The 288,358-nt window shown below is 38.6% G+C and overlaps 2 long non-coding RNA genes and 1 other non-coding gene across 3 annotated transcripts; 1 reads left to right on the top strand and 2 right to left on the bottom strand.

The window, feature by feature from the left end:
- Positions 1 to 341: 341 nt before the first annotated feature.
- On the bottom strand, positions 342 to 201,507 carry LOC113604649 (uncharacterized). Its single transcript, XR_008295855.1, has 9 exons — positions 201,363 to 201,507; positions 175,889 to 175,969; positions 146,903 to 146,987; positions 140,578 to 140,682; positions 77,593 to 77,670; positions 66,650 to 66,749; positions 48,840 to 48,920; positions 14,861 to 14,960; positions 342 to 1,532 (listed from the first exon to the last, which is right to left on the bottom strand). It is a non-coding gene; the product is annotated as an uncharacterized LOC113604649 (long non-coding RNA).
- LOC113604648 (uncharacterized) lies at positions 16,970 to 78,703 on the top strand. Its single transcript, XR_003426637.2, has 3 exons — positions 16,970 to 17,378; positions 77,311 to 77,410; positions 77,810 to 78,703. It is a non-coding gene; the product is annotated as an uncharacterized LOC113604648 (long non-coding RNA).
- LOC113604735 (U6 spliceosomal RNA) lies at positions 157,829 to 157,931 on the bottom strand. Its single transcript, XR_003426756.1, has one exon. It is a non-coding gene; the product is annotated as a U6 spliceosomal RNA (small nuclear RNA).
- Positions 201,508 to 288,358: the final 86,851 nt, after the last annotated feature.

Genomic DNA, 288,358 nt, shown 5'->3' on the forward strand with positions numbered 1-288,358 from the left:
TTTACCATGTGAGTTAGTCTCCCTGATATATTCTACAAAGACAAGTTATAAAAATCAACTTCAGAATGTTTACAGAGCGAGAGATGGCCTGCTGTTGAATGTCTAAGTTAACATATAGTCAGCCTACTGCATATCTCAGTGACCAGCTAGACACAAACACTGTACAGATTTTGTTAAAATGTAAGTAATTGGCATTTGGGCTAACAAGATGAATAAGTGGGGGGTGTGTGTGTGTGTGTGTGTGTGTGTGTGTGTGTGAAAACTCTTTTCCAAAGTCATCAAACTCTCCTAGCGGAACTTACAGCAGCACTTGTGAGGCAACTATGATCATTAAAATTGTGAACAGGGGCACCTGGGTGGCTCAGTTGGTTGAGCGTCCAACTTCGGCTCTGGTTATGCTCTCGCTGTCTGTGAGTTCGAGCCCTGCGTCGGGCTCTGTGCTGACAGCTCAGAGCCTGGAGCCTGTTTCAGATTCTGTGTCTCCTTCTCTCTCTGCCCCTCCCCCACTCATGTTCTGTCTCTCTCTCTGTCTCTCTCTCTCTCTCTGTCAAAAATAAATAAACATTAAAAAAATTAAAAAAAAAATAAAATTGTGAACATGAAAGAAACCAGAAAGTATGGGATCCAGAGAGTAGGTGAGCTGGGCAGGTGACATGACTTCAGAAGACGGAGGCAGAGGGAAAACAATTTTCTTGACCCTCTTTTGTGCTTTCTCTTGTGATTATGTAATCTCCTTCTAGATGGGCCCCCCAAAAGTTCAAAAGTAGTCTTTCCTTCCCCCTTTCAGAAGCCAATTTCCTTGGAAACACAGAGACAAAATGTCTGCTGGCTACCTTGTTTATTAAAATGTATGGTTTTCCCTCCACTTATACCTCAGCTACTGGTAGGGAAGGCCAGCAGCACCTTCTTCTGCCTGCACGCACTTCTTGCCCGCAGCCGGCTAAGCACCATCAGCAGCGGCAGCCAGCGGATGCCGCTGGTGGGAGCCTTAGAATTATTCATTGTACACAGAATTTATCTTAATGCTTACGGAAGTCTCCAAAGTGAGATCTGTTCCCCAGGCAGGCATTACGTACAGGAAAGCAGACCTTTCCCACTCAGGCTGGGGCTGAGTGATCATCTCCACGACAGAGTTGATTCTCCATGAGAATGGAGTCTTTGGCTTCTCTGCTGTCAAGGGAGTTGTTTATGGCCATTTACACTTTTGGTATAATGAGGACACCTGTTTGCTAATAACTGAACTGAGGGTATCACAACACAGGGTATTAAAAACTGACACGGGACTACACTGCAGATCACAAACAGAGACAGATCTTTGCTCTTGGTAGCTTAACAGACCATAGCTTTCCTAAGTAGCTAAATTGTCTTACAGATTTTCTAGTATTTATTGTGTTTCACTTTAATAAGCAGTTATTATAGTTGAATAACTAATTATTTTATAGCAGGTGTAACAAATACCATGGAGGTGTCATCAATTAAAGTGTTTTATCGCTGCTTTTTCTGTGTTGCAAGGTAATAATCAAAGGCAGGGCCTAAAGGAAATAAAATGAGTTCCATTAGTGAAGCAAATTGAGATTTCATTTTCAGTGAGACTCGTATGCTTCAATGCTACATGCTTCAATTCAATACTAGCACAGACTAGAAACAATAATTTTACTGAAGTGATTTGTGCTGAATGTGTGAATAAGCAAAAAAAAAAAAAAAAAGATCTGCTAAGTCCATTCAGGGGCCATCCCTCCTGGAGGCAAGTGGCATTTGGGTTCCTTTTCTCTTTTCGCTGGAAGATTGTATAGAGAAGACAAAGTCTTTCTCAAGTCCTAATTTGTGACTATGGTACGGAGGATGAGACTGAGAAATTAAGACACATTAGAAAAAGGATACCTCGCATACTTCCATGGGTCTATATGGAGGTGATATTTAAAATTAAAGACTAAAATCAGAATGCTAAGGTATTGATTTTTAACATGTCTGCAGCAAGGTATGTCGATTAATATCCTTTTTGAGGAGTCAGGGGTCAGACAAACTGTAATAGGAATTTACTAGTTCTCTCAGGATATTGATAAATATAACTGTTGATGCAAAACACCAAAAGTAAAAGTAACCAAGCAATCAAAGGACTTAACTCCCAAATCACCAACCCCCTTTTTGATGACATATATTTATATAATCATGTGTATTGAAGTATTTATGCATCTGTGTGTATAAATATATAAATACAGTATATATACACATACATATATACTGTATATATATACATATATATAAATATACATATATATAGTTGTTTTTTAGAAGCAGTTAATGGAATCATGGAATATTTGAAATACAGAACTTACAGGAAGTTTTGAGTATCACATTATCACAGTATTTCTCTATTTTTTGCAATAAAAAGGTGAGGACAGAGTTGAATTGACGTGTCCAGTTCCCATAGTTGATGGCCAGGGATAGCACTTCCTTAGTGTATAACGATATTTGCACACAATTAATAATCTTTCTATGTCTCTACTTTAAAATTTCAGCTTAACTCACTCTAAAAAAATAATTTTGGTTTGGCCTCAAACTTAATCTCCACATTTACCGGTATAAAGAGTATCTGCAGCCTCATGTAAAGTAAAAAGTTAATTTAAGCTTTTGAAATTCATTTAGTGCTTAGTATCAATATTCTGACCTCTGTTATCTTGAGAGTCAAATGTGATCATATTCACATAGACTTCCGACTCTAATGAGCTACAAATGCCCACCTGGCCAGGCAGAACCTCAGGACCAGTCTTTTCTCAAGTGATCTCAAGAATCCCCAAAGTGGGGCACTTGGGTCGCTCGGTTGGTGAAGCGTCCGACTCCAGCTCAGGTCATCATCTTGCAGTTTGTGAGTTCGAGCCCCGTGTCAGGCTCTGCACTGACAGCTTGCTCACAGCCTGGAGCCTGCTTCGGATTCTGTCTCCCTTTCTCGTGCCCCTCCCCCCGCTCACACTCTGTCTCTGTCTCTCCCAAAAATAAATAAATATTAAAAAAAAAAAAAAAAAGAATCCCCAAAGTGGCAATGATTTACTCAGGAACACAGCTCTTGATGTTCTTTATTTCCAGATTCTTCCTGGAGGTTTGCTGTCCCTAAGTCCCAAGCCTCTGCTTAAGATGCTACTTGTCCTGTTTCTCTGCAAGCAAGTAGGGAAGCTATGTGTGACCGGTCCCTGTGAGGTTACTTGGGCCTCAGTACAACGCTTCCTGTGCTCAGAGTCTCACAACATCTTCAGGACACTTTTACTGCGTTCTTCAGATGGAGTGTTCAGATTCCAATGCCCCCCATTTTCTCCTTTCTCCCTTCACTCCCTTCTAGCCCCGAAAACCTTCTCCATCTTCCAGAAAACATTATAAGGTAAATGAATCTTGGCAGAAGAGGAGAATGCTGTTTACCTGCCCACACTGAAGAAACATTCAGGTTCCAGCCTCACCCTGCCAAGACAACTTTTGGGGAAAATCTGGAGATGCATTTTACTTTCTGAGAAACGGCACAAAAGGTTGGTCATCATTACTCTAATTATTCACTTCTGTTTGTAGGGATGATGAAATTTTTTGTGGTTTGGCCAAAATATCCAGGCTCCATTAAGATATACCTTCTTGAATTACTTGAATAAAAACCATCTCTGAAGCAACCTCGAAAAGGAAAACTTTACTTTACTCTATGCTTCTAGTGCCTTACTTTCTAGAAGTTCCAAATGGACCTCAAGACTCTTTCTGGGCCACTGACATGGAAAATGATAGTTGACAGTCAGTGGCCATTAAAAACCATTCTTGCTCTGCTGCCGTGGCATTGGGCAGCCATTACTGTCATGCTGTGAGTAAAAAGGGTAGAATCATGGTATTTTAAAAATGGAAGGGAACTTAGAAATAATTTTGTTCAACTCCCTTGTCTTATAGATAAAAGTAGTCATGTAACAATTTGTCATTTTGTACCCAATTTGGAAGCTTGCAATATTCTTCTATAAAATGAAAACATACAATCAAATACGGCACAATTCCTTGCAGACATACTTGACTCAAGCATCACATTTTTACTCCATTTAACGATTGCAGTGGTGTATACAGTGGTAACTCCCATCCTTGATTTGTAACAACTTTGGGTGCACGTTAGACTCCATCCATGAAATTACTGAAACACCTCAAAAATAATTCACATTTTAGTAAAGAATTCCACAAAATTCTTTCATAGTAAGGGAAAATTTCACAATAAAATAAGATGAGATAGATAAAGCAGCTCCTAAAAAAGTGGGATTCTTGGAGCACTGATAAAATTAGTTGAAGGTCGAATGAATATCTCGATGTGTGAGGAGGAGAGCAAAGATAAGGAAATTTACTTTACGTTTTCATGGGTAAATGCAATAATATTTCAGTTTCTGAAAATTCTATTACTATGTTAAAATTCATTTCCAACTCATCTGATTGCCTAGTTTCCCTTGTATCATGTTATACCAGCCTTGGATCTTCATGGCTCCCCAGTGAATTTCCAATTCCTTGCCCTTCATAAGAGCCATCTGTTGTATTCGAGTTCGCACTGGATCTGACATAAACATTTACGTGTGAGTTCCTCTTGAGGAGGGATTGTGCCTACTAAGTCCTTGGAACTTGGTACCAACCAATACATAGTTGCTAAGTTTATTTTTCTCAAGGTATCTTCTCTAACAAAGGTTACGTTACGGGGCCAATTTAGCTGAGGCCAGCACACTAACTTTATATAATTAATTAAAATGTTTGAAGTGGTGACCAAAGCATTCATTGGTGGTCACTGACAGCCCTAGACCATAAGAGCTCTTTTCTCAGGGGTTGAAAAATCTCTACTTAAACAAATAAAATGGTCATAGGAACTGAAAATATTTAGACAATATTTTCCCCATGAGTCAAATTCTGATGATGGAGATCCCCTAGAATGACTGCGTTGACACAGTTTATATAAGGGCCATCAAGGTACCATTGACTGGAAGCAATTTGGTTATAATTCACTTGAGAATGTTGTGATGCCTGCATTGTCTTCTGAAGTCGACTTATAAAATCAACCAGCATCCTCATAGACATATTTAATAATGCATTCAAGCAGGCATTTTGCCAAATCCCTTTGAGACAGTATTAAATAGGAAAATGTTTTAAACATTCATTTTGATGAAGGGCACGTAGGTAATGACCTTCTTCAATCCACAGAGCTGATACACAATAAAAGCACTGGCTAACAGAGAATTTATTATAGTAAGATGGAATTCATTTTTGGTACACTGGATATTTAATCTATCTGTGTGTTCTTTATTTCAATTTTAGAGGACTTTTTTTTTTTTCTAATTGTGAGATTAATACATGCTCACTGTAGAAAATTAGGAAACTACAGAAAAAAAGGGAAAGATAATAAAAATTAACTCAGTTCTAAAAAATAATTACTTACTGTTGCATAAATCCTTTTAAATAAAAAAATACATATATATGTATACAATTTTTCTAACATTTATTCATTTTTGAGAGACAGAGACAGAGCCCAAGGAGGGGAGAGGCAGAGAGAGAAGGAGACGCAGAATCTGAAGCAGGCTCCAGGCTCTGAGCTGTCAGCACAGAGCCCCATGTGGGGCTCGAACCCACGAACCAAGAGATCATGACCTGAGCCCAAGTCAGACACTCAACCGACTGAGCCATCAGGGCACCTGGATGGCTCAGTCGGTTGAGTGTCTGAGTCAATATATATATATATATTTGTTATATTTTCATACTGGCTTTTATATTTAGTTCTTTAATTTTATTAAAGATTTTTATATTTATTATTATCAAATTAAAATTGAACAGTACATACTATTGTATAATTTAATACTTTTAAATCTAATGCATTTAATGGAAGTATTAATTATGTTAAGCAACATAATTAATTTCTCTGACTTTCTATATTTCATCATTTATATAGTTTCCTTGTTGTTATTATGAGTAATTCTTTGATGAGGGGTTTGTTATTATGAGTAATTCTTTGATGGACATTTGTGTATTTAAATATTATTAGATCCTTTTTAATTACATAAAATTTAAGCATACCAGAATATGATTATACCTTGTGTCAAACTGCTAGAAATAAACATTAGTATAAAGGGGTGGGAGAACCATTAAACACTCTTGACAGAGTCAGATTGTTCTCCGTAAAATTTGATCCAGTTTTTTGGATGGCATTATCAGTTTAGGAGAACCTGTTTCCTGCTCCTTAATAAGTTTTATGGTAATATATGGTATATATGGTAATTACTCAAAATTTAATAAATTTTATGGTAATATATCATTTAAAATCCAGGTATTTGTATGAGAGAAAGATATTGTTACTGATGTTATACTGCATAAATATTATTTTAATAAGGTTTACTTTCCAAAATAAGTATTTGTATTTATAGTTTATGGGGAATTGTGGTAGTTCCTTCTTCCCTTTCTAGTTCTCACCCTTTTTTTTTTTTTTTTTAAATTTCCTCTGCTCTTCATGCTAACTGCTTTCAGGGTCCTGAATAAGCCATGATTTTTGTTATCTCTGGGATTCTGAATATTTCTCCATTCTTCTGGCCCATTTTCTCCTGGCCTCCTCCTTGGCCACATTTCATCCTACTCATTGTCTGAGGCATCTTCTCTGTCCTCCTTGGGGTGGGCTAGGTACCCCTTTTTCTGGGTTCTTAAACACTGGGTGACACCTCTAATATAGCATCCTCCCCCTCTCTCAGAAATCAAATGCCTGTCCAATTGATTTGTTCTTTGTGAGATGGTGAAATACCCAAGGACACAGAATTTTATCTGAATGGGATAGAAAAGTACTCAGTACAAACTAGGCTTTCGGTGAATGTTTGCTGACTCCCTTGTGCATTATGTAATTTTTTTTAAGTCACCATGTAGATTAGGGTTTTCAGTCTAGCACTCAAGAATATCTGCAATTTATTTCCAGAAAAGTTCTTGAAATTTGTATAGCCTATCACTAGATTTCCAATAAACTTAAATAAATTTAATAAATTAAATGGTTTTTGTACAATGATGCTTAAGAGCAAGAGCCTTTAGTAAGGCATAAAAATAAACATTACCTAGTCTAACTAGTAAAACATGGTTAGAGAAAAATTTAAATATGTGTATCAATCCCTCTAAAGATGATTATTGAGGAACATTTTTAAAACGTTTTTGTAATTGGATTATCTAAATGACTATCAACAGGACTTTAGTTGTACTGGCATGAAAAGAGGGCCACGTGAAGTTGTCAGGGAATAACGTAAGCTGTAGAACAACATATACAATAAGATTTGATTATGTATGTTGAAAATTGTTAGTGTTCACCTCTGAGGAAGGTGATAAATGGAACATGTGCATTTTTTACAACCAATATTAGTTTTATTATGAAAAAGCAAACAATTGTAGCTTATACTTAGAACACAACAATCTGCAGTATATTCAGGTTGAGTAAATAAAATATTATTGAATAAATAAAAATTATTTACAGATGTAATTTGCTCACTTGAAGAGAATGGTGAATAAATGTAAAGGTTCCAGGGGGTAGGGGATGCTACAGCTAAACTATTAACAACATGTAAAACATAATATGTGGGTGACAAAGTAAAGGAGCTAAGATTACTTATTTGAAAGGACATATGGGAGTGATTTCACAATAACCATTTTGTGAGTGGTTACTACACATAATGCCCCCACTGGGATGGCAATGAACAGAAATCCCAGACTCATGGAAACTTGGAAAAGGTGTGTGTAATTAGGAATCGGGATCTGTCCATGATCTGGAAGGCAGACCTCTGGACACAGCCCAGGGACAACAGTTGGTCTACATGTGAGCAGATATTCTGAACATGGAACACGTGGGGCAGCACAGGTGTGGGCCAATCAGAAGGGACACAGGCTGTCACACTGGGGGAGAGTCCTGGAAGCCCATTTATGGCAGCATTAACCTTTTAGTTGCTGGACAGAAATCAGCTAGGGGATCATAAGGCATAGGTCTGGGTGGTACTCAGTGAGCCATGGGGCTATGTCCTTATAACAATCCTATTTTTCAGGGTTTGTAATGCTTACTCTTACTATTTTTTCATATTCTAGAAATTGTTATTAGATGGTCTGCTCATGAAATATGTGTTAAATTAAGACACTACATATGTATTAAATGAAAACACTTGTAGATTCCAATGGCTTAAATTGTGGTTTCTCCTCAGGTTTCTCTGCCTCTTTAACTCCCAGTCATGTAAATATCTTTGTAACTACTCTTTGGACCACTTTTACCCTGAATAAAATGGCCTACTTGGATGTCATTCACCTTAGCTACTTTGGCACGGTTTCTAGAAGTTGGTATTTCTTTATAATAATGACTACAAACATGGGGAGTTTAGAGATGTCCTCGGGCTATTAATGAGTTTTGCTATTGTAACTTTTTACTTTAAGAACAGCTAAAATGTTTCAAACTATGTTAGTTAACAATGTATTTATTTGTAAATATAGTTCTTGGTGGGCCCTTCACAATAACGTCTTAATTTTTCTATAGCATTTCACAAGACACTTGGTATGTAATATTTCATTTACTTATTGTAACAATCTTTTGAAATAGATAATATTATTCATATTTTATAAATAAGGAAACTGAGACTCAGAGAAATCAAACTATTTGCCTAAATGTACATGACTTGTAAGTTGCATAATTACAGCTGAAAATCTGTGACTTTTTTCTACAAATCTAATGTTCTTTCTACAGCATTCTACTATCTTACGAGTTTGCTCTTTTTTTTTTTTTCATTTTTAGCATTGACTACAAGTAACAGTTATACTTAGTTTGGCTTTCAAAGAAGATGTTTTAAAGGATTTATCAATTTTTAATGGACTAAAACCCTTTTCCTTTCAGGATGTAATAAAAATTCTCAATTATATAAATGTTGATTAGTTGGTTTTATAATATTGAATAATCGCCTCCATTGAGAAAAATGTATCAATGCACTCTCATTCCCTTCTTTCACATCCCATTTTCATTAACAAACCTAAAATATGTGATGTGGTATGAATTCCTCTATGTATTTGATAGTCCACTGGGGTTTGTGCTATCTATCCCACAACTGTCACCACCCTCTAACCTACAGAAGCTGATGCCTGATGAATTCTAGATTTTTGCATAACAGAAGTCAATGGCCACAAGTCCATTTGGATTTTAATAATTCAGAACAAATTTAGTACAGTTAGAGTGGGACAGTTCCATCTTACCTGGCAAAATAAGAAAAAGGTAGACAAACAATTAATTTGGTTAACTCAGGAGTATTTTAAATAAAGACTGAAATTAAAGTCTACTGATTCCATTCATCAGTGTAAGCACTGTATGTCCAAGGGAAAAATCATGTGCAGATGACAAGGATTTGTCTATTTTCTTTCCATTAACAGTAAAATATAGGCACTTTTGCAGCCAAAGAATCATATGCTATATATCTATGGAATATGAAATGTCTATTAGAATATAAAATATCTTGTACTATTGTGATGGCTAATTTTATGTGTCAACTTGATTGGGCCAAGGGAAGCCCAAACAGCTGGTTAAACACTAATTTGGTTCTGTGAGGGTATTTCCAAAAGAGGTCGGCATTTGAACAGGGAGACTGAGTAGAGCGGATATCCACACCCCCCCTACCCCCCCACCCCCCACCGCCCGTGAGTGGGTGTCATCCAGCTCACTGAAGGTTGGAACAGGACAAAAAGGTAGGGGAAATTTGGATTTGCTCTCCGCCTGCCTGATTAAACTGAGAATTAGATTTTCTGCCTTCAGCTGTCCTGGTTCTCAGGCTTCCACACTCGGACTGGAGTCTACATGACCCACAATCACCCCTCCAGTTTCCGGGCTCCCAAACCACAGTACTGGCTCTCCTGAGTCTTTAGCTCGCAGATGGTAGATTGTTGAGACTTCTAAGCCTCCATAATCGGGTGAACCAATACCCTACATTAAATCTCTTTCTACATATATATCATAATAATATATCATTATACTTATAAATTATATATCTGAAAAGAGAATTAATGTAAGAGATGTAATTATAGGTGTTATATATAATTATATGTCTAGAAAGAGATTTAATATAAGATTTAAAGGTATTTAATACGGCATTAATTAATGCATAATATATATTATATATATATATATATCTTTTAAATTTAAAAAAAAATTTTTTTTCAACGTTTTTATTTATTTTTGGGACAGAGAGAGACAGAGCATGAACGGGGGAGGGGCAGAGAGAGAGGGAGACACAGAATCGGAAACAGGCTCCAGGCTCCGAGCCATCAGCCCAGAACCTGACGCGGGGCTCGAACTCACGGACCGCGAGATCGTGACCTGGCTGAAGTCAGACGCTTAACCGACTGCGCCACCCAGGTGCCCCTTATATATATATATATCTTATTGGTTATGTTTCTTGAAGAATGCTGCCTAACACAACCATAAACATCCTTATTTGCTGGCTGTGCTGGACTGAATAATAATGCCTCCAAAAATGTCTATGTTTTAATCCCAGAAACTCGAGAATGACCTCATAGAGCAAAAGGGACTTTGCCAATATGATAAAGTTAAGGATCTCCCTATGGAGAGATTATTCTGGTGGGCCCTAAATGTAATTACAGGGTCTTTACAAGAAAGAGGGAAAGGGGGATTTGATTGCAGAAGAAGAAGGTACTGTGATGCTGGAAGCAAGATGCTATACAAATGGCTTTGAAGATGGAAGAGGGGCCACCTGCCAAGGAATGTACTTGGCTTATAGAAGTGGGAAAAGGTAAGGAAATGGATTGACCCCTAGATCCTCTAGAAGGAACCAAGTCTGCTGACAGTTTGCCCTCAGTCCCATGAGACTGCTTTCGGACTTGACTTTCAAAACTGTAAGACAATGTAACTACATTGTTTTAAGCTACTAAATTTGTGACAATTTGTTATAGTAACAAGAAAACTAACACAGTGGTGGAGCCTAGTCTGGATTTTGTACTCTCCTGATAAAATCCCTATACTCTGTTTTTTAGACATTATACATGGTACATTTGCTCCTGGACATTTTAATCCCATAACACGGAGGAAGGCATATGGAGAGGCCCAGGCATAGACCCAGGGCTTGATGAAAGTCTCACTCAAAGCTGGAAACATTCCAGGGGAAGGTAACTGTGGATCTATGGGTCTGGTTGGGCTCTAGGCAAGCCTGCCTTGCTGAACCAGTGTTCAACAGCCAGTCCTTGGGAGAGAATTGTCCAGCCTGGGTGCTGCCCACTTACAGATCAGTACACACAAGCAGATCACGGATGGATAAACCAAGAGAAGAAGTCACATTCTCTGGTAAAATATCCCTATAAAGTCCGATCAATTACTGGACTCATCTGATCAAAGGAGACAGACATGCAGAATAATGAAGCCCAGGAATTGCCCAGAGAAGGAATTTAGCATAATTTAAGAGTGAGTTTTTTGGGTACAATTTTAACAGAGAAGAAATACAAGAAATACCAAAAAAAAAAAAAAAAAAAAGTGTAACACCTGAGGTTCGGGAACACATGCTTTATTTGCCCTGTGCAGCATCCTTAGCTTTTGCCAAGTCAGAAATGGCAAGAGAATGGTGACCGTCAGCCAGCTACTCTCTTGGCAAGCAGGCTGACCACAAAGGAGCTCAATCATTTTAGGGTGGATTTATCAACTCTCACTTCTTTTTTGGTGGCTTAAGACTCGGTAAGCTGTTTCGTAAACCAATAAACCTAAACTGCAAGCACAGAGTCTACATTTCTATGTGATAATCGGTTTACCCCTGGGCACTCTGACTTTGTTTGACACACCCGCTGCTTTGCCTTGTTTCCCTCTGAGTCATAATCTACTTGAGATGCTTCTGAAGTAACTCTATTGTAGCCCAATGATTTAGAGAGACTTCAGGATTCAAGGTTTTCACCTTTGACTCACAGCTGTCTTTTTCCTATGAAAATGGGCTGGGGATAAATTTAACTGATACGGCACTCGCTCATTACTCATTTTTGAATCTCCTAAGAAGTGTGGCCAGTCAGTTTATAAAGCTGTAGGATAAGTTCTGTCTTAGAAGGATCCTTGACCACAGATTCAAATAAACCTCACAGAGGCAGTTTTGTGCATCTTCTATACCTGACAACGTGTTTGAGTCCTCAAAAACCAAGTTATTTTCCAAGAAGATTTTCAGCCCAATGAGTATAGACGTCTATTGGACTCTGCTATCAGTCTGTAGTGTTTGACCAGAAATGGACACAGAGGGAACATAGTCCGTGCTCAAGCCAGATTATTATTACACATGTAGGAAGGACAAAGCACAAAAGGGTTTGAAGTGCAGTGCCTGTAATGAAGACTTTGTGTAGCCTATGATGGAGGCAGCTCAAGGGCACACGGGGCACCGTGGAACACCTGGGAGAAGGGCTTTGAAGCACGATGTCCGCACTTCCATTTGATGTGTACTACATGAGACATCACCTAATACTCTCTGTTCTTTCATTCAATGCCCTGATTTTTGGCTCTTTCTGGACCTCTACCTCTGATCATTATCTCCTGCTTCTTGGCAGAGAGAAGAGGCAGTCAGGTGAGAGAAAGCATGGGCAGAAGGGGACTATCGGTATAAGGATGAGACTGGTTTCTGGGAAAAATTATTTTTCTTAATTAAGATGCAGATAATTCAGGTTGAACACATGGTGGAGAGGGTGAGGACCCGAGTGGATGTACCATTGTGGATCTCAGGTCTCTGAGTGTTTGGAATTAGTATCAGTGATCATCAAATACGTGCCAAGAATATTACCATTGTTTACAGATTGAATAAATACTGTACGTCAATTACTTGTGCTACTAATCTTCAAATATAACAAAATATAAATTCATTTTTAAACACTAGTAAATTCATATGAATTTAATACTTTTCTACTTTTCATTTGTTCCTCAACCTACCACATAAAAGTAATAGTACCATCATCTGGACATCTGTAAAATAAAGAGGTTTTTTGCATTTTTTTTTTTTTTTTTTTTTTTTTTTTTACCCTTCAGATTCTGGAAAAACAGGAATAGACAAATTATCACACCTTGAAGGATTAAATGCTTTTTGGATAAATGGAGCCATAGTTTTTTCAAGTACATATAGATATTCTGTCCACACAATATAAACCTGCCACTGCATTCATGAAAATGAATGCATTAGGGAATTAAACTAGTTTCTTTCTTTCAAAACCAGTTGTCATCAGGTGCATCATTTAAAATGAAAACATAAACATTTCTTTTTTTCCTCTTAGAAAAATAGTAGATATTTAAAATATAGATATAGATAAGAAAAAGGGGGACATTTCTCACAATTACACCACCCTAGATATTTACTATTAATATATTAATATCTAGGTATATACCCTTCTAGAACCTTTTAAATATACATGCTTATGTATGTTATTAAAACAAAAAAATGTTTTTCTAGGTTGTATTTATAGCCTGTTGTATTTTTTCCTTCATTTACCAACTTAGGGTCAACATCTTCCATGAGAAGACATGCTGTTAAAATCCGGAATTCCCAACTAAATAATTTTCTTTAAAAAAAATTTTTTTTAATGTTTATTTATTTTTGAGAGAGACAGACAGACAGAGCACGGGCAGGGGAGGGGCAGAAAGAGAGGGAGACACAGAATCAGAAGCAGGCTCCAGCCTCTGAGCTGTCAGCACAGAGCCCCATGTGGGGCTCGAGCTCACAAACCCTGAGATCATGACCTGAGCCGAAGTCAGGCTCTCAACCGACTGAGCCACCCAGGCGCCTCCCCTACTAAATAATTTTCAAATAAATCTGTGATTGAGGTAAATTCCGGTTTCTAGAGACAAGAGAATTCTTATGTTTCACTTTGAAATCCTGCTTGGAAGTTAACGTGACTGCACAGATTTTTTTCCCAACACAGCTTCCTCCCAACTAAATAATTATAATTTCTTTCCTTATGCTACATGTTCTTTTGTGCTTTTTATTCTTTGTCTGTGATTAAAACCTTTTTAATTAGGAGCTAGAGGATTCACTCTAATTTAGGGTTCATATAAAAATCAGTGGCCTGGACTTAACAATTCTAATCTTTCACTACTTATGTTCCTGTACTAGGGTGCTTTTAGGCAATACGTAGCTTCCTATTTCTAGAAATAAAAGGTTCTTTAAAAGCCTATTAAAAGGGCCCTATTGATATCAAATAGCACTCTAGTATTACACAGATTTTAGTTTAAATGAGATAGAACCATGTTAACTAAATTTCCTTTAATAAAAATACAAGCTTGCAAATGCAGACCTGTAACATTTCCACAAGCTGTAACCTTGGGAAGGGCAAACCACATCTTCAGAAGATAAATTTCAGACTGAAAGAATAATGGAAGGGACTCCAAAGAGAATTTTAAAAAAATAATTAAGAGTATAAAAATTATATTTATGGAGCAGCTGACAGGATTACACTTGTTGCCTTTGGTAAAATGGCTATTAGTGATTATAAACACTACTTATAATGGCAAATATGTTCTACGTTGACTAGTGACCAGCTATTAACCAATGCAAGAGACAAAATGAGAACTAGAAGCCTTGATATAAAGACTTAGGTAATATCTCTCTAAAAGGGGATTTTCAAAAACCCAAAGTCATTTATTAGAATGAAAATGAATTTGGCAGAAAGTACACTGGCCCACCTGGAAGTCAGAGATCTGAGTTTTATTTGGCCACTGCCACTGATTCACCATGCGATCCCTCATATATCCCATTATCTCCTTGGATGAGAGTTTACTTATCTTTAAAATGAAATGATGGAACTAAGGGCTCACGAATATTCCATCAGCCCTGACATGCTCTGATCAGGGTACTATCATTCTTACCAGTGTCGCAGAGACTGTCACCTGCTTCCTCCAACATCCATTTTTTTTCCCTTCCTCCTTAGAAACAAATCTTGATACTTTTAACAGGGCATAATTTGTCCTGGAATAAAAAAGAACATTTCTCAGTTTTCTTGTAGCATGGTGTGGTCATGTAACAGATCACATCATGGAACTAAGGTCATGGAACTAAAAAAAAAAAAAAAAAAAAAAAAAAAAATAGAAGCAAATGAGTTGACATGGGACTTTGGGAAGCTAACTGAAGCTTTTTCCTCCTTTAGGTCCAAGACTCAGATGTGCTGGCTTAAGCCAGAGAATCACCTTGGACATGAACTGACTTTGAGAATGGAAGCCATTGCCTAGATGACAGAACAAGGGCAACATCCTGGGTCTCCCTAATGATACCACAGAGTCACCATATATGTCCTGGTGGCCTGTTCTGTGCTGCTTTTACATGAGAGAGAAGTTCACATCTCTCTTCTTCAGGCAATGACATTTTTTTTTTCTGTTAAAGGCAGCTATATTGAATTCTAATTGATGCAGTCAATAAAATGTGATTACTCGTTGTTGTAAAATAACTACAACTACCAATTATTTTGCACTTAGTAGATGCCAGACACAGTGCTAAGTGTTTTATGGACATTGCTTGATTTGATTTGCACAACGAGAATACTTATGAGTTAGGTATTATTATCTATAATTTACAAATGGGGAAATGGGAGCTTAGAAATATTAAAGAGTATCTACAAGGCCATGTAGCTTATGTGACAGAGCCTAGATTCTAAACCAGATTGGGATGATTCCAAAGCTTATTTTCTCAATCAATATCACCAGTTTAATGCAGTCATTATTCCCTGTGGGTCAAAGATGCACAAAGAGCACAATGTTAGCTAGTATTTCGAGAAAGCCTTATACAACTGTCAAGACATAGACAACATTAAATGCAATCTATTCCCTGAACAAAATGAGGAGACAAAGATCCATCATGGTTACTATAACACTGATAATAACCGTCCCCAAACCTTATCTACCTAGGTCATCAAACATTTTACCTTTATGAGGTCAAAAATAGAAAGTAACATTATCTAACATTAAAGATTCTGCTGGGGATTAAATATGACGATGTACAGAAAGTGTGTAGTAGAATACCAGGTTCACAATAGGTGCTCACTAAATGGTATCTTGTAGCATTATTATTTAAAAGATCCATAGTGATGTTGTGAAAACTTGGGAGAGTCAGAAATATTAGGTTCGAATACAACCTCTGCAACTTGGTGATTATGTGGATACAGTCGAGTCATTTAATTTTTTGGCATGTAGTTTCCTAAGGAATGGGTTCCTTATCTTACAGAATTGTAATCGAGGACAGCGTCTCTCTTCCCGGTGGCCGACGTGTTTCAGAATCCCAGCAAATGGAAACATTAATATTTATTATTGTCCTCACAGGATTTAAATCAACTTATTTGCCAACAGTTCTCTTCTTGGAGGTGGGGGTGTCGCCCAACTCCCATGGGAGAGTGTTTGCTGTGGGTGTGGCTGCACTACAGCAATGTGTGTCTGGAATTAAGAGGCCACTGAGGTTGGCTTCAGCTGGAGACTGCCGGCTGCAGTACATCCTGTGGCAAGGTGGCACCCTGGGCCCTTCTGCTGGGCCTGCCTGACTGCTTTGGAATTCAGGTTTGTCTCCTTCAATTTTTGTTTCTGTATATGCGATGGTCTCCTTTCTACCTTTGCACTATAGCCAAGGCCATTCCAACCTCGGTGGGGCAGCGGGAAGACTTTGCGGTCCTTGTGGGAAACAGAGCGTAACTGCTGTGGGAGAGAAGGACCAGGCCAACTGTGACCGTACACAGAGGGCACTCCATGTGACAGCACTGTCATGTATTTGTTACTCGTTCTCTTGGCAAATCTTCACTTTCTTGAGAAACTTGTTTCATAGAAATCAAATAAGAAAATAATACAGAGTGAAAACAAGGCTTTTCTTAAGTAAATAACACTTACTTAATTCCTTCTGACACTAACAATTTATTTAGAACGCTATTAGAAGTTCTAAAGTTATTAAGTTACTAAGTTAAGTCAAAACCTCGTGCAAAGTTCTAAACTAGTAAAAAAACAAAAACAAAAACAAAAAAACCATTTCCCCGTCTCCCCTTCCTCCTTTCCCCTCCATGCCAGGTGTTTATCTCAGGTCTAAATATCCATAATACCACTCTTTCCATTTTAAAATTCCCAAATTTGTCCTCCTCGCTGATGGAAAAAAAGGGTGACTCTAAACTCCTGCTTCTAGGCTGCTAGGGATTAGATGGAGTGCACTGGAAGCCTGGAGAGGACAGGTGATTACTGACTCTACCCTTGCACATCACAGCTCTCCTCTCTCAACCTACTGCCCCAGGAAAGGCATGCTTTGCCTGTGTGGGAGGGAGCTGAGGAAGTCTGAGCCATCCACAACCGACCATCTGAAATCACTTTCCCAGGGAGCTGAAGACGCACATGGCCAGACACTGCTCTGCTTTTCAAAGAGGTGAGTCCTCTCTTGTTTCCTAACTGCCACTTAAAAACTCCAGACAAAAATTAAACTGTTGATACATGCAACCGAGCCTTAGCATGGAATAACTTCTTTCAAAGAGATAGCAGTTTGTTGGGGGTGGGGGTGTGTGGGTTGCTAAATTGTGATGTGAAATCAAGGTCAATTTTCTTTGATAATAAATATGTATAAATCAGAAAGGCTGATAATACTACAACAGGAAAAGAATGTAGAGCATTTGGGGGCTTAATTGTGCTTCCATTCTTTTTTACAACTGTGTACTTTGAAGGAAAACGCCAAGTTCTGTTTAGGTTTTTTGTTGAAAATAATTTCCAAAGACCTACCTTACCTGAGTCTTTCTCCTGCTTTGCTTTTCTATTACCATTAGAATTACCCTGCCAGGTATTAGAATTAGAATAAGAATTCTGCCCCTGCCGCGATATCACAAACAGCAGTGGTGTTTGCTTACTTCTAGCCCATTGCACATCTTCTTTAACCTAGAATTACCATGTTTTATTTAAATCATCAGTGAATTAACCAAACTGCAAAAAGAATATTTTAATCTCTGTTCAATGGGTTTTCTCTGACCTAGAAAAAATATGCTTTATGATGGAACTCATGAAAACTAATACATGGGGCGTCTGAGCGGCTCAGCTTGTAAAGCAACTGACTCTTGATTTTGGCTCAAGTCATGATATCGTGGTTTGTGAGTTCGAGCCCCCCCTCGGGTTCTGAACTGACAGCATGGAGCCTGCTTGGGATTCTCTGTCTCCCTCTGTCTCTGCCTCACTCCCTGTCTCTCTCCCCCTCTCTCTCAAAAAATAAAAATAAAAATAAAAATAAAAATAAAATAAAATAAAATAAACAAACTTAGAAAACCAATATTTATCTCTGGCTTTCCTCTGCTCTGAATGTTGTATTACTTTTAAGGCATTCAAAGATTTCTAAGCCAGTTTATACCTTGACTTTTCTTAGAACTCTATAGTTTCTTTTGTGGTATCTGAAGACTGACCTGGGCATAGAGTTTCTGTGCGCATGCAAAAAGCATGAGCGCCAAGACCAGAAACCAAAGTCCACACGCCTGTCTTCCCGTGGCAACTTCTGTCCCCCACACTGGGCCCATGTCACAGCCCCTGGGGTTCCAAGTGAGCAAATGGCAGCCTTGCTTTCTTTTTGCTCTTGGGCATGAGCTGGTTGTGGTCACAGTCACACAGTCATCCTCACTGGGGTCACCTTTCCCCCTCTGGACTATGTCCCCAGGTCTCCCCGCTTCCTGGCCCCTTCTTTTCCTTCTGCCTCAGTTTCCCAACATGCTCCTGGTCTTTAAAGATCCCAATGGTTATGACTCCCAAGGAAGTCAAATGACTAATATGTACGCTATAATATCTTTTGAGTGAGATGGCAAATATGGGAGAGATGAGGGTTAAAGATTTACCTTGGACAAAACTCAACTTTGGAATTTTCATACATTTGTTTACATATTAGCTCCTGTCTACACGGGTGAAGGTAAGGGAGAGGAAGGGAGCAGCTGGTGGCCAGAAGAACAGAGGGAGCGAATCCTGCAGAGTTGCTCTCTGCAGCAGCTCAGAGGCCTGGGATCTGGGCTAGGCTGGGCGGCCAGCTAGCTCCTCCTTCAGACAGACAGTCTCCCCCACTCCCTCCTTCTCAGCTCTGGCCCTTACATCAGAGAGTGTGGAGTAAGCATTTTCTCTCACTGCCAGGGGGCATTTACGAAACTGGCTCATTCTCCACACACCCCACCCCACCCCCAACAACCCCGCATATTTTTTTTAATCACAAACTGGAGTGAGGGGAAATACTCATTGTTGGGAAGTGAGATCTTCTCACAAGGTCAGTTTGTGCCTATCACCCACTGAGAAGAGAACAATTTGAGCAAATGATCACATTTAATTAGAAAAAGAATGAGGCTTAGCTCATAATGACAATGGGCAATTTGAGTAATTAAAATTATTTTAGAAAAGCATTGATTTCTTCTAAATTAAAATATGCCCAGAAGCAATATATATATATATATATATATATATATATATATATATATATATATATATACACACACACATATATATATATATATATACACATATATATATATATATTCAGATAACTTTTTTGTTATTCAGTCTTTCTCATTTTAAACCACTTGTGAACTGACTTTTCCATTTATGCAAGAGGATGTTCTATATCTCAGAATAATAATTGAAAATGCCCCCATAAATACTTTAAATTTATGAGGTTCTCACTGGCTAAACTACAATTCCTTTAGTGTAACAGCTGAAGAAAAGCATAGAATTCTAGAGAAAACAGTTCTTGGCTTTAACTTCTTTATGTTCAGCAGCCTTATTATTGTCAAAATTCCCCAAATTAAAATGCAAAACTCTGCTTCTTGGCTGGGCTCAGTTACTTAACCTTAATAAAATATAAGAGTCTGTTTCATTAATCGGAAACATACCAGACACAGCGCATGAATTTTATCTTCCACTCTGTCCTTTGTATTTCAAAATGATGATAATAATAATAATAAAAATCCTAGGATTTGGCAGCCAGACAATTGTGTTCTCTTTGTTTCTATCATGTTCCTATGTAAAATGAATTTCTCAGACAGACTAAATGCCTTAAGGGGCAAAAATTCCAATGATCCTCTCCCCTGGAAATCTTTAAAAATAGAATAAACTTTCATTTGTCTGGGTGTGGTTTAAGCGCCGTCTGTCTTTGGCAGAGGGATGGTTTAGTTGACCTACTGATGTTGCTTTAAGCTGCATGATCACTTAGGAGGAGAATTTTCCTTTAATCCTTGCCAGATTTAATTTATCACAACAATGCATGCTCTTACAGATGTAGTAAAACAAAAAAGGGGGTGCAATCTTCTTTTCCACTGTAAAGTAATAAAACAGTTTCTCAAATTTGAGAAACTAAGATTAAATCAAGAAAATGTCTGATTTTTTCCCCCTCTTCAAACTTCTACTGAAAGATAGTGAAATACGATAAATAGCATGCTATTTAAGACAAGATGTTTTCAAACAACTGGACCAAATCAACAAAACGGAACCATATGCTTCATGAAGACCACCTTCATATTCCTCACAGGAACCTGAAGCTGGGCATCTGGACAGAGGTGGGGGGAAGCACTGACCATGCCAAGGGGTGCTGATGTGCACTGACAGAATGGGGAGTGGGAGAGGGCTGGGGAAAGTGCTTTCACAGATATGGAACCACCAGTGTCAGCCCAGGCCCTTGTTATATGTGCATTATGTGCCCTCCTGTTGACCTCCCAGACACTCTGTGGACAGCCACAAATTCCCCAGAAGGCCAACCGCACGCCCCCCCCCCCCCAAACCCTTGCAATTGGAATCATTATATAATGAAAGTTTCCACTTTCCTCAGAAACACCAAGGGGAAAAAATAGTGTTATTATGTCAGTACATTGCTCATTAACACATATACACACACGGAGGCCTAAGAGTGGGTCAGTTTTTTAAAACTATTATTTATAGTCAAATTCTAAGTCAAATGTATTCAAGTGTTCACCAATTCCTTCTCTCTCTCTCTCTTTTAAACTTTATTTTGAGGGTTAGGGTTAGGGTTAGAGAGAGAGACAGAGAGAGAGAGGCAGAGAGACAGGGAGACAGAATCCCAAGCAGGCTCTGTCCTCAGGGTTTGATCTCAAGAAGGGTGAGATCATGACCTGAGCAGAGATCAAAAGTCAGACGCTTAACCAACTGAGCCACCCAGGCACCCCTTTTTCTTTCTCTTTCAAGAGAGAAGCCAAAGTTTGTTTTCAACCATCAAGCTTTATTTAGGTATTATTTACTTATCTGAAAATACACCCGTTGTGTGTGTGGAGATCAATGTTTTTTAGTGAATTTATAAAACTGTGTAATCATCACTACACCCCAGTTTTAAAATGTTTTCCTGCACTTCAATAAGTTCTTCATGTCCATTTGTAGTCAATCGCCTCTCCGATCCCCAGCCCCAGGCCAAGCACTGACTGCTTTCAGCTCTACAGATATGCTTGTTCTAAAAATTTTATACAAAAATTGTTTCTCGGCCTTTTGGCTAAGATCATGTGTAAAAATTTTACACAAATCAAATAATACAGCAGGGGGTCTTTTTTTGAATGCTTCTTTCACTTAGATGATTTTGATGTTCACCTGTGTTGTATATGTGTCAGTAGCTGATGCCTTTTTATTGCTGAACAGTATGAACGGTATGCCAATGTATAGATATACAGCATTGCTTTTGTTATCAGTTCACTAGCTGGTAGACATTTGGGTTTCTGATTTTGGATTACCATGAATACGCTGCTGCGAATATTCAGATGCAAGCCTTTGTGCAGATTTAAGTTTACACTGTTCTTGGGTAGGCAGCCAAGAGTGGAATTTTTATTCCAGATGCTAAGTTTATATTTAACTTTTTAAAAGAAACATTGCTTTCCAAAGTGATTGCATCATTTTACATTCCCTTCCGCAACGTATGAGGATTCCAATTGTTCCTTGTCAACACTTGTTATTATCTGAATTTTGATTAGAGCCATTCGAGAGTGTGTGAAGTTATGTCTTACTGTGATTTTGCTTTGCATTGACCTAAAGATTTATGATGTTAAGCATCTTTCCAAATGCTTACTGGATATTTTTTATATTTTCTTTGGACAAATGTCTATTCATATCCTTTACCCATTTTTAAATTGGGTTGTTTGTTTTAAAGTTTTATTTTTTATTTGAGAGGGACAGAAGCAGTATGAGTGGGGAGGGGCAGAGAGAGAGGGAGAAAGGGAATCCCAAGCAGGCTCTGTGCTGCTGACGCAGAGCTTGATGTGGGGCTTGAACCCATGGAACCGTGAGATCATGACCTGAGCCTAGACCGAGTTGGATACTTGACAGACTGAGCCACCCAGCCACCACAGGGTTGTTTGGTTTTTTTATTATGAGTTGTAGATGCTGTCAACTGAAAGGAAGGCACTCAGGGTAGGTTAGTAAATGCTTTATTCATTGTCTTAGTAAGAACACAGCCCAGGAAACAGTCCTTCGCATTGCTCTGAAGAATAGCTCTGGAGTTATAGGGGATTATATGTCAATAGGGGAATGGGGTTTACACATCTGCAAGCACTTCTCCAAGTATTTGTGTGTCACAAGGCATACGGTTTGGTTGATAAAATTAAGGTTTACTGATTTCCACATAGACATGTGTAAGACCCCTAGGTGATCTTAATAAATTATGTTTCTATCATAATTGACTATTCAAAAATATCATTTGCATGCCTCTGCTGAACTGATTTTCCAGTTCTTCCTGTTATGTTTTTAAGTTTTTATTTTTAATTCCAGTTAGTTAACACACAGTATTATATTAGCTTCAGGTGTACAATACACTAATTTAACACTTCCATACATCACCCTGCATTCATCACAGGTGCACTACTTAATCCCTATCACCTAGTTCACCCATGCCCCCCACCCACCTCCCTCCCTTCTGTCAACCTTTGTTCTCTACAGTTAAGATCTCTTGGTTTGCCTCCCTCTTTTTTGTTTCCCCTTTCCTTGTTTGTTTTGTTTTTTAAATTCCACGTATGAGTGAAATGATATGGTATCTGTCTTTCTCTGACTTATTTTGTTTAGCAATATAATCCCCAGCTCTGTGTCATTATAAATGACAGTATTTCATTCTTTATGGCTGAATTATATTGCATTACATAATGCATTGATAGGCATTCTTCTTTTGTTGTTGTTGTTGTTGAAGTTTCCTTTTTCTTAATAATTTATTTATTTTTTAATTTACATCCAAGTTAGTTAGCATATAGTGCAACAATGATTTCAGGAGTAGATTCCTTAATGCCCCTTACCCATTTAGCCCATCCCCCCTCCCACAACCCCTCTAGCAACCCTCTGTTTGTTCTCCATATTTAAGGGTCTCTTATGTTTTGTCCCCCTCTCTTTTTTTATATTATTTTTGGTTCCCTTCCCTAATGTTTACCTGTATTGGATCTTAAAGTCCTCATATGAGTGAAGTCATATGATTTTTGTCTTTCTCTGACTGACTAATTTCACTTAGCATAATACATTCTAGTTCCATCCACATGGTTGCAAATGGCAAGATTTCATTCTTTTTGACTCCCAAGTAATACTCCATTGTATATATATACCACTTCTTCTTCTTCTTGGTGATGGAAAGTATGGCTGTTTCCATCATTTGGCTATTGCAGATAATGCTGCTATAAACATGTACATCTATCCCTTTGAATTTGCATTTTTGTATTCTTTAGGTAAATACCTGGTAATGCAATGGCTGTATCACAAGGAAGTTCTATTTTTAACTTTTTGAGGAACCTCCACACTGTTTTCCAGAATGGCTGCACCAGTTTGCATTCCCATCAACAGTGCAATAGGGTTCCCCTTTCTCCACATCCTGACCAACATCTGTTGTTTCTTGTGTTGTTGATTTTAGCCATTCTAACAGGTTGGGGTGGTATCATATTGTGGTTTTTGACTTGTATTTCTCAGATGATGAGTGACATTGAGCATCTTTTCATGTATCTGTTAGCCATTTGGCTGTATTCTTTGGAAAAATGTCTATTCGTGACTTCTGCACATTTTTAAATTGGATTATTTGTTTTTGGGTGTTGAGTTTTATAAGCTCTTTACATATTTTGGATAGTAATCCTTTATTGAATATGTCATTTGCAAATATCTTCTCCAATTCTGTAGGCTGCCTTTTAATTTTGTTGATGTTTCCTTCCCTGTGCAGAAGCTTTTTATCTTGATTATGTCCTAATAATTTATTTCGTTTTTGTTTCCCTTGCCTCTGGAGACATATCTAGAAAGAAGTCGGTAAGGCTGATGTCAAAGAGGTTGCTGCCTGTGTTCTCCTATAGGATTTTTATGTTTTCATGTCTCACATTTAGGTCTTTAATCCATTTTGAATTTATTTTTGTGTCTGGCGTAAAAAAGGGGCCCAGTTTCATTCTTTTGCATGTAACTGTCCAATTTTCCCGACATCATTTTTTGAGGAGACTTTTTCCCATTGGATATTCTTTCCTTCTTTGTCAAAGAGTTATTGCTATAGGTTCATTTCTGGGTCTTCTATTCTGTTCTATTGATCTAGCTGCCTTTTTCCCCCCAATACCATACTGTTTTGATCACTACAGCTATGTAATATGACTTGAAGTTGGGAATTGTGATGCCTCTAGCTTTGCTTTCTTTTCTTTTTCAAGATGGCTTTGGCTATTTGGGGTCTTTTGGGTTCCATACAAATTTTAGGATTGTTTGTTCTAGCTCTGTGAAAAATGCTGTTGGTATTTTGATAGGTACTGCATTAAATGTGTAGATCTCTTTGGGAAATATAGATATTTGAACAATATTTGTTCTTCCAATCCACGAGCATGGAATGTCTTTCCATTTCTTTGTGTCCTCTTAAATTTCTTTCATCAGTGTTTTATAGTTGTCAGAGTACAGGTCTTTCACCTCTTTGGTTAGGTTTATTCCTTGGTATCTTATTTGTTTTTGGTTCAACTATAAATGAGTTTGATTCCTTAATTTCTCTTTCTGCTGCTTCATTATTGGTGTATAGAAATGCAACAGATTTCTGTATGTGGATTTTGTATCCTGCAATTTTATTGAATTCCTTTATCAGTGCTAGTAGGTTTTTGGTGGAATATTTCAAGTTTTCTATATAGAGTATCATGTCATCGGCAAATAGTGAAAGTTTTACTTCTTCCATACAGATCTGGATGCTTTTTACTTCTTTGTGTTATCTGGTTGCTGTTGCTAGGACTTCCAGTACTGTGTTGAATAATAATGGTGAGAGGGAACATCCCTGTCTTGTTCCCCACTGTAGAGGGAAAGCTCTCAGTTTTTCCCCACTGAGGATGATATTAGCCGTGGGTTTTTCATACATGGGCTTTATATGTTGAGGTATGTTCCCTCTAAACTTACTTGGATGAGCATTTTTTTTTAAATCACAAATCGATGTTGTACTTTGTCAAATGCTTTTTCTGCATCTATTGAAATGGTCATATGGTTCTTATCCTTTCTTGTATTAATGTAGTGTATTATGTTGATTGATTTGTGAATATTGAACCACTCTTGCAACTCAGAAAGAAATCCCACTTGATCATGGTGAATGATTTTTTAATGTATTGTTGGATCCAGTTTGCTAGTATTTTATTGACAATTTTTGCATCCGTGTTCATCAGGGATATAGCCTGTAGTTCTCTTTTTTAGTAGTCTTTACCTGGTTTTGGTATCAGGGTAATGCTGGCCTCATAGAATGAATTTGGAAGTTTTTCTTCCTTTTCTTTTTGGAATAGTTTGAGAAAAATAGGTATTAACTCTTCTTTAAATGTTTGGTAGAATTCACCTCTTAAGCCATCTGGCCCTGGAATTTTGTTTGTTTGGAGGTTTTTTGATTACTCATTCAATTTATCTTCTGGTTTATGGTCTGTTCAGGTTTTCTATTTCTTCCTGTTTAAGTTCCATAATTCATATGTTTCTAGGAATTTATACATTTCTTCCAAGTTGTTCAATTAGTTGGTATCTAGTTTTTCAAAGTATTCACTTATAATTGTTTGTATTTCTGTGAGTGTTGGTTGTTATTTTTCCTCTTTCATTTGTAATTTTATTTATTTGCGTATTGTCTCTTTTTTGATAAGTATGGCTAGAGGTTTATCAAATTTATTATTTTTTTCAAAGAACCATCTCCTGGTTTCATCGATCTGTTCTATTTTTTGTTTTTGTTTTTTTTTTTTTTGTTTTAGTTCCAATATAATTTATTTCTGCTCTAATATTTATTATTTCCTTCCTTCTGCTGGCTTTAGGCTTCGTTTATTGTTCTTTTCTAGCTTCTTTAGGTATAAGGTTAGGGCGTTTATTTGAGATTTTTCTTTCTTCTTTAGGTGGTTCTGTGTTGCTATATACTTTCCTCTTAGGAACACTTTTTTCCTGCATCCCAAAGGTTTGGGCCATTGTATTTTTTAAAATTTTCTTCTTTGATTTCCTGTTGATCTATTCATTGTTTACTAGCATGTTGTTTAACCTCTATGTATTTGTGGTCTTTCCAAATTTTTTCTTGTGGGTGACTTCTCATTTATAGCATTGTGATCAGAAAAATTTGAATGGTATGATTTCAAGTTTTTGGTATCAGGGTAATGCTGGCCTCATAGAATGAATTTGGAAGTTTTCCTTCCTTTTCTTTTTGAGGCCTGATTTGTGACCTAATATGTGATCTATTCTGGAGAATGTCCCGTGAGTACTCGGGAAAAATGTGTATTCTGTTGTTTTAGGATGGAATGTTTTGAATATATCAGGTCCAGTGTGTCATTAAAAGCCATTGTTTCCTTGTTTGTTTTCTGTTTAGATGATCTGTGCATTGATGCAAGTGGAGTGTTAAAGCCCTCTACTATTATTGTATCAGTATCAATTTGTTCCTTTATGTTTATTATTGTTTTATATATTTGGGGGCTGCCATGTTGGGTGAAAAAATATTTACAGTTGTTAGATCTTCTTGTTGGATTGTCCCTTTTATTATGATGTAATGCCCTCCTTTATCTCTTGTTACAACCTTTGTTTTAAAGTCTAGTTTGTCTAATATAAGTATTGCTTTCTTTTGCATTCATTAGTGTGACAGACGTTTCTCCATCCCCTCACTTTCAGTCTGCAGGTGTCTCTCAGTCCAAAATGAGCCTATTGTAGGCAGCATATAGATGTGTCTTCTTTTTTGTCCATTCTGACACCCTATGTCTTTTGATTAGAGCATTTAGTCCATGTACATTCAAAGTAACTACTGATTTATATTTACTGTCATTTTATTACTTGTTGTTTCTGAAGATTTTCTGTAATCCTTTCTTGTCTTTGTTACTTTTAGTCTCTCCTTTCCACTCAGTGAGTTCCCTTTAATATTTCTCGCAGGGCTGGTTTAGTGGTCATGAACTCCTTTAGTTTTTGTTTATCTAGGAAACTTTATCTCTCCTTCTATTCTGAATGATGGCTTTGCTGGACAGAGTATGCTTGGTTTTTTTTCTATTCAGCAGATTCAGATTTTTCCTATTCAGCACTGTAAATATATCAAGCCATCCCCTTCTGGCTTGCCATGTTTCTGTTGAGAAACCTCCAGTAAGCCTTATGGGTCTTCCCTTGTAAGTTAAGGATGGCTTTTGCCTTGGTGCTTTTAAGATTTTTTTCTTTTTCACTATATTTTGCAAATTTACTTATAATATGTCTTGGTGTTGACCTGCTTTTGTTGATTTTGATGGGAGTTCTCTGTGCCTCCTGGATCCGGATATCTGTTTCCTTCCCCATGTTGGAGAGTGTTCAGCTATTACATCCTTAAGTAATTTTCTGCCCCCTTTTTTTCTCTCTTCTTCTGGGATTGTCATTACATTTGATAGAGTCACTGACTTCCCTAAGTCTATTCTCATGTTCCATAATTCTTTCTCTCCTTTGTTCAACTTCATTATTCTCCATTATTTTGTCTGCTAGGTCACTAATTTGTTCCTCTGCTTCTTCCAGCCTGCTTTTCATTGTATCAAGCCTGTTTCCAATCTCATTTTTTAAACTCTTTTATCTCTGTGGTAAGGGTATCCCTGATTTCTATCCTTTCTCAAGCCCAGTGAGTATCCTTATGATTGTTGCTTTAAATTCTCCATCAGGCATGTTACCATATCTATTTTGCTTAGATCTCTGGCCATGGCCTAATCTTATTCTCTCATTTGGGATAAATTCCTCCATCTTGGCATTTTGTCTAGGTCTCTGCCTTCATCTGTGTATTAGAAAAGACACTTATGTTTTCTGCTGTTCAACATAATGTCTTTATGAAGAAGAGCTCATGTAGTGTCCACAGCCTGGCATTTCAGGGAGTGTCTCTGGTGTGTGTTGCCTGCACTGTGCTGTTGTGTTGTGGCTTCTCTGTCCTTCAGGCTGGTCGTCTGCAGAGGCTCTCCTCGCCTGTTGTGGGCAGTGTTTGGTCCCTGGCCTGAGTGTGGTGAGCTTTAACTAGGTGTGCTCCGGTCTGCTTGTGAAATGATATCTGATACTACTTTCAGGAGAACTAAGGCCCTGCAGGACTCTCTGGTTAGGAGATGTGGTGTGGGCAGGGGTTTGTGCTGGTTTTCTGGGGGAAGGGCCCGCCCCATTGGGATAAAGGCAAACTTGGCAGAGAGGGGTAGTTTCACCACAGCACACGGGGTTGGGGCTTGGTATAAGCAAGTTAGGCAGCCAGTGTAGGTGCTGGCCTGCTTTCTGCAGGTGGCTCTATCTTTATGCTGAGGGGTAGGAGAAGGAAATGGCTCCAGTCAGCTCCTTTTTTTCCCTTAAGAGGTGTCTCCATGAACACTGCCTCTCAGAGACATGCTCCAAGAAATCAAATAATCTCCCAGCTGTGTACCCCAGGCGTTTTTCAGATCACTGTTTCCATGCTGTCTGCTTCTGGGGTTTTTGCCTGCCTACTTTCCAGGAGCAGCACAGTGCCCTCCGTGCTCTATCTCAGTCAAACTGCTGACTTTTAAAACTCTAGACTTTAAGCCCCACTAGTTGCAAGAACTCATGAAATTTAGCCCCTCTCATTTCCAAGCCAATGGCTTTGGGGAAACTTTCTCCTTGTGCATTCCCCTGCGTGCTCCTCTCTCTCTCACTCTTCTCTGTGTCCATGGCTCCCTCCTCTCCACAGTACCCACGATCCATTTCTCCCCTAAACTACATCTCTGCCCTTCCTATCATCCTTGATGTGGCCTCTTCTCTCCCATTAGTCAAGGAGTTTGTTCTGCCAGGCTTCAGGTCTATTTCTGGGGTATTTAGGATGATTTAATAATTATCTAGTTGTATTCAGGGGATGAGACAAGCCTCAGGTCCTTCTACTTCACCATCATCTCCCCTCTCCTATAAGCCAGTTCTTCCTGTTATTGGTATCTCCTTCAGGTATCAAGGAGTCACAGAAGGCACGGGGCATGGAAAGGTCACAAAAAGCTGACATCAGTCACCTACTACAGTTTTAGTGTACAATGTTCTTCATAGATTATGGATACAAATCCTTTATAAGATACATGATTTGAAAATATTTTCTATCAGGCTAGGGCTTGTCTTTTAACTTTAATGGTATCTACTGAAAAACAAAAGTTTTAACATTTTGATGCAGTCCAATTTATCAATTCTTCTTTTATAGATCATGATTTTAATGTTACATCTAAGAAATCATTGCCTAACACAATTTCAAAAATATTTTAGCTCACATTTCCACTAGAATTTTTACAGATTTATCTCTTACATTTAGGTTTATGATCCGTTTTTCGTTGATTTCTGTGTATGGTGTCCTGTAAAGATTTAAGATTATTATTATTGCTTTCTTTGCATATGAATATCCAATAATTCCATTGCCATTTGTTGAAAAAAATATCCTTTCCCCATTGAATTTCTTTGGCTCTGTCAAAAATCAATGACCATAAGTATTAGGTTTATTTCTGAACTTTCTATACTGTTCCATTGATCTATATGTCAATTTTTATGCTGATCATACTGCCTTGATTATTGCAGCTTTATAATAAGTTCTGAAGTTTATAATAAGTTCTGAAGTTCCCCTTTGTTCTTTTGTAAGTCATTATCCCTGTACTACTTCTTCCACTGTAGGCAATGGTTTAATTTCTAATCCTAGAAGATTATGAAAGAAGAGATCATCTTTTCCTTCACACCTCTCTCATGTGTTAGGATCTTCTTACTGGCTCTTATGTAAATCAGTTTTTGCAACATAACATACCACCTCAGAACTAGTGGCTTAATATAATAGAACACACATTTATTTAGCCCACAACCCCAAGGGTCAGCAATTTGGGATGTGCTCAGCTGAGCAATTTTTTCTCTGGCTCTTTTTCATGTGTCTGTGGTCAGCTGCCAGCCCCTTTGGTAGTTCTCCTTCCGGAGGTTGACTGGATGGCAGCTGGGGCAGTGGTGGGTAACTGGGTCATGTGTTTCTCACCATCCACCAGGGTAGCCTGAGCTTGTTTCCATGGTGGCAGAGTACCAACAACTCTAGAAGGAAAACTTTTCAATTCTCTGCTAGCGTATCCTCTGTCCCATTGGCCTAAACCAGTAAGAAAGCCAAGACTAACAATAATTTGGAAGAGTTTTGCCAAAAGTGAACACAAGGATGTATGAACTAATCGAAGGTACTGCTGGGGTCAATCTACCACAGTTTTTGGCAACATGGTGAAATTACCTGCTTCAAATATGAAGAGAACCAAGTTTCTGAGTATGAACCAATCAAAATTTAGCAAACCAGTTATTTCAAAGTAACAGTTTGGGGTCATTGGGACTTATTCTTCCACAGATTTCCAATCCATAGAGCCCACATCTCATCCAGTAGCTAACACCAAAGACTAAGGACATAGGGAATGAAAATGGTTCCTTATAGTTTTCCTTAGGATCACAAAACTTTTAGATTGGGGAAACTAAGAGTCCAAAATATTTCCTCAATTAGAACATTTAGGGACCTTCAATTCCAACCCTTCCTATCTTAACATGATTTACTTTTAGAACAGAATAATCTTAGAGATCTTCAGGATCATAAAGACCAAATCTGAAGGTTGTACCTTAGAGCTTCATTGAAAGGGTAGTGCTCTTTACCTGACTAAGTCTAAGCACCAGGGCATCCTGACATTAGGATTCACCACTCCTGTATAAATAATCAAACCACACAAGTGTTTTCCTGTATTTTTTTCTGGAAAAAACATCACAAGCAGCTATTAGCGTTTTGGTAAGAGATGAAGCTTTAATTCCTAATTCATAATAGTCAAAATTAAATCATTTTTATCTTTTTTCTCACTATCTATGTTAGACTCTCTGCTGCCATCACTGTTATGAAAACGTTTGGAATATTTTAGCAAATGCGTGGGCTTGGAAGTAGATGAGAGGCAGGAAACTGCACGGTCTGGGCTCAGATTGGTGAGTTAAGATTACCTGCTTCAAGCTGTATTTGGTGAATAGTTTCAGTATGTTATAACAGTAGCTATGGATTAAATATATTCTTGAAAAAAATTTTTAATGTTTATTTTTGAGAGGGGGGGGGAGAGAGAGAGAGAGAGAATGAGTGGGGGAGGGACAGAGAAAGAGAAAGAATCCGAAACAGTCTCCAGGCTCTGAGCTGATAGCACAGAGCCCAACATGGGGCTCAAACCCACAAACCGTGAGATCAGGACCTGAGCTGAAGTTGGACGCTTAACAACTGAGCTACCTAGACGCCCCTAAATATATTCTTTGGGTCAACCAGGAAAACTCACCACCTGTGACATTATATTGAAAACAATAATTTAGCAAATAGCTTTGCAAATATAATCTCTTTGAAAACTGGGGTAAATCTGAGTTGTCTTTATTTCAGAACATTATAGATAAAAGCTGGATCAATATGAGAATTTGGGAAGACTTTTCTGGCTAACCTAACCAATTAAATCAATTCCATCCAGGCAATAAAAGTAAAGTTGATTTTCTCCTCCTCAGGCAAGTTTGTTGATTAAAATGATTATTTTAGTATTTTATGGTGGGACTGCAGATGTGGAAATGGACCCAACAAATTTAAATCATTGCCAGTCCAGATCACTTCAGGTGCCTAGTAAGACTAGTTGCTGTTTCTGTTTGTTTTTTAAGGTTTATTTACTTATTCTGAGAGAGAGACAGCATGAGTTGGGGAGGGGCAGAGAAAGAGGGAGAAAGAGAATCCCAAGCAAGCTCTGATACAGGGCTCAAACCCACAAACTGTGAGATATGACCTCAGCCGAAACCAAGAGTTGGATGCTTAACTAACTGAGCCACCCAGGCACCCCAGGACTAGTTTCTTAATGTTGGTTGTCCTGGCTGTCATTGTATAAAGAAGCTTCTGAGGAAGTGAAGGCTTGTCCTTCGTCAGAGATAGGTGTAGTTGCCGCCTTGTAGAATGGAGGTTTAATTGAATCACCTGCGGGCTTCAGACTCTGTTTAAATACGTGGATGAAACAAGAAAGATGATGCCTGACAAAGACAAGTGGCTTTGTTAATTAAATTAGCAGTGGAAAATTTACAAGCTTTAATTAGTATAAAATAAGCCACAGAAATAAAGATAGTGATTAAAGCAGACTAATCTGATTAGAATCACAATGTGCGTTGTTACAGGCTAGTTGATGGTAGAGACTCCCCAGCGGAGTCTGGCCAGATGCAGGAACCCACTTGGAAGAAAAGGGTACTTTGCACCCAAGCCTGGAGCTGCCTGTTGGATTGCTAAATCATTGGGGGGGGGGGGGGGGATTATGCCAGAAAAACACTGTGAGAAGCGTGGGCACTGGTGAATTGATAAAAGCCTTCTTTCTGGGAGAAAGCCTATAAAATCCATGACCACCTACAGTGAAGGGAGCTAAAATTAAACTTCAGAACCCTCACTAGCTGAGCAAGATTTCACCCAGCCTCTCAAAACTTCAAACTTACGAAAAGTCTGGAGAGTCAGAAGGTGGTTAAGTTGTCCATACTTTCTTAGTTCACACCCACACAATGAAAGCAGTGTCCATTCGAGACATTTAGACAAAGAATATCCAAGTATCCTGTGTGTTGAGAGAAATGTTAAATTCAATGCAGTACAAATCACAACATTAAATTACCATGTAAATCCTCTCCAATGTTCAGTTTCTTGATCTAACTTCTATCAAATTAATTTTAGTTTATGAGTGTAGGTAGATGGAAACTGTCCATTTCCCTTCCAGCAATTCCCAGTTCTCCCCCTATTTTCTGGTTTGTAAAGCTTCCAATCACCTCAAAGCCGAATGCTAAAACAGGTCACGTGTCTCCATTATTTTCTATGTGCATATGCGGCATCATGCATGAGGCTCTCGTAATATTTAGATAGTCATGCACCAACAGAAACCGTGACAGAACTTCACTTTTCAAACAAATCATAACCAAAGTTTTTAGAAGATATTCAATTATATATTAAATAAAATGGCCTGGTTTATATTGACTTAGGCTTCTAATATTTGGTATCAACTATTGTAAATGTTTATTCCTTCAGTATGGGTTTATTATAAGAATAGATTTTCCTTCGGTGTTGCAAATGCTGAGACATAAGAAGAAACTCATTTTAAGTGGCTCGTCTTATGACAGAAGGTTATGGCCATTTCAAATCAAATCATTTAAAAAAAATAGACATTTTTATTGTTAATTTGATGGCATAGATTTCAGCCACAATTGTGTCACCGTGGTCTACTGAGATGATTTAGTTCAAAATAAACCAACATTCTTCACTATAGAGTTTTCATTAAAAATATCTACTAAAAGAAGAGAATTTTCTTTGGTGCTTATGGCCAGAATACAAAAAGGTGGAGTGAACGACTGCCAAAATATACTTGGATTAAGTTTATTAATTCACTTCGTTATCTGTATCTAATTCATCAATTATAATTCACAATATATAATTGATGGCTATCACAAAAGATGATATGAAGTTCAATTTCAATTGCACTGCTATGCATTTGATAACAGAAATGTTTTTTTCTCCGCCAATGAATGTTTGTTGAGAACCCCAGAAGATGCAGGATTCTGTCCTGTGCGTTGGTATCTTTTTCAAAGAATATATGTGATCTGGTGAATAGATAGGATACTTATCTTTCTTAGATTTTTAACAGAGACACACTGCTAATGTGTATTCAATACAGATATTTAGAGATACAAATAATAGCTAGGTAGGACACTGATTCTTTAAGTTCAGAGTCTGTTCTCCCTTCCTCCCTCTCTTCTCAGTCTGAAAGCTCTTAGGTGGGGCTGAGCAAAGCGGGCAGCTGTAAGTGGCAAAGGCAGTGACACAGGACAGGTGTTGCTTGAGCAGGTCAAGGATGGTGTCTGCACTGACTGGGGTGGGAAGTTGAAGCCCCACTGAGAGAGGTTGGGATAAGCAGTTTTCCTGCACAGGGAAGGACAGGTGGAATGCTTACGGAAGCCCCAGAAATGGGTGGAGAAGACCGACTGGGTGAAGAGTCCACCTGTGGGATGATTATGGCCTGGCCTGTGGCGTTGGGGCTGTGGAGGGTGCAAAGGGCATGTGCATAGCCTGCCGAGGAATACAGAGCCCAAGAGGGAGGAGGAGGCTCCCTGTGTGCGGGCACCGATGGTGTGAGCCACCACGGGATATGAGGGCTGAGAACAAGGTGAGGAGGGCACCCTGGTGGGAGACAAAGGTGATGGCAGAAGCATCTGTGTGCAGATTGGAGCCCTGCATGCAGATGGCACCTGTGCAGGGGTGAGGCGACTGTGGAGGGGGTGGTAAGAGAGCATCCACATGGGATTAGTGGTGCAGTGGTTTGCTGGGGGCACTGGTCACCCTGCGGCGACTGAGTGAATAAGAGAGTATAATGAAGATAAAGAGAGACAAGTTTCTCATTGTAAGAAACTGAGAAAGATAAGAAAAAAAAAATGGAACAAACCCATGGGGTTAATTTGGAATTATGGTATTGGTTTGAACTCATGGTTTTCAGTATATAAGTATAGATAGATATATACCTATATAAATATTGATCAGGATGTACGTGTGTGTGTATATCTATATCATATGTGCATGCACACACACACATATATTTACTACCTGTATCCAAAGAGAGAGCTTAAGAGCAATGATATTCTTGTGTCACCCAGATGCTGAAACCTAAAATCCATGCTCCAGTAAAAGAACTGGGATGCCTTGGAGAAATGGCTGATTCTAGGACGGATCAGGATAATTACATAATAAATGTGAGGTATCTCATTATGATGGAAGATAAGGAAGTACTCAAAAGAAAGAAGAGGACATTTCAAAAAGACATAGAAATCCAGATGGCCAAACAAGAGACAGGTTTAACATCAAAACAAATAATAATAGTAAACATGTTCCTTACAGTAGACTACCAACTGCTTAAGGTATAAAAAGTAAGAGGAAAACCATGTGGCAACCATCGTAATAATAATTCAGGCAAGAAACATCAATGGATGCAATGAAGTGGTAGAAAATTTGATGAAGAGTAGAATAGGCTCTTAAATTACCTTCACAAAGCGATGAAGAGTAATTTCTTCTGTAAAGAAATCTGCCACACAAAACTTAACCAAGTGATCAAGGTGAACATTAACATACAGGACAAAGCAAAATGACATTGCGCTTGATAGGGTGCAATGAGACCATAGCATCACATTCGCGATATCTCTGCCAAAAACAGATAACCCAAACATAATCATGAGGAAACATCAGACAGCCAGAGTGGAAGATATTTATCTGAACAACTGGCATGTAATTTTCGAAGTTACCAATGTCATGAAAGCCAAGGAAACCCCAAGGAACCGTTTGAGATTGCAGCAGATTCGAGAAACATGGTCACCAAATAGGGTCCTCAATTGGGACCTTTTGCTAAAACACATACTCTTGCCCAGTTGGGGAAGCTTGTATGTGGATTAAATGGTGGTAATAAATTAATATTAAGTTCTTTACTTTGTTTATTTATTAAAAAAAATTTAATGTTTATTTTTGAGAGAAAGAGAGAGAGAGAGAGAAAGAGACAGAGTGTGAGCAAGGAAGGGGCAGAGAGAGAGAAGACACAGAATCTAAAGCAGGCTCCAGGCTCCGAGTTCTTGCACAGAGCCCGCCTCTGGCTTCGAACTCATGAGCTGTGAGATCATGACCCGAGCTGAAGCTGGACGCTTAACTGACTGAGCCACCCAGACATCCCCTAGGTTCTTTATTTTGATTATTATATTGGGACTTTGCAGGAGAAAATATTACTTGTAGGAAGTACATTCTAAAATAGCTGAAGGTAACAGGACATAGAGGCAGCAAAACTATTCTGAATGTTTGAAATCATTTCAAATCATTTCATTGAAAAAAATGTATCAGGAGTCTAAAACAGTCTGTTTTCCAGAACTGCCTGTGTTATGACCTGGCTGTTTGAGGGAGGAGGACAAATCACTTCAACTCTTTATGTTTCTATTTCTTCACCTCTTAAATAAGGGAGTTGGACTAAAGCACCTCAAATCTCTTTAGAGATCTAATATCATCAGGTTCTCAGGTGTCAATCAGGAACATTGTACTTAGGGGTTAGGCAAGAAGGGGTAAGTGGTAAAAAGCTCTGGAAGAGGAATCATCCTGTTTGCATTTTGTGAGAGTGGAGATTCGCTGTGTGCCAGAAAGAGGAAGAGGGATTGTGCAGGCAAGGAAAGTGCTCAAGCATACAGTCTGAGCAGAAGTTACACAACAGGAAGAGACAAGATCTTATCTTTTTGCTGAAAGGCTTCTTGATTCCCCTCCCTCTCTTCATCCCACCTTCCTTCCTCCCTCTAGCAGTTATTAAGCAGTTCCCACATTCAAGGCACTGGGTGAAATACTGTGGAGGGTAGAGGCAGAAAGGGTAGTTTCTGCTCTCAAATTGTCTTCAGTCTGGTAGAAGAGGAAACACACAGATAAAGCAACAGCAACCACAACACCCCCAACAGCACCAAAATCCCCCCCAAACTCTGCTTAAACTACACCAGGTTTGCCACTCTGAGGTTCAGAATTGAATTAGCCTCTTTCTTGTTCAACAATCATCCTCCCTCCCCTCCCCCAAAGCATTCTTTCCCCTTATTTGATTGTTTTATAGACTAGGTGACATGTGGCATTGATAGCTGTATGTTTTATCAGGAAAAAAATAAGCCTTGGTCAAGTGAACAGTACTCTACAGACTATCTGCTTAATGCCTCTAGGAATAAAATGGAATTTATCTCTCAGATTTTTAAACCTCAGAGAAACTCTGCTTCCCTTTTCCTACCACAGGAAAAACTGCAATTTAACAATTGATACATGAAATGATTAATTTTATTAGGGTAAAATTGTGAAATAAAATACAATGTGAATTGGGTTCCTCTTAATATAAGCCATCTTTTTAAGCTGGTAAAATAATAATATGTATTAATTTATATAATATTGTTATAACACTGTACTGTGCATTATATTGTAACGTCAGGGAATTTATATGTATGCCACTGAAAATCAGCAAGGGACTTAATCCACAAAATCCATATTATTTTCTTTATCAGTCGTTTTGGAAAAGACAGAAAATTATAGTGCTTGAATAAAATATGTTTTTAAAATGAATTTTCCAAATAAAATTTCCCCTAATGTTCATCCTTGTTCATTAAGCCCACATAAAAGGGACCAAAGCAGCCATTAAGTGGAGGTTCAATGGCTCTCTGTTTAAAGGGAACGCTACGGTTCCAACCCATAATGTGTCTATTGTTTTGGAAAATGCTAATTGTTAAATTGATTGTGATATTCATGTTCTGGCACTCCAGTTGAACACTGCACAATGCCCCATGTGATGATGGAGGAGAGCTTGCTGTTTGATGCCCAGTGCTTGGCATGTCCACGTCTATCTCAGTTGTGAAAGGTTGTTTCAGGGCCTTGTTTTTCTAAATGTGAACGGCTCAGACAAGAGAACGGTAACACAAGATACTAAATTATGCTTATTCCTTTCATCAGTGAAGTCACTCAGATGAATAGATGGGGAGCAAGGAAACTGCATGTTACATATTTATAATGGATTCTGAGGGTGGCTGAGAAAGCCAACGCAGCATGGTTGAGTGCAGGATGTACTGGGAGTTGGGAACGTGGTTCCGGTCCTGCTCTGGCTCTCTCTGACTGTGATATTGGCACGTTACTCTTTGGGATCTTATCTAAGAAGAGAGGATTAGGACAAAATATTTTCTGAGTCCCTTCCAGTGCTTTTAATATGAAATATCACTATGTTAAATTTCTCGCTTGTTATGGCACTTAATATGGAAAACACCGACAAATAACTTCCAAGTAATTTTTCATCAGATAGATACCAAGTCCCTTTTTTGTTCTGAGAACTGTGTCTATACCAAAAGTGTAGGATTAATACATGTAGCATGTGTTATCAGGAGTGTATAATTTAGCCTAATACTGGCAGACTAATGATAAATTTAGGGCGGTGATATTATAACAAGTCCCATAATATAACTAAATGTAATGCACGATCCCAGATTTGATGCTCAAACAGAAAATAAATATTGCTATAATGAACATTGTTGGAAAAATTATACTGAATTAATATCAAATTTCCTGAGGGAGATAATTGTCTTGTGGTTGTTTGAGAGAATATCCTGGTTCTTAGGACAGACATGCTGACATATTTGGGGTCATGATATCTGCAACCCAGTCCCCAATGATTCAGTAAAATGTATGTTTATACACACATGCTTATACGTATGCATGAGAGAGGCTGAAAGCAAACACAGCACCATGTTTACAATCGGTGCAAGTAGTATATGGATATTCCCCAACCCCCCCCTTTTTTTGAGAGAGAGACAGCAAGAGGGGAGAGGAGGGGCAGAAGGAGAGAGAGAGAACCTCAAGCAGGCTCCACACTCGGTGTGAAGCCTGACGCGGAGCTTGATGCCATGACCCTGGGATCATGACTTGAGCTGAAATCAAGAGCCAGATGCTCAATGGACTGAGCCACCCAAGTGCTGGGTATTGCTTTATGATTCTTAAATCTCTTCTGAACATAATAGCTAGAAAAAGTAATGTGTGATAAAATGTTACAGGAATGCAAGGATAATTGCATGCAAGATTATTATAATAGCTAGTCTAATAAAACAGGATGTTAAACCATCTCATTTTATAAGTCTGCGGCCCCACAGATGAAACATATTGGTGACAAGTGTCCAGTGATTGATTGTGAAGACTAGCTCCATTCTCATCCCCCCCCCCCCCCACTGGACGAGGTAAGATGTGGCCCAGATCACGTCCAGCTCATTGGTTTCTTCCAGCGCATAGGCAAGAAGATTATTCTGAGGCACAAGAATGGTTAAGTAACTTGCCCGAGGTCACACAGTAGGTGTGACCAAGGAGTCAAAATCAGGCTTTGCCAAGTGGTCTCCTACCTTTACCACTCTATAGTGCCCATAATAATCTTATGTGAACTCAGTTTGGATGTTTCATGTTTTCTTTTTCTTCTTTCTGTCTACTTTTGCAAGTTTAGTTTGGAACAAAAATGTCCAAAGGAGCTCAAACCATGGTTGGATTATTATTAGTGAATTAGACAAATTGAAACTTTGCTGATCGGATTACTTCCAGAACCCTGATCGTTGTGATTTGGCCTGTCATAATGATTGTAAATGGTTATCAGTGATTTATCTGGTCATTGATTTTGAAGACTTTTAGAGCAATAAGATCTAGTATATGTAGCAAATTGGGTCTTTAAGTATATTTTTTAATGCATATAAAATCTGTATATCTTAAAGGAAATAACATCCAATTCATCATGAAGAGAACTGAGATTAAAATAGGAAGACTGATATTGAGCACACCTTCTCCGAGCTTTTCTCAGCGCTACTCTTATAGGAATGGTGTCTCAGGAAAGATGCTAGATCAGCTTGAGGCAGGATAAGACTTCATTTTGAGTTTAGGGAGCTGTAAGTATTTTGGAAGATACTCAGGAATAAAGTCATGAAATTTTCTTTTCATGTTCATAAAAATATAAGGCACCATCACTTAGACAAAGACACTTTGGGGTGAAAATGGTGAATGCTCAAGAGCCTTTAGAAAAATTATCTACAAGGGTGCTTTACTATTAGAAGAGGAACTGGCATGGGAGGAGAGAGGTTACACTTTAAACTTAAAGGAATATGGTAATCTTTGGATTCTGCAATTTGGAGCAAACTAGTCTTGCATTTTATTCCTCTGATGTTTGTTTGTTTTCACTGTGAAGATTCAACCTTCAAAGCAGAACCTGACAGGTTGTGCTCTGCTCATCCAGCCTTCTGGGCATCTGTCTTCAGGTGAATTATAGCAGCAAATCTGGGAGTTCACTCCTGTTCTCGGTGCTCGTTCATCTCAACCGAGTGGCAGCAGAGGCCTTAAATGAGCCATACAGAAGTGCGTGCCACAAACATCTTCAACTGGGAGTTTTGAATAATGTTACTTTTAGGTTTTCAAAAAAGTTTTCTCCTGTTCATCACGAAGCCTAATGAAAGCCTATTTTGCATTCTGAGAGGAGGAATTGTAATGTGAAAATGTCTCAGAATCCAAATTATTTAAGCAGTAATCCAAAGAAGTTCCTTGTCAGAAGCAATATTATTTTGTACGTGCTAGAGAAGAGGAACCCTTGAGCGCTATCCCCCCAGAACTCTTGAACAGTGACTGGTGTGTATATATCGTGAAAAGAGTTACGCCATTAATTCTTGATACGTAACGCATTCCTTTCTTTGTATCTGATATTATTTTTAATAGTATTTCTGTCAATTCTCTTGAGATAACAAGTTGTCTACATTGGAGACATTTTTATTCATTTTGTCTGAAATTTATACCTTTTCCTCATTTTACTTTCTTTTTTTCAGTTTCACTGAGATGTAATTGATATACAGCACTCTACAAGGTTAAGGTGTACAGCATAATGACTAGACTTACACATGTTGTGAAATGATTCCCACAATAGGTTTAGTTAACATCCAATATCTCATATAAATACAAAAAAAAAGGTTTTTGTTTCCTTGTGATAAGAACTTTGAGGACTTCCTCTCCCAGAAACTTTCAAATATGCTGTATAGTTGTGTGAACTATAGTCACCACGTTATACATTCCACTCCCAGGACTTGCTTATATTATAACTAGATGTTTCTTCCCTTTGACCACCTTCCCCCATCTCCCCCACTCCTTGCCTCTGGTAACCATAAATCTGATTTTTTTTTTCCAGATTCTAGATGTGAGTGAGATCATGAAGTATTTGTTTTTTTTTTTTCAATATATGAAATTTATTGTCAAATTTGTTTCCATACAACACCCAGTGCTCATCTCAAAAGGTGCCCTCCTCAATACCCATCACCCACCCTCCCCTCCCTCCCACCCCCCATCAACCCTCAGTTTGTTCTCAGTTTTTAAGAGTCTCTTATGCTTTGGCTCTCTCCCACTCTAACCTCTTTTTTTTTTTTCCTTCCCCTCCCCCATGGGTTTCTGTTAAGTTTCTCAGGATCCACATGCGAGTGAAAACATATGGTATCTGTCTTTCTCTGTATGGCTTATTTCACTTAGCATCAGACTCTCCAGTTCCATCCACGTTGCTACAAAGGGCCAGATTTCGTTCTTTCTCATTGCCATGTAGTACCTCCATTGTGTATATAAACCACAATTTCTTTATCCATTCATCCGTTGATGGACATTTAGGCTCTTTCCACAATTTGGCTATTGTTGAGAGTGCTGCTATAAACATTGGGGTACAAGTGCCCCTATGCATCAGTACTCCTGTATCCCTTGGGTAAATTCCTAGCAGTGCTATTGCTGGGTCATAGGGTAGGTCTATTTTTACTTTTCTGAGGAACCTCCACACTGTTTTCCAGAGTGGCTGCACCAGTTTGCATTCCCACCAACAGAGCAAGAGGGTTCCCGTTTCTCCACATCCTCTCCAGCATCTATAGTCTCCTGATTTGTGCATTTTGGCCACTCTGACTGGCTTGAGGTGATATCTGAGTGTGGTTTTGATTTGTATTTCCCTGATGAGGAGCGACGTTGAGCATCTTTTCATGTGCCTGTTGGCCATCCGGATGTCTTCTTTAGAGAAGTGTCTACTCATGTTTTCTGCCCATTTCTTCACTGGGTTATTTGTTTTTCAGGTGTGGAGTTTGGTGAGCTCTTTATAGATTTTGGATACTAGCCCTTTGTCCGATAGGTCATTTGCAAATATCTTTTCCCATTCCATTGGTTGCCTTTTAGTTTTGTTGGTTGTTTCCTTTGCTGTGCAGAAACTTTTTATCTTCATAAAGTCCCAGTAATTCATTTTTGCTTTTAATTCCCTTGCCTTTGGGGATGTGTCAAGTAAGAGATTGCTATGGCTGAGGTCAGAGAGGTCTTTTCCTGCTTTCTCCTCTAGGGTTTGGATGGTTCCCTGTCCGACATTCAGGTCCTTTATCCATTTTGAGTTTATTTTTGTGAATGGTGAGAAATTGGTCTAGTTTCATTCTTCTGCATGTTGCTGTCCAGTTCTCCCAGCACCATTTGTTAAAGAGACTGTCTTTTTTCCATTGGATGTTCTTTCCTGCTTTGTCAAAGATGAGTTGGCCATACATTTGTGGGTCTAGTTCTGGGGTTTCTATTCTATTCCATTGGTCTATGTGTCTGTTTTTGTGCCAGAAGTATTTGTCTTTATCTTATGTCACTTAGCATAATGCCCTCAAGGTCCATCCATGTTGTTAAAAATGACAAAATTTCCTTCTTTTTTTTATGGTTGAATAGATATTTTCCTTTTGCTGTTATCCTGTGACAAATACAGGCCATAATATGAATTAACCGTTGGTTGCATTTAATTGATTTATTATATAATGCTTGCTTTACTTTCTGGTTGGTTCATGTATACAAGTACTGTTTCTGTTCAGTTTGGGAGACATGCTGGGGCCTCAACAGAGAGGGGGGGGAATTAAAGTTATACACAGGATCAGGCTAATGGAATTCTCCTGTGGAGAGCTGGTGGTCTGTACACAGGGAAGGCTGGTGTTTTATATAACAGTGCCCAGGAAACAGTGGTGACCTTGGTGACAATCCAGGTAGGGTTGCTGTCCCAGGGATCTAATCAGTTGAATAGGACATGGACACAGGAAGTCACCAGACAGGGGTAAAGATGCAGTTACAAAGATGTGATCACCTTAGTTTCAGGGAGTTCTAGCTTTAAGGAAGGTCACAGCCAGAAATTTAAGGGTGGAGGGAGTATGCCTAGTCCCTGAGGTTAGAAGTTTGTTGGTAACGTCTTAATGCATTTGAGGTCTAACCAAAAGGGCTAAATTTCAGGGCAGAACCCCAGCCCCGGTGGCAGAAATAGTAGGCTCTCTCCAGAATGCAAAGGGTCTTCAAGATAAATTCAGACTGTGACCAGCCCTTAGTCTAAGCTGGTGACTGGATTATGGATACTGAGTTGGGTCAGAAAAATAAATTCCATTTTTCTTTGTTGGTAGTCCTGGGGTTCATTGCCAGTTAGGATTTGTTCAGGTGCTTAGTGAGGCTAAATTTTTCAGATACAGGATCAACAGTATTAGGGAAGACTTCAGCGGTCAGGAACCAATAGATTATAAAATTTTTGAAGATGCTTATGTCTGTTTCTATCTCAGCTCCCAAAGCCTGGCACAAGGCGGATGCTCAGAGTAGGTGCTGAGTTGATATTTGTGAATTGTGCAGTCTGGTTCCCAAAGGATATTAAGTAAATAGTTACATCCATGTCAAGATTTGCATGTCTAGATCTGCTTAGAATGATTCTAGGATATATTCAGATGAAAGATCTAGTTTATTTTCCTATTTATGAGAATGATATTTAAAAATATTTCCTTTTAGTGTTTCACTTACTAAACTAAGTTAAAATATTAGCCCTTTTAAAAACGGAATTAAACCTCATACTCATTTCTTTATACCTCTAGATCAGTTATTAAGAATGCAATTGTGGTGAGGCTTGCCACATTGAAAAATTAACATTACGGAGACGATATTTCTGCCAACTTCAGAGTTAAGACATTGCTGTCATTATTAAAGCAGGATATTTTTCACATATATAAATGACGCTTCTGAAAACAATTAGAGGAAGTGCCACTTGAACATTAACGGGGGATTTGTCCTATGTCATTCACATTCCCTCAACTTATTTGCCTTAGGAATGTTGCACAGACTTACATCTCTCATACATTTTGTCCTCAGGGGTAGTATATTTCCTCCCCCCCCCCCCCATACAGCAATTCACAATCCAGTGTAACAAAGCATGTATATTTTCCATTGTATTCCATTATTTTTCCTGCCTAGGGGCTCTGTTTCCTTATAAAATTGTGCTTGCTGAAATTTCCTTGGTAGTTACTAAGTTCAACATGCTCTTTTTTCCATATACGAGACCAAAACTCAGAGAGTTCACATAACTTTTTGCCTGTGGCCCAACAGTTGTTAATGCCTACATCCAGATATCCTATTTTCCAAACTATTCATTTTTAAATATCATCTATCTCAAATTTGAAAACCACTGATGAAGTACTTATTTGATTATTTTTTATCACCATCTATAACCAGTGGATTTGTATGATCCCTATTGCAGGCTTCTCCCCTTTTTGAGTACCGTCTACTTTTCTCTAATTAACTCCATTGTCAAGCCACATGACAACATCTAGATATCTGAAATACTCTGTAACAAGTCTTTGTGTTCTCATGAAGGGCAATACTTAAATGAAAAAAAATTTTTTAGGGCACCTGGGTGGCTCAGTCAGTTCAGGGTCCAACTTCAGCTCAGGTCATGATCTCATGGTTTGTGGGTTCGAGCTCCGCGTCCTGCATCAGGCTCTGTGCTGACAGCTGGGATCCTGGAGCCTGCTTTAGTTTCTTTGTCTCCCTCTCTCTCTGACCCTCCCCTGCTCATACTGTCTCTCTCTCTCTCCCTCTTTCTCTCTCTCAAAAATACATATTTTTTTTAAATTTTTTAAAAAGAAAAAAAAAAACCAGGAAAACATTTTTTAAAGTAGCCAAATATCCAAATGTTTTCTAAATTCCCATGTTTAGGGACACCTGGGTCGCTCAGGTTGGTTGAACACCCAACTTACTGGGCTCAGGTCGTGATCTTGCGGTTTGTGACTTTGAACCTTACATCGGGCTCGCTGCTATCAGCACAGAGCCCACTTTGGATCCTCTCCCCCTCTCTCTCTCTCTGCCCCTCTTCTGCTTGCGCTCTCTCAAAAATAAGCATTAAAAAAATAAAAATAATAAAACGAATTCCCATATTTATGGCATTCTGTGGAGAAAGTCTCCAGATAAATATCTATAAACTTCAACCTTCAAACAAAAATGTCTTCCACGTGGATATTTCCTAAAGTCTATCCATGTTGTTCTGTGTAAGAAACTGAAAGACTAATGTTGCCTCTGCAGAAATACCAACTTAATGTTTTTGAATCCATCTTTCATATTACCTCATCTATTACAATGTAACTACATTTACGTTTATATGGGTATTGTGTTCTTGATGGTATCTTCTGATCTGTATCATCATCAACGTGAACATTAAGCCCATAATTAATGTAATACCAGCAAACAGAAAGTAAATATTTGCCAAGCATTATCAATTAATATGTACTCTGGGCCACGAATTTATGTATCTCTCTGTATCTGCCTTTTTTTTCTTTATAGATGATGTTGCATAAACATACTCAGATATTCTGAAAGCTCAGGTTAACTGTATTTAAAATCATATTTTGCATGGCAATACAGGCAGCAATTGGCCTTGTGCACGCACTTCTTTGAAAGGGATACAGAAGGGTGCCTGGTTGGCTCAGTCGGTTTGGATTTCAGCTCAGGTCATAACCCCAGGGTAGTAAAATTGAACCCTGTGTTGGGCTCCAAGCTGGGTGTGGAGCCTGCTTAAGATTTCCTCTCTCCCTCTTCCTCTGCCCCTCCCTTGCTCACCAAATGTGCCCTTTCTCAAAAAAAAAAAAAAAAAAAGGATATTGAAATTGTCATTAATTCTCATTTGCATTAGATTCAAGTTTATATCCTGAATAATGCCTCATGCACTTATATTGCCTCAGGATTTTATAAATTATTCCTATAAAAATAAAAAGGAGTTAATTGAAAAGAACAGAACTTATAGCATACTAAACAATATTTGGCTTATTAGTTAAGTCATGTATATAAAATTAATTTATAAACATTATATGTGTGTTTAATATAACTCTATATGTATATGGCCACTCATTTATGTATACATACTCCTGCCCATATAGTCAGTACCTATTAATTGAGCACTTACTTGATTCCAGGCACGTGGCTAAGACAGGAAATACAGCATGAACAAGACAAACCTGGCACCCATTCTCCTAGATCCTGTCAGGCACAAGAGCGCCCCTAACTTCTCCCTCGGCAGGCATGGCACAAAGACATCCGTGCCCCTGAGCCTGGATCTCCTCACGTCGGGGCTCTTTGGCAGGGCTCTTTGACTGGATCAAGAATGGCATGGGAATCAAAACCTATTTGCCATTCCTGACTGTATATTTACGTGTATACGTAGCAGGCTGTTAAATTAGATGTTTCCATCTAGAGACCCAGGCACAATAGATAACAAGAACCAAAATAAAATTTGCCCTAGACTACCATGATGAAAACTATTAATTCAAGTTTGAACTTTTTATTTGGGGACTGGTTACATGATTTGGGGTCTCTTTCCAGGAGCCCTTCAAGAAGATCAAAAGTAAGGGTTGACTGAGATTGGGAAACGATTTTGTGAGAACAGTTTCTCTGTAGAAATGGTATTAAGAGCCACAGCGCCCTTAAGGGGTATAGCCCTTTCACCTAAGGCTACGGACGACTTGGCAAGTTTGCAGTTAAAGGACCACAGGGCACTGGTGCCCCAGTCAGGCTCGAGAAAGCTGCACTGGCTTGTGTGGAAGAGAAGAATGCTACGGTTGGGAAGAAAATTCATTCCTCACCAACACACGTCAATAGGGTGTGACTCCAGCATCAGAGGGCATCACGCTGATGAAATTTAAAAATGAGTCCTGCCCACGGGGTTTTCCCTCCCGGGTAAGAGGATCCAGGTGCTAACTAGCCGTCCCATCGGGGACAGAAGCTGAAGTGGGACTGAAAGCCACAGGCTCAAGGAGAGACACTGCCATGTCACAGGAGTGGCAGTTGATGGGGCCTGCAGAGGGAACTTCAAAGAACTCACATAAGCACCTACACAGGAAAGTCAGCTTTAAAACACCTGCAAGGTCTAGAGAGCATGACACCTGCCTATGACAGTGGTGGTCATATAGGAAGTACAGGTATTTCCATCAATTTTATATCCAAGCTCCCCAAACATTAGCTGGTGGAAGCAGAAAGGAAGCTTCTTCTTCCCCACTGCTTGCTACAGGCTTCAGCTGAAGGCAGAACTGAGATTTAAGTTTAAATCAAGTTAGAACTTTGCAATATCTGGGAAAGGAAATTTACATTGCTTGAGCAAATTTGGTAAAGTTATCATAGCCCTTTCTATTATCTCAGAGTGGCCAAAAGGTTTCTAAAGGTCTTCATTGTCACTCAAGGGCAGGAGATGGGCTGCAAATACTGAATGGGTTTAAAGGGATGGAGGGAAGCAAAAATAAAACTGCTTATATAATTCACTCATTCATTTATCCATTCATCCAGTGAATATTTATTAAACACCTTCTATGTGCCAGGCACTGTTTTCAGTGCTAGATACATGTGAGTGAAAAAAAAAATACTAAAAAAAAAATCTTCTGCTCCACAGAGTTTTGTTTTTAATTTTTTAAAAATGTTTTATTTATTTTTGAGAGAGAGACCAAGTGTGCATGGGGGAGGGGCAGAGAGGGAGGGAGCACAGAATCTGAAGCAGGCTCCCAGACGCAGGGCTCAAACTCACGAACCGTGAGATCATGACCTGAGCTGAAATCAGACACTTAACCAACTGAGCCACACAGGCACCCCTGCTTCACAGAGTTTCACACTTACGGAGTGTATGTTTAATGTCAAGGAGACGCATACACATAAGCACACAATGATGAACAGGTGTACGAGTGAGTTGCCCAGACATTCTATTTTCTACCATTTCTTTACAGTTTTGGTGAAACCCAAAGGTAGTATAGATAAGGAAATCTCATGATTCTGGTCTTCTCTGTTGACCCGATTATATGTGAGGCCGTCCTTGAATGAGTTCTATGATCATCTTCATTCATATTGCCGTATTCCTGCATCATGGTTGCTAAGTTAATTACCCAGCTCTCCTAGTCTGCAAAGTTCAACCTTAAAGTACTGCTTTTTTTCCCCAACTATGTATATAACTCAACTTAATTTGGCTTTGGATATTTTGTTATAACACTTCAGGTTTATGCTTAAAATTATTTCTAGGGCATAAAAATGGGCCACTGTCCTGCTCCTCAGTAAACAAGACCATTGAGAAGAAATCTGGACTGTGCTGACAATTTCTGCATGCGTTTCCAGGCAGGGATGAATGAGCAGGATTTGTATAATGCAATTTAATCAGGATCTGGCTCATCATTTGCTTTGACCATTCCTCTCTCTTCCCCCCGCTGACTCCCAAATGCACGCGGAGACATAGCTTGCCCAGCAGTTCCTACTGGTGCAGGGCTGGACAAAAAGATCACTTCGACTCACAATGGGAAGAGAAAAATGTTTATGCTGAATGCTCTGTTGTGGTGTAAAATATCTTAAATGGAGTGTGTAGCTGTCTTTCTGAAAAATTTGCTGTATAATTCTTTCATCTTCACTTATGTGTGGTGGACCTAACTTAAAACCAATGAAGTCCAAATTTTACAGTTGAAACATTTTGATCATTTACCAGAAGGAAAATGAAGTCCTCTTTTAATTTAAACATTAAAATAATTACTGATCTGTATTTAAAATGAAAAATTTATAAAACACATAAAATTTTAAATTCTCCTGACAGACATTTGCTTAAAAACTTTTTGGGCGTACCTGGCTGGCTCGGTTGGTAGAGAACGTGACTCTTGATCTCGGGATTGTGAGTTCGAGCCCCACACTGGTCATGGAGCTTACCTAAAAAAATAATGTAAAAAAAGCTTTTTGAAAATATCATGCCCAGTTTCTTCTCATAACAGGGGTACCTGTTGCCTAGTTTCGGGCCCATAGGCTTTTTTAAATGCCATATTGATGTTCCTTAAACTGTCACTTGAAATTTTTTTTTTAAGTTTTAGTTCTCATGTATAGTAAGAGCCCTTCAATGTTTTTGTCAATGTAATTTAGCCATTATGAACACCCGGTTTGGATGAACAGTGTTTATTTTATACTGGGCCACTTCTACTTGTGATATGGATAAATAACATTTTACCGTCAAGTTTGTTCAACAAAACCATTATTGCTTTCTTGCTGTGCAGACACGGCATTTGTTTCTGCGTCTGCTAAAAAATAGTACTTGCCTTTGAGAAGCATATCATTCAATGTGTTGGGACGAAAGAGAAATGTAGATTGTCATTTATACTTTTATAGTGCATAGGATGTAAATTTGTAATTTGAATAAAATGTGTTAAAAGCCGAGGTAAAAATATGTGCAGATTGTTACCTATTTCTTTCTAATTTCTAATTCCTGACTAACTCCTATTAACGACAGGACTGGCACTCTGACACGAGACAACAGGTTATAAGGAAAGGTTACACATAAAATTGATCAGAAAGACTGCAAATGCTGTTGTTGCATGCATGAACTGTGAAGGGTGCTGTTAATCCTGAAGAAGTATGTGTTAATAAACAACGTATATTGAATATACTGATTAAAGCTGTCTGATTAATCCAACAGTAAGTGCTCTAGAGCCATTAAATTGAGCTTTCAGAGAATTATCATCTACTTGAATCTTTTTAATTTATCAAATGCTCCTAATATATTATTTACCACTCACTGGTTTTTGAAGTCACAAGAGTAATGCTATTTGAACACTTAAAAATACATAACTGGAGATAAATTAGCAAAATAATAAATCATCCAACAATTCATCTTACCTTTCTAACCTTACGTCATAGTTAAAGTGTTACTCACAAGTAAATCTCTGGAGACACTGTGATAGTACAGTGCCTAGTTTCAAAGTACATATTCATACAAAATTCCCTTTGCCTGCCAGCTGGAGCTAGAATTCTGAGAATTGTACACTTCAAGTACATATTTAAGGAAGAGCAAGTATGTCGACCGTGATAGAAGACACATAATGAACAGAGTCCACACACTCAAAGCTTAAGTGTTCAGGGAAGTAGAAACTATGTTATGGGACCAGAAGATTTAGGGAACATTACAATAGCCACAGACGTGGCTTCATCTAAACATTAACATTTTATAAAACACAAAAATACATATTATTAGTTTTATGAATAAAGTTAAGAAGCTTTTAGATGGGATGAGCCCATAGCGGTTGAAATCAATATCACCTGCAGACCTCTGACGGTCAAAATGATTCTCTGTCCATAGAATGAATAAATTAAATAAAATAAAATTTGCAGTTGCGTGTATGGGTGAGCATTTCAGTATAAATAACATTAAATTAGATGTGGCTATTCTTCTACATATTGCCATTTTTGTCCTGCTCACAATCCATTTGCCATTTCTCCCCCACTCCCAGCTCGCCCCAGGGAAGTAAGATAGAATCAGGGAATCTGAAAGAGTAGTGTGATGTGTGCAGGGAGTGGAGGGCACAGACAGAGCAGGAAGTGAAATGTCGAGTGGGTACAAGAAAGAACAGGAGCCCAGGATAAACCACAGCAAGATGGAATCACGCTCTTTTTAGATGTTACATTTCAAGGTTGTTCCTGAGTTTTATTTTTTAGGAACTCCTGTGGTATTTGTTGAATCTGACCATAATTTGGTCCCTGGGGCAAAAGGGCAAATGTTTTGAAAGAGTTTCTATGTATAGATTTAGCGGGGGGGAAGCATTTTTATTCTTATACAGAGATTTCTAAAGTCAGTAGTTGGTTGACCATCTGAGAATCTCAGTCATTATTGTTGCTTCCCCAATGATGGAGGAAGATATGATGCCATTTGATGCCTTGTCATTTCAACCTTCTTGCATCCGCTTTCTGTGAGATGTTCCCTAATATAGTTTATTAAATCTGAAGCTACATACCCATTATTGAGTAGCTCCTAAATAGTTTTTAGGCAAAGTATATCATAACAGTTCAATAATACTCTTCTTACTTGACTTTAAAATGCCTTCTCTTAGTCTGTTGTTGCAAACAACATTTTATTCTATACAATATTTAGGTGAAGGACCATGGGAAGGAAATGTAGAATTAGTTGTAGAGATAATGACCATTACTATAGATTTTAGTGTGTTGAAAAGTGGGTGTCCTGGGCAAATTCTACAGGTAGAATTCTGACAGATGGGATCAAATATCTCACATATAAGAAATTACCCCTAGAAATATTCCAGCTTTATTTAGAAAAGTAGCTAATTTTTTGTGAAAATGCAGTTCTGTCTCTAATTTTAGTGCATCTAGACAGAGAAACACACACACATATGTGTATATATGTATGCATATATAATATATAATCCTATATTTATGTAATCATATTATATATAGTCATTATAAATATATATATATACACACATACAAATAAATTTGTCATCTAAAAAATGTTCTAATGGTAAGACTATGGGAATACCTTTGGAACCTATAAACATCATGCTTTTTGGGGAAAGTGTTCATTTTCTATATCTATTTAAATTATTCTTTTGAAAAGCATTTCATAGGCTTTCTGCATGTGCAGGATGTTAGGTAGAAATCTAAATTATATTCTAGTTTGGTGGGAATATACCTGCCTTTAATACATCACAATGACCTCACAAGAGGTATTTCTGTTGCATCACTTGTAACTCTGTGATGTAAATTTTGACGCTTCACAAATTGGCTCTGATGGTTATGACATCAACAACTGCTATACATCTCCTTGGTTAGGTTACATGCTTAATTAGTCATGTTTCATTTCCTTTCTGGATTTCACAGAAGTTTCTCTTACATGACATGAGTTTTGGAAGACAGCATCCTCTGAGGACTCCCATTCCCCCATCTTTAGAGAAATTCCTTCTTGAAAGAGGCAAATTAGCACAACGTTGCACCCAGACAGGAAAATGGGGTTCTGGATGTGGAAGGTGACTGCGGACAGAGATTTCAAGATCAAAACTTTCAAAGTATGTTTCTGCCACTTCCTGTGTCACCTACGGGATTGCACTTCGTCTCTCTTTACTTCATTTCACCTGTCAGTTAAAAAGGGCATAATATTTATGTTCACCATGTCTTGCAAGTCTTTCAGTTTTTTGATTTTTTATAATGAACTCTTTGTTCGTATTGAAGCAAGCCCATATTATTAACAAATGATACGGTCACAATGAAAAACTCCCTTCCTATGCAGAGAGCCCAAGGGACAGCTCCCTTTCCTATTTTTCAGCTGTACACCTTTGCAAATGGATGAGCCTTGCGCCACTGCCTAAAGGTCAGAAAGAAAAGGATCTGCTGATTCAGCAGGAAGGATAAAACCCTAGAGTTTCCATCTCCCTACCTAAAATACCTAATCTCTTCTTCTTTGTGGAAATAAAACCTGGGAACACTTAGGGAAGACCAAAGTTTTATTTTTGCTGAGACCCCAAAGTTTTGTCCATAATGTCTGTCTTCTGGGACTCTATTTTTCTGGTAGCTGCACCAGAGAAATAAGAGTTCAGGTGTAGCTCACCCAGCTCTCAAAGGTTCTTAGAACCACAGTCTTCACCACTGTGCACAACTCAAGGAAGCTTTCTCCTGCAGTTGTTTGTTCATTTAGAATGAGGGAATACACATAAACTCCTGACCCATTGGACTGATGGAGTCCAAATTTTGAAAATATCTTCCCATTTTATTCTTTTTCTTATCTCTCATCTGGTGTTGTCACTCCAATGAAGAATACTAACACTAAAGATCTTTTTTTTTTATGTTTATTTCTTTCTTTTGAGAGAGAGAGAGAGCACGGAGAAGGGACAAAGAGGGAGACAGAGAATCCCAAGCAGGCTCCAGGCTGTCAGTGCAGAGCCCAACAGGGGGCTCAAATTCATGAACTGCTTGATCAAAACTGAGAAAAAATCAAGAGTAGGATACTTAATCTAATGAGCCATCCCAGGTGCCTTAAACTAAAACTAAACTAAAAACTAAAGATCTTAAAGCTAAAGTACTTAATTCTAATCACCATTTTGAAGCTAACAGTTTTTAGGGGGGCAAAACTATCACAAACACTAAAATTAGATTTGGGGACTGTTTCCATTATAATTGTAAATTTTCTTCACATTATTACCAGCCTACTTCTTTCAGTAATAATGAGGAATACTATGGCCATTGCTGTTTAAGTCTATGATTTAAAGTGTGTTTACTATTTCCCATGTAGCATTAAGCACTAAACTAAGAATTTCACCTGCCGAACTTGAATTTCACTTGACAGCCATAGCAGGTGGCCACTGTTACTGCCCTCATTTTATAGATGAGGTGTAAGAGGTTAAGAAGCATTTACAAGGTCCCATCCCAGTAATTGGCTGAAAGAGCACTGAGACTCAGGTTCGTCTGCCTTCAAAACTATCTGTGCCCTCTCCTGATGACCATGCAATGCTCTGTTAAATAGCATGATGCACTACTGGTTAAAGACTTCTCATGTGAATACTTTTTCACTGATTTAGGGTTACAATAATCCCATAAAATAGACTGTCGATGTAATAACAACTGCCAATGTAGTCTGTACATTTTATAGCCTGATGAATAAAAGAAACCTCTCCTCTTCTACGTGAGCAGGAGAGTGGCTTGTTTGGGTAGGTCTCCTCTTGTGCCTGATTCCCCAAAACCGTAGCCTCTATGTTTCTAATCTCTGCAGAATTCCCTAGTCTGCTACTGTGGCAGGAAGAAGGCATGGGAAAGACGCAGTCATTGATTATGTGAGAAAAGGGATTGAAATGAGAGACACAACCTGTCAAAATTTCTTCTTAACCACTATGAATGCCTCAACATCGGTCAGATGTTCTTTTGTGTGTTTCTCAAAAGTGTGCTTACTGATTTTCTTTTCCAATAAATTTTAATTTTTAAGTGGTACATACATATAATAAAAACTTAAATAGGAAAAAAAAAAAAGACACCTAAAGGGCGTGTAACAGGAAAAGTCTGTATTCTCTCTGTTTCACCTCTCCCACTTTCTAGTTTCACTGTCCAGAGTGACATTCAATTCCTTTAGCTCAGTCCACTGGTGGTAAACCTCCATATCTCTAAAGAATATGCTTAGTAGGCTGGTACTTGACTTTTTAACTGCTGATATTACTTTCATCCTATTATAAGAAACATGATATGAAGTATTTCACAACTTTGGCTAAGTCAACAGAATGTACTATCAGTCACTGATGAACTAAATAATGTCCCAGAAAATTAGCACACACTTTCGTAAATTTTTTTTAATATATAGTTTTCTTCTCCATTCTGTTTTCTGTCTCTGGAATGACTGTTTTTCAGATTAAATCTCTAATATCCTATATTCTTTCTCAATTTTTTTATCACTGTTATTACATATTCTTAGAACTATTCTGTTCTTTAGCTTCTGAGCTTTTCTACTTATTAATTTTTATGTATCAGCTTTCAAACACTATTTTTTGATCTCTAATTATGCCTCTTTAAAAGTAGTGGATTTTATAATTTAGTGGAAGCACTGTCTTCTCTAATCTCTTTGAGGATACGGATTATAGGATTTATTTCCCTTTTGTGTGTGTACATGTGTCTCTGTGTCTGTATATTTGTTATTTCTTTTGCTTTTATATCTCTCAAATTCTGCATTTTCTTTCAATGTCTTGTGATTTTGGTCCATAAACTTATTTTTTTAATTTTTTAATGTTTATTTATTTTTGAGAGAGAAATAGTGCCAGCAGGGGAGGGGCAGAGAGAGAGGGAGACACAGAATCTGAAGCAGGCTCAGGTTCTGAGCTGTCAGCACACAGCCCGATGCAGGGCTCGACCCCGTGAACTGCGAGATCATGACCTGAGATGAAGTCAGACGCTCAACCGACTGAGCCACCAAGGCTCCCCTAAACTTATTTTCTAAGAGCAAGGCTTGAAAAAATTGTTGATTAGCTCTGTTTTTTTTTTTAATTAATTAATTTATTTTGAGAAAGAGAGAGCAGGGGAGGGGCAGAAAGAGAAAGAGAGAAAGAGAGAGAGAGAGAGAGAGAGAGAGGGAGAATCCCAAGCAGGCTCTGCAGTGTCAGTGAGGGGCTTGAATCCATGAACTGTGAGATCATGACCTGAGCTGAAACCAAGAGTTGGACGCTTCACCGAATGAGCCACCCGGGGAACCCCAAGAAGCTCTGTTTAGGAGGAGACGACTTGTCAGTTATTGGCACCACTAGAGCACAGGTCAGTTTAGCTTTTCACTAGGTATGTCCAAACATCAGTATCCAGAGGCCTTTCGGACAGGAATCTGCTGAGAAGTCCTTATCCATCTCCTATGACAGGCAACGCAGGGCGAACAGGGTGCAGGAGGACCAACTTGTGTGCAAGCATTCTGAAGTAGGTCCAGAGAAAAGAGTTGAGAATTCCATAATCCTCCATTTGCGTTTCCTTTTTTCCCCTACTTTATTTTGTTCACCCCAATTCTCTACTGTGTTTTGTGTCCCCCACATCCAGAGATTCTATTCAAATGATCCACAAAAGAGCACCCAGCCTCCTGAGGGGGTGAGGGTGGATGATTTTCTAGAAAAACAGAAATTAGGATATTGATCTCACAAAATTGGAAAAATTTAATAATCTGTTTACCATAAAGTAAATATTATTTCTATTTTAAAAATATAATTTATTTTCAATTGCACAAATATTATATTAATCTATTCTCTTTTGACCACATTTGACCAATACAAATAAAATCTTTTTCCGCTACAATCAACTTCAATCTCCTTCTCTCTTCTTAATAATAAAGTATTATTAATTTAATACGTGTGCTTCAGTGACCTATAGTCTGTGTACGAAAACTGATTCTCAATATTTTTATTATAATTTACATTCACGTTTCTTTATTATGGTGGTTTTCCAAGTGTTGTGCCCTGATCAGCAGCAGTAGCATCGTATGTGAGGCTGCTAGACATGCACATTCATGGGACTAAAATTAACAACTCGGGAAACAACAGATGTTGGTGAGGATGCAGAGAGGTTGTTACACTGTTGGTGGGAATGCAAACTGGTGCAGCCACTCTGGAGAACAGTAAGGAAGTTCATCAAAAAATTAAAAATAGAGATATCCTACGGCCCAGCAACTGAAAAGGTATTTATCCAAAGGACATAAAAATGCTGATTCGAAGGGGCACATGCACCCCAGTGTTTATAGCAGCCCTGTCAACAATAGCCAAAGTATGGGAAGAGCCCAAATGTCCATCGACGGATGAATGGGTAAAGAGGAAGTGGTATTTGTATACAATGGAATATTACTTGGTAATCCAAAAGAATGCAATCTTGCCATTTGCAACAATGTGGATGGAACTAGAGTGTATTAGGCTAATCGAAATAAGTCAGACAGAGAAAGACAAATATATGATTTCACTCTTCTGTGGAACTTAAGAAACGCAACAGTTGAACATAGGGAAAGGGAAGGAAAAATAAAATTAGAACAGAAAGGGAGGCAAACCATAAGAGACTCATACAGAGAACAAACTGAGGGTTGCTGGAGAGGAGGTATGTGTGGGGATGGGCTAAATGGGTGATGGGCATTAAGGAGGGCACTTGTTGGGATGAGCACTGGGTGTTATATGTAAGTGATGAACCACTAAATGCTACTTCTGAAACCAATACTATACTATATGTTAACTAACTGGAATTTAAATAATAAAAAAACAAATGCACATTCATGGGCTCTACTCCAGACCTACGACTGAATCAGAAGCTCTGGCAATGGGGATTAGCAATCTGACGTGCTCTGAAGTTCAAGAACCATGGATCTTGAGAATTCACAGTGATGATGGTGAAGACAGATTATGAAAATTGGTCCAGAAGTCCAGTGTTCGACAATGTTCAGAGATGACAGAACATGATGTTTCCTGTCTCTTCGAATACTTTTCATGAATACTTTTCATGGTAGGTCAATGAATAATGATAATAGAATTTAGATCATAGAGAACTTAATCCTGGTCTTATTGTTGAATTCAGGGAAGAGAAAATACTTAGATTCCTCCGGCCCTCCCACTCTCCTAAAAACTCTAGGGAAGCAGCAGGGTTATTAGAGATGACGGCAATGGTGACAACCTTTTTCAATGCTTAATAAAAGCTGGACAGAAGCAAACGCTTTCTATCACCATCTCTTACCAAGCAGAGAATAAGATTACATTTCTGGCTGTTTCAGTTCAGTTACACATCAAAATTGTATTTCCCTTTACACACTAGTAAAAACTTCAGATTAAGAATTTGGAGAATCAGATGCTTGCAGGGACTGGGCTGTTTCTTAAGAAGCTGTACACCATTGGGAAAATTACTTTTGCTCACTGGTCCCTAATTTTTCCCATGAGCAAAACAGAAATTGGACTGTATGACACTCTGTCATCCCAAGATCCTGAACACTGGTGATACAAGGCAGAAGGAACTCTAAAACGAGAAGATGCCTCCAGGAAATTGGTTCCCGCCACCAAGTCAGAAAAACTCCAGAGCCTGGACATTCCTTATCTCATCTCACTTTGGAGGACCTCATGACTCATGACTTGTCCTGCCTTTTCTTTCTTCTTCTACAACCTACCCAAGGCCAGCCTACATCTCTTGGGTGGCACTCAGCTGCACACACCTGCCCCGGGAACACGTGCCAGGAAAGCAGCAGGTAGAGTGGTCCTTGCCATGGGGGAGGGGCTGGATTAGCGGGGGGCTCTGCTGTGGCTCCTCATCAGTGAGCAGTGACATGGCTGGGAGGCACTGGCCTGGTCAAAAGAATGTTCTTTCACTTCTAGCCTGTTCTCAGCACGCTCCACGGAATGTACTATGCTGGCTAAGACTAAGAGTGTAGATAACATAGCCTCAAGCACAATCCTATCTCCTAATTGGAAAATTCCAGGACTGTAGGGGAAAGGTGAGGTGGTGGTGTTGCGCATCAGGCGACAGGCAGCTTAACACTCACGATTTGATTGAGAAAAATGGAATTATTTTATAGTCCAGTGGGGTCCGAATTGTTATTCTACTCAGATCTTTATTGCTTGGCCCTTGTTAATTTAATAAGCAATCTGTATCCCTAGTACAGAAAACAAATAGGTTTTATAAGAGAGGGTCTAAAACTGAAGTGGCAATAACATAACCGAGAACATAGTTTTATTTATTTTCCTCAGTGGCAGATTGTATTTTCTGTAATTTCTGTGCAAACAAACCAATATGGTATTCTTCTGAAGGGCATAATTGGAATGACAAAACGGTGAAGTCTCCACTGACTGTACTACCAGGGAAATGGACGCGGGGCCACAGTAATTTAATTTTACCAGGAGCTACTATTCGACTAGATTACCACAAACACGAGGAAACTTCTGCAACACTTCTCACACACTTTGCCCCCAAATATTGCTTCTGCTTTGGAGAAATTACTTTCCTAAAATAGCACTTAATTAAAAAACATCTGTGTGTACAGTGAACAATAACTACATTAATATGAGTTAACCCTCTAAAGAATAACTCTGGCATCTTTTTCTTTGCAAATGTCTCTGGGCGACGTGCCAGGAAAATACAGTAAAATTTACTAGCCTGAAAGTTGTGTCTTTCCTTTCCCTTTCTGTCTATCCATCATCTATGCCATTCTTAAAAAAAAAAAATTCTTATGATTTTACTCGAAATTTGAGAACCTTGCTTTATAAGGCAGAAAACTGCCTTATATTTTCAGTGTTACAGTTTGTTTCAATGGCACGATATTACAGTCTCTTTGTAAAACCATCATCTTTCTTTGAAGTTGATTCCACACATTTTCAATGATCTATATTTTACACATACTGATGCAAACCCTTCATCACTACACCTCACGGGGCTCTCATCCCCACCTTGTTGCACTTTGCATGGTCTCTTCCTCTCTCTGAATCATAAGTCACGAGGAGGCAGGGCCATTTCCAAAATCAATTCCTGGCAGAAGAGAAAGGGCCTCCATGCATCAGGAAACCATTTCAAAGGTTAACAGTTTATCCAAGGGCATTAATTAAACTTCTTTCATAAATAAAGGCTCAGTGCTGTCAAAAGGTGGAGTGCATGAGGAGACAATTCCAAGGCTATAGCTTCCTTCACAAAAAAGAAATGAAGCTCTTCTCAGACAAAGCCTATTAAGCACATTCACTTCCAGATTGTTAGATGTAACAAATGAGCGGGAGAGACAGACAGCGGAAGAGCCCTTAATTCAAGGAACAAAGGACACTTTCTATGTTTTCTGGCATTGTGGTCCCGTCTCTGAAAAATTCCAAGAGCACCAAAGAAGGGGATAATTAAGCAATGATTCATACCAAACCAAAGATGACTCTTGAGGTTCATTTGATATCAATTTCCTTCAGGGAGAGTATCTGCTTATTCCTTACAGCACTGATCCCCATCTATAAGATTAAAAATTACACAGCCCTTATTAAACAGTTTAAAAGAAGTGGAGAATTTTCTTCCCTAAGCTTTGACTGATGAGATTCTCTGCCAATTTATAAAATAAGAAAAATGGAAAAATTACAGAATAAACCATCATAGTCACTTTTGTTAGTGAATTTTAATTTTTAGGTTCATTTTCAGCATTGGGCAAAATAACATCAAGGGCAAGGAAATAAACAGCCTGACTTTTGTTGTCACATGGGTACCAAGCCATATCAAGATGAAGTGCAGGCATTAGAAAATTGTAAGTGAATACTGGGCAAACAGAGACCCAGAGCAGCTTATCCACTACTAGGCACATATTTCTTTGATGTGAGTGAGAGACACTGTTATGGATTACACAGAAAGTAGATAATGCAGAAAGAAAAATCAGTTTAAAATATATTTAATAAAGGGGCACCTGGGTGGCTCAGTAAAACATCCAACTCTTGATTTTGGCTCAGGCCATGATCTCACGGTTCATGAGTTCGAGCCCAGATTTCGAGTCCCCATCGGACTCTGTGCTGGCCGTGCAGAGCCTGCTTGGGATTCTCTCTCTCTGCCCCTACCCCACTTGTTCTCCCTCTTTCTCTCTCTCTCAAAATAAATAAACTTTACAAAATATTTAATAAAAGTTCAAAAGATAGTTTAAGAGGTCTTTTTTTTTGTATAGAAATTCAACTGAGTTTTAAGTGGAGACATCATAGCTGCTAAATCTTTCAAAGCTAATTGACACAAAGGGATAAAGTATAATCAATCCCTAAGCTTCAGCTTCAGGTTTTTATTTTGGTCAGAAGAACTCTTTCCAGGCATCCATTTGCAGTGGCTAGACATTTTCCCTTTCTCTTGAAGACCCAAATAGTTAAGGGCAGAAAAGCAAATAAGGTGGATTATTTTTAAGGTGGACAATGTCAGGGATGGCCAGGCCTGGATACCGGCTAAGTGGATAAAGGCAAGGGAGACGCACCGAACGTCTGACCACTACTAGGTACAGGGGATGGTACCACCCAGAATCTAAAGCACCAGAGGCAGGGTTAGGGCCCAAGGTGCAGAGGAATCAAGAAGAGATGGGGAATACCTCCCAGGACACAGAGACGTGCTTCGTTCCATTCTGAGAGTAGATTTTCTGACTGAGACAGAATTGGCTTAAGAAACCATAACCAAGATACGCTAAAGATTCAGCTACTTTATTTTTTCTAAATATTTATTTATTGAGGGTGGGGGAAAGGGAGGGGCAGAGAGAGAGCGAGAGTGAGAGCGAGAGAGAGAGAGAGAGAGAGAAAATCCTGAGCAGGCTCCACACTGTCAGCTTGGAGACCAACAAATGACTTGACCTCACAAACTGTGAGACTATGACCTGAGCCCAAACCAAGAGCTGGACACTTAGCTAACTGAGCCACCCAGGAACCCCAAGATTCCCCCATTTCAAATCACGTGATATCCAAATCTTCTCCTCGTATAAAGAGAGGTTGGTATATTCTATGTAGGGAGCCATACTATAATAGCAGGGAGTATCTCATTCAAAACTAATCAGGGAATCAAAACCCAGGGAGAAAGTGAGATTTGGAGCCTTGCAGGGCCCTGGAATTCACAGCCCAGAGACTAGAATTGTGGAGACACAGAAATCAAATGAGGGATCCAAGAATTCCAGAATTGGAATACATGAAAATAAAAATCCCACAAAATAGATGAATCTGACAATTTTCATCAAAAGAAGATACAAATACATAATATTATGAATGAAAAGGGGCCCACACTACAAATAGAAACTAAAAAGATAATGAGAACACTACCAATAACTACGTTCCTATAATTTTGGAATCTGAGATGAAACAGAAAAAATGTAAGGGAGAATATATATACATGCAGACATGATTTCAAGAGGGTTAAAAGCTCAAGTAATCTGTAGATATTAGAGAAGTTAGTCTGTAAATCTTCAAATAAAACAGCTAAATAAAAATAAAAAATACTGAAATAAAACAGCAGAGCCAGGAGTTTTACAAATGAATTTTACCAAATGTTCAAAATGCAGGCTATCCTTTTTTTTTTTTAATTTAACAAACTCTTTCTAATGGTCATAAAAGAGGGAATATCTAACTTATTCCACAAGAGAAGTATAATCCTTATATCAAAAGCCAAATAGGGCATGTAAGAGGATACTACACATCAATTTTACTCTTTAAAATATATGTAAAAATCCTAAAAATAATAGAGATTTAAAAAACTAGAAAATCAAATCCAACATATATTTGGAAAGAGAATATACCAAGACAAGATTGGGTTTACCCTAAATATATAAAGAGGAATTATCTTTAAAAAAATGTTCTTCGGTTAGAATATTGTATACTAAGCTGGATCCCCATAACTGCTCTTAAAGGCAAGACTTTTTTCTTCTTTTTTTTGGTAAATTATTGTATTCCTAGTCCTCAAAACAGATCTATACCCATAGCAGATAGATTAATAAACTAATTATTGTGGTTGTTAAAGTGAATGACAAAGGGTGTACAATCTCATACAATATACATTGATAAAATACACACCATATGTTATCATATGATATGTATGCATTTTAAGTAAAGTAATGGAAGTATGTGTAACACAAAGAATAAAAGTAACTGAAGACTTAGGCAAAGGTGAACTATGTATAAGAAAGTAAAAAGATAGCTTCTAAAATGGTCCCAAATCCCTCACCTTTTGGTATTCATGCTTTTGTACAGTTCTCTTCCTTAGAATATAAGCTAGACCTAGTGACCTCCATCAAATGAACAGAATACCCCAACAGTGATGGAACATCACTTCCAAGATCAGGTTACAAAAAGACATTGACTTACATTCTATTCCCTCTCTATTGCTTTCTCAGTTGCTTGCTCAAACTGCCATGCAGTGAGCCATCCTATGAAAAGGGCCCTTTGGCAAGGTACTAAGCGGGGGGGGGGGGGGGGGGGGGCGGGGGGGGCTCTGACCAACAGTCAGAAACTATGGAACACAATCCAGCAACTATGGAATACAATCCAACAAACTGTGATGTGCTGAATCCTGTCAGCAATCATGTGAGTGAGTTTGGAAGAAGATCTTCCTTTTGACAAGCTTTCAGATGAGAATACAGCCCAGGCCAAAGTCTGATCACAAACTATGAGGTCCTGGGGCAGAGGCACCCAGCAAAGCTGTATCCACAGAAATTGTGAGAAAATAAATGTTTGTTGCTTTTAAACGCTAACATTTTAGGTAATTTGTTATGCAGCAATAGCTAACTAATACAGTTGGGAATAAAATAAATACATCAAAATGTATATTTTTGTATTAGCTGGTGGATACACAATTGCTAGAAGCCAAGATCCTGTCTCTAAGTTAATGGAGAGTCAAAGCAAAGAGGGACATGGTTTACATGTAACACACTGTTCAGATCATAAATAAACTTTAATTGCTTAGGAGAATCATAGCGTTTCTTCATTTGGGAGCCAGAAGCTAAAAGGACCAGTAGGAAATATCTCTTCTTTTTAAGGTGATCTCTGGTAATAGACTAGGTTATGTCTTTAACATTATCACTACACTGAATAAATAATGATCCACAGGTCCACTCTCAATAGCTACCATCTCTCAATATTTGTCAATGACAGAATACTGAAGCTTTATGAGTGCTTTTATGAGAGGCTACAAAAAGAGTATAAACACATGATTCTGATGGTCAGGCTTGACCTTAGAATAAAATTAGAACATCCAGATGTATGGATGAATTAAGGCTCTAAATATTTTTTTAAATTTTTTAATGTTTATTTATTCTTGTGCGAGAGAGACAGAGCACAAGTGGGGGAGGGGCAGAGAGAGAGGGAGACACAGAATCCGAAGCAGGCTCCAGGCTCCGAGCTGTCAGCACAGAGCCTGATACGGGGCTGGAACCCATGAACCGTAAGATCATCACCTGAGCCGAAGTCAGACACTTAACTGCCTGAGCCACCCAGGTGCCCCCTAGCTCTATTCTTAATAAGAATTGGTGAGCATAAACTTCAGGGTTGTAATCGGAGCCAAGAACCAAAAGTAAAGATAATTTGTGATGCAATTTTGAAAGAGGTCCATACATTAAAAATAAATCAATAGGGCAGAGGGTAGGATCAAGGTCCTTCTACAAAAAGTAAGTACAATATCTGATGCTTTTCCAGTACCCAATATAGACAAGTCACTGCAATAGGAAGTTGTTCATGTAGGAAAAAGCAAGAGCAGTCCACCCTTTTTCAGCTCTTGTGGTCAATGCCAACTAGTTATGGCATGTTATCTTGTCTGTGAAATACAATAGGCCTATGGAGGGCTACCAAAGCTTTCCAGGCCCCATAGTTTCAGATGTTATGCGTTTCTCTCCTTGGAACTGCCCATTTTATCTTGAAGTGGGAAATAACTACATAAGGTGTTCAGAAATGGATAGTATCTGCTTACCTTCACTCTCTAGTAGTATATATACCCTCAGAAGGTCAAGTTTTACTTTCTTCAAAACCAGATGACCTTAAAACAGGAACCTTATAACAGGAACAGCATATTTCATGTGCTATACAAGACTAGGTAATAATTTTTTCAATTAGAAGATTTTATTAAATCTACTTCTCTTTTCCTTATACCCCTATAATTTTCTGCAACTATTACTTTTTCTGTCATACCTATCTCCTTGATATATTTGATAGGCTTTCTGTTTATGTAGCCTATTAGAAGAGCAAATCTTTTCTGCTCTGTCTTTTCCTCAATATGACCAAAGGGAACATGAAATCATGGGGATTTATGGAGGGAGATTTGTAAGTCTTTTCTTATTTAGTTGTACTGTGAGATAGAAGTTAACGTTTGGACCCTCTCTTCAAGAACAAGTTATTTGTTATCAAATAAGTTCACGTTAGTGGATCAGACACGGATGAAGTGTTTCTATTATAACCTTGTTAGGTGTGTTAGAGTGCTCTGAGTTCTAGAATAATGGTTTGCTCTCTTGCACACACTTGACTTCCATTTCCGACTACCCTCTCTGAACCACCCTTGGACTGCTGGAGAGTAAATGTCTTTTCACATAAACCTGAACAGTCTGAGGACAGCTAAACTACTCACTGCAGCCATTTTAATAGACACAGCAGATTAGCGCATGACTGCCTCAGCTATTGTAACCATTACTGATTGAAAACACAGTCTACAAGAACCAATTAATAATGTCATGGCTGCTTTGTAGCTTGTTGAACTCACGTGGCCTTACCCACTGGTAATTGTGGCACTCTAGTGTTCAAGGAATAATCAAAACTTACAAGAAAAATAAAACTATAATGAAAACCATTTTAGAATATGAATGTGGCATATGTGAATTGAATCACTCATTATCCAAATTTCTTAGTTGACTTGTTCAGTATTTAGATAATGATCCCAGTTAGATATGGAAATGGTGAGACCAACTGATATTACCTCAAATGTACGGAAGAACATTCACATATGTGGAATAAAGTATTACCCAAAATAATTAACATTCAGCCGCAATTACAGAATGAACATATTGCCTTCTCTATCTCAGCACTGCTGTGTTTTATTTTTTATGGGACTTACTTATTTAGTAACTAATCTAGGATATTTGGTAATTTACAGTGAGGCTCCTCATCATTAGTGTGAATTAACAAAATGGCTCTGTTGTCCTTGGTAATTAGTTTGAGTAGGAAATGAGGAAAAGACGACACATTTTGAGGGTTGCTCAATACTACCTTTATCTTTCTTTAATGTCTGTGAGCTAAATATGGAATTTTAATTTCCTCCCTAATTATCGAGGAGTTTTTTTGCTAAATGGGCATATCCCCCAGGCACACTTGCTTATTTTCACAATCTGTATTTTCACCTCACTCTTCTGAAGTGTGTTATTTATGAACTTGCACGGTAGTTCCCAAACATTTCTACAGGAAAGAAGGAAAAACTAACCACTGTTAAACAGCACTGAAGAAGGTGTTAAGCCTTCTTCAATGATATCATCTCCTGGGGTCTTCCCATTATCGCTTTGAAATGGTGTGGGGCCTGTTGACATGAGTACTTTCCTGGCATTCCAGGTGGGTAAGCTGGTATTCACACTTAGGTCTAATTCTGAAGCCCACAATCATTGTGACAAAACAGCACATTCTAGTGCACATCCTGAATTGGCTTAAATTTGGTCATCTCTTAAGCATTCCTTCTCAGTTACCCTTGTCATGTGAGGCTGCATAGACTTCATACCTTTAGCTGGTCAGGGAATATGAGATATTCAAGTTCATATACCTCTATCTCCCCTAGACTTGGCAGATTCCATGGAAACTATTTCTGTAGGCACCAAAAATTCTTCTGATATTGGTATCAATGGACACTTTCTGCCCAAGTAGAGTATGTGAAATATTTGAGTTAAAACTGGGCCTACACTGGAATATATATCTACACTCCAATCAAACAAGCTAGATAAAGACTTGTCATTTTGGTCAAATCCTACATTGCCAACATAATAAGAATGCAGTGACACTTTATCGATTGTGACATATATTTTAGGCTTTTATCCACCTACTGCTAATAGGTAATAATTATCCAAGTATTTCAAATGAGAAAAATGTGGTTAAGAAGTTCACCCCAGGGGCGCCTGGGTGGCTCAGTCGGTTAAGCATCCGACTTCAGCTCAGGTCACGATCTCACGGTCCGTGAGTTTGAGCCCCGCGTCGGGCTCTGGGCAGATGGCTCAGAGCCTGGAGCCTGCTTCCAATTCTGTGTCTCCCTCTCTCTCTGCCCCTACCCCGTTCATGCTCTGTCTCTCTCTGTCTCAAAAATAAATAAGACGTTAAAAAAAAAAAAAAGTTCACCCCAGGTCTCATAGCTAGTAAGTGGCGGTGTGAAACTAATATTTTCAACTTGCCCATCATTGGCTGACAATTTCTATTTTCCTGGTATTAGTTATATGTAATATTCTCTCCTAATACTGCCCTTTGGTATTGCATTTATTGTGCTAAGATTTTTTTGTCTGCTGTACCAAGAATTATAATGGTGATTGCAGAAATTGTTTTGAAATCAGTGGTAATTCTTTATATGAAGAGAATTTTGAAAATCCAAATCTTTCATCTTATTAAGAAATTAAGACAAAAAGATATATCAGTCTTCCTGTGACACAAAGGTAAAACAGACCCTTATGCTTTATAGTCTATTTTCCCCATACAGTTCTTGCTTCATACCTTGAGAGGGTCATCATCCCTGGATTCCCAGATGAGTATTATTCAGAAATTCAGGTAGTGAGGATGAGTAGGTTGTGGCCACTCACAGGGGTAACCAGCTCTGAGAAGAATGATATAAACTTAGATTAAAACAAATGAAAATGCCATTTGCGCTCAGTTATTATTAACCTCACTATGACCAATGATCACACGTAGGGATCTAGCTATAGCTTTGGAAGGGAGACTGATTAAGGACAAGTATTAATGATAACAAGACTGTAAAGAGCCTAAGCTTACCCCAAATTGCCATTTACTGTTCAAAAGTCTTAAAAAGAGAAAATTATCAGAGGATTTATTTAATATGGCTAAAAATAACTTGTAGGTTCAGAAGACCACTCTTATTCTGTGGTCTTCCAAAGCTTCAATTGCACAATGTCAATTTACACATATATTTATACATTTTATTTCTCCATGTGTAATAAGTGCATTAAACATATACAAAAACAGAAAGTAAAATTTATCAAATAAAATATATTCTTCCTATGCTCCTAATGTATTGTCTTGTGATCTCTCTTCCCTTGGATTTTTATATTCCAATATGGAGCCTAACTCAAATTTTTGCCTTCACGTATTAGCTCACAGAGCTTATATACAAAAGCTATAATTTGGTGTTTTTAGTTCTCATCTTACCATGTTAGGTAAACTGTGGATTTTCTCTAGGAAAGTAACAAACAGGAGATAAAGCCTTATTTTACAAATTCCCCAAACCGTGATAGGAACTTGATTGGAGCAAAAATGTTCCTATTAACACTGTGCATCACCATACAACTTCTGCTGAATGTATTACACCCTCAAAGAGATGATCCAGTCAGAAGTTGGAGAAAAGAAAAGTATCTGAGTGGTATGTCTGCCTATTCATATTTTCCACTTCTAAATCATATCCTCTTATCTTCTACTGCAAACAAGAAAGGTGGGTTGGGGAGGTCGAGGAGTGAGTGTAAGAAGCAAGGGAACTACAAAGATAGGGAGGAAAAGAACAGACAAAGAAGAGAGGAGAGAGGAATGAAAACAGGTAAGGACATTTGTGAGGACATGATTTACTCTCCAGTAGGGCAAAGTGAAAGTCAATTAGGCCACCAAAGACCCAGAAGCCCCTTTAGCGACCCTCTGTTGATGGCTTCTTTCCCAGCTAAGTGGGGAAACTGGTTGCATAAATTGCTCAAAGTGCTATTGAAATCTATCCTGGAGGATTCTGGAATATGTCTCTATTTGAAGAGCCTCCTGACTGTGACAATGACAAACACCCATTGTAGGACATTGAGAGATGGTGTTAAACTGTGGAAATACAGGGCTTTGTGATTCACATACTGCAGAATATATGCCTATTGATTTTTCTTTTCTTCTAAGAAAATGTCCCTTTGATACATTATGGCTGCAATATCGGAAAGTGTAGTTTTTGTTTTGTTTTGTTTTAAATTGATTTCATTTGATTTTCCAAAAAAATAAATGATATAGAGATTCCATTCAGGTGGACAGTTGTCACACCAAGTATGACACTCCTATAAGTTACCTGGGCCTTAAGACTATTGGCATCTCAGGCACATGAGTGATACGTACATTTCAAGGAAGATTTACTATTTTCCCCACTCCTCCTCCAAGTTTCAAAGGGACAAAAATTACCAAGAGCCAGGAAATGATACTAATACACCTCACTGGATTTGTAAGATTAATATTTTCATATTCATTAAAAGAGAGAAAAGCTCATAACAATAATCCACATTATCATCATGATCACATAGTTATGCTGTGAGGCAAATTCATCTATTGGCTACCTACATCTCTCTTTGTATCTAATCTGTTATTCTTAGTCCTTTCTTTAGCAATTGAAAAGAAACTGACAAAAGTTCAGTTTTTTGTTCTTTAGTTGCAGTTTCTTTTAACAGTTTGATAAATGCTAGTTTTATATATGTGATTTATGGCATATGAAAATGATCTCTTGCTAGCTGTTTTCAAATGTCTGTTCTCTTCATGCTAATTGAAATCTAAATGGGAAAATAAAACCAAAAAATCTAGAATAGTTATCTTAGGACAAGTGTTTACAGCCCTTTAAACCGTTATCTACATGATGAATTGCACAGGAAGGAGGCACAGCCATTGAATGCAAAGTAAGAGGTTTCTGCAACGGTTACATTTTATAATTCCCCCTTGATACTTAATTCCTGGTGTGAAAAAAAACAACAAAAAAAAACCTTTTGGCTCTTTATTAGCTAACTTGAATATATTTTGTGGTCTACATGAAGTAAATTCTTCCAGGAGTTTATAATCCAGAAAGTATACTTGGTACTTTGAAACCTCTTCGGAGTCATGTATTGTTATTTCATCCAGGATTACACTTTTTGAAAGGAGCGTGTTACCAAGTTAACTGTTCTGTGGGTGCCAGAGAGAATGAAAGCTAACTCAGGGAACTGACAAGAAACTTGGAATAAGCAGCCTTTTTTTAAAAATCCCAGGTCTTCTTAAATAAATTTTATAACAACCTTGGAAAAGTAATTTAACATCCTTTTCCCAATTCATGAAATAGAGGAGGATTGCACTTCATTTACAGGAAAAAAAATCTGTGACACTCAAAAATGTTGATAATATAAATTGGGATGAAAATAAAAACTGTGTCATGTCTTACACCTTTTAAAAAGTTAGTTGTCGAAAATTATGTAAGAAATTAATTTTTAGCCTTTTCCTCTGTTTGTGTTACATTGGGGATTTGTGGTTACAAAAGAATCATAAACTTTGAAAACTGGAAAAACCTCAGAAATAATCTATTTTACAAATGAAGAACTTAAGATCAAAGTAAGTAAAATGGCATGTCCGAATCCTGCTGAAGTTATCCTTCTTAGCACTCAGGTAAGACTGAAAATCATCATCACGCACCACTGTGCCTTCTCGGAGCAAACCCCACTTCAGCCTTATGATGTGAAGTTTGACATGGAAGACGCTTCCACATTCTTATTTGACAATGACTTTCTGGCAGTAGTTGGTCGGTCTGGGGATATTGTTGATGATGATGATGATGATGATGATGATGATGATGATGATGGAGGAGGAGGAGGAGGAGGGGAAAAAGAATGAAAGAAAGAAAGAAAGAAAGAAAGAAAGAAAGAAAGAAAGAAAGAAAGAAAGAAAGAAAGAAGGAAGATGGAGGAGGGGGAGGGGGAAGGGAGTAGGAAAAGGAGAGGGGAAGGAGGGGGAAGGGAGGAGGAAAAGGGAGAGGAGGATGGGGAGGGGGAGGAGAAGAGGGAGAAAGAGAAGGAGAAGAAGGAAAAGGAGAAGGAGAAGAAAGTGATGAAAACAGCCATCACTTACTTGTTCAGGGGTCACCATAAGCCCTTAGTTAAAGGGTTTACTTTGAAGCCCTTAGGATGCATAAATTTGTTTAATTCTCACAGTGCTCTGGGATTGCTACTATATTATTTATATTTTCCAAATGGAGAGACTGAAATAGGTTCAGTACTTTATCAAAGATCAGACATCTGGGAATGGGCAGAGCTATAATTCAGGGTGGTTCCAAAGCCTGTGTACAATATATGAAGCCCCAAGTTAAGGCAGTCAGGACAAACTCCTTAGAAGATGAAGCAGTATTATGAAAAAAAGATACATACTATTGTATTCTGAAGTGCTTAGCACTTTATTACTTTTATTCTTGCTTTCTTTCATTTAACCAGTATTGATGACCACCTCCTCTGTGCCAGGCTCTAGGTTCTATGGGGGCTTACAAGCAGTGAAAAAACAAAACAAACATGGGCCCCATCCTAACAGAACCTACATTCTCATGGAGAGAAGCAGAAAATATACAAACAAACAAATAAGTACACAATAGTTGTAAGTACTCTGAAGGAAAGTATCACATGCAGTGCCAGAGATCTCTCTCTGTTGGGAGGGGACATAGAGGTTGAAGTTTGAATGGTGAGAAGAGACAGCCACACCAGGATCTAGGATGGGAGAGTTCTTGGCCCCAGAAACCAGTTATGGCAGAGGCACAGTGGCAGAAAGGCACTTGTAGTTGAGGCACAGAAGGCAGCTATGGAACTGTGGATTCATAAGCTGGCTGGGAGGGAGAGTTGGAGGAGGGAGGTCTGTATGGAGAGAAAGCTGGGCCAACGAATTTGGGTTTTATTTGAAGTCACTGGAGGGAGCCACATGATTTGATCTATGCATATCTATTCTCAGAGATAGGCTCATATTTTCTGTGAGAACTAGACAGTAGATATTTCAGGTTTAGTAGACTCTCTCACGTGGGCACCACTGTCACTGCTCAATTCTGCAGCTGTGGTGTGAAAGTAGCCATGGGTGACACATAAATGAATGAATATGGCTGTGTTCCAGTAAAACTTCATGTACAGAATAGTTTGCTGACCTCTCTTCTAAAAGATCACCTGCGCTGCTATGGAGATAGGACGAAGATCTGACAATTATAAAGAGTGAGAATCCCCTGTGTAGTTCAGACAGGCATACTCTCAGAGCAGGGTCATGTTCAGAGAAAAGCCAATCCCACTCCAAAACACACCTGTAAAGCAGTTGTAAATCTTTGAAGAGGTGCCTCAAAAAAAATGTCAAGGAAGATTTCCTTTCCTTCCTCATAATAGACAAGCCCTCCTAAAATCCTTATTTATCATTGTTTTCCCCAATCTCACATATAGTGCTGTCACCTAGACTTTTCTTCCTCTCTCCAAACTCACCAAATCCAGCCCACATCGACTCTAATCTTCTCCTCCTTAGTTCTTCAGAACCTACTATTTCCTTTCATGCCAACAGTTTTCGGTTTTCATTGACTCCACCACTTTGTAAATCATCCATAATCCTCACTGTGTCTACCTTTTCTCCTTTCATGTTTTAATTTACATTGACTATAAATCTAATTAATCCCTTGAAAACAGCCTTGACTTCCTTGTTACTCCTTGGCAACATTGTTTTTACCAGCAAAATCCCAGACTTGGTTTAAACCCAACTATCTTACACTGACTTCCTGAGCTCTGTCTAGGTCCATGACCATGATGCCACCTGACAGTCCACCTGTCCCTAATCCCAGCACCTTCCCTTGTACAGCCTCCTTGTTCACTCTTTGAAAGAGCAGTTTTATGACTTTTCCTTTCTCTGCTACCTCTAATATCCCCTCATTAAGATTTCAGTGAATGACATTTTCACATATTAGTTGGAAAACAGAAGTTCTCAGAAGGCAACTTTTTTTCCCACCATTAAATCCGTCGAAACATTTCTATCTTTATCCACATGTCCCACCTTCCCTTCTCTCCTGTGATAGTGGATGAAGGACTCCAGCTCCCATCAAAGGCAGGTCCTTCACCAGTGTCCTCAATCTCATCTTTTTCCACTTTGAGGATTTTATCCTGCAAATAATTCTCCTTGTCTCTGTTTTGTTTTGTGTTTTGCATTTCAGTGTTACATTCTCTTCTGGATTATTATCATCCACTTGCTTTAGTATTTCCTGGCTTAAGAAAACCCTGCTCTGGGCATACAGACCCATATCTCCCTACAACTACTGTCCTAGTTCCCCTCGTCTCCATCCACACTGTCTTCACAACCCACTCCATTTGGGTTTCCATTACCACCAGTCTGCCAAAACTACTCTTGTTCAGGTCACCAGTGACCTTCATGATATGCAAGCCAATGGTCAATTCTCTAACACTGCTGAATTTTCTCTCTCAGAAATATGTGACATCATTCATCACTCCTTTCTTTAAAAAGTTCTCCAGGGGCGCCTGCGTGGCTCAGTCGGTGAAGCGTCCGACTTCAGCCCGGGTCACGATCTCGCGGTCCGTGAGTTCGAGTCCCGCGTCAGGCTCTGGGCTGATGGCTCAGGGCCTGGAGCCTGTTTCCGATTCTGTGTCTCCCTCTCTCTCTGCCCCTCCCCCGTTCATGCTCTGTCTCTCTCCGTCTCAAAAATAAATAAACGTTAAAAAAAAAAAAAGTAAAAAGTTCTCCAAAACATCACAATTTCATGGCTTTCTTTTTCTTACTTCACTGATACCTATGTATTTCAGTGTCTACATTGCCTTTTCCTTCTGTGCTCAGCACCTTAATATGTGGATCTCAGATTTGGTGCTATGCCCTGTACATATCAGGATCCAAACCTCTCCCCTAGGATATCTCATCTAATATTAAGGTTTTAATACCGTCTATATGTTCATGACTTTCACATCTATATTTTCAGCCCAACCTCTCCAGAATCATGTGATCGCCTATTTGACATCACCACCTCCTTCTCTAACAGGGAGCCCAAATTTAGCAGAGCCCAAAGAAAACTCTTGTTGGTTTTATCACCTAATTTATTTCTGCTCTTACATTTCCATCCACCCAGTTGCTCAAGACTAAAACCTAGAAACTAATGTTGGCACTTCAATTAGCTTCAGTTTCTGTATCTAACCCCATGCTGAGTTTTGTCAACTTTATCTCCAAAATATACCTGGTATTGATCCATTTTTCTTTTAACCTCTACTGTGATCTTCATATTCCATGTCACTTTCATCACAGCATGGGATGCAAAAATTTGCCATAAGTAATCATTAAAAAAACAAAAGCATCATTTCTTAGCAACCTGAAGCAGATCACATCTTGTTCCTACTCAACATCTTCCAGGGGCTTCAATTGCCTTTATATTCAAATGAATAAAGTTGAAATCCTTCATCATAACCTACATGCACCCTATTCTCTCTCCACCTTCACCTCAATTTTTCTGCCTCTCATCCACTACATTCCAGCTAATAGGTACTGACTGTTTCACATCATTGTTTTATCTCCTTTTTGCCAAGGCCTCTTCAGATCACCCAATCTAATAGAATTCATTCCCAGGTAATTTTTAACATCATTATTCTGTATTACTTTTCTAGGAACTTCTGATCATGTCTGAAATGATTTTGTTTGCACAAGTACACAAGAGTGGGGCCTCATATGTTTAGTTTCACCAGGACCTAGAACTGTCTCACACAACGCAGGAATTCAATAAATATCTGTATAAGACATGAGCCCTATTTCTTCTCCTTAATTCTCCAACAATACATCTTTCATCTTTATCTTTAACCTGTAAAATAAAGGCCCAAGAATTGGTCAAGAATAAATAGACTTCTTGTCTGTAGGCAGAAACTAAGGCTAGTCCATGATTATATTAACATTTTATTCCAATAATTAATAAAAATCCACATCTATTGAGTTTTCTTATGTCTTTTATTTCTCTTTATATCATCTAATTTACCTTATGTATTATAATGGAAAGTGGGTTTTTTTTTCCAATTATCCCCTCCTTGAGAGAGCATCCCTTCCTTATTCTGCAGTAATTCTGCTGGAACCCTGTGATCGGGTGGAATTGATCTTGCTTTCCTGGACCAAAGGCTGGACCCTTTGGACCCATGACCTGGACGAAGTCCTCCTCCCTGGAAACCACAATTAGCTCAGGCTGGTCACATGATCAAAGCATGACTAATTGTTTCTAGGAATTTAAGAGTAGGAAAGTTGCTATATTTTTCTCTGACAGTTCTGGAATTTTATGGGATGTTATACCTCATAGTACCAAAAAAAAAAAAAAAAATGAGCTAGCCACTTTGTAACCATGTTCATAAGACCTGGCTACTGACTGGGAATGAAGCTAACCTAGGGAAAATAGTCATGAATGGTGTAAAGAAACAGAGGAAGAGCTATTGTTTGAGCACATGGATGCCATTTGAGTAAGTTAGCACTTACCATCTTTAGCACTTTTCAATAACTCATGATCGTAAATTCCTTTTTTGCACCTAACACTAATCTGAATTGCATTTCTAAAACCCTCATCCTATGAAGTCTTAACTAATTCAACTTTTCTTCTCATTTTACAGTTGGAGAAAATGAAGCTCAGAAAGGCTAAGAAACTTGTCAGAAAGAAAAATTTTTTTAATGTTTGTTTATTTTGAGAGAGAGAGAGAGAGAGGGAGAGAGAGGGAGAGAAAGAGAGAGAGAAAATCCCAAGCAGGCTCCTTGCTATCAGCACAGAGCCTAACATGGGGCTTGAACTCATGAACTGTGAGATCATGACCTGAGCCAAAATCAAGAGTTGGATGCTTAACCAGGTGCCTCCAGAATGGAAATATTTGAGCAAGCATTTCTGAATTCAAGTCCTATGCTCTTATTCATTACTATATTTCCATATATCAGCAGACTCAGGAAATCTTCATGGATTATAGCTTGAAATTTCATATTCATAAACTACCCCTTTCAAAATTTGATTCTAATGGTAAATAGAATAGGTCTAATATGGACCAGAATTTCAATCATCCTGATAATATTTAAGAGTTTTTCTTCCACTTTAAATAAAATGTTTTATTAGATTTTTTCCCCTTTGGTGTATATCCAAGTTTCTGCACAGGAAAAAACATATTACATTAGCATAATGTTTTGAATTTTATATTTGTTTTTTATTCTGATTTTCTCAATAACCATTATCTAGTCATGGAATGAAGCTCAATTAAATGATGGCATCTGAAGCAATTAAAAATTATGTGGAATTATGTAGATATTGAGATAAGGGTTCATAAAATGTATAAATCCATACCCACAATTGAAGTAAATGTGCAAAATTGATTACTAAGAGAGTGTAGTATCTTTTAAGACAGTAAAATATATAAAAAAATATTCTCTCCTATATTGGTTGCTTTCCAAATTACACAAAATGAATATGAAACACTAAAGGAATACAGGTAGAAAAAATAAAAAATACTTAAATTCTCATTTTATACTATTGGTAAGTATTCCAGAACGCACAAATAAGTAAAATCAACATTAGCTAATGCAGGAATAGGAACGAACAAACTAGAACATTCTTTCACTTAGAGGGGAGGTTGACAGAACTCAAAGTTTATGCATACTGAATTGCACTACACTAATGGTCTCATCATACATCATTTTGCTTTTTGTAGATGGTTCTACTGCCCACTCAGTTCATCAAATCAGAAAACTTTGCCATCTTAAGATTCCTCTCTGATTTGGGTTCAACTTCCCTGTTAGAACCATTTCAGCTTGGCCTTCCTGTCTGACTGATCTTTTTTTTCAGCTTTAATGAGACATAATTAACAAACAAAATTGTAAGATGTTTTAAACGACAGTGTGATGATCTGATATACACTGTGAAAGGATAACCCCCCCATGAGTTATTTAATGCATTCGTCACCCCACATATTTATCCCATGCCCTTTTGGTTTTGGTGAGAATATTGAAGCTCTGGTGTCTTAGTGAATTTCAATTGTACAATGCAGTGGTACCAACTGTAGTAATCAGGTGATATATTAGATCCTCAGATCTAACATATCCATCCTAGAGCTGAAAGTTTGTGCCATTTTACCAGCTTCTCCTGATTTCCCCCACCCCCTACTGATTCTTAAAAAGACTGGCCACTGCCCTCGTTCAGCATCTCTTGCTTGCTTGATAGTAGAGTCTCATCTTCTTATTAGGCTTTAGTAGGCTCTATTACAATCCAACCTCCATAAAGCTGCTAAGTGGTTATTTAAAAGCACAGAATTGACCATGTCACTTTAATGTTTAATACCCTTGAAATCTCTGTTATTTGAAGGATAAAGTTTAAAAATAGGTTCATCCAAGAAGCATTTATTTGTTAGTCACCTTACCTAGAGATGGGATTCAATGTGGAATAAAATATGGGTCTTCCCCTAAAGGAATGTGAACATAGGTGGGGGGGGGGGGGCGCTGTGGAGTCGCCCCACACCAGATCATTTCAATATAACACTGAAGGCATTACTACAGAGGGAACCCAGAGTGTAATGGAGCTCAGTGCAGGCAGATTTAGCATAGCCTAGATTTTCAGGAGGGTTTCCTGGAAGGAGGATGCCAGAGTTAAGGTCTAATAAATCATCCAGGCTCAGAAGGAAGGGGAGCATAAAAGGTTATCCAGGTAGATCTAAGATCAGAAGAAACCATATCAAAGGATATAGCATAGCATTTCTCAATAACTGCAAGCAATTTAGTATTATGAAAACACGAAATGTGAGGTAGGAGGTAGAGGTTCAGACGCGTGGAGAAGAAAGTAGAAATGAGGTATTATGAAGATCGCATGCACGACACAATCATTCAACAACTACTGATTGTTTACTGAAAGCTGCAATCAGGCAGTTGCTGAAGACGCAGAGTAAACCTTAAGTAACTAGAGTTGATAACATTGTATTGTAGACTTGAAATGTGCTAAAAGAATAGAACTTAAATGTTCTCCTCTCAAAAAATAATTAAAAAGAGAGATAAATATAGGAAGTGATAGATAATTCCTAGAAGGAGGAAGTCCTTTCACAAAGTACACGTACATCAAATCATCTCAGTGCGCACTTTAAATATCTTGTAATTGTGTCCGTTATACCTTCATAAAGCTGGAAAAAATGTGAAAAAAAGGGAATAAAACCTCCTTTCAAAGAACATGCAATCTAGCAGATGGCACCAGGAAATGCTGTTGAAGTTGTTATATTTAGTAGAACTTCTACACACAGAGCAAAGAATTCCAACTCTAGATCATTGCCCTGGTGTTTCATTGTTGGGGAGTCTCCTGAGATGGCTGGGAGTCCTTGTCTGGAGTTTCCTGTTACTGCCTTTAGCTGTTGCAGAAAAGACATGTAACATTTGGGCTGTGCCTGGGTCTCCCACAGGGGGGCTGGCCCTTTCATCTGTCTTTGCACAGTGTCATACAGTTAGTGACAGAGAATGGACCTGAATTCTCCAACACTCCATGGTTCTTCAAGGGATGAGGTAAGGTTCCTGCCCCTCTATCCACTACTTTCTCTGTTCTCTGACAAGTAGATGGATTACTAACCTCATTGGCTCAGAGTTAGGGAATGCTTGACTGGCCACATTTACTTACTAAGTAAGCGTGTCTCATTGGTTTCCTACTCCATAAAGCTGGCTAGACAAGAAAGCCAACAGATATCTACTTTTGTCCTCTTTTTTTCCTCACATGTGAGCAGTGCTTGCCTTAGTTTCTTGTGGCCATCTGGTGGTACGATTCATTCCTGGGGGAAGAACAGATTTTACTTGGGTCTAATTTAAGCCACCCACCTGCTCAGTTCAGTTTACCGAACATCTAGGTTTTGTGCTTTAGTGTTAATAATTGAATGGCATTTTAATTTTGCTTCCATTTGTACCACTTAGGTATCCCATCAGAGCAGACATGAAGCCCTGGCAACACTCAGGTGTCCCTGGGAACTCTGGATAAAATCACATCTTAATGCCTTGGGAACCACGCCCTATAGCTGTAAATGCTCCCCTGTTAGTGGGGAGTAATACAGAGATACTTGGTTTTAATTCTATTTACACTGATATAATTATATAACCCAGACAACTATACTGATGGCAGTCCATTATTCATCTGGCAAATTGTTTCATGTTACAGGTGACTAATTTGATCATGATTTGTAATTTATGTGGGATTCTTCTCCCTTCCCCACTGTGATAACCTAACATAACCCATTTGAATTGAATCCCTGTGTGAACACCAGATCAAGTTCATAGACTATCCTCACACTTGTCAGAAGAGAAATATTTACCTGAAGGCCTTTTAAGGCATTTGAAGAATGGGAATCAATGCTTTCTCTTCTGGGCAAAACTGGTAAAAATTCGAGTAACTCTTTTATTACATGTAACAAAAGCTCTTGAACAGAGCTATTGTTAGACTCCATGGATAATTATCAAAGGAAATGCTAAGCTTCCTTCATTAAAGACTTGTAGAAGTTATCTTGGTGAGACAGAATTCTTGAAATAAAAAGCATTACTTTGATGAAATTCTGTGTTTCCCTTCGATACCATAATACTATGCCATATTAATATTTTTAAGACTATACTTGGTGTAACATTTACCATGAGAACTATAACTTACAAAAACTTGTTGTTCTCAAATATAAATAGTAATGGAATCTGTAATCTATATATACCCTCCCTGCTACAGTTAATGATGGCTCCATTACTTGAAGTGCTCAATAAACCAACTGTTTCATTATGCTGATGACGTGATCAACAAAACTGCTAACTTCACCAAATGTAAGGTTTATACATAAATGGAGACAGGCTGTGGATTCTAGCCTGCATTTCTGGAGGAAGTGTGTGTGTGTGTGTGTGTGTGTGTGTGTGTGTGTGGTGGAGAGCAACAGTCACTATATTCCACAAGCCATTTATGCTGTACCGAAAATAAGAGGTCAGTTTTTGTATAAAAAATACCAGTTTTACCTTTAATTGTTTTCTTGGAGAACATACCTGCCTTAGTTTTGTCTTTAATTTTTTATTTCTTTTCAGACAGTTCATCTCACTTTACAATTGTGTGGCAGCTTTGAAAATTTGTAGGTGGTTGTTAAAAATTTTACATGTCATTTCAGTTCCAAACCTCAAATAATACATAATTTTTTGTGGGTTATTATTATTCTGTAATTTAGCATTTTCTAAGGATTTGATGCTTTACAACTGTATGGGTACTTAACATCATGATAAAAAGTTTTCAGTAAGTTACAGAAAAATATGAATAGTATTAACACAACCTTCTGCCCTCTGAGCCAGTGTTGATTTTATGAAGTCTTTTTGTGTTCATAAGTACAATACTATTGTACCTATTGAAGATTCACTTGACTTTTTTCCATATTCTCTTTAGCAAATATTGAAACGTTCATGGAGGGTATATAACTTCAGACTTAATATGATACTGCCCACATAGAAAGTTTCTTTTTAAAGTGCAAATATTATATTACAACAATCAGTGACTAATAAACAAATATAAATAATTCATGTGAATGCATATACATGCACACATATGATACATTTATAAAATGATATGAAAAATATGGAAATTCTTTGTGCCAATCTGATGAGTGACATACAGAAGAAAAAATAACTTAAGATTAATAGTATCTTTCCTAAAACAATGAAAATTCAAAAAGTTACCCAAATCCAGATGAAGTATTTAGACGGTTAGAAAGAAAAAGCAGTCATTTGCTTTCTTACATTTGTACTCTATCCAGTTCAAGACTGGAAGCAAAAATTATAAACTACGGAGGAATTGCTATGTTGGGCCATGGAGTCTAGCCCCAAATTATAGACTACCTATATCCCGAGGATCATCCCCTATTTACCAACTAAATTACTTCCAGAAGCCAAATCGTTCTTCAGTAGTAAATTGGGCATTTAGGAAGTCTTGCACATTGTTTAAAATCCCTGAAAGAATCCCACACCCTGTGCGGGGCTGTGCTCTCACATGGCAGATATTCGACACGAACCCCTGAAAGTCCCCCTCTGCTCTGCTCAGCGTGTGCTCTCGGTCCTCCCCTGACATCCAAGATGGATCCCCCAAACTTGAAGAGCTGTGAGGATGTCATGCCTCATGGATAGGGTACACCCAATTAATGTGGTCTCTCCAGTTTTCAGTCCTGCAATTCTGGGAGAATCTTATTAATCTTAGGATATAGCCTTGACACTGCTTTGTGCCAGACCGAGGTGTAGTAACCTGATGAGACCGTCTCCTGATGAGCTTTTCCAAACCCTGATCATAAACCAGTTCTGCAGCCTGGGCGTCTAAAAATAAAGAATATGCTTCCTTCTAAAGAGGAAATATCCTTTCTGTGCTGCAAAATTTTCATCAATGTACACTTTTAGATGACTGCAGGATGCCATGTATTTGGACTAGAATAAGAAATGTTCATTTAACCCCCTGTCTCCAGATGTTTATATATTGGTTGTCATGTAGACTTCCCTAAAAGTGATGTTTTTATAAGGAAGATGGGTTTGGGGTAGCACCTTCCTTTTTCTACATTACTTTTCTCTATACATTAACATTTCGTGGCTGTAAGGAGAGCTCCACAAAGACTTTGACTGTGGTGTCACATGATAGCATATTTTAGCGTTCAAATACTGTGTTTTACGCTGATTGAAAAATGACAATCTCACTTATGGCCTCTGCTTTTCCTCTTGTTTCCTTCTATCTTCCACTCTCCCCCGACCTGAGACCTGTCCAGAGTAAATTAACATTAACGATTTTATTTGGTTCCAAGAATGCCTTTCTTCCCCTCTCCATCCACCTCTCTCTCTCTTTCTCTCTTTCTCTTTCTCTCTCTCTCTCTCTCTCCCTCTCCCTCTCCCTCTCCCCTTTTTCTTTATTTTAATGTTCACAGGAGTGGGAAACAAATGCTCTAATCTGTATATACAATTCAAATGATCAAATGTGCTTGGGAACTAAGCTGGACTTCTATGGGTTAAACAAAGTTCAGTTTGAGCACTTAAAGTGTGTAAAAATGAGGAGTACTAATTAATTCTCTTCAGATGTCTGTGCGTGGAAAACCAATACAAGCCTATTTGCTGGGCTTTTTTTGTTTTTTTTTTCTTGCACATCACGGTGATGTTTTCAATAGCTCTTTTGCACCAATCAGTAACAGGCCACAATGGTGACATAAGCCTTTTGTTTGCCTCATCTGACTCTGCCCCATTTGCCCTCCTCAGATCCTGCCAACATGAGGAACAAACACAGCCAACACTGGCTGGCTCACAACATGCCCAGTAGTTCCGGTAACAGAGGGAGGCATTCCAGTGCCCTGTCTGATCCTTCTGACCTCTGACTTCTCTGGATCCACTCTAGCTAATCTTCTTGAGATAAAAAGGCAGTTCTTACTAGGTTCTTACCCTCAGTGCCTGCAAAGCTAAGAGAAGAGCGAGAGGATGGTGTTTTGTCTGCCTCCTGAGTACTAAGGTCTTGGAGTAAGGTCGCAAATTACCAAGAGCCTGACTTCCACACCTCGTTTTACCCTTCTCAACAAAATGCGCTCTGGGGCTTAATTGCTGGGCCCTCCTGGCAGCCAGCTCTTTCTTGCACACTGTTGAGCAAGGGTCATGAAGGGGTGAGTGGATCATAGGGAAACCTTGTATGTGTATTCTATATGCCTCAGATCACTAAAGGGAGCTATGCAAACATATCAATTTGAGTATCTATCCCTGGGGCTATATTTATGTTCTGGTAAGAGCAGGGATCCAAAACCTAAGACTGCTAAACACACCTGACTGACCAAAAAAAAAAAAAAAAAAAAAAAATTGACCTTGTTTCCATGTATGTTACTAAAAGAGTAAAACAATCATTTAAGCAACATAAAAAAAACTACCTGAGACAGAAAGAAATGACATTTATAAAGACAACCTGCCATTAACGTTATTTTTGCAGAATGTGTATCTTCTTATAGCTTTGTTTTGAAACTGTTTAGATGATGTCAAAGCTGCATAGTTTAAAACAGCAGTAAGATGAAAATAACAAAATAATAATAGTAAAATAATAAAAAAATTTCTTAATGGCCACTTTTTTCCTTAAAAAATTTTTTTAATGTTTATTTTAAGAGACAGAGAGCATGAGTGGGGGAGGAACAAAGAGAGAGGGAGACACAGAATCCGAAGCAGGCTCCAGGCTCAGAGGTGTCAGCACAAAGCCCGAAGTGGGGCTCAAACTCACAGACTATGAGATCATGACCTGAGCCGAAGTCAGACACAACCGACCGAGCCACCCAGGTGCCCCTTAATGGCCATTTTTCAAAAAGTCTAATAATAATCTGATACTTCAATAAGATCCCAAGACTTTAATATGTCCCTCACATTTTACATGTGTTATTTTAATTAATTATTATATAATCTTGCTGAGGAATTCTTGTTGCTTTCCATTTCATACAAAAGAAAGCTGTGGTTCAGAGAGGTTTTAACATCTGGTCCTGGTCACAGGGTTTGTAAACAGTAGACCCAGGACTGAGTTCTTTTCCTATCACCGACGTTCTTTTGCATGTTTGAAATTTATTAATAGATTAAATTGTTCTTTTTTTTTTCTCTTTGGTGTAACACTGCCATAGTGACCACAAAAGAAAGAGATCAATTCGAAATGGTTTCTTCTAAGACTTCCTCCTTGGACTTGACCACTGACATAATATGCGCCTGTGTCTGAGCTCTCTCCACTCCAAGAATGAATGAGCCCCAACAGTTCATGAAATTGAAAGGATTATAAAGTGCTGTATTGGAAAAGGAGCAAGAAATCCGAGGAGCATCTATTAGCTGCAACATGCCAATAAAGAGGGAGCCGGAACTTTTCCGGCTCGGCCAGCGCCTGCAGCCTCGCATGCCCACAGAGGTTCATTAGCACACTGAACTCGCCTCAGTCTTGGAAACAAATTGCAAAAGAGAGAGACAAACTGTGAGAAAGTGACCCTTTTATAGCAAGATGGTAAAGGCAAAAGGAGAGAAGTAGCCTAGGTAGCTCATGCTTTTCAAATGAATACAAATTTTCAATAGGAAGGAAGATGCAGATTATAGTAGATTCTTAAAAATCAGGAGTGCAAACTTGTCAAATCACTCAGTTGCACACCTGAAGTTAATGTAACATTGTGTGCTGACTATACTCAAATAAAAAAAATAGAAAAAAACACAACACAAACTTTAAACACTTTGATGCTTCTTTAATTCACATTTATCCAATGACTCTAGTAAAAATACGATTCCCATGTTGAAACGATAATGGAGTTAGAAGTAAAACTCATGACTCATGTTTTGTGCATTTACCTTAGTTCATTAAACATCAGTGATTCTTTGGATTGAACCATTTTATCCCTTCTGCTGCAAATTCTTGAAGTGAAAAGATTCTTGCATTTCTTTTTTCTTTTTTTGTTGGGGGGGCAGATACTACATAGCCATAGTAGAAATAGTAAGAGACAAAATTAAAAAAACTGCAAATTCAAATGTATTATTATCTTTAAGGGAAATTCCAAAGACAAATTTCTCTTCATTGTATTCAGATTTGTGCATAATTTCTTATTAAAACGTATTAAAAGAGACATGTGCTATTTTTTAATGTTTATTAATTTGTTTTGAAAAAGAGAGAGAGAGAGAGAGAGAGAGAGAGAAAGAATCTCAAGCAGGCTCCGCACTATCAGTGCAGAGCCTGATGCGGGGTTCAACCTCATGAACTGCGAGATCAGGACCAGAGCTGAAATTAAGAGGCAGATGTTTAACTGAGTGAGCCACCCAGGCACCCTGAGACATGCACTATTTTTAAGAAGGATAATACAGAAACAACGAAGCAAAGGTTTAAAGAAAATGGAAAGAGGAGTCCCCTAGGAAAACCACACTTATCTGAGATGTAAAGCGCCACATTGCAAACAGTAAGACTCTTCCAGTCCAACCCACAGGATCTATTAGCTCTGCCTCTATCTAATTGACTTAAGGAAAATCACTAAACCTCTTGGAATATACATTAAGTGAGGGGAAGTAATTCACGTGAGTGTGGACTGCGAGGCGCATTACTGATACCTGCTTCTATTATTATGGTTTATCAGTAGCTACCTGAACTTCCATCTTACAATGATCAGAATATCTAAAGAAAAGGAATCATTGACATCATGGTTATTAGCATTTTTAAACAACTAGTTATAGCATTCTTGCCCTTTAACGATGAATTCATTGCTCCTTTCCCATAGCTCCATGACAGGAGTTGGGAGTTACTTCTGGCACCTTCTTGCAGGTATTTCCTAAAAACTGCTGGATAGAAAGTGCTCTAAAGAGACACTCACTTCTTACCCCAGGACCTTTCTCCAGAAAAGCAGCAAATGCCTACAGCTCTCTCACATTCATGCACGTTCTCACAGCTCACACCTACCCCACCTGTGGTCCCCAGAGAAGGTTTTGCTTCCTGGACCATTTGAAATTCCCTGCCACATTATTCATTTCACTACCTGGCACAATATAAGGTTTTGATGTAGCTCCCTTTCACAATCCAGACTCCAGATAGTAGAGATTTCCCAGGGGCCACTCTGCTTAGCTACTATTGCCATGTGTATTTCGAATGGCAAAATCATTTCACTGCAAATATGAGACATTCTCTGTGTGTGTGTGTGTGTGTGTGTGTGTGTGTGTGCGCGCGCGCGCATATGTGACATAAGAAATGCAAGAAGTGAATGGTCATATTTTTTAAAAAGCAACTAAAATGAGAAAACTATTAAAACTTGGTTAGAACTCTAAAAGGTCTACAGAGGAAACTCTACAATTTAAAAGGCCGCCCAGCCCCATTCTTAGAGATCTAGAAATGCACGTGTTTCATGTCGTCTCTGAATGTGCCCCTCTTCCTGTCTGATTGAGCTTGACCAGCAGCTTCTGACTCAGGCCTACACTGGTTACACATGGTTAGAGGAATGTTAATTACCACCTGTAATCTGCACAGTGTTCTGGAGAAAATAACAAGGGTAACTACCCTTGATGGAGAAAGATAATAGAAATGTAAATGCCATACTCAAAGGTATGGGAATTTCGTGGGCACATATTTGGGCAGGAATGTGGACCCTCCCATCTTACCAACTCAGGTAAGCACCTGAGGAATAGATTCACCCAGCCAGAGAATGTTAATGCTGATGTTGTAATCGTGAAGCGATCTTAACAAGCATCCATTCTTTTCACAAGTAAGGAATCTGAGGCTTGGAGAGACTTAAGTCATTTGCCTCATGTAACAGAGATAATAAAATTTAGTGGAGGAGCAAAAGAAAAATATTTTTGAAATTTTACGTTAAGGAGAGTTCCTTGAAATTTTTATTTAGTTTTAATGCTTTCTATTGGTATTAAAATATATTCATCCTTTTCTCCCATCTTGTTGGAATCCGCAATACTGATAAAATGCTATTCCCTGTCTCTTACAGATACTGACATACAGTTCCCTCTGTACCTTCTCCACTTTCAGACGATGGCTGATTCTATCCTTGTCATCCTGAACATTTTAGCTTTCTTTAAGACATGATAAATTAGCGAACAAAAGGAACTCCTTTCCATGACAGAAGCACTTTTGGGAGGCTGAACATACACCTCTGATTCAAGGCTGAGTTATTATAAGAAAAACAGAAAAGGAAGGAAGAAGGTTTTACTTTCCCACCGTTGAAGACAGTTTGTCAGGACGAGAGACAGACACACAGAACGTGCACAGACTTGCACTTCCATTCGGTGATGAATAGGGCAAGGGTTTCACCCGTGTTGTCTTTAAAAGCACTGCCTGGAATACAAGATGACATGGTGTTTCTGGAATACAATTCTGCTTGAAAGGCCAAGAAAAGGTGATAGGTTTTTAATGCACATTTGGGTGTCTTCAAGCTCTCTTTCTATAACCAGAATGGAGATGTTGCTGAAATGCTGTCCTCAGAGAAAAAAAGCACACTGGTTAAAATTCCATTATGTTTCTCTTTGGCTGGCATTGTATAATTGAAGACATCTTCAAAACAGAAACAGAGTGTAGCTTCTTGTGGGGTGGGGGGAGAGGAAAGCAGACATCAGATGGCAGAGAAATAGAAAAAAAGCATTGCAGCTCCCCTGCAAAGAATACATCGCTTTCACCAGGAAAGTTCCTGCTGCCCATGCTTCCTTCATGAAGTCCAGTCCTTTTGTCTCTCTGCCACCAGAGCCATGTTTCCACCTTGATCTGATCATGTTTCTATTCTCAAAGCCCTTGGCTTGCTTCGTTTTAGTGGACGCCTCAGACTTAGGCCTACTGTCTCCCCATCTCCCCTCACTCCCTGATTGCCAAATCACTTTGCCCTAATAAGTCTCACTTAAAAACAAAACAACAATCCTACCTGTACTTGATACAAGTTATCTCTTTTGTCTGGACTGTTCTCATTATTTCAAAGTTCTTTCCATCCTTCAAGGTACCGTCAGCTCCTAGATCTCCCAACGGCAAACCTTCTCTAATTTTCCTGTGTGCAGTGAGTACGGCCATCCAGTCCGGATGAGCCAATGGGTGCGTGACCTCTAGCAGCCACATGGGGCTCTGTGCTCAGAAACGGCCTGCACCTGCTTTGACGCCCTGCTGCTGCCATCTTAAAGCAGGGCTTAACATTTTTGTTTTGCACTGGACCTGCAAATAACACACCTGGGCCTTCCTCCCATACTCCCGAAGTTAAGAGTTTCGTGTCTCCGCTCTAACAGTTATCATCCACATTGCTTTTCGCAATTATTTCATGCATCTCTACCTCCACTAGAGAGGAAGCTCCAGGAACCATAGATCTCAGGTCTCGGGTTCCCACAAGCACCTGCAAGAGCAGTTTGCACAGAGTAAAGTATTGACAAGAAGGCGAGAATACTGCTCAGAGTCCTCCAGGAAAGAAAGGAATAAAACCAACATCTACCGAGGATGATAGTAGAAAAGCTAATATGTTTTGCAAACTTAATATGCACACATCACTGTGCTCTGCACCGCACGAGCAACAAGTCTAACCTAATCCCCAAAACTTGAGGAATAGGTGCTATTATAACTGCATATAACTTCATATGCCAGGTAAGGGACCAAAGGCTTACAGAGGGAAGGTGTCAGAGGTCACCGAGTAAGTGGCAGAACCAGAGTCAGAGTTGTGTCTGGTTCATATAAAATTGATGAGTCTCTGCTCTTAACTCGTACAGAATTGTGAAATGTTTAAGCAATAAAAAAACCTACCTATGTTCTGACTGGAACCAAGGCCAAGGTAACAAAATTGGCCTATCTCTAGCAGTCCCAACCACGAGTTCGTAACACCCAGACTTTTTTTAATGTTTATTTATTTTGAGAGAGAGAGAGAGAGAGAGAGAGAGAGAGAGAGAGAGAGAAAGTGAACATGTACACAAGTGGGGAAGGGGCAGAGAGAGAGGGAGAGACAGAGACAATCCCAAGCAGGCTCTACACTGTCAGCACAGAGCCCAACACAGGGCTCAATCTCAGGAACCGTGAGATCACGACCTGAGCCGAAGTCCAGAGTCGGACGCTTAATCAACTGAGCCACGCAGGTGCCCCACGTACCCGGACTTTTAAGGTGTCAAACCAATTTCTAATAAAAAAATCCTATTTTAGGATATATAAACATTTTGCTAGATCTGCCTGTAGCGCCCCCACCTAAAGCCATCCCTTTAACAAACAAACTGTCTCTATACTTTAAAGTTATTTCTGAGTCATAAAATTTTATATGTAGAAAGAAAAAGTGCTTCAGACTCTCTCTGAAAGACAGACAGCCTAGGGAGAAGGGGATATCATGGATTCAGCTGAGCAAGGGAATATGGTGGAAAGTCAAACCTGCACCAGTTCTGGGCCAGGACCCTCAGGCAGGTCCACAAGGAGGGTCATGGTTTTCCACTCCCTTCTAACCACCCATAAGCACACCAAACTCAGGAGACTGATGACAAAGGATTAGCGTAAAATGACAATTTACTGAGTTATGTCCATTAGCTGTTTTTCCTCATTTACTGTTAAAATTAGGTTTCGTATAATGAACAAAGCAGGACTTCTGTTTCACTGCTTGATCCAAATACCTACCATGGATGAGATGCATATAATGCTTGGAATATATTATTTTAGGAATTTGCATTAAACACATCAGGATATTTCCAAATACAACATATATCTGCCATAGCCCTGAATATGTATTATTTTCTGCAGCACAAGAGAGATTTTTCAATAAAAACCTCATCGGGGTCTGTCTTGCATGTTTTCAACTTAACTAAGCATTCAGAAGCTTGAATCTTTTTACCACTGTTACTCATCTCAGTTGTTTTCAGTAAAAGATTCAGCTTTCACTGCTTCATCCTGGAGGGACCATTATTACCACATCCCTGAGTCTCCTGAAGCTTCGAGTTGTTTTCAACATTATTTTTAAAATTCTTAAAAGAATCATGTCTCTTCCTCCCAACCCCAAAAGAGCACAATAGCAAGACATAAGAGGTTTGGGCTTCTACTTGGACAAAACTGTACCGATCCAGCATATGCCCACTTCTGCAATGTTGCTCTAAGTTATCTCAGTGCATACTTATTCTCAACCCCTGAAAACCAAAATTCCCCTTAGTTAACTCTAAGGACAAGCTAACCTAGGGTGTCATGTTCCCATCGGGTCCCAGTTTGACACATTTTTAATCCTAATTTTGAAGACACAGAACCATGTATATAATGACTGATAACAGGTAACGTGTATCAAAACATAGTTCTAATATCACATACATGTCGATTTTGTTGGCAACAGGGAATTTATGAGAATGATCCAATCTCTTTCTTACCCAAGTCTTGTGTTTCATAATTTTTCCAGCTGACTAATCACTTTGAAAATCAAACCTTTTTCACTGCAAAATGAAATTGACTTGGACTTCCACTTCAGATAAGTCAACTGGTCACAAAACATCTAGTAAAATTGCCAGATAAAGGGCAATGGTTGTATATATTTTTATTAATGCCAAAATGTAATCTAAGTTACACCTACAGTTTTGGATGACAATAAGAAGTTCAGAGAGTTCCCAACTAGATAGTAGGTTACTCATCTGTCATCTTGCAAATGCAGTATTTGAAGGAAATCCATTGTAGAGAATAAAACTTGAGGTTCTTTAGACCCAAAAGTGAGAAGAATTCTTAAAAACTTTAAGTATGTTAGTAAGGACCACTCAGAGAGAGAAGGCGTTTTGTATTTTATTCCACATCTACCTAGGATTCTTCTAGCTTCTGGAGATGTTAATTGAAACTTTACAGAATGAAAGGGCAGGAATTCTTAGTTCTTTTTGCAGATGGAGAAACTGAGGATGAAATTAAGTTACTTGCCCAAGACAGGACAGTAAATCTGGCTCATCTATTTCCAAAACTTAAGTTCTTTTCATCACACAATGGCAAGAATCATTTAGATATTAAAATGGCTTCAGGTTTTTTAGCATCTTGATCTTCACTTTCGAAAGTAAATGAGAAATGAGATAGTTTTTACATGTTAGTCCCTACGTGGCTAATAATAAAAGGTCTGTATTTATTTACTTAGAAATTCCTTAATGGCAAAATTTGTAATAATAATCAGGGAAGAACGAGTGATGACTTCTTTCAGTTCCTGCTACAAAAAAATTCAGACAAGAATTTTTCTTTCACTTCTGCATGCTTCATCGATAGGTGATATCTAAAGTGAAGTTACCAGCAGATCATACTGGGAATCAGTTTGTGCCACAAGGCAAAATAAATCGACCATATTAGAAGAAAGGTTAATAGTCACCTTCGCTAACCCCAGCTCTTGCACCGGGTTTATTATCACCCTTGAAATAGAAGCCGCGTGATCAATTTCAAATATCAGAGCATAACACACACTCCACAGGGAACCCATGAAAGATGGCAGAGGAGGCAATGGCTCTCCAGTTAGAAAAAAACCACAATTTTGATCATGCGTGGAAAACATCAAATTAAAGCCAGTACTTGGTACTGACTCAGCATACCAGCTTCTCCCAACATTCTGGCTGAAGTTTAATCTTCTGCTAACTCCCTGGAGTGAGGCCTTTACTCCTGTGGCACCCATGCTGGCAACACAGAATTGAACAGGTGCTGGCTTCAAGGGAAGCTTAGGATTTGTTTCTTCAGATGTGCAAAAGAATGCTTACAGGAAAGTGTCTCATAAACAGCTTATAATATGTAAAGAGTCAAGAGGAGTGAGGTTTACAAAGTTCCTTCTTTTCCTACGAATTGATCTCAGGTTTGATAGAAGTTTGTTTTAGAAGGATATTCTTTTTCTATGTTCCCACGTTGGTCTTCAGTCCTCTGTCAAAGATTTCTTGTCATTGGCTTCCTTATTGCTTTTATTTTGCATAGCTTTATATTAGTCATGCCTAGACCTGTGTGGTCTTTAGCACACTGCTTCTCCTACATCCCAGCTGAGGGCACGATGTCTTTCTGTATGTCAGAATGTTGGAGGCATGGAAGGCAATGATGCAAGAGTCACAGTTGTCAGAGTAGGTTGGAGAAGGCGGCCAACTTCTCCATGGACAGTAGCCCATGGACAGACCCTGTCTGGACCCTGGGCTACTCTGGAAATCTAGAAGATAATATCATTGCACACAGCACCAAGAAATAGAGCATTCTGACACCCCGGTAATAGGCCAGCAACTTGGGGGTCATTATTTCACTACGTGGTTGGTGCCAAGAATTTATACTTTAGGTGGATATCAGGATAATTCCACAGGATGTGAAGACCGCAAACTTGAATGAATGAATGAATGAATGAATGAACGAACGAGTGAATGAGAAAGCAATATGAATTCTATAGATGAATTCAGACTTTTAGAGATAGCACTGAGAGATAATCTTCCAGAACTATGAAAGACAGTTCTACAACGCATGAGTGTCTAAGTGGAGCTAATGATCTTCTAATTGCCTACTGTGTGCTCCGCACCATGCCAGGTACTTTACATTTATGATTTATATAAATACAGGCAATCTTCCTACTAATTATCTCTGAGAGCCAAACTAGAAGATGATACCCATTGATCCTCACCCCCTGGTGTCTGTGTCTTTGTGCAACCTGTGTAACCAGTAGGATATAGAAATGATGGTGTATGACTTCCCAGGCTAGATCATACAAGCCACACGGCTTCTGTCTTGCCTACTCCTGGATCACTTCCAGACAGAAGCTGGCTGCCATGTCATTAGAACACTCAGGCAGTTCTACGAAGAGGAACACATATGGAGGAACTGAGGCTTCCCGTCCACAACCTGCACTAACTTGCCAAGCACGTGAGAGAAGAGTCCTCCAACCCCAGGCCAGCCTCCAGATGACTGCAGCTCTAACCGATTTCTTGACTGCAACCTCATGAGAGACCCTGACTGCTACACCATGGTTCTAGTAACCAGCTAAGCAACCCCTCCCCCATGTTTCATGACCCATAAAATTTATGCAAAATCATAGGTTTTTGTTGTTTTATTGTTTGTTCATTTAAGCCACTAAATTGTGAGGTCACGTATTATACAGCAGTAGACAACTAATAAAGCTTTTATTGTCTTTGCTTTACAGATGAAGAAGTAAAACGTATGAGAGCTAAAGTTACAAAATCCTAAACTTTACTGAGCACCAACCAGTAAGGCCTGGGCCATCGGAACTGACCAAAGCATGACACAGGAGCCAAGGAGGAAAGCAGCCAGGAGTGGATGAAGAGGCTGAGTTCATTTGCTCATCCATTCAACAAATAGTTCTGGAGCGTCTACTAAGTGCCAAGGGCTGTCCCGGGTTATGAAGATGTAGCAGTGACCAACACATAAAAATTCCCTTCCTTCTTTGAGCTTACCGTTTAGTGATGGGTGACTGATGATAAAAACACACAAAAAGGTAAGTTAGGAAATCCAGTAGAACTTGAAGGAGAAGCAGGTAGAAGGAAGAGAAAGACCTTGGAATTGATTCCTTCCTGCATATGCAACCCTGTAACAACCTTTAGGTGAGGCTGCCTCGGTGCACAGCACTGCCCTCGGACTTGAAGCCTGTTAGGCGGGGACCTTTTTCTCTTTTGTACACACATCATGTATCCCATTTGATAAGAGTTTAGCCTGGCATATAATATGTGTTTAGTAAATATTTATTGCAGTGACTTAGATTCTCAGAAGAATAAAACTTTGGCGAAGTTAGCTGCCTTAGGGGTTAAACATTCTTCAGCTATTTTAAGGCAAGCGTGTTAAACCAGAGTGAATTCTGCCAGTGTAACTCCTTTTCCATTATCTAGGAGAACAAAACTCATTGTGTAATAAATGTGATTTTCTTCTCAGTAGCCAGACCTGACATTAAGTTGAGTATGTGAGATCTTACACTCTAAATGGAATATGTGAAACATTCAGTGAAGATTCTAGAATCCTCCTAGAAACAAAATACGAGACATGGTTACAAGATACTAAAGCAGACATCCATGGGCCAAAGAAGAAATCAGTCTCACATAAATACAGATTTCCTTGGTCTGCTTAGTTCTACAAGGATCTGTGGGAGCTACACATAACGTACCTCCAACACAATACAGGGAAGGCTAGAGGCTTAATGCTTCATGGTGACAACTACACTGGGGGCACAGGAGTGTCTCTTTTAAACCTTACACTCTAAAAATATAAGTACTACCTTTATAGAAGGGAAAAATTTAGCACTATGTGTTGATCAAAAAGATTTATTACATTATAAAATATTAATGCTCAAGAAAACTTCAAATATCAAGAGGTTCAATCCCCCTGCCCCCAAAGAAAAGTCCAGAGAAATGAAATGACTAAGCTAGTACCCATGCCTCGGTTTTAGATGAATCCTTTTAAGAATTCTTATACACATTGTGTTTCTTCAAATAATTCAGATACTGTCCCATGTTGATTCCCAGGAGTTGGCTGGTTAATTCCCAAGGGACTGTCACTGAGCTGGCACAGAAGACAGTATTGCAACCAATTTAGAACTTGGTTCTAGAATCTTATGATCTTATCTCAAACACCAAATCTATCATTTGCTGAGCAAAGTTAATTGGGCAATTTGAAAAGAATTACTTAATCTTTTTTTAAATATGAAATTTATTGTCAAATTGGTTTCCATGCAATACCCAGTGCTCATCCCAACAGGTGCCCTCCTCAATGCCCATCACCCACCCTCCCCTACCTCCCACCCCCCATCAACCCTCACTTTATTCTCAGGTTTTAAGAGTCTCTTATGCTTTGGCTCCCTCCCTCTCTAACCTCTTCTTTTTTTTTTCTTCCCCTCTCCCATGGTCTTCTGTTGTTTCTCAGGATCCACATAAGAGTGAAAACATATGGTATCTGTCTTTCTCTGTATGACTTACTTCACTTAGCATCACACTCTCCAGTTCCATCCACGTTGCTACAAAAGGCCATATTTCATTCTTTCTCATTGCCACGTAGCACTCCATTGTGTATATAAACCACAATTTCTTTATCCATGCATCAGTTGATGGATATTTAGTCTCTTTCCACAATTTGGTTATTGTTGAGAGTGCTGCTATAAACATTGGGGTACAAGTGCCCCTACGTATCAGCGCTCCTATATCCCTTGGGTAAATTCCTAGCAGTGCTATTGCTGGGTCATAAGGTAGATCTCTTTTTAATTTTTTCAGGAACCTCCACACTGTTTTCCAGAGTGGCTGCACCAGTTTACATTCCCACCAATAGTGCAAGAGGGTTCCCGTTTCTCCACATCCTCTCCAGCATCTATAGTCTCCTGATTTGTTCATTTTAGCCACTCTGACTGGCATGGGGTGATACTGGACAGCAATATGCAAAAGAATGAAACTAGACCACTTTCTTACACCATTCACAAAAATAAACTCAAAATGGATAAAGGACCTGAATGTGAGACAGGAAACAATCAATAAAACTAAAAGGCAGAATGGGAAAAGATATTTGCAAATGACCTATCGGACAAAGGGCTAGTATCCAAAATCTATAAAGAACTCACCAAACTCCACAACCGAAAAACAAATAATCCAGTGAAGAAATGGGCAGAAGACATGAATAGACACTTCCCTAAAGAAGACATCCAGATGGCCAACAGGCACATGAAAAGATGCTCAATGTCACTCCTCATCAGGAAAATACAAATCAAAACCACACTGAGATTAATCTTTCTAAATCTCTTATAACGTTGAAGTAAAAACAATACATATCTCATGGGGTTTGTGAGGATTAAAGGCGACCTCACAGGTCAACTGCTAGGGTAGCTTCTTAGCACACATAGAACCAGTTCTATTTGAAACACTGTTATTGTTGTTGTTATAATCAAGATTCTCAATACGGATAGGATGAACAATATAGGTGTTAAGTAGACATGTGATGATCATTTCACAATATATACAAATATTGAGTCATTATGCTGTACACCTGAAATAAACATGTTACATGTCAATTATATCTGAATAATAATAAGTAGATTCTCAATATTTTTAGAATGCCCTGAAGTCTAAGAGACAAGATGCTCCCCATGAATCAAAAGAGGCAAGAAGCAGTGTAGTCCAATGGCTGGCACCTGGTGCAAGCAGGCAGAGACAGTAACAGGGAAGGAGGTTCCTTTGGCTTCAGCCTCATTCCCAAGTCAACTCAAATAATGGAAATGAAAAAAAAATGTGCTTGTTAAGACAAATTCAGCATTAAAGCAGGTCCCTAAGGCCCCCTTTTCTGAGCCTGCCATTTCCAAGCTCCTTTAAGTAGAAATTCTCACCAATTGTCCTCCGAAGGAAGATGGGAAAAGTGACTGGGTGTCCCCTTGGTGATATTTTATACTCCAAACTGGGCATTAACATTAGAGAATTATATTCACAGGGAACAGAGACCCAGTTTGTGAGCTTAGGGGCAGGAGCACATGAGTCTAGCTCTCAGAGAGGCAAGAAATCTTCAAGTCCAGAAGAGTCCGTCGGATCCCATGGTACAGAGTTTGACACAAGTACGAGATCCTCAGATTGTGAGCCTGCACTTGAATCTGAACAAGGACCCATGGTGTCTGACTACAGGGAAAGGAGATAGGGTTCTTAGACTTTGATGTGTCGGTATAACCATAACCTTATCAGAATCAGGCATCGCCGGGATTAAAATGGCTTCAATCTGGGAAACAACATGGGAGTGGATTTAGCCACAGCAACTAAAAGCTTTAACCCCTGGAAATCAGGATGAAAATGCTTTCCCTCCCTTGGACAGGATTGATTCAGAAACCTGATGAGGCCTGTGGATGTGTATCTGCAAGTGGGTTTGCGTGTGTGCAAACGTGGTAGTACGTCTGTGCTTTTTGGAACACAGGTTTCTGATCAACCTCTCATTATAAAAAGTAGGTTGGAATAAGGCAAAATCTAGGGCAGTGAGGCCGAAGAGCTTACATTTATTCTTGTGCATGTAGCATGCGATTTGTTTTATTTAGGGATATTTATAGTATCACGATACATCTATAATACAAAGTGAGATTCCTTTGTATACCATAGGTCACATATATGCTCAAAAATTCATCATCTATAGATCTGTAAATATGTCTACATCTAGGAGTAAAAATGTTTGATTACTGAATACTTCCGTTTCTAAATGTATCAGAGTGGGGTTTATCTTTATGTGTTTGTAGTTGGCAGAACAATCACCTCTAAAATATGTCCCTGTCCTAGGGGCACCTGAATGGCTCAGTTGGTTAAGCGCCCGACTTTGGCTCAGGTCATGATCTCATGGTTTGTGAGTTTGAGCCCCGTGTCGCGCTCTGTGCTGACAGCTCAGAACCTGGAGCCTGCTTCGAATTCTGTGTCTCCCTCTCTCTCTGCCCCTCCCCTGCTGGTGCTTTGTCTTTCTCTTTCTCTCTCTCAAAAATAAATAAACATTAAAAAAATGTTTTTAAATATGTCCCTACAAACTTTGAATCCCTAATCCTTACAAACTTTGAATATATTAAATTACATGGTAATGGGAATTAAGGTAGCAGATGAAATTAAATTAATCTGCTGATTTTAAAATAGAGAGAGTACCCCGGATTATCCAGGTGGGCCTGTTGTTAACCCCCAAGGTCCTTCCTTAAATGCAGAGGAGGAAGGCAGAAGAGTCAATGTGAGTGACAGGATATGAGAAAGACACGATTGGCCATTGCTGGCTTTGAAGACATCAGGAACCTATGAGCCAAGGAATAAGGAAAGCTTTTACAAGCTGGAAAAGTCAAGGGAATGTTTTCTTCCCTGGAGTCCCCAGAAAGGAATGAAATTCTCTGACATCTTGACTTTAGCTCACAGGGACCCAGCTCAGACTCTGATGTCTAGAAGTGTAAGATAGCAAATCCATATTGTTCAAACTACTAAATTGGTGGCAACTGCTTACAGCAGCAACAGAAAACTAACATAGTTATACGCGTTTTTAAATTTCATGAAAACACAACTGATTTTGAAAAGTGAAAAATTCAGAAGATGCTTCAGTACTTAGTCTGAGGAGTTCCATCTGGAAGTCAGAGCACAGGAATGGTGTTTTTGCTCCATCCAACATCCTCATAAATAATACTTATGTTATCTCATGTATACTCTTTGACGCCTTGCAAAACTGCACACCACGCCATATATTTCCTAAACAGCAACATTTAGAGCAATCGTTTCCATTTAAATGCTACTTTCTACAACCATTTGTTTCTTTTTTCTTTCTTTAATGCATTTTAATTAAAGGTAAGAAGAGAATAAAAAAGAGATGGGAGAACTACGGCAGCTGTAATGTGCGGGTGTGAGATGTTGCAGTCTGAAGCCTTATGCTCAGTCTGAAGGTAGGATAACAGTGATTATAGATATATCTCTAAATGAAATTCTACATAAATCCTAGCTTTCAACATGAGACCTTATGGCAGTCCAAAATAACAGTGGTTCTTTGTGAATACACAGTGTTTTTTCGTGATATTTAATTAATTCTAATGATGGCAGTCTATGTTGTAAGCGTACACTCAACAGAGAGACATCTTATTTAGAAAATATAAAAATTGCACAAATAATTATTGGGTGAATGCTTGCAGTTATTAAAAAAGTGCCAGTTTTGAACATAATATTTTAATGCGCAGAATTGCTTGTCCTCGCCTAAAACTTGCAAAATTAAACAGTCGATGCAAGAAGTCTAAAACTATACAAAGGATAGTCCGTTTAATACTGGCTTCCTGGGGCACCAGGATGGCTCAGTAGGTTGAGAGATCAACTTCGGGTCAGGTTGTAATCTCATGGTTCGTGAATCTGAGCCCTGCTTGGTGCTATAGGCACGGATTCCACTTTGGATCCTCTGTCCCTCTCTGCCCCTGCCCTGCTCACACTCTCTCAAAAATAAATAAACATTAAAAAAAAAATACTACTTTCCTTCAGGGACTCTACTGTATTTAGACCAACTGGAATGTGCTTAGGGAGAGCAAACTCATTTTAACATTAGCATAAGCAAAACAAGTGTACCTCAAAAATATTCTACTGTGAAAGGTCTCTGTCACCCTCTGCTTTACATATACATTGCTATCTTTTAGTTATCATGAGTGATCATAAAACCTGTGAAATACATTTCTAGTAAAATGTAGAAGTCAACAACGGCAAAATTAAAATAAATAATATCCCATTTCCTACATCATTAGGCTAATAGAGAATACTATTTGTGTGAATTGCAGGAATTGCTAGTGTATTGTCATCCATTATTAATAGTAATAATTTTCTTGCCATGGAACTAGTAGCTGGCCTTGTATTTTAAAATACAGTTAAGTCCCACTGCTCCTTATCTACCTCATAAACAATTCTATTTCCTGATGTTCCACTCCTCTTTCTATTGTAAATTCTGCTTAAGCCTTTCAACATATTTATGGAAATTAATACCTTACTGACTAGAGTTCAGGGAGGTATTTTTAATTTATACAATAAATATGCACACATACAAAACTGAAGCAAACATACCCACTTCGGTTAAATTATTTAACACTCAAAAGGGGAAATAATAAACTCTTAGTACTTAATATTAAGAGTTAAACTATGTAGAGAGAGACTTGGATTTAATCTTTCTCTACTCCTACCCAGTTGTATGGTCTAGGGCAAGTTACTTACTATATTTGAATCTCAGTTTTGGTCAAATGGTCAAAATTATCATCTAAGTACTATATATGTTCATTTAAATTAAACACAGTATATTGCCTACCCCAAAGTATCCTACCCCTGACCCTCTTCTTTCCCACCAGAACCCTGATTTGGTTCAGATAGTTTGACCTGAAGGTAAGAAGACCCAGAACCTGTTCTAGAGGTAGATATGACCTCCACTGGCCAATGAGATATAAGGAGGGAAGGAGTCAAGGAGACTCTCTTCATCTGTCGCCTGCTTTTCACTTATGTACACAATTGCAAGAGAACGTGGTGCTTTAGGGTTGCTCCCCCATCTAGTGGCTGAGAAAGCAAGGAAGATCAGGAGAGATCCCAGCAACCACCTACTTCTGAAATTACTATTTGGTGGGAAGAAGCCCTTCTTGTTTCAGAACTGTTGCTAGGGTATTCTCATATTTTCAGCTGAACTCCATACCTACTAGGGATTTAGAGACTGTTAATGCACCAGGAAAGGTTAATGTTACTTTAGTAGAGTATAAAGTATTCCACAACAGATATTGGTAATATGTTTTGATAAGTTCCCAGATGGAAGAGAAAATTCCAGTTGAGAAAATTATGGAAGACTTCATGGAGGAGAAATCAATCCCATTGGACTTTGATGGGTTTTCAGTCTTTGAGCATGGAAAGGCTGGAAAGGGCATGTGACAGAATTCCATTTTGAGGGACCAAATGCTTTCCCATGGTGATAGTAATGGTTCAAGCTTCAGTGTAACTAGGAGGAGAGCAAATGAGATATGTGAATATCTGGAGTTTTTACTCAAGACTCCAGGTTTTCCTTCTCTCCCAAAGCTCTCCAAGCATATCATCTGTGGGTTATTTAGGACTTAGACCAAATGAAGCATAGATTTAGTTTGATAACTGGCTTTAATAGTTTCAGAACATATGCTTCTGCTTAAATTTTCTGGTTTTATTATTTTTAAAGAAAAATTCATTAATTTAGTTTGTCAATTAGTAAAACACACACACACACACACACACATTCAACGACGATTCGTAGGATTTGTGCTACTTGATTCCAATATCACCACTAAGCAACACACAGTGTACATGTAACAGAGAACAAATGGGCAGAGAAAGAATAAAGTATGCACAACCCCATCTTTGATTATTCTATAGTATAGGCTGGGCATGGTTGCTATCATCATGGCTCAGGCTCTGGCATAGAGAGTGCTCCCACGGCTGATCCAGAATACTAAGGGCTGGGATGAGCTTCTCCCCACACCATGTTATAGGCTAGCCTAAAACTGGCTAGGGCCCACTTAGTTTCTCTCAGAAACAAAAAAGGCATAACAAAGAAACCTCAGGCCCAGGAACAGAGCTAGGGAGTATGAGATCACATTAGCTATTGATTCCCTTGTATTCCCTGGCTGGGCTGGAACGAAACCAGAAATAGAAAAGGTGGGATTTGCTCACTGTCACATAGTATCTCATCATCATGTCATCTATTTTGAAGCATTTCAACTCATCTTCAACCTTTTCCAAAATTTTTATCTTTTTGGGTTTCTCCAACTGACATTTTTAGAATTTTCCTATTTTTGGTGGAAGTCTATTTTTGAAAGACACATCTTTGATTACCTTGAATAATTAAAAATAAAAATAATATTGAAAAAAATTACAGAGACCTATGAATAGACAAGGACTGACAGTTATTAAATATTATTATGTTAGACAATAGTATGATTTTGTTAGGTGGTGTTACGAGGCATTAATTTTGCAAATTGGTAGTTTGCTCAGTTACATGCTAGTGAGTGGTGAAATTAGGATATAACTTAGTTCTTCCCTTTGTTCATTCATGTCTACTGTAGCTCAGTGCTTACCACACTGGATAGGGGGTAGAGAAATTAGAAACAGAGAAAGAAAGAAAAAAGACTACAGTTTAAATTCAATCAAATTTTTGATTTTTTAATCAAGGGAGTCTACATTGATCAAGTACAGAGGAATCATTTGTTGTCAGAGTAACTGATCTTTTTGTTTGTCTGTGCATTTTAAACACTCAGTGAAAGAGAAATTAGTGACACACTGAGATGAAAACAGAAAATGTCCCGTACCTAATATATTTACCATTAAATAGAAAACACAACAATTCTTGGTTGCACGTCTACTAGAAGTAAGGTGCATCCTTACACATGAAGATAAAGATATGGTGCTTGTCTTTACTTGAATATATTATGCCCCTACATTGTGAGGTATAATTGTTCATAGTAGTTTGAAGCCGCTAAAATAGGTATTAATTTAAGACCAGAAAAAATATATTAGGATCAATTCTTACTTTGTACCACTGACAATTAAAGCATGAGATAATTAATGACTTCTGAGGAATGATCAATGTTTAGTTTTAAAAAATTTTGAAATAAAGATTATTTTAGGCTTTAAAATTTTAAACTTTTAAAAATTAAATAAATGTGACATTTAAAAAGAGGGCTGTTTTCCCTTTAGTTTTTGGACTGTATTCTTTGAACGGCCCCATTAACTAAAAATCAATCTTAATTGATAGTAAATATTTGCCATAATTTTAAGAACTCTGAAAAAAATGGAAGTCATCAGGTTTTAATAGCATAGCTTTGGGGATACAGTATACACCTAAATTATATTCACCCGTAACTTACTACATAAGTTTGATTAATTTAAGTGTGTGGTAAGTTCTTTCTTGTTAATATAAATGGAACATTAGTGTTTCAAATAGAAGAGGAAATAGAGTAGAAGAAACAACACAAATATTCTAGATTATCTGGGCTGTTTTTAAATGCTTTGTTTCTTCTCTTTAATTAGGTTATATCTCCAGTCTATAATTGAATTAAAATGGTTGTATCTAAATAATCAAATTTCCCCCATACATGTTTCTTTGGTAACATCTAAATGTTATAGTGTAACATGTACAGTCAAAGGATGGTGTTAAGTCTTCTAAAAGAAGTAGAACTGTATGCTTTTAGTCCCCTCCCTCATCCCATCAGATTTATTTGTAACAATGTAAAAACAGAATTTTAAATTACTCTCATATTTTTACACTGTGTTTTTTTTACCTCTGGAGGATGAAATTATCTAATTTTTATTTTGTCTTACTTTATTTTATTTGCACTCCCTGAATTTTTTAAACATCAAAATACATACTTTATAATCAGAAAAAAAATAAGGCTGTTTTATTTTTTAAATAATCATTTTATTATCAAAACCTTATCAGAATAAGGGAGAATCCTTGCCATTTTTAATGTTGTAGACACATTATTCACTAAGGATGATTTGTTAAAAAAATGAAGTCCATGATCCTCTAGGGTTAACTACAATATTGTATTGAGTGGATTAGTGGATAAGCTCATAAATGCTGGCATGGAAGGGGTAGAGTTGAAATTCCAGCTCTGTTGTTTGTTATCTGTTTACCTTGGGCGAAATAGATAATGTCTTTTTTCTTCAGCCTTCTCTTATGGAAATGGCTGTAAAAATAGTAGCTAGCTTATAGGGTTGTGTGCATCCAACGTGTTAATCTACATACACAGAGCTTTTAGCATGATACCTGACACATAGTCAGCACTCTTATGATGCTATATTAGGTGTATTATGAGCCATTAATAGAATATGAAACACTGTAGAAAAAATAAGTTAAAAGGCAGAAAATAAAAAAAATATTAAAAAAAAACCCCAAAATATCCACTAGTATTTCCCCCAGGCCCTTTTCTCCCTGGAATTACTCTCTAGATAAGAGGGAAATTGAATGTTTGGCTTAAAAAGCCAGAGGTGAATGATGCCAGCAGATCTGTGAGCACTGGACACACAGATAATTTATGGAAAAGAAAATACAAATGACTAATTAGCAATGAAAATTTTCCAACCTTACTAATAATCAAGGAATTGTAAATTAAGTATAAGATGTGGTTCACTTAATCAAATTAGCAAAGATTATCAAATAAAGGTGAAAACCTAAGGCTTCCAGGGTCAGAAGCACATTTTTACACACTGCAGATGGGAATGGAAATTAGTCAACCCTTTTGAAAGCAATTTAGCTACATACAGAGAAAACATGTAAATTACATGTAAATTACTAACTCTCTTTTGGGGGAGTTATGCTAAGGAAATAAAGAAATGTTCATGGCAGCAATATTTATAGCACTAAAATTTTCAAATAATCTAACTTCCAACAAGAGGTGATTAGTTTAATAAACTAGAATACAACTTCACAGATGGATATTGCAAAAAAGAGGGATAATAGTGATACTCATAAGTAATTTCTAATGACTTATATTGGACAGGGAGTGCTACTGGATTAGTGCTGATTTAGTTTCTTCTATGTGTGGGGAACTCTGTGAGCATGTTCTCCTAGTCTTATGCTGCCCCATCACTCATCCCCTGACATGACTGGTAAATTCGGGATAGAAAACTGGACATGAACTGCTATATACTTTTTTTTTCCTTTGGGAAACCTTCTGCTCTCTGTTTCTCCTCAGCAACAGAATCTTTCTCCAGAGCCGTATTCTTTCTACCCACATAAGAAAGCCTGTTGTTCTATCTGGTGTTGCCCAAGATAGCGCTCTATGTCTACCTACTTCTGAGATTCAGTTAGAGAGCTTATGTGACCATCACATGAAGCCAATTAGGCAAGCTTAGCCTTTATTAATAAAAGTGGTATATTGATTTCCCATCTCTTTTTCAAAAACCTGGTGGGAAAGAAAAGTGTTATATTCTAGAAGTCTCTCCAGACATGCCAATATTTGAAACTGCCCATTAATAAAAGCTCCATAACAACTTCCTCCAAAATGTGGAAGCGATTTTAAATCAATAAGTATATTTTATTTCACAGTTTCTGTGGATCAGAAATCTAGGCATGGCTTGGCTGGGTGCTGCTGCCTCAAGTTCTCTCACATGGTTGCAAGAGCATTTGGGTGAGGGCTGTGGTCTCATCTGATGGCTTGAATGGGGAGAATTTATTTCCAAGCCCATTCATGTTGTCAGAATTCATTTTCTTGCTGGCTGTTGGCATGAGGCATCCCTCAGCTCCTTGCCATGTGAGCCCTTTCACAGGACAGCTGACAACATGGTAGCTCCCTCACAGTGAGTAAGGGAACAAGAGATATTGTGCAAGACAGAAGGCACACATGGTCTGTTTGTAACCAGTTCTCATAAGTGGCATCCTTCTTAGTTCTGCCATATTCTATTCTCTAGAAATGAGTCACCAAGTCCAGTCCACTCTCAGAGGGAGGAGTTTGCATAAGGGTGTGAATGTAAGAAGGCTAGGATCTCTGGGGAGCATTTTAGAGGCTGCACATCCCCCAAACTAACATTTACCACAAGGCATACACATACATTATCACATTTAATCTTTGTAACTTCCCAGTGAGACAGTTATGTGATTATCCTATTTTTAAAATCATGAAGCTGAGACTCAAAGATGTTAAGCATCTGGCTTAAGAGCTCACAGGATAATAAGTGGTTGATCAGGTATTGGAACTGTGGCCATCTGCTCTCAGATTGTGTCCACTTAACCACTTGGAAAATAAGGGAAAAGTGAAGTGTAGATATGTGAATGCATTTCAGGACCCTAGTCGTGTTAAAAAATACACAGAAAAAGGTGGGAGAAAATATGTTAAAATGTTAAAAACATTTAAATCTTTGTGTGGAAAGATTATGGATGGATACCTTTTTCTATTTCTTTGTATGTGCATATTTATTTTCCAAAATAAACTGACTTTTCCTTTATCTACTATGGGAAGAAGCCGTGAGCCAAATAGAAGATATCCTGTTCTCATGGAGCATATACTAGTGCACCAAAGGTGTGGCAGACGGAGTGGTCCACCCTTAATGCAGATGATAAAGGGCATATTGTCTGTAGAGAACTAAAAGAAAATAATAAACCCGCCAAATGTCAGCCGTCTTTTAAATATTACTCAATTTTAGACAAATTCAGGGGTAAAACAGTCTTTCCTCCTGGAGCATACTGTTCCCAGCATTCTTCCCCTTCACCATTTGATTAGTCTGGGGAGAGAGAAACACGGACACACACGTGCATACACACACACACGTTTATATGCATGTTTATATATGCATAAAATATATAAGTAAAATTATTTATTTATATATAAATAAAACTATGTTAGTACTAAATTCTACAAAAAAAAAGCAGAGTCTAGGAGATAGTACATGATGGGAAGGAGTGCTTTTTAACTAGGGCAATGACATATAAATGAAGAGATGAATAAACTGAGGAAGCAGTCTCTTATGGGGGGACTGGGTGGTGCAGCCGGTTAAGTGTCCAGCTCTTGATCTCAGCTCAGGTCATGATCTCACAGTTTGAGAGAGTTCCAGGCCCTCATCAGGCTCTGTGCTGTTGGCACAGAGCCTGCTTGGGATTTCTGTCTCTCCTTCTCTCTGCCCTGTCACCGCTTGTGCTCTCTCTCCCTCTCTCTCTCAAAATAAATAAACGAACTTAAAAAAGTTGAGGAAGCATGTGCTGTTTTTATAATCAGAGAAACACAGACAAAAACTAGAACTTGGGTGTCCCATGGAACCTACGATCCATGAAAATTTTACTATTCTTTCCTTTCTACATCCAGTTCTTTAGTCATCCAGTTAATCTAATTTTATTGAGTGTCTACTATGTGGCAAGCACTTTGCTAGGCACTGGGAATTTAAGAGTGAGAAAACTAGATACTGTGTCTTCTACCATTAGTTTCAGAACAGAATGGGGAACACAGTGTTAATCAGAGGATGACTGAGATACAGAATTGTGAACTGTGACAAGTCCTAGGAGGAAAATGCTGGGCTGCTTTGAGAGAAGAAAACATCTATGGGTGGTCGGTCGTGCAGTCTGCCATGGAGGTTACTAAAATTGCAGTCACAAATGCCATCCATGTGGGAAAGATTATATAACAAAACAGAGAATCAGGTTAAGGTAAGCACCTTGACAAATTTCAAAAAATTAATGGTCAAGTACAGGGAATGAGCTGCAAGGTTCCCTGAGGGGAACAGCTAGGTAGAACGAAGGTCAAGTGCACATCAACGGAAGAAGGCTTTTCCACATGAAGGCGAGGGCAGTGGGCAATAGTGTTGAATGAGGTGTAAGGTCAGGTGGACTAAGAATGAAAAATACCTCAGTATTTAGTGACCTCGGTATTAGTAAGCCTAAGGACAGCCTTTGTAGATTGGAGGGGACTGACAAATCAATGGAAGAAAAGGAAACAGAGACCACATGTGTAAATAACTTTTAAAAGATATTTGAAATAAATAAACATTTTAAAAAAAAGGAAAGGGGTGCCTGGGTGGCTCAGTTGGTTGAGTGTCTGACTTCGATTCAGGTCCTGATCTCATGGTTCATGAGTTTGAGCCCCACCTTGGGCTCTCTGCTGTCAGTGCAGAACCCATTTTGGATCCTCTGACCCTGTCTCTCTGCTCCTCCCCGGCTGACGCTCTCTCAAAAAGAAAATATTTTTTAGAAAGACAAAAGATACGCGATTATAAAGAAGAAAAAAAAAGGAGTAAGTTGGTAGCTGAAAAGTAAAGCCAAGAAAGGGTTTTGGATTTCCTTTCTTTTTTAAATATGGAAGAGACTATAGTTATTGACATACAATGACTGTGATTTTGTAGAGAGAAAGGAGGTTGGCTGACAGTGGGTGTTACCTGAGGAGGATGGGGAAAGAACCCACACAAGTTTAGAAAAGAAGGAGTCTCCTTTAAGACCTGTTGAAAGTCCTAGTCCTGCAGTCCATCCCTCTCTTTCACGCAAACAAAGGGAACCTTTATAATGTTTAAAAAGTGTATATGCTTAGAATTGGGGAGCCATGAAATGCAAACATCATGCCCAAAGATATTTTTCCTTACTCATTTCACTTTTTAAAGCACTTTTATATGAATTCATTATTTTTATCCCCACGACAACCTGGTGAGGTTGTCAGGACACATGCCAATCAATTCATGGGACTTATCTATGGCAACCCAATGTCAATCTTGCTATTTATAAAGTATCAAGTGCCCCAGATCTCTTGACTGTCATGCCAGTGCATTTTTTAAAAAGTACACTACATCCTCCTTGGCTTCAAAATCCATTAAGTACAATCACGAAATTCATAGCTTAAAGATATAAGTTGAAGACAGTGAAGACAACACCAAAGAGAAGGTCTGGCTCATTTACATCTTGAGATCCAGTGAGCTGTTTTCTTTACTCTTATCTGAAGGGAACTACTTCAAACACCAAACATAAAGTATGCTCATGAAACCCACAATGTCTTCCACGTGAATTGCAGTATACAGTCAATAACTGCTTGCCTTTGTACTTTTTCAAAGGTCTGCCTTCTCAGTACAGTTCACCTGAACCAACCCTGGGGACAGAAGCTCTCAGAGAGCCGAGTTCCTTAAGCTCTGAAAAACCTCTCAGAACCCTGTGCTTCTTGTTCTGAGAACCCTGTGCCTCTTGTTTAATAATAAAAGCAACAAAGAGTGGAGAGAGCCTTTGCAGTTGGGTGACATTGGATATTTTTTCACTAGATTTGTGTGTATGCAGGAATATTCTGGAAAAAAAAAAGCTGAGCTATACAGAGGTAAGTAATAACATGAATACAATTAAATAAATACTGTTAATACTTATCGAGTACCTACTATTTTCTATTTTCAACAGGTTAAGACCATCTCAACTTAGTGTTTTACTATTAGTCCATTTTTAATGCACAGTCTCTTGACACAGCATTAATCCTCTTACCAAATGAATGCCTTGGCTGGTACACATACGGAGACCTGGATTTCCTTGGAAGCACAAGTAATGTAGACCATAACCAACTTTTTGGAGACAGGCTATAGCCTTTTCCAACATGTAATGAGGGGCTTAGAAAAATACTGATCTTATTTCCAGCTCACATTTTGCTCTAAGACACATTCAGGGGTGCAGTCAGTTCTTGTCCATTCTCTTCTCCAGCCATGCTGAGCTGTCCCATGTTCTGTCATAACTCTTGGCATTTATAAATCCTCTCCGTTTCTTGGAATCCTCTTCATCTCTTCTCTCACCTCCAAACTCCGTCTCCCTCTGACACCCCTATTAGTCTCATTAATTCCAATTCACCCTCAGTCTTTCTCTATAAAGTCTCCTCTGACCACTGTGCCTCCCAGAGCGTCTGCATGAAGAGTCATGACACTGTCTGTCTTTCTTTGTACCACCCCTCAGCCAGATACCAAAGAAGGAAGATTCCTCAGGATAGAAATGATGCCTTGGACACGGCTGAATGTCTGGAGCCTAGCACAGTGCTAGATACATTTAAACATTTGAATCCAGAACTGTTGTTGGGCCTTTGGCCATTGTTGGCTCCTGCTTACACTACTTCCATTTTCCCTTAAGATCAACTAATGGTATCTATTTTGCAAGGTACTCTAAAAGTTAGTGTTCACTCAGCACCAATTTATCATTGTTTCATTTGGAAATTATTTTACTTTAGACCAGTGTTTCTCAACCAGGACATGAGCCATTTAGCAATGCCTGGAGACTTGTCATAACGGGCCTACTGGCATCTAGTGGATGAAGGCCAAGGATGTTGCAAAACATCCTACAATGCACAGAACACTCGCCACAACCAAAACCAAAATTATCTAACCCAAAATGTTAATAGTGTGGAGACTGAAGAACCCTGCTTTAAGACTATTCTCAGTCTTTTTTATGTGAGCCCATCATTTCTTCTTCACTGTAACTCACTGGCTTTTTATGGTATACACTGTGCTCATTTCACACTGTGCCTATTCTACTTGCTAGGGTAACAGGTGAAGTGTGGTTGGCAATGGGATTTAAGGCATAAGAATAATCCTTTCAGAACTTGGAACTGAGACTGTACAATCAGGCATTCACTAGGTATGGAATAATTGCCAAGCATTAGTATTCTAAAATAACCGCATACAAAATGTTCTGGAAATTTGTTGAAATAAATTGTTTATCTGTAAGAGTTACACTAATTCTTTTCAGTTACCTTGGATTATGTGGAAAACAGAGAAGCAGCAGAAGTAATGAGATTCAGTCTATCCCCTCTTTCTATGCAGGTTGTAGGGCTGGGATTTACTTCTGAATGCTGCTGCTATGCTCAATTTTCCAAACAAGTATGAGGATTTGTGCTCAAACTTCTCAAAGCACTTGAAAAATATATTTTGTTTGACTTCAAGTCATTTAAGAGTTCAGCAAAACCTCACACACTTGAGGATAGGTCAACCTATAGTAGATATGTTTAAATCCAGCCTTAAAAAGATTTGGCTCCTAATCATTTTATAGTGATTTTACAGTTTGTATTGATTTTCTTTTTCTGCTAAATTCTATAAATTGTATAGAAATTCTTTTTTTACATTCTACCTGTGAGGTTGGTCATTCCATTTCAGTTTTCTTCTCAAGACTCGTGTGATATTTTCCTTCCCCCTTGATTCTTTCTTCTACAACTAAATATCCTACAAAGGAATGCCTGGTAGTTCCAACCAGATTGAGTGTTTACCTGATGCCCAGATTACTGGTGGCTTGGTTAATTCCACCAGATAACTCTAACATCCGAGTATACTTACTATAATGAATTTAATTTAAGTGACTGGCCATAGTGGTCAAAATGGCAGCTTTTAGCCAATGCATGCAGAGGAATAAATGAAATACAAATCTCGGACTCTGGATTCAGGGTCCTATTGTCACACTTAATTGCTTTATATATAAATGATGGGAAAAAGGGAGGAGACCAAGATCAGGGAAAGGTTGACTACAATGGAAAACCTGTGGAAGGCACAGCTTCAGGGTTGGTTTGATTTTCAACTCATCCTTGTACATGAAAGAACTGGTCCTTCTCATGTTCCCATCCACAGTATTTGTGTTTTCCTAAGATTGGCTGCCTATCCATGATAGCAAAACGCTATTGTTCCGGGGTTTGATTAGCACATCACACAGACTAGAAGAGAAAGTGTTTCTTTTGGTTTATCTAAAAGAATGTGAAAGTTTCTTTTCCAGAAATCACTGCAAAATTGCCCATGCATCTCACTGGCCCTTAAATGTCATGTGCCATTTTCTAAAACAAGGTCTGACCAGGATAATGCCTAAACTGACTGACTTAGGCCTGGAAAATGGAATCCGTTTTTAGAACAAGAGGGTGGCATTATCCTGATTTGGTTCCCCCTGAAAGTGGGAGTGTACATCCTTCCCCATGTTCTGTTACAACGGCCAGTTTTGTGTATCTATCTATCTATCTATCTATCATGTAAATTCCTAAGATCAAGCCCTCTGACTTATTTCCCTTCATATTTCCAGATCACAGCACATTTCCTTTCATATCACAGCCACTCAAAATTTTGTTCAATATGAACCAAAAAGGAGTTTTCTGATATAAGCTGCTATTAGGCATGTTCCATTTCATGGATTCTAATGTCACTCATTTAGAGTATATGTGATGCCTGGGAATAAACAGGTGAACAATGATCCAGTCCGTGCTCTTAACGAATTTATAGTCTTAGAAGAGAGACTAAGACAAGTATATAAATAATTTCAAAAAAATGCAACAACACTACAGCAGAGCTGTACTGAGGCACTTGCTAGACTTTTCTTGGAGATGAGGAGGCATTCGAGAGGAAGTCACACCTAAGTAGAGATCTGGAACACTTGTGGAAATTCACAATGAGAGGCGGCACATGGGGAGGGGCAGGAAAAAGAAGATGGAGATGGCTATGATAAGACATGTTATGATGTCTCCAATTTACTTCACACAGTATCACTGGATACAGTGTGATTTTATGTATGTTCCATGGGGGTGGTCAGGAACACACATCTCTGTGTCCTTCCATTATACTCTTTCTTTTCTTTAGGGCCAAGCCAATCATTCTGAAAGACACCTCTCTATTCATTGTGTGTCCTGTGGCAGCCCTGGATCTAGGCAGCTGGGGTTGAATTCCAGTGTCCATTTCTCTAATCAGGAACACACACCTTTGGGGTATTCAGTTCATGTATAATGAGGAACATAATTCTACCGAGTCAGCTCCTGAAAGTGTTTCATCTTTATTATCTTCTATCAACACCAGAGGGGTTTGTTACTTAGCATAGTTAACCTTAGAAATCCATTTGCATTGGTGACATTAGGGGTTTGCAGGTAACATGATGGATGTTAGAAAGAGGCTTTGCACTGGTGAGACAATGGTGTTCAAAACATGTGGACTGGCCAATGGTACAGAACAGAGAACCCAGAAATGGACCCACAGACATATGGCCAACTCATCTTTGACAAAGCAGGAAAGAAAATCCAATGGAATAAAGGCAGTCTCTTCAGCAAGTGGTGATGGGAAAACTGGACAGCGACATGCAGAAGAATGAACCTAGACCACTTTCTTACACATACACAAAAAAACTCAGAGGATGAAAGACCTCAGTGTAAGACAGGAAGACATCAAAATCCTCCAGGAGAAAGCAGGCAAAAACCTCTGTGATCTTGGCTGCTGCAACTTCTTACTCAACATGTCTCTGGAGGCAAGGGAAACAAAAGCAAAAATGAACTACTGGGACCTCATTAAAATAAAAAGTTTCTGCACAGCGAAGGAAACAATCAGCAAAACTAAAAGGCAACAGACAGAATGGGAGAAGATATTTGCAAATGACATATCAGATAAAGGGTTAGTATCCAAAATCTATAAAGAACTTAACAAACTTAACACCCAAAAAACAAATAGTCCAGTGAAGAAATGGGCAAAAGACGTGAATAGATACTTCTCCAAAGAAGACATCCAGATGGCCAACCGACACATGAAAGACTGCTCAACATCACTCATCATCAGGGAAATACAAAGCGAAACCACACTGAGATACCACCTCACACCGGTCAGAATGGCTAACGTTAACAACTCAGGCAACAACAGATGTAGGAGAGGATGCGGAGAAAGAGGATCTCTTTTGTACTGCTGTGGGAATGCAAACTGGTGCAGCCGCTCTGGAAAACAGGGTGGAGGCTCCTCAAAAAATAAAAAATAGAACTACCCTACGACCCAGCAATTGTACTACTAGGTATTTATCCAAGGGATACAGGTATGCTGTTTTGAAGGGACACATGCACCCCAATGTCTATAGCAACACTATCAACAATAGCCAAAGTATGGAAACAGCCCAAATGTCCATTGATGGATGAATGGATAAGGAAGATGTGGTACTCAGCAATCAAAAAGAATGAAATCTTGCCCTTTGCAGCTACGTGGATGGAACTGGAGGGTATTATGCTAAGTGAAATTAGTCAGAGAAAGACAAATATCATATGACTTCACTCCTATGAGGACTGTAGGACACAGAACAGATGAACACAAGAGAAGGGAAGCAAAAATAATATAAACACAGGGAGGGGGACAAAACATGAGAGACTCTTCAATATGGAGAACAAACAGAGGGTTACTGGAGGGGTTGTGGGAGGAGGGGATGGGCTAAATGGGTAAGGAACATTAAGGAATCTGTTCCTGAACTCATTGTTGTATTATCTGCTAATTTAGATGTAAATTAAAAGAACAAAATTAAAATAAATAAATTTTTGAAAAGATAATTATTGAGGTTTAAAAAAAAAAGAACATGTGGATTGGCAAAAACCTTTGGAGACATTCCCATCCTTGTAAGAACATGGCGAAAATATGACACAATCCACATGACCTCATCCCTCCAGGATGGTGCCTGAGGTCTGACCTATTAATGATTCTGTGTCCAATTATTATTTAAGAGGATGCCAACTATAATATGGGCTGGATCTTAGCTGTAACATGTGGTTTCTTTGCCTTGAGTGAACCTCTCCTAAGAGATATGATAACAGCAGGCAGGATGGGGAGCTGGGGCTGAAGCTTAGCTGACACCGATGCACAGTGAGGGTGCTCTCAGCCTATTGTCTCACTCACCAATCTCTACTGGCAATACCTATTATTAATAACAGCAATAATAATAATAAAACAATAAAGCTCCAACATATTTTGTGAACCAATCGACCTAGAACATTTTTCTAAACTTTTTTTTAATGTTTATTTTTTGAGAGAGACAGACAGAGAGAGAGAGAGAAATGAGCAGGGGAGGGGCAGAGAGAGAGAGAAAGACACAAAATCTGAGGCAGGCTCCAGGCTCTGAGTTGTGAACACAGAGTCCGATGCAGGTCTCAAACTCATGAACTGCAAGATCATGACCTAAGCGAAAAGTCTGCCACTCAATGGACTGAGCCACCCAGGTGTCCCAGAACACTTTTATTTTTTAGTTAGTTTGTTTGTTTATTGATTGATTGATTGATTGAGATAAAGAGAGAGAGAGAGTGCATGTGCAGGGGAAGGGCAGAGACAGAGCGTGAGAGAGAATCCCAGTCTCTGTGTGTCAGCACAGAGCCTGACATGGAACTCGATCCCACAAACCATGAGATCATGACCTGAGCCGGAACCAAGAGTCAGATGCTCAACTGACTGAGCCACCCCAGGCACCCTGACTTACAACATTTTCAAGGAACCCGGAGTCAAGGAAGAACACAGCCTAATCAGATACATCGGCAGTGCAGAAAAAGGAACAGATACTATACGAGTGGGGAGAAAATGAGGATGGCCTGGCATAGAAGCCAAAGACAGGGGTCATTCCAAGGTTGCGGGGCAGTTGGTAGAGAGTGTCACATGCTCCAGGAAAGTATGACAACATAAAGACTGAAGCTTATGCACTAGATTCAGAAACGTGAGGATCTCAGATGGCCTGAATGAGTGAGGCAGCGAGGTGACGAGAAGTAAAGTTCAGAGTAGGGAGCTAATACTTGCCGTTTGCTATGTGCATGCCACCTGTCCAGCCCTTTAGCTGCATCAACTCTGCAGCCAAGATAAGTAGGACTATATTTCCTCTTTTCCAGGTGAAGAAACTGAGGCACAGAGGGGTTGGGTCCCTTGAACTCATTGATATCAATGACACATTGAGTCATTGATAAAACCTGAAAGAGGAGACTCTAATTGGTTCCCTGAATTCAATTCCTGAACTTTGAGAAATTGGCTTAAACCAGCCATCAAACTGGCTACCAAGATTTTACTTCCCTCTCTAGATGTATGGCACCCTAGGTCTGTGGCACTATTTCAGTGTCCTGGTTATTCTGACCCCTCTGATCTATCTCCATCTCCAGATTTATGGCCCTAACTCACCATTCTGTTATTGCAACACCCCTAAATGGTCCCTTCCCTGACCTCACTCTCCTCCATTGTACCGTCTACACTGCCTCCAAATTCAGCTGTCCACTCCTCACCTCTGCATTCGTTTCCTATTGCTGCTGTAACAAACTACCATAGACTCAGAGGCTTCCACGCAAACTTCCTATCTCGCAGTTAGGTAGGTTGAAAGCGTGCTATGGATCACACTCAGCTAAAATTGAGGTGTCATCAGAACTGCATCACATTCTCAAGGCTGGAGAAAGAGTCCATTTCCCGGTCTCGCTCAGCTTCTGGAGGCTTCCTGCATTGCTTGGCTTGGGGTACCTTCCTCTGTCTTCAAAGGCAGCCATGCTGGTCACGTGCTTCTTACATGGTATCACTGACGTCTTCTTCCCCTTCCGCTTGTAAGGATCCTTCTGATTATATGAGGCCCGCCCAGATAATGCACGATAGTCTCTCTCCATTATGGTCAGTCGATTAGCTACTTTAATTCTTTGCCATGAAATGTACCATATTCACAGGTCCCGGTATTAGGCCGTTGACATCACTGCAGGGCAATACTCTGCCTGGCACGATGGTGCCTCTTGCTACCACCTACTCTATGCTCCAGTCAAAGCAGAGAACTTGCTGTTACTGGAAGAATCACTCACATTTACACTTCCACGCTGCTCACGCTGTCTCTATGCCTGAACACTTTCCTCCCCTTCTCTATATATTCTTAAAGTCTCAACTCAACGGTTACTTTCCCCAAAGCCTGTTTCAAGTGCCCAGGCAGAACCACAGCTTCTTCCTCTATCCTCCTACAGCACTTGGCTTACACCATCCATTCCAGGTCGATGTAGTTTCTGGGATTCTCGTGTATGCATAAAGAAAAGCAGAAATGTTGCTGAGATGCTAACAGGCAATTCTGTGCAACAGCTGAGTAACTCATACTCAAAGAGAAGAGTAGGAATCTCATGTTAATGTTATCATTTACTGCCTTTATAAGTATGGCTTGTTTCTGGCTAGGTCTCCAACCTGGGTAAAAAAAAAAAAAATGACGTGGAGGTACATGAAGAGAGGCATGCTGTGCTAATTAGTAGATCCTCTTTTCAGTGAGTGGACAAAGAGCAAGCTCTCAGACCACAGATTCCCCAGAGAGTAGAACAAAGGAAGATTTATTCTGAAGTATCAACATCCATGTTGGGAGCATCAGATTTCCCCAAATGTTTGCTTCAATTTCGTTGGAGAAGAACTTCTGGGGTTTGGAAGCTGGGTAGCATCAGCCATATTTGTTTTTCACCCGGGATAGGGACTGAGGGATGTAAGTGCTGATTCAAATAATCTCTGTCTCTGTCTGGCTGCATGCCACAACCTCAGCCCTCAGCAGCACCTGCTGACTGGAGCCTGGTGCCCCCCACAGCCTCAACAGACCTGGTCTAGAGCATCTCCGCAGCATAGCAGTAGAGAAGGCTGTGCGCACCCCTATCCCTCAATGCCTTTCAGAAATCTTTCAAGGTCACACACTGGTGTTGAAACTTCACCTGCATCATTGTCTTTCATAATTTAATTTTATTCCTCAGTGTACTTATGGGCCTTTATTTCATTGAGCCCTACCGCAACAGAAGGCCTCTATCTGACCCTCATAACTTGATGTGATGTGTTACACTGCTCGTGTGCAAACTCATGTTTCTCTAATCAAGCCTGAACTGCCTTCGGAAGTGCCCATCTTTGACTCAGTTTCTTTGGGGCTCTGGAGGACCCTTCTTCCCCCTTTGTTCCTTTATGTTTACGAATAACCCATCAAGGCCAGGTGAATTCCTATTTCCTTCATCAAGGTGATCTAGCTAATTGTGGCTTCCCCTTCTTTGAACTATAATTAACTATTATCACATGAAAAAGACATGTTTCTATAAAAGACAATGTGACACTAAAGATACTTTTATTGTGTAATTATCTGTATGGTCTAACTAATTAACGCCCTACCTTATTCTAGAAGTTGTTTAAGGCATGCCACATATATCTTTACTGTAATTCGAATTAATTTGCTAAAATCAGTGCCTCTTTCAGATTACAGCATGGTGCTGGAAATACGGCAAAATATCAGTACAAGGATGTACAATTTACTGATTACATAGAATTTATCCTACAACTGAGTCCTCTGTCTCTTTCCCACACACACTTTCTTTGTAATTATCTTGCTCATCTTTTTTTTTTTCCTTTTCCGAATCTTCCAGAGGAAATGGGTAAAGAAGGCAAACAAATCAGAAGAGATTTAAAACAAAGTGGGAACAGAATTTAAAAAGGTTTAAATTTGATTCCCAGTTGGTCCCTCTCCTCTTCCTTATTATGTTCATGAATTGTGTTTATCTTTATTTGTGCAACAATGAACATTAGCATTCAATGGTCGATTGGTATGTGATAGTTGAATGAGCATTCTTATGATATTTAGACAATTTCATAGTGTGTCCTGTTAAATTCACATAACTCAAATGAGGTCTACAATTTGAACATGTTCTAGGTACTGGTTTTTTTTTAATTTACTTTTATAAACAAGAAGATTCTGCTGACAAAGTGAAGTAAAACTTTTTCCATCATGAGGACTAGGAAAAGAGAAGGGAGGGAGTAGTTATCTCCTTGGTTAGACAGAGTATATCTCTCTGGCCGGGCACCACAGGACATGGCCGTAGGTTTCTGACAGACTGTTGCATTATTAAAGTCAAGCTCTCTCCTGGTAGCACATACTATTATAGCAATAATCTCTGTAGGGAAACCCTTCTTCTTGTTTTGGCTGGAGGCACCACTGCATCCTTGAAACTAGTATTTTGTTTGTTAGTCAGAAGCTTCCTGGACAGCCAGCAGCTTTCCCCTCTGGTGCTGGAACCCTGGCCCTGAGCAGTTTTTGTGACATATTATTTAAGAATCGTAAAGGCATGCTTTGGTCATGTTTCTTATCTAACACCCATTTTGAAAGTAAAAGCTAGAAATTATGAATGACAGCAAGGGGAATTCAAATTAGGGTCAAAATTTACCCCTTTCCAACTGTTTCAATAGTTTATTTTCCATTAGCAGAGATTATTTTGCATTAATTTTCATAGTCTTCCTTTTTCCTGAGTACAAATTCAAATTTTGTATAAAAATGAATGTATACCTTAAATTAACATACAATGAAGATAAACATTAATTAATTTTTATACATAATTACGTATATATATTTTTAAAATTTTTTAACACTTTTATTTATTTTTGAGAGACAGAGAGCAGAGCGAGGGAGGGTCAGAGAGAGAGACACACACAGAATCTGAAGCAGGCTCCAGGCTCTGAGCTGTCCGCACAGAGCCTGCTGCGGGGCTTGAACCCACCACCATGAGATCATAATCTGAGTTGAAGTTGGACGCTTAACCAACTGAGCCACCCAGGCACCCCAGAATTACATATATTTTATCCTTCTATCCATCTACCTAGCATTCATCTATAACATGAGTGAAAAGAGACTATATGTAATATTCACATGTCACTGTGTTATGTACCAGGCAATTTAAAATTAGATCTGGATATTTGCAGGCTAGCTAAATCTGAACTGAAATGAACACTCTATTAACAATGTAACTAAAGATTATCACTCTATGGCACATAGACAGGGTATGTGATAGAAAGCAAGCCAATTATTAAGTAAGTGGAAAAGGCAATGGAAAGTATAGCTACGGGGTGCAAACAAACTTGATTGAGAATTTAGTTAATTAGAACTGAAGAAACATAAGGAATTTAGTGTAGGACACCTGGATATTTAGTATTTTGGCCTTTGTTGTACAGAGTCCTAAAATATCATCTTTGGAATATGTGAGTGGGCCACATTCATATTCTGCTTAAAGAATCTATTTTTTTTCTCAAATTTAAATTCTAACATTTAATGCTATAGATAGCACTGTCCAACAGAACTTCCTGTAATGACAGATATCTTTTATATCTGCACTGTCTAATAAGGTAACCACTAGCCACATGTGGTTATTAAACATTAGAAATGCGGCTAGTGTGACTGAGGAAGTGAATCTTCAATTCTATTGAGTTTTAATTCATTTACATTTAATAGCCACATGTGGTTAACAGCTACCACATTAGTGTAGTAAAAGACTATTCAAAGTATCAATTTTCCAGTGTTTAAGACTACTTAAAGTGTAAGATATTTCTTAATTACAAAAAAAATAATTTTTTGAAAAAAATACGTGTGTGTGTGCGCGCGCTTGGAAAAAGTTCATAAGACTTGGTTTTATAGTAATATTATATAAAAACTAAAAATGGTGCTATAAAGTAACATGGCTAAAAAACATGTGGTCAGTGAATATTGGTACATATGTAGCAATAAAACACAACAGATTTACTTTCAAATAAGTCCCATGCAATACCAAAAAAGTATAGGTGGGACTACGTTTCAATGAATCTCCCTAACTAAAAAGGCCATGTAAAATAAATTTGATTAAATTCTTCTTAAGACAATCATAATTCATGAATACAATCCATCAAAAAGAAACAGTAAGCATACATAAAGTAGTGATTTTGAACAACATTAAATGCCGTGGTCTTGCACTCAGCAAAGTGAACATATCATTGATTGTTATTACATAACTATAAACAGGTAAACAAGAGTAATAACTCTAGGACTTTTAATAACGGTAGCTGTATATTTTAATCTCAGATATTAATACAATAACTCAAATTTCATCTTCAATTAGCCTTGTGAAATAAGATTTATTGTTTGGTTTTAAGAAAATAAAATGACTAATAAGCTCTGAAGTTCCTGTCTTTGCTGTGATCGCAGGTGGCATTTCTTGCCATCACCTGCCTTCCCCCACCCCCCCACTTTTCTTCTTTGATGCTGAGCTTTCCAATATTAATATTTTCTCCTTGGACACATATTAATTTGGGGGAAAACAGACCTTATTCACTGACCAATATATCAATGTATGGATTTTTCCACACATACCTGATACACCAATCAAGGTCCAAGTATTACTGTGGTTTTAAATGTGTATGTGTGTAAGGGGTACATTTGGGGAAAGGGAGATAGAAAATTTTTAATTTGGTAGAGTCAGGAGTTAAATGATGCAGGCCTGAATCTAGTTACAGGCAGTCTTATAATAATGAGCAAAACCCAAGACAACATAACAGGCTGTTCTTAGAAAACATTTATTAGACCCGGCAGCATCTACATTTGGAATAGTGAGACGCTAGCTCCTGTAGCTTGGAATAGATTTTGTGACTGCAGCTAAGTCTATAACTAGAGTTTAAAAGGATGATAAAGAATTATGTGTTCTTTCAACTATTAATTTTAAATTCCTTTGCAAGAGTGTGCATTGAAAAAGTAGCACAAAACAAGTAGTTAGGAGACTGTATTATTTTTCTGACTCTTCTTTACATCTCTGTGATCTAAAACAGATAACGTCATTGGATCTCTGTTTCTATATCCATAAAATGAGCAAATAATATAGATGTTCTCTATGACACATTCAATTAAAAGAAAACATTCTCTGGAATAGAAAAGACAAAACATTGTACACGTAGTGACGTTTTCGGAAAAGGCATCTGTATTAGCTTTGTAGGGCTGCTGTAATAAATTACCACAAACTGGGTGGCTTACAACAACAAAAATTCATCCTCTCACATAGTTCCAAAGGCTGAAAGTTGGAAATAAAGGTACAGGCAGGGCCATGCCTTTTCCAAAGGTTTTGGGAAAAGATCCTTTCTTGCTGCTCCCTAACCCCTGATGGCTGGCAGAAATCCTCACTGTTTTTCTTGGCTTATCAATACATCACTCCAACCTGTTTCTGTCTTCATGTGATCTCTTCCCCTGTGTATCAGTTCCTCTACGTCCGAATCTCCCTCTTCTTATAAGGATAACACCCTAATCCATTATGACCTCACTTTAAACTGATCACATCTACAAGAATCCTATTTGCAAATGAGACACAATTCAACCCACAAGGACACCTGAAGGCACAGTCTATTTCTGCTGAAGGAACCACAAGTCTCCAAGATATTATTGATATAGTCCTTCTATAGACATAGAAGAATGCAAAACAGACACACAGTCTTAATATATCTTGTATATATACATATTTTTTCAATGTTTATTTGAGAGAGAGAGAGAGAGAGAGAGAGAGAGAGAGACAGAGGGAGAGGGAGAGGGAGAGGGAGAGAGGGAGGAAAGGAGGGAGGGAGGAAAGGAGGGAGGGAGAGAGAGAACAAGTGGTAGAGGGGCAGAGAGAGAGGGAGACACAGAATCCGAAGCAGGTTCCAGGCTTCAAGCGGTCAGCACAGAGCCCACTGCGGGGGTCAAAACCCACAAACCGTGAGTTTATGACCTGAGCCAAAGTTGGACACTTAGGTGACTGAGCCACCCCGGCGCCCCAATATTTTGTATATTTTTTGACACAAAAGTCTGCACGTAGACACAGACAAACTAGCATTTGTTATGACTGCAATAAATATGAAGTAAAACAAAGAGATAACTCTGTTTTAGTTTTAAATAAAACCAACTCATTTGTTTGAAGGTGTGAAGAAAGTCTCAACAGGAGAAATGAACTTGGGAGAACCCAAGAGCCTTCACAAAATTATCTTAAACTTGGACTGACCATAGACTCATCTCTGCACCCAGCCTTGAATTCTCCAAGACTGGGATCTTACTAGTACTGCAGAATTGCCAGCCTCCCTCCCTGTGCGCTCTCAGATTAGCACAGTTCGGAAGAAGTAAACATAGCAGTATAGCATCCCTGTTAATTTCCAGCAACACATCTCACAGCCAGGCTGACCAGAACTCACTGTCATTGTTCAGTCTCACCCTACAGCAAGTTACGCAGCAGCCAGCTACACGTGTTGCAAATATTTAAGGACACTGGGGTTTGCTCATCAGAAGCGTCTATGCAATAAGTAGGTATGTGTTAAGTGGTCTAGATACTTGAGTCAGCCTGACCTATCTTTGGAAAATCCAATGATTTGGACCAAATTAACCATGGAGAATGTAATTTCAGAATTAGAATAAACATTTTTCTAAGTGATTTCTGAAATTATATCTATGGGTGAGAGAGAGTAGGTTAGTTTGGAGGGCAGGGATAAATAAATTATTTTGAAGGCCCTGACAGGGGACTAAGACCAAACACATGCATCTTTATTCTCTGCAGGCTTATTATGCTCACGCATTGTTCCTTCCGTGGATGCCAGAGAGACAAGGATCCCTGAAGCAAGTAGAATATTTATGTATGTATGTATGTATGTATGTATTTATACATTTGAACAATCAATTCTAATTACTCATAGGTTCAATATTTGTGAATCTGCCTACTCACTAAAATGCACTTGTACTCCCCAAATCAATACCTGTGCAGTTTTCATGGCCATCTGTGGAGACCTGTGCAGAGCAGCCAAACACGTGAGCTGATCTCTGCACATGTTCCCACCTGAAGTGGAACAAGGAGATTCTCTGCCTTCCTGTTTCTCCTCTCATACTATAAACATGTGTCCTTTAGATGGTGTACTTAGTGCCACTTTTATGCTTCTTGTTGGTGATTTTGCTGTTTAAAATGGCCCCTAAACAGGGGATGCCGAGTACTGTCCAGTATTCCTAAGTGTAAGGTTGTGCTATCTTACAGGGAAAGTAAGTATGCTAGATAAGCTTTGTTCTGGCATGACTTATAGTGCTGTTGGCTGTGAGCTCAATGTTAATAAATCAATAATGCACCTTGAATAGGATTTCTTTAGACACAAACACGCATAAAATAAGGTTATGTATTGAATGGTTGACATAAATGTGACCAGAGGTTTGCAACAGACTATATTCCTTCTGGAGCAATGATTCAGTATTCCCTAATTCAGTGTTCACAATGGCTGTATAGAACACAACTACCATGAATAATGAGAATCAGTGGTGTGTATATATATATATATATATATGTATATATATATATATGTATGTATTTTAAATATACCTTAAATATATATATACACCTTATATATATACCTTATATATATTCCCTGTATATACATATTCTATATATATCCACATATGAAACAATGAAGTTGGACCCTTACCTCATACCATACACAAAATTTAATTCAAAATGCATCAAAAACATGAATAGATTAGCTAAAACTATAAAACTCTTCGAAGAAAACTTAGGAAAAAAGCTTCATGACACTGGATTTGGCAATGATTTCTTGGATAAGATGCCAAATGTACAGGCAACAAAAGAAAAAAAACTGATAATTGGACAATTAAAATTTTAAATTTAAAAACTTTTGTGTAACGAAGAACAGAATCAAGAGAATGAAAAGGCAACACATAGGATGGAAGAAACAGATGCAAGTCACATATTTAATAAAGGCTTCATATCCAGAAGATAGGAGGAATTCCTACAACTCAACAACTAAAAGTAAAACACCCGAAAAATGGGCAAAACACTTGAATAGACATTTCTTAGAAAACAGATATACAGGTGACCAATTGGTACATGAAGAGATGTCCAATATTCCCAATCATAAGGGAAATGCAACCAAAAGCTCAATAACACACCACCACATGCCCGTTAGGATGCTTATACTAATAATTATAAATAACAGAAAACAGTAAGTGCTTATGAAGATACAGAGATACCTGAATACTTGTTTACTGTTGATGGGAATGTAAAATGGAAACCAGTATGGCAGTTCCTCCAAAAATTAAGCACAGAATTACCGTATGATCCAGCAGTTGTACTTCTGGATATATGCCAAAAAGAACTGAAAGCAGGATCTCAAAGAGGTATTTGTACACCCATGTTTACAGCAGCATTATACACAACAGCCAAAGTGAGGAAGCAAACCAAGCATCCAGGAATGAATGAATGAATAAAATGTGATAAATACATGCCACAGATTGTTGTTTAGCCTTAAAAAGAAAGTCTGACATGTTCCAAAATGGATGCACCTTAAGGACATTATGCTAGGTGAAATAAACCATCACAAAAACCCAACATTACACTGAGTGCCTACAGTAGTCACAGGGACAGAAAGTAGCCTGGTGGTTTCCAGGGGTTGAGGAATGAGGAGTCATGGTGGGGGTGGGGGGGCGGGGAGTCATGGTTTAATGGATACAGTTTCAGTTTTGAAAGACGAAAAGTGTTCTGGAGATGGATAGGAGTGACTAAGTACAATGTGAATGTATTAGATACTACTTAACTGTACAGTTAATAATGGTTGAGATGACAGATTTTGTTATGTGTATTTTGCCATAATTAAAAAAATATATATGTGGCTTACCACAGTGGAATTTAACATTATGATAACATTCTTCTCCTGTGTCATTTTAACCAATAAAATCTCGTGGTCAGTTTTAACAGCATGTAACCAATAAGAGCATGAAAAGAAAACTAGAATAAAAAACTATAAAATCTAATGTCTGACATAAATGTTTTTCAGAAGCCAATAAATTACATTAAAGGAAAAACAAAAACTTAAATGACACTGAGTTACCTCATTACTAGCACCATGGATTCTGAGAATAAGATTCAATGATTCAGGAAAACAAGTGTTTGAGAAAAAATTCCTACGAAAATCTGCCATTCATAGGGAATTTTAAGAAAGGTAATACACTACTTCCTTTAAAACACATGCATAAAATATTCACACACACGTTAAGAGCAGCTGTAAAATTCTTGGAACTTGAAAAGATGACATGAATGTCCTAACACTTTCTTTGCACAGTTCAAGCCTGCTCAGCCTTGATTTGCATTTGCAAATGACTTTTTCTAAAAAAAAAAAAAAAGAAACAAAAAAAACTGTTCAACTATTTGTTTTGCATATTTCAGTTCAGACTGGGCATGCACAGCAGAGGTTCATGGCATGTAAGTGTTACTCAGGTGCTGACATTTGCAAGTCTGATCTATTAACATGAATGTCCCCGTGGCCCACTGGTTACCATTCTGCTCAGCTAGGAAACCCTGGTAACAGTGAAGGGGTTAGGCTCTGTGGGTTTAGTTAAGACTGGTGTGGTGTATGGAATGCTTTCTTATCTTCAGTGATGGCAGGTGAAGTGCCTCTGGGAAGTTTTTTCTCAGGTTACAGAGCAAGCTTTAGTATTTTGTGAAATGATCTGAGGTGTGTAAGAAGCAAGCAAGCCAGAGCCTCTATAACTGTATTTATTCTAATGTGCCGCTTCACAGCTTCAGTATGAGGCCCTGGAGGCACTTTTTTCAGGCAAGCAGAGCACAGTGGAAAGAATAGAGGCTTTGGTGAATGACACCATGAGTTTTGAATTTGGCTCCTAGTTTAAGAACTTTATGACCTTTAGTTCAGTTAATTAACCTCGCTGATGTTCAGGCTCTTTATCTTTAAGTTGGAAATAATAAGACTTCTGCTTATGAGATTATGGCATGAATTAAAGAAGATGATGTATTAAAAGCTACTGAAATGCCTGGCATGTAGTAGGTGTTCAATAAATGATGGCTGGTATTGCCATTTTAATTCTATTCCTACTAATTTTGAGAAGGATGTCTCGGGAAGGTAAGATATTCTTTCAGAATTCAGAAAGGACTCCTCACCCTTGAGAGAAGAGAGAATCACAAAGAAAATGTTGCATCTTTACTCCCTATAGAAGTGAGTAGCTTAACAGGGATTTGATTAATTTGGAGCTTTTAATTTTAACCTGATAGTTTCAGAAGAATGCTGAAAACAATGGAAAAACTCAGACACCACTTTCTGAAACTATGTTTATCTCAGAGATTAAGTACAAGTTCCTGGAGGTCAGACCCAAGGTTGTTGGTTTTATTATTATTAATAACTATTATTATTCACAACTTTACCATGTTGAATACAGTGCACCCTGTTAATTGAATGGAATTTAATTCCTGGGAAACCTTGGAATGAATTACTTGTGCTTTTGCTACTAGAGTTGCATGAGATATAAACTTCCTGTTTTACATGAAATCTGCCAGAGAGATTTAAAATTTATCAATCCTCTTAGCTTTGCTGCTTTTAAGACCACAAAAAAAAAAAAAATGGCCTGTCTTGGAGAAACCTTGCATATTACAATTCAGTTTTCAGACATGGCAGGAGCTCATTCAGGGTGGAATTTATTTCACATTACATTTGGGGCATGCATGAGATTTAAAAGCAATGCTTTTTCTCTAAAGTACTCACTACAAAAGATATATCACACATACTCAGGCTATTTAAAACTCAGCGAGGGGAATATCAACAGACTTTTTTTTTTTTTTTTTTTTTTTTTTTTTTTTTTTTTTTTTTTACCAAGTGTGCTCTCTGATCAACTGGGGAAATAAAACCTTTCTTATGAAAAGCAACAAATTGAAACAATTCTGGTGCATAAGGCCTAGGGGTACCTGTCCTATTTGGTTAGAATTTTGGGCAGCTTCTAATCTAGAAGTAGTGTTTATGTAGGTGTATGTGTGTATGAGTATTGTTTCTGCCCTTATGCATGGTTTTCTGACTTTAACACCTTCAGTGCTTTTAAAGAATTTTATGAAAGAATAAACCATTGGCAATTTTTTTTTGCTTGGGTTACAGATGTATCAATCAAGAATTCCTCAATTGCAAGTAGCAGAAATAAAACTAATGTTGCTTTTCTTAAAAAAGAAATGTATAGGCTCTTCAAGTGGGTCATTCAAGAGGTGACTAGTTTCAGACACAGTATGATCTCTGATGTAATATTATTAAGGGTGCTGTTTGTTCAGGGAAACCATGCAGTTAGTCGTGCAGCCACTATGGAAAACAGTATGGAAGCTCCTGCAAAAATAGAATTACCTTGTAATCTAGTAATCTCTCTTCTGGGTATATATCCAAAGGAAATATGAACAGGATATCAAAGAGATGTCTGCACTTCTGTGTTAATTTCAGCATTATTAACAATAGCTAAGATATGGAAACAACCGTAGTGTTGGTGAATGGATAAAGACAATCTCATAAATATATACAATGGAGTATCATTCAGCCACTAGAAAGAAATCTTGACATTTGTGTCAACATAAATAGAACGTGACAGCATTATGCTAAGTGAAATAAGCCAAAACGAGAAAGACAAACACTTCATGGTATCACTTATACAAAGAATCTAAAAAAAAAAAGTCAAAATCATATAAATTGTAGAAAAGTGGTTTTCAGGAGGGGGATGGTGAGGGAGATAGGGAGAGGTTGATAAAAGGGTACAAACTTTCAGCTACAAGATGAATAAGGTCTGAGGATCTAATATAAAATGTGCTAAATAGAGTTGATAACACCGTATTGTATCATTGAAATTTGGTAAGAAAGTAGAACTTAAATGTTCTCACCAAAAAAAAAAAAAGGTAAATATGAGAAGTCACGGATGTGTTTGACATGGGAGGAATTATTTTACAACGTATACATATATCAAATCACCATGATGTATACTTTAAATATCTTACAATTTTGTATGTTAATTATATATAGCTCAATAAAGTTGAAAAAAAAAGGCTTTTTTTTTTCCTCTCTCTCTCTATATATATATATCCCATTGGTTTTGTTTCCTCCAGATAGAGTCCAGAGTGGAGGAACATATACATATGAGAGAGATACATACAGATAGTTCTCATATTCCCCAGGGAACACTGCTATGTTTTTCAAATGCCACATTGTCTCACTCTTCCTTTCTTTGCCCATGTTCTATCTCTACTGCTTTCCCTTTTATCTTGGTAGTGCCTATACAACTCTCAAAAATTCTCTAAGAAGCCTTTGCTGATTTGCTAGTTGTAATTTGGTTTTGTGTTCCCACTGCACTCGGTGCATGCCCCTGTTCTGTCATTCTGCAGTCATGAACTCTGACTGCCCTCCTTGAGGACTCTAAGCAACTCCAGGGTAGGGTCATGCTATCTCCAAAGCCACAGCGAAGACCTGACGTTAGTGGGTCTTACTGTTATTTTATTTTGGAGGCGGGAATAAATGGAAGTATGTCATCTACTTACTCCAAAATTTCTTGAAGGAACCAAGTTTATCACTTATTCAGATAGATTAGATGAATCACTGCACTGACACAAATCCAGGTGGGCAGTGCCTGAGGAAGTCATCACACAGGGAAAATCTCTAATACCTTCTGAGTTCTCGGCACAACCACTGGACCACGAGGTTTCTGAATCCAGTCCTCTGCTGTGAGTTTTCTACCCAGGGGCTCAGTCACCCCAAACTGCCTGTTACAAACCAATCTTTTCTTAACCTGCCCTTCAGCATGATTTTTCCTCTTGGGAGAAATAAAACAAAATGTTAATAAATCAATGACAAACGTCATGTGAAAGCGATCATTGATAAAACCTGAAAGAGGAGACTCTAATTGGTTCCCTGAATTCAATTCCTGAACTTTGAGAAATTGGCTTAAACCAGCCATCAAGCTGGCTACCAAGATTTTACTTCCCTCTCTAGATGTATGGCACCCTAGGTCTGTGGCACTATTTCAGTGTCCTGGTTATTCTGACCCCCTCTGATCTATCTCCGTCTCCAGATTTATGGCCCTAACTCACCATTCTGTTATTGCAACACCCCCTAAATGGTCCCCTTCCCCTGACCTCACTCTCCTCCATTGTACCGTCTACACTGCCTCCAAATTCAGCTGTCCACTCCTCACCTCTGCATTCGTTTCCTATTGCTGCTGTAACAAACTACCATAGACTCAGAGGCTTCCACGCAAACTTCCTATCTCGCAGTTAGGTAGGTTGAAAGCGTGCTATGGATCACACTCAGCTAAAATTGAGGTGTCATCAGAACTGCATCACATTCTCAAGGCTGGAGAAAGAGTCCATTTCCCGGTCTCGCTCAGCTTCTGGAGGCTTCCTGCATTGCTTGGCTTGGGGTACCTTCCTCTGTCTTCAAAGGCAGCCATGCTGGTCACGTGCTTCTTACATGGTATCACTGACGTCTTCTTCCCCTTCCGCTTGTAAGGATCCTTCTGATTATATGAGGCCCGCCCAGATAATGCACGATAGTCTCTCTCCATTATGGTCAGTCGATTAGCTACTTTAATTCTTTGCCATGAAATGTACCATATTCACAGGTCCCGGTATTAGGCCGTTGACATCACTGCAGGGCAATACTCTGCCTGGCACGATGGTGCCTCTTGCTACCACCTACTCTATGCTCCAGTCAAAGCAGAGAACTTGCTGTTACTGGAAGAATCACTCACATTTACACTTCCACGCTGCTCACGCTGTCTCTATGCCTGAACACTTTCCTCCCCTTCTCTATATATTCTTAAAGTCTCAACTCAACGGTTACTTTCCCCAAAGCCTGTTTCAAGTGCCCAGGCAGAACCACAGCTTCTTCCTCTATCCTCCTACAGCACTTGGCTTACACCATCCATTCCAGGTTGACGGCTTGCGATTGCTAGGCTAACTTTCCCATCACACTTTAATTCCCTGATGTTACCTTAACGTAATCATTCTTGCATCTTCTCTGATATCTAGCAAAGATTGTAAGCACAGAAGGAGCTGAGGACTATGTGCTTAGTGGGGTGGATTTCCAAATTTATGAATTATCTGGGAGGGAATTACGATCTTAAATTTTTTTTTTTATTGTTTGTTTATTTTTGAGAGAGAAAGAGAGACAGAGTGTGAGCAGGGAAGGGGAAGAGAGAGAGAATTTGAAGCAGGCTCCAGCTCTGAGCTGTCAGCACAGAGCCCGATGCGGGGCTTCAACTCACGAACTGGGAGTTCACGACTTGAGCTGAAGCTGGATGCTTACCTGACTGAGCCAACAGGTGCCCTGGAATTATGATCTTTCATTAAACAGTTAAACCCATTAGGTAGTGAACTTTATTGTTCAGAAGTTCTATGTATCAGACAATGATGCCATCTGTGGGGAACTGTAGGAAGGAAGTAAAATTTTAGGCACAGTTTCAGTGACTGAAAGGTAGGACTCCATGTCAACCCAAAGGGCTCGACACTTCCTTCACGTTGCCTCTGGGTTTGAACTGTATTTGAATCCTGATACAATTACTATTCTTATTTAGGAGAGCGTTCTCAATTATAGAGCAAGACATTTATTTTTTTTCACACTATTCTTATGTGTTGTAGGTTTCCAAAAGGAATTATAAAAATTACTCTGATGCAAGTGGTACATATTCTTTTTATTTTTTATTTTTAAAAAAAAATTTTTTTTCAACGTTTATTTATTTTTGTGACAAAGAGAGACAGAGTATGAACGGGGAAGGGGCAGAGAGAGAGGGAGACACAGAATCGGAAACAGGCTCCAGGCTCTGAGCCATCAGCCCAGAGCCTGACGCGGGGCTCGAACTCACGGACCGCGAGATCGTGACCTGGCTGAAGTCGGACGCTTAACCGACTGCGTGACCCAGGCGCCCCTACAAGTGGTACATATTCTTAAAATGAAGATGTGATAAGCAGGTCCTTATAATAATAGTTGTGAACACCTTTTTATCACTTTTTGATATCTGGATTATTTTTCAAAGATGGGATATTTTTCCACTTCTCAAAAGTATGAAACATTAAATAAGGATTATGTCTACTTTTGCCAGGCTTTTAAATACAGGAATTCATTTAAATGTCCAGTACCCTTCACTGGACAGGTGAGAACGATTCTCAGGACCTTTGAAGGCCTTTTCCCTTAGTCTCAGAACTGGGTAGGTGGGATTCAAACTCCTCTCTTTTTAGCTTAAAAGCACCTGGTATTTTAGGTATGAGTCTTACATCCTTGGGGCACCTGAATGGCTCAGTCAGTTGGGTGTCCGACTCCTGATTTTGGCTCAGGTCTTGGTCTCATGGTTATGAGATTGAGCCCTGCATGGGGCTCTGTGCTGTGTGTGGATCCTGCTTAGGATTCTGTCTCTCCCCCCCCCTCTGTACCTCCCTTACTCATGTCTCTCTCTCTCTCTCTCTCTCTCTCTCTCTCAAAAAGAAAAAAAGAAAAAAGAAAGAAAAGAAAAGAAAAGAAAAGAAAAGAAAAGAAAAGAAAAGAAAAGAAAAGAAAAGAAAGGAAAAGGAAAAAAAGATTATGGTGTGATGAAGTAAAAAAACATATAGAGCATTTGGAACCTAGAGTTACTGAGGTCTGGGCAAGTCAGTTAGCGTCTCTGAATTTTAGTTTATTATAAAAATAGAATGAAGTCTACCTCATCACTTTGCAAAGATGAAATGAGATAAATAAAGCCGGTTTATTTTATTATGTTTCATTCCCTACCAGAGTTTGGGGGAATGGGAGACTCTGGTGCCATAAAATCCAACGCTCCACGGTACCACCCCCGCAAACTACAAATGAGAATTCCTCCTGAGTTGAACACCAGATGTCCTGTAGGATACAAACATCCGCTGACTAGAAGGTTATTTTTCACATTCCCATGGGCAAATTATTTTTATGACATGAACCCATAACTGGCATAGGATCTCCAAATGGAATGTTTTATAATGAAAAAGGAGGGGGGTGGTAGCTGGCAGCCTGAGGTCCTGGTGACAGGGGAAGCAGATTTTCTTGGAACTGGCATCTGGGTGTTTTGCACTGAGTGAGCGAGAGGGTAGATTTCCTATGGAAGCCGGAGGGACCAGGAAGGAGCTCTGCCCCACTGAGCGTGTCCGAGGCTGGGGTGCCACCAGCACCACTCACACCTGTGCAGGCTGCCCTTGGGTCCCCCTCTCCGCACCGCAGCCAGCGCCTGGCTGGAATGGCTGGTGGGTCTTTCTTGGCCCGGCAGGCTTTATATGTGGGTAGTGGTCATCCTGCAGTTGGCCTGGATTCTAGGAACTTGACTCCAAGTCATTTTTCTAAGACTGACGAGAGTCCCCGCTTCCTTGATGCTTATGTGCAGAACCATTGAGGGTCCTCTCCTCCCCACCACACACATCCGTTAGGAGGAACAGGGTTATCTCATCTTTTCCCAATACACACACACGGGAAACAAGTATCTGAAGCTTTGGAATCTCAATCTCTTCTACTAGAAACACAGCTTTTTCCAGGAAAATAGGCAGAGGAACTTGAAGAAATCTGACATTAAATTCTTGTGGCTCTTTTACCTTTGCTCTCCTGAAAAACTCTTTATCCGTTCTCTTGTTCTCAGGAGAGGGCTATTATGGGTCTAAGCAGAAGGTAACTGGTTCAGTGTCTTCCTCACCTGGCCTCTATGACACTGCAGCCATGGGAACAGCGAAACCTTGGGACCTGCTGGCAGTGAGGAGAGGAGGGATGCGTGATGAGAGGCGGCACCCAAAATGCTCATTTGTTGTCGCTTTGGCTCAAGTGCCCCCAGGAGAGAAGCCAGATTCCATGTGATTAGAGTATCTGGTTTGTCGCGTTCATACAGGCATAGCAGTTTTCACCTGGAAAAGAACGTGAGTTCACCTTCCTACTGGACAGAGAGGGAAACTCCCCACCACGGAATGACGTGAACGGTTCTGGACAGATCAGGGCCATGGTCCAGACCTGTCGACTGTTCTCGCACGCCAGGCTGCCAGTGACCTTCTGCCTATGACTCTGCTCCGTGCGTGGAGCTTCAGGTCCAAGAGCTGGTGTGCTGCGAAAATGGCCAGGTTGCATATGCTGAAACTCTATTTCAAGTTCAATTTGGCAACAGTATTAAAGACCTTAACTGAAATAGTACTATTAAGCGAGGCTCAACTCTCTCCATCTATCACATTTGAAGCTTTTTCATTAGGGCCACTACTGAACCTTCTTTACTTGGGAAACCTATTCAGCAATAAAGAACCTGACTGATCAGTGGAATATGAATTTTACTGCTGTGTGGAGACATGGTTTTATTGTGCCGTCAGGGAAAATGAGATCTAATTGGGGAATGAGTGACTTATAATCCTCTCTGCATCATTCCTGCTGTCCATTAAGGCACGAAGCCAAAGACTGCTTCCTCTTAGACACAGTCTGATTTTTAAACTTTTCCTGGATTTCTTGTTTCCCTTAGATCCTAGATCCGGCATAAACCTAATGCATCTAGCACACATTTTGGCTCCCTAACAGTTCCTGAAAAATTCCACTCTATTTTTTTTGGCTGAACGTCGTGAAAAGCCAAAAATAAAAAAATACAAAAGAAAGAAAGGTTGGGGAGGACATTTAGAAAGTGCATCTAGATTGCCAATTCAGATGGCTAGGCTGGGACCATACATGTGGAAGGAAGGGAGCCATGAATCAGTAATTCCATGTTAACAATGTAATCTCACTTCAATTACATGATTATTTTAGCCAGAGTAGATCTGGCTCACAGATGATGACTCCAACTTTTCCTTGCCCTGAGAGCCTGGAGGTTGCGGACTGAGCCTCCACTTGCTCTGTACACAGGGCTTTGGTGCTCCAGCCATTTAAGGAGTGGTGGGAAACTGACAGTCCGTTTCCAGCACTCCTCTGTGCTCTCATATCAAAGCAGATGTGCTCTTGGGAAGGGTGGGATTATTAGAACATCCCTTTCCTCTAATGGCTTCTTTTGCACTTCATCCAAGTCCACTTACTCTCACGCCAGTGGTTCAGAAAATCAGGCTCATTTATTTCTCTCAGAGGCAGTGGTTTCCCACTGCGTTGACATATGCTATGTTACGTTGCATTTTGCATCAAGATAGTTTTGAACACGGGTACCCTTATTCACAGGCTTATCTATTGGAAAAGAATAATGGCTGCATCATACTGATGAACATTGTTGCTGAGATGGACGAAACCTGATTTCAAATCTGGAAAGATAAATTTGACTGTCTAAATAGCCTTGGTCAATGCAAAAATCTCTGGCTAGGAAAGTCATGTTTTCCTTCTGATCTGGAGCAGCTTAGTGGGAATTTTTTTTAATCAGGTGGGAACAAGAGAGAAAGGAGAGACACCCACATGGGGCTGGAGAAGAAGCAGATTTGTTTTACATCATCGGACTACAAGGAGAACCTCCAAGAACAGACGCGATCACCCCCGGGGATTTCGAAGTTACCTGAAGCCAAGTGGAAAACAATGGCTTCTTATTTAGGAAATGCACTTAAACATCTTCTAATGTAATAAACAGGCTGGGACACTTTAGCTTTTTACCAAAGAACAGTAAATAACCATAACCATACCCAACTCTGTAAGCTGAGCTAATTCTCCCAGTCGGAAGTGTACCTTTGGAAATGGCAAAGGGACCCCCGGAAAATGTGGGTAATGAGAGTCAAACCCGAACAAAGCAGCAAGTCTGGGAAAAGAAACCCAAGCACCAAGACATTCAGTGAGTGGAAAGTGCTCGCGCACATCTTTCACGAAAGTTAGAATGCGTATTGAAATCAGAGCCAGTGGAGCTACACCCAGTGCTTTGCGAGATTTTTGATACCATGTGATTTCTGTGTGTGTGTGTGTGTGTGTGTGGCTATAAAGACAGCAATAAAGACAACACAAATCCATTCCTTTCCTTCTGTAGAATCACACTAGATTTTTTTAAAAAATAAAAACTGTACTATCAACCTAAACAAAGCCACCAGGATTGAGAAATATTGTCCTGGGAGTTGGAGTTTTTAAACTGGAAATTAGTAATGTAATACAGAAGTAAACTGGAAAACAAGGCAACTCCCATTGAAAAACCTTTTCAGGGGTGAGAAGAATGTATTTCCACTTCCAGCTCTACTAAGTAAGTTATTTCACAGTCTTTGTCATGTTACTTAATCTTTTTAAGTCCAAGTTTTTGTTTCTTTGTTTTTTCCCTATGAAATGAGGGCCCTGGATCTAGTGTGTTCCAGCTCTAGTTTTTGCTATAATTTTTGAAATGTTAAATCAGACAAAAATGTTGGCTCAAATTTAGGCAAACTGATACAAAAATGTTTTAGGAGGAGGCAGCATGGAGGTTGACCTAAATAATTTAGAAATCTGCTTTGGGGCACCTGGATGACTCAGTTGGTTGAGCATCCGACTTGAGGCTTAGGTTTGTGAGATGGAGCCCTACATCTGGCTTGCTGCTGTCAGTGCAAAGCCTGCTTGAGATCCTCTTTCCCGCCTCCCCCCCTCCACCTTCTCCTCTCCCCTCCCCCCTCCCTGTTCCTCTGTGTGTGCTATCAAAAATAAAAATAAACATTAAAAAAAGAAATCTGCCTTAATATTATACATCATTTTTAAAGTGTAAGCTAAAAACTCATGAAGAGTAAGATGTTGTTAGAAATTAAATTTGAGAAACAAATTAAGTGCATATTAATGATGAATTATTTTTGTGTCCTGGTATAAATGGACTATCAGCCGAAGAAACACTCCACATGTTTATAAATATTAAATGGAACTAATGCCTTCAAACACACCACGGAAGGAAGAATCAAAAAAACATCTAAAGGTAAGCAGACAATGCTGTCGGTTCTGCAGGGTCTCAGTCTTCACACAGAACTGAGGGTTTAGGGTGAAAAGGAATTTCAGTTTCTGTTGTGAAGTATGTTTCTTCAAAGATACTTATTTAAAGCAAAGCTTACAGAAGAGACGAAGGAAATAAAAAGCAAGCATGGGATTTTTTTTTAAGTAAAAATGTCCTAATTATTAACTTCTCTGACACTGAACACTATTGTTTCAAACCCTCAATTTCAATATTTGTTTTATCTGTGTATCCTAGAAACAATGACATTAAATGGTAGCCTTTTGTTTCTTCCTTACACTCAGCGAACAAACTCTAACTTTAGCTGTGTCTGTCCTTACACGTTTTTGTTAGCTATATGAAAAACTTCCTGGCATAGTTTTCTGTCCAGGAGAAGCACAATTTTTTTTACTTCTGATGTTTTTTTTCCCAGGTGCAGGCTGATCCTGAGTTGCAGCAATGCTGGACTTTCTCCACTGCTGGTGGAGTGACCCATCTGATAGGTGAGTCTGGAGAGATCTAGACTTTTTCTCTTTATTTTCTCTTAACAGGAAGCTTGGGTAGAGAAGAACACATATATCTCTAGTCCTTCAAGCTTCAGGTGTTACGGGAACTGCCTGTAGCCTGGATAGGTAAGTCTGTTTAAAACTGGGATTTAAATTTAGAATGCCTACTTTGCTTCAGATTTAAGCCTAACACATCGGTCTAAAGTTCATCCATAATAAAAGCAATAATTAGGTTCTCATCTACCTCACCCTTTGACTTTATTTCTTAGTTACTTAAGAAGATAGTAGATATTTTAAAATATTGGACCCCCTTAAAGATTCATTAAAATGTCTACATCCTCCTTCATGGAAAATAGGAGAGATGAAAAAGTCTTCTTAGATACCCAATTGTGTAATCTTTATGGCCATACTGTGAATACAGAATAGTCCTCCAGGATATAACTTATTAAACGAAATGTTTTCAAGGACCAAGTAAGGACATTTGCTTCTCTACTGATTGTCGTAGTATAATGCAATTTAGAAAATATATCAGCAGACTTGATTTTAAATCCTGATGCTATTACTTACTAACTGTATGGTGTTGGAGATATCTCTTAATCTGAACTTCAGTTTTTTCAACAGCAAAAAGTATGATAACCAATCTGTTATTAAAAGAGTGCATATGAGAAGCTTAACAAATACTGATCTAACTTTCTCTTCCTATATACACTCCTTTTCATCAAATAAATTGTATGAAATTTATTTATGAACTGTATGCTATGTTGGCAATTAATTCCTAATGGAAACATTCTTGGGAATGCCTATAATAGAATGTAAAAATATGAAAATATTTACATGAAATGTATATTTATAGAAAATAGAAGCTTGTCTAGGTTAACTACAGGAGTTATCATACTTTTTTAAAAGTAGAAATGTAAACAGTACAAACAAAAGTCACTTCCTAAATTAATTCTTACATAAAAAGTTGGTTGTAACAATGCTTTCAAGTGCACAGCACTTTGATGTTCAAAGACCCCTTACAATTAAAGAGTGTCCTTTCTGTGATCATCTTGTTCATTAGACTATCCCGAAGATCCCCTGAAGAGGATGCTGAGATGATCTAAACCAATCTTCAAAAATCTCTAGTCCTCAGAAAAGCAATTTTCTTGTGGGAAACCTGACCCCATCTATTTGCCTGTGTTCAGAGGTGTTCATCTTTGCTGTGCATCAGGAACACTTATGGACATTTCTTTAAAATATATACCACCAGGGATTATGATTCAGACATTCTGTGATAGGCTATAGGAATGGGTATTTTTTTTTTAATTCCCTACATATAATTCTGAGAAATAAAGATTGAGAACCACCACTGGGAAGTTTTCAGTCTCTATTGGGTGGGTTCTAATGAATCCAGGGGGATCACACAGTGATCATCAAACAGCATCCTGAATTCTTGGAGGAACCCAGAACTAATTTTATTTGACTGATTTCTATAAGATATTATCCAAAGCTCACTGCCATATCTGCCTATTAGGGGGTATACCAGGCTAGATTTCCCCTATAGTGTCCAGGAGGCTAATCCAGAACTTTTTTTTTTTTCCTGGTATGTAAAGAGTAACATAACTGTAACCTGACTTGCTTTTATCAGTCACCACTGATTAACATTTCTTTCCTGAAACTTAGCAACATGTTAAATGGGAATTCAAGGATTCCATAAATGGTCTTTGACTCTATTAATACTCCATTCTTTCTTCTATAGACGTGGCTTAGTGTCTCTTATGCCCACTTGGTCTACTTTGCATCTGGGTAAAATTTGGTTGCGGATGGTTGGCGGTTATTCGAAGTCTTTCTCCAGATTCAATTTGTATCCTATAGGATTTAGAACTACAAGAAATTCACCCAAGTATAAAAACAAATAATGAAACAACACATTTGGTGAGCTCAGGGAAGGGATTTGATGCTGACTGGCGGTTTGGATTGAAGGGAAATATTGAGGATTCACTTTTCAGGGTAGGATGTGGTTGCCTCATCCTGCTGCCAAATATATTCTGAAAGACACCCTTCTAGGTGGTGGTTTCTTTAAGGAGACATGATTAACTGAGCAAGATTGTTCTCTGTTGTGGTTTTGGAAGAACAACTGGGTAAGGTCACTGTGTTTAAAGAGCATATTTGTTGTGTCTAAATTCCAGTGTCTGTCTATAACTAGACCCACGGTTTAGATCAGTAATTTATTTAATTTCTGATTTAAACTCATGCTCTGACTCTTAGAGAAAACTATGCCCAGGAAGAAGAAAATTACCAGAGCATTCACCATTCCCAAAAACCTTTCAGTAACAGAGGACTTCGACTTGTTTAGCACATGACTTTAGAGAAACCACAAAGCTTGAAAATACTAATTTTTTCATTAAAGTGCCAGAAAATTCAAACCCAGAGTTTTAAACAGTGGTTGTTATATACTATTAATAGCTCTAAAATAAGCAACTTTTGGAATCAGGATGAAAGTTAATTATAGAACTTCTTTGCCGTAGCTGTTTCTATTTACATCTCCAAACCACAGAAGCAAATAATGTAGACTTTACTAACACATCAGCATCTTCTTGTCCTTCTCTTAAGTTTCTGACTTCTTTGAAGCTACTCTTAAAGCTTTCCCTTAAAAACACATCGTAACCGAATATTCCCAGTTCAAGGACAATTTCAGTTTGTAGTTTTTAGTCTAAAGGAAGTCTTCTTAAAATGCCGAATCTCAAGTCACTTATACCCCCAAGTAAGACAAAAGATCAAAGCTGTTGTACACAGGGTGCATATTATCCAGTCCGTTTTGTATGTAGTCCTTTTGTGATTGTTTGCTTCATCAACAGCAAACACAACATAGTAGGAAGAGTCAAGAGCATGAAGTTATCTGCTATGTAGTGATCATTTCCACCACCAAAATGTAAGTGTGACATTTGGGTTGATTTTTAAGAAAAAGAAAAATTTGAAAGTGAAAGTAACTATCCAGAGCAAAAATTTTAAGATACTGCAAAGTCTAGCAGAATTGCATGTTTTGTTTTCAGTCTTAGCCGATTTACATGGCGGCAACTGACTCAGTTGGGGTGGAGAACTGACTGATTATGAACGTCATTCTCTCCAGCACCCCGCCTCACAGACACGCCCAGCTGACCCTGAATTAATCAGTATCCACCTACACCAGTCTTGGCTGCACATTAGAATCACCTGGGGAGCTTTTAACAATCCCTATGCCAGGTAATTAAATCAGACCAATTAAATTACCATCTCTGGGGGTGTGGTCCAGTCGTGAGCAGCTTTTAAAGTTTCCCAGGTGATTACAATGGGCAGCCAAGGTTATAAAACCGCAGCTCCCTATCTAGATACATCCATGAGGTTCTGATTACCTTAGCATTTCTACTTTTTATTTTATACAGAATGGGGTAAGAGGCTGCCTAGGACTCCCAGAACATTCTCCATTTGTAAAAATATCCCTGAAGTGGACAAACAGCCTAACAGAAAGTGAGCACAAGACAAAACATGTATGTCTCTCAAAGACTGTAACCTCATATTCAATCTCATAAGTAACTGAAATGCATTTTTCTAAAAGAAAAATCTTTAAGTACCTATTATATTATAGCAATGATTGCAAAGAACTTAATTCCCAGTGCCCTTGGGATTATGAGAGGGAAGACATTCTCATATATTCCCGGAGGAGTGAAAATTGGCAAACTTTAAAATAACAAAAACTACAACTACTAAAGAAAATACCTAACAATTAATGAGTGGTAACGATGAGCCAGGAACTGTTCTAAGAACTCCTAACTCATTTGATCCTCATGACAGTTAAGTGAGATAAATACTGTGATTATCCCCATTTTCAGCAAAGAGACTAAGGCACAGAGGCATTGAATCACACAACTAATAAAGAAATGGGACATGGGGCGCCTGGGTGGCGCAGTAGGTTAAGCGCCCGACTTCAGCCAGGTCACGATCTCGCGGTTCGAGCCCCGTGTCAGGCTCTGGGCTGATGGCTCGGAGCCTGGAGCCTGTTTCCGATTCTGTGTCTCCCTCTCTCTCTGCCCCTCCCCCGTTCATGCTCTGTCTCTCTCTGTCCCAAAAATAAATAAACGTTGAAAAAAAATTTTTTTAAAAAAGAAATGGAACAGGGATGCACATACCAGTATTCTAGATCTAGAGCCTGTGTTCTTTGGTACTCACAGCAAGGTAGGGAAACTTGATATTGTGTGTCCAGGTCTTAAAGAGGACCCAGTATATCAAAATTCCTCTTTTGGGAACTTGTCTTAAGAAAATGATCAGATATATGTTTACTTATGTCCACTAGGAGTAAAATAAAATATTGAAAAAATGGGAAACAAGATGAAAGTCCACTAATAGGGGGTTGGTTAAGTTAACCATGTTATAATCATATGATGGGATGATATGTTCCCATTAAAAACCTTGTTGTAAAGCAATTCTTTACAACCCTTTTCACATCATGAGACGTGAAGAAAATGACAGTATTTTTATATCACACGAGGGCAAACAGTCAAGGGGGCTGGAGAATACTGGTTCTGGAAGCTGGTGGCACATGTCCAGCCAGCCACTGCAAGAGGTGATGGAATCTTATCTTGACATGTCTGTAGTGCATCCCCAAAGACTAGTTACAAAGTACTCATTGGTAGGAACGTATTATGCTACAGGCAAACGTTCACTAAATTTTGCTAAATGAAGACAATGCCAACTATAAGGAATCGTAATACATTCCAGGCTAATAACTCTGTCAGTACATATTGGTACAGGTAGCCATAAACCCATACCAGTTGTCAGACTATTAAAGGAATTCTGTATCTGCTGGTAAATAGCCCATGCACCGACAAGCCCACCAATGCCACTGCCACTGCCACAACCTCTGCTGCCACCACCACCCATGGCTTCTCCCAAATATGGCAAATCTGGACTTCCTCAAGATAAAGCAGCTATGAAGTAAAGCCTGAAAGGGGAGTTTGGAAGGAAGGTTCAAGATCCTTCTCCACTGCCAGCCAGGGCTTTATTCTGATTGGCTGGTGTCTAAGCTGTGCAGGTAGTTCAATGTTTTGAATATTACCTCTGCATATTAAAAAAAAAATCTCGGTAGGGAAGAATTTTTGGAAGAATATGTATTGCAGATGGTAATATTTATTCGCTTTGTACTTTTCTGGATTTTTCTACTCATCCGCTTTGATCAATTATATGTTTATAAATAGGAAAAATAAAGACCAATACATAATACTTTTTAGAATTGATCTTGTGATTATGGTTGAATCTGAATTCTTAAATCCTGATATTTATGAAAGTATCTTTGGCCTTCAAAGTAACAGAAGGCTCCTGAACTGGCTACTTGAAAGGACCCACTGGTTGGGATGAAGAGGAGACTGTATATCAGCATGGTAACCTAAAGATAAGAGTCCTTTTCCCAATTGCTAGATACCACAAAAAATTCTCATAATCTTGTGGAACCCAGGGAAGGAGAGAGGCTCCCAGTAATAACTGAGATGGAGTTTTAAAGACAAAATATGTTGATTTAAAAGTAATAAAGGACTATGTTCTTCTGTCTTGTCATTCTGGGTTTCTGGGCCAAAATTCCACACAAACACATTGTTGGGGAGAGTGCCCGCCCATGCTCAAATCAAACGACACTTCCAACCTCTGACGGGGCCAGTGCTGCTGTGAACCCACGCTGCCATGATTTATGCCAGAGAAGGTCACCACTGCCTGAATGATGTGGTTCACTTCTCAGGGTGGCCCCCAATCTGCAGCCATCTCTTCTGCCCAGCGAAACAAAACACCACCATCTCTGTGTGCTTTCTAATTCCCGTTATAGCTTCAATGTGTCTACCAAGAGGATCCTTTGGTGTGGCCTTCGGCCCTTCACTCTAAATTCACACACATACACACACACACACACACACACACACACGAATGAATGTCTGGCTTTTCCTGATCTTTTTTTTTTTTTAATATTTATTCATTTTGAGAGAGCATGAGAGAAAACAAGTGGAGAAGGGGCAGAGAGAGAGGGAGAGAGAGAAGTGGAAGCAGACTCTGCACTCCCAGCGCAGAGCCTGACATGGTGCTTCAACTCATGAACCAGGAGATCATGACCTGAGCTAAAATCAAGAGTCAGACACATAACTGACTGAGCCACCCAGGCGCCCTGTCCAGATCTTTTAAATGACATGTGCAAACAAAAACTACTAATTCCCTTTCCTGCAACACAGCAGGGAATCTTCTCTCTTTCCTCTTAGCTGCTGGGACTGTCCCCCGCTTCCATCCCACTGGTTTATCCTAGCAAAGGATGCTAAAAGAGCTCTGCTTTCCTCCTGGAATCCTATCCTTCCCTAAGTATGACAAGAGAGAACAATGAGGCCCACCTGCTCCTCACTGGGGAAGAAATACACAAAGCGAGCTTAAGTAAATCTCCATCTCAATAAATATCCTTTCACATACTTTCAGATGTGCGCCGCTATTGAAAAACACTCAATATTCATTGAATGAATGGTGGCCAAGGATATATTTGAACAAAAAAGTGTCATCGCAGCACCTCGATAATTTGGAAGTTGTCTGTCACACAATGGAACCATAGAACATAGCTAAGAACTGAGAAGAAAACAAAACAGATGTCTTAGAACACTTTACAACTGGGCACTATCAACAAAGGCATCATTTTAGTCTGTTTATATGTTACTTACAGTTCAAGTCAGCCAGGTTTTTGGGTTTCTTTGGTGAAAGGCCTTGAATTTTGGAGCCAGAAGGACTTGGGCTCGGATTCAAATAAATTTAACCCTTTTCTTAATCTGCAAGGTAGAAATAATGACATTTAACCACAAAGTCATACTATGAGAATTAAAGGAGCTAACATATGAAAAGAATCTAATGAAATCTTATAGATAAAAATGTATTTAATAGTGTCTTCTTTTTTCTCCTTTTCCAAGACCAAGGCAGACTGGAAGCAGAAGACGAGGAGGTTTCAAAGATGGACAGAAAACAGTGACAAGAAATAACAGGCCTAACCTGACCAGAAAGGATATTATGTGGAAAAATAACTCAAAACCACCAGGATCCTTCTTCACTTCCAAGGCCATCACTGGGTCACAGTAACCAAGAAAAGGTGAAATTATATTCAGTATCTTTCTCAGAAGTTGGTGAGACAGGACAGGGACTGTAGACTACTTCTCTCCAAAATAAGTAAGATAGAAAATGTTGGGGCTGGGAAGCTTTGCTCAGGGTAGAGGAAAGGGGAGGTGCCACCTTATAAGAAATGGATATACCCGAAGAGCTTGGGTTAACTCTATCCATGGAGCAGAGGTTAGCAGTCTTTCAGTAAAGGGCCAAATAGTAAATATTTTCAGCTCTGTGAGCCACAGAAGGCCTCAGTTACATATATTTCTTTCACGTGTGTATGTTTGTTTTGCCACACTTTAAAAATGTAAAAAAAAAAAATTCTTAATTTACATGCTGTACAGGAGCAAACCACAGATTGGACTTAGCCCACAGGCCATACTTTGCTGACAGTGATGTCCTGTACAGGATTCAAGTTAAGCGCCTTTTAAAATCCATTACATAAAATAATGGGTGAAGTGTTGACGTCTGCATTTAAGTCACCTCACTAGAATTGAAACTTCATTTACTATCATTTTAAATAAATGCACTAATTGGGGTTTACTCATGTTAATATGCCTCTGCTTATAAATGGGAATTTTAACCAACCCAAACAATAAATGGCAAAACTAGGACTCCTATACACATCGGGGAGAAAAGTAAAACTGTATCACAAATAAGAGCTAGCGTTTATTGCAAATGTGCTCCGGGCAACATATATGTGACTTGTTATGGACTGAATTGTGCGTCCCCCTGGCCCCTGCCAAATTCATGTGTTGAAGCCCTAATCCCTGGTGTGACTGTATTTGGAAACAGGACCCGTAAAGTAGTTAAGGTTAAATAAGGTCAGAAGGGTGGAGCCCTAACTCAACAGGACTTGTGTCCTTCTAAGAAAAATGCACACCAGGAGTGTGTGTGCCCAGAACACAGGTCACAAGAAGCCTGCTTGTCTGCCAGCCAGGAAGAAAGCCCTCACCAGGAACCAACACTGCCGGCACATCGATTTTACACTCCTGGGGTAAAGTCTGCTATCGAAACCACTGAGTCTGTAGTATTCTGTTGTGGCAGAGTTGGGGTTTGAACCCAGGCAAACTAACTCAGGGTCATGCTCTTAACCAGGTTACAGTGACATTCTTCTCTGGTTTACGGTAAAGATGGCTTCCCACTTAATTAAATAGCACTCATAGGAAGAGCTAACTAGCATCTAATAATGGGACTTGAAATGCTTTCACACATGACCACCTGAAGACTTCTCTAAGTGTCAATCATACAAATTTTACTGCTTCCAAAAGGAGCTAAACAAAGAAGAGATTGATGGCCTATTGCTTGGCAGGGTGGATGTTGGAATCTGCCCAAGGGAAGAAATATAAACCACATTGTATTTTACCCCTTATGCCTTATATAACATATATGCACCTACAACGTACACCATGGCAACTTTTGTACAGACATTTTTATATAAACCATTTTTTGTGCAAAATGAAATGTATACTAAAGGAAAGATTAATTTCCAAAATAAACTAGTCTTCCAGATTTTATAGATGTGAAGGGGATGAAGCAGACATACCCAAGCGACCCAACCTTTATTTTGGCAATCTTCTTTTACCCTCTTTCTTTCCTCATTGCTCCTGATCTCTGAACTCAGAATCCAGCATTGGCTAATCCCCAGTGGTATTACACTAGAGAAATGCTCAGGCTGGGCTTAGAGGTTAATCCTGAACTGAATTAACTCCTAACTGATTACACAATTGAAGACTGTTGCAGGAATAGGAAAACAATGGCTAATATGGGCAGAGAATTATCATTAAAGGTTGTCAACTCTTGCGCTTACCTGGTCTGCAAGTTTAATAATCAAATACATAACCTACATGATTTTGAAGGGGCTCATCTGAATATTCTGAATGAAAAATGACAATCCAGGAGGGCACAAAAAGACCCCACGTTGCAAACCGGTTCTCTGGCACCAGTGTTAGATGAATCAAATTTATTCCATTCTGTACCTTCAGAGGTATAGAAATGACTTTCTGAAATGTTGAAGTAGGCATTTTTAAAAATTTCTTTTCTAGAAAACATGCACTGAATACCTCTCATAAATATGCAGTTGGATTATGGTGGAAACAGCCTGAAACATAGATAGTAGGCTTCATAACTTACTAAGTGTTTTTTTGAGAAACATTTATTACAAAAGATTAGTAACTAACCCAATACAAAGATACTAAAGTTGATTGTCATTTTTTTTCTCTCACTCTTACTTTATATGGTTGGTATTCAAAATGTTAAATCTATGACTAGTGTGGTTTGTCTGCTGCTAAAAAAAATGGAGCAGTGTGATTGCTGTATATGTGTTCAGGCAAGAGTAGCTTATGTTGACAGTATTAATATGATAGTTAGCACTTTTTGCATTCAACCATCAACATTTAAGAAGCACCCAAAATCTAGAGTGCCTGGATGGCTCAGTCGGTTAAGGATATGATTCTTGATTTCGGCTCAGGTCCTGATCCCACAGTCCCAAGAAGGAGCCCATGTCGGGTGGGGTTCCACACTGAGAGTGGAGCCTGCTTAAGATTTTCTCTCTCTCTCAAAGAAAAAAAAAGAAAAAAAGAAGCACCCAAAATGTGTCAAGCACTCTTCTAGATACTTTGGATATACCACCAGTGAGTAAAACAAAGATCTGTGCCCTTGGGAAGCTCACTTCTAACAGATGGAAAATGAACAATAAACAACAAGCAGGACAAATAAGTAAATCACTGTATAAGTTTGGAGGGAGACTCCAGACAACTGAAAATGCCCCACGGCAGGGCTTGGTGTTTTGAGGAAAAATAAAGTGACTGGTCTAAGGGTGGAGTGCTTGGGCAGGTGCAAGTAGCAGGAAATGAAATACAAGATGGGACTGAAGAGGTGGCAGGATGGACCAAGCCACACAGTGCAGGGTGAGATATGGGCCAGGATCTGGTTTGGTTTATGCAGAGTGCCATGGGAGAAAGCTACTGGAGGGTGCCCACTGGAAAGTGATGGAATGTAACTGACATTTTCACTGGAGTACTTTGGCTTCTCCGTGAGGAAGACCCTAAGGGGGCAATGGAGTAAAAGGGAAGACTTAGGGGCTTTGAGCCAATTGTGGCTTGGACTGGGGCGATGGTCAGGGAGATGGTGAGGGGTGGTCAGCTGGAAAATAATTTGGAGAGAAGCCAGTAGGATGTTCTAATATGTGAGGGGTGACAGGTAAAAAGAAGTCCAACTTAGTTTTGCCCTAACTGGGACCGTGGTAATTTTGGGAACGGGATCTCTTCATCTGTACCAGGCAAACTAGCCGTGTAGAACCAGCCAGAGTAGCTACAGTCAGGCACCTTTTAGGAAGTTATACCCAGTGATCATGTGGAGGCAGAGAGCCTGGGGCATGATATGTAATGGTTTGCAACAAGCATCAAAAACAAAAAGAATAGGATGGAAACAGAATATAAAGTATCAGAGAACACCACATATAATAAAGAAAATATGCATATTTATATATTTGTATGCACTTAAATATCTATATCTATATCCATATCTAATCTATATCTATATCTATATCTATATCTATATCTATATCTATATAAAGGAAGCAGTGTTTGCATATAATAGATCAGGATTAAAAGTAATTCTTACTATGGATTTAGGTCAAAAAATTTGAAAGCACCTGACCCAGCATGCCTCTCAGAGCACAGCACATTGTAGATGATTCAGTGGTTTTGTTGAATTAGAATGAAAACAAAAGAAAATATGAATTGGTCTGGTAATAAAACATTTCTTTTCTTTGTCCTAGGGAAGGGGCACGGGGAGAGAAATGTAGTAATCTTTTTCCTCCATGTTAGCTATGACCACAGACCCAGTAAACTGTGCATACAAAAAAAACTTAGGGGCAGTACTTCATTATTACGCAATTTCCAGGGACAGCACTGTCCTTAATTCACAGTGAAACAGACTGAAAGGTCAGGGTGAGTGGTGACAAGCAGTTCTGCCTATTTCCAATGGTAATAAAGTTTTGATTCCCTGACCAAGGTATTGCATTGGTTGACATGGGCCTGGAGCCTATATTCAGGCTTACAAGTCCATATTCTTTTAACACTTAAAATATATTAACTAGAAAGCATGCCATCTTTGGTGAATGGAAAATAGTTTGTTGTGTTTGGTGCAGTTAGGGAGAGGCACAGACTAAACTGGAAAGGCCAGTGGTAATTTCGGGGCTATGAGACATGCAGTCTATATGCCAGGGATGCTAGGTTTAAACATGTGCGTAGCCGTGTTGTAGAGCAATCCCTCCACTAAAGTAATGGATTTAGTATTTATATCCATGCTTTTTTAAAGTTTGTTGTCAGTGACTCCCTATCTCCTGGATGAACAGAGCTAGTCAATTGCCTGCCACAGGAGAGTTCAGATTACTACATCAGAAAGGCAGAGTGGGGGAGAGGGGGAAGGAAAGAAAACAAAAAAAAACAAAAATAAAAAGTAGATGTTTTTCTCCAACATAGTTTTTTGAAGCTCATCCACCCTTCCATTGCCATTTTCACTGAAACTATTCTTCCAATGAGTTGAAATACTCATAGGCCTTTTGACACAAAGTGTGGAATTTTTGAGGGACTACTGGTGACATGGAAGGGAACACTCTTGCTCCCCTAGCACCTGACTCACTATGGGAAGTCAGGACAGTGGAAGGAACCCAGCGCCCACTCCCTCCACGGCCACTGGGTTCTCTTTGGGCTACAGGGTTGAAAAGGAGGAAGACTGGAGAGGGGGAAAGCCATGGGGAGTCTGGTTAAGATGTAATGGAGGCCTGAGCCAGAACACAAGGACACCAGAGAGGCCACATTTTCAGAAAAATATGTTTCAGATTTTTAGTTTACAAATTTCATGAATTTTATCTTGAAGATTTTAAAACCTAGGCTGCTTTCTCTTCTATCTGTGTAATATGAAATAGCTTTTTCACTGGCATGGGAATTGAAAAAAATTACTCTAAGCAAAACATAATTAGAAAGATAAACATACTTCCTTCTTAAGCATATGATATATGCATAAGCCTAATCGAAAATATTTTGCTGGCTTTGCTATTCAGTATTATCTGTGTCACAGCTCCCCATTCCCACCCCTCCCTCTGAGGCCCATTAGAGCAGATAATTATGAGTTGACTTGATATAGGGAAGAGCCAAATTAAGCGGTGATGTAACCAGTGAGAGCCACGCTAATCCTTTCCATCCCACACAGCAGGTGATTCTCAGACAGGCTCTTTACCAGGCTGATGGTTGGAAAGTTTTAGAAACGCAGTCACAATTAATGGCCGTGAACCTAGGCAACAACTTAGCCTCTGTAGAGATCACGAATATCCTCCCCTCTTTCTTTCTTCTTCTTCTTCTTTCCCTCTTTTTGTCTGAAGAGTTTGGCATCATGTTAAGATGCCTGGCATTGTGATTCAAGTTCTAGTTTCTGAGATATTCCAAATGATCCACTGCTGGCGCAAATAGAAAAATCTCATATTGTATGGAGCACCTGTCAGGCTTCACTGCAGGACATCAACACACTATTTCTCGTCACTTGACAGTATTTTGGTTACATTCACCACAGCTTCCTTATATAAAACACTGTTCTCTCTCCATTTGTGCAAGTGTGCAAAAAGTTCCCTTGAGGTGTTTTCTAGTGCAAAAGTTGGAGAAGGCATGAGTAAAATTTCTGGATATACATACTTAAGCTTTCTATAATAAATGATTTTTAAGTGACGATTTTAAGCATAGTTAAGCTAACTTACATTATATTTTCGCTCAAGCAGATTTATATACAAAAGCATTCTATGGCCCATGAACAAAAATGACATGGCTGGGTCACTGTCAACAGGCTTACATTTAAAATTATCTTCTAGGATTGGGAATGAATGTATGTTGGTCCCACCTTCATTCCCTGCCAGATCCCGTTTGCTGCAAAGCTTCCATTTGTAAGTCTATTGGTTGAGAATAGGGGAGCGGTTGCCAAATATCTGAGAATAGAAAAGAACTTGACTTACATTACCATAATGTTTTGTCCAGTTGAACCTAATGACTACATCAACAGTATGTAGCATATGATGTTTTTATTTATTTAATAAGAAGTGTAGTGAAGCATTTGAAACAACCTGAATCCCCAATGAGAGACTGGTTAAGTAAATTATGAGTTATAAAGAGATATAAAAATGCTATAATACTGGAAATGGAAAAGGAAGCAGATAAATCATATACTTGTGTTTATAAGTATTAAAATTTAGGAAAATGTACATTTATTGAAAAAAGAAACTAGTCATTAAGATAGCAGAATGGTTATATTATTTCTTTGTTTGTGTGTCTCCTGATATGATGCTCTGAGAACACGGCATCAGTTATACTAATACCCCTGTGAAAAACGCATGAAGTAGATCTGATCATGAGGAAACATCTGACAAAGCCAAGATGAGGGCCAGTCTCTAAAATAACTGGCCTCTACTCTTCAAAACTTTCAAACCCATGAAAGACACACACACACACACACACACACACACACACACACACACACACACACACAAAATGATGCCCCATTCTGGATTAAAGAAACTAAAAGAGACATTTAAAACTAAAAGCAATGTGTGATCCTGGGCTAGAAAAAAATTTATACTAGATTCTATTAGGACTCATATATATTTGCTAACTTCAAAGAAAACTCATTCTTAATAAAAATGATTGCAATTTTAGCCTACGGCCACTTATCACAAAACATTCATGTGGAAAATAATTCAATAAATAATCACATACTTTATTTTACAGTAAAAATTCAATATTTAAATACAATATGTAAATATCAGTGATAAAAAAGTAAAGCTTTAAACTTCAGTGAGTATTTTATTGACTTTTTATTATAAAAATTTGAATTTTCTTTAAAAGTCTTATATTTTTCATTCGCCTTTCCAATATTTTATAATAAAAATTTCTTGAAGTTGCTTTTCTATGTTGCTTATATTTGTTAGAAAGTTTAATTATCTTTGATATCCCTGTCAATATTCCAGGAAAAGACAAAATATCAGTAGTCTAACAAGGACAAGTACTTGGTCATTATATTGCTTTTTTTCTTGGCTTAGTGAAACTAAATTTTTAATAATTAAACTTACAATGACAAAAAGGGATATTCTTTTTTCTTAATAAAAATTAGCCCTTAAGAAGTCAAGGGATATTCTTTGTTCTTAAAAACTAAAATTTGGGGTGCCTGGGTGGCTCAGTCTAGGCTAAGCATCTGCCTTCAGCTCAGGTCATGATCTCATAGTTTGTGGGTTCAAGCCCCACGTCAGGCTCTGTGCTGACAGCTCAGAGCCTGGAGCCTGCTTTGGATTCTGTGTCTCCCTCCCTCTCTGCCCCTCCCCCATTTGCTCTCTCTCAAAAACGAATAAAACATTAAAAAATTTAAAGCTAGAATTTAATGATTTCAGATTATTTGAAGAGAAAGTTTCATTTGTAGTTGAACTAAAAACAAAGCAAAGAAACAACACAAAAACAGAGGAAACATATTTGACCATAATTATATTGTTACATAGAAGCAAAAAAAGAAAAAGAGTCATTATATTGTAACTCTCTTTTTACACTGAAACTTTCTATATATTGGGCTTAGGATCCAATTCTGCAATTTATTCTGTCTGATAGTCGCCATTTTCATTTTGTATATGACACCAGAATCTATTTTATTTACCATAGCAGCAAATCTCATGGGTTAGAATTAGATTCTAACAAAGATGTCAGTCTGCCTTGGTGGATGAATTTTCAGTTCAACTACAACAAAGAAAAATCCTATCTCAATACCTTACTTACTTAAAAGATTATTTAATGTTTTTGCTTTGTTCTTTTGGATTAGCTGTAATTGCAGAAAAGATGTCTTCATAGTCCAGAATGACAACTGTTACAACTGTAATTGTTCCTCCAGTCGTAATGACAGGTTTAATTTAAAACTGCTCCTTCTCACTCAGATTACTGTGAGACCAACAACTCTGAACTGCTGTTTGGAGTTAAGAGTTGGCCATGGTATAGAGTGAAGATAATTTGATCTCCACAGGAATTCAGATTCTAATTTGAGCCTCACTAATCAGTGTTCTAATCAGGGAAACTAATCAACTGTATATACTGTAAGTTTATCTATTAGAAAGCCTTGGATTTCTCCCAGAGCTACAGCCAAATATTTCAAATGGCAACCAACTTTGCCTTGTCATTGCTCATACTTGATCATCAGAAAATCATGTCTATGTCAGGAAAACAAAGGGTCTTTGATTCCATGTGTATGCCAGTCATTTGCCTGCTAAATGCTAATGGATCCCACAGTTATGCCACATTGACCTGCTTCAACACAGTGTAAAGTGAAAATTTTCCCTAAAGTCCTTGTCTTTCTTATACTTACATTTGCATTTGATCAAGATAGCATGAAGTTTAGTACTACCCACATTTACACATAATTTTGTATTTTAAAACTTAAAAAAGTATTACTAGGTTTCTTGCTTGGGGATGTGACTCTTCTACTCAATGGCCATTTATTATGAAGCTATTCTGTACCAGACACTGTGCAGATAAGAGTAGATAAGATAGTACATGTGGAAATGAGACAAAGGGAAAGACTGCAGAGAAAAGATGAATAACTTTGTATTCACCATGTATTAATTTACCCTGATGGATTTACAGGTATAATACATCTGAACTATAACATCAAGAGACAACAAATAGATACATATGCACATTTGTTGGTTTTAATTAGTTAGCACTTGAAAATAAAGGACTGAAGCTTTTCCTTCTCTCTTGGTTCACAGAAGCCACTCCATAAGATGGGTTGAAAGTACAAGAAGGTACCAAGTAATCTCCCCCAATTATGAGTTCCTGCAAGAAAGTCTAGTTCATGGACTTTTATCTGCGCATTCAGACTAGAGTTATCTTCTTAGAGACAAAAAGAAGAGGAAACTGTGGGCCAAATGAGGCTAGAAATAGAAGGCAAATCAGATTTCACAGTAAAAATCAAAGTTTTTGCATTAAGACCTCGGAAGAGACTATTATAGACAAAGCAGACAAATCTTTGCACTTGCAGATTTCACATTTAAGATTTAATATTACATTCTGTCTTTGCCATGAGACAGGGAGTGGTTTTGAAAATTGTTCGATATTCAACAATACAATGGAAAAATAATATAAAACTTCTGTAAAATGAAAGGGTGAATATTATAAAAGATGCAATATTTCATGTGGCCAATAACAGTGAAAGGATTGCTCAGGTCATGACAAACTCAATGACAAATGAAAGTCTAACAGTCTAGATGAGCTAACAATGAAAGAAAAGGAAAGGAAACAAAGTTAACAAATAGTAGTAAATAAAATAGAATGGCTTAACCACTAAAAAATTAAGAAAGATTATGGGGAAAGTAGATAAAACCTAGAAATTATTTTAAAAATTATAAATATTTAAATTTTGCTTTAAACTCAAATGGGGACTAAAGAGAGAAGAGGGCTGCGTAGGAGGATGCCGGGCTCTCCACATCCTGCTGATCACTTAGATTCCACCCACATCTGCCTAAATAACCCAGAAAACCGCCAGAAGACTAGCAGAACAGACTCTCCAGAGCCAAGTGTAGACAAGAGGCCCACGGAAGAGGGTAGGAAGGGCGGCGAGGCGGTGCGCGCTCCACGGACTGGCAGGAGGGAGCCGGGGCGGTGGAGGGGCAGCCAGCCCATCCAGCAAGGCAGAGCCCCCGAGTCTGACTTGCAAAGGCGGAAGCTCCAGACTCCATGAGTTCTGACAGCCAGTGGGAATTAATATCTGGAATGTTATAAGTCAACAGCTCTGCTCCGAGAGGGGTAGACAATGGGAGGGAGAGTTGTTGAGCCCCGGAAGATAGAGCTCAGCTGGGCTGGGGAACAAAGGTGCTGGGAAGCACCATCTCCCTTGCCCATCCCCCAGCCAAAATCCCAAAGGGAACCAGTTCCCGTCATGGAACTTGCTTGCACTGCGCAAACACCCAACGCTGTGCTCCTGTGGATCCATCCCTCTGACGGGTATGCCTGCCTCCCTCCTAGTGCTGCAGGGCCCCTCCCGCAGTGGACCACCAAAGGCAAAGTGAGCTAAGCCTGCCCCTCTTGCCCCTGTGCACCTTGCAGATCCACCCTGGCTAATATGCCAGATCCCACAGAAACAGTACCACAAGCCTGGCAGTGTGCAAGTAGCCCAGAAAGGGGCCACACCACTCCACAGTGAGTCCTGCCCCTGGGAGAGGGGAAGATAAGATACACACCAGTCTGACTTTGGCCCCAGCAGTGGGCTGGGGGCAGGTCTGACTGCAGCCCCGCCCACCAACACAAGTTACTCCAGACATAATAGGGGAAGAGCCCTGCAGTTACGCACCGCTCCAGGGACTGTCCAAAATGACGAAACGGAAGAATTCTCCTCAAAAGAAATTTCAGGAAGTAGCGACAGTTAACGAATTGATCAAAAACGATTTAAGCAATATAACGGAACATGAATTTAAAATAACAGTCATAAAATTAATCACTGCGCTTGAAAAAAGTATAGAGGACAGCAGAGAATCTATTGCTACAGAGATCAAGGGACTAAGAAACAGTCAAGAGGAGCTAAAAAATGCTATAAATGAGGTGCAAAATAAAATGGAGGCGACTACAGCTCGGATTGAAGAGGCAGAGGAGAGAATAGGTGAATTAGAAGATAAAATTATAGAAAAAGAGGAAGCTGAGAAAAAGAGAGATAAAAAAAATCCAGGAGTATGAGGGGAGAATTAGAGAACTAAGTGACGCAATGAAACGGAACAATATCCGTGTAATAGGGATTCCAGAGGAGGAAGAGAGAGTAAAAGGGGATGAAGGTATACTTGAACAAATCATAGCTGAGAGCTTCCCTGATCTGGGGAAGAAAAAAGGCACTGAAATCCAAGAGGCACAGAGAACTCCCTTCAGACGGAACTTGAATCGATCTTCTGCACGACATATCATAGTGAAACTGGCAAAATACAAGGATAAAGAGAGAATTCTGAAAGCAGCTAGGGATAAACAGGCTCTGACTTACAAAGGGAGACACATAAGAGTAGTGGCAGACCTATCTACTGAAACTTGGCAGGCCAGAAAGGAATGGTAGGAAATCTTCAATGTGATGAACAGAAAAAAATATGCATCTGAGAATCCTTTATCCAGCAAGTGTGTCATTCAGAATAGAAGGAGAGATAAAGGTCTTCCCAAACAAGCAAAAACTGAAGGAATTCGTCACCACTAAACCAGCCCTACAAGAGATCCTAAGGGGGATTCTGTGAGTGAAATGTTGCAAGGACCACAAAGTACCACAGACATCACTACAAGCATGAAAACTACAGACATCACAATGACTCTAAACCCATATCTTTCTATAATAACACTGAATGTAAAATGGACTAAATGCTCCAACCAAAAGACATAGGGTATCAGAATGGATAAAAAAACAAGACCCATCTATTTGCTGTCTACAAGAGACTCATTTTAGACCTGAGGACACCTTCAGATTGAAAGTGAGGGGATGGAGAACTATCTATCACGCTACTGGAACTCAAAAGAAAGCTGGAGTAGCCATACTTATACCAGACAAACTAGACTTTAAATTAAAGGCTGTAACAAGAGATGAAGAAGGGCATTATATAATAATTACAGGGTCTATCCATCAGGAAGAGCTAACAATAATAAATGTCTATGCGCCGAATATGGGAGTTCCCAAATATATAAAACAATTAATCACAAATATAAGCAACCTTATTGATAAGAATGTAGTAATTGCAGGAAACTTTAATACTCCACTTACAACAATGGATAGATCATCTAGACACAGGATCAATAACGAAACAAGGGCCCTGAATGATACATTGGATCAGATGGACTTGACAGATATATTTAGAACTCTGCATCCCAAAACAACAGAATATACTTTCTTTTCAAGTGCACATGGAACATTCTCCAAGATAGATAACATACTGGGTCACAAAATAGCCCTTCATAAGTATACAAGATTGAGATCATACCATGCATACTTTCAGACCACAATGCTATGAAGCTTGAAATCAACCACAGGAAAAAGTCTGGAAAACCTCCAAAAGCATGCAAGTTAAAGAACACCCTACTAAAGAATGAATGGGTCAACCAGGCAATTAGAGAAGAAATTTAAAAATACATGGAAACAAATGAAAATAAAAATACAACAATCCAAATGCTTTGGGATACAGTGAAGGCAGTCCTGAGAGGAAAATACATTGCAATCCAGGCCTATCTCAAGAAACAAGAAAAATTCCAAATACAAAATCTAACAGCACACCTAAAGGAAATAGAAGCAGAACAGCAAAGACACCCCAAACCCATCAGAAGACAAATAATAAAGATCAGAGCAGAAATAAACAATATAGAATATAAAAAAACTGTAGAGCAAATCAATGAAACCAAGAGTTGGTTTTTTGAAAAAATAAACAATATTGATAAACCTCTAGCCAGGCTTCTCAAGAAGCCTGGGAGAAAAGGGAGATGACCCAAATAGATAAAATGAGGAATGAAAATGGAATTATTACAACCAATCCCTCAGAAATACAAGCAATTATCAGGGAATACTATGAAAAATTATATGCCAAAACTGGACAACCTGGAAGAAATGGACAAATTCCTAAGCACCACACACTTCCAAAACTCAAATAGGAAGAAATAGAAAACTTGAACAGACCCATAACCAGCAAAGAAATTGAATAAGTTATCAAAAATCTCCCAACAAATGAAGAGTCCAGGACCAGGTGGCTTCCCTGGGGAATTCTACCAGACATTTAAAGCAGAGATCGTACCTATCTTTCTCAAGCTAGTCCAAAAAAATAGAAGGGGAAGGAAAACTTCCAGACTCATTCTATGAAGCAAGTATTACTTTGATTCCTAAACCAGACAGAGACCCAGTAAAAGAAAAGAGAACTAAAGGCCAATATCCTTGATGAATATGGATGTAAAAATTCTCAATAAGATACTAGCAAATCGAATTCAACAGCATAGAAAAAGAATTATTCACCATGATCAAGTGGGATTTGTTCCTGGGCTGCAGGGTTGGTTCAACATTTGCAAATCAATCAATGTGATACAGCACATTAATAAAAGAAAAGATAAGAACCATATGATCCTGTCTATTGATGCAGAAAAAGCATTTGACAAAATTCAGCATCCTTTCTTAATAAAAACCCTCGAGAAAGTCGGGATAGAAGGAACATACTTAAACATCATAAAAGCCATTTATGAAAAGCCCACAGCTAATATCATCCTCAATGGGGAAAAACTGAGAGCTTTCTACCTGAGATCAGGAACACGACAGGGATGTCCACTCTCACCGCTGTTGTTTAACACAGTGTTGGAAGTTCTAGCATCCGCAATCAGACAACAAAAGGGAATCAAAGGCATCAAAATTGGCAAAGATGAAGTCAACCTTTCACTTTTGCACATGACATGATATTATACATGGAAAATCCGATAGACTCCACCAGAAGTCTGCTAGAACGGATACATGAATTCAGCAAAGTTGCAGGATACAAAATCAATGTACAGAAATCAGTTGCATTCTTATGCCTAATAATGAAACAACAGAAAGACAAATAAACTGATCCCATTCACAATTGCACCAAGAAGCATAAAATACCTAGGAATAAACCTAACGAAAGATGTAAAAGATCTGTATGATGAAAACTATAGAAAGCTTATGAAGGAAATGGAAGAAAATATAAAGAAATGGAAAAACATTCCATGCTCATAGTTTGGAAGAATAAATATTGTTAAAATGTCAATACTACCCAAAGCTATCTACACATTCAATGCAATCCCAATCAAAATTGCACCAGCATTCTTCTCGAAGTTAGAACAAGCAATCCTAAAATTTGTATGGAACCATAAAAGGCCCCAAATAGCCAAAGTAATTTTGAAGAAGAAGACCAAAGCAGGAGGCATCACAATCCCAGACTTTAGCCTCTATTACAAAGCTGTAATCATCAAGACAGTATGGTATTGGCACAAAAACAGACACATAGACCAATGGAATAGAATAGAAACCCCAGAATTAGACCCACAAAAGTATGGCCAACTGATCTTTGACAGAGCAGGAAAGAACATCCAATGGAAAAAAGACAGTCTCTTCAACAAATGGTGCTGGGAGAACTGGACAACAACATGCAGAAGGATGAAACTAGACTACTTTCTCACACCATTCACAAACACAAACTCAAAATGGATAAAGGACCTGAATGTGAGACAGGAAACCATCAAAACCCTAGAGGAGAAAGCAGGAAAAAAACCTCTCTGACTTCAGCCGCAGCAATTTCTTACTTGACACATCCCCAAAGGCAAGGGAATTAAAAGCAAAAATGTACTATTGAGACCTCATGAAGATAAAAAGCTTCTGCACAGCAAAGGAAACAACAAAACTAAAAGGCAACCAACGGAATGAGAAAAGATATTTGCAAATGACATAGTGGACAAAGGGCTAGTATCCAAAATCTATAAAGAGCTCCCCAAACTCCACACCTGAAAAACAAAGAATCCAGTGAATAAATGGGCAGAAAACATGAATAGACACTTCTGTAAAGAAGACATCCAGATGGCCAACAGCCACATGAAAAGATGCTCAACGTCACTCCTCATCAGGGAAATACAAATCAAAACCACACTCAGATATCACCTCACGCCAGTCGAGTGGCCAAAATGAACAAATCAGGAGACTATAGATGCTGGCAAGGATGTGGAGAAATGGGAACCCTCTTGCACTGTTGGTGGGAATGCAAACTGGTGCAGCTGCTCTGGAAAACAGGGTGGAGGTTCCTCAAAGTTAAAAATAGACCTACCCTATGACCCAGCAATAGCACTGCTAGGAATTTACCCAAGGGATACGGGAGTGATGATGCATAAGGGCACTTGCACCCCAATGTTTATAGCAGCACTTTCAACAATAGCCAAATTATGGAAAGAGCCTAAATGTCCATCAACGGATGAATGGATAAAGAAATTGTGGTTTATATACACAATGGAATACTACGTGGCAATAAGAAAGAATGAAATCTGGCCCTTTGTAGCAACATGGATGGAACTGGGGAGTGTGATGCTAAGTGAAATAAGCCATACAGAGAAAGACAGATGCCATATATTTTCGCTCTCATGTGGATCCTGAGAAACTTAACAGAAGACCATGGGAGAGGAGAAGGGGGAAAAAAAAAGGGAGGGAGGCAAACCATAAGAGACTCTTAAAAACTGAGAACAAACTGAGGGTTGATAGGGGATGGAAAGGAGGGGAGGGTGGGTGATGGGTACTGAGGAGGGCACCTTTTGGGATGAGCACTGGGTGTTGTATGGAAACCAATTTGAGAAGAAATTTCATATTTAAAAAAAACACAAAACAAAAGAAAACAAAAAAACTCAAATGGGAAGTAGGAAATCCGATACCTCTAGAATATAATAAATATCATGAGGAAAAATAAAAGTCCAATCTGCTATTATTTGATTAATTTTTATTCTTAGAACACAATTTAACTTAATTTTTATTAAAAATGAAACAAACTTATTTTATAATTTTGCAGAGAGAGAGGGAGACACAGAATCCGAAGCAGGCTCCAGGTTCTGAGCTGTGAGCAGAGAGCCGACATGGGGCTTGAATCCACAAACCATGAGACAATGACCTGAGCCCAAGTCGGACGCTTAACTGACTGAGTGACCCAAGCTCCCCTACAATTCACTGACTTTTATGGAGGAAATTTCAGTAAAGCCTTGGCCTACCCCACCCTCCAATATTTATTGTACTATCTGTCTGTTTTATACGGATGTACTTTAAAGGGCTTTTATCAAATACCAGTGATCAAGAGTCATCTTTATGTGTGAACAGCTTTCAATGCATTCCAATTTTGAAGTCCATCGAAGTCAAGCAGTTCACTTTCATTTTGGATCAGCAAATTGCATAATTCTCTACAGTCCCTATTATCATATTCATTTCAACAGATCATAAGACTGTCTTCTGTGTTTAGGACTCTCTATGCTAAAAAAATTAAATAAATACCTCAACTTTTGTCTCACTCATTTATCACATCTGTATATATGCAATTTCTATCATTGCATAAGAAATCATCACAAAATTAGCAACTTAGAAGAGCACACATTTATTATCTGTTTCTGTGGGTCAGAAGTCGGGGCAGAGATTATCTGAGTCCCCTGCTCAGAGGTCCAAGGACTTGGCTGGGCTTTATTGTCATCTGGAGGCTTGGTTGGGGAAGATTTGCTTCCAGGGTCATTCAGATTATTGGCATAATTTTCTTGAGGCTCTATGACTGGATGGCATTCCTTGGCTTTTCACTGGTTGTCAGGTGAAGGGTACCCTCAAGTCCTAGATGTTGCTTACAGTTCCTTGCCATGTGGCTTCTCCTAAATAGTCATTAATTCATCAAGCCCACAAAGATGGACTTCAGTCCAGTCTGCAAAGACAGAGTCTCATATAATACAACATAACTGTGGAAGTGATATCCATCACCTTTGCCATATTTTATTCATTAGAAGCAAGTCATATCCTACCCAGACTCAATGAAAGAGATTACATGAAGGTATGAATATCAGTGGGTAGAAACCATTAGGGGTTATGTGAGGAGCTGATTGCTCCAATTCCCCTCTATCAAAAACAAAAATATGTGACTCTGGAAAATGAAATCCAAGGTTACATAAAATGGGTTAGTTCCCAGTCATGTCATCTTTGCATATTCAGAAAAATTATATGAAGTTTACTAAAAGTAAGGAATGTCTTAGATTTTTTAAATTCTTAGTACTATATTAAACTTTTTTTTTTTAATGCTTCACCAATTTCCGTGTCATCCTTGTCAGGGGCCAAATTAATCCTCTCTGCATTGTTTCAATTTTTTAAGCTAACTTTTTAAATTGCTGGCCTATTTAAATTTCTTGAAGACTGGATGTGCTTACTAGTGATCTCAAATTGTAGAATGTTGTGAACTTCTGGAGAAAGATGGTGGAATGGGAGGACCCTAAGGTCCTATCTTCCCATGGATACAACTAGATAACATTCATATCAGTATGATATGAATCCAAGGGGAAAAAAACCCAAAGGGGAAAAAAACCCAAGGGGAAAAAAAACCCAAAGACTGGCAGAACCAACTCCAACAATTAAATATAGAAAAGAAATCATATCAAAGAGGGTAGAAAGGGCAGAGGTGGGGGAAGCTAAATGGACCTGTGGGTCTGTCTACTGGAAGGAGAGACCCAGAGGCCAAGGGAGGTGAGAGAAACAGCCTATCATGCCAGGAAGCCTACACAGAGAAGACAAATCCCATAACATTTGGCTTTGAAAAACAGAGGGGCTGAATTTTGTAAGTTCTTATAACCAGCGGAACTTATAGCCTGGAACTTTAAAAATCAGTGGACTTGGCCCTGGGACAGCTGGGAGGGTGATAGGAAATGGAATCCCCATCTCCAAAAAGACAGCACAAAAATCAGCCCACAGCATAAAGGCAGCAGTTTGAAAGATGCCTGGAGCATACTGGAGGGAGAGTTATATACTAATCACAGAGCATGTCCCACCGGGACACAGATCCCTGGGAAACTCTTCCAAAAACAAAGGAGATGGCAAGTGCCAATACCCTCCCCTGTCTCCAACATAAACATCTGACCATCTGTGGGATCCAGTGTAGTTCAGGCATTCAGTACTAACTTGCTTATGCTGCACTCTGCACCCTCCAGTCTGACCTGTCTCAGCCCCAGCAATGTAGGTCCCTTTCCCCAGAAGACTGGCATGAACCCTACCAACACTGCATCTCCCAAGTGTGCAATTGCAGTGCCTTGGTCTCCTTGGTGATGATAGTGGCTGGTCACCTCCTGCTGGAGGACATGCATACCTTTTCAAAACCACATGCCTTACCCTCCCACACTTTGTGGAGTGGCCTCTGCCTCCCCTTGGGCAGACGAACAGTACCACCTTGTTAAAAGTGTGTACCCCACTATTTCAAAAACAGGAGACATGGTTGACTTTCCTAACAGAGAGCTAGCTAGACACAGTGAGGAGACAGAGGAATGTGTCCCAGATGAAAGAACAGGACAAAATTACAGCCATAGACCTAAGCAAAACAGAGACAAGTAATATATCCAATAGAGAATTTTTTTTCAATATATGAAGTTTATTGTCAAATTGGTTTCCATACAACACCCAGTGCTCATCCCAAAAGGTGCCCTCCTTAATACCCATCACCCACCCTCCCCTCCCTCCCACCCCCCATCAACCCTCAGTTTGTTCTCAGTTTTTAAGAGTCTCTTATGCTTTTGCTCTCTCTCACTCTAACCTCCTTTTTTTTAAACTAATGATCATAAAGCTACTCATTTGACTTGAGAAGAGAGTGGAGGCAGTGAGACCCTTACCAAAGAGATAAAAAAAGAACCAAAGATGAAGAACACAACGATTGAAATAAAAAATAGACTAGACAGAATAAATAGCAAACTAGAGGAAGCAGAAGAACAAATCAGTGACCTGGAGAAGACAGTAATGAAAAGTAAACAGCTGAGCAGGTGCGAGAAAAACAATACACAAAATGAGAATAGACACAGGGAACTCAGTGACTCCATTAAGAATAATAACAGTCACATTACAGAAATCCCAGAAGGAGAAGATTGAGAGAAAAGGGGGAAATGAAAACTTACTTGAAGAAGTAATAACTGAGAACTTCCTGAATCTGGGGAAGGAAACAGAAATTCAGATCTAGGAGGCACAGACAGCCCCTAACAAAATCAACCCAAGAAGGTCCACACCAAGACACACAGTAATTAAAATGGATAAAAGTAGTGATAAGGAGAGAATTTTAAAAGTAACAAGAAAGGGCACCTGAATGGCCCAGTCAGTTCTGCATCCAGCTCTTGATTTCAGCTCAGGTCATGATCTCACGTTCGTGGGTTTGAGCCCTGCATTGGGCTCTGTGCTGGCCATGTGGAGCGTGTTGGGATTCTCCCTTTCTCCCTGTGTCTCTGCCCCTCCCCAGCTCATTCTCATTCATTCTCTCTCCCTCCTTCCCTCCCTCCCTCTCTCTCTCCTCAAAGATAAATAAACTTAAGGAAAAAAGCAGCAAGAAAAAGAAAACAGTTATAGGGAAACCCCATAAGGCTATCAACTGATATTTCAGCAGAAATTCTGAAAGGCAGAGGGGAGTGGCATCATATATTCAAAGTGCTAAAAGGAAAAAAATCTGTAGCCAAGAACCCTCATTCCAGCAAAGCTATCATTCAGAATATAAGGAGAGAGAAAGATTTTCTAAAACAAAAATTAAAGGAGTTCATGACCACTAAATGAGCACTACAAGGAATATTAAAGGGGATTATTTGAGTGGTGAAAAAAGACCAAAAGCAACAAAGGCTAGAAAGTAACAGAGAACATCATCAGAAACAACAGCTTTTTTAGGTAATACAGGGGCAGTAAATTTATATCTTTCAGTAATTACTGTGAATGTAAATGGACTAAATGCCCCAATCAAAAGACATAGGGTAATAGAATGTTTAAAAACTAAGAACCATCTATATGTTGCCTACAAGAAACTCATTTTAAGACCTAAAGACACCTGCAGATTGAAAGTGAGGGAATAGAGATTCATTTATCATGTTAATGGACATCAAAAGAAAGCCAAAATAGCCATACTTATATGAGAAAAACTAGATTTTTAAAACAAAGACTGTAAGAAGAAATGAAGAACATCATTATATCATAATTAGGGGGTCTACCCATCAAGATGTAACAATTTTAAACATTTATGTCCCCACTTGAAAGAACCCAAATATATATATCAACTAATAACAAACATAAAGAAACCCACCCACTGATAATAATAAAATAATCATAGGGTACTTTCACACCCCATTTACAGCAATGGGCAGATCATCTAAGCAGAAAATCAACAAGGAAAACAATAGCTTTGAACGACACACTGAACAAGATGGACATAACAGATATATTCAAAACACTTCATCTTAAAGCAACAGAATACACATTCTTTTCAACTGCACAAGGAACATTCTCCAAAACAGATCACATATGGGGTAACAAATCAGCTCTCAACAAGTACAAAAAGAATGAGACAATTCCATACATTTGTTCAGACCACAAGCTTATGAAACTTGAACTGAGCCACAAGAAAAAATCTGGAAAGACCACAAATACATGGAGGTTAAATAACATCCTACAAAAGAATGAATGGGTTAACCAGGAAATTAAAAAAGAAATTAAAAAGTACATGGAAGCAATTGAAAATGAAAACATGACAGTCTAAACCTTTTGGGATTCAGTAAAGGCAGTCCTAAGAGGGAAATATATTGCAATACAGTCCTAACTGAAGAAGCAAGAAAAGTCTCAAATATACAACCTAACATTAAACCTAAATGAGACAGAAAAGGAACAGCAAATAAAGCCTAAAGCCAGAAGAAGGAAAATAATAAGGACTAGAGCAGAAATAAATGAAAGAGAAACAACAGCAAAACAGTAGAACATACCAATGAAACCAAGAGATGGTTCTTTGAAATAATTAATAAAATTGATATACCCATAGCCAGACTGATCAAGAAGAAAAGAAAATGGACTCAAAGTCCTAAACAAAAGAGGTTAGGTCACAACCAACACAACAGAAACACAATCATAAGAGAATATTATGAAAAATTATATGCCAACAAACTGGGAAATCTGGAAGAAATGGAAAAATTGTTAGAAACATATAAACTACCAAAACTGAAACAAGAAGAGACAGAAAATTTGAACAGACCCATAACCAGTAAAGAAATTGAATCTGTAATCAAAAATCTTCCAATAAACAAAAGTCCAGGCCGGACAGCTTCCCAGGGGAATTCTACCGACATTTAAAGAAGAGTTAATACCAATTCTTTTGAAGCTGCTCCAAAAAATAGAAATGGAAGGAAAACTTCCAAAGTCATTCCACAAGGCCAGCATTACCTTGATTCCAAAACCAAAGACCCCACTAAAAAGGAGAACTACACGCCAATTTCCCTGATGAACATGGATGCAAAAATTCTCAATAAGATACTAGCAAACCAGATCCAACAATACATTAAAAGAATTATTCACCATGGATCAAGTGGGATTTATCCTCGGGTGCAGGGCTGGTTCAATACCCACAAATCAATCAACATGCTACATCACATTAATAAAAGAAAGGATAAGAACCACATGATCCTCTCAACAGATGCAGAAAAAACATTTGACAAAACGCATCATTTCTTGATAAAAACCCTCAAGAAAGTGGGCATCAGTGGAACCTAACTCAACATCATAAAGGCCATATATGAAAGACCCACAGCTGAGATCATCCACAATGGGGAAAATTGAGAGCTTTTCCTATGGTCAGGAACAAGACAGGAATGGCCACTCTTACCATTGCTATTTAACATACTACTGGAAGTCCTAGCCTCAACAATCAGACAACAAAAAGAAATAAAAGACATCCAAATTGGCAAGGAAGAAGTCAAACTTTCACTATTTGTGGATGACAGGCTATTCCAATTAGGAAATCCAAAAGATTCTGCCAAAAAAATTGCTAGAACTAACACATGAATTCAGCAAAGTTGCAGGATATACAGTCAATGTACATAAATCTGTTGCACTTCTATACACCAATAATGAAACAGCAGAAGAATAAATAAGCGAATCAGCCCCATTTACAACTGCACCAAAACCCATAAGACACCTAGGAATAAACCTAACCAAAGATGTAAAAGAACTGTACTCTGAAAACTATAGAAAACTTATGAAAAAAATTAAAAAGGACACAAAGAAATGGAAAAGCATTCCATGCTCATGGATCAGAAAAACAAGCATTGTTAAAATGTCTATGCTACCCAAAGCAACCTACACATTTAATACCATTCCTATCAAAATACACCCAGCATCCTTCACAGAGGTAGATCAAAGAATCCTAAAGTTTGTATGGAACCACAAAAGACCCCAAATAGTCAAAGGAGTTCTGAAAAAGAACAACAAAACTGGAGGCATCACAATTCTGGATTTCAAGCTAGATTGCAAATCTGTGGTTATCAAGACAGTATGGTATGCCACAAAAAAGTGGACACATAGATCAACAGAACAGAATAGAAAACCCAGAAATGGACCCACAACTGTATGGTCAACTCATCTTTGACAAAGCAGGAAAGAATACCTAATGGAAAAAAAAAAGACAGTCTCTTCAACAAGTGATGTTAGGAAAACTGGACAGCAACATGCAGAAGAACACTTCCTTACACCATACACAAAAATAAATTCAAAATGAATGAAAGACCTAACTGTGAGACAGGAAACCATCAAAATCCTAGAGGAGAAAACAGGAAACCACCTCTTTGACCTTGGCCAGGGCAGCTTCTTACTAGACATGTCGCTGAAGGCAAGGGAAGTGAAAGCAAATATGAAATATTGGGATTTCATCAAGATAAAAACTTTTGCACAGCAAAGAAAACAATCAACAAAATGAAAATCAGCCTATGGACTGGGAGAAGATATTTGCAAACAGCATATCTTATAAAGGGTTAGCATCCAAAATCTATAAAGAACTAATCAAACTCAACACCCAATAAACAAACAATCCAGTTAAGAAATGGACAGAAGACATGAACAGACACTTTTTTCCAAAGAAGACATCCAGAGGCTGACACACGAAAAGATGCTCAACATCACTCATCAATAGGGAAATACAAACCAAAACCACCAAAAGATACCACCTCACACCTGTCAGAATGCCCAAAATGAACAAGACAGGAAACAACAGGTGTTGGTGAGGATGTGGAGAAAGGGGAACCATGTTGTAGTGCTGGTGGGAATGCAAACTGGTGCAGCCACTCTGGAAAACAGTAAGGAGGTTTCTCAAAAAGTTGCAAACAGAACGACCCTACAATCTAGCAATTGCACTAGGTATTTACACAAAGGATACAAAAATACAGATTTGAAGGGGCACATGACCCCAATGTTTAGAGCAGCATTATTAACAACAGCCAAACTATGGAAAGAGTCCTAATGTCCATCGACTGTTGAATGGATAAAGAAGAGGTTATATATATGATATATACATATATATCATATATACACATATATCATATATACCCATATGTGTGTGTGTGTGTGTGTGTATAATGGAATACACACACACACACACACACACACACACACACACTGGAATATTACTCAGCCAAGAGTAAGAATGAAATTTTGCTATTGGCAAAGACGTGGAGGGAGCTAGGGTATATTATGCTAAGCAAAATAAGTCAATCAAAGAAAGAAAAATACCATATGATTTCACTCATAAGTGGAATTTAAGAAACAAAGCAGTCAAAGTTATGGGAGGGGGAAAAAAAAGAAAAAAGAGACAGGGAAACAAACCATAAGAGACTCTTAAAGATAGAGAACAAACTGAGGGTTGTTGGAGGGGAGGTGGTCGGGGGATGGGCTAGATGGTGATGGGTATTAGGAGGGCACTTGTTGGGGAGCCTGGATGGCTCTGTCAGTGAAGCGTCAGACTTTGGTTCAGGTCACAGTCTCATGTTTCATGAGTTCAAGCCCTGTGGTGGGCTGTGGACTGACAGTACAAAGCCTGCTTTGGATCTTCTGTCTCCCTCTCTCTCTCTCTCTCTGTCCCTCCTCCACACACGCTTTATCATCTCAAAAATATATTTTTTTAAAAGGATGGCACTTGGGGAACCTGGGTGGTTCAGTCAGTTAAGTGTCTGACTTAGGCTCAGGTCATGATCTCACAGTTTGTGAGTTTGAGCCCCACATTGGGTTCTGTGCTGACAGCTCAGAGCCTGGAGCCTGCTTTGGATTCTGTGTCTCCCTCTCCCTCTGTCCTTTACCCTCTCTCTCTCTGTCTCTCTCTCTGTCTCTCTGTCTCTCAATAAAAAAAATAATTTAAAAAAAAGGAGGGTACTTGTTATGATGAGCCCTGGGTATTTTATGTGAGTGATGAATCCTTGAATTCTATTCCTGAAACCAATACTGCACTGTATATTAAGTAACTAGAATTTAAAATTTAAAATTTTGAAAAGAAGAAGAAGAAAAAAAAGGAGTGTATGCAGCCAGTGCTTTATATATGAGACTTTGATATAGAATTGAGCTGGCATTAAAAAAATCATTCATAGAGAATAGAATATTTGTTAAATCATATTAGAAGAAATGGTTTCATTATGTAGAGAATAATGAGCCTACCTCACATCATATTACAAAATAAAGTCCTGATGGTCTGTTGAGATATATATTACAAACAAATCTATAATGCTAATGAGCGATATGCCTTTATATCTACCAATTTTTATAAAAAGATTTCTAAAAATATCATCATCCAGTAGTGTCATAAATCCTCAAACTCTGAATTGTATTATTCTAGCTCTGTTTAGCATGTTTACATTCAAGAAGAGGCTAGATCTTCAAAGAGAGAGTGTCCAAACCTATAAAAGTAAAGAGAATAGGTTTCGAAGAGGCCATTAGATTTGGTATCCAGTAACTTGTTTGTAAGTTTAGAGAAAGGAATTTCACTAGCCAGCTGGGGGTATTAAAAGCACCCAGAGCATTTTGGACATACTATAGGTGTGGACTCACCTTCACCAAACATTTGGCAACAAACAAGCTTTTCTCGTCAAGCCATTGAGAAAAACAAAAATGCTGTTTATTTTAATTTTATTTGGAGATGCAGACATGTTCCTGTAGCCAAAGCAAAACTTGGAACCATTCTGGATTTTGGTCTCTGAGCTTAGGTTTACTTTTGTGTTTAATAAAAGAGTCAACAGTACTTTTGACAATCAGTGGTTTTCCCCCAAGTCCTAGCTAACATTATCTCCCTTCGCAAACCAGGCTCCTGCAGCCAGCCTGTGGTAAACAATTCCTGAAAGCGTAATAACCACTGCCACTCTTGCCTCCTCAATTACTGCTTTGCCATCTTCCCAGCTCATGTTGTAAACATTCTGAAATGAAGACTCTATAAACCCAAGCTATTGGCTTCCATAAAGGAACATGTCATTAAAAAAGAAAACGTTTATAAAGGCATTATTTTTTCTTGGCCAAGATAATTGAATGTATTCTTTTCTTTCCTCATGATTCATTCTAAATGGTAAGAGTTTTATTTCCAGAAAATGTTTTTGAGATTACTGGAATTTAGTAGCAAATACAGAAAATAATCTATCCAATATTCTAAATAATGGGCTGGAGAGTAGGAAGCATTTTGTACGTGTGTCACCCTATAGAGAGAAACCTGAAGCCAATTTATATAAGGAGAATAGAGTTTGTCACTGTAGCAGAAGAGAATTTTCACCTTGCCTCACTGCTATGGGGAGCAGTCCTCTTGGATAGAAAAGTCAGAAGGCAGCAGAAGATAACATTTCTACTTAACATGTGAAAATAAAATTCTAGTAGTGAGGATTTTCAGAAGGAAGTGTGGACTTTTCAGAAATAGTGAGTTCCATGTCACTAGAGGTATTCAGGCAGGGGTTGGGTAGTTGTAAACAAACAAACAAACAAACAAACAAACATTGTAAAAGCATTCATAAGGCCTCAGTGACTTTCCAGTACTAAGAGTCTATATTTCTGAAAATTCATTTGGGGGCTAAAGTTGTATACATCCTTGTCTTGCATGTGATTCTCCAGCCTCAAGGGTCAGTGAATTGGTTTTACACTTCACTTGATGCAGACGAGTTGAGGGGGACAAGTGGAGGCTCTCGTATGCTCTTTGACTCCATAGAGCATTCTCAAGGAGTCAGGGTTGGAACAAGGAGGAAAAATAAAAGGCATAAATGTTTCAGCGAGCATCACTGGTGTGGGAAACTCTTGCAGTCTTCCCTGCATGAGAATAACACGTGGCACAAACAAAAGTCCCCATAAGGACTTTGTCAGGGATTGTGTTTATCGTTCTTCCTCGTTTGAATTCTTTTCCTCCCACCCTTTCTCTGCCCATGAAAATTCACGTTTTCCTGTCCTAAGTCACATGGGACTTCCCCCATAAAGCAATTTACTGATTCATAAAATAAAATAAACACCATAATCTCCTCTCACATGCTTCCCATATGTCTTTTCCTCTATTTGGTTTTAGCGCTTAGCAGGTACTTACTACTTTTATTCTAAAAATATCTTCCCTCACCTACTAGAATCTAAATTTTTGAGGACAAAGACTGTGTCTAATCAATCCTTATATCACCTAATGTGTGTAATTCCCTACCTTAAACCTAGTAAATCTCAAAAGATATTAAACGAATGGGTTAATGAACAGGATGTTCTGTATAGAGGGAAAATGCCAAAGTTGACTTCTTGCTGCAGACACCTCCACTCCTTTCCTAAGATCTCCCCTACATGCTCTTTTATTTCAGACTTTGTGCTGGAAAACAACAGAATTGAGAAAATACGAGGGGTACAGGGTTGGGAAGTTCGTCAGGGGCATATGTAACTTTATGAAATATCAGTTTCAAAGATCAACTTACAGTTTTTTCCCCTTTCAGATAAGAAGCACAGTGTGTGAGTGGCATTGGAAAGAGGGAAAAGGCCAAGTGAAGTTCAGTCACTCACCACAAAAGGCAATAAAACAAGACCATTGAGAAAGGTACTGGGAAAATGACTTTCCTTCAGAACTGCAAACCCTGTCAACAGCATGAGGTGAACCTCAGTCAACACACTAAGTGTGGGCAAGGTAAGAAGATTTCAAGCAACTCAAACACAAAGAGAAAGCTTTTTAAAACATTAGTGACTCTTTTCCACATTTCCACTTAAGCTCTATCCGTAAGGGAAATATTCTCCCGTATTCCACAGCAATATATCTTTTTTTTTTTTTTAACATGTAGCCCATTGCCAGCCACCTAGAAGTGGAGGTGGAGATGTTGAACAGCTACCTTGGAACCGAGTTCTTAATATGTGTTCCGAGGGTTAATACTCAGTGAAGCAAAGCGGATGATGGCCAGATAAAACAGTCACAACCCTCAGATGGAAAATAATGTCGCTGGGCAAGCCAAAATATAATTTCTCCTCTGACTTTTCCCTCCAGGAAGTTCTTGTGAAAAACACCTTTCCAGCACAATAGTCATCGAATCCAATTATATATTTTTAGACACTACTAACCATTCTTTTTTTTTTTTCTTTCTTCCATTTCAAGAAAATTCTGCACATCTGGAAAGAACAGCAATGAAGAACAGGAGCTGGCGCTTTCGTGCTCGGCTCCTACTGGGCATGTTTCGTTTAATTTCCTCCGTTTTTATGACACTTTCCTATGTTGCTACTCCAGACATTCAATAAAACACCTCACCACGTAGGAAGCATGAGGGAAGGAAAATCTAAAGAAAGTCTGACAGAAGTTCTGAGCGTCTGCTCACCACAATGATCAGCGAAGGCAGGCAGGAGCATATACTCAGGTTTCTGAAAAACACTTCTCTAGGGTCTCCCCTTAGTCTCTGTGTAAAAACTCGGCTGCCTTTTGCAACTCTGATTCCTTGTCACACAAACCGTCTTACTTGCATTCGGCTTCTATAGTCTGCCCACCTCTTCAATGTCAGAAAGAAGGAGTACAAATGGCCCTATGGCTGATTCGGTTTTCCATACATCTCTCATCTCATCTACAATCAATCAGTTTTTCCAATCAGCAAGTGAGAAGCCATTTCTTTCTATCTTCTCATTTACAGAGAAGCAAGAACTAGTTATGGAAACTATCTAGAGCAAGCCCATGGTCTGGTCAAGACAAGGAGGAATTAGATATGGGATTAAATAGGTCAAGAGCTGAGTCATGACCTGGGCTTTAAGCACAATGAGGAAGCAAGCACGACAAGGTTGAATTACTGAGTGCCTAGGGAAGCCATTTGTTTAGAAAAGGATCTGAAGTAAATGAAGAATACTTAGCACCTAGTCTCTGGGGATTGATTACCAAAGAAGAAACTGTCTTTTGTTTGTTTACAGTATGTGAATGAGTTCCAGATCCTTGCTGGATGTGAGGTGAGGAGAGTCTATGACAGTACGGGGTGCCCACAATATGTGAGAAAAGAAGAAAAACACAAAACGAGGAGGACATGGGCATGAAAGCCAAATTTTAACCATTCTGTAAACTTTTCAGGGAATGACTTGTGGCCTATTTTAAATATCCCAAATTAGCATTTTCCTTTACCACATTTTCTTCTTGATACAGGCACACTGCCAGTTAAATGGAGAACAATTTCTCTGTCATATCTCTACTGGGAGGAGTGATAAATAAATCCCTTGGTTTATTTTTTAATTTTTTCTTATTCATCAAATATTTGTAAACTTGTCTTCAATTCATGCAGGCCTGTGCAAGACACTAAGCTTAGAATGGACTTACTCTTAAAATTTAATTTTTAAATTTTACTGTGGAAACATGAGATCTACCTCTTAAAAATTTTATTAAATGTACAATATATTATTGCTGACTATAAACATGATGTTGCACAGCTGATCTCTAGAGCGTATTCATCTTGCTTAACTGAAACTTTATACCCATTGCTTAGTTATCTCCCAATTTCCACCTCGTTGCCCAGCCTCTGGCAACCACCATTCCAGTCTCTGATTCTACGAATTTGACAATTTTAGATATCTCATATAAGTGACATCACTCAGGATCTGTCTTTCTGTGACTGGCTTATTTGACTTAGTATAACATCCTCAGTTCATCAATACTGTCACATATTGCAGAATTTCTGACTTTTTAAGGCTGAGTAGTATTCCACTATATGTATATACCATAGTTTCTTTGTCCTTTCATCTGCTGATGGATTTTTAAGTTGTTCCCACAGCCGTTGTGATTAGTGCTGCAGTGAACACAGGCGCACTAATATCTCTTCAAGAGCTTGATTTTGATTCTTTTGGGTAAATATTCAAAAGCAGGATTACTACTTCACATGGTAGTTTTATTTTTATTTCATTTTTTCCATAAAGATTGTATATACGTAAGGTGTGTGACATGATGTTTTGGTACCCATATACAGTAAAATGGTTACTACAGTCTGGTTTGACCAACGTGTCCCCATTCTTCCACCTTATTGCCCTTGGTAAACAGTATTCTGCTCTCTGCTTCTAGGTATTCAAACAATTTTTTTTTTTAGATTTCCACATTAAAAAAAAACGAGATCATGCAGTATTCTTCTTTCTGTGCCTGGCTTATTTCACTCAGCATAATGTTCTCCATTTTCATCCATGTTGTCACAAATGGCAGCAGTGCCTTCTTTTTAAAAGCTGAGTAATATCCCACTGTATGTATATACCCAAATTTCTTATTCATTTATTCATCTGCCAATGGACAGACTGTTTCTGTGAAGGCTGCTATAATGAATATTGGAGTAAAGGTATCTTTTCAAAGTACTGATTTTATTTCCTTCAGGTATATAACCTGAAGACAGACTGCTAGATCATATGATAGTTCTATTTTTTTTAATGTTTATTTATTTATTTTGAGAGACATACACACACATACAGAGAGAGAGAGACAGAGAGAGCGTGCATTAGTAGGGGAGGGGCGGAAAGAGAGAATCCCAAGCAGGCTCGGGGTATAGCCCAATGAGGAGCTTGACCTCATGAACTGTGAGATCATGACTTGAGTTGAAACCAAGAGTTGGACACTTAACTGGCTGAGCCACCATAGCACCCCAGCAGATCTATTTCTAATGTTTTGAGGAAGCTGAATACTGTTTTCCAATTTACAAACTTCTCAATAGTGTATAAATGTTACCTTTTCTCTACATCCTCACCAACATTTGTTATCTTTTGTCTTTTTGATAATAGTCATTTTAACAGGTATGAGGTGATATCTCATTAAGTTTTGGTTTGCATTTCTCTGATGATTAGTGATGTTGACAACTTTTTTATATACCTGTTGGCCCTTTGTATACCTTCTTTGGAAAAATACCTATTCAGATTCTTTGTCCATTTTTAAATTGGGTTGTCTGTTTTACTATCGAGTTGTATGAGTTCCTGATTTATTTTAGATATTAACACCTTATCAAATATATGGTTTTCAAATATTTTCTTCCATCCCATAGGTTGCCATGCCATAGAATGCCTTTTTATTTTTTGATAGTTTCCTCTGCTTTGCAGATAATTTTTAATTTGACATAATCCCACTTGTTTATTTATGCTTTGCTTGCCTGAGCTTTTGGTGTCATGTCCAAAAAATCATTGCCAAGCTCAATCGCAGGGAGACTTTTCCCTACATTTTTTTCATTATATTTTTATGGCTTAAGGTCCTACATTTAAGTCTTTAATCCATTTGAGTTGATTTTTGTGTATAGTGTAAAAGAAGGGTCCATAAATTCCTTGATTTAAAACAACAAGATCCTTCCTTTCCTCCTTTCTTTGCTTCTTCTTTCCTTCATTTCCATCCTTCCCTCCAACCTTTCCTCCATTTCTTTCTTCCCTCCATTCCTTCTTTCCTTTCTTCCTAATTTAGTAGACAAACCATTAGATAAAGATGTGGAAAACTATCATCCTCACAGTTATAGGAACAGCAACCTGGCAGGGGCTTCCAGAATTTGAGTGAGGTAAGGAGAGTGTCTGGGAGAGCTGGTGCACTGGTGGCAGCCCGGCACTGAGCAGTGGAGCATGCCCAATTTGGGGAAGATATCTGACAGGGGAAGTGGGGAGTGGCAATCTGGTGTGGAATATTAGAGACTGGGTTGGGTGAAGAGGTCTTCCATGTGAGAGAATGACAAAATTAGTTGCTGTTACAAGGTACTGAGGAACCTAGCAGATTGAGGAGTTTGTCTACAGCAGTCATGGAGGATGAGGAGGGTGGACAGGAGAATGATGATGGCTATAATAAGAGTTGGGTACATTATGAAAGGAAATAATCAAATATATACACTGAGAATAACTGAGTCAGATTTTTGCTGGGGGAGAAGGAAGTTACAAATGTGGAAAAAGGGAAAACTAGAATAGACTCTGCAATGTTGGATTGGAAATGGAAATATTAATGTGAATTCATAGTTTTCAACTGATAGATCATAGATAGATATGGATGTAGATATATAGACAGATAATATAATTATATGTAATTTAATTTATATATATTATATATATATATATGTGTGTGTGTGTGTGTGTGTGTGTGTGTGTGTATGTGTGTATATCTGTCCTGAGACAGTCTGAACGCAGAAATACCCCACTGGCAATAAGCATATCTTTCACTCAGCTCTTGCTTTATAAATACCATTCTCCACTAAAAGAAACCAGGGTACCTTGGAGAAATTTCTGATTCTTCGGCTGGGGAAGAGAAGAAAGAGAAGGAATATTTTGTTGTACCATAAAATAAGGAAATGTTCCATAAATGATGAAACCAAATGTCAAAAGGATACATGAACCAGCGTGAGACTCCTTCTAGTCTAATCTGGGATATCTAAACATCAAAATAAATAGTAACTGATTATAACCAATTGAATAAAAGAAATCCACAAGTACATGCAAATATGAATGAATGAATGAGAAGTGAAAGATTTTAATAGTCAAGTGCCAATCAATAAATACAGAAAGAACTACCATCACAGTAATAGTAACCTTGGCAAAAATATCAATGCATGTCAAACATTCGGGTGAAAGTTAGATGATATACAGGAATTTTACATAGATTTGGTGAACGTCTGCACAAAACACTTAATTAGAAAGATAAAAGAGAGAATCTTTACAATGGGGAAACCTGGAGGAAACTACCTTAATCAAGTAATTATGTTTAATATCACCAGGAATGTCACAAACTGAATTTGCTTATAACTTGCTTATAATTTGCTGAGGTACAATGAGAATATTGCTATATCTTTGTTTTCTGATATTCCTGACAATATTTAAATTAAATCTAGACATGAAGAAAAATCAGACAAACCTAAATTGAGAAGCATACTACAAAACAACTGGCCTGTAATTTCTAAAAGTTAAGTCATGCAAACCAAGTAAAGATGAAGGAATGGATCTAAGGTGAACCGGACTAAACAGACTACACGTCAACTAAATAGAACTGGATCCTTTTCTATAAGGGGTATCATTGGAAAACGGTGAAAGTTTAATGAAGTCTATGGATTAAGTGGTAGAAATGTATCTATTTTAAATTCCTAATTTTGATGGCTATATTTTAGTTAGGTAGAATGATGTCGTTGTGAGAAATTCATATGTAGGAGGTGACAGGGCATCAAGTCAGAATCTTAACATAAAATGATTTAGGAAAAAGAAAAATAAAAAAGCTCTTGGTACTTTTCTGTCAACTTTTTGTAAGTTTTGAATTATTTTTAAATAAAAATTTAAATATACCCACAGAAGTATGGATAAAATTGGGGAAATCTGAAGAAGAGCAATAAATTGTATCAACATCATAAACCGGCTGTAATATTGTACTATAGTTTAGCAAAATGTTTCCACTGAGGGAAACTGGTTAAAGGTTATGTGGAAATTTCTTATCCTTTTTTTTTAACAACTCCATGGGAATCTACAATTATCTCAAAATTTTTAATTATGAGAAAATTAGATTAAGGGGAAGTAGTACTGAGCATAGCCTCTCGTTCAATCTTTGTAACAGCCATTACATTGGTATTGTATTCATTACACAGATTAAGAAAGTGAGGAATTTATTTATTTTTATTTTTTTAATGTTTTATTTATTTTTAAGACAGAGAGAGACAGAGCATGAGTGGGGATGGGGCAGAGACAGAGGAGGGAGACACAGAATCTGAAGCAGCTTCCAGGCTCTGAGCTGTCAGCACAGAGCCCGACGTGGGGCTCGAACTCACGAACTGTGAGATCATGACCTGAGCTGAAGTCCGATGGTTAACTGACTGAGCTATCTGGATGCCCCCCCCTTTTTTAATATTTTTAAATGTTTTATTTATTTTTAAGACAGAGAGAAGTGAGGAATTTAAATAAAAACTTTAAAAAAGAAAATAAAGTGAGAGAGTTCAAATACTGCTTAAGAGTCAACTGTTAGTAAATAGAAGAAATGGAATTGGATTAGAATTTTGTCTGGTTTTACAGTTGGAAGAAAATCTTGCTAAAAAAAAAATCTAAAAGAAAGATTCCAAATATACTCAATCACTGTTATTAACGGAAACTAATAAATGCACATTTTTTATTACGTGGATTTAAAATTAAAAAAAAAAATAAAAGAACGAAACTAAATTCTCTGGTCAGACCACGGGGTTACATAATTTTGATTACTAAGATCCCAGAGTACTCAAAGTTCAATATAAACCTGCTAATAACACTTTCACAATTCAGCTAAAAGGAGAGTAGTAACACCCTAAATGCAGTCCAAAGTGCAGGAGAAATTCTGTCTTTGGTATTTTCATGGCAGAAATTACAATTTATAACCGAACAGTTAACAGTAAATATGAAAGCACAGGTTTTCGAGTAGAAGAATGGACACAAGATGTAGGGGAGAGTATGTGGATTATCTAAGAAGATTTTATCCTCTGAAATTAGCAAATGTTTAGTGTTGTATGCATAGGGTATGTTCTCTAAGGGAAGATAGATTCTTCTATAAAAAAAAAATCACACCACAAGGCAAATAAACTCACTGCTGGTTGTCCTTTCTCTGAAAACAAGGCTTCTGCTCTATGACTAGAACTCCAGCTGTAGTGCATAGAAACATCACTTACAGAGCGAAGCATGGGGTACACTCTAGATGAAAAACGGCTGCAAAGTGGAGAAAAATTGCATATACATATGTGGGAGCATACTGGAAGGCCAATTATTATTTAGTATTAATAACATTATTAAAAATAGAAATTGGAAAGATATAAATTGCTCACAGAGAACATATTTCTGATTTTCTCTGGTCCCAACAATGAAGAAAAAAAAAAAGATTGTAACATCTGAATCTATGCAGGAAGGTTCAAGAATGCAATCATCTTTCTTCTCCCAATCTGACATAAAGCTTAGTATATTGTTCACTGAAAAATATGCTTCAAAGATGAAGACACATAATAATAGCAAATATTAGGCAGCCTTCTCTAAGTTTTCCAAAGTTACAAGTTGGCAAAACTGACCTAGCTAAAAACTGAAAGAACAGCTTGGATATACTTACACTGATATTTTATTTTATATATTTTTTATTTATTTATTTTGAGAGAGAGAGAGAGTGTGCAAATGGGGGGGAGGCAGAGGGAGGGAGAGAATCTTAAGCAAGCTCCTCGCCCAGCACAGAGCTTGATGTGGGCTCGTGGGTCATGACCTGAGCTGCAATTGAGAGTTGGACACTTAACCGACTGAGCCACCGAGGCGCCCCTTTACTGATATTTTTAAAAAGCTATATCTTTATGTATTTTGTAGGCTGCAACTCAAGAATTTAAAAAAAACTATCTTATGGGAAGTATATTTCAAATGTCTACATTTGTCTACCAGGTGTATGGAGATAGCTGGGCTAAGACCTCATATTAACCTCTAGACTTCCTGTAAGAATGATTAACTGAGAGATTTAAAGCAATGCTCCTTTCCTAGTCTTTTAAAACACCAAGAGTGCTTAAAGAGCTATACTTAGTGTCTACCAGAATTATTATCTAGTGCATTTAAATAATGTGCATTTAAATGAATAATATATAATTTAGGTCATTTTTTTTTACGTTAAGTGTGATTAAATACATTTTTCCCTAATCTTCAATTATTATTCATGCAGGTTTTCTCTCATTCTTGAGGAAAATTAGCTCATCCCTAGTCTTTACTTGGTCATACTGATTTTATGGTACTTATCACTGGCTCCTCATGTGGGAGTCAAAATACCTTATTCAAGTATCAAAAATTTTATAGCCTTTTTCTCTATCTTCTGTAGACTTCTATTTCCCCTTATTATCCCTCTGTTAAGAGAGACATAATTAATTTCCTCTTGAAAACTATCAGTGCAAAGTTATAAGTTACCTTTCAAGTTTCAAGTTTTCACTCTGCTTGTCCACTTCCTTATGTTCCAATAGAAATTATGTATCTGAGCAATAAAATGGTCTGGAAAAATGATGAAAGTCTTCTTAAATTTTCAAATAAATGTTATCTGCACATGTACTTTAAATTTTTTTCTCTAGGTGACTTTCCCAATCAGGTATTTTACAATATTGTGTTTTACCTCCTTTCCCCTTACTCAAGTCTAAATGTTTCTTAATAAACTAGAGCACACTAACAAACTATTTAAATGTTGGGGCACCAGGGTGGTTCAGTCAGTTGGGAGTCCAACTTTGGCTCAGGTCATGATCTCATGGTTCGTGGGTTCAAGCCCCACATCGGCCTCTGTGCTGACCGTTCAGAGCCTGGAGCCTGCTTCAGATTCTGTGTTGCCCCCTCTCTCTCCCCAGCTTGTGTGCTCGCTCGCTCTCTTTCTCTCTCTCTCTCTCTCTCACAAAAATAAACATTAAAAAAAGAAACTATTTGAATATCTTTAATTGTTTTTTCAAGAAAAGGGGGAAAGCAAAATACTGGACACAAACTTAGAGATGCGGCTGAGTTAGTTAACAGGCATTTTTACACATATGTTCAGAAAATATTTTTCAGACTTCAAATGTTGACCATACTTTCTCCCACATGTATATCTTCAGGGTGAGTTAAAATGCTAATATTACGTAGTCTGGTCATTGAACAATGTCCTATTTCGACCCTGCCCTTGGAGAGCCCCAGGTCATCAGGCAACAATGAAAGAATTTGAAAGATTATCTGACATCATACATTTTATTTGTTTTTTTTTTTAATTTTTAAAAGTTTATTTTACTTGTTTTTGAGAGAGAGAGAGAAAGAGAGGAAGCAAGGGGTTGAGAGAAAGAGAGACAGAGACAGAGACAGAGACAGAATCACAAGCAGGGTGCAAGCTGTCAATGCAGAGCCTGATGCCTGACTCAAACGCAAGAACCATGGGATCATGACCTGAGCCAAAAACAAGAGTTGGACAATTAACCAATTGAGCCAACCAGGTATCCCTGAGATCATACATTTAAAATTTTTTTTCCCTTTGCTTTTGAGGCCTCTTTCCTTACGGAAAATTTAGAAAAGTCAGGTTGGAGTAGAAGTACTGTGAAGGAAAAGCCTAGAGTTGTTAGCTCTGCTTTAGGCTTTAAGGAAAAGAACATGTGCAGTTCTTAAGGCTTCCACAGCTGGCCAGCTGAACGAACATTTGGCAAACAGGATTGTGGCAGGAGCCCAGCCAGGAACAAATAGTTGTATTTGTAGGGGCATATTCTTTATCCTCTCCTTTGGGAACTTAAGAGTAATCAACAGGTAAGGGGATACGTCTGTAAGTCCAGTGAAGGCAAGAGCACAGCTTCTGGTGGAGCTAGCAGAATGGGACTCCCAAATCCGGAAAATGGTGGACAGCATTCCATACCTAGTGTCATTAGTTGTTTTGAAAACAGCAAGTGCCTTGACTAATAAAAAATCCTGGTATGCCTGGGTGGCTCTGTTGGTTAAGCATCTGACTCTTGATTTCGGCTCAGGTCACGATCTCACAGTTTGTGGGGTCAGGCCCCGTGTTGGGCTCTGTGCTGACAGCACGGAGCCTGCCTGGCATTCTTTCTCTCCCTCTCTCTCTGCCCTGCCCTGCCCTGCCCTCCCCTCCTCTCTTCTCTTCTCTCTCTCCCTCAAAATAAATAAATAAACATTTAAATACAATCCTTAGTAAGACAAATGGTGAAATGTGATCTTATCACCTTAGATTTTAGGTTGAGATGCCAGGAAGACAAGAAGTAAAAGTTATTTTGAGACTGTATCATTCACAGAGAAATAAACTGTCATAAGAAGCTGATTCTGGGCTCATCAACAGAGAGAAAGAAAAATAACCCTTCCTTACCTAAGATAAGCTTCCTTTTACTATTGATAAAAGTGTGTCAGGGAATTTAAAATATCTATTGCCTACGATGCTTAAGAAACTTTAAAAACACAAAACACTTGTGAACATGCAAAGCAAAAATATTAATTTCTACTTCAATTCTTGCTAATATTCATTTTACACACTTATAATTTGTTAAAATTATTTTGTTTCCTTGTTATTTCTTATCTCATTGTGACTTCTGCAATTCACAAAATATTTATGCTTCCAAATACTAGCATAATTCTATAAAGCATTTTAATATAAATATTATATTATTCATGTAGTCTGATCCTCAACAGTATTATTACATGTAAACAGGTTTTTCTGAGGGAGGAATGAGCCAGTACAGAGCGCTATAGGGTAAGGCAGCACTGCAATTTATTTTTTAACTCTTACTGCAATTTGAAATGGTAACAAAATTGTTTTTATGTTTTTGTGCATTTTATTTGGTAGTGCTTGTGATTTTTATTTCCTTATGGGTAAGTTTTGTTTTGTTTTTAACTATCACGACTACTTATTCAACAGATTGTGCCTGGTAACTTTATATATCTGTGTGTGTGCGTATGTGTTTGAGATCAAGCTTTTATCAGCTCTATTTGACATATATCCTGTCATTTACAGGTGTCATTACCCTATTATAGTTTATCAGAATTAGTTCCATTTTTATATATTTAAACATTCATTGGCGATATTTCCTTTGATGATACTTTTCTTAATAATACTGCACTTATTTCCTCATTCACACAGGCCTTTATCAAAACAGAAGTGTGGGCAACTCCATGTAACATGAGAAAGTCATCTACAGAGAAAAATAAACTGAAGTAACGTACTCTCCCACCATGGTTACAAATAATCCTGACGTCTCTAGGCTTAATTTGCCATTTTCTAGGGTGTATTTTGTCCAATGAAAATGAGTTAAAGCAAGTTTTTTTTAAATTGGAAATTTATAAATAAATATCCCTACTAATTTATATGTTTCTGTTTGTATTTATACTTGGTAATTCCTGTACTATTCCTTCCATTATAATGTATCTTTCAAAATTTACATGAAAATATATTTTAAAAATTATTTTTATACCAGGGTAATTTCAACTGCATAAACACTTAAGTGTACAACTTTTCAAGTGTGAGAACTTATAATTTTTTGATCATTAACCTTAATATTGGGACTCTATTTCACTGGCAACTACCCACCAGAACAAAATAGAGTATTCTCCATCTCTCTCTTTTTCTCTCCATCTCTCCCTCTCTAGATAGTCCTGGGGTAAACATTAACCATCTAGATCAGTTTTTTTGAAGTTTTTCCCCATGCATTTACCTACTTCAGATCACATGAGATGGTTATTAAAATGCAGATATGTGGGTCCAACAAACCTCGTGAATTAGTTTCTGTGGTGGAGCCTCAGGTATCTGAATTCATAACAAGTCCCCCTGGGGACTCTCATATACAATAAAAAGTGAAAACCAAGATTGTAGATATTTCCCTTCTCTAATCTCAACAACACCAAATATAGTAAGAGTTGTATTACCCAAATTAGAGGATATTTTTAAAATAAGAAATATTTAAGGATGAATTAGAAATTATTTTTCTACACCAATAATGAAGGTTGTTAAATATTCTGCCCCAAGATTTGAAATAAAGAAACTTAGTTCCTTTACCTATAATAATATACAAGTGAGCATGACTCGATATGTGAGTTTCTTTAATTTGATATTTTAAACCACATACTGAAGGATAGCATACATATACAGCAGTACCCAAGGCCCAAGAGTAAGCTCAGTACATTTTCAAAAGTGAGCATATCCATGTAATCAGCACACATATCAAAAAGAAAACGTAGTTGGAACACTTTCTCCCGCTATCAGTCACTGCCATCTCCCTTTCTGACTACTATAGACAGAATACCGCAGATTAGTTCAGGCTAAATTTGAATTTTATATACATTGATCATACATTATATGCTCTTCTTTTTCTGGCTTAGTTTCTTCAGTCTTATCTTTGTAAGAGCCATCCATGTCATTGCCTCGTGCTATTCTTATCGCTATATAGCATACCATTTTATGAATATTCCACACTTTATCATAGATAGAAATTCCTGGACCAAGAATATGAGTATAAGTTTCCCAGCCAGTAATAGGTATGCTTAACTTCAGTCAATGATGTGCTGAATATTAAACAACTAGGTCTCTGGGGTGAGGGAAACAAGCAAACTCTGATTTGTGGCATTTGTCAACTTCTGTGGTGTAAATATTATCACCTTTGTCAGTTTCAGTCAATCAGTGGTGGGTCTCACAAGCCAGTTAAGTCTGCTTCAGCATACCTTACAGATACCGCCAAAGTTTTCAAAGAAGTGCACAGCACTGTATGAAAATTTTGATTACTCTCACACTTGACAAGGGCTTTTACTGTTGTTTTTGTTGTTCTGTTTGTTTTAGCACTTCTGGTGAGTATATAGTGATACTTATTACGGTTATAATTTGGATTTATCCAACAACAGATATGTACAGCATTTTTCCATAAATTTATTGGTCATGTGGATATCCATTTCTGTGAAGTGCCATCCATTTATTGGAAATGTGCTATCAAATTTTTCTGTTGAGTTGTCTGCCTTTTCCTCACATTTCTGTATGAGTTTTTAAAATGTTAGCTATCTAAAATGAGAGTCTCTCTCATTCATCGTAACTCTCCCGTACAGCTGGATATCTATTAGGGAATCCCACACTATTGGGCATAGACTTTGGGTTGCAGACAGACAGGGCCCACTGAGTCTTTTCAAAAGTGACTTTGCTGATCTTTAAAAGTGTAAATCAGAGCATAACGTTCTTCGCTTAAAAACCTTCTAACGACTTCTTTTTGAAGTTAGGATGAAAACGTTGCTTTCTACAACATACACTTCCCTACATTATCTGTCAGACTTTTGCCTACTTGGTGCCCTTACCTTCTACTGTCACTTCATCTCCTGGGCCTACCCCTAGAACATGCTGGGCTCCTTCCTGCCTCAGGGCCTCTGAACTCACTCCCTTTCCTGTGCCTGGAATGATCTCTCAGATTTGCACATGGCTCTCTGCTTCTCATATCTGGTTCTCAACCAAAATACCCTCAGACAGGCCTTTCCTGACCACACACAGGCAACCTCCCTTCTTAGAAAGTTACCCTTTTCATCACTTCATAGCAATTACTACGATGAGAAATGGTCTTATTTATTTGTTTACGTATCTATTTTCTGTCTTCTGCTTTTTAAATAATGTGCTGTATGAAAGACACTCAATCTCTTCATTTCACTACTGTATCCAGTGCTTAGAACATGGCCAGGTACATAATCAGAACTGTCAAACAAATAAATAAAATACTTGTATTTTCAAAAAACACACAATTTTGGGTTCTTCCTAAACTTTGGCTCCTAGAACACTGCAAACAATTACAAAACATCATTTGGTTCTTAGCCATTTTTCGTAAAAGGATTCTCTGCTCTTTCCAAAGATGTTATCTTTCCTATCTTTAACTCGACTACTATGAACACATTTTTCTCCTCTGATGATTCAAGTCAGTGCAGATTCTTTATGCCTCCTTAAGATGCACAGTTTGAGCTACTGGGACAGAGACAGAAGTCAGAAAGATACAGAAGGCCACATGTGGACACCTGCTATATACCAAACATTGTTCTAGGTGCCAGGAATGCAACAGCAAACAAAACAGGCACACTTAGGGGAAACACAAAGTCAGGGACCAGTCCAATCTTCACAAGATAGGAAACAGCAAATGAAATAAGTGTCAACATGAGGATATCCTTCTGAGGGATAAAAGCAGACAAGGGTGTCAAGGAAAGTGAGAAACACAAGGAGATTACATAGCAGGTCCAGGGGAATTCTTGAAAATAGCCTTCTTTCTCGAAGTTTTTATTTAAATCCCAGTTAGCTAACATACAGTGTAATATGTTTCGGGTGTACATGTTAGTGATTCAACATTTCCACACATCATCTGGTGCTCATCACCAGTGCCCTCCTCAATCCCCTCAATCACCTATATAACCCACTACCCCCGGGTTTCTTTTGAAAATATGTGCAAATCTTGCTGCCACTGTCATAGCATTTGAATTAAACATCTGCTATATTTCCAGGGTTACCCCCTTCATTCTCCTGCCAGGGTGAGTTCTGGTGCTCTTGGCATGGTGATGGTAAAAGGATGTCATGAGATATAGAGGAGTTTATAGACGGATCATGTTTTCTCAGGCTTTCTCTTAAGAACCATGCAATTTCATAAATACTGTAACCAGCATTGTTGTGACAAGACTTTAATATTGCTCAGATGACAGACTTATGTTCCATAGCCAAATGAGATGCTGAGGGTGCTGTGGTCAGGCTAAAATGGATTAATGCAAAACATGATATGGGATTACATTAGAGTTAAGAGGAATTTGAGATAGAATATAGTTGGTGTTTGCTATGCAAATTTTAGTTAGATGGATGGAGCAAAACTTATGGCAAGGGAGCCAGACTTGCCCCTTAGTACTGGAGTGTTCCCTGGGAGCTTGTCATCAGGTCAGAGTGGTTGATTTTGATTTGATTTGATTTGATTTGATTTGATTTGATTTTGGAAAGAGACAAAGTGTGAGTTGGGGAGGGGCAAAGAGAGAGGAGACACAGAATCTGAAGCAGGCTCCAGGCTCTGGGCTGTCAGCACAGAGCCTGATGTGGGGCTCAAACTCACCGACCATAAGATCATGACCTGAGCTGAAGTTGGACACTTAACCAACTGAGATACCCAGATGCCCTGAGGGTGGTTTTTATTCTAATTTCACTTGTGTGAAAGTGGTCAGGACATGTTATTCAGCTCTTGACCAGGTGATCATATATACAAGCTATGTCCCCACAGACACCCAGTCTCTGCAGAGTCACATTAAAAGGAAACACAGGTCTGACTCCAGAAGCTGTGAGGCATCATCTTTGCTTTCCACCTTCTGAAGAATTCTAGCCCAGGCATTTTGCTCTGTGTATGACACAGGAAGTTTCACATTGCCTGCTTTCTAGACAAAATGTCCTCTTTCTGTATCATACATTCAAGAACATCATGCATACATATAATAAAATATTTTCCTATTCCTTCATACCATTCAATACTTTTTCACTTGTTCCTACTTCTTTCTTTTTTTTTACATTTATTTATTTTTGGGAGACAGAGTGAGACAAAGTGAGAGCGGGGGAGGGGCAGAGAGAGAGGGAGACACTGGATCGGAAGCAGGCTCCAGGCTCTGAGCTGTCAGCACAGGGCCCAACGTGGGGCTCAAACCCACAGACCGTGAGATCATGACCTAAGCCAAAGTCAGACGCTCAACCAACCGAGCCACCCAGGCACCCCTGTTCCTACTTCTTTCTTAACCCTCACTCAACACACTCTCATGAACAATGTCCGATACATCTCTTCCAGACTATCGTACTACACCACTGCCTTGCCCTGTGCAACCACTGGACAGTGCAGTCTCAGACACTACTGAGATTTGGGGCCTGCTATTTGGATCTGGGATCACAGTGAAGAAGCCAATAAATGACCTTTCAAACATGAATCCCTGGAATTGAGGGGAGAAAAGCTGTGAATAACTTGTTTTTTTTCTATTACATTGCTATCATGAGAATCACATTGTGCAGATAGCTTTGGGAACGAGAGGATGAAGCTATAACAATGGAGAAATCTGGGTATATGTGGAAAGAGCGTGCTATCATAAAATTTTGCAATGCACAATGGAATAGTCCATTGATTTTGTTCACTGGTTATATAGCACCAGAAGTTGTATTCAAGAGTTTACTGGAAATTTTAGTCTTTATCTGATAAGGAGAGGCAAAAATACGATACATGAAATTTAGTTTGATATTACTGAAAGGAATGCCTCCAAACTAGAAGATAAAGTGAAGGTTGGACTTAGACATAGTATGGTCAAAAAGCCAAAATACTCTACAGTATTTCTGAAGATATGGTGTGAAGAAGGTCATCTTCCAAAGGGTCTCCACATTCACAAAAATAACCACATGGCCCTGAATAGGGATTGATTCATCATGAAATATAAGGATAAAGATGATCAGAGAAAGGTAGAGAGAGAGAGAGAGAGAGAGAGACCAACGGAGACTGAGCTAGAAAAAGGAACTAAGCATGAGACAAAAACTGCTTCTAGATTTCTAGTTCTGTCCTTGATAGCAGCATATGATTTGATAACCACTTAAAAATAACCTTAGAAAAACAACTTGAACAAATGCAATTTCATAGAACATAATTTGTTGAAAGCAATTTAGTTGAAAGCAAGTTGGTCAACAGGTCATTTTGGCTGAAGTGATGATGGGGTTTAAATGAAAATTCCTAGACACTGGTTTTTCTAGTATTAGTCATCTTTGGTAGACCATGGGGCACTCTGAAGACCTTCATACATCATTACATATTCTTTTCCAATATAGAGGTATTTTTCTACTTTTGCCATTTAATACCTAATAGAATGTTCAGTCATGTTCTTTTCATGTTTTACCAATTATTTCTTTTATTCTTACCTTGTTGTTTTTACATTTATAATTGATATAGAAATTATTCCTGCACACTCATAAAGATGTTGGAATAAAATAAATACCTAACATTTAATAAGGTGCCTAAATAAATTATCTTAAGTTACAAAATAATGATGTGATCTCACTTCTGCTGACAAGTAAGATGCATAGATTTATATAACATATACTAACCATACTTTACACTTTAGAAAGCATAAGTTGAGATAATAAAAAAGTTAATGGAAAGTTTAGAAAGGTATAATTCTAGTTTTTTTCCTGCTCCTATTTTATTAATCATATTTTTTATGTTTAAAATAAAACAAATATCTCTTCCAACATGGAAAAGTAGAAAGAGAAGCACATAATCATTAATTAAAAACAGAACTGAAACTTTGAAGGATGGGATTTTTCTACTTTAAAAATGTCAATTCAAAAACTATTATGCCTATTCTGCTTATCTGGGTATATTTCCTTTTTGTGCAAGGGTAAAATGGAACATGGCTTGCTTTCTTTTTTATTTCTTTTTTTAAAGTTCATTTATTTGACAGAGAGAGACAGTACACGTGTGCATGAACAGGGGAGGGGAAGACAGAGAGGGAGAGAGAGAATCCTAAGCAGGCCCTGTGCTGTAAGCACAAAGCCTGATTCTAGGCTCAGTCTCACAAACCACAAGTTCATGACCTGAGCCAAGATCAAGAGTTGTATGCTTAATTCTTTCTTTCTTTTCTTTCCTCTTTCTTTCCTCTCTCTCTCTCTTCCTTTCTTCCTTCCTTCATTTTCTTCCTGTCTTCCTTTCTTTCCCTCCTTCCCTCCCTGTCCTCCCTCTTTCTTTCTTTCTTTCTTTCTTTCTTTCTTTCTTTCTTTTTTTCTTTCTTTCTTTCTTTCTTTCACCACTTTAGTTTGACATTTGAGTTACTCTAATATTTCTCTATCAAAAATGAAAGAGTGGGGATAATTGCCTAAGAATGAGTTAAAAATGTAGGTAAAAATAGGGAAAGTAACAAGCAAAATAGGAATAATTTCTTGATAACTGGCACTGAAATATTAGAGAAAGATATCTACAAAATTCTAACATGGCAAAATAATTCAAACTTTCCACAAATAATACTGTTTGCATTTATTTTTTTTTAATTTTTTTTAACGTTTATTTATTTTTGAGACAGAGAGAGACAGAGAGTGAACAGGGGAGGGGCAGAGAGAGAAGGAGACACAGAATCCGAAACAGGCTCCAGGCTCTGAGCTGTCAGCACAGAGCCCAACGCAGGGCTTGAACTCACAGACCGTGAGATCATGACCTGAGCTGAAGTCAGACGCTTAACCGACCAAGCCACCCAGGCACCCCCTGTTTGCACTGATTATATATAAGCATATTCCTGTATTACTAGTAAAGGTAACAAGTATAAAAGACTTGAATAACTCAAATAAATATGGAATTAAATGGAAGGATATTTAACATTTCAAATCTTTTAATACCTAACATCTAATTGAGTCTTCAAAGTATTACTTACCTCCTCTGAAAACTATTTCCCCACCTGCACCCTCAACTAAAAGGAAGAAAGGAGAGGGAAAGTGAGAAGATAACAATTATTGAAGATCCATACTACATACAGGGGTTTCTTAGGCTTACAGGAATTCACATACTATAAGAGGTAGAGTCAGAAATTTTATCCCAAGAACTCTCTGGTTTTGGGTTGACTACACATTACTATAGTATTTTCATGTTTTATATATGAACTGAAAAATAGAGAATGCTCACTGAGTAAGAAAAAGAATTCTCATGAGTATTTTCTTTGTATGGCTTTTCCTTAGAAAGTGTTGAGTGATGACCATAACTAATGAATTAGGACATAATGGTTAGCTAGTTGGAATTTTCCTTCAAAGATGAATACATTTAAGTACTTCAGGTTGATGAATTCTTGTCTACATATTCAAGATGGATTAGGCAATTATCCAATAAATCAGGGTGAAAAACCTATTACAGAATAAAGATAGGGGTGGGGGTTGTTTCTGTTTCTAAGATTGATGGCTTAAATTAGTTGAACTTACTATCTTCTTAATTTTCCTAGGACAGGGATGACCAAACAAATACTTTTCTTAATGGGTCAGTGTCTTGCATATACAAGGCCCTCAATAAATATTTGTGGCAGAACAATGAATTTAATGTAGGGATGGTTTCAAAACATTTTTTATTCATGTAAAATGCCATCATATATCTATTGTATAATGTTTGTTTAATGTTCTATTATATTTAATTTACTCTTTATAAGGTAAAAATATGTTTTTAATTAATTATTCAACATTAATATCTGAACCAGAAGATAGCAGAGAGTAACAAACCTATGGAAAAAGCTCTTGGATCATTTGATTCAAAACTGAGCAATGAAATGGACAACTTGAAAGAAATCACTGAGATGTGTTCTACACAAGCACCTTCAGAGACACCCCAGTTTGAGGATGCCTGGGTGGCCTGTGCACTATTCTCATACTTTTCTATATTATTGTCAGACTGCTTATCACATACATCTCAGATCTAAACTGGTTGTACATTTCTCCCAACCCTTTCCAGGGTGTGCTACTACACCATCTTTATCTTAAAGTAAACAGAAAACCCAGAGAAATCTACAAAGTGGGGATTAATAAAGTGGTTTAACAAGGTTGCTGAATAAAAAACTTAAGGTACTAAAGTCACCTTTAGTACTTTAGTACCTCTAAGCAAATAGTGCTTAGAAATCGTTAAATAAAGGATACTACAGACAATGACAGCAAAAATGTGGCATAGGAATTAGTCCAGAAGCAATACAAAAGTCTCTTATGAAGACTCATATAATAATGGAAAGATATCCAAGATGACCTAAATAAATGAAAAGTGAAGTCACATGATCATGTATAGTGATTGGGGGAAGTCAGTATCATAAATTTGTCAGTTTTCCCCCAAACTGATCCAGAGATTCTTGGTATTTCCAGTCAGATTTCCAAAAAAAAAAATTTTTTTTCATGGAACTAGACAAGCAGATTTCAAATCATATACGCAGAACAAAGCACCATAAATGGCCAATTATTCCTGAAGAAAAAAATTAGGTCAGGATAATGTGCTCTAATATATGGAATTCTTAGTAAATAGCTATAGTAGTTAAGATAGTCAATATTACAGAAAAAAAAACAGATAAATGAATACAATGAATAAAGAATCCAAAACAGAATCATATGTAGATGGAAATATGATAGAAATAAAATTATAGATCAGTGGATTTGTTTTGGGTTAATTTAAGATAATTTCCAGATTGATCAAAAAATTCCGTGATAAAAAATGTCTTAAAATGTTGAAGATAAAATAGGAAAATAAATTTATTTCTTAGTGGTAGCAACATAGTTGTCTAATAAAAACAATTATAGCTGAGTAAGTAAAAATGGCTAAATTGTACCACATTAAAATTAAGAACTTCTGTTTTTAATAAAAGACAACAGAATGAGAAAATAAGCAAACTTAGGACACAATATCAGCCACATTTAACACTTCCAAATGATAAAAGTTAGCCAGAACATATAAAGTTGAATATACAAAGAAATTATTAGACTTCTGGGGAAGATGGTGGAATAGGAGGATCCTAGGCCACGTTGTCCCATGGATACACGCAGATAACACCCAGATCAGTGTAAATAACCCAGAAATTAACCTAAGGACTGGCAGAACAGACTCTCCACAGCTAAACATAGAGAATCCCTCTCTGTTCCTCTCCCCCACTCAGACAGGCAGGCAGGCAGGCAGGCAGGCAAGCAAGCAAGCAATAAAAAATAAATAAATAAATAAATAAATAAATAAATAAATAAATAAATAAATAAATCTGAATTATCTTTAAAAAACAAATTAAAAAACCCAAGACCCATTTATGTGCTTCCTACAAAAGACTCATTTCAGACCTAAAGACATACAAACTGAAAGTGGAGAGCTGGAGAGAATTTATCATTCAAATAGATGTGAAAGAAAGCTGGGGTAGCAATACTTACATTGGACAAAATAGACTTTAAAACAAAGACTGTAACAAGAGCCAAAAATGGACATAATATGACTATGAAGGGAAAAAATCCAACAAAAAAATATAACAATTGTAAATATTTGTGCACCTAACATGAGCACACGCAAATATACAAACCCTCTATTAAAAAATATAAAAGAGGTATTGGCAGTGATACAATAACAGTAATGGACTTTAACATCCCACTTACATCAATGGATAGATCACCCAAAGAGAAAATCAAGAAAAAAACAGTGGCATTGTATGACACAATGGACCAGATGGATCAAATGATATATCAGAACATTCTGTCCTAAAACACCAGAATACACATTCTTTTCAAGGTCACATGGAACATCCTGCAGAACAGATTACATGTTATGTCACACAATAAGTCTTGACAATTTTAAAAAGACTGAAATCATATCATGCATCTTTTCTGATCTCAACACTATAAAACTAGGTATCAACCTCAAGAAAAAAATCTAGAAAGAACACAAATTAAAAACTACATGAAGAAAAATGAAAATGAAAACACAATGGTCCAAAATCTTTGGGATGCAGCAAAGTTGTTCTAAGAAGGAAGTTTATAGCAATACAGGGCTACCTCAAGAAACAAGCAAAAATGTCAAATAAGCAACCTACATTTACACCTAAAGGAGCTAGAAAGAGAAGAACAAACAAAACTGAAAACCAGTAGAAGGAAGGATAAAATAAGGATTCAGGAAGAAATAAATGAAATAGAAGCTAAAAAAAAACAAAAAAACAAAAAACTCACAATAGAAGCCAGAAGCTGGTTCTTTGAAATGATTAACAAAATTGATATATCATTAGCCAGAATCATAAAAAAATTATAAAAGAATATAAAGAGAAGACTCAAAATCAGAAATGAAAGAGGAGAAATAACAACCAACACTACAGAAATACAAAGGATTATAAGAGAATATTATGAAAGATTATATGCCCACAAATTGGACAAATTACAGGAATGGATAAACTCCTTGAATCATATAACCTCCCAAAACTAAAGCAGGAAGAAAATTTGAACAGACTGATTAACAGCAATGAAATTGAATCAATAATAAAAAAAACTCCCAACAAACAAAAGTCCACGACCAGACAGCTTCACAGGTGAATTCTACCAAACATTTGAAGAAAACATAACATCCATTCTTCCCAAACTATTCCAAAAATAGAAGAGGAAGAAAGGAATGCTTCCACATTAATTCTGTGAGACCAGCATTATCTTGATATCAAAACCAGATAAAGACACTACAAAAACAAAACAAAACAAAAAACTAGAGGCTAATATTGCTGATGAACATAGATGCAAAAATCGTCAGCAAAATATTAGGCAACCAATTCCAACAGTACATTAACAAATTATTCACCACAATCAAGTGGGATTTAATTTGCAAATCAATCAATGTTTACATCATATCAACAAAGGACTGGATGAAAATCATGATCATTTCAATCAATGCAGGAAAACCACTTAACAAAGTAAAACACCCATTCATGATAAAAATCATCCACAAAGGGCGATTAGAGGAAACATACTACAACATAATAAAGGTCTTCTATGAAAAATAAACACATTAAACATCATTCTCAATGGTGAGAAACTGAGAGCTTTCTTCCTAAGATCAGGAACAAAACAGGGATGTCCATTCTCACCACTTTTATTCAACATAGTACTGGAAGTCCTAGGCACAGCAATCAGACAACATACATACATACATACATACATACATACATACATACATAAATGGCATCCAAACTGGCAAAGAAGAAGTAAAACTTTCACTATTTGCAGATGACATGATACAATATATAGAGAACCCTGAAGACTCCACCTAAAAACTACCAGAACTGACAAATGGATTCAGTAAGATTGCATGATACAAAATCAATGTACAGAAATTTGCTGCGTTTCTATGTGCTAATACTGAAACAGCAGAAAGAGAAATTAAGAAAAATCCCATTTGCAATTGCACCAAAATAGTAAAGTATAAAGGAATAAGCCAAAGACATGAAAAACCTGTACTATGAAACATCAATGAAACAAATTGAAGATGACACAAACAAATAGAAAGGTATTTCAGGCTCATGGATGAGCCTGAACATCCATACTAGCCAAAGCAACCTACAAATTTAATCCTTATCAAAATACCAACAGCATTTTTCACAGAACTAGAACAAACTATCCTACAATTTATACGGAACCACAAAAGACCCTGAAGAGCCAAAGCAATCCTGAAAAAGAAAAACAAAACTGAAAGTATCACAATCCCAGATTTCAAGATATACTACAGAGCTGTAGTAATCTAAATAGTATGGCAATGACACAAAAATAGACATATAAATCAGTGGAACAGAACAAAGAGTACAGAAATAAATACATGATTATATGTCAATTAAATGACAAAGAAGGCAAGAACATGCAATGGGTAAAAGTCTCTTTGACCACTGGTGTTGGGAAAACTGGGCAGCTACATGCAAAATAATAAAACTGGACCACTTTCTTGCATCATAGAAAAAATAAACTCAAAAGGGATTAAAGACCTAAATGTAAGACCTGAAACCATACAAATGCTGGAAGAGAACACAGGCAGTAAGTTCTTTGACATTGACCATAGTAACATTTTTCTAGATAGGTCCCTTGAAGCAAAGGAAACAAAAGCAGAAATAAACTATTGGGAATACATCAAAATAAAAAGCTTCTACATGGTGAAGGAAATAAGAAAACTAAAAGGCAACCAATGGAATGGGAGAAGATATTCATAAATGACATATCCAATAAAGGATTAGTATCCAAAGTATATAAAGAACTTATATAACTCAACACCCAAAATACAAATAATCCAATTAAAAAGTGGACAGAAGACATGAATAGACATCTCTCCAAAGAAGACCCATAGATGGCCAACAGACCATGATTCACCACCACTTACCATTAGGGAGATGCAAATAAAAACTATAATGAGATATCACCTCACACCTGTCACAATGGTTACAATCAACCCAAGACACAACAAGTATTGGCAAGTGTGTAGAGAAAAAGGAACCTTCTTCCACTGTTGGTGGAAATGTAAACTGGTTCAGCCACTGTGGAAAACAGTATGGAGGTTCCTCAGAAATTAAAATGAGAACTACCCTATGATCCAGCAATTACACTACGGGGTATATATCCAAATAATACAAAAACACTAATTCAAAGGGATACCTGCACCCCTATGCTTATAGCAGCATTATTTACAATAGCCAAGATATGGAAGCAGCCCAAGTGTCCATCAATTAGGGAATGGATAAAGAAGTGGTATATATACATATATAATGGAATATTATTCAGCCATAAAAAAGAATGAGATTTTGCCATTTGCAACAGCATCGATGGAGCTGGAGAGTATAATGCTAAGTAAAGTAAGTCAGTCAGAGAACGACAAATACATATGATTTCACCCATATGTGGAATTTAAGAAACAAAGAAATAAGTAAAGGGACAAACGAAAAAGAGAGAGAAAGAGAGAGAGAGAGAGAAACCAAAAAACAGACTCTTAACTATAGAGAACAAATGGATGGTTAGCAGAGGGGAGGTGGGTGGGAGATGGGTTAATTAGGTAACGGGATTAAGGAGTGCACTTGCCGAGATGAGCACTGGGTGATGTATGGAGTTGTTCAAACACTATATTTACACCTGAAACTAATGTAGCACTGTATGCGAACTAAATGGAAATAAAATAAAAACTTTTAAAAAAATTAAAAAATCATAGGTATAAAGGTATTATCACAATTAGTTGCCATTTGACACTCAACCTACTAGGAGAAATTTTAAAGTCTAAAACTAGAGTTGTTCAAAAGATTGGGATTCTCATTAATCAGTGGTTCTCTGGGATACAATTTGGCTTTACCTAGTAAAGGTAAACACACATATTACCTAAAAACACTGCAATTCCACTCCTGAGAATGTACTCTAAAGAATCTCTTGCCTATATGCAGCAAGAAAACGCACAATAAAATGTTCATAGCTATGTTTTCACAAGAGCAATGACCTGGAAGCAAATCAATGTCTTGTAACAACAAATGAGAGTCGGGGCGCCTGGGTGGCTCAGTTGGTTAAGTGCCAGACTCAATCTCGGCCCAGGCCCAGGTCATGATCTCAGTTTGTGAATTCGAGCCCCGTGTGGGGCTCTGCTCTGGGGGTGTGGAGCCTGCTTGGGTTTCTCTCTCTCCTTCTCTGTGCCCCGCCCCTGCTTGTGCTTTCTCTCAAGATAATTAAACATAAAAAAAAATTAAGAACAAAAGAGAGTCAAATATTTAAACATGCATTCAAGTCAAAAGGATAATATTGAGCAACAAAAGAATATCACATGCACACAAATCTACATACATATGTGGTATTATAAGAGGGAAATCAGGCCAAACTAAATAACATATCACTTAGGAATACTAATATGTTTACATTATTATTAATAAATTCAACATAATGGAAAAGCAAAGTTATTGATAATATACAATGATGGCTAAATGAGTATCTGTCTTATCATTCTTTAAATATTATATACTGTACACATGTTTGGCACGTATTTTGATAGTAATGTAAAATAATGTGATGAAATAATTAAGTTACAACGTGAATTTATTTTTTAACAAGTTACAAAGGAAAAGTTGAGAGACTTTCTCCTCCCTGCATCTGAAAGTACCCTCTCAGATGTTAAAATTAGACATGCAGTTTTGGTAAATTACTTGAACATCATTTTCAACAAGATTTCATACTTTCTTGTTAAAAAATAACTCACAAATATTTACTTTTGCTGTCATTTCAATTTCCATAAACGAGTTTATTTCAAAAAACAGTGAGTTACTGTTGGATTTATATTTGTTTTTTAAGAAAAAAAATACATTCTTATAAGAAAAACACACAGTCTAGTGCAGCATCAAGTCACGAGAGACAGGTACGAGGAGGGTGGTAGGTGAAAGGTTGGATTCCCTTGGGTATGAAGAGATCTGGTGTATTCTAAATGTAGATATCATTTTTCATAGGCAAAGTAACGCGAAGTGTGTTGCCTCCCATTGGTCACTGACACAGTGAGGAAGACCAGCTGAGGGAGGCTCGGGTGGTGGGGAGCAGGACGGAAAACAGACTGCCAGCCAGATGGACACCGTTCATTACAAACTGAGCCACTGGCTCAGGGCATGACTCTGGATGAGCCGTTTGACTGCCTTGTGTTTCAATTAAGACAGCCCAAGGAGGGAGGAAAAAGCACAATCTAATTGAAAAATAGACATTGTATGTCAATGGAGATTTCTGATGATAAATCTTTGATAGCACTGAGAAGTAACTGTTGGGTGACGGTTAGACCCCAAAGCCTGGGTCACTGAACATCAGCAAGTTTATTTTTAAAGCCTTATTTTTCATTGTGACACCTTCAACTGGGGATCAGTGCCTTGGCAAAACATCAAGTCACACATTGCGCTACAAGTGAAATATGCTAATTATATCTTTACCGTTTTATAAAGAATTTCACAGCAGAAGCTAATAAGAATGTATGATAGATAAAACACTTATGTCGTGGATTTACTAATTTTTGACAGCTCTTTTAAAAGCAGGCAGAAGACATTATTGCTGAGACAGCTTCAAAGAGCTCTTTATTATTTAAAGAAAGCATGCGAGTATCAAAAAGAGGTTGGGCTAAGACTTGGGAGAACCAAGGAATCAAGAGAATACAGAAGAAAAACAGGTAAAAATTGTCTCCTATTCTCTCCATTTCATTTGAGAAGCTCAGAATGAAATACCTTCTCTTACATAATGGAAGAGAGCAGTTTGATGCAGGCAGAAAACGATACTAAGTGCTCATTACTTTTAACTGTGCAATTTAAATACTCAAGTGCATCAATGGAAAGGAGATTTAAATAGCAAGCTTCATTGCTATTTGCTCCTAAAAGAAAACGATCCCTACAGATTACCACATTTCGTTACAGTCAACTTGGGGATGAATAGTAATTCTGCAGTTTGAGAAGAAGAGGGGCATGTGGGAAAACTGAAGCGTGAACAAAACAACAGTTGGGCTGTCTTCCATTGTTTATCGGGGCTTTGGGAATTCTCTGCAGCTTTGTCTTTCATGGTTGCTTAATAAATAAAAATACAGTACACAGCCTACATGTTTGGGGCGTGATTCACAGAATGGTGCTAATTCACCTAAGGGACCCTGCCTGGCTTAGTCCAGGGAGCACATCTTCTAAGCATCTGGAACCACACTGGCAATTTTCCCAAAGGCCAAGGGCTTTAGCTATTTTGCCAGTCATTTACATAGACTGGCTTAAATTATGCAGCCATCTGTATTCTTATGCACCTAGATTGAGTAAAATGAATGTACAGTCTTGAAAGCATCCATCCCTGATGTCCCCTTCACGCTGACTTTTATTCGTTTCAAACAACGGTGGAATCCGGGACATACTGAACGGTGTTCATTTAGAAAGCTCATCCGTCCTCATTTGCTTCATAGCCCACCACTTTGCCTTCTCAGCATTGTCCACCCGAACTACCATGGGCAGTTTGCAATACTGCCGGGAAAGCAGGCTCTGTAGTTGGGCTGCTGGGCGTAAAATCTCCCCTATGCTATGTGTTCATGTGCGATGTTGGGCAAATGACTGCGTTTCTCTGTGCTTTGGCTTCTTGCCTCTCAAAAATCTAAGGGCAATAATCTTACAGGGTTCCTGTGAGGAAGCAATGAATTTAGCACACTGTTTGACATGCAGTAAGTTCTCAATGAGTACTGCATGTAATTATCAATATCACAGGTCATGATTGTTATTTTATCCCATCCTAGACAGAGTCACTTTCTCCAGGCAGCCCTGACTTCCTCCACTGCGATGAGGGTCACCTATTAGTGACACAGGGAACAGAGCCAGGTCGCCACGCTTCCCAGGGATGGGAGCTAATCCACAGGGGAGCTGCAAAATATGGAAACTCCTTAGATGGCATTCACAATATTGCAACCTTGGTAACGTCATACAAATGCCAGGTGATATTAAACTGCAACTACAGCGGGAGGAAAGCAGAGGGTGGGGGTGGGGAGGGGAGGGACGATCAAAGACAGATGACTCAAAAGTGTGTGCGCATTACCTCAAAGGGCAACTTCACGCCACTCCCCTGATGTTCTAGGAACCCCAGGATTTTGGTTACAAGAGTTGGGTGGCAGCCTAACACAGAGTAAAAGGACTTTCTGATTTTGACAGGAGGGCAATCAGCACTATAGGCAGAAAGACAGCAAGTACTTAAGGTTATTTTAGGTCTCGAGGAAAAATGACTCAAACATATATTGCAAATAAAGTTTATAAAAAATTCTACAGATGTGAGTTTAGGGGCACCTGGGTGGCTCAGTCGGTTGAGCGTGTGACTTCGGCTCAGGTCATGATCTCGTGATCTGTGAGTTCAAGCCCCGCATCAGGCTCTGTGCTGACAGCTCAGAGCCTGGAGCCTGTTTCGGATTCTGTGTCTCCCTCTCTCTCTGCCCCTCTCCTGTTCATGCTCTGTCTCTCTCTGTCTCAAAAATAAATAAAACATTAAAAAAATGTGAGTTTATTTGTGGATATCAGCTAATGAAATGCCTAAGGCAAGACAACTCGATTTTTTTTATGATATTTTGGGGAAGATTGCTTATTTGATTGCTGGAAATTAAATTTGTTAATAGATGTTGCCGGTGCAGACATATATGTTATTCTCCATATAATTATCAAAGAGGGATTTGAGTTAGATCTGGCATACAAATAGGGAATTTAAATTAAAAAATAAATGTACATCAATTGTATACAAGAGCTTTCTATTCTGTCTTGTTACTTGGCATTGTCATTGCCATCTTCCCAGGGTATGTATTTGTGTGCACGTCACAGTTCCAAAACAGGAAAGAAACTACAAGAGAAGCTGGTCTTTCTATTCACTTGGGTGGAGTTAAAAGTTGTTCACACTGTGTAACATGAGAGAAAATCTAGTCTTCAGTATTTCACCTGTCCAGCTGCCCCCAATGCAGCCAGATGGAAAGCTGAGGGAACAAGGGCTTGCCCTTCTAGATATTTGGGTAGATCTTTAAAAATGCTGTTCTGGTGTGCCTGGGAGGCTCAGTCGGTTAAGCGTCTGACTTTGGCTCAGGTGGTGATCTTGCAGTGGGTGAGTTCGACCCCACATCGGGCTCAGTGCTGACAGCTCAAAGCCTGGAGCCTGCTTTGGATTCTGTCTCCCTCTCTCTCTCTCTCTGCCCCTTCCGCACTCATGCTCTGTCTTTCGCTCTCTCTCTCAAAAAATAAACATTAAAAAAAAATTTTTTAAATGCCTTTCATTAGGTGGGCAATGAAAGTTGGCCAAATGATTCAGGAATAAATACTATAGTAAGTATTGATTTATGAGAGCACTTTAGGGAGCGCCTGGGTGGCTCAGTTGGTTAAGCATCCACTCTTGGTATCGGGCCAGGTCATGATCTCACTGGTTCCTGGGCTTGAGCCCTGCGTTGGGCTCTGTGCTGGCATCATGGAGCCTGCTTGGGATTCTCTGTCACTCTTTCTCTCTCTGCCCCTCCCCCACTTGTGCTGTCTTGTCTATCTCAGAATAAATAAACTAATAAGCTTTAAAAAAATGAGAGAACACCTCACTTTTGACAGGTAGGCTGGAGGAGCATTGCAAATGAAGGCTGCCCCTACAGGGGGAAAGGTAAAAAGCAGTGGTGTTTTGAGCCTGGGCTCTGATTAAGTAAGACCTATATTCAATTTCTGACTTTGACAGTTTCTAGCTGGATAAACAATGGCCTTGGGCGAGTTAATGGAACATGCTAGGGCTCCTATTTTTCCCTATTAAAACATAAAGATTTTAGGTTGTGTTGTGAGCCTGATAAAATAATTAGTAATTATTATATTAACTAATAATATCATTGACTTTGCATGAGTATAGGCTGTTGTAAGCTGACAGTATAGATACTGTACGATACAGAGAAATAGGCATGGGTATAAAGAAATCGATGATGTGAAGACAGAGGAGAGGACATATAAATTCAAATTTCACAGCAGTAATCAAATAATATCTACCATCAGATGGAGCATAAGTAGTTCCCATCCAGGCCTGCAGTCTTCTGGACCTGTGTCATGCTGCTTAATGGCCTTGATGGGCTACATCTTGTCCCTGGTTAACGAGGGTTCAGTGGCCTTGGCTGGTTGCAGCTTCACAAGACACAGAGGCCATGCATGCTCACGTTAGCGTCTAATTTTATTTTTCCCCTAGAAGTTGTTCTGAATTGACAATTTAGTGTTCAGCAATTTAAAATCAATTGGATTTGTTTTTCTTTTTAAGTATTTGTTTCTGGGAACACCATGGAAAAGCACAGTGTCAGGCTTTTGAATATTTATATTAAAAGCAAAGAAAAAAATTATAGAAGGAGATTAAATGCTTTAGTTTTCTTGTAATCCTTTCACCTTTCCCGGTCTTCTTTCTACCTCCTTCCCTGCCCCCTACTTTGGTGGACAAATCACTTATCATCAATTTACTCCTGAATATCTTGAACAATTTTGGTGAACAAACATATTCTCTGAGTCACAATGCTTGGGGAACCACATGTCCTTTTTACATTTCACATTCACCAGAGCTTTGGATTTAATTATACTAGAGAATTCTTTCCCACTGAATTAAGTATCACACTTCAATATCAAAACTGCACTGAAAGCTCTGATATTGAATTGGTGTAATTTTAACCTTCTAAGAGAATTGGTTGGTGTGGAGTTTCTATCCAGCTAGTACATGCTTTGACTTTATGAAACCTTCTTTGAAAAGTGTCTGATTACTTTCAGGGGTGAGGTCTGTCCTTTTGTCCTGACAAAGCTCACTTTTCCATTCTTGCTGCCAAAATGTTTTGCCATCGTAGGATTTTCCCAACTGTTGCTTGGAAGTCAAATTAAAGGTCTTAGGCAATTTCAGCTTTAAAATGCCATGTAACAGACAGAATGGAGGCGAGACTGAATTCTACCAGTAAACAAGTTAGGTCAGTTCTACACAGCCATGGACGAATATGGATAGAACCAAAACATTTCGGCTTTTCACTTTGCTACTGCTTTATAAGACAGACTTAAAAAGAAAAAAAAAAAAAAGGTGGAAACTAACTTTCTACTGCTAGAGGAAAAATTATTCCAGAATTTTTTTTAATAGACTCGGATTCTCAGAGTCTTTAGGAAATACAATGGATGTTTAATTAATTCGTGCATCTAAAACTTAAACCACATTATTTCCTTTTCATAGGCTGAGTGGAAATAATTCTTCTACAGGGACAATCTAACCTTCCTTTATGCTTCTTGCTTTCTCAATGTCTCATCTCAGCATGTGTTTTTACAGTCCCCTTCGTACCCAAAGCCTGAGTTGGCTGATAACAAGAACAAGATGGGAAAAAAGTGATTAGATTGTGTATGGTTTAATTACTTTCCTCCTGCTCTGTCCCCACTCCCCACAGCCCTGTGGAGCTACTCATGGAAAGAATTGCTGGAGCTAGACCCCAAACTCCCGAAAAGCTACCAAAGAACTAAGTGGCCAGAATAGAGAAGAACTGTAAGTCAGAGATCCTCACTGATACATGGAGGGAGAAATAGAAAAAAAGCTGGGAGGGGCGCCTGGGTGGCTCAGTCGGTGAAGCGTCCGACTTCAGCTCAGGTCATGATCTTGCGGTCCAGTCCGTGAGTTTGAGCCCCGGCGTCGGGCTCTGTGCTGACAGCTCAGAGCCCGGAGCCTGTTTTGGATTCTGTCTCCCTCTCTCTGACCCTCCCCCGTTCATTCTCTGTCTCTCCCTGTCTCAAAAATACACAAAATGTTAAAAAAATTTTTTTTTTAATTTAAAAAAAAAAAAAAAGAAAAAAAGCTGGGAGTCTTCAAATAACCTAGTAACATGCAAAGAGGAGAGAGACCTCTTCGAACAATTTCCAGACTCAGAGAATGAAACGTATTTCCCTGCTGCCCCACACCTGGAGGCATAGAAGCAGCAGCTATTAAGAAAGGAGGGAAGGGACACCGGGGTGGCTCAGTCAGTTAAGCATCTGACTTTGAGTCCCACCTCGGGCTCTGTGCTCTCAGAGCGTGGAGCCTGTTTCAGATCCTGTGTCTTCCTCGCCCTCTGCCCCTCCCCCGCTCATTCTCTGTTTCTGTCTCTCAAAAATTAATAAGCGTTAAAAAAAAGTTAAAAAAAAAAAAGGAAAGGAGGGGAGGGGCACATGGGTGGCTCAGTCAGTTAAGGTCTGACTCTTGATCTCAGCTAAGGTCATGATCTTGCAGTTTGTAAGTTCAAACCCCACGTCGGGGCTCTGTGCTGACAGCTCAGAGCCTGGAGTCTGCTTCGGATTCTGTGTCTCCCCTTCTCTCTGCCCCTCCCCTGCTCATGCTTTCTCTCTCAAAATAAATAAATAAACTTAAAAATAAAAGGAGGGGAGAAGGGAAGAAACTGATCATTTCTTTTTCCTCAGCTGCATGACAGAAGAATTATCTATGAATGAAGATCAAAGTGTTGATTACTTCATAGAACCAAACATTCTATTAAAAAAAATTACTGTGTATTTTGTGTCTTAGGTCACCATTGGACTCTAAAAATGCTCAGAAAATAAAGGAACTGCTTTTTATTTTTATTTTTTGCTTAACCCAGGAGTAAGGTAAAATAGATTCCTGGAAAACTCAATGAACATAAGAATTCAAATAAGTTTGCTTTGTGATAAGCATCCCACACGTCAGGTTTGTGCACTGTACTAGTTACTGGTGACCTCATGAAATTTGGCCACAACCAGAATCCTAGAAATCTAGTTTCCCCATAAGATACTGGAAAAGGGTAGAAAATCCGAACTATTTGGAAGAGACTCCTTTTAGGGATAAATATTTATCATCTGTAACGCATTGGTCAAGAATCAACAGCTCATGAGTGAGACGTGAAAGACGGCCGAGAAAAAAGTGTAACGTTATGGCTGACATTTTCACCAGTTTATGGTGTACCTCAAAGGGTCTCAAGTTTTCTCTCTCGTCAGGAACATGTGTAAATCCTGGTGGAGATGCAAGAGGGCTTTGTGGCTTCCTGCTGCCGACTCTGGAGTATGATACTACTTCTCAATGCTGTATTTACCTGACCAGTGAAGTCACTTGGTATACAAGGTCACAGGTCATATCACAATTCCTGGGCTTTGCTTTTATTTACTTACTAAAAACTTTGTTTAATGTTTGTTTGCTTATTTATTTAGAGAGACACAGCGACAAAGCGCGAGCAGCGGAGGGTCTGAGAGAAGGAGACACAGAATCTGAAACAGGCTCCACGGTCTGAGCTGTCAGCACAGAGCCTGAGGCTGGACCTGAACCCACGAACCGTGAGATCATGACCTGAGCCGAAGTCGAAGTCTTAACTGGCTGAGCCACCCGGTGCGCCCCTCCGGGGCTTTGCTTCGAAATAGCATCGCTCCTTCTTGCCAAAAATCCATCTAACAATCTTAAAACCGGAAGCAATTCGTGAGTGACTATGTTCTTACCTTAAAGCATCACAAGACTCCCAGTGTGTGGTTCCCATTCTTTTCCAAGAAAAGTCTAACGCCACAAGAATTTAGAGAACAAGTTGGCTGTCACCGCTCAGAGGGATTAAGCAGGGTCCAGGATTATTTCAAGCATCTGTTACTAGGGGTATAGATGCCATAGACCCAAAGAGGAAGATGAGGGATAAATATACAGTAGACGTCCTCCCTTTCCATGGGGGACACCTTCATTCCAGGACACCACAGGGATGCCTGAAACTGTGGACAGTACTAAACCCTAGGTATACTGGTTTTTCCCATCCATATTCACCTATGATAAAGTTTAACTTATGAATGAGGCACGGTAAAAAAAAAAAAAAAAAAAAAAAAAAAAAAAAAAAAAGACTAACAGTAAAATAGAATTATGAAAATATATTGTAATAAAAGTTATGTGAACATATTCCCTCCCTCTCTCAAAATATTACACTGTATTGCATTGACTCACCCTTGTGAGGATGCGAACGACAAAACGCCCACGACCGAGGAGAGGAAGTGAGGCGAGTGACGTAGGCCTCTGCTGCGTAAAATTAGGTTACTATTCACCTTCTGAGGATTCGTCAGAGGGAGGGTCTTCCGCTTTCAGACCGCGGTTGATCTCGGGTCATTGAAACCGCGTCAAGGGAATCAGCAGATAAAGGGGAACTAGTGTTGGGGAGTTTTAAGTTAAGTTTTAGGTGAAATTAATGCTACTTTTGAATTGTAATGTTAATGAGACAGATGGAGACGTTTGAAGCGTGGAGGAGATGACAGTGTATTAAATAAGGTCAGCATGAGGTTAATTCAAGGTGAAGCTACGAGGGCATTGCTCACCTTGAGGCTAACCACAAGATACCATTTCCAAACTGGAGTTAAAGTAAAAGAGAAAGATGGAGAGCTTCGAAGTTAAGAGAAAGGAAGAACGTGTTCCTATTTTGATGACCTGAAATCTTAGGAGTCAAAAATAAAAAAATATCTTGTGAAAATCCATAATTACTAAAGACCTTGATCATATCAGTAAAAATACTGGTCTTTATAGTACTTTTTAAAAGTCAAATCTGGGTAAAAGTATTTGAAAATGGTGTTAGAATGGTTTCATATTTGTGGAAAGTATGATTTAGTTATAGTGTATATAAACCATAAACATATTTAAAGATATTTATTTTACAGAAAATAAAATACCTTTGCAAAATATTACAGAGTTAAAACCAGAAAATATTCTACTAATTTTATTCCCGACATTAAAGTACTAACCATCATAGTCTCAACTTCTAAAAGTAAATTTTACCCAAAACGGTCAAAATAATTTTAATGATCTCACTGCAAAAGTCAAAATGCTGTGTTCATTGGGATCTTTCATAATAGCCTCGCCCATTGTAAGTATGCTTATATTTAACTTCTGAATATACGTAAAATAATAAAAATCCAAAAGGCTGTCTTCCCTTCCCCCTTTCCACTCATTTTTTACCTTTTCATGCCCCCTTCCCATCCCTTCCTTCAGTAACTATGTGTATATCCATGTTCAATGTACTGTACTAGGTGCTTTGGCTGATGATGATAAGATAGAGTCCAGAGATAATATAAAGCAGGTACAAATATAATTATAACACAAGTTAGAATATTGTCTGGTTCATTAGTTATGAATTATTGAATGGTGGTTATAAATGTTGCATGAACAAATTCTCTGTTCATTTCCGATTGATTCTGTCTAGGTGTTAATGTAAGACAAATTAGGATGGAGTGATGGTTAATTTCAAAACTCACAATGCTATAATTTAAAAAAGTAAATAGATGCATTATGAAGCAAATAAGCCTGTTGTGCACTTTTGAATTTCATATTGATTTAGCTTTCTGCAGAATATATGCAGCAGTGTAATTAATTTTGAATGATCAGATAATGTTATTGTCAGGTTATACAGATTTAATTCATAGCAAGCTCTTAAAAGTGAGAAGTACATAAAACCCAAGCTGTTGACTATTAGTTTCAGTAAGTGCATTGAAGTAATTTTTAACAAGTGCCCTTTAGGTAATTCAGATTTTCAGACTTGATCATGAACCTTTCTGGTTCATTTCTATGCCACCTAAATTTTAAATATATACAGGAAAATTTGTAGGTCAACATGGTGATAAAGTCTAATTTGGCAGATTAAGGAAAAAAATTTGTTGCGATTTTAAAAATTAAAGCATTTCTTATTATGCACTAGTTATACTTGAAAAGAATTTCCTAAATCTTATGAATTCACTTAGCGGCGCACACACATCTTAATTACATAATTACTTGAAGCAAGCACTCTAATCCATCTTGTTCATTTTACACTTTATAAAAGAAACAAGCTAATTATGGCTTTACACTGAAGAAAAATACAAACTTGTATCATATTTACAGGCTTCATTGTACACTCTGCCACTCAGACATGAAATAAGTAGAGAAAAAACACAAGTGGTCATTATGCTGCATGCTGTAACAGTGTTTTTAAAATGTTAAAGATACCATTGAACCAACCCTTACTAAAGGGTGGAGGGCATGCTGATCAGGGAGCCACGCTCCCAGAGAATAACTTGAAACGGACAGGGTGAAGATTTATGTGCAGTGATGGAAGAATGAAGGAAATGTTAGTACAAGGCACAGGCCAGCCTGATGACAAGTGAAACATTAATGCGTAATATTCAGGCATACCATGCAATATACAAGCAAGGAGAATGGCAGAGAGGAAATATTTGAACATCTACTTATATAGGCTCACTCTCAAGGAAGGCAACTTTGCTACTGCAAAAGCCTTCAATTGAACTATAATAACCTGATATACGGTCCTTCAAACTTATGTTTAGAAAATAATAGACAAATCAAGAGCACTGGAACCATAGGAAAATACTAGAGTGTGGTATATTTAGAGCCCTGGAACCATGGATACTGTCATAATCGCATGGAACTCAGGTGGTGCAAGAGGTTCGATCCAGTCTCAAGCCCATCAGGTGTGATCTTGGATCAAGTTCATGCTGGATCAATGGCTGGCATACAACTCAAATGAGGTGTATTAATTCTGTGGCAACTCCTCAAAATGCCTCTCTTGTTTGGGGTCCCCTACATGAAGTGGCAACCTAGAAAGGATATAATATTACAACCATCAGGGTAGGCAAGGCTCAATTTGTGCCCAGAGTAAGAGCTAAAGGTCCTTCATAAGCAGAAATTAGCTTGGAAATGGGATCACTGCTTGCGCCAGAACTGTGAGCAAAGCGTCTATGTGAGTCATGTGTATGGGTAGTGGCATTTTACAAATCTAGCAAATTTACAGTCAAAACATCGGAATTACTTCAATCACTTGATTAAATATTACAGGGGAGTGTGTGTCAAATCTTATTTCTAGTTAGCAATACCATAGTTTTAAACTACTACTTGATTATAGATTTTGATTATAAAATCTGAAGTGAGATCATTTTTGGCATATAGATGATGCTTATTTTAGTCAATTTTATATTTTATCTAAAGTAAAAACTGATGTCCTGGGTCACACGCAATTAATTTTCATATGTTTTACACATTTGTTACAAAGGCAAACCAATGTCCAATGTGAACTACACCATCTTCAAATGATTGATTTTAGATAGATGAAGCTGTTCTTCTAGACACAAAATTGTCCTGTTTTCAATGTGTGTACCACTTTTCAAATAAAATGAGGATAAAATGGCAACTATTTCCTTTTGAAATTTGATGTTTTCTGAATGTGTATACTGACAGTATTTCTCCCAGTTATATGACAGTTATTAATAGTACACTCAAAAAAAATCTCAGTGAAAAGTTTTATCATGAAATCTATTGATCACTATTAGTTTAATTTCACTTACATTACTTTTAATAGGAACAAAACCTTATTGACCAACAAATAATTTGTTGTACACATCTGCTGGGAGATCAATTTCCATGTGTCTCTTGTTTTTACATGTCTTGTGATCAGAGGCAGTGACTGCTGTTTTTCTGTGCTATTTTTTTCAACGAATTTTTTTTATAGCTAACAGCCTTGGGAGATACAGTGTCGCTCTCTAAAGCAGAGGCAGGATTTCCTAATATAATAATGATAGGACATGATATGGGATATAATATAATGTAATTCCTCTAGAACACATGAGCAGACAGGTTTACTATCCATTATATAAGATTTGAGTCCCTAGGCTCAGGGATCTTCTTTAACACAACCCATTGCAGGTACAAATATCACCTGGCCCCCTTAGAGTTGCCCTTTGGGAGTTTTGTTCATAGAACTGGAGGAAGGCAATGCTGATATTTCTTGAATAATAAAGTCCTTTGCCTTTGTCCATGGGTCTCACGGCTTTTGACAGAATCTGTGAAACTGTGGTGTGCTTCTAGTTTGCTAGAAGCAAACTTCTAACTTCTAGTTCACTTCTACTTTGGATTGAACCTCAGACTGCTCATTGTTCTGAACATCTTGAAAAGAAACAAAGAACAGTGGGACTACTTCAAGAGGGGAGGAAGGAGACAAGGTTTTCCCTCCATGCACGCTTTCTGAATTTCTACCCTTGGCATGACATGTGTAGGTGTATTATATTAGTCCGGTTTCTTTAGTTTGTCATAATCTCCTTTGTTTGTGGATATGTGGGGAGGGGGGCTTATGCGTGCATACGTGTGTGTTGTGTGTTTGTTTTTACAAGGGAACAGCCCCCTAAACAGTTGTTGCAAGGATTCAGGAGCTTAGATTTTAGAAACAGCTGTGGCTTGATTTTCCCCCACCACTACTTTGGCTAAGAGGAATGAGACAATATAGCAGATAGAAAACTATATACCACTGTTTAACTTTAGGTCTACAGAGTATTGAAATATATTCAAATAAGGTTTGACAGACTTCTGAACTGATCTATAAAATGAAGCGTGTGCAGCCTTTGCCTTTATGTATTTCATGTTAATGAACCAGGTCAGACTTTCCCTCTTTGCCGAGAGTGGGCCTGGTGAGCGGAATATACACGGTGTGACTTCTGACAAAGGAGGATTAGCTCCAAACACATGGTGGGCTTTCAGGGGCTCTGGGAAAAAGTCTTCCTGAAATAACTCTTCCATTTGCTCTCAGATGCCTGGAATTCTTTATCACCAAAAGGAAATCCTTTCATCCAATGTTTGTAGTAAAGGATTAAAATGCATATACACTGAGAAAGGTGACTCCTCGCTTAAACTGACTCTGTGGCATATATGAATAATAGATTTCCTGAAAGCAGGTCTTCAGTCTTAAATGGGTAGTAGGACATACCTTTATGCAGAAGAGGGAAACGGCATCACAATGATTTTGTTATTTAAGATAACTATCACTAACCTAATCCGGGGCTGGCAGGTAGATTTTACTTCTCATGCAAACTCTACTTAATTGTCAGCGGCTTCCTAGTGGGCTTTTCATGAAGAATTCTGGGGCATAGTGAAATAGCTCTGGGGTCAGTTAGCCATGGCTGCCAAAGTACCAAGGGAAAGTCGATACACACATGCTGGATATTTGGTATCTCTGATCTACATTATTAGTTGCAAATGGCTTTCTAAAAGTAACTGTGTCCATTTAGAATATCACAACATCTATGGCCAGGAACTGATGCTTCTGGTTCTTGCTTCTGAGTTGAGTCCCCAGGTTCAATCAGAAGGTCACAGATATCAGATGACTAATAAATTCTGGCACCAAATAAGTCATCAAGGATCTACTAGTGACTGGGCAACCTGGCTAACTCCGCTATTGTTAAAAATGTTTTTCTACAAGTGAAAGAAACTCAACTTTAACCAGCTTAAGCCAACGGGGAAAATTAATAGCTCATGTTACCAAATTACAAGAAGGGCAGGGGTGTGGCCTCAGAGCTTGCTAAAGCCATGAATTTGAATACCATCAGGATGCCCTGATGGATGGCCAGGTCCCTCATTGCTACCAGTTTTTGTTTCTCTGCTTAGTTTTGATAGACACATATTCTGTGTGATGCTGGTAGTAAAGATACCAGCAGCTTTTGAGTTAACTTACTGTTTTGGAATTAGCATCAAGCAGAAAGGGACTCTGATTTCTTAGACTCAATTAGAGAAAAAAGTAAATGATGACAAGGGGCCAGAGACTTTGGGCAGAATCATGATAGACTACTACTGACCTTACTTGGCTTCAGGGTTATCATTGGATATATCTGTGGCCAGGGACGTATGTTTCTAATATGTCAGTTTCCTCTTAAACCACAGACTTTAAGTCATTTTGCAAAAAGGGGAAGAGTTCTGCTCTTCCCATTGATTCCATTGCTGGGCAGTAAAAACCATTAAGTGTCTTGCCAACTCCAAGATTCCATAGGCAATTTTGATGAGGGACAGAAATCTTACCTTCAAGAGATGTATTTTATTTCTATACAACAAAAAGAAGTATGCTAATTTTCTTTAACAAAAATTCTAGTAGCTTTCTGTCATCTACAAGGAAATACATCATTCCCTAACATGGCCTAAAGAGTTCTCAGTCTTGTTTTCCACCCGTCTTTTTAGCCTCCTTACCTGGCATTCTCTACCAATTCAACTACCTTCCATCCCGTAAGTCTAGCCTCTCATTACTCAATCATCCTTCAGATAAGCTATGTTCTTTCCTGGGTTTCTGCTTCTGTCCCTCTAACATGAGCTTCTCAACTCGGAGAACTTCTACCTATTCTTCAAGATCCAGCATAAAACTTTACTCTTCTAGGAAAACTTGAACATTTCATTTCCTCCCTCATCCTTCCTCACAAGGACTTATTCAGTCTACTTTTCATCCTTCAGGAGCACTTCACTTTTTATTGTTCTATTATAACACATCTCCTTGCATTTTAATGGTTTTATTGATGTGTAATCTATGTGCTGTAACATTTATTTAAACCTGTAGTTCACTTGTTTTTAGTATATTCGCAGAGTTGTGCAACCATATCACCTAGTTTTGCAACATTTTTATCAATTATTCCACAACCCTTGGACTTGTTAGCAGTGATTATCCATCTTCCTTCCCCACCCCCACCTACTCCTCTCCTACAGCCCTAGGGACTACTCATCTACTTTCTTTCTCTCTACATTTGGCTATTTTGGATTGTTTCATATAAATAGATAAATGTGTGTGGTCTTTTGTGACTTGCTTCTTTCACTTGGAATATTTTAGAGGTTGACCCATGTTATAGCATGCGTCAGTAATTCATTTTCTTGAGCTTGTTGAGTAATATTCCACTTCACGGATATCACATTCTATTTATTCACTTATTGGTGGATGGACATTTGGGTTGTTTTCACCTTTTGATTATTACAAATAAAGCTGCTATAAATGTTTGTCTACAAGTGTTTGTGTGGCTGTGCATTTTCATTTCTCTTGGGTAAATACCTGGGAGTGGAATTGTTGGATAATGTGATAATTCTATGTTTAGCATTTTGAGAAACTGCCCAAATCTTTTCTGATCTGGCTGCACCATTTTCTATTCTTGCCAACAACCTATGAGGGTTATAGTTTCTACACAGCTTGTATCTTAATTATCATTTACATATGTCTTTTCCAATAGACTGAAGACTGTGTTCTAGTATGAGCTGGTTTTCATTAATCTTTCTCTCATCAGGATTTTCCTAAAATATGCAAAACACTAGAGGAGAGAAGAAAGATTGAGGTTAGGAAACAGCTTGATAAATAAAAATTATTCCAGGCTTTCCATGAACTAATTTTTCCCAGCATTCTTAACAGGATGGGTTTTAATATATTATTTAGCAGGATTCCCACACATATTACTGGTCCTTAATATCTAAAAATAATAATTTTGTCAATATTTCCTCAGGATTTGACCAAGGTTCCATGAGAAAGTGATATTGTAATATTTCTGTTTTTGATTTTTTAAAGTATAAATCATTCAAATAACTACATCCTTAGCAGCAATTCCATTAAGGGAGGGGCAAAATTATGTTCAGCAGTGATTCTGAGAAAAACACAAGAGAACTTAGAAAATCTAGTTTTGCCCCAAAATAATTTAAACTAAAAATAAAACTATAAAACTAATGGGATATTTCTCAACTAAAAACAATCAAATAATATTCTGTTACACAACAGACATTGAATTTCACCATGGCCCTATCTGTTTATATAAAATTTTCCGAATTTACACGGATGGTGTGAATTACCCACAAGTTCAAAGGGGTGATTTTATAATATGTACAATTCTGCACTTAAATCTTCATTGTGCAAGAATGCCAAGCACTTTCCTGGGCATTGGAAATACTGTAGCAAATCAGGGAGGCAAGATCTCAGCTCTCATGGGGCTTGGAGGCTAATGGGAGAGACAGCCAGACAATTAACAAAAGAACAATAAATAAAGACCAAAACGCTGTAAAATGCGTGACTTAGAAACGCTTCTGTCCAGAACTGAGACACCAGTCAATCAATCACCAGCGGTTATAGATCACCCCCCGAGGGTGTTAGTACTTGCAAGCATCTTCGAGTAAATAATTGAAATTTTCCTTTGTGCAGTGAAATAGAGGCTCAGGAATTGTTCTAACAACTCTGGATTTTAAAAATGCTTCAAAATGGTGTTACACTGTGATTACCGAATATTTATTAGGAGGCCCCAGGAGGCTTGTCCCGGATGTCCACATTGTTTCACGATGAATTCTTCTATTGAGTTCATAATTTGTATCACTGATTTTAACAAATTGACATTAAACTTCTACAGGTTTAATATTTTCCCCAACCTTCAACCATGTAAGGACATGTTCTTCATGATAAATCTTCAATGCAATCGTATGTATTTCCAGTGTAAGTATGTCAGATTTTCAGAATCAATTTTTCTTGATGGTCTGACTTGAAAGATATTACATTATAAAAAGAGACTCAGTTATCATTAAAAAAAATCTAGTTTAGTAAATCCACATTTATCCACATATGACTACCTTTCAGGGTAAAAGAAATCCTGATCCTAAAATTTTATTAGATTTTAATCTAATTTTCATATTTTGGGTGCAGATATTAAAATGAATCACATATATCTTCACTACTGGGGTCTAACCTAAAACAAAAATTTTCCCAAATGGCAAGATCAAGGAAAGATATACGAGTTAAAAAACATAATTTTATATGCTATGTTTTTATTAATACAATACAGAATGAATTGAGATGATTTTGTTCTATCCTATATACAGTGAGAATAGCCACTGTGAGTCTGCAAATGAATTTTTCTCGTTCACAACTACTCTGGAAATCTCTGCCTTACAGCAGATTTGACACTTAAAAATAGGGGGAAAAGATGTTTCATACTAATATTCTTGAAACATGATTTGATTGAAATCTTTCGAAACAGTCATTTCCTTTAATTATAGTATGTTTTTGAATGATATAATTTATGACATTTTTATAGCAAAAAGATAAGCCATAAAAAGTACCCTACGAGACATACAACCCATATTTTGATTTTATGGGTAAGAAAAAGCATTCTTTTTTTAGGGTTTTCTTTTCATGAGAATTCAAAATCAAATTGTGCAACAGCATGTAACACAATAAGAACACATATTGAAAGAAATGATTTCTGTTGTTTTGTATTATGTTGATTGGTTGTCCATAGGTGGCCCAGGAGGGAACTGAGTTATAATTTTTATTTTTATTGCTGCAATCTACTTTAATTTATAAATGCTATCTTGCATGAGTTTACAATGAAGATAGAGTTAGTGTGCCTCAATATGCAAATTTGTTAAAAAAAGGGCAACTTGATTCTTGTTCAATTACTTAGGAAATCAACTGTAAGCCCATTGTCACATTGAGAAGCACAGATTTGTTGATTTTACTTCACTACTTTCCATTTGTCATTGCTATTTGTGTATTCTTTTTGCATGTTCTCCACACTTATATGTGATGGCTATTATATGTGAAATTTCAGGAAGATTAATATACTGAGGTCTGAAAATTCAAGTGTGCCAGTAAGCATTGTCTGGTAAACTATGCAAATATTTCCATGTAATGCTAGTCTTGAACTTGACTAGCAATTGGTCACCCTTTTATTTTTATGCAATCCTTTTCTTTACTGATTTTTTACAGTAAACACATTTTATTTATTTAATCCATTCACTGATCAGATATTCATCTGAAGATGCTATATGGCAAGCATTATCCTGGGCATTGGAAATACTGTAGTGAATCAGAGGCAAGATCTCAGCTCTCATGGAGCTTGGAGGCTAATGGGAGAGACAGCCAGCCAGCTAACAACAACAACAAAAAAACAATAAATAAAGATCCAAATGCCAAAAAAACTAAACAAGGTAATGCGGAAAGGGAGCTTGGGGTGCTTTGTGAGATGGTATAGTTAAGAATGGCCATTGTTAGTAGGTGACATTTGAGCGGAACCCTCAATAATAAGAGAGAAGAAACCATGTCAAGATCTTAGAAAATTTCCTTCCAGACAGAGGAAACAGCAAGGCAAAGATTCTATGTCTGTGATTTGCCACCATTTACATTTACCTAGCTATTCTTTACATAAATATTTTACCCATGCTAATGGGGCATAAGAGTGTTTGTCCTTATTCATTTTACTTGGAGGGTTGTACAGTTTGGAGGAAAGATCAATTGATGATCATTCTCTATATTTATCTGCCAGGATAACATACTGTATTTTACTGATGCAAGTAGCTGTTGGGGTTGAACTCTCCTGTGCTCTCGAAACTAGACCTTCTCAGGGCGCCTGGGTTGCTCAGTGGGTTAGTTGTCTGCCTTTGGCTCAGGTCATGATCTCACAGTTTGTGGGTTTGAGCCCTGCATCGGGCTCTGTGCTGACAGCTCAGAGCCTGGAGCCTGCTTTGGATTCTGTGTCTCCCTCTCTCTCTGTTCCTCTCCCGCTCATGCTCTGTCATTTTAAATAAAAACATTTAAAGAAAGAAAAAAGAAACTAGAACTTCTCTTGGGATTAGCAGTGCTGAGAGTATCATATAGAGTATCATAGAGTATCATATAGAGAGTATAATATCATATGTAGTATCATATAGAGTATCACATAGAAAGCGGGTGGGGGGCGGGGTCGGGGTGGTGGATGGATAGCTTTTGGGATGAGAAGAGAAACCAGAAGTGCCAGCCTCTGGTCTAAAACAACAGTAAAACTCTGTCGTATTTCAGGTTTTGTTTTGTAAGGAAAAGCAATGAGTTTATTTTCCAATATATCTGTGTTACTATGCTGAATTGCTATTTTCATTTCTGTCCTTAAGAGCACACAGATGCATCAATCCTTAAAAAATAGACATTTCTGATTATTGTTCCAAGGGTTCTCAAATTGGCTTTTGCGCTTGGTAAAAGTACAATAAAAAATGTGACTATAAGGCTGTGTATATATACATATATAGGAGTGTGTGTGTATATATATGCATATATATATATATAATACAATGTATTATATATAACATAATATGTATACATTTTATATACACACATATATAGGAGTGTGTGTGTGTATATATGCATATATATATATATATAATACAATGTATTATATATAACATAATATGTATACATTTTATATACACACATAGATATGTACATGTATATACATATTTATATCAGAATTACCAAAATCAACTAAAACTACCAAATAAAACAGAAAAAAATTAGTGATACTCCCTCCAAAAAGTCAAAGTTAAGAGGTGTCAGGCATCTGATTAGCCATATCCAGATGCTTGCACATACACACTCAAGCACAAGCACTCATATTCAACCCCTAAAGAGAGGGGTGAGGTCAAAAGGCTTGACTGAGGTCATACAGAGTCATAGTGGTTGATCTGAGACCAGGGCTGTCAATTCAGTTCAGAGTTTCCTCCCAGGGAATATGACAGGCCAGCATAGAAGGTACCTGCACATGGCCTTATTCTTTCTTACTCTCCTAATTTGATTATTTTTTCTTGCTACAGTAGTTAAGTAGGATATTTTGGCAGGCATTTAGAAAGAGGAGTGCCACATAAATGTAAACGAGCTGGTGGGCAATTCTGCTGTGGGACTGAGGAGAAATTAGGTATTGGCAATGTCCAAAGGCAGAGAGGGCCATGGCTTAATGAATACCCAGTGTTGCTGATAACTCTGACCTTCTTTTTTCTCTGCTGGAAAAAAATTATAGGGCTCAACTGCTCTTTAAGCATTTATAAAGGGGAAAAGAAAAGGCTAGCGTTTGAAACACTGCATTTTTGGCTTTCTTTTATTTTTAAAATTCTCCTTATTGTTACAGCCCTTTACATCATGGTTGTAAAAATTATTCTATAATGCCATGCTTTTCTGTTTTTCTTACCTTGAAAAATAGTAACCAATAATGACATTTTTTTCCAGTTGCTACCTATCACCCTATTGCAACCAATTATCCCCAATCATAAGACACTCTCTTTAATGCATAATGGTTTTGAAGAGTGTTCGTCTTAAACCTGATATCTTATTCCATAGCTGGAGCTGTAGGGACTGTTCCTGAATATTCTCTAAAATGTTTCTTGCAATTCAAATGAGGCTAGCCAACATTGTTCCCTCAAATCTTCCTCATATGGAGATTCTTTTGTCACCCGTCCGAACGTCAATGTGCCTACTAACGGGCAAATTTTAAGAGGCACAAAAATATACGTATGCTTTGTATGAAGGACCTGAAAAGACTAGACGTGCGTTTTCGAATCCGATATCCTTGTAGAGTGTTTCTTTGTCATAGAGTTTCTCACTCTCAGAGATCATTTGCTAATCTGGGACTGGGTAAACTCAGCCATGAACAAAAACTCTTAGAGAAAGGGGTTGCTGATCGTTCACCTTTCAATGGTCAATGCACAGTCAGAGCTTGAGCCACGAGCAGATTCTCAATACAGGTTCATACGATTCATCACTGTACGTGTTCCATCTCTCCTCTTATAGAACAACTTGAATAAAGCAAAGGAAGTCTGTCTCCATAACTAAAGTGTCTCATCAGATCAATGATCTGATACATAATTTTGTGTGCTTATTCTTTTTGTAGCTGAATGGATGCAAATGATCAACACTAATGTCACAGAACTGGCATCAGGTAACAATTTTCTCAGGGTTTCGGTTATACAGTTTCCAATATGTGCAACCCTGTTTTATAACACCATTCATAGATGTTACAGTAATTGGCAAAAGACCACATATATGGTTCCCATCACCTTGAATATCTTCCAGAACTCACCTTGTGAATGACTTCTTAAACCCTGATCCCCCTCTGCCTTTTCTCTACCAGCCAGAGCCTTCCCAGTTTCACCCAGACTAATTTCACAAAGCAAATACTCAGAATCAATTGGCAAGTGATTACAAGTCATTAGCTTCTTGCTGGGCTAATTAGAAGTCATTAACTTTAAGGGTCAGGACACAGAATATCCTTGCCTTAGGTTTCTGAACCCAATTTGAAGCTATACATGAAAAAGAACATCTAAATACACTTCCCAGAATACATTTAAAAAGTAGTAAGAGTTTCAATTCTGAAGAGCCTCAGTGGTGTTACAAAATAAATAAATAAACATACAAAACTACAAACTCACTTTTGAAAAATGTGACATCCCACTGAGTTGGACTCTGGCCAAAAAGCCTACTAGATCAATTCCAATAATCCAAGGTGGTTACCCAGGGGCACCTAGATACTAAAGTTCCAGTTTCTTTGCCCTAGAAGTGTCTTGGCTACTGGAGCACTGTCGTATTAGCCCACATTACCTGTGGAACTCCCACTTGTGCATGCACATCCACATCCACCTGCACACATCACCACTCACACAAATACGCATACACACCTAATTACTTGATTGCCTGAGAATGAAAGGCAGAATAGAAGCCAAGCTGTAGAATGTATTTCTCTTATTCTTTTTTTTTTTTTGAGAGAAAGAGAGTGAGTGGGGGAGGGGCAGAGAGAGAAGGAGACAGAGGATCTGAAGCAGGCTTCAAGCTGACAATAGACAGCCCGACATGGGGCTTGAACCCACTAACCGTGACATGAGATCATGACAGAGCCAAAGTCAGACACTTAACCAACTGAGCCACCCAGGCACCCCAGTAGTTGCCTTACTCGAAGTGCTTGAGTCTGTACTTAACATTTGATAACTTATATACTCACCCTTAACATAGGAAAGCTAACTTTGCTAGGCGTTCACTAGGCATTTAAATTATGATGTTTCACGGTTCTGTAATAGTACTAATGTTTACTTGCTAATGACTTTATTCATCAAAGAGATAGACTGTATGAAAATAGGATAAAGAGATTTGAAACCGAAATGATTTCAGACATTGAAACTATTTTATGAACATTGCAATTTAGGTTCAGAACTTAAACTTAGCTTCATTAGAATTTTGAATCTCACTCTTAATCACTGTGTATATCTCAAAAAATGTATGTACTGAACACAGGCTATGTTTTAATTGATTGAAAATAACATTATAGGTTATTGATTAAAGAACAGGCTGGGGAATGAACAACCCTGGCTTTGAAGAAGTTCTCAACCCGTTACAGCTCTGTTACATTGAGAAATATAGTTAACTTTTTTTTTTTTTAAGTTTGAGACAGAGAGACAGAGACATAGAGAGAGCATGCAAGCAGGGGAAGGGCAGAAAGAAAGACAGAGACAGAGAGAGAGAAGAGAATCCCAAGCGGGTTCATGCTGTCAGTGCAGAGCCTAACGTGGGGCTCGATCCCATGAACTGTGAGATCCAGACCTGAGTCAAAACCAAGAGTCAGACACTTCACTGACTGAGCCACTCAGGTGCCCAGTAAACTTTTCTAAGTAATATGGAAGTAATAAAATATCAATGATGGTGTATATTAATATATGAAAGCTCCTAAAACAGTGTTTTGTACATAATAAAATCAATAAATAATAGTATCATGAAATGTCCAATGATTAATTTTAGGGCTAACCCCTTCTGTCTTTATACAGATATTTTTGTACTGGCCGTATTTAAGAATTTTAAAACAGACTTAATTTATTCCCAATATTAATATGTAGGTAAGAAGCTAGGAAGTATAGGTATTTCCTGTGACTACAATCCATACAGAAAGGTAGAAAGGTGGCATTGTGATCTAATCTTTTGGGAATGGCTTATGTTATTTTCCCCACCCCCATTTACTCTGTCACATTTTTTGTCACCACTGACAATTTGCATGCTGAGATTACTCTCACTTATTATGCCACTTATTCCTTTAAATCCTTGAACATATTTACTATAGTCTTAAAAATATTATCTGCTAATATCAATATCTGGATTATATTGGATTGTGTTTCTAGTAACTATTACTTCTTCCTAATCATTTGAGTTTTCACTCATAATTATAGGGTTTTGCGTATTAAACATCTTGGAAAGATATATCATCAGGACTCTGGCTAATATTCTGTTCTTTAAAGGCTACTACACTTTCTTTCTTGGACAGTTAATTACCATTATATCCTTTTGATATTGTTAGATTTAGCTTTTCTCCTTGTTAGAGCTGATCTCCTTAGCCCTAACTCATAGCATGTGCCCATTATTCTGGGCTGTAGCTCTCCCTCCTAAGGTGTGGCCTTTCCAAGGTCTCCACTGAATGGCCAACAATCTCAGCCAGGTCTCTCCATTCTGAGCAGACTGGAACTTCAGTCTCCAAGAGACTGTATCTCCATTCAACTCCCAGTCTCACAACAATTACTCCCTGGTAGGCCTTCCAGAGTCTTGCCTCTGATTTACATGATAGTTCTCAGGTAAGAACCGAGGCAGAACGTTCATTCAGACATCTAAGACTCCTCTGTATTCAGCTGGCCCCTCTCCAGAGTCCTTACAACAAATTCCAGCCGTTTCTGTATCTCTGAATTTCAATTTGTGCCTCTTCAGCTCTGCCAAACCACTGGGCTCTCTGCTCATCCTCCATGAACTGTGGTTTAGAAAGGGTCTACTTGGAGAAAGCTTGGATTCATATTGGATGAACCTTACGCATTTGCCTTTATCCGAGGATGAATCCTACACTGCCTCTTGTCCAAAGTTGGAAAAGAGTTCCCTTGTATTCTTTTTTCTGCTTTCCAATGTTTACAGTAGAAGGCAAGTAGAGTATGAGTTACCCAGTCATAACTAGAAGTGGAAATTTGGAAATTCCCTTGTTTTGATAATAAGGCTAGGCTTGCCTGAATAGAGTTGAAGTGTACTTTCTCCCTTTCTATTTCAAGAAATAGTTTTGTTATTATATTATTCAGATACTTTATTATATAAAGTTGGGAATATTTGCGTTGATCTCGCTCTGGTTTCTCCGTTTGGTTCCATTGACCCGTATCTGTTCCTCTGCCAATACTACGCTGTCTTGACTATCATAAAGCCTTAGCATGGAGTAGAGCAGTTCTATGCACTTTTATTCTTTCCAAGATTAATTTAGTTATTCCAGGGTCTGTGTCATTCTATATAAACTTAGAATATGCTTCTCTATGTCTGTAAAAATCCCTGCTGGAACTTTGATAAATATTGCATTAATCTATAGATCAATTTAGGAAGAATGCCCGTTTTTACTATGTCAAGTCTTCCAACCCATGAACACAATATGTCACTCCTTTTCTTTAGTTCCTCTTCGGTTTCTTTCATCAACATTTTGTAATTTTCAGGATATGAATGCTTATATGTTTTGTTAGATTTATAGCGAAGTATTTCATTTTCTCTGGAGTAATGATAAATTAAATATATCAAGATAAAAACTTTAAAATGTTTGGGGCGCCTGGGTGGCGCAGTCGGTTAAGCGTCCGGCTTCAGCCAGGTCACGATCTCGCGGTCCATGAGTTCGAGCCCCGCGTCAGGCTCTGGGCTGATGGCTCGGAGCCTGGAGCCTGTTTCCGATTCCGTGTCTCCCTCTCTCTCTGCCCCTCCCCCGTTCATGCTCTGTCTCTCTCTGTCCCAAAAATAAATAAAAACGTTGAAAAAAAATTTTTTTAAATGTTCAAGTAACTTATGGGAAGCCTCCCAATGAGAAACAGAAGAATGAGAAATATAGAAAAATAAACAAAAGCAAATGATAAAATGGCAGAAGCTCTAACCTATCAATTATTATGTGAAATATAAATAGTCTAAATATATCAAATAAAAGCAGAGTGGCACAGTGGATTAAAACTCATGGCCCAACTAACTATATGCCATCTGTAAGAAACTCACTTAATTTTATTATTTTAAAATTTTTAATTCCAGTACAGTTAACATAGTAGTGCAATATTAATTTTAGGTGCACAATATAGCGATTCAACAATTCTATGTTTTACTCAGTGCTCATCAAGATAAGTGTACTCATAATCCCCTTCACCTACTTCACCCCCTCATTTCTTATACAGTGTTTTTTCATTTGTTTCTTGGGTGGTTTTTTTTTTTGTAGTTTTTAAAGTGTAAAACCTGTTCATTATTTGAAGATTAACATAAATCTTTCTATAAAATAATCTGGACTCAATAATATTTAGATTTTGATTATTCTATTAAATAATTATATCATGATTATCAGCCTTTTTAAGGTTTCTATATGTTTATAAATAATTTCTCTTTATCTTATTAAGAAAATTACAAATTTCATTTAAGGCTAAGAACTTACTGGCAAGGAATACTTTTTTTTTTTTAAGTTTATTTATTTTGAGAGAGAGCACAATCTGGGGAGGGGCAGAAAGAGAGGGAGAGAGAGAATCCCAAGCAGGCTCTGCACTGTCAGCCCAGAGTCTGTTGCAGGGCTTGAACCCATGTAAGATCGTGACTTATGCTTAAATCAAGAGTCAGACACTAAACTGACTGAGCCAGCCAGGCACCCCAGCACAGTAACACATTTTTAAAATATAAAACCCCTTACAAATCCATGTAAACCAAGTATAAAAATGGCAAAGAATTTGGATAGGCACTTCACAGAAAAATAATTGTGCAAGCTAGACGTTCTGCTAGGCAGTGGAGAAACAATAGAAAAAATAAAGCAAAATTAAAACAAACTCACCCATAAGTTACCTGCTTTTTTTTAAATTTTTTGAATGTTTTTATTTATTTTTGAAGGAGAGAGACAGACAGAGCATGAGCAGGGGAGGAGCAGAGAAAGAGGGAGACACAGAATCCAAAGCAGGCTCCAGGCTCTGAGCTGTCAGCACAGAGCCTGACACAGGGCTCGAACCCACAAACTGTGAGATCATGACCTGAGCCGAAGCTGGACGCTCAACTGACTGAGCCACACCCAGGTGTCCCAACGTTACCTGCTTTCATGAAGCTTACATTTTTGTGAAGGATTCTGAAAATAAATGAGTAAAATAAATAAGCATTTATACCAGGTTAGGGTTGCAATATAAAGGACAGTTGGAGCCAGGCAAGCCAACATTAGAAATAGAGAAATGCATAGATCCTGACATAGTAATGTTTTATTCAGATCTGAAGGACAGACAGAGCCCAGTGTGCCTGGAAAGTACTAAATGAGCTGGAGAATGAAGATGAGGTTGAAGAAGTAGACAGTACCCAGATCAGAAAGGACATGTTACCCCAGAATGTGGATTTTTAATTACCTATTCTGGAAAGGCATTAGGCGGTATTAAACTGTTGGTGACAATCTGATTTGTATTTAGCTGTGTGGGGAATGCACTGGAGGATACCAAGGCAATAATGGAAGGTGGGAGACCAACAGGAGGTCGAGGCATTAACACAAGTGAGAGAGAATGGTAGCTCGAAATAGAGATGTAGCAGTAAAGAAGGAGACAAATTCAGATTCTGGAAATACTATAGACTTACTGATGGATTGGAAGTAGGTGGAGAGAGAAAGAGAGTAATCGATGCTTCTAGGATTTGGATTTGGGCTATCCAGGGAGGATGGCATGCAATTTACTGAGATGGTGAAAACTAAGGATGGGAGACAAGGGGCTTTGTTAAATTTGAATTTAGACCGAAAAAGAGATGACATTCAATAAAGGATCTATAAATCCAGAAGTCAAAGGAGAGGTTATAACTAGAGAATCATTAACCTAGACCTACCTGGGCATTTAAAGATAGTCAGGCTTAGCTATGGCTAAGAGTAAAAGATAAAAAGAAAGGAGAGTCCAGAACTGAACTCTCACTGGAAGAGGGTTAGGTCTGAAAATCCGAGAGGAGAAAAGATTTTAAGAAGAAAGAAATAACACCTTGAACCAAATGCTGGTGAGTAGGTGAAATAGGGGCAGAGAAGTGACCACTGCCAGAGGCAACGTGAAGATCATCAGTGATCCTGACATGAGCCATTTCCATGGAGTGGAGAGGACAGACCCCAACCAGGTGGAGACTGAGAAGAGAGACAGCAGAAAGCAGGCATAGACAAGAATTGTGGTACACGGTAAAACCTTGGTTTGCGAGCCTAAGTTGTCCTGGAAACATGCTTGTAATTCAAAGCACTTGTATATCAAAGTGAATTTCAAGAACCATTGGCTCAGATGTGATTATGTGACTTTTGGTGTCACATACTACTCGTATTGCAAAGACATCACTTGTTTATAGAGTTAAAATTTATGAGAAATGTTTCCTCATCTTGCAGAGCATTTGCAGAACAAGTTCCTCGTAATCTAAGGTTTTACTGTATTTTGTTCTGAGTGGAAGCAGAGAAATGAGGCAGTAACCGAAGTAGGATTCGGAGAAGGATTCTCTTATTTTTAAGGTGGGAGAGCTATAAATAATCCAATGTTAAATGACTCCTTGAATAGGACAGTGACCAAGAAGGGAAAAAACAGGTCTACCATTTAAGTTTGAGGGCCTCAGAAAGAGTAACTGTACCAATCTGAAAATGTATGAAGGCAATAAAAGCTACGAGGTGAGTTGACCTAATTTTTTCCTTACAAGTATAAAGTCTTTTTAAATCCTATTATATTGAGACTTCTCAGTGCCTCAGAAATTGTTGTCCAGCTCCATAATTTTCACTTAAAAATTTGAGATCAAAGATTCAGTCTTGGAAAATACCCACAGACATAGAAGTTAAAGGAGGAATTATGCAGAGTAAGACGGGGTTAATGGGAAAGAGGGTCAGCAATTTTGTCCAGTGCAGTGTGCAGATGGCAGGAGAAAGGCTGTTGACTTTGATCTAGGAAAAATCACAGGTTTCAGTGAACTTAGGAAACATGGAGACCAAATTGCAGAGAAAAGTGGATGGTAAGTGGGAGAAAATCATCTGTTCCAAGAAATGGAGGCACCATATGTAGGAGAGAAATGAGATGGTAGAAAGGAGGGGGAGCAGTCAATCAATCATTATCACCAAACAAGAACCTACCAAAGTAAACATGATAACTTTATGGTGTACTTGGAATACTTGCTTCTCATTGAAAATGTTTACGAAGGCACCCACATCATCAAATGAAAATTAAAAAACAAAGTGCTCTGGAGTTAAGTTAAAAAACTCTACACGGGTTCCTGTTCATAAAGAATGATGACCTGGAGAGTAGACAGACAATAAAATTCCAAAAACAGAGTAATTTGATGTAATAATAACAGAATGGAGCTGTGGGTCAGAAGTATTGAGTTGTACTACAAATGAACTGTAACCCTGTAGGTTTCAGTTGTCTTATCTATAAAGTCTTATCTATGAAGGTCTGAGTTAGACCTTCGAAGTGGAGGTTTAATGCATCCACTTTATAGATAAGACATATATATTTCCATTAAAAAAACTTTTTAATGTTTTTATTTATTTTTGAGAGAGAGAGACAGAGTACAAGCAGGGGAGGGGCAGAGAGAGAGGGAGACACAAAACCTGAAGCAGGCTCCAGGCTCTGAGCTATCAGCACAGAGCCTGACTTGAGGCTCGAACTCGTGACCCATGAGATCAGGACCTTTGCCGAAGTCGGACGCTCAACAGGCTGAGCCATCCAGGCGCCCCTATATATTTCCATTTTTGAAGGTGGGTCCAAAGTTCAGTGAAATATAGGAAGGAATCACCAGAAGGAAGCATGGAGATCCCACAATGCGCTTCTCTGGTTAGAAGAAATCCTGCAAACCCACAGATATTTTTCCTCGTCTATAGGTCTATGACGTGTAGATGAGTCAGAACAGGATACCTTAATTCTTAGTTTACATTGGAGGCAGGATCTGTGAATAGAATCATATATGCTGTTTCTTGTGTAGTTCCTGTGGTTGCCTTATGATTAGTAGCATGCGTGGACTAGCATAGAGGGATTTCATTTTTTGAGGGCTTGGAGACATTATCTGATTATTTAACTTCCTTGATTGATGCTAAAACAAGATAATAGTAACCTGGTATTTGTCACTATTGAAATCTTGCTTCAAGTGCTCAGTGTAATCCTTGTAATCTTAGCAAAGAGTTACAATAAAGATCAAGCTAACACCTGACAACTGTTTAACATTTCATTTGTTTTTAAAATACAAAGCAAACATTCAGATTGAATTATTTCCTTAATCCATATGGATCACTTTAGTCATGAGCAAACTAGATGAAAGGCAGCAACACTCAATACCGTAGCTCTAAAAAGATTTCTCCAGCCTACTATTTAACAATATAACTTTCAAACTGCATACGATCATTCGTGGGTAAGCTTTGCAAAAGCGACAGCTAACTGTTCCAGCTTCATTCATTCCGTAAAGGTGACTAGGGAGCATTTGTCCCCGCGTCTCTCACTGACTGCAAAGTGAAATTCCCAAGGAGTTATTTTGACTCCAAGATAGGTGTTTTAGCAAATATCACAGACCTAGCTGCACTTAGCCCCAAGTAGGCCAATTAATTGTCATGATCCAGAAGGGAGCATGGAAAGGGATATATTAGAAAGCAACCCCTTGATTTTCACATCCTAATCACAGAGGTCTGATCTCTAGAAAGACGTCTACGAAAGCAGCTTTGTTATTTCTCCAGATCCTTTTAGGTAAATAACCTAGGCTCTGATTTCTGCATCAGCCTTTCTTTAGCCCCTGTGAAATGTGCTGTTCTTTAGACAGCCTAAGTAGAGCTACATTATTTTCCACAAAATAAGCTTTTATCTGTAAAACAAAACATAAATCTTAGAACCGGGCTGTTTGCGGCAACATCCAGATCATAGCATTCTGACTTTTTCCCCCATAGTGGAGACTTTCCGTAATTATGTTCTACCACCATCTGAAACAAAAAGTAACATTTTATTTTACTCTGGAACACCAGGCCCTGGAGTGACTCTAATGGGCTCTGAGAATTAAAAGCAAGAAATTAGAGCTCTTTCTTGTGTCTGCTCTTGTGGGCTGGCCTCATGGTACAGTTGAAGGAGAGCTCACACAACCCAAGAAACGAAGGTATCATAGTATTGAACACTTCCATAAAAATGGCATATGACAAAATGGCAGATAGGTTAGTAATAAGTGTCTATAAGCAGACAAAGTATTGTAGGAGTCAAAAGTTTCCAGAGAGAATGGGCCTAACTTGGTGGCTTTCCCATTATCTCTAGATTTATCATAAATGAACAAGCCACGCTGGTTTATGACGTAATTTATTTGCTGTGCAGATTGCCATTAATTTTAGATCAAGAAAAGGCTCTACAATTATTCTAATCTGGTTTAAACTTTTCAGAGGGATGTATATTTTTTAATGTTTATTTATTTTGAGAGAGAGAGAAGAGAGCGCATGTGCACGTGGGGGAGAGGCAGAGAGAGAGAGACAGACAGACAGACAGACACTGACTCCAGGAGCAGGCTCTGTGCTGTCAGCACAGAACTCGACATTGGGCTCAAACTCTTGAACTGTGAGATCATGACCTGAGCCGAAATCAAGAGTCTGATGCTGAACTGCCTGAACCATCCAGGCGCCCCTGGAGAGATCATTTTTAAAAGTCTATTTATTCCTTTCCCTCTTTTGTTTGCTGGGACTTTGCTGGATTTAGTTTTCTGTCAAAATACTGATTTAAGTTAATCAAATAAAGTTTAAAATTTTTTTATATTAACTCATGATGAATTAATGATTAAATTGATGGCAAGAGAAATAGTACATTGGTCACATATATACTGGTATTTTTCATCACTGAAAACATATATCTTACCCTGTGTACATTCACTATATATCAGAAATTACTCACACATTTCTGAATTACAAGGCTTTCAAACTTTGCCATCCCCCAATACATCAAGCCAGTGCTGAGCATATGTTTGCCTTTTAATTATCACTTAATGGTAATTCTGGGCCTTATTTTTAAAGATAACTTGGCACAGAAATTGACATACTTTGTTTATTGGCAAGTTCCATGTAGCTTCTTTTCCTGTATTGTTGTGTTTCTTTAAACAAATCTGTCAATATTCACAGAATTAGATAAATTAGAGCTGGAAAAATCTTCCTGATTGATCGAGACTTTCCTCTGACTCACGCCAAACTACCGTCTACAGCTTTTCTTATCGTTTGGCCTCGTTTTACCACAACATTAAGAGTAATGTATGTGACATCAACTTTCCTCTTCTAATACTCACGTCTGTCCAGAATTCCCTAGTTTGGAGATGACTATTTTTAATCTCTGTTTTGTTTCTTATCGTGTATTTTTCCAAACTGGATTGTGTTAAAATTACATACTTTGTTTGCTTTTTGGTTCCCAGGTTCACACACTCCAAAGAAATCTGTGTATGGTAGTTACTGCCGGGAAGCTCATCCAACAGGCTTATTGAAAGGTCCACAGAATCATGTTATTGCAAACCATTCATTTGCCAGAATTCCTCTGTAGAGCAAAGTGGAATAGAAATAAACAGAGAAAGTATTTCACCTAGTAGGTGAACCAAAGATGTGGGATTCATCTACTTGCTCTGTTCAAATCTACACTGATGTCACACTGAAATTTGTGCTGCTTGAGAAATTCAGAACTCCTCTCTCAGGATTCCATGGCTTTTTTTTTTAAGTTTATTTATTTACTTTTGAGAGAGAGCGAGAGAGAGAGTGAGAGAGCACGAGCAGGAGAAAGGCAGAGAGGGAGGGAGACACAGAGTTCCCAGCAGGCTCCACAGCGTCAGCACAGAGCCTGATGTAGGACTTGAACCCAGAAACTATGAGATCATGACCTGAGTGGAAATCAAGAGTTGACTACTCGGCTGAGCCACTCAGGCGCCCCATGGTTTCCATGGCTTTGCACATTCTTTCCTTTTTTCCCAACACGGTCTTCCCAACCCATTTAATATTTTATTCATTTTAAACACCTGTATAGAGATATAATTGGAGCATAATAAACTGCACATATTTAATGTATGCAATTCGATGAGTGTCTATTTCCCAACTTTATTGTTATAGGATTGACATATAACATTGTGCAAGTTTAAGGTGTACAACCTAATAACTTTATACATGTATAAATTGCAAAGTGATTACCACAGTAAGGTTAGTTAACACATGATCACATAATTATGTTTTTTTATCCTGGGAAGGCATTTTAAGATCTGCTCTACTATGCCACACTGATAAATTAAATTTTATCATAGGTATGCATATATAAGAAAAAATGCAGTATATATAAAGTTCAGTACTATCTATGGTACAGTATTGTTTAACTGTAGTCTCCATGCTGTGCATTACGTCCCTAGAATTTATTTACCTAATAATTAAAAGTTTGTATCCTTTGACCACCTTCCAACATTATTATCCTCCCCACCCCCAAGAATCTACTCACTGTATGAGTTTGTTTTTTTTAGATTCCACCTATAAGTGAGATCCTACAGTATTTGTCTTTCTCCATTTGACTCACTTCACTTAGTGTAATGCCCCCCCAGTTTCATGTACGTTTATGCAATGAGATATCACCCCACATATCTGAGATGATGGAGAGAAGAGAAAGAGTAAGAAAAGTAGACAGCCACAATGATCATTCAGTTCACTCTTGTGGATAAAAACTCAGGGAGAATGGAGGTGGGGCGGAGGGGCGGTGCAGATTAGATCATGAGAAAAAAAAACTAAGATCAGAGGGGGCTAATACTCCTTTTTCCATCTGGAACTTTGAGAGAAGGCTGCTCACTGGGAAGTCTCATATGAACAAGGGAGACTGCAAGGGAACCGCCAGCACCGTAAGGGAAAGCATGGAACCTCGGGGCTCAATAGCTGTGGCACAGCCATAGCAGGACCACTGCGCCATGGGGCTCTGAGAAGTGGCATGGTGCAATTAGGCAGAAAGTGGCCTGGGTAATTCTTTTCAAGCTTCTGTGTGTCATGGAAAGAATCCAGAGGCAAAAGTTCCTTGAGGTAAAGGGTGAACAAGCCTGCCTAGAACCACTACGCTGAGAGATCCCACGCTGGGTGGATGGCCCTGTAAGGTGCCACACTGTGGATGAAGCTGAGATCCACAGGCATCGACAGCACCGTGAGCAAGGAATGGCCACAGTCCTTAACAGTAATTACAACAGGCAACAATTTCACCCAACACTTTGGAGTAAAGGCAAGCAAAGATGCAAATAAAACCTCATTAATTTAAGTCCCTCTTTCCCTCTTGCTAGCAGGGTATCTGCTTTCCCCTTCATTCACCTAGATGCCATCTTGTACAGGAGTTGTGTGTTGTCCACATACATTTATCGTTCACGCGTGTGTGCACTCATGTGTGCTATGGAAATGCATGCAAGAGGGTGGTATCAGCTGCAATCCAACAGAGAGCTTTCATCTGAAATAGCGGAAGTTAATAGACTATTACTGTTTAAACACAAGAAGAATGACCTATACTATCAACGGTCAAATGAAAGTATTTCTGTTTTTCTCCTTCTCAGCTGGATGGTATAGACAAAGATTAGACCTACTACAGAAAATGTTTAAAACCCCAACATTTTATTTCCAAATACATATAATTGTGGCTGTCACTCTACTCTTGTGCTACTCTTAGATTCAATACATAATTTTATTTGGGAAAGAAGAGTAAAACTATATTAAAATTGTTAAATGTGCTCTTTTTTTCCCTAAGTATTTTTTTAAGTTTATTTATTTTGAGAAAGAGAGAAACAGCACAAGTGGGGGAGGGACAGACAGAGGGAGGGAGAGAGAAGGAATCCCAAACAGGTTCCCTCCCGCCAGCACAGAGCCTGATGCGGGGCTCAAACTCATGAACCATGAGATCCTGACTAAAAGCCAGACACTTAACCGACTGAGTCACCCAGGCACACCAATGTGCCCTTTTCTAAAAATGGAATCCAGTATTATTGGCATTTGCATTACATTTTCTATCACAGTATGCATGCTCTGCCATTACAGTCATTAGAATTGAGGGAAAAGGAGACAAAGGGCACGTCTGGGTGACGAAGTTTTGCTTTATGCTAGGTGTGCTTTCGTGGATCCAGTTTATCTTGCCAAGTTTGGCCCTCCTTCAGGATCTTTCACACTTTGAAGGAGACAAGTTGAATAAGACAAGGTCCCCATGCTCAAGAATTTTACACCTTATTAAGGGAAATAAGACAGACACAGATAAATCTATAAAATCAGGACGTAAGGCGGTGCAACAACAGCCATGTGAACAGGGCAAATGAAATACATGCCTCAGGCAACAGAGACTGAGTCTTACTGAGTTTATTTTCACTTCTGTTACATTCCAAGCACTACACTTGTATGTCATGGGGAAAAAGTAAATGATAAAGAGAGATTTCTAAGGCCAGCTGATCTAAAAGACCCTTTAAAAGAATTAGTAAAAAAAATTATTCTGATTTCACAGCAATAGCTATATAGAGAAACTAGGTTTTCTCAGTTTTTCTAGATTTCATCCTGCATGCTCCAGAATGAAGAGATTTTCTTTTAACTTTCTCTTTGATTTTATTCTCTATTCTTTCCATTCCTGCTGCCCTATACAAACAGCCCCTTGGTGATATCTGACCCACAAGGCCCCTGGGTCACCTCTGAAGAAGACTGGCATTTAAATAGCATCAAAGTCTGTGATTTCCCCCAACAGAGAGGGTGTAAGCTGACGTGGGACTATGGTGCCTAGTGGCTGGATTTTTGACCCCGGGATTCCCATATCCCTAACACTTTTATTTTTGGAATACTGCATGGCTATTTCAAGAGTCCGTGCAGGTCTTTCGAGGAGTAATACCCAGCATTTCTCTTTCTGGGAGAAAGTAAGCCAATCCTCTTGGAGATGCTAGGGAGACAATAGCCACAGTGTTCTAAGTAATCTACTTTAAAGGTCTAATTCTTAAAAGATGCATTTTACAATTTTTAAGGCATATTATTTTCACAGTAGAAGCACTCAGGGTAAAGAGGCACACAGGGTATTTTTAAGAGATTACACACCGTATTTTGTCAGAAGATTTTTTTTTCCTATGATTTCATAGCCCCTCCCTCTTGGAAGGGAAGAAAAAAAAACGTTTCTCTGTTTCTCTCCTTCTTCTTGCTCTTATAACTGTACTAGGAAGTCCAAGGAAAGAGTTCAAAGACACTCTAACAATTGGCTGATCAATAATTAGATCTCTTCCCTCCCCCATTTAAAGGGGGGTAGATTGTGTAATTGAACTGGTATCTTGGCTCAATGCCCAGTGGAAATTTCAGGAACAGGGGACAGTGTGTCTCCGCAGGTTGTTTCAAATAACTCTTGTTGGCTTCTTTAGGGAGATGGGCATTCACATTAGGCCAGAAGGTTATTAGATCTCCATGAGGCTCCGTCCCACTACATGCCATGAGCATTATTCTGTCAACACAAACATCATTAGGATCTGCTAAAATTGAATTACTCTTAGCAGCTTTACAGCTGTCTTACAACATTTGACAACTACCAAGAGACGCATCTTGGCACCAGTGAGGATTCTTCATTGGGCCGATTTGTATCTAAAAAGTGTGGGAAATGAAGTGGAATAACAGTATCACTGCTCCAATGTATAATGTTTACCAAGTAAGTATTGAGTTTTTTCTCTTGAATGCTGGGATTGATTTTTCTACGCCACCCACACCCTCTCCGACTACCTTTATAGCCCTGGAGACTCTAAATGAATTGCAGGAAAATTGCTTTTCTACTGTTTCACAATGCTCCCCTTATCTGACTGCCACAGCTGTCACACATCCAAATGCTCTTATTTAAGATGTCCTATGGCTGGAAATATTATTGTTTATGTTCTTCAGTGGCTGAAGAACGTTATCATATTATTTGGTGGGTTTAATTCATTTCTTCTCTTTTGCTTCATGTCTAATGTTTTATTATCTCCCAAACATACCAAAATAGATGCTTTCCGTCTCTTCCATGTTGTTTCTGTGTCTACTGTTAGTATTTATCCACAAGAAAAATTAAATTTCAGATTGTGAGGGATGAATCTATGCTTCGCAATTTACTCTTTAGATTTTGGTATTTCTAGTGTGAACCCACCAATAATGCTGATCCTTTTTGATATTACTAATATATCTTCAAGGTCATTACTCAGGCTCCCAAAATGTGAAGCAGTAAATATTTCTACAAGTTCTTCTCTATGTTGTTCTGCTCATTTTCTTCAAAATTAGATGTCCTTAAAAAGCACACAGAGAGTAAAATATTGCATGGAACAAAACACAATGGTATGCATTTCAAAACTCATAGGATTAAAAGCTTTAGATGCAGTTAGATTCTATGTGCCTATATTTCCTTTTAAAAGTACTTTAGTTCAGTTTTTTCCTGTAGTTAATATTATTTATTCTGAGAGTTCTTGTCATTGAAAGTATGCATTCTGAGATTAAAACAGAATGCAGTCAAAATATCACATAAAAGATACTATATTAATATTTTATAATATGTGGCCCAAGATATAGATGGATCTATACAAATAGAAATTTCATGAACTATTCTTAATCTTGTCTAATAAGTGTAATCAACTCTGTTTGAATGGATATCTATATGGACAGCTGGCATACTTTGATGACATTCTCAAATAAATTAAAATCCTTTTTAACATCTTTTAGTTGTCCCGGAGTCTGAGAACGAGGTAAAAACTCACTCATATTTGCCACAAGAATCGGGGCAGGCTATTAGTGAAGTTCACGGAAGTGGCAGACTTTCATATGGAACACCAAAAGTTTCTGTTTCATAAAATTTCCCTCAAAATTATTTGTCTGAGAAATACATCATTTACTAAGTAAATGCAAAATGTTGGGGAGAGAGTCAAAGTCGGCACTCACAAAAAACACTGAAAGCCACAGTGAAAAACAGCACAACTCTGATAATGGGCAAGAATGTATTTTGCGATTATTTTCCAAAACTCCAAGGACGGGGAAAAAGCCCATGGTGTCGAGTAGGAAAAAAAAAAAAGAAAGAAAAAAACAACCTAGAACCCCTGGCCATTACTTTGAGGATTTGATCAAACTAGACACTCAACTGCGATAATTTTAGCCAAATCTCTCATTTTTTCCACAGTAGTACTATTCTTCAGTTAAGTTCTTTTCCCATCTCAGTTGTCAGAATAATTGTTTCGACCCAAGGCTTTCTGTCTCCAGTTCAACGGTGGATTCATTCCAAGAGTGTAACTTCTGAGTATCACAGGGTCATGTTGTGACTGGTTTGAAATGACTTTTTTCCTTTCTCTTCCCAATAACCATGACAAACAGCATAAAAATATAATCAAGTGTCTTTAAAAATATGTAATTGCAGGTATTACTAAAGAAGGCCCTGTTAACATTGAAGACAGACTTTGGATTAGTTCTGAAAGTGAGGAAGGAATCCAGGAAATCAGCACTGGGGTTGGAGTTTCAGAGAATGAAATTTTTCTATATTTGGAGGAAGAAGTTTTAGCTTAAAAGTAACACGAGAGATTGTGGAAATGTAGCATAAGGTTGGGAAAACCAAATTCAACTAGATTTCATAGTAAAGGTAACTGGAAACTACTAGAAGATCTACACTAAAACAATAGAAAGGGGGATATAAAGAAATGATTTTTAGAAGACAAAAAATGTGTAGCACTTGGAACCCTATCACAATATAAGTACTCATATCAGAGTGACTGTAAAACATACTAACTACTCTGTTCTTAGAGACAGATTCTAAGGTTATGAAACGCAGAGGAATTTTTTTTCTTTTTTGAGAGAGAGAGAGAGAGAGAGAGAGAGAGAGAGAGGATGAGTGCATGGGAGCAGGGTTGGGGAGAGGGAGAGAGAGAATCCAAAGCAGTCTCCAGGCTCCACAGCCAACGTGGAGCCCCAGGTGGGGCTCGATCTCATGACCGATATCATGACCCATCTCATGACCAGGAGAGAATAACCTGAGCCAAAATCGAGATCTGAAATCAAAAGTCAGACACTTAACCAACTGAGCCACCCAGAAGTCCCATGGTAGAATAATCTTAAAATTATCTCAGTTGTTTACTTCTAATGGTAACTGTTGTTTTAAGAACCAAGAGTTGCAATGAAATAGACAAGTGATATAATTATTGGGGCGCCTGGGTGGCTCAGTCAGTTAAGCGTCCGACTTGAGCTCAGGTCATGATCTCATGGTTCGCGGGTTTGAGCCCTGCATTGGGCTCTGTGCTGACAGCTCAGAGCCTGGAGCCTGCTTCGGATCCTGTATCTCCCTCTCTCTCTCTGCCCCTCCCCTGCTCACACTGTGCTTCTCTCTCTCTCTCAAAAAGTAAAATCATGGGGCGCCTGGGTGGCGCAGTCGGTTAAGCGTCTGACTTCCGCCAGGTCACGATCTCGCGGTCCGTGAGTTCGAGCCCCGTGTCAGGCTCTGGGCTGATGGCTCAGAGCCTGGAGCCTGTTTCCGATTCTGTGTCTCCCTATCTCTCTGCCCCTCCCCCGTTCATGCTCTGTCTCTCTCTGTCCCAAAAATAAATAAACGTTGAAAAAAAAAAAGTAAAATCATGAAGATATGATTTTAAAAAGTAAAATTTCTAGCTCTCTCCATTGGGAAACTTCAAAAGAAGTAATATTCCTTGCACTCCTCAAGGAGTACCTGGGTGGCTTAGTCAGTTAAGTATCAGAATTTTGATCTCAGCTCAGGTCTTGATCTCAGCATTGAGAGTTCAAGCCCTACATTGGGCTGCACTGGATGTGAAGTCTATTTAAAAAAAAAAAAACCCCACAAAATCAGCACTTCTCACACCAAAATATCATAATCTAATTGTCATTCACACTGAAGGAATCAGGGACCCTTACAAAGTGGCTGATTCTAGAGGGGGAAGCAAGGAGGTTGGGCGAGAGCAGCCACGACTTTTACAGCACACGTGTCTTACAAATTCTAAGAAACACAGTATGAAAGACTAATGGGGCAATGTCAAAAGGACACAGTAACCAGCCTGAAATGTCTCCTCCCACTCCAAATTGGGACAGTTAAACGTTAATAACTATAAAGCATTGAAATCCATAAATATATACTACTGAGTAGATAATAAGACATAGCAAAGAGAATAAATCAAATGAACTCATTTGTCATCATCAGACATGAATAATATTCTTACTTAGATAACTGGTAATTAAAAGATGTGAACTAGGGGTACCTATGTGGCTCAGTCAATTAAGCACCGGACTTTGGCTCAGGTCATGATCTCATGGTTCATGAGTACAAGCCCTGCATTAGGCTCTGTGCTGACAGCTCAGAGCCTGGAGTCTGCTTTGGATTCTGTGTCTCCCTCCCCTGCCATTCTCTCTTTCTCTCTCTCTCAAAAATGAACAAACATTTTAAAAATTTTTAAAAAGATGAGAACAAAACATTTATCCTATTTTTAGGATCCTATTTTTAGGGTTTTTATTCATTTTTTTTTTAAAGTAGGTTTCATGCCTAGTGTGGAGTCCAACACAGGGCTTGAACTCATGACCCTGAGATCAAGACCTGAGCTAGGATCAAGAGTCGGACACGTAACCGACTGAGCCATTCAGGTGCCCCATTTATCCTGTTTTTTTTTTTCTAATAAGAACTGTAATTTTAAGGTAAAAAAGTCACTCTAGTTGATAAAGAAAACCTTTTATTTATTTACAGAAGCATATTAATGTAAAAGCAATAGAATTAGAAAAATCATCATTTTGTTAATTTTAACAAAACATCCAAGGGAAGAAACTTCAATGGATGTGGACACTTTTTGGTGAAATGTTAGGAAACAGAGCATACACGTAATGCTGAGTATCTCTCCACAGATCACTTGTTAATTGCAAAGGAGGAAACGTACATTTCTGGTGGAAAATTCTGACTGTAACAGAAAGGATTCTAATCCTTTAGCACCACTTACTAGTGAACCACTCAGATATTCTGTAAATGAAATGCAACAAGAAATACCAATTTTCTCCATGAACTATTCTTGCCAAAAGTCTTTTACTTGTATCTAATCATGATGCTGGTTTTAACTTTTAGTTTACAAAAAATACAGAGGATGGAGAAACACGCAGATTACACCATGAAAACACCATCAGACAAATGCAGAATGTAAGACATTCTACACGGCATCTGGTCTGATGTCTTTAAAAAGTTAATAGCTTGAGGAGGAAAAAAAGGGAGGAAGCTATACTTGATTTAAAAAGACTTAAGAGACATAAATGTATTGAGTACTTTTTGATTGAATCCTGATTTAGAAAAAAAAAGTTAGACATTTGGGAAAATTTGAATATAGACTATCTGATATTATGAAGGCATGGCTATTCACTTTCTTATGTGTGATAATGCTCGTGTGATCATATGGGAGTGAGATGGTGAGGGATTCTGAGGTGCCTACCTGGAAAAGCATATCTTGGGATAAAGTTGCTTTATGCGCTCCCTAATCTTGCAATTTCAGCCTGTTTCAAAATGAAAGCTCTTTAAATACCTGTCCATTTGTAGTCCTGTCTTCTGAGGCATTTCTTTTACAAAATAAGAACTTGCAGAAAACCTCAGGACCTCTCATAGACCCGTTTCTCTAGCTCACGTAGCAGGTGCTAGATACCATCAGGAAACCCAAAGATATTCACTAGCGTGAAGCAAACTCTAGGGTCCACCTTACAAATGGTTTCTCCCTGCAAAGACCAGACCAGTCAGAGCCAACATGGACCCCAGCCCCGACTTTTCACTGATTTTCCCCATCATTGTAATGCCAAAAATCACACCAGGGGTGAAGACTTAACGAATGCAAATAAAACATACAAGGTCTGAAGACGCGTGTTCTGTCAATAATGCCTGTGTGCCCAGCTTCTTGTGTTTTCTGCCCCTACCTGCTTAGACATCACTCCTTTCCTGCCTCAGCCCCTTCAAAACCTTTCCTTAGCCACTGTTCAGGGAGGAGCCCGGTACCCCGTTACGAAGGCTGTCTCCCCCATGCGCAGACATGAGCTGGCAATAAATGCTACCTGTACCATGCTTGGCCTCACGTCTGTTTCTACACAGAAGAGTCAAAGGACCTGGAGGTGGGTAACAGGAGAACATTTCTTTTCATACTGGAGAATTTAGAGGAAGGTGTCATAATCTTTATAAAAAACATTTTACATGTTTAGCCAGATAGACATAAATAATGATATAAGTATAGATTTACATAGAGTACAGATCTCGACTGGCCTAAAATGCAAACCATTAACCATAGTTTAATGTGGATGGTGAGTTTATGTCTTTTTTGTGGTGTTCTTTCTATTTTTCTATATGTTTTAAAATTTTTACTTTATTCATTTTCTTATGAATGTATGTAGTCTTAAAGGCCCAGAAAGTACAATAAAAGGTGTACTAGCTCTATTCCCTCAGGGCTTTCGCATAAGAGACTCAAATACTTTGCTTTCATGATTGAAGTTGAAAGAGATAAGCAATTAATTTGGGGAAATCAGTAGTTCTAAAGGGAACTCCACTGTTGCAAACTCTGGAAAGGTTACCTGTGAAACAGACAGTCTGGAATTGCTTCAACGTGTATCGTTAGGAATTTAGAATATCCTGGAGGATTCTTAAATCTAGAAATTCTCTAGGGGCAGTTTCAAAGTGGGATGGCCCAAATCAATCTACGACCCTTTCCCTAAGCCTTTTTTGGGGCCAGGCTGTCCTTGTAAAAGTCCTCCAGGTCAGCACATGTCTGAGATCTCACCTCTCAGCCCAGATATTCCTAAGCCAAAGTAAAAACACTGACTGTCTTGGTGTGCGCTTTTGCTTCCAGGAGAGCAGGCGAAGGTAACTAAAGGTCTCATGGCCAAGCCATCTAGTGCCTCCTGCCCGCCCACCCTCCCCCCCCCCCCCGCATCAGAATTCCCTAGGATAGCAGGTTAGTTTAATAAATTCATCCGCTCAGTAACACTTGGCTAGTCTGTAAATGCCCTGTCACAGGGAAAATACATGACAAAAAATGCCTTGTCCATAAACTTCCACCTTGAGTCCAAGCCCTATAAATCAATTGTGCTTTCAACAGCCTCTTTTTAATCCATACCAGTCTTATGACGGGTCCTCTGCTTCTTAGTTCATTGAATATGAATTTCAGTGAGTGTCACTTATTTTATAGGGAAAAATGTTTTTCACTAGGAAGGAAATTCTTTTTATCTTACTAAACTTGGACATCATAGTTTAGACATTTCCATTCTCTAAAACATAAAACATCTAGTGCCTGGCCATTACCCTGACCACTAAATCAAAATGTTCTTCTAAGGTAGAATGTGTTAGTACTTAGAAAACTCATTAAGTCAGAAAGTATTCATTGAGCTCCTACAGCTTGAAAAGTACAGGGTTGGTCACTTAAGGAAATTGTCAATATGAGCCTAACTCCATTTCTTCAGGGAGTTACAAATATATTTATGGGAGAGAAGGTAATCAATGTGATAGGTTTTTCTTGAATTTAGCCATAAACTATTAATTTTGTACATATAGATTTTATGCCTGGTTTCTTCAAAGTGTAAATTCTGTAAGTTAAAATAATGACTGTCATTTCTGATAATGGTATGTATACACTTTCTGTAATCTTTTATTTTTAAGTGTTATGAATGAATCTTACCAAGTATCATATTTATAAAAAAAGTATGAATATACCATCAGAGTTTCTGGCATGCAAAAGCTAGCATTAAAAAGTAAAATCCGATTCTTCTAGGCCAAAGCGGTTGAACTGAGGTTACAGTCTCAGAAAATGGATTGGTTAGTCATTACATGTGGCTTTTCAAATTACGTATCTATCAATGTTTGCCAGGTATTATTTATCGAAGCTTCTAAGCACTCTCTGGTCAATATCCGGTGTGACAATTTCTAAATGAAAACAGTTGACTGTTCGACTCCCCTGTTTACACGCTATCATGGGTTTGTACTGAGAGCAGGACGAAAAGAAATCCCCTCCCCGAAGTCTGTGGATTTGCCATTGCAGCTTCATCCCAGACCACACTGCCTCTCCCTCTTCACTCTAGCTACCCGGGCTCTCTTTGACAAAGATATGCCACAGGCTCTTTGCACATAATGTTTTATATGCTTGGAAGACACCACTCTCCTTCTGTCACCTAGTTTGTTGCTGCTTACTCATTTGCTTTCAGCTAAGATACCTTCTCCTCCAAGAACCTTTCTCTGACCACCCTGACTAGATGGTTCCTCCCTCATGTATCTTTTTGTCATACCACTATTCCTACTTGGAATTTCACATACCGACTGAGTTTGTTAATACAGGTCTTCTCCGCCAGAGAGGAAACTCAATGGGGACAGAACCTGTGTCTGATTGGTTCCCACCATACCCAGCCCCCGGCACAGAGCACAGCACACGCAAGACATTCAAAGACCCTTGTTGAATGGATAACCCTTCCCATCTCCTTAAACACACTGCGCTTACACGCTTTCCACCTTTGCTCATACCCTGTGTGTGTGCACCACCGTCTTCTTTTGGGCCTGCAGGCAACTGCTCAGGAGAAGGGATTTGAAGTGGCAGGTGATGGTCACAATCGTGGCCGCGATGACAGTTCAAAGCCGCTAAGGGCTGGCTTGGCGGAAGTGACGTCATGCGACACTCATGGGTTTGGAAGGTGAGACACCTCTAGGGCTCCAAGGAAACTTCTAATGTCCGGAACAAACTTCCCTTCCTGAGTCCGCTCTTCTTGCGGTTTATATCAATTCCCATTTTAATATATTTAGATCCCAACTGTATATCATTCAGGTTAAATTTCAAAAGTTGCATCTGACCCAATCTATAACCTGGTGGCAAGGACTGTTCATACCTCCCCCCGCCCAAATTCACGTATTGAAATCCTAACCCCCAACGCGATGATATTAAGAGGTGGGGCCTTGGGAGGTGAATAGGTCATGAGGGTAGAGCTTTCACAAATGGGATTAGTATCCTTATTAAAAAGCGAGAGAGGGGCACGTCGTGGCTCAGTCGATTGAGCGCCTCTTGATTTCAGCTCAGATCATGATCTCATGGTCTGTGAGTTCAAGCCCCGAGTCGGACCTCTGTGCAGACGGTGCTGAGCCTATTTGAGATCCTCTTTCTCTCGCTCTCTCAAAATAAGTTTTTAAAAACTTTAAAAAAAATTAAAAAGCTAGAGAGAATTCTTTTGTCCTTCTACCATGTGAGGGTACAGTGAGAAGATGGCTCTTTATGAACCAGTAAGTGGCCCGTCACTGGAGGAGATCAACTCTGCCAGCACCTTTATTTCGGACTTTCCAGCTTCCAGAATGGTGAGAAGTAAGTGTTCATTATTTAGAACCCACCCAGCTTGTGGTATTTTTGTTACAGCGGCCCAAACGAACTAAGATACTTGTATAATATATATATTAAATATTATATAAAAAGTTCCTGAGTTCGAGCCCCGTGTCAGGCTATGTGCTGACAGCTCAGAGCCTGGAGCCTGCTACACGTTCTGTGTGTGTGTGTCTCTCTCTCTCTGCCCCTCACCCCTCATGCTCTCTCTCTCTCTCTTCCTCTCTCTCTCAAAAATGAACATCTAAAAAATTTTAAATATTATATATCAAGTATTATATCAGATATTTAAGTAATTATATTAAAGCTCAGTGGCTTTATGGCAGGCAGCTGGAAACTCTCTTGAGAATCATCCTTAAAATCCTTTCAAAAACGATATGTTTTGGCAAATATTGTGTTATGGATAATAAAAGTCTTTGAGAAACACTCCATTTCTAAACACAAATCAAATATCTTCAATTCTATTAAGAGACTGTAAAAATCTCTTAGTTATACTAGAAATTTATTCTCTCAATATTTAATTGAGAGTCATTATAGGCAAAATAATTTTGACATATAGAGCTTTGTGTTGATGCTGTTTTGATAACTGTTTAACTGTTTATATGGTGTCTGTCTCCCAGAATATTTTTAATAAATAATCTGAAATTGATCTACCATGTGGTCGCTACATTTGGTTCAGGTGCCTCACAAATTCAAATTTAAAAGAAGTGATTACGTGATACACATGAGTCAGTAGGGCTTCTTGGGAAAGTTTTCAATGGAAATGTCATTGGGTGGGGAATTGAGGGCATAAGGTATCCGTATAAGGTGTCTGCTTTTTAAAGGTATAGTTTTCTTTTGGGAAAATTTTTCAGTCAGTAGAAAGGGTATTCCCTAAGGCCCTGAAGAGACAGGAGTTGATAAGAGGTCCTTTGAGACTCTGACATAACATGGAAGAACTTGTACTACCCACCACATAACTCCTAAATCCTGCGCTGAGATTGCTTCCCGGGATTCACAGAGTGGCTGTTCACAGTAATTATGGCTGAGGGAGGGCACGCCGGCTTCCGGTGGAGGTACTAATGCTGACTTTACGCAACAGCTTCTCCTGTTTCTGTTGTTGAAAGACTTTTTGCCAGGCTTCACCTACCACTATAATAAAATGAGAAATTTCAGGTCCAGTTTATGAATGCAATTAATGACAGGGATAATGACTCTGCTGGATTCAGAGTTCCTAAAGTACCTAGTGAGACCTTGATGAAAAGCAGAATTATTCTTGATTACAGGTACAATTGAGATCATCTTGAGAGTATCTAATAAGGTAATGTCTAATAGGATACATCCATAGGACATTTCCAAGATGGTCTTAATTGTATAGAGAAAAGGAGACAAGAAGGGGAAGAGACAGGGAGAAAGAGGTTACTTCTGATCCCTGATTATTATGGAACTAACGATAATATTAAAATTTAATTTTGAAATGTGCATGTGCTTTTTTATAAGATGAAAGGGAAACTTTAGTGCTTTTCAGATGAATTTCTCGAAGAAGAATTCAATGAAAATATGGAAGATAAATGTTCTGGACTAATTGGGTAAAATAAAATATATGCAACAGAATACTTCTCAAGAGTTCTGAAAGATATTCCAATACTTAGAAGCAAATATCCAGTGCCCTGCATGCATTTACAGTGTGAATAATTTCTTTACTGTGGAAGAATGTTTGATGTTTTAAGTTTATTTATTTATTTTGGGAAAGAGACAGAGCACAAGTAGGGGAAGGACAGAGAGAGAAGGGGAGAGAGAATTTCAAGTGGAGCCCAACACGGGGCTCGAACTCACCAAATGAGAAATCATGACCTGAACCAAAATCAAGAGTTGCACACTTAACTGACTGAACCACCCAGGTGCCCCAGAATGTTTGATTTTTATACCAATAGATTTTATAAATTTAAGGAATTTTTCGTACTTCTAAAATGTTAGAATTTTGTATAATTTGATTGCTTGAATCATTAGAAAATCAACTGAAACACAAAATTATATCTATGATTCTTAAGAGACACTATTTTTTCCTACTGTGCACTGACATTTAACTTTATTTCATTCATGTAATTTGTCAATCTCCTTGCTTGTTTTCTCCTAATGTGTCCTTAATTATTGGGATCCTCTTTTAGGCCACATAATCATCAACAAGAGAAAATTCTCTCTAAAATCAAAAGTCCCACTCTTGAAGATCCCTAGTTGTCTGGTATATTCATGACACAACACAATCCTGCTACAGACAATAGCAGGATTTAAACATTGTAATACTTGTTTACATATCGGGGCTCTCCACATTAATTGGTCTGAAAGGCTCTTTGGGTCTAATAGATTCTGGTTTTATAGTGATAAACTGAGCAAAAGCATGTTTAAGAGAGTCACCTGGCACATTTTTTCCTTATTCATATATTTTCTCATCATGATTGATAAATATCACAAAAAGGAAAAAGCATTATTTTACCATATACTACCACATATTTCTAAGTCACTGTTCAGTACCTGCCATCCATCAGGTGCTATATTATGTTCTTTGCATAGAATATTTTATTGATTCTCACAAGAACCAAGAATATTAAGTATTGATAGGTCCATGTTACAGATGAAAAAATGAAATCTGAGAAAGGCATTATGACTACTTGCATCTCCACACAACCAGAAGTAGTAATAGAACCAAAAGTAAAACTATGTTAGCCTGACTTCAAAAACCGTATTCTTCCAAATAAAACAGGTATTTTTTTATATCTCCAGTGTATATGTAGGGAATTTATAGGAAAATATATACATTACAGAATAAATTTTCAGACTAAGATATATTTTATTTTTTAAAAAGTAGTGGACCTTTAATCTTACACAGCTAAATTACTGATTATATACTTGCTGACCTGACTTCAGCATTCAGAAAATTGTATCACGAGTTTTATTTTATTTTATTTTATTTTTTTTAATTTTTTTTCAACTTTTTTTTTTTGGGGGGGGACAGAGAGAGAGCATGAACGGGGGAGGGGCAGAGAGAGAGGGAGACACAGAAACGGAAGCAGGCTCCAGGCTCTGAGCCATCAGCCCAGAGCCCGACGCGGGGCTCGAACTCATGGACCTCGAGATCGTGACCTGGCTGAAGTCGGACGCTCAACCGACTGCGCCACCCAGGCGCCCCGAGTTTTATTTTTTGACTTCAAAGTCTTCTTGAAATCTTTTTACTACAAATAAATAAATAAATAAAATAAAATGATACATGTAACTGGCCAATAAGATACTTAAATAATTATCCTCATTTATTTCAATAAGGTAATTCTCATAAAGTGCTCAATAGCTAACATAATTTAATTAAAACAAAATGTGGTCCCAAGGTTTAGCTGAATAGTTAGAAAATCTGGGTTTACTGATGTATCAGTTAGGAAAGACTGACTAGTATAAAAATGCTGATCAAAAATGTCAGTTATTTAACAAACTAAAGGTTTAATTCTGGCATACGTTGTAGTCCAATGTTAACCAATAGGCGAAGATGAAGTCTGGTGGCTCTATCCCACAGAGTTACTCAGTGACCTCGGTTCCTTCTATTCAGTGATTGTGAAATCTTGGAACTTCCACACCAGAAGGTTCTACCTTTGTCCCAATAAGAAAGCAAAGAGGAATCAAAGAAGACCTTGTAAGATCTTTAGGGGTCAGATATGGAAGCAATATAAATCACTTCCACACACATTACACTGACCAGAATTCAGTCCTATGGCCCCACCCTAACTTTAAGCAGGGCTGAGAAACAGTCTCCCTAAGCCCAGGAGGAAAATAAAAGCAGGTCTGGTGAACACATAGCTTTGTCTCTGCCCCAGCAAGCAAAATACATCATCATCAAAATCACAAGGGGGGACTAGAGTTTTGACAGTGACAATGAAACTCTGGGGAATAGACATAATGTAAGAGGTCTGCAAAAATTCCTCCCTTTAAGAAGAAACTCAGTCTTGGTTCCAAAATTATGAAATGAACCACCAAAGATTGTTCATGTATTTTAGTATTAGAAATATGTCTTACTGGTTTGCCTCTTTTGCAATGCCAGTGTAAGCAAAACCCAAGTGCTTTAATTATAATAGTGATTTTGTAGCAAATTTAAATAAAACTGGAGTGTTTCATAAATTCCCAAATTATGACATCATGTTAAGGCCCTATGAATTCACACCCTATTAAATGTGAAGATTATGAAATTAGATTCATTTTTAGGAATAAAGAAGTAGTTTTCCTGAAATTGTAAATTGTGTCACTGTTAAAAAGAAGAAAAAGACTAATGGTACTATCTCATGCCCAAATATAGAAGCAGCGGTTGAAAAATTGTCTTCCTCCAACTTTGCCAATGATTCCTGAGATATATTACCACATCCTATTTACTGTCCTTGGCTTGATTTCAACTGGAGACTGCCAATTCCTTTTGAAACAGCCAGAAATTTGTGGCAATCTTATTACAAATGGTCTATTTTTTTCCTCATGGAAATATTTTACTTCCTATATTTTTCCATAATATGACTTTGAGAAGAATTTTGTTCCAAGATGGTGGCTGTTCGTCCGTTCTACCAATACCCTTAACCACTAAGCTCTCAGAAAATAATTTCTAGAAAGGAATTTGTAATGTTAGTACTGTTGACATTTTAAATTCAAATTCCAAATTTTATTCATCCATGTATTTACTCATTCACCCCAGAGTATTTTTGGCTTATCTTCTAGATGACAGGCACTGTGTTTACTATGAGGAATCGAACCTCAACAGATCCTAACTTGCAACTCACATTCTTGTGGGGGAGACCTAAGTAATCAGATAAATAAAATCCTGACTGTGAAAAGTGTTATAAAAAAACGAAAGTGGGGTTTCTGGGTCTTTATGTGTTAATAATTGAATCTTTAAAACAGAGAAAAGATTAGAAAACCTACTTTAAGATGGTTTAGGGTGGGGAACTCTTTATGGATTTGAAGTTTAAATCGAGACTTAAAGGAAAATCCACTCACATCAAAGGACAGGAAAAGAGTAAATTTGAAGGCCCTGAGATGGGAGAATTTAGTGTATGACTAGTGCAATGGGTCCAGTGGCTGGAAAAATAAAGGATTGGAAAGGAAAGCAAGGGCCAAGCCATGCAGAACCCTGTCAGTCATGGAAAGCCAAAGGTTTTAAGTGGGAAGTGTCTTGCAGTATCTTGCTCCTACGATAGGAGTTTCATTTTCAGATCATTTTTGTGGCTTCTTGGGAGAGTAGGTTGAAAGGGTAAAAGTTGAACCTGGGAGACCAATGTAATGAATAATCCAGACAAGACGTCACTGTGGCTTGGATCCTGGTAAAGAGAGCAGAGACAGAAAAAAGCAGGTAAGGATCTATACAGAAGCCCCAAGGCAGGCTGGTTGGTGGACCTGAAGGGTAAGAGAAGGGAGGGATCAAAGGTGAATCTTAGGTTCTTGGCTGGTAACTAAGCGTATGATGGCACCATTTGCTGAGATGTGGTTGACTATGCCAAGAAGGTGTCTGGGAGGGTAAAATAACATATTGGGAAAAATTAAGCTATCATTTGAGATGTGTAAAAGTCATTCAATGTAAGCCTGGATCTAGGAGAGAAGTTTGGGTTGAAGTAGCATTTATATTATAGATGGCACCTACACATGGGAATGCTTGAGATCAACTAGGAAAGAGTGCATATGAGTAAGAAAAGAGTGCTTAGAATCTAGCTGGGAGACCTCAGTATGCAAAAGGTAAGTTGAGGAAAAGGCTTCACGCAGAGTCTATATCCACCTGGCAGTGACTGGAAAAAATGGATTCAAATCGGTGAAATTTTTCTCTCTCCAGAAATTGTCTCAACTGTGGATGCTTGAGAAAATAAAAGAGATGTAACCATGTGTCCCCACCAGATCTTTGGGTCAGGTTCTTTAATGCAAAAGTCATATAGAAAATGCTGTTTTAATGTTCATAACAGACTTCCTACCTAATGTATCTTATAATGTTCATGTGTACTGAGATTTCCACAAAACCACTGCCATTTTTATTTAGTCTAGATGTAAAGCAGACAGCATGTCACATTACACATATTGCTAAAATTCCTGCAGCTTAATGTATACAGATTTGTGAATTTTGAATGATTTGAAGTTCATGAATATCTTGAGGTTGGTTTGTTTTGTCTTGTTCAAACCCTGGATTTCATGTTTTTGCAGTTTAATACATTTCTTGAGAGGAAAGAAATGTTTAGATTTCCAGCTACACATAAAATTGTCAGAGAAGATAGAAGTTAAACATATAGAGAAACAAAGGTAACACATCTTGGCAAATATTAGGAAAGCCTTCAAATAGCCTAGGCAAATATAGTCAAAGTATTTTACTGTTAATCAAAACTCTAGAGAAAGAAAGGTTAGCTTTTGGGAAAATTAATGAATATTGTGGGCTTAGACAAAACATAATTGCTAGGTGCTCTATTTTTTAGAAAAAAAATTTAACCAAATATTTTGATCAGTTACATAATAGTCATATCATACAGAGATAAAAATGTATAGACATTTTGATTTTTATTATTTTTATCTCTTATGCCATTTCTGTAATGAGCTGATTGTCTACACCGGTCAGGTTAACGGATGGGAAAACCAACATGCCCTTAAATGCCACAGACTGTTTTCAAACCCTTAAGTTGTCCTATCAATCCAATCCATTTGCATGTTTCTTACATGTCCCTTAAAAGGCCAATTTGCTTATATCCCTTTCTCCAAACCTATTTACTAGAGTCCTCATCTATTAGCTCAGTATTCAAGGCCTTCTACAATCTTGCCATATCTAACCTTAGATCTATTTCTCCCATACCCATCCCTATGTTATGACTAATTTACTCATGGTTATTTATGTAGTTCATGTAACTTCTACCTGAAAATATGTTCTGTATATTTCTAACTCTACATTGTGATTACCTTATTGTGTCTTCTACTCGGTGTCATGTTTCCTTCTTTTATACAAGTGGAAGGCAAGATTGGGTTTTATGTTTCTCTGTCTCGCCTGCATTGCCTAGACAAGCAACATTTTAGAGACTGTAGTTTATCAATAATTGTTTCTTGGTTAATGAGATGATTCATATGCAAGATGCTTTTGATGAGAAGGATAAATAAACATGATCAGAAAGGTTAATGTAATTAGATTAAATCTGCCTTAGAAACTCATGTCTTTGATATTGTTCCACACTAACCCCTACAAAGAAAAACACTGCTGTCAGCAGTCACCTCCTAGATTCCTTTTTTTTTTCTCAAATACTTATATGAGTAGAGATTTCTTTGTCAGTCCCTGGTGTTTTACAAACAGAACTGCCTAATGTGTGTGATATACATAAAAAGAATCTCATTTGAGGATTTAGTGACTTGGCAATCTTAGACGGATGGTTGACTTTCAGGAGATGTCTCTTTCTTCCTCCCTTCAGATTTTCCGAATACATTTGTTTATGACTGAGCTCCTAGTGGCTAGGTATTAAGGGAGCCACCTAATCAAGAGATGGACTGTGGAGCAGATGCTGTGGTGACCACCCAGATGCCCCACTAGGATGGAGAGACCTGATTACCTTAGCTGCTGGGACACTGGGTGCTAACATCTGACAGCGGAGTCCTGATGTGAAAATCTCCCTGGGTGGAAGGAAATCACTCCGTCCAATGTTATGTCTCCATCCAAGGGAAAGCCTGCATCTAAATGCGGATCAATGTAGGGATACAAAGGACTGTCCCCTGGTCTCAGGAAGAGGCAGCTCCGTAAGGGAGCTCAGCTCTAGGGCTCCCTGAAGAATCACTTGAGGTCTGCGTTGCAAGTACATCGTGGTTCAGACTTGTCCCCTGCTTGCCCCTGATTCGTTTACTGCCTCACATGTATAATCCCCAAGACCAATCCCCAATAAATAGGGAGCACTTAGATCTCCAATTTACACTGTGTTTCCGGGGTACCAAGCTAAGACGGCCTATATGCATAACAGGCATTAATAATAGCCTCTCCTCACTCTTGCTCTGGCATGGAGAGAGATTTGTACGTGTGATGTTCTGAGCCTTTCAGAACTCCGTGTCGTTTCTGTTTTCTACGATCTCCCTCAAATTTACTGGAATTAATCTCAGTATTTTAGGGATGTATTCAATGTTTCTTTAAGAAGTTATTTATGATTCTTGTACCTTCAAAAAAGTAGCTAGCCTAGGCTTAAACAAAGAAGTATGGCTCCAGGACTCAGAAAACTTGGATTTTGTGTCCGGGCCTTGTATTTTTTTCACTATTTGAGTTTTTCTGCGGCTCAGCATCTACACTTAAAAGTCAGTTTAATTGCATCTACCCTCCAGATATCTGATGATGTTCCAAATGAGATTAGCTGCATACAAATTTGTAAATTAGAAATAGGTTCTCATTTATAAACATAATCCCATTTTTAAAAGAAAAATATCATTATTAAAAATAATCAGTGAAGTTTTCAAAATCATACCCTCATTAACCCCCTCCGATTTTTTTCATATGAATTTTCAAAATTGACTTAAATGTATATACCTTCAGACTTTAGACACTGTCTGTTCTAATTCTCCTTTCCTGCATGAGGAAATGGAGGTACCGTACGGCTGAGAAGTTTATCTATTGCATGCCTAGAAAAAGATCCATAACTAGTACCTAGGGCTCCCCATTTTCTTAGTGCGTAATAGGTAATTTTTAATTTATGAGAATGATAGAAATTTGCTCAAGTTACTTTTTGTATTTTTTAAGTGTTTTATTTATTTTTGCGAGACAGAAAGAGTGCGAGCAGGGGAGGAACAGAGAGAGAGGGAGACACAGAATCTGAAGCAGGCTCCAGGCTCTGAGCTGTCAGCACAGAGCCAGATGTGGGCTCAAACCCACAAACCGTGAGATCATGACCTGAGCCGAAGTCAGAAGCTTAACCGACTGAGCCACCCAGGTGTCCCTGCTCAAGTTACTTTTGACTTTCATCCCTACCTACCAGTATCTGCTGTTTCATAAGAAATTATTCCATTCTTTCCATTTTGAATAATTCAGCTTTCTTTCTTTTTCCTTTCTAATTTTCTCTTTTGATTTAAATATAGCCCGTTAAAATGAGCTTACATAGCTCATTGTTACCAAAAAGAGCCTACCAAAAAATATGAAATGGAGGTAGGACTAAATATAGACTTAATTCAGTAAACTGACATCTCAGCAAATAGTCTTTTTACCTCTGTAGACAAGTTTGTGCCTGTGTGTGTGTTTTAAAGAATGGCATTTTCACATTGCCACAAAAGCACTCTATGTAAGAAAATAATTCACATGTGCCATGTAGGAGCAGGAGCTATGGGACCGGTTAGAGCTGACTTCTGTCTCTGATTTCTCCATTCCCATTATTCTGTTTGACATTTCTGAAGCCAGTTTTACATTTTAGTAGAGCCATAAATAACGGTGATAAGCTGGAAAGGCTGGAATATACAAGAATAGAGAAAAGAGATAAATAACATATGTATGTTCTGTTACATTAAAGGGCAAGGGGGCATTCAATGTTAGGTAAACCCAATTCCAAGCAGAACACACAGAGTGACCAGAAAAAAACACATGTCAGCCTCAAACCCTTCAATTCACTAGGGCGGGAGAGGTATTCCCAGACCTGAGGCTTCTCTCAGAGTGTGCCGGCAGGGCCCTAAATTAATTGTGCTGCAGGCAAACTTAAGGTGACAAGGTATCTGTCCCCTGCCTGACTATACCTCTGGCAGCTCTTCCCCAAGCCCGTCCCTAAGGTAAGGTCACTGCATTGACCGACTTGGGAGAGAAGCAGCAGCCCCGTGCTCACAGCCGCCTAGTTATGGTGCAGCCCTGCATTAGGTCTTGTAGAAAAAGAAAAGACAGGGGCGCCTGGGTGGCTCAGTCAGGTCATGATCTCACGGTTCGTGAGTTCGAGCCCAGCATTGGGCTCCTCGCTGACGGCGTGGAACCTGCTTGGGAATCTCTCCGCCCCTCCCCCACTTGCACGCGCCTGTGAGCTCTCTCTCTCTGTCTCTCAAAATAAAGAAAAAATTCCTTCAACTTTCACTCTTTATTTTTTCTTGCTTATTTTTGAGGAGTAGATATTTAAATGTTAGGTTTTCCTTTTCCATGACAGTGCAGAATATACAGAGTTCATTTACAATTTATCAACTCAGCAAACACAGGCCCTTCTTTCAAATCTGGCTAAGAAAATGACTCTCTGTGGCTTCTGGTTAGGCTTGAAAGGCAGCAGGATCTTTGTCCCCAAACAGTATACAACAACTGAAGATTTTGAGACTATTCAATAGCCTATTCCCAAGAAGTGAGTGATTTCAGTGCAATTTGCTGTTTCCGAGTGAGAAATAATGGAAATCATAGATACAGCTAGAGGAAGGCTGGATGGAGGTTTCTGTTTCCTTGGAATCTAACAGTCTCACCTGAAAGTTGTCTACAAAGGGGCTGGAATCAAGGTGACAACTGATTTGCCAAAGACCTGAGGTAGCAACCGACCAAGATAGCAGCAGTCATGAGGGACAGCCTGAGAGAATTCCTGTCTGATAAGAATGAGGATCTTACTGGTAAATCTGAAGACTAACTTGCCAGGATTTGAGAGTAGAAGCAAATGATTATAAGGATTACAGACAATACAGGAATTCTGCTTGAAACAAACAAACGAAACCCAAAAAAACACCACTACTTTCCTGCCTGAGTAATGCCAAGAATATTAAATCAGGAGCATTGACCACGCTGACATTCCTGTCCTGGTGGGTGGAAGGGGGCAGGGATTCAAGTTAGTGCTGAGCTATCCAGTGTATCTTCCCTGCACTGGTCTCTGGGACCAGATGATTATATTCCCCCTTTTCTTTCCAATTCATCTTTCATCGCAAAGCCGTGTGACCCATCCTGTCAGTAAAACCAACCAAGATGGCTGGGAAGTAAGTGACCAGTCACTGCAAGCTGTCCCAAACCAAGGAAATTACATATTTCAACCACTGGTACTGATTTTTTTTTTTCCTCCATGTCAAGCTATGCAGCTTAGCTGTCAGAGCAGTGAAGTGAAAATAAAATTAGGGGCCAAATGCCCAAGCCCTCAAGAAATGTCACGGAGAAGAAGCAAAAAACAAGTAAAAGGTTTACATTATCATGATTTTTTTTTTTGATGTTTAAATATATGGATTTTGTTATCAGTGTACTGAAAATGGAATCAGTGACCCATTGGACCAAATACTTATGTTTTAAGAAATGCCTCAAACTTTAAATAAAAACCCTATTTTCCTCTTTTGGATTAATTTTCTTGCAGATGTGTGACGCGACTTGGGAATACACACCTAGCTGAAAAACACAGACAAGGGCAGGGCAGAACCTAATTTTCTTACCGTTCAGTGTTTATTGAACAGACAACATAGATTTCAAAAGAAACATGAACTTCTCTTTCGTATCCACTTCGGGGACAGAGAAATTGGATAAGGCAGAATTCAAAGTTTCCTCCAGTGACCACAAAATAGCATTTTAAAATCTTGTAGTGTTTTGCTTTTGCTGTTTTGGTTTTTTTTTTTTTTTTTTTCTTTTCCTTTTCCTTTGCAGGCTTGTGAATTTCTTCGTAGCCCACCCCCACTACCTCTTTATTCCTGCATTTACTAGCGGCAAAGATACATTAAGTAGCTATGCAGCTGTAGGGAATTCACATCACCTGGCTGGGCCTTAGCTTTTTCTCTGTAAACTGAGGGAGTTCGATTAAATCATTTCCTGTTCCAGTGTTTGGGTCGATTTTCTGGGTCTACGTGGATTCGATGTTTGGATGCCCACCACCCCCCCACCGCCCGGTGAGGGGGTGGAATATCTTACTGTAGCCCAAAATACTACAGAATGGGTCACAGGCAAAGACAGCGTTCCCATCCATGTGTGGAGGCGAGCGTGCATGGCAAATGCAGTCAAGAGTCCTCAGAACCCCTGCCCCTTTTCCCTTTCCTGTTTTCAATTTCATATTCTATATATTTGCACTGCACTTTGGTGCACATAGAGAAAAGCAATTATCATTCCCAGGGATGATTAAGAAAACTATGAAAAAGGATACTCATGCAAGAATCTTCACATCTTGGGAAGGAAAATATTCATATTGGATGTTGAGCTTATGTCAAATGGCTGAATATACAATTATGGGGAGGTTACTATCCCTGTTATAAATGATCTCCTTGTTATGATTCGAGTTTGTTGAATATTTTAATTTTTTTTTTAGTGTTTATTTATTTTTGAGAGAGAGAGACACAGAGTGCAAACAGGGGAGGAACAGAGAGAGAGAAAAACAGAATCTGAAGCAGGCTCCAGGCTCTGAGCTGTCAGCACAGAGCCCAACATTGGGCTCGAACTCACGAACCATGCGATCATGACCTGAGCCGAGGTTGGGCGCTTAACCGACTGAGCCACCCAGGCGCCCCTGTTGCATATTTTAAGATTTTAAATAACATTTTAATTGTTCTACAATAATTCTATTGCCTTTGGAAAATTACTTTTATTTATGCATAACCTCTGTTTTTTAGTAAAATTAAGCTGTGCTCATGTTAGGATGAATTACAAGATTTACAGGGTATATTAGTTTCTCAGGGCTGCCGTAACAAATTGCCACAAACCAGCTGATTTAAAATGAGAGAAATTTATCTCCTCACAGTTCTGGAGGCCAGAAGTTCGATACTGTCAGCAGAGCCGCCCTGCCTCTGAGGATGTTTGGAGAGATTCCTTGCTTGACTCTCTCCTAGTTTCCAGTACTTGTCCTACAATCCTCACCTCTCTTGGCTTGTCTAAGCATTACTACAATCTCTGTCTCTGTCTTCCATTTTCTGGTCTCTTAACAGGACACCCATCATTGGATTTACAGCTCACCCTAATCCAGAATGATCTCATCTTGAGATCTTTACCTTACTCATATGCAAAGGCCCTGATTTTAAATAAGGCCACATTCTGAGATCTCAGATGGACATAACTTTTGGGGGGCACCATGTATCTTTGTAAGTTTGGTCTCTTAGAGCAAATTACCACGGAGTGAATGGCGTCAACAACCAACGTTTAGTTCTCACAGTTTTGGAGACTGGAAGTCCAGGATCAAGCTGTCGACAGATCCAGGGTCTGGTGAGAACCCACTTCCTGGCTTACTGATGGCCATCTTATTGTTCCCTCCTCAGGTGGCAGAGAGCAGAGACCCGAAGCAAGCTGTGAAATGGCTCTTATAAAGGCACCAGCCCCATTCCTGAGGCTCCACCCTCATGACTTAATTACCACTTCCTGATAGCATCACATTGCAGATTGGGCTTTCAACCTAGGGCTTTTGAAGGGACAGAGACACTCAGTCCATAATGCCATTCACCCCACCACGTGGGGGAAGTCATGGAACTCAAGTGAAGGGGCAGCTGCCAGGCCTCAGAAGCCAGTGGAAACAGCAACTGGGAAGTTTGTTCTGTCAGTCATTGTCCCTCTCCCTCTGTGGCTGCCTGGATCCTAATTCTGCTTCTCCTTGTACCTGAGCTTCAAGCATCATTCTCTGTAGCCTGGCTCTCTCTATGGTGGAAGAATATCCTGCAGGTCTTGAACTCATATGCCTTTAGCTCAAGGGGCCCATAGAGAGTGATTAACTTCTCAGTCTCCATTCTAAATTCCTACCATAAAAAACAAAACAAAAACCACAATAACCTCATGATCCAGTTTAGTTCAAGCCTCTATCATGAATCTCTTCAGCTACAGTCAGGAGAAAGATCAGGTAAGTGAGGTCTTGGACAGGAAAAGCATTGAATAAAGTCATAATAAGCTGAAGATTATTAGTAAATAAGAAGTTTTGATACTATTTCCACTGTTGATTGAGAAACCACTGAAGTTTTTACGACGATTCCCCAAATACCTCAGAGCCATCTAAAATAGCTTCTAGGTTTAGATTTGCCAGACACATATGATCTATGTCATAAAGTGTCAGTTGTAGTGTTCTTTTATCACAGTAGCACCTGCCGGGACTGTCAGGGGAGTGTATGCTTACTTTCTTGGAAAATATTCAAGAAAACTCCAAGCTGTATTGCCCGTAATTAGGACAACAGGCTAGGCTTTGGTCTGACGGCTTGAGTTCTGTGACGTTTTCTCAATATACGCAGGGCAAGTGATCTATAGGGCCTGTGAGATACAAGCTCTCTGCTGAAGAGAGGTCACTGCATGGCAATAATGGACAAACGGACCCTGAAAGGACAGTGTTTATGTGCTTGGAGGTAAAGTGGCGGTGGGAATAGCACATGTGTTCACGGGCATGACAGGAAGAATACTCAGAAGACTTTAATGGTAAGTAGAGGGAAATCAAGAGTGATATACTGGGGTTGGAATCTGAAAAACCTCAGGGAGACAGGGTGAAAATACAATGACCACAATTAAGGTCTCCTTTTCTTGACAAATAGTGAGGTCTCAGAAGTGTGGGGAGCTGAGCTTCAGACACGACATGCCAACTCACATGGATGTGAGGTGGCTACTACTTCCGGTACAGCTTCCACATCTCAGAGACATTAGGTACTGTAGTGTGCAATGAGCTACTAGAGAAGCCCGAATAGGAAAAGTGCCACAGGTTCAAATGTCAGAAAACAGAACTGGCCGGTATGACGTAAGAAATTGGCTGGTGTGTGAAAAGCAGCGTTGTTGATTTTATGTACCAACTGCTGAAATAATGCTGGATGTGTTGACTGAACTCATCAGGAATAAAAGGTGATAAGAAAAGCTATCCTATTATTGAGAGAGGCCTAGAAGTGAAAGACAGAGCGACTGGTATGGGCTATAGAGTAAATAGGATGACTTCACAATTGATTACAATATATTAATTTCCTGAATAAATTTTTATGAGTGATGTCCATATGACTGTTATAGGATATGGATGGAATTGTGCCCCTGTCTCCAAATTCCTACACTGAAGCCCTAACCTTCAGTGTGACTGTATTTGGAGATGGAGCTTTTAGGAAGTAATGAAGATGAAATGAGGTCATAAGGGTGGAGCTCTAATCTCAGCAGATTGGTGGCTTTATAAGAAGAGAGACATTTCCATGTGCATGCACAGAAGAAAGGCCATATAAGGACACAGCTATTTGTAAGCCAGGAAGACGGGTCCCACCAGACACCAACCCTGCAGGACCTTGATCTGGGACTTCTCAGCTTCTAGAACTATGGGAAAGTAAATTTCTGTTGGTTAAGCCACCCAGTCTATGGCATTTTGTTATAGCAGCCCAAGAAGACCGATACATATAGCCATAATCATGACTGCACATACATATAAGTTTACCTAATTTTTCTTTATGCTATGAAATTACCCTGACCAAATGCTTCTATTTGCAGTAAAGATATCACCTACTATAATTTTCTTTTGGACGAGTATAGTATTTTGTGGATAATTGGATTTTTGATCAAAGGTCAGAGCCAAACTGCCTGTACCATGGCAGAGTAAGAGATGAGTAGAGGCTGGAGCTTGGGAAATGGAACACTGTGAAATTAGAGATAGAAATCAGGAGCACCAGGCTGACAGCTCTTCATCCTCCTTCTAGATGCACATGGAGTCTTGCTGGTCGCTGGTTCCCAACAGGAATCAAGAGGGGCACCGTGTCTGCCCATCTATGTATCAATTTTTAGCATACTCCTTTTTCCTGAATGAATATGCAAGACTGTCAAACAGGGAGAAACTGACGTGCTCCAGCCTACAAGACTCCACCTGCTGTGGACTGTGTCTACATCTTGGGCTAAATATATCAGAAACTCAATCTAATTTTGTGGTAATTGTTTATTGGTAGTTTCCTCCTGCTGAATTCTGGGGCCACCTTACATAATACATCTTTCAATTCCTTTTTCCATCCTGGGTTCTATGCTGGGGCCAAACAAGCATCATGTTAATACAGATAGGCACTTTTCGGAGAAGAGTGAAATATTTGTTTTGAATTAAAATCTGGAGGTATTCATTTCTAAAGCTCCCTCTTAGACACAAGTAGTAAGAGTAGTAGAACCAGGATGTGAATGTGGATAGCCCAAGTCCAGATTGCTTCCTCTTCGCTACTTTATCAAAACAACTAGCATTGCCCATTGAAACTGTACAGGGTATCCTAGAATTTGCAACTTCCATTCAGGATGCCACGTTTATTTTTTCTTATATTCTGAATTTTTAGCCATCTAATCATTTCCATACATCAGTGCATTCCTGTAATAAATAATGTCATTGCAGCATCGAGGCATGAAAACTGAATGTACTACCTTGAACCACTCAAATTTGGCTAGTGAGTAGAACAGTAGTACAGCTATTTCGCCTTTTTCTTTTCTTTTTTTTAAAATATTTATTTGACAGAGAATGAGGGTGGGGAGGAACAGAGAGAGAAGTAGAGAGAGAATCCCAAGTAGGTTTCACACTGTCAGGGCAGAGCCCAACATGGGGCTCGATCTCACGCATGGTGAGATCATGACCTGAGCTGAAATCAAGAGTCGGACCCTTAATTGACTGAGCCACCCAGGTGCCCCTCTCCTTTCTCTTTTGACACTCTAGCACAGTACTTTATGGTATAAGATGATGTCAGCGTTGGCATAGGTCCAACTCACAGATTGTCTTAACTTTTCTTGAATGCTCTTTAATGCCTCAACATTGGCTAGAATGCATATAAGCAAAATGACGCTACTGGGCAACCATTAGGAGAGGGCTGGAAGTGTGGGAAAGCAGACATGTATGTGAGATGTACACCAAGAACGAGAAGCCAAGGGTCATAGTATACATCTGGGTGGAAGCTTGCTTTAGCTACCAGAGATTGTAAGAAGGCAACTCTTAGAATGGAAGCCTGTTGTGCCTATTACACGAACTGCAAACGTAGTCTGGGGTCAGAAGTTCTGGTCGGTGGGCCAGCTGTGGGATACTCTCAGGAGAGAGTGGTATTATCAGCTCTGGGCTTGCAGCAGGGCCCAGGGAGTCTTGTCAGTCTAAATCTCATCTTCAGAGATCTCAAGTGGATTCCAGCACCAGTTAGAACTCAGAGTTCCTGGTAATAAAAAATGAAATGATTCAGAGACTGGACTTGTTGCTAGACCACAGACTACTCTGGGTCCACCCGCTCATTCTTCTCCTCCAGTATGTCAAGCAGGCCCCAGTGTATCTTAAACAACAGGATCTGGGTTCAGAACAATTTCCCTTGTGCTTGATCTTCAGATGACATACTTCTTTATGAACCAGAAACATCGTTTGGCATCTTCAGCCACGTGGACATAAGAGGTACAGACGTACAGTGGATTTGAGGTGAGGCCATATAATATGGCTTCGCAGTTTTGTTTCCTGGTTATTCATATTTTCAAGGTTGCCACCAGAATGCCTATCCAGGGAACAAAAAGAGGGTGTCGAGGAAGAAATGACAGTGACAAATCCCTATAAAAGTCTAAATTCACTGATAATCCAATGGGAGAAAAGACATTATCAGCTGCATACATTAACACATTATTAAAACACCCACTCAGGTTTTGAAATATCCATTTAAAATAACTTAATTAAAACCCAGCTGTAAAACTTTCCACACTAACAATGAGACATCTATTTTATTATCATTCTGCATGTCAGTGGCCTTTAAATTTTGAAGATGAAGTGCAGTGCCTTTTCAAAGGAGAGCCAAAAGGGAAAACCTACATAAAATCCATTATGGTCTCAAAGATATTTTTTCCTAGATTTGAGAACATGAATTCTAGTCATCCCCTGGAATATGGGAATAACAGAAAGCACTCTAAGTACAGGACGTCTGTTAGTGTTTGTCTTGTTTGGAGAAATATTAGTCTTCGGCACATTAAGCAATTAAACTGGAAATTTTGAATTGATAGTGTAAAACTGTCCTAAAAATTAGGAAAAAATACATATTCCCATGTTGTTTTATAATATGCCGTCCAATTATAATTTTTTGAAGTATTCATTTATAAACAACTTATTGAGCCTTGTGGAAACCCTAAGAAATGTAGTAATGTGAATTTAAAGCCAGGTTTTCAGAAAGCCACCTTTAATTTTGTACTTTTGGCCAAAGTCCTCTTTCAGCAAATATAAGGGTGAACCGGGGCTCACACTGTGATGCTGATGCCTTTGTTCCTGGCTCACAGAGCACTTGGTACTCCTGGTCCCCTGCTGGCCGCAGTCCTGGGTTTGGTCCAGCATCCACACATGTGATTTGCTGTTGCTTCCGTCTTGGAAACCCACACCCGTCCCAGCTGACACGAATGGCTAGTTTTTCCAAGGTTCCTCTCAGATTCCATTACATTGTAGTCACCTTTAGATTTCTTTAGAATCTGTGTTTCAGGACCTCAGAAATAAGAATATTAATTTCATACCCCAAAATAAAGTACTACCAGTGGCTATCCTACCTAAACGCCCACAGACAGAATAGATGTCAGGCTATTTACCTTTGTCATTGTCATTCTGGAGACGAAGCTGTCACAGCCATTGCTAGAATTAACAAGTGACTGGAAGGATTATAAACAAGCTCTGAAAAGAAGAACCTATACTGTTAATATTAATGTTAACACAAATTGAGAGATTATGAGCTTCTCACGGCAGAATGTCAATAACACATTTGTTGATTTCGACCTTCCCCCAAACAAATTTTTCCTTACAGGATCTATTTGTAATATGTGAGCGCACAAGAACTTCAATGTTTACACGTTGGAAAATTGAGGTTTTAGAATTAAAGGTGCCATGTGGCTTTTCACCAGGCTTTCCCCTTACTCAAAAACACTTGAGTTTTTCCCGTTTTCTATATTACCAAACCCAGATTCCTCTATCTGGGGGTCAGTCAATGCCTTCCCCAATCGGGCACCATCCAATCCACCAGAAAATATACTCTTGAGTTTCCCATGTACACACTGCAGTTAAGCCCTCCTTCTCTTCATCTATGCTAACCTTAACCAAACTTGAGGCAACTCTCTCAATCCAAAGATTAGTCTCTTGAATATCTAGGTCCTGGAACACTCAACACCCTAATTTAGCACTGAATTTGGTACCTAGGTATACACTACATCCATTTGTAGCATGATGCTATTTAATTATTTTCCATGCCTCACTCTACTTCTTTCAACTGTTTTGGAGGCACGAAACAACTAAATAATGAAGTCCAAAAGCAATCAAATGCCATTTTCTGGGTCAGACACCGAGTGGGTTGGGATGCTTAAGAGTGAGAGTAACTCTAGAACCAGCTGCTTGCCAACAAGGATAGTAAGAGCAGCCCCTCCCTCACCAATAGCTCCTACAGATCCTGCAGCTGTCAACCCAACTGAGAGGCAGTTTCTGCTGCTGTGACCCTGGCTGGGAAATAAGGGCTGAGAAAGTAAAGAGAGGAACAGCAATCTATAATCAACTCAGGACTTTCCGTTGTTATAATCTCATCACTCAAGGAGTTATTTTTAAAATATAGTTGAATGGAATTAAGTCTGGCACTTATTTTCAACCCAGATTGGGGGGAAAAAAAAACAAAAATTCATGAAATACAAATCTAAGATTACTTTTTTTTTTAATTGTATTTTCTTCCTGGAATTGGCAGACCAAAAGCTATAATAAAATGTTCATAGAATTTCAATATATTAAACTGTAAGTCAAATGCATTCATTTGAAATGCATTTATTGTCATTTTTTATAGTTTTATAAAGTTAAGCATATACTGTATGTCTCCATATTTATACAGATTTCCTGAATAGATCTCTCCAGCAGACATCACCCATTAAACTTTTATATATCTTAATCTCCAGTGAGAAATACCAAAGTGAAATAGGTCATTTCTTTCCATGGTGGAGCTGCTGGCTGATTCCAAGCTGTGACCAAATGATCTCTCTTTGAGGCCAGAGGAGAAATATGAACATGGTCTTATTTTTCCTTATGTGTATTTTCAAGAGTTTATTAATAATTCTACTTTAATGATCATGAGAGTTAACTTTTAGGACCGCTTATTTCATGCAAAAAAAAAAAAAAAACCTAAGAGAAGAGGTCTTTATCTCTTCAAGACGATATAACTTTGTGGAATTTTTAAAAATCTTAAAGGACAAATGTGTGTTTGAAAAGAAAAATGGACACTGACTTGGAAGCTTATAGTTAAAACACCTCCAGTTACCTTTATATAATCTATACTCTGATGACAGGAAATGTGTTCCAACTGTTTTAACTTTTAATTGAAGCCAATTTGTATTTTCCCGCTCAGTCATTAATTCAGTTTGTTAGAACAAAATTCTTTTTTTTTTAAACAAAATGAAACATAAACAACCCAGAGACTTCCCAAAGAAAATTAAAGAGTGCTACAAGATCCTTATACATTATTCTAAATATTTATTGATTCTGACTCCGTATCCTGCAACGTGCCAAACTCTTTGCATGAATCATCTCATTTAATCTTCATGGAAATCATAGGAAATAAATACAATTATCATCACCATTTTATGAGGAGAGGACTAAAGTTTAGAGGGTTTAAATTGCCTAAAGTCATAGAATTTTGGCAGATCCAGAATTCACACCTGGACCTTCTGACTCCAAAGCTAAAGCCTTAAGTCGCTATTCTATTTTGCCTCCAAGACAAAAGTAAGCCTTATCTTTGAGCTTATTTTAAGCTGAAGATGAGAATCTTTTTGAGAGCAACAGTTATATAATGATAGCCCAGAAAGAAGCCTAAGATTTTGTACCCAATTTGTACCCATGCTTGGGTTTTTTTGTTTTGTTTGTTTGTGTTTTTGCCATACCAAGCAAACCTCTGACACCCGCTTAGTGTCCTACAATTCAACTCAGTTCTGACACTCATTACCTGGAGACAGTGTCAGACCCCACAGGTTAAGGGCTCAGTCCTATAAGACTGCCTCCCCCCCCCTGCAAATGCCAACTGCAAATCCACATTGTCACCTGTGATTCTGATGACTAGGCTATAGGTTGGAGTTTCCCACAACCTCCTCCATGGGTTTGGTTAATTAGCCAGAGTTGCTTACAGAACTCAGAAGTGCAGTTTACTGACTAGGCAACTGGTTTATCATAAGAATATAACTCAGGAACAGCCAAGTAGAAAAGATACACAGGGCAAGGAATGGAGCAAGGTCATAGAGTAAAATGCTCTCTTAAAGTACCACTCTCCACAAGTCTCCATGTGTTCCCTAACCCAGAATCTCTACAAACTCTATCCTTTTTGAGTTTTTATGGAGGCTTCATTACATGGGCACTGTTGATTAAATCATTGGCCATTGGCAACTGATTCTACCTGCTGTCCTCTCCCATCCCTGGAACTCAGGAGGTGGGACTGAAAGTTCCAACCCTCCAGTCACAAGGTTGGTCCTCCTGGTCACCAGCCCCCAACCTTAGGTGTGTCCAAAAGTTACTTCATTAACATAACAAATGCCGTTTACTGCTCTTATCACTTAAGAAATTCCAAACACTTTAGGAGTTCTGTGCCAGAAAAGGAATCAAAGACCAAATATATACCTTTGTTATGAATCACAATATTACAAAGCCCCAGGCCTTGTATTTTTGATTGCAGGGAAATTTTTCCCCTAAGAGAGGATGAGACACAGCTGGGTAAAGACTTCACACAGTCCCCTTTCTCCAGCACATAGTCCTAGTGGTCTGCTTGCTTTAGACTAGGATATCTTTGGGGACTGGGGTGTCTCTTGCTGAGCTTACTGACCTTGGAGGTAAAAGTAGGTGCACTAGTCTGTTCATTTCTCTTCATCTTTAACTCCATGGGGAGGTAGGAGGACTCAGGCTATTTTTCAAACTTCTTGGATCTTTAGTATCCTCAAGCAATGAGCAGTCATCTCTGTGTGTTTCCCAGAGTTGATGTAATGACATGTTTGAAGACTTTTTGAAAACAAAACAAAATGCTATCCAAACATTGGTTTTCTTTGATATTCCATTAAATTGAGGGTATAAGGATAAAGCAGCTACAATAGACCATCAAATATGGCTCATGAAAATTTCTTAAAATGAGAAAATTTAACAGATACACACTTTAATCTTTAAATGGCTTAAATATGGATCATGGCAACATATTGGTGCGATCACTTGTTTTTGTGTAATCGCTCGTAGGATGATCTAAGTGGGAATATTTTATTTTTTATTTTATTTTATTTTTAATGTTTATTTATGTTTGAGAGAGAGAGGGAGAGCAAGAGACCTAGCACATGAGCCAGGGAGGGATAGAGAGAGAGAGGGAGACACAGAATCTGAGGCAGGCTCTAGGCTCTGAGCTGTCAGCACAGAGCCCAACACCAGGCTCAACCTCATGAGCTGCAAGATCATGACCTGAGCCAAAGTTAGACACTTAACTGACTGAGCCATCCAGGCGCCCTCTGAGTGGGAATATTTCAGATGAATAATTAACTTGTGTTGCCAAATACACTACCAGGAATTTTGGAGTTTGCTAATGAAGGTGGGAATGTGTGGTTGGTAGAACTCTGGAACAGCAGACGGAAGGAAGGAAAGAAAGACAGGCTGGGCAGGATGGCAGGATCCCTGACCACTAGTAACAAAACATCCTTTAATAGAGACTGGTTACTACATATACAGGAAAAGTAGTCTTTTTTTTATTAAAAAAATTTTTTAATGTTTATTTATTTTTGAGAGAGACAGAGAGAGACAGAGCACGAGCAGGAAAGGAGCAAAGAGAGAGGGAGACACAGAATCTGAAACAGGCTCCAGGCTCTGAGCTGTCAGCACAGAGCCCAATGAGGGGCTGGAACTCACAAACCATGAGATCATGACCTGAGCCGAAGCCAGATGCTCAACCAACTGAGCCACCCGGGCACCCCAGAAAAGTAGTCTTTTATTTTGTTCTAAACATTCTCAGTAAAACACAAAAGGAGACACCACACTTGCCTTGTGTTTCCAGGACTTTGGGGAAAGCAGGAAGCGGGCAGGACTCCGGAGTCGGACTGATCAATAGCCAAGCCAGCAGAGGCCCAAGGATGAGCCCAGGGCAGTGGTCACTGCCCAGGTAAGAGTGGGAAGACAGGTGAAGGTAGACTCTCAAGCGGATAATAGAAAACCAATCCTATTTTCAAGTCCTGGAGGAAGAGGCTCCACCAAAGAGAAGTGAAACAAACATTCTATTACATGTAGGGTAGATCTTTAGTCGCAGTACATTAAAGGAAAGGGGCCATGCGTACAGATGGCCTCACATTACACTTATTTCAGGGCCTTTCTCATGCCTGTGTGGCATTTTCAGCCTCCCTGTTTGTAGTGACTCACACTTAAGCACAGATGCTTCCTCAGTATCTCTAGGGCTGTTTCTAGTAACAGTTGCTAATACCGTCTCTAAAGTGCCATCAAGAAGTTGTTCTTTAAGTGCACCTGCAAGTGTGGGCCCCACTTCTGGTTGCCCTAGTGGTGATGGCTTTCTCTCTCTAACCCGGGAAGATTCTGCCACCCTCAGTCCTCTGCTCTGAGCATTTTCACTCTCCAGTGCCACCAGCAGTGACTTTAGATGTAGCCCTGTTGTCTTGGGACAGGAAGATGTGACTTTCAGGCGGAGCACAACCTGGAAAACTGACAGACTTTGTCATTTGCTGTGGTACTTGGGCAACTTCTCCAATTTCGTCTACACCAACCACACCGTGGGCTCAGGCTGCCCAAGTTACAGCAGTTGTTTTTTGTACCTCTTCCAGACACTCAGCTCTGCTTGTTTTCAGAAAAGGGATCCTCTTCTCCCCCAGTCTTTGTATACTTGTGTCTTTGGTTCTTTCACCTTCTGAGGGATTGCCTTCTCTGGATTATCTTTCTATATCACTATCCTAAAATAGCTTTTTCTTTTTTTTTTTTTTTTAGTGTGGATCTTTCATATATGGCTTTTGTATATGTTGAGGTATGTTTCATATATGTTGAGGTATGTTCCCTCTGTCCCTACTTTGTTGAGGGTTTTTATCAAGAATGGATGCTGTACTCTGTAAAATGCTTTTTCTGCATCTATTGAGAGGATCATATGGTTCTTACCCTTTCTTTCATTAGTGTGGTGTATCACATTGATTGGTTTGCAATTATTGAACAACACTTGGAGTCCAAGACTAAATCCCGCTTGATTGTGAATAATTCTTTTGGAAAAGAGTACAGGGGTTCCTCAAAAAGTTAAAAATAGAACCACCTTACAACTCAGCCATTGCACTACTTGGTACATACCCAAAGGATACAAAAATACTGACTCGAAGGGACCCATGCACGCCAATGTTTATAGCAACATTATCAACAATAGTCAAATTATGGACAGAGCCCAAATGGACATCCACTGATGAATGCATAAAGAAGATGTGCTATATATATGTATGTATAGTGGAATGGAATATTGTTCAGCCATCAAAAAGAATGAAATCTTGCCATTTGCAATGACATGGATGGAGCTAGAGTGGATCATGCTAAGTGAAATACGTCAATCAGAGAAAGACAAATGCCATATGATTTCACCCATATGTGGAATTTAAGAAACAAAACACATGAACATAGGGGAAAGAGAAAAATAAGAGGGAAGCAAACCGTAAGAGACTCTTAACAATAGAGAACAAACTGAGGGTTGATGGAGGGAGGAGGTGGGTGAGAGATAGGCTAGATGGGTGATGGGTATTAAGGAGGGCACTAGTTGGGATGACTACTGGATGTTATATATAAGTGATGAATCACTGAATTCTACTCCTGAAACCAATATTATACTATATGTTACCTAAAATTTAAATAAAAACTTGAAATAAATAGGTAGGTAGGTAGGCAGGTAGGTAGATAGCTTTTTTTCCTACCACTGTATTTTCTAGTTTGTGTGTGTGTGTGTGTGGTAAAATACACATGTAAAATTTACCATCATAACCATGATTCAGCTGAGTGGCATTGTATACATTCACACTGTTGGCAATCTTCACTATCACCCACCTTTAGAAAAGCTTCGTCTCCCCCAACTGAAACTCTGTTCTCATTCAACACTAACCCTCCATGACTTGTCCTCCCCGCCCCCTGAAGACCCTGGTAACCACCATTCTGCTTTCTAGCTCCATGAAACCGACTATTGTAGGTTTGAGGTACCTACCACTTTTTATCTCACCACCTGACTTTCTGTCTGCATTCACACATCACAAATTGAAGTTCTTTTCTTAGTTTATTGCTTTAGAGTTTATCATCCATATGATCTACTGAAACGTAAGTGATTTGAGGTCAGGAATCTTATTTTTCTTATTTGCCACGATATCCCCAGACATTCAGCAGTGCTTGCCATGTGGTAAATGCTCAATAAATACTTATTAGATTCATGAGTAAGTAAACACACTCCTGGTCTTTAAGTTCTTTGGGTTTTTCTGCTTTGTGATTATATTCCTAAAATATGTGAGCTATGGTTAGTCTCCTCATTTTGAGAACGTGCTCAAAATGAGAAATTATTTAAATGAAAATAATTCACAAAAGAATCAAAGTTACGTAACAGAGCAAGAGAGATCATGCAATAGATAGCTGAGGTTTTTGAAAACATATATGACATACAGTTCTGTTTTCTGTTTCTTGAGGAAAAGTTTGTTAACCAAAAACAGAAACTTACTCCTAGAGCTGATAAAACTGGACTAGCGAATGCATTTTTCACAAGCTTACAATATGACTTCGGGATGGATATTATCAATAATTAATCAAAGTTCTGACATTATTTAGTAGTAGCCAGAGAAAGGCCATTGTCTTTTTCTGGGCCAGAAAATTCTTCTACATATTTCCATTTTATTTTTTAAAAATTTGTTTTGACTCCTAGTGATCAATGAAATTCAGTTTGAATACATACAGTAACAGAGATGCCACAGTGCCTATTCCTTTTTATTTTGGCTTTTCTTTTATCCAAATAACTTGGCCTTTCTTTGGACCAAGTTATTCAATAAGTGAAAGTCAATTAGTACACCAAAAAAGGAAAAACATTACATTAAAATATTTCTGAATCATAACAAGTACAAAAAAAAAAAAAAAACAAAACCCATGAAAATAAGTATGGAAGGCCTGATGGATTTTCTTTCAGATTTAGTGCATCTGTCTGCCTTTCTCTTTTGGGGCAATAGTTGTGTAAAAAGTGGACAGTCACAATTATTAATGATCAAATAAAAAGAATACGTTTTTAAAAGTAAATCTCATGTCCTTAAACCATCACGAACCATTCACCACCATACGAGTCTCCTACAGGAGTTTCTATTCCACAAGCTAATTGTTGGAGCATTTCATAACAACGAACATGTACAGGGCAGACTCATGACTGAGGATATAATCTTATCAGCTGAGGGTGTCAGGGAATTATTTTTCGCCCCTGTTATTACACAATGACTACACTATTAGCATGACAATTCTTTTTTTACCGATTTCCCCAATTTCAGGCACTGCTTGTATTTAAACATCTTTAAACTAAATCAATAATATCTATACTTAAGAATATTTAACTCATTGGGGTGCCTGGGTGACTCAGCCAATTAAGCAACCAACTGTTGATTTCAGCTCAGGTCATGATCTCATGGCTTGTGGGATCTAACTTCATACAGGCTCCATGCTGACGGCGCAGGGCCTGCTTGGGATTCTCTCTCTTCCTCTCTCTCTGCCCCTTCCCTGCTTGTGCGCTCTCTCTCTTTCTCTCTCTCAAAATAAATAAATAAACATTGAAAAAAAAGACTAACTCATTGACAACCTTATTAAAATTGATTCATTTTTGAAATATGATCATTTGTATTTAGAAAAGAGTTCTTTTGGGGAGGAGCCAAGATGGCGGAACAACATGGAAGCTTTTTGTGTGTCTCGTGTCCATGAAATACAGCCAGACCAACACTAAACCATCCTACACACTTAGAAAACTGATTGGAAGATTAACACAACAATCTGCACAACCTGAACCACAGAATTCAGCAGGTATATGACACGAAGAGCTGAACTTGGGGAGCAAGAAGCCCCGAAAAAAAGAGAAAAAACTCATTTTTATTTTCAATTTTCATTAAAAATATCTGTCTTTAATTTTTATTACTATATTTTTTACATTTGTGTAAATTTTTTCAAATTTGACTTTACTTCCATCATTTTATTTTAGTCTACTTTAGTGTACTCACGTTTTCAAATTTTCAAACAATTTCCTTTTTATTCTTTTTCTCTTTTTCTTTTTCATTTATTTTCTTTTTCTTGAGGCAGAAAGAGAAAAACTTCATTTTTACTTCAATTTCTTTTAAAAATATTTTATTTAATTTTTATTACTATATTTTTTTGCTTTTATGTAAATTTTCTCTAATTCTATCTTACTCCCATCATTTTATTTCAGTCTACTACAGGGTATTCACTTTTTCAAGTTTTCAAACGATTTATTTTTTTTGTCTTTTCTTTTTTCTTTTTTTTAATCTTTTTTCTTTTTCATTTCTTTTCTTTTTTCTTAAATACAGAAAACTAAAAAATTCATATTTCTTTTTAATTTTTATTAAAAATATTTTAAAACTATTTTTTAAAAATAGTTTTAAAAATTTTTCTTACTATATTCTCTACTTTTGTGTATTTGAGTCTACTTTAGTGTATTCATTTTTTCAAATTCTCAAACTATTTCCTTTTTTCTCCCCCCCCTTTTTTTTGTTTCTCTAATCTGTCAAATCACTTTCTATACCCAGACCAAAACACACCTAGGATCTAGCATCATCTATTCAATTTTTGTGGGGGTGTGTTTTTAATTTTTAATTTAAATATTTTTTTAATTTTAATTTTTTTAAATTTCCATCTTTCTACCTCATTAATTCCTTTTCTCCCTTCAGAATGACAAAATGAAGGAATTCACCCCAAAAGAAAGAGCACGAAGAAACAACAGCCAGGGATTTAACCAACACAGACACAAGCAAAAGAGCACAATTTAAGAATTAGAGAAATCAGTGACTCATTAAAAAGGAACAACATCAGAATCATAGGGGTCCCAGAGGACAAAGAGAGAGAAATAGGGGTAGAAGGGTTATGTGAGCAAATCATAGCAGAAAACTTTCCTAACCTGGGGAAAGACACAGACAGCAAAATCCAGGAAGCACAGAGGACCCCCATTAGATTCAACAAAAACTGACCATCAACAGGGCATATCATAGTCACATTCACAAAATACTCAGGCAAGGAGAGAATCATGAAAGCAGCAAGGGAAAAAAAGTTCCTAACCTACAAGGGAAGACAGATCAGGTTTGCAGCAGACCTATCCACAGAAACCTGGCAGGCCAGAAAGAAGTGGCAGGAAATGTTCAGTGTGCTGAATCAGAAACATATGGAGCCAAGGATTCTTTATCCAGCAAGGCTGTCATTCAAAACAGAAGGAGAGATAAAAAGTTTCCCAAACAAAAATTAAAGGAGTTTGTGACCACTAAACCAGCCCTGCAAGAAATTTTAAGGGGGATACTCTGAGGGGAGAAAAAATGAAAAAATATATATATATAAATACCAAAAGCAACAAAAGATTAGAAAGGACCAGAGAACACCACCAGAAACTCCAACTCTACAAGCATCATAATGGCGATACATTCATATCTTTCAGTACTCACTCTAAATGTCAATGGACACAATGCTCCAATCAAAAGACATTGGGTAACAGAATGGATAAGAAAACAAGACCCATCTATATGCTGTTTACAAGACACCCACTTTAGACCTAAAGACACCTATAGATTGAAAATAAGGGGATGGAGAACCATCTATCATGCTAATGGTCAACAAAAGAAAGCCAGAGTAGCCATACTTATATCAGACAATCTAGACTTGAAAATAAAGACTGTATCAAGAGATGCAGAAGGGCATTATATCATAAACAAGGGGTCTATAGACCAAGAAGACCTAACAATTGTAAACATTTATGCGCCAAATGTGGGAGGACACAAATATAGAAATCAATTAATCACAAACATAAAGAAACTCATCGATAGTAATACCATAATAGTAGGAGACTTCAACTTCCCACTCACACCAATGGACAGATCGTTTAGTCAAACAATCCACAAGGAAACAATGACTTTGAAGAACACATTGGACCAGATGGACTTAACAGATATATTCAGAACATTTCATCCTAAAGCAGCAGAATATACATTCCTGTCCAGTGCACATGGAACGTTCTCCAGAATAGACCATATACTGGGACACAAATCAGCCCTAAGTAAGTACAAAAAGATCAAGATCATACCGTGCATATTTTCAGACCACAATGCTATGAAACTCGAAATCAACCACAAGAAAAAATTTGGAAAGGTAACAAATACTTGGAGACTGAAGAACATCCTACTAAAGAATGAATGGGCTAACCAAGCAGTTAAAGAAGAAATTAAAAAGTATATGGAAGTCAATGACAATGATAGCACCACAATCCAAAACCTCTGGGATGCAGCAAAAGCAGTGATAAGAGAAAAGTATATAGCAATCCAGGCCTTCCTAAAGAAAGAAGAAAGATCTCAGATACACAACCTAACTTTATGCCTTAAGGAGCTGGAAAAAGAACAGCAAATAAAACCCAAAACCAGCAGAAAACAGGAAATAATAAAGATTAGAGCAGTAATTAATGCTATCAAAACCAAAAAAACAGTAGAACAGATCAATGAAACCAGAAGCTGGTTCTTTGAAAGAATTAACAAAATTGACAAACCACTAGCCCGTTTAACCAAGAAGAAAAACAAAAACACCCAAATAAGTAAAATCAAGAATGAAAGAGGAGAGATCACAACCAACACAGCAGAAATAAAAACAATAATGAGAATATTATGAGCAATTATACGCCAATAAAATGGGCAATCTGGAAGAAATGGACAAATTCCTAGAAACATATACACTACCAAAACTGAAACAGGAAGAAATAGAAAATTTGAAGAGACCCATAACCAGTAAGGAAATCGAATTAGTAATCACAAATCTCCCAAAAAACAAGAGTCCAGGGCCAGATGGCTTTCCAGGGGAATTCTACCAAACGTTTAAGGAAGAGTTAACACCTATTCTCTTGGAACTGTTCCAAAAATAGAAATGGAAGGAACACTTCCAAACTCTTTCTATGAAGCCAGCATTACCCTGATTCCAAAACCAGACAGAGACTCCACTAAAAAGGAGAACTATAGACCAATCTCCCTGATGAACATGGATGCAAAAATCCTCAACAAGATATTAGGCAACTGGATCCAACAATACATTAAAGAAATTATTCACCACGACCAAGTGGGATTTATACCTGGGATGCAGGGCTGGTTCAATATCCGCAAAACAATTAATGTTATTCATCACATCAATAAAAGAAAGGACAAGAACCATATGATCCTCTCAATAGATGCAGAGAAAGCATTTGACAAAATGCAGCATCCTTTCTTGATAAAAACCCTCAAGAAAGTAGGGATAGAAGGAGCATACCTCGAGATGATAAAAGCCATATACGAGTGACCCAACGCTAATATCATCCTCAATGGGGAAAAACTGAGAGCTTACCCCCTAAGGTCAGGAACAAGACAGGGACGTCCACTCTCACCACTGTTATTCAACATAGTATTAGAAGACTTAGCCTCTGCAATCAGACAACACAAAGAAATAAAAGGCATCCAAATCGGCCAGGAGGAGGTCAAACTTTCACTCTTTGCAGATGACATGATACTCTATACGGAAACCCCAAAAGATTCCACCAAAAAACTGCTAGAAATGATTCATGAATTCAGCAAAGTTTCAGGATATAAAATCAATGCACAGAAATCAGTTGCATTCCTATACACTAACAATGAAGTGACAGAAAGAGAAATCAAGGAATTGATCCCATTTACAGTTGCATCAAAAACCATAAAATACCTAGGAATAAATCTAATCAAAGAGGTGAAAAAATCTATACACTGAAAACTATAGAAAGCTGATGAAAGAAATGGAAGAAGACACAAAGAAATGGAAAAAGATTTCATGCTCCTGACAGGAAGGACAAATATTGTTAAAATGTCGATACTACCCAAAGCAATCTACATATTCAACGCAATCCCTATCAAAGTAACACCAGCATTCTTCACAGAGCTAGAACAAATAATCGTAAAATTTGTATGGAACCAGAAAAGACCCCAAATAGCCAGAGCAATCTTGAAAAAGAAAACCAAAGCAGAAGGTATCACAATCCCAGACTTCAAGCTATACTACAAAGCTGTCATCATCAAGACAGTATAGTGCTGGCACAAGAACAGACACTCAGATAAGATCAATGAAATAGAATAGAGAACCCAGAAATGGACCCACAGACATATGGCCAACTCATCTTTGACAAAGCAGGAAAGAATATTCAATGGAATAAAGGCAGTCTCTTCAGCAAGTGGTGATGGGAAAACTGGACAGCGACATGCAGAAGAATGAACCTAGACCACTTTCTTACACATACACAAAAATAAACTCAAAGTGGATGAAAGACCTCAGTGTAAGACAGGAAGACATCAAAATCCTCCAGGAGAAAGCAGGCAAAAACCTCTTTGATCTTGGCTGCTGCAACTTCTTACTCAACACGTCTCTGGAGGCAAGGGAAACAAAAGCAAAAATGAACTACTGGGACCTCATTAAAATAAAAAGTTTCTGCACAGCAAAGGAAACAATCAGCAAAACTAAAAGGCAACAGACAGAATGGGAGAAGATATTTGCAAATGACATATCAGATCAAGGGTTAGTATCCAAAATCTACAAAGAACTTATCAAACTCAACACCCAAAAAACCAATAATCCAGTGAAGAAATGGGCAAAAGACATGAATAGACACTTATCCAAAGAAGACATCCAGATGGCCAACCGACACATGAAAGACTGGTCAACATCACTCATCATCAGGCAAATACAAATCAAAACCACAATGAGATACCACCTCCCACCGGTCAGAATGGCTAACGTTAGCAACTCAGGCAAGAGCAGATGTTGGTGAAGATGTGGAGAAACAGGATCTCTTTTGCATTGTTGGTGGGAATGCAAGCTGCTGCAGCCACTCTGGAAAACAGTATGGAGGTTCCTCAAAAAACTAAAAATAGAACTACCCAGCAATTGCACTACTAGGCATTTATCCAAGGGATAGAGATGTGCTGTTTTGAAGGGACACATGCACCCCCATGTTTATAGCAGCACTATCAATAGCCAAAGTATGGAAACAGCCCAAATGTCCATAGATGGATAAATAAAGAAAATGTGGTATATATATATAATGGAGTATTACTCGGCAATCAAAAAGAATGAAATCTTGCCATTTGCACGTATGTGGATGGAACTGGAGGGTATTATGCTAAGTGAAATTAGTCAGTCAGAGAAAGACAAGTATCCTATGACTTAACTCATATGAGGACTTTAAGAGACAAAACAGATGAACATAAGGGAAGGGCAAGAAAAATAATATAAAAACAGGGAGGGGGACAAAACAAAAGAGACTCATAAATATGGAGAACAAACTGAGGTTTGCTGGAGGGGTTGTGGGAGGGGAAATGGGCTGAATGGTTAAGGGGCATTAAAGAAGTTACTCCTGAAATCATTGCTTCACTATATGCTAACTAATTTGGATGTAAATCTTAAAAAATAAAAAAATAAAGTTAAATTATAAAAAAAAGAGTTGTTTTTTATAAATATAAAGCATTTTAGAATTCAGATGTAGACAATAAAATAAAGTGGAATGTGAACTATTTGGTCAAAGATATATTGAGATTTATTTGGATATTAAATTTTTCCTGGAAAAAAAAACAAACCTTTTTTTGATATGTATAACTAATCAAATATCTTAATATATTTTTAAATTGCATGACCCTACATAAATGTTAATTATATTTACTTATACTTGAAGTGGTAAAGTGGGCAAAAGTAAATGAGTGATCTTAGAATATATATTTATTCCATTTTAACAGTTTAATGTGAGTACTTCTAGGTTAATCACAAAAATATACAAAATTTTATCTATTTGGCCTAAAAGGCAGTCATTTTAATAGCAGAAAAAATTAAATTTCCCAGCACTATAAGGGTGGCTACAGTCTTTTTAACTAATTTTGTAAGTTATGAGCCTTGATATTTTTCCTTAAAGAACCAGTTTTAGAAGTATCAAGTGAGTTTAGGTGATGGATAATTTTCAAGTAGCACAAGGAGTTCTAAGAGCTAAGTGGCTTTTTTTTTACTGTCCTCATAAGAAAGTAGAAATAAAATTGATACCCAGAGAGAATCTTCTGGTCCTTGCTATGTAATTTCTTTCTACTGTTTGAGTGTCATAATCCCAACTAAGATTCCAATAGGCTTGGGTTAAGTTGAACTGTGCTGGTTTTAGCACTAAATGTCCAACATCCAAGGAAACTCTTCCATGCCAGACAAATCTAGATGGTTGTTCACCCTAATCTGACGTTGGAGGCACTCAACTCCATGCCTCATTTACTAAAGTCTTGGCAAGTTTATTTTAAGAACACCTTTTCTTACCACTTGCCACCTTCTTCCTGACACACACTTCTCTTATGCTTTTGGTATTCTTTGTTTAAACAAAATACCTCAGTGTGGCATTCCACTTAGGAAGCAATCTGTGGCAAGTAATAGCCTTATTTCCAACAGCCACATCAAAACTTACTCTTTGCTGTAGGACCTCGCTCTCTGTGAGGGGACTGCAAATTGGCAAATTAAGCTGTGCTAGTTAAAGATAATGCATGGTAATCATTTGTATTTCGGGAGAAACTAGCTTAGTACAAAGAAGTACCTACTCCACGGTAGGCATACTGAGAAAAAATAAAAGCACTCTAAATGAATGTATAGGAAACAAAAGACTGAATTGAATGGGTGCTAGGATTTTAAACCATGCCATAAGAGGCCTGAAACAGGAGTTATTTTATATAATTAGATGTACACAGAGGCCAAATTAAAGATAGCACCCTTCCACAGAACCTGGAGATATTTTCAAAGTGGAACATCACCTTTCTTGACTGCATGACAGTAGAGGGGAAAAAACAGATTCTTTTGTATTGTGTTCATTTATCTTTTTTCTTCTTCTTCTCCTTTTTTTTTTTTTTTTTAACCAGCTAGGTTTGGCATTTGGTGTTATGGTTTGTATGGGAGTCTTGAGTAGAATACATTGTCTGCGTTGTAAAACTTGACTTAATGTAAACATCTCTCCCTTTCTCATCATATATTAGAAAAGTACATTAAAAAAACAGGTAATCGGGGCGCCTGGGTGGCTCAGTGGGTTAAGCTTCTGACTTCGGCTCAGGTCATGATCTCACAGTTTGTGAGTCCAAGCCCCGTGTCAGGCTCTGTGCAGACAGCTCAGAGCCTGGAGCCTGCTTCAGATTCTGTGTCTCCCCCTCTCTCTGTTCCTCCCATGCTCATGCTGTCTCTCTCTCTGTCTCTCAATAATAAGTAAACATTAAAAAAAATTTTTTAAAAAACAGGTAATAGAGACTATGTCAGGTTTTAATCGTTAGCTTTGTTCCCCAGAAAGTTCAGATGTGTTTGGTCATGTACACGAGACCTACAAAAATGTTCACTGTAACATTTTTCTAGGGGCACAAGTCACGTCTTACTTAGGGCAGTGAGTCCATGAGAGAGATCTTGCTTGTATGGTTTTCTCTCTCCACTTTCTCCCTGCCTTACCCACATCAGAGACTTTGTTAGAGCTCTTAAAAGCAGGGCCAGGCACAGAATATACAGAAAAACTATATTACTACAGCTCTGTGAGAACTTAGGCGCTCAGGGAAGCCTGTAAAGGGTCGCCAATGCCATGCTACATAACCAAATGTGGTGCGGGGATTGGATCCGGTAAAAGTATAATCTGTGATTAAGGGAACCGCAAGGTCAATACCTGGAACAAGAGTGGGACTCCTGAATGGTGAGGACCGTTGGCCACATCATAAATAAATTAGGAAAAGCCATTGCTACTATTCATGTAACCTCTGAAGGACACAGCCGTGGCTTTATCAGCTGCTTTCTCAGTTTTGTTACAGACACTCGAAATATCAGCACTACCTAGGAAATGTTGACTTATAACTACTTATAGGGATATTTTAAATGTACTTAGATGTATAGCCTGTGAAAACATAGATAATGAGTATATAATGCATTATACATATAATATATAATACATATAATATATTAGACATGTGTATTTAATCTGCCTGGTCTTCTGATTAGGGGAATTTAACCCATAGAAAGAAATTACCATTAGCATCACAGTGCTATTCAGAGGGTGTCATTCAAGTTGAGAAATAATCCTATACTTACAAAATGGAAAAGTGCTTCATGCGCTAGGGTTGTTAGAATAAGCAAACAAAAATTGTCAAACATTGGGGCACCTGGGTGGCTCAATCAGTTAAGCAGTTAAGCATCCAACCCTTCATTTCAGCTCAGATCAGGATCTCACAGTTTCTGCGTTTGAGCCCAATGGTGGGCTCCACACTGACTGCGTGGAGGAAGCTGCTTGGGATTCTCTGTCTCTGTCCCTGTCCCTGTCTCTGTCTCTGTCTCTCTCTCTCTGTCCTTCCCCTGGTTCATGTTCTCACGCTTTCTCTCTCTCAGAAACAAATAAATAAATATTTAAAAAGTTGTCAAACATCAGGGGCACCTGGGTGGCTCAGTCGGTTGAGCGTCCGACTTCGGCTCAGGTCATGATCTCACTGTTTGTGGGTTCGAGCCCCGCATCAGGCTCTGTGCTGACTGCTTGCTCAGAGCCTGCATCCTGCTTCAGATTCTGTGTCTCCTTCTCTCTCTGCCTCCCCCCTGCTCATGCTTTGTCTCACTATGTTTCTCAAAAATAAATAAATGTAAAAAAAAATTTTTTTTTAAGTTGTCAAACATCAAAACTCCAAAATGCTATCCTTCATCCATGGTTAATTTCTGTTACAAATTTACTTTCATTGTTACTTCAATTAGGCATTTAACCACTTTTAAATTCTAAAATCTGTATGGAACCACAAAAGATCCTGAATAGCCAAAGCAATCCTGAAAAAGAAAACCAAAACTGTATCACAAAGCCGTAGTCATCAAGACAGTATGGTACTGGCACAAAAACAGGCACATAGATCAATAGAACAGAATAGAAAACCCAGAAGCAGAGCCGCAGGAAATAATATCCAAAGGCAAAAAGACATCTCTTCAACCAATGGTGTTGGGAGAACTGGACAGAGACATGCAGAATGAAACTGAACCACTTGCTTAAACCATACACAAAAATAAATTCAAAATGGGTCAAAGACCTAAATGTGAGATAGGAAACAATAAAAATCCTAGAAGAGGACACAGGCAGCAACCTCTCTGACCTTGGCCAGAGCAACTTCTTACTAGACACGTCACCAGAGGCCAGGGAAACAAAAGCAAAAATGAACTATTGAGACTTCATCAAGATAAAAACTTCTGCACAGCAAAGGAAACAATCAACAAACAAAAAGGCAGCCTATGCAATAGGAGAAGATATTTCCAAATGACATAGCCGGTCAAGGATTTGTATCCAAAATCTATAAAGAACTTATCAAACTCAACACCCACAAGACAAATAATCCATTAAGAAATGGACAGAAGACATGAATAGACATTTTGCCAAAGACATCTAGATGGCTAACAGACATATGAAAAGATGTTCAACATCACTCCTCATTAGGGAAATGCAAATCAAAACCACAATGAGTTAATATTCACACCTGTCAGAATGGCTAAAATGAACAACACAGGAAACAGCAGGTGTTGGCGAGGACGCAGAGAAAAGGGGAGCTGTGTTGCACTGTTGGTGGGAATGCAAACTGGTGCAGCGACTCTGGAAAACAGTATGGAAGTTCCTCAGAAAGTTAAAAATAGAACTACCCTATGATCCAGCAATTGCGCTACTGGGTATTTACCCAAAGGATACCCCAATGTTTACAGCAGCATTATCAAAAATAGCCAACTATGGAAAGAGCCCAAATGTCTATCAACTGATAAATGGATAAAGAAGATGTGGTATATATTTATGTGTGTGTACATATACAAATATATACACACATACACATACATACATACACACACACACACACACACACACACACACACACACACACACTGAAATGTTACTCAGCCATCAAAAATAATGAAGTCTTGCCATTTGCAATGATACGGATGGAGATAGAGTGTATTATGCCAAGCGAAATTAGTCAGAGTAAGACAAATATCATATGATTACAACCAAAACATATGATTTCAAAACAGATGAACATAATGGAAGGGAAAAAGAGAAAGAGGGAAACAAACAAACCATAAGAAACTCTTAACTATAGAGAACAAACTGAGGGTTGCTGGAGGGGAGATGGGTGGGGGTGGGCTAAACGGGTGCTGGGCATTAAGGGGGACAGTTGTTAACAATAAGCACTGGGTGTTATATGTAAGTGATACATCACCAAATTTTGCTCCTGAAACCAATATTGCACTATATGTTAACTAACTAGAATGTAAATAAAAATTTTAAAAAATTAGTTTTATATCAAGCTTCTCTGGGGAGAAAAATGAATGGTACAGAGGTAAAATATAATCCTCAACAGAATTGGCCATCTAATCCATTTTAGATTTTAGGAGAAGTTGAGAAGTTACTCCTTTTCAGAACATGCCAAATGAAATTTAGTAACTCAGATATTTTACAGCAGTACAAAATTGAGTACTAACTTTTACATCTGATAGCCTTCAAAACACACACACAACTATGCCCGTGTATGGGAGGTACATGGGGTAATATCACACAAATGCTATCAAATATAAAGTCTTTCCCACATTCAAAACTGCATTCAACTTTATTTTACCTATTGCTTTGAACAAAGACTCCACTGAAATAGCATGGAGCAGGATGATGGCAGTCTCTTAGGAGCCATCTTCATAGAGCATCCTGTTTATTACCTGGTACTGTGTTCTCTTTGAAATGTCCCACACATTGATTTTATGTTGATTCCCCTCCTTCCACCCCCCAGGATTTCTCTTTAGGTAGAGATGCTAAGTTTCTAAGTCAGAAATTTCAAGACTTATTCCTTTAGGCTATCAACTGGTATGCACGTATTAGAGAACACAGGCAAGCGATGGTTTCATCATGAGGGCCATGGTGTGAATTTCCAAATAAGTCTGCTTTCAAAATATTGCCCTGAAAATGTGCCACATTACCCTCTTATGTCCCCTGCCCCATCCATATAGCCACCTTGCCTCATTCAACACCAACCCTCTCCACTCCTCTTACGAAGCCATAGTAAATAGAGGAGACACTAATGCAAGCAGGAAGAGGCTTGTGTAAAGACACCTGAATAAATGCAGGGATAAATCCAAGAGAGACTTACTGCTCACCTAGCTCCGAGTAGGATTACTTGAGCTACTTAACATATCACCCTCCTGCAGACATTACGGTAGAAGCACAAAACCTTACTGTTTTATTGCCTTTTGACTAAATGATTCATTCATCTAGTTGCTACTATTTTAAAATACACTCTTCCATATTAATGCCTTCCCTTGCCACAAGCAGATTGCATGAGAGAATACAAAATTGTGGGAATAATTTCTCATCACATATACCAATCTGTGAGAGTTTTCTTCCAGGTATGTTGCTGAGGATTCTACAAAATTGGTATATAATTATAAATGTAGTAAAAGAATATCTCTCTGTACATCTTTGAAGGGAATTATGCAAGAGAGGTCATCTCATTAAATTTCATCTAGCCAGAGGGAATCTTAGCTTAAAAAGGGGAGAAGTGATTTTTGCAAATCAGGAAAAACGGTGATGATGTATGGCTCACAGACACTTCACTATTTGAAAAACAAACATAACACAAGAGGTCAAAGGTTACTGAGTTTATCTATATAGGATAACTACATTCCATGTTATGTGTGAATAATGAAACAACTAGTCAGAACTCCTACGCTGAGATAAACACTGCCTGAGAAAAGCCTGGGATTTCCATAGGATTGAGTTGCACCCACTTACCTGATTATAAGTAAAGTACTATATTCAGAGATGTATCGAACACATCAGTTAAGTCAGCCCTGTGCTGTACACGTGCGAGACATGAAGATACCCCTTCTTCTTGCTAAGAGTTTGCAGGGTCGTTGGCAACCAACAAAGCCTACAATCGCCCCTAGAACAGGGCATGTGCCCCTTCCTGTTTCGATTTCTTTCTAGAACTATGAATACCTTCTGTTTTCTAGGGAGCTTTTTGTAGTACATATGAGTGCCAGTGGCCCAGGGGAGAAGGAGAGAAGAGCTTATCTATTTGGCTTTATATCTTATGTTAAATCAAGTCTATTGATTTCATCAAGCCTGAGAAATTAATCATTCCACAGCTGTTAATGAATTTAAAAAGATATGCCATGTTGTTACCAAAATTATGGCTGCATTTCTTGACTAGTAAGGGCTGTCTCAGGATACAACTTACAAAGTGATATGAATTTGTGTTTTGGAAGACAAATACATCTCGCATGGATGGTTACCGGTGGACAATTGGGGATTGCTACAGAGAGAGGCCTGAGAGAGAGGCTGACCCATGAGCGAATGGTGACTGATAAGGGGTCGCTCTTTCCCTGCTCAACCTCTGTTCGCATGCACTACCCTTTTCCACCCACTCCTGTGCCTGGGATCGCACTCCCTAATAAATGAGTCACATGTGCCACCACGCCCTTTGTTTATTGGGACTCAAGACGACAATAATAAAAAATGTTTTTGGACTTTGCACTGTGGTCTGGGGGAGTGAACAACTGAAGTGAATCAGAATGAGCAGAGCCAAATTTTGTATGTCATGCTTAGTGTGGTGATTAAATTCTTCTCTTTCATACCGAAAGTTTCTTATCTGGGTCATGTGAAAACTGAATATATCTTCCCACATAGATGGGGACATTTATAACGTTTGCCTGGCGGCCTGCCCACCCTTAATTGCAAAAGGAAGTAAAAGCTCCGAAGAGAATCACGGAAGACGACAGGAAATTTTACAAGAGAAAGAGAAAGGATTGATTGAGAAATAATATTCTCCTCAAAACTCAGCACCACCAAAAACATCAAGGTTTTCGGGAAAGCCAGTTAAAAGCACAAACCCAGTTTCCCAGACTCAGAGCAGACTCCTTGAGAGACTTCAGCCTCCCCCGGCTACAGGCGGAGATTCGGGTGCAAGAGAGTAACCCTATTGTGTAACGCTGCTCTGGAGGGCTTTGGGGAGAGCTCCACGCACATGCAGAGATGTGTCAGCGAAGTGTGAGGGGAGGCCTTGCACTTCCTGGCTCAGCAGACTTCCCTTAAACAGGACAGTCAGACAAGGATGAGCCCTCTGAAACCAGCAGTGGCTTCAGCCAGACAGCCTGCGTGGCAAGTGCTCCATACACCTGTGCCTGTGCCGTGTCTGTTACAGACGCCGTCAGTGCGCCTGTCCCAATTTTCTCAGAGAACAGCGGCTGGAATGTAAAGATCCTAATAATGTCTTTAGACAGACAGACACTAAAGTGCTCCTTCCTGGCAAAGCAGTATAAACCGATGGGGGCATCACAATAACTTTAAAATACCTGACTGGGGTTAGAGAATCTTATGGCCAATTGCTTCTAAAATGAGTCCTTGTGACTATTTGCCCCTGGGAGTGTGTGTAAATGTGCTAAGTGTCCTGAGTACAGGGTAGATCAGTTACTGTAGTGACGGTCTGCAGTGTCCAACGAAAACAGTTTGACTGTTTCAACTTCCGAGATTCGAAAGATGCTCAAATGAAAATTTCCACGTAGCCTCGGTATTTCTCAGGTCATCAGCTGAGGTCCATTGCAGCAAGGTCTCCTTAGCAGAGAAGAAGGGAGAAGAAGCCATCTTATAGGATGATGACACATAACCTCCCACAACAGTGGCCAGAGCCAGCATGAGCACACACAGTGGTTCAGTACAGTTGCGTTGGGTGTGCTGATAGATGCTGAATATCAGAAAAGTTAGATGGCAATCGTTTTTTCCCCCTTCCTTCATATGTGTGAAAAGAGTAGCTGATTTTTGTTTGATGACAGATAAGGATGTATATTTGAGACAAGAAAAACATGGCTTGATAGGTGAGACAAGGTTAATAGGCAATCCTAAGATACTGAACAGAAGTTTAAACTTTATGTATTCCAAACTGCCTAAGCCATTTTAGGGGTTTTATTTTATCAGTGTTACAAAGATGAATGGCTGTTTTCACATTTTCCCACGTCAGATCAATATTGTATCAAGAATTTATTTGGTAATGCTTAGCTGCCCTCGAAGGGTTATTGAGAAGAATAACAAAACTGATGCTTGCAAACTCGTTTTGTAAAAATATATGTAGTATACTCATGTTGGTTGTTGTTACTGCTGTTACAGTAATAGTTTTGATTTCATTCCAATCTTAAGGGGGAAATTGTAGAATATGAATTGCAGTTGTTTTTAATAGTCTAACAACAACTTGTTATGTTAGAGGAATCCCTCTTCAATCTCATTCTACTCAGTCTCGCTATTAAATACTTGGTAAATTGAGTTGAGAGTGTGCTAATTGGATTTGTGGACAATCTAGAGCCAAGAATAAATGCTTTAGGAGAGGATTAAAGTATAATAGGATTCTGATAAACTTTAGGAAATAGGCCAAATGTCCACCAAATGAGATTTCCTAAAGATGTCTACAAAGGCCCAAAGCAGAAAAGAAAATACCTAAAATAACAAAACGTCTTCCTCTCCAGAGCCTTATTGTGCACACACACAGGTACTGAACTTTTATTCTTCTGGCTCTTCTTTTGTTCTCAATTCAAGTATGCTGCTTTTTCATTTCTCCTCTTTGTTTCTTCCATGTCTCTGTTGCTCCCATGCCAGATTTTCTCCATTGTTCCTCCTTACCTTGCTTGACTTCAACTTTGGTTCTACGTTGATTATATTCATTTAATGAAGGATCGCATTGGCTATTTCAAGGAACTGTCATACGGTTCTGAAGTCAGGGATGCGAGAACTCATGGAAATTTTCGTGGAAGCTTTCCATGCATCACGTGGTCAGGAGAGGAGCAGACCGTAAGACCTACTCCAGAGACACGGAGGGAGAGGCCGCCTAACCATTTTCTTCATGTGCATCTTTAACGTCAGGGTCTTAACCATTACGAGTGTCAATTCTTGAATCATCATATGTTTTTCCACAGCCCAAGATCATCATTTTTCTTTAAGTTACTTGAGACACTTTGGTCGCAATCCTTGATTGTCAATGCCTGGGACATTAGAACTGCTTTAGTTTTCTCTTCTATATTGTTTCTGTATTGGTACCCTTATCTCACAATGTGGCCACTTTCCGTATTTCTTTTAATGATCTTTAAAGGGTTTTTGATAATGACAGCTAACACTTATAATAGTGAGGCCATACTCTCAGAAATAATCACTAAGTTGGTGTTCAATCTCTGCCTCCTTTTTCACTAAGTCTGACAGGTGCCTTCTATAATTGTCTAAAAGTAGTATTCATTGAGTTGCATTAGGCTCATGTGTTTTATCAAAGAGAACCTTATTATTAAAAGAAATAACTGAGAGAGGTTAAAATGGACACAGCGATCCACCATACATGTCCCCCTCCAAGGCGTGCATTGATGCCTCTCTTGCTGGGATGCTAAGAGTCCTTAGCTCTCTCCCATATTCCAGTATAGATGCAGATTTCTGTATCTAATTTCTGGTCCTGAGGCACTTTTAAGACTTAGAACCCATGGACTGAGAAGGAACGGAGTCTCCAAACAAATGACCCTGCAACAGCATGGCAAGTGTTTATAATAATGATCTCCCAGTTCTTCCTTAGGAGGACTGATGGCCATTCATTCAGGCCCCTTCACACTGGAGAAATGGGAGCATTGCACCTGATGAATGCCAGGAACACGGCCCAGGTTGATACTGATACCTGGAGACTTGAAGTATCATTACAGTTCCTCTATTAGTATGGTGGAATGTGGCGGGGTGGGGGGGGGAGAGGGCGGGGGGCAGATACTAAATGATGCTCTGAGACCAGCCTCATAATGGGTCTATGTAGCCTGCTAACCCACTCAGAGGTCATTTTCCTGGCCCTCAAATATGTAATTGGAACACACACACACACACACACACACACACACACACACACACATGTACCCACTTTGTATTTCGTATGGTCCACACTGGGTCCTTTGCCTACAATAAAAGCTATGATAGTGGGAGATCCAGATGAAAGCTCCTGAAAGTTGTCCCTTAAACCGCCAAAATAGTAAATTAAAACTAGTACTGTACCTCAGGGTAAGGAGGAAGAGGGATAGAAACCAGTGCCTCCCCTAAGATCTAAAGGGTGGTTTTCAGCATGTCTCCATTTAAGAGTCATCTGGCTCTTCCAGGAACCAGAAGGATCGTGAGGATGACAGCAGACTACAGGCAGGAGCCCTATGTCGTGTCCATGCCAGATGTTCTGTCTTTGATTAATGACTTAAGGTACATGGCACGTGGCCTTTGATTTGATTTTTTCCTACTCCAATCAGAAAAGACAATTCAGAAGCAATTTACATTCACCTGTAATGTACAAAAGTGTACATTTATAGTTCTTCCCTGGGGCTATATTAAGTTTCTCTCCCTCTGCCATAATATAATCTGCAGTGTTCTGAACTGTCTGAATATCCCGTAGAATATCACCCTGATCCACCATATCATGCTAGTCAGGTTGGACATGCAAGATGTGCCCAGCATGTTGAAGGCCTTGTTTAGATATATGGGCTGCAGAGGCTGGTCAGAATTCTTCCACATTACTACAAATTTTAGGCACTCAGTCACCATAAGCATGCCAAGCATACCAACCCAAATAAAAGATAAATGACTGCATCACACATCCCGCCATGAATTAGAAAATGCAATGCTGCTAAGCCTCTTTGGGTTTTGGCAGCTGCATATTCCACACCTGGAAACAGTGATCTGACACAGGTACTTAGTGACAAAAAGGGCCCCAGCTTAGAGTGGGGCCAGAGCCAGAAATAATTCTATATCATATTCAGACCCTGGGGTAGGTGGTCCTGCCACTTGGGCTACACAACTCAGCAGACCCTGATATTAGAGGGTTCTGAGGCAGGAGAAGCAGCCATATGGAATATATGGCAAGCCCCAGTGAGAGAATCATAGTGCAGGCCTGCGGAGGGCAAGGAGCATGGCCAAACTATCTTCAGTGGAGAACTCCACCCTTTTGAAAAACAACTCCTGGCGTATTACCAAGTCCTGATACAGACACTTCACCTGACCATGACACGTCAAGTCCCGCATGTCTGGAACTCTCTTTCTTGAACTGAGTCAGTCAGACACAAAGGTAATCCATCATAAGATGAAAGTGACACATGCAGGATCTAACATGAGCAGAATCAGAGAAAGCACCAGGCATCCCAGATCCTCATGTCATCCCCTATCATGCGGGGGCACCCCTCTCTCCCAAGACCCGTGTGGCCCCGTGGAGGAAAAATCTCTTGTAAACATCTGACAGAGATTTATTTGTGCATGTGGTGGTTTGGAATGTGGATGCATCTAAAATTGGACAGCTTTGTTCAGCGGTGGCCTCGAAAGAAATTGATGAGAAAAATCCTCACAATGGGTAGAGCTTCAAGCAGACAGAAAAACGGACCAAGGCTAGAATAGATACAGATTCATAGGCAGTGGCAAATGGCCTGACCAAGGTGTTCAGGAAACTAGAAGAGGACAGACTGAAATATCAGGGACAAGAAAGTGTGAAACCGAAGAATGTAGATGGTCATACGAGAGCGGGCACAGAATGTGAAGATCTTTATAGTATCACATATTAACTCCTACAAGACGAATAGAAGAATGTTAATACAACCAATTATATAAAATAATTTGGTTAGTTGACATCAGCCAGCTTCTATCTGTAGCCAGCTCTAGTCTGGGCACAAAGAGCCTAAGTGAAAAGTTGTCACAGTGCAAGAAATGGAGGCTATGTATTGGCTCTTGCTTATCAAGGCTGATTAAACTATTGCTGCCACCAGACATCCAACTTGCCAGCAACAGACACCACGGCTGAGCCCCAGTAACGGAACTATCTCTCAAGAACACAAACTGGCCACTCAGTGGCAAGTTGGGTACACTGGGCCCCTTCCAACCTTCAGGAAGCAGACAGAAGCAGACATACATTCCAGATTGAGGTTTGCTTTTCCTATTACAAGGGTTTACCCAGTGCTGGATCTACTGGCATGGAATTTCACACAGCACGGCATCAGGTAAGTGGACTCACTTTACAGCAAAGGAGATTTGAAATAGGATCCATGAGATCCACTAGTCATATTATATTATGTCCCACCCACAAGCTGCAGATAAGATAGAGTATTGGAATGGCCTGCTGAAGGTGTAGCTAAGCACCAGCTCAGTGGTGTTACTTTATGAGGATTAGCCGCAATCCTGCAGGATGTAGTACGTGCCTTGAATCAAAGTCATTAAACAGGACTGTGTACCAAATAGGAAAAATATATAGGTTGGGGAATCAAAGGGTAGAAGCAGGGGTGACCCTGCTTACTATCATTTTCAGTAATCCACTAGGAGACTTTCGGCTTTCCACCTTGGCAACTCTGGGCTCTGTAGGACTAGACATCCCAGTAGTCCCCAGAGGGTGACATTTTCATGAGAGGATATAATGAGAGTCCTACTCAACTATAAGATGTGACTGTTGCCTGGCCGCTTTGGGTTTCTTCTGTCCAAGACCAGCAGTTAAAAAAAAGAAAAAAGAAAAATTTGGTGAGGTAATTGACCTGATCATCAAATGGAAGCAGGACTGCTGTCACACATGGGCCATGGAGGACTATGTGTAGGACACAGGTAACTCCCCAAGGCTTCTCCCTCATGTAGAAGAGGCAACAGTATGGAGGAACCTCGGCCCAGAGCCCGAATTCTGTGGATGTATTTGAAGACCTGTCTGAGCTCCTTCTTTTAACCAAATTGTGAACCCCTCTCTTCTGGGGCACTTGGATAATGGGACAACCTGTTTATCTCTTTCAGGAGAGATATATAACCTCTCTTTCAGGAGAGCATATAATCTCACAAAGCTTGGCAGGCCGGGTGGCAGTGAGCAAGCAGCTAAGTGTTGCTTGAGCTGAAGATGGCAACCTTCTGGAAGCTGCCAAATTATCTACTGCCCAAATCTCTCCTGGATGCTGTAGCCTAAATGTTAGAGAATTTCTCTGAGTCTGATCCCAAGCCTTGGCACTCCCTGATACATTTCATGTATAGACTTAAATGTGTGGATAGAAAGAAAAAAGGCAATGAATTTAGGACTCAGACATCCCGGGTCTAAGTCTCAGTCTGACACCCTGATGAATTTAATACATTTTCTCATTCACAAAAATGCAAATTATCCAACCAAAGAATTTTTAAGGAAAAGTTCTTGAAAAACAGAAATGTCAGTGAAACTATCTGTTGCAGTGCCTGACATCTAATAGAGCTCAATGTTTGCTAGTGGGTTTGTTTTTGTTTTTGTTTTTGTTTTTGGTTTTGGTTTTTGGTGAATCTGAATTCTCAACCATAGAAATATATATATTATTAATTTTTCCCTAGTACTATTCTCCCACCACCCAAGTGATTTAGTCAACTTGAGTACTTTTGAAATCTAAGTCAAGACCAGACTTAAAATTAACACATCAAGATTTATTTAACAGTATGAAAATGAAAACAGTTTTGGAAATTAGATGTCTTTTCAGCATTAATTGCACTATTTTCTTATGATATAAACAATACTTTAAAGATATGATTACATTAAATGCACTGACTTTTCATGTATGCAAATAGTTTAAATTTGGATAGCAAAATAACAGGAATAATCTATTAACTTACCTTAGTGTTTTCTTTGCCGGTGAATTTGAACTTTAGGTTTAGTGATATATATTCTTGCGATTAAAGGTATTATTGTTTACAATTCTTGCTGCCTCTCCCTGAAGGGATTAAAATTAGGCTTGGCCATTTGACTTATTTTGGCCAATGGAAGGTGAGTAGAAGTGATACATGTCACTTCTAAGAGAGAGCCTTAAGATCCAGTGAGTGTTTGCCATATATCTTCCAAATAGTTTCATCATCCTGAGCCTAGTAATGAAGGAGACATGGGAGGGAACTGTCACTGAGTCACAGTGCCCATATAACATGTAGCAGAAGTAGATCACTGCTATTGTAAGCTGCTGAGCTTTTGACATTGTTCCTATGCATTGTTCCTATGCATTGTTCCTATGACATTGTTCCTTTTATTGGTTACTCTTTCTTGATTCTTTTACTAATTAACATCTTGATAGATTTAAATTTGCTTTCCTTTGAGAAGATGATATAGTCTTATATTTTTGATTACAAAATGCCCATAGTATTATCACATGTCGTATATGGCGTGTTCTAAATGGATCAGGGCCTCTGTGCTAGTAAAGTGTATTTGAGTTTTCTTGGAATTAATGGTAGAATGTTAGTACCTAAGCTTCATTAATAGGATTTTATTCATTCCATCCTCCTCTTTCTGAATTTTGGGGCCAACTTATCTATGAACTATTTTCTCTCTTTCTCTCAGACACACACACACACACACACACACACACACACACACACCCATGCATTCAAAACATGCTAAAATTTTAGTTCTAATTTTCTTTAGTAAATAGCCATGCATGATTTATATCATTACTCGCAACTCCACCCCACACCATTATAAGGCCTTACTTATACTTACTCGTGTCCTTCCCCCTCCACTGTTGGACATTAGTATTTAATACACTGTTGTTCTCCACATAACCATTACCACATTTAATAGTCAAAGCTGCAAGAGTCTATGGATTAGGAAAAGTGTGAAATTACTGGTTCTTTGTGAACTCTTCTAGAAATGAGTATTTTTATATCTTATTTTAGAGTAATAGCCTCTGGTCAGAAATGAAAAACAACATAGAAATGCATAAGGAGATAAATGAAAGATACCTGTAATGCTACTCTTCCAGGCACCATCCTCTAGTCAATGTTTAACAGACATTTTTCCATTTTCCTGTGTACATATTCATATATTTTAAACAAAAGTGGTATTATATAATATTGTTCTTTTGTTTTTTCTCTGAATTTATCAATACATCTGGTTCATAAAGACATTCATAAAGCTCCCATTTTTACTAGTCAGCATTCTTTAATTAATTTATTTATTTTGAGAGAAAGAGAGAGTGCGAGTGCAGAGAGGGAGAGAGGGAAGGAGAGAGAGAATCCCAAGCAGGCTCCACGCTGTGAGCGCAAAACCCAACACAGGTCTCAAACCCATGAACCGTGAGACCATGGCTTGAGATGCTTAACTGACTGAGCCACCTAGGCACCCCAGGACTCTTAAATTTTAAACAAGTAAGTAAACAGAAACTGATTAATTTACAGAGAAAAGGAAACTGTGGGAAGGATATTGGGTAGCTCGTAGAATTAGTCAAATTTAAAAACAGGTCTAGGCGGGAACAGAGAAAGAGGAAGACCAGGTGAGAACTAGCCTTAGGAATCCTAACCAGACATAACTGGCCCTCCACTCGGACTGTGTAGCTGCCATTGGATCCTGATGGCTTTGTCGGGACCCTTGACTGTACTTTGAAATGTGAGTCTAATGAGCAGATGTGTAGTGCTCATTGTATTCTCTCACATAGTGAAAGGAATTATGCCCTCGATGTTGGAGGTGAATTATCTTTTCAATAGTCTCTCAAGACATTTTAAGGACCTCTGGGCCTTGAGTGCTTCTCAATTTGTGGCAGTTTGGGGGCAACATGACTTTCCTGCAAAATGGCCTTAAGTGTGGGTGACCCTTCAAGAATCACTGTTAGTTTTTGAGGTTTTTAAGTGAAGTGGACCATGTAATCTGTGCTCTCTCTTTAGTCATCCCTGAGCCTGACCTTGGGGAGGTTCAAGGTAAGTGAAAGTGGCTCTTTACCCAAGGATGTTTCACAATGATGAGCTGGCGAAGACACTACTCAGCAACTAAGAAGAAAGCACTTAGCTCCGAGAGTTAGATATTTTTCTCTCAGGACCAATTTGATTCTGTGTAGTAAAATCCTATATTCATTATCAAGTAGCGCTGATTAAATGTTCAAATGTGCGCAGTGCTGTTCTAGGAACCATACAAAGAGAATTATCCTGCCCTGTAGGACCTTAAAATCAAAAGCAGAAATTTAATACCTAAGGAGGGTCATTTGGCTCCTTGGGTATGACGAGCAGTGAGTGCTCTGGTCACTGAGGAAAGCTTTACGCTCTTGAGCATGTTGTTTTAGTTGAAGAATTCTTCCGAGTTTTCCCTGCCAGGTCATTTAAACGCCACAATCTGGGGAAAGTAGTGAGTGCATGGAGAAAATGCAGGTTAAGTGGACTTTATGGGTTTATTTGTTTAATTAATTTGTTTTCATAGCCGATAATACAAAAGAACCTCTGCTTTGGTGATTTTGAACCACCAATTTCTTGAACAAATTACACCAGGTCCTTTTATTTCACCAAGGTGGGTTTAAAAGCGTCTCTGGGGGCCTTGTCCATTGAAGCAATCACGACAGAGTCTTGCATAGTGCAATCCCTGTCTCTGGAAGCTACAGAGAACAAGTCCCACAGCAGTCCCCTAATAAACTGTTGCACCATTTACTACACCCATAGTGACCATATGCTCTAAATATTCTTATATGACCCATAGTTTTCTGAAGTTTTCTTATATTGTTTCTCCTACAAACCTTAATATTATCCTGGAAATCCCAATATTTAGATGCTCAAAGCTTCATCTGCCAAAAATTATTTTTGTACTTAGAATTGGCACAAAAATTCTTTATTAAATCACTTGTCCCCGCCCCCATTCCCGCTCCATCCCCACTGCTACCACAATGGAAGTCCAACCTTCAGAAAAATCAGTGCAGCCAAAGTAAGCATAGAAGAGGAGAGGCTGCCCAAAGAGATTTCAGGAGGAGTTTGGCAAAATAACATAAGAGTACAATGATATTATGCTCAAAAGTGAAACACTCTGCTGTGTTGTTGACTGTCCCTTGTGGGGAGATATTTGATTTGATTTTTATTATTGCGAAAGTTCTTTTCATGATCTCTGTGCCTAAGGTGTCTCTATCTCTGTTCAGTCTCGTAGAATCAGTGAGACTCAGGCTCACTACACTAGCTCTGATTTCTGGTATCAGGGATCTGACACAGCCATCCAAACAACCCAATACTCTCTAACTGGGAAGAAACCCTTCATATCTGAAATTCACAGAGAGTACCATTCTCTAATCTGTCCTGTAGAATAATATCAAATAATTCATAGTTTTTAAGGGTACAGTAAACATCTTCATTCTGTCCTTGGGTGAAACACAGATGGGCCATAAGGACTTCAGGGTTTGTGTGAACAGATTCAGAGATGACATAGTTACAGAAAGAAAACTTAGAGCTTATAAATAGGCGTTACAAATAAATCTAACAATCTATAAGTAGTTTCAACATAAAAGGAAAACAGCCACTAGAGAATATTGTGCCCATTTCTATTAGAATTATCCATTCTAGGGGCTCCTGGGTGGCTCAGTCGGTTAAGCGTCTGACTTCGGCTCAGGTCATGATCTCACAGTTCATGAGTTCGAGCCCCGCGTGGGGCTCTGTGCTGACAGCTCAGAGCCTGGAGCCTGCTTCGGATTCTGTGTCTCCCTCTCTCTCTGCCCCTCCCCTGCTTGTGCTCTGTCTCAAATATAAATAAACATTAAAAAAAAAAAAAGAATTATCCATTCTCTTTTACATCACTTTAGTAACTGAAAATGTGTTTTTCTAATTTTACCATAACTAGTTAAGGAGATTAACCTATTCCTTCACTTTTCCTTAAATTCCCAACTCCTTGGACAGATATTTAAGAGCATTTAGAGTGTCGGCTCTTCTCCCAACCACCTGAAATCTTTATAACCTGGCTATTTACTTAACCAAGCTAGACTATTTTCCTACTAAATTTTCTACTAAAATCCATGTCAGGTTTAAATTTACCCAAAATATTATTGCTCTACTTTTACTCAGAACCATTTCAAATATATCCTAAAATTCAAACTGTGTAACAAAGAGGTTAACTATCATTTTCAAGACTTATTTAAGGTGGCTGACAACATATAACAATGTATTCTAAACCACTTAAACGGTCATATACTCAGTAACTGATTTATCAGTTTTGAGCTCCTAATATACGCCATGTGTTCAGTTAAAAACTGAGCATAAAAACTCAATTAGTAGAATAATGGCAGGGTAGCTAGTA

Source organism: Acinonyx jubatus, chromosome B1 (genome assembly GCF_027475565.1).
Source record: "Acinonyx jubatus isolate Ajub_Pintada_27869175 chromosome B1, VMU_Ajub_asm_v1.0, whole genome shotgun sequence".
In the NCBI taxonomy this organism is placed as follows: Eukaryota; Metazoa; Chordata; class Mammalia; order Carnivora; family Felidae; genus Acinonyx; species Acinonyx jubatus.